A 267,743-nucleotide genomic window follows, 5' to 3' on the forward strand; every position below is an offset into this window, starting at 1 on the left:
AGAGTCCTTTCCATACAGTACCGTGAGGGCATGTGGCTTTGGAAATATCAGGAGTGTCACGTCTGCTCTGCCCTGGCTTTGCTGGAAGAGGGTGGAGTTTTAACAAGGACATCTTTTCTCCCAATTGTTTTTCAGGCATTTGAGTTAAATAGGTGTTAACAAAAAACAAAATGATCTAAACACCCTGAATAAAATCCCTTCCCTCAATTAATCAGGTTTCACTTGCTTGATATCTGTTATGACATAATCCTAGTTCTCTAGTTGCCCACAAAATCTGCCAGGTGGAACAGACTAGAAAATACCTGAATTTCTAATGTTAAAAAATAAATAAATAAAATAAATGGCAAGCTTAAAAGCTAAACAAAAATCCATCCAGGCCTGTTGTTATGAAAGGGAGTGGAGAGAGGCAAACCCCCTTTGTTTTTTATTCCTAGGTGGGTCACCAAGTTCATTTGTGTCATCATTGCAGTTTACGTTGTCGGCTTCATAAAGCCACCGAGTAACCCCCTTGTTAGCAAGCTCAGTGGGGAGGCCAAAGACTCAACAGCATTTAGAGGTGACATCTCCAGTTCAAAGGCGCACTGGTGAGGGAAGCTCCTGCTGCTTCTTGCCCATGTCCTGTGGATGGAGAGAGAGGGCTTCAGTCTCCGGGGCTATCAAGCCAGCCCCTTGCCCTAGCAATTCAGCAAACCGTAAAGAAAACACCATTTAATTGTTAATGTTGGAGCAAGGAAACTCTCGGATGTATGGGACCAGAAAGAAGCCCATCTCCCTGGCAGCTCTATAGACCAGCTGAGCTGCTCTGAGTCATCTGAGCTGGTTTGAGTGCCTCTTGGCTCCAGTAGCTTGTGGTTCATTTTGTGCTTCTCCACTTCTGCTTTCCCCAGGAAATAAGCACAGCAGCTAACCAAGTGATTCACAGTGGAAAGTTTAAAGAGCAGAGTGGGAGCTGTTGAGCGCTTTAAGATGCCTGGCAGGACAGCTGTGTCACAGACAAAAGAAGAAAAGCCGGTTTTCCTGGATATAGCAACTGCTCGCACTGGAAGTTACTGAACCTGCATGCCCAGGTATGTCACCTGCTTTTCAGTTTTGGTTTGGAATTGGAAGTGACGGGTTCATTGCTGTAACAAAGCAGATGGCGTCTGTTGTACTGACCAAACACTTTGTTTTGATAGAGTCCATTTCAAATGGCAATGGCTTTTGTGAAAGTTCAACGTGGTGTTGGGCTGTCGGGAGAGAGTGGAACAGCAGGGATACACACGAGTCTGTGTTCTTTGTTCTAGGGACAGCAGAGGGATTATAGGTGCTGAATGTATCAGCTGCTGTTGTTAGCAGAGTTGTTTGATTTGCTGTAATTGCCTCCAACTCTCATATACTTCTATTTTTGAGTGATTTATGTTGACCTGGCTTCCATTCTGCTCTTCTTGAGGGTCTCTCTCGGAGATTAGCTTTTATCGTTAGACTGCCTGTGGGTAACTAGCAGCGTCCAATGTTCTACTTAGCATCAGGGAACAATATTTCACTGACGGCTGAAACAGTACCTTATAAGTGCAATTCCTCACTGCATTATCCCCCATGCTACTCCAACTGACTCCAACAGGGGTACAGGGTATATTAGTGCAGAATCTGACTTGACAAGGTGATTGCAAGCTTCTTTTTTTGCCCCCCCCCCCCCCCAGTGGAAAGAACGAAAGCAGCCCAAACATTAACGTTCCATAACTACGCTTTTGTTGTGCATGGAAAGGCTGTTCAGAGCAAAGCAAACAGAGAAGCCCTTAAGAACACGAGAAAGAATTAATGATTTGCAAAAATGCAGTATAGAAAGGCCTGCTTTGAAATAAAGGCAGCAAACCACCCACACAACTGAAATGTGGTCTAATAAGAACACCACGTTGGGCCAAATTCAATCTTGATTTAAATCTATTTGCTTTAATGGAGTCATGCCTGATCATGCTGTCTCTGAACTGGACAAGATGTTATGTTAATCATATTGCTGCAGAAACCAAGGACCGTATCCTATGAAAAGACACCTGTCCTTCAGACAGTGTACAACCCTCTCCACATTTGTCAGTATGTTTAATAGTCCATCTTCTCTTATTTTTGTTTAGGGAACACTTGGGGGCCCCAACCAAGAGAGGGCCCTATTGTGCTCGGTGCTGTACAAACACGGAAGAAGAGACAGGCCATGCCTCAAAGAGTTTACAATCTAAAGAGACAAGACAAAGGGTGGGAGGGGAGTTGCACTTAGCAACCTTAACTAAGTTCTTAGTTTTTGTATAGCATATAGTCTGGGATCACAGTGTAAATCTATATGTTTTTAGATTTTCCTTGTGACATATATTATTCCCAGTTCAAACACTAGATGCATGGTTGAAAGTTGTAAATAACGGATCAGATCAGCGGGAATTCAGGGAAGAGGAGCAAAGATGATTAGGAGACAGAAGAGATTGACTAAATGGAATGATAAAGGAAAGTAAATATGTAGCATTTGACCAACTGACAGTTATGAGGGAATAGGATGCCCTCTACAAGCATGAAAGGGCACAAACAGCCAGGAGTGAGAGGAGTCGTGGTGGATTCTCCATCAGTGACCATTTTAAAATCAAGATTGCATGTTTTTCTACAAGATCTGCTCTAGGAATTATTTTGGGGAAATTCTCCTCTGGGCTGTGTTATACAGGACTAGATGATCACAACGGTCCCTTCTGGCTTTGGATTCTGTTTAATTTATGTATTAATTGAGGGAGCTAAGGGCACGTCTTCACTACCTGCCGGATCGGCGGGTAGCAATCGATCTATTGGGGATCGACTTATCGCGTCTAGTGAAGACGCGATAAAATCGATCCCTGATCACTCTGCCGTCGACTCCAGAAATCCACTGCGGCAAGAGGTGGAAGCGGAGTCGACGGCGGAGCAGCAGCGGTTCAACTCGCCACCATCCTCACAGCCAGGTAAGTCGACCTAAAATACGCAACTTCAGCTACGCTATTCACGTAGCTGAAGTTGCGTATCTTAGGTCGACCCCCCCCACCCATAGTGTAGACCTAGCCTAAGAGTGAATAGACCTAGAATGTATGGGATGAAATTAAGTAAAGAAAAATGTATACTGAATATCAGGAGACACTTTCAGTCAGTGAGATCTGTCAGGCAGTAGAATAATCTCTCAATGGAGCTGGTTGAAGCCTCGTCATTTGGGGCATTTAAAACTAGTCTCTGGGTATTCACTGGAGAACAGCAGTCCTTGCCTGGCTGGAGAGAAATTGAGTAGGGGACCCAAGAATGCTTCCAGCTTTGATTCGGTGACCTAGTTGTTTTTGATGCTCACCAGAATATTGGGGTTTATTGTACAGTCGGAGCAGAGAACTGCTTATGGAGAGAGACCCAGCTACGGAGTTTGGAGCTAAACTTCCCAGATGTTTTGATCCAGCATCTTACTTTGGGACTTGTCTCCAACTGACTATTTTCTCATTTCACAAGATCATTCAGTTGAATCTCTCAAGTTCTGAGCAGTCTGGTAGTTGGTAGACAGAATAGAACAGTGGACTAAAATGTAGTCTGGTGTGGGGATTGGTCCTGTGTAGTTACAACTTATTCTCGATAAAGTGAACCACAAAAAAAGAGCTACACTATTTCAGCTAGTGAGGTTCTTTGATTGTTTCTCACCACCAGACCCCATTTTCCATTTGCCCCTTTTCAATCAGAGAAGGCCCAGCCACTTTGCACTGTGATTTCATACAGATGTCATTTAGAACAAAAGATAAAATTGTACTAGTATCACTTCCCCTTTTTTTACTTGCTGCCACTTTCTGAATAACAGCAATGGGCCTTTTGTATATTTTTACTTTCATGTCCCTTTTAAAAACACTATTGTATTTTAAAGACTCTTGTTCCATGTCATCTTGGTATGTAAAGATGTTTCATAACTTATCAAAACTAAAAAGAAAACAGTGCTTAATAGCTAGATCCTAAGCGACCATCATCAGTGTTAAAGGTGGGCAATAACATAAGCACAAGAGAGGATTAGAAAATTCAAGGAATTCAGAGATTTTTAAGGCCAGAAGGGACTGTTATGATTAAGAAGGGACCACTATGAAGAGAAATATTTGTTCAACAGCAGTCAGCAGAAGACTTGGGACTGGACTAACTCAGTGTCTTTTGGCTTGAAGTTTAATGCATCTTCCCCCGAGACTAGAGGTATCAGTAATGGGATAGGCTGTAGCCTCCATTTTGAAGAGATGACATGTACACCTAGATTTAGACATCAGTGGTTTCCAGGGGTGGCAGGTTTGTAGAAATTTTGGTGGTGCCCAGAACGCCCAGAGCCTGCACTCACCAAACTCCACCCCCAACCTGCCTAAGGCTCTGGGAGCAAGTTTGTGTGGGGGGAGGAGGTCTGGGGTGCAGGCCCTGGGCTGGGACACGGGATTGGGGTGCAGGAGGGGTGCAGGGTCAGGGAGGGAGTTTGGGTGCAGAAGGGGTGAGAGGTTGGGCTCTGGGAGGGAGTTTGGGTAGGGAGGTCTGGGGTGCAGGCTCTGGGAGGGAGTTTGGGTACTGGGTGCAGGCTCCGGGCTGGGGTTGGGGTAGGGAGTGGGGGTGCAGGCTCTGGGAGGGAGTTTGGTGGTGCGAGGGGGTGTGTGGGAAAGGGGAGGGGGAGCAGGCTCTGGGAGGGGGTGAGGAAGTGTGGCGCTTACCTGGGGCTCCTAGGCAGATCGGGCTGGGGGGCCTCCGCGCACTGTTACCCCCAGGTACTGCCCTCGCAGCTTCCTATTGGCTGCAGTGGTGCTTGGGGTGGGAACAGTGCGCGTGGACACAGACCCGACCCACCCCGCCCAGGGGCTGCAGGGGCCAGCAGCCACGTGGAGCGAGCAGGCAGGAAGCTGCTCAGCTCCGCTGTGCTGCCGGTGGTGGGTGGGGGTCCCAGGGCCGTTTTAAATCTCCTGGAGGATGCGCGGGGGGAGTGCCCAGGGACAGCAGGTGGGGCCAAGGGAGAGACCCAGCCTCAAACAGTGCAGGAACTGGGCCCTGGGCCAGGAATATTCCTGGTGCCCAGGCACCACGGGCCCATAGATTGCGCCGCCTATGGTGGTTTCCCTATATAAATTCTACTTCTGGGATGGAAAGAGTGAACTGTGTTCTAAGTGAAAGGGAATGTAACCAAGCCTGGGCTTTTTGGGTTGCATAATGATCTCAATTTAGAGTATTTTCAGCTCTGATTAGGTACCTGCCACCAATACTTTCCTGTGTTTTTCTCTCTCTTTACTTAACTTTACAGGCTCAGAATGACAGAATCATAGACATTGGGGGCAATCCTTGCCCCATTGAAGTCCCTGGTAAAACTCCCATTGACTTCAGTAGGGGGCATGATTTCACCCTAAGGGACCAATCCTTCAGTGCCTTACTCATGTGAGTAGGCCTCATTTAAGCTGGGCTAATAATAATAAAAAAAGTTAAATAAATTATTAGTTTAAAAAAAGAGACAGTTCATAAATTTGTCAATTATCAAATAATTTTATCTATTTCTGGATCTGCCACTGGCCTATGTCACTTGACCGCCTGTGCCTCAGTTTTTACATCTAGAAAATGGGGATAATGATACTGATCTCCATTGTAAAGTGCTTTGATGTCTACTGATGAAAAGTGCCATATGAAAGGTAGATAGGCTTATTATTATCATTGGACCATCTTTGGTCTTTACTCACGGAAGTAATCCTGGCGAGTTGCATCGGACTATACTGTGTTACTCGCCTGAATAAGCATTTGCTGGATCCAGCCATAGAGGCAGAAAAATACCTAAATCCAGTGTTCTCCCTTCTGGCGATAACTGGCTTTAGCTTTTGCAGTGCCACCATCAAGGTAGTGAGACTACTGTTATGAAGAAGGGATGCCTTTCGGACTTGTTGCGAAGGTCAAGGGCTGCCTCTTTGACAACGACTGGCTCTGAACACACTTTTCATTAGCCCCCTTGGAAAAGTCCAGACTCTTCTGAGGCAATATGCATCTCAGAAGTGGGCTGAGGCCAAGCAATGTTGTCTTACCAGAGCCAAAAATAAAGCATGACAAACGCTCCGCCCGCTCAGTCATAGGGCACGTGGTCTTCCTGTCTATCTTCTGCAGTGCTGTCATTGCACACGTTCTGCCTATGTCATGTTGTTGTCTTCATTAATTACTTATTTTTTAAAAAAACTGGATGCTGGTGACAAGTTCCAGATCAACAGCCTTGGAGACTGACGTCTCCTGATTATTCAGTGATGGAGCAAGCTTCCCCTTTGGTGCCCTGCCTACAGCCCTGACTCAAAGGTACAGAACTAACCCCATAGCTCTGTCTCCATGTCCATTTCCCCCTTGCCTTCCTGCTGTGACTACTAGCAAAGAGTCTTGACAAGTGCTATGACCACCGATTTGTTCCACATGGGCCACTGAACAGCCATGAAATGGTAAAAATATCCCCCTCACTGGAGCTCTGGGCTACTGTGTGAGAACCAGGGACTGAAACCGACCAGGCTGGTTTCAGTGCACAAGCTAGGCAAAGTGCCAATAATAAACAAGCAGCATACATGCTGGAGAGCAAATCAGCATTAAGCTTTAACTGTTTAATCTGGCTGTGGTGAGAGAATTTAAGATATGTTTAGTAGAGATGGCTGGGGATTTTCTCTCAAAATATTTTTTCAACAGAAAATAAAGTTTCAGGAGAACAAATTGAAATTTTCCAGCAGAAATGTTTTCTGTTGGGAAAATCAAAATAAACTATTTTGTATCACCCCCAACATATTGATGTTGACTATTTCATTTTGGGTCAATTCACCCTTAATCTCCTATGTTGCCTCATGTCCCATATTATCCATTAGAGTATGGGCTTCTTGGTTGCACTACATCTCCCAGGGCTCACTGTGGTCTTCTCTCTAGTTGAACTGATGTGGTGCATTATGGAAGTCGTGAGACCAGTGAGCATCATAGGAGATGTTATTTGGTTGGGAAGCACAGCTCATAAAGAAGAATGGGGGCATGAGCCACTAAAAACTATAACTCCCATAAGGCACCTGGGCACCTCAGGGAAAGCAGATTAATATCCAGCCAACCTGAAAGTAAGTGTTTCAATTTGGTTCACAAACCGAAACAAAATATGTTGATTCAGAAATGTCAAAATGTTTCCTTTATTTGAAACTATTGAAATGAAATCTTCTGATGTTTCTGAACCAAAATTTTTCAGAACTTTGTTACATTAAACTTTTTGATATTTTGACTTTTTGTCCCAAATTGGGATAAGAACAAATGCTGAAATATTGTAATTTCTCATGGAAATTTTTCCAATTTTTCAAAATTCATTGATCCTTTACAGCATTGCCAATTTTCATGATTTTATTGTGAATCTCATGATATTTGGTGTTTAAGTTGAAGTCCCAGCTCCGAGAGTCATGTGAATATATGAAAATCTCAACTTCCATTAAAAAAAACAAACACATTTCTAGCCCTCAGTGTTGATGAGAAAAGCTTGGAAATGTGACACCCTATGGCTCAGAAAGTAGCAGGTAGCCAATAGAAAGAATGTCAAATGTAATATTTTCTTAAAATCTAATGATTTTTAAGCCAAGCTCATGATTTTGGGGGGCCCATGAATTTTGAATGCTTGGGTTGGCTATACTGCCTTTAACATTTTTATTAACTATCTGGAATCAAGAGTAAGCAGCCCATGTAGAAAAAACTTGTATTTCATATGCATAGGAAGTATGCCATTGTTTTTCTATATATTAACTTGTGCGTGGAGTGTAATTTGTATTGAAGGGTCCGCTCTCATGTTAATTCATGTACTAATAAATTGGGCAAGTGAAGTGAGCCCTTACATTCGACTCCATGGCATTTCTCTGTCTGTCTCATGGTAATTTTTTGAAAAATGCATCTCATTAATTCCAAAATTCCAGGGAATGATCTAGGTATCAGTGGGCAGAACCTTATTGAAGTGTTATGACTCTGGATACAGGAGTGAGGCGGTGACCTCACAGGGGCCTGTGGCAGGGAGCAGACATTCTGGATATAGGGACGAGGCAGTGACTTCAGGGTGAGAATAAGTTTAGGGCACCATAGAGCTTCCCCTGCCTGCAGCACCAAAAGGGCACCCTGTGGGCCTAAGTTTAGTGGAAATCAGGCTACTGGAAGACTCACTCCCCTACTTTGGCCAGTTCCCCCCACACTGGGCCACTCACCCCAACTCTGGCCTGCAGGGGCATGAGCTAGCCCTAGTGGTGGCAAGGTTCTGACTGTTGCCTGTGAGGGCTCAGCTGTCCATTCAAAGGGTGCTACCCTCTAGGGATAATACCTCATTTTTAATCCATAGATATCAGAGTGTTTTACAAAGCAGGTCAGCATCTTCATCCTCATTTTACAAATGGGGAAACTGGGGCACAGAGTGGGGATGCGACATGCCCAAGGTTATCCAGTGGGCCAGCGGCAGAGCCAGGGCTAGAACCCAGGTCTCCCGAGTCCTAACCTAGTACTCGATCTGTTTTCTCTGTCCAAGAGGTAAAGCCTATGCTAGTTCTATAGCATTTGCGTGTTGCGCTTGTTAGGGTTGTTCTCAGCAATGAGTAGAGAGCTTAGATGTAACAATTAAACGATTGTAAGGAGAGATGGTAGAAAATAGTAATTGGAACCTGCTGTCTTCAGCCGTCTGCAGTTCCCTGATTTCCCCCCAATGCCACCTTTCAAGGCAGAGGCGGGACAGCCCGGTATCATGCATTCCCGCGGCCCAGCCTGAATTGCATGCGGTTGGCTGAACTGCAGTTGCACCTGGTGGCCACTAGAGGCAGCTGTGCTGCATGGTGTTAGGTGGCTGCCAGCGTGGAACCTGCCCCGAGGAGGAAGTGGTGATGATGGCAAATGGAATAGACAGGGAGTAAGGTGGGCAGAGGAGTGTGTGGTGGTGGTGGTGGTGGTGGTGGTGGTGTGTGTGTGTGTGGTGGGTGTGGAACTGGGCTGAATGAGGAGGAAGAGACTGGAGGGGAACTGAGGCAGGGAAGCACAGAAAAGGGGGGTGGTAGGCCATGACTGAGTGGGGGGGGGGCACAGAATAAGGGAGCTGCTCCAGGCTGAGCTGCCAGGCACTGCATTTCACTTTAAGCACATGAGCAGTCCCACTGACATGCTTACGTGCTTTTCCGGCTCGGGGCCAGAGCACTCCACATCCTGCAGGATCGAGCCCAAATGGCCAGGAAGGACATGGGAAGCAGTAAGACTTAAGGGTGATAGCGGACAGCAAGTTACAGCTGAGCTCACCGGGGGATATGGCTGCAAGAAAGAGGCACTGGGTGAAATCCTGTCCCCAACTGAAGTCTATCAGAATTTTGCCATTGATTTCAGTGGGGCCAGGACTTCACCTCATGTGATTGGGTGATTCATGACCAGCGGGAGCATGTCTTGGAGCAAGGAGGCCTCTGTACATGGGTCCTTTGAGACGGCATATAAATTCTGCATCCCGTTTGGAGCATGCTGACACCCAACAGATGTGTACAAAGTGAAAGGGATTAATAGAAGACCAAGAAAAATAACTGTGGAGCTTGGGGGGCTGGTTAGCCTTTCTGACTGGGAAAGACTTAACTAACTAACTACAGGGATCTATTACTCAGCAGCTTCTGAGTGTTGAGACTGTTTCTGGGTATTGCACCTTTAATGGGCTGCAACTGCCATTTGGTGAGACAGCAAGTGCAGCATGTTACAAGTGAAACCCACACCATGTGCTCTCTCCTGGAGAGTTTATTCTGGTGGCTGTCCTTAGTTTGAAAAGAAAGCAACTGAGACTGAGTCTGGCTGTTTCCCCTGTGCAAAGAGCAGTCAATCAGCTCTTCATGGAAAATCCTACAAGAAAATAAGTAAGGTTGCCAATTTTGGTTGGGCATATTCCTGGAGGTTTCATCGCATAACATAATCTTTAATTCCTGGGGACTCCAGGACAATCCTGGAGGGTTGGCAACTTTAAAATAACCCTTGTTTTTAAACTCAGGTCTGTTTGGCCACGGGATGGACCCAGCAGAGGAGCTCCCGAAGCAGCAGGGGGATTTCCTGGATGAGACGGGGCAGAAGCCAGGACCTGACAATGATGTGGAAGCCCCAGCGCAGCCTGAGGCCAGTGGGGAGGGGCAGCACCAGTGCCCTGCTCTCCTGTGGGACACCCTAGCCAAGCAGTTTCTGGAGTACGAGCAGGCGTCTCCTTATCTCATCCCAGAAGAGCAGCAGAGGAGGCTGCTGGGCTTCCTTCCCCTCTTCCTAAAGGTTTGCTCTTCTGCTATCTTAGGGGCCTGGCTAGAGGCTTTACCCCTAATTCTCTGTTGCCCTGCACCTAGCATGGTCGTCATTTACACGGTGGGTGGGCGTATGCCCTGTATGCCACGGGGTCTGTTCTGTAGCTCCCTCGTGGGGTGCTTTTGTCCTTCAGCCACCCTTCTAATAGCTCCTGCAGTGTGTGTGATTACACTGGGAAGCTGCGCTTTGTGGGACTGGGCAGTTGGAAGCAAAGGATCTGCCAGTGGATGGGCACGTTTCAAAGCGGGGTTGGGACTGGTGTGGTGTGGGAAGGGTTAGACCAGCGGTGCCCCTTGTTAAGAAAGGATGCGGATCATCTGGGTACAGGTTAGGCTGGGATGGGCAAACTGTTTGGTTTATGCAACCTGATGGATAGAGAGCACAGAGTAAATGATGTCCAGATCGAATTCTTGGAATAATAATACCTAGCTCTTACACAGCCCTGTTCATTGGTAGATCTCAAGGTGCTTTACAAAGGAAGCAAAGGGCACACTTCCACATGAAAGCCAGTTAACTGTAACAATCATGCTGTTGATGGTTCATGTGTCTGTTGCAATATGTACTATGTGCTCTGAGCCATTTTACAGAAGGGGAAACTGAGGTACAGAGAGGTGATGTGACTTGCTCAGGGTCACCCAGGAGGCCATTGGCAGAAATAGGAATAGACCCTGGATCTCCTGAATCCCAATCAAGTGCTCTAACCACTAGGCCATACTGCCACTTACTACAAACACTTCCCCCCAGAGCTCCCATTTGCAAGAGGCTTCAGGATAAAATCCAGTGAGTGCTACTTCCAGAGGGGCTACACTCACCATCTCCCACATCCCCTGCTGTTGACTGAAACCTGGAATGCTGCTTTTGTTTGACAGGGGACAAATATGCAGCCAGAGTGGTGAAAGGAGCTCTGCTCTTACAGCAGTAGGCACGGCAATAGAACGTACTGGGATGGATAGAAAATTGTTCCTAGTTTCAAATATGTTATGGCTGCATAAAGGATGCCATGGCTTCAAACTCAATCTAGCTGCAAATCTCAGCATGTAAGTCAGTCAGTCTTCTCCTGAAGATCCAAGTAGCGATGGGCCAGAACATTTAGATCCAGATTTCAGACATCTCCTCCCACAATGATATTTTCCTGCAAAAGTTTCTTGGTTTTGAAGACACCCCGTTTTGGGGGCAAGTTTTTGCTATTCATGGTGTGTGATTGATTAGTCACCAAAGTTACTGTTTCTGCTCCCAACTAGTCAAGGCAATCTTTCTCAACAGGAATGTGGGGAGGCAGGAACCAGAGGTCTGGACTGTTCATAGTTTTTGCATAGCTGAACAGATTGCTGTATGCAAATTGCCTCCCCCAGGGGCCAAATAGCCCCAAAAGAGTTGGGAAAAGGCAGGGAGTGGGAGCATAGTGCACCATGTGTGCTGGGAGGCACAAAATCATTTATATCTGGCAAGGGACATAAAAGGCAATAGAAAGAGGTTCTTTAAATACATTGGGAGCAAGAGAAAAGGAAGGAAAGTGTAGGTCCCCTACTTAGTGGGGACGGAGATCTAATAACTTATGACATCAAGAAGGTTGTGGGGTTTAGTTCCTATTATGTTTCAGTCTTCACTAAAAAGTTGAATGGTGACCAGCTACTCAGAAGTAATCCATCTTCAATAACTCCGGGAGGATATGTGAGGTCATAGAGGACTAGAGAAGGGCAAACATAGTGCCTGTCTTTAAAAGAGGACATGGGAATTATAGACCAGTCAGCCTACCTTTGATACCTGGAAAGATACTGGGACAAATTATTAAACAATCTGGGGGATAAGGTTATAAAGAATAGCCAGCATGGATTTGCCAAGAAAAAATTGTGCTAAACCAACCTAACTTCCTGTTTGATGGGCTTACTGGCCTAGTGGATGCGGGGAAGCAGAAGATATGATATATCTTCATTTCTTATTAAGGCTTTTGATACAATCCCACATGACATTCTCAGGGAAATGTAGTCTAAATGAAATTGCTATAAGGTGGGTGCACAGCTGATTGAGAGACCGTAATCAAACAGTAGTTATCAATGGTTTACTGTCAAACTGGGAGGGTGTATGTAATGGGGTCCCTCAGGGGTCGGTCCTGGGTCCAGTATTATTAAATAGTTTTGTTAATCCATTTGGATAATGGAGTCAGGACTATGTTTATAAAATTTGCAGATGACACCAAGCTGGGAGGGGTTGCAAGCACTTTGGAGGACAGGTTTGGAATTCAAAACCACCTTGACAAATTAGAGAATTGGTCTGAAATCAACAAGATGAAATTCAATAAAGACAAATGCAAAGTACTTCACTTAGGAAGGAAAAATCAAATGCACAACTACAAAATGGGGAATAACTGTTTAGGTGGCAGTACTGCTGAAAAGGAGCTGGGGCTTCTAGTGCATCAAAAATGAAATGTGAGTCAACAATGTGATGCAGCTGCGAAAAAGGCTAATATCACTCTGGGATGTATTAACTAACAGGAGTGCTGTATGTAAGACACGGGAGGTAATTGTCCTGTTTCACTCAGGATTGGTGAGGTTCCCGCTGGAGTGCTGTGTCCAGTTCTGGATGCCACCTTTTAGGAAAGATGTGGACAAATTGGGGAGTCCAGAGGAGAGAGACACAAATGATAGAAGGTTTAGAAAACCTAACATGTAGAGAAAGGTTAAAAAAATTGGCTGTATTTAGTCCCAAGAAAAGAAGACTGAGGGGGGACCTGACAAGTTTTCAAACATATTAAGGGCTGTTATAAAGAGGGTGGTGATCAATGGTTCTCCTCGTTCACTGAAGTTAGGACAACAAGTAATGGGCTTAATCTGCAGCAAGGGAGTTTTAGGTTAGATATTAGGAAAAACTTTCTAACTCTAAAGGTAGTTGAGCTCTGGAACAGGCTTCCAAGGAAATTGTGGAATCTCCATCATCCACGAAGAAGTGGGTATTCGCCCACGAAAGCTCATGCTCCTATACGTCTTTTAGTCTATAAGGTGCCACAGGACTCTTTGCTCCATCACTGGAGGTTGTTAAGAACAGGCTGGACAAACACTTGTAAGGGATGGTCCAGGTTTATTTGGCCCTGCCTCTGCGAAGGGGCCTGGACTTGATGACTTTTTGGGTCCCTTCCAGCTCTGCATTGCTCTGATTCTGTGCTCCAGGAAGGACTGTGAAATCCACACCTAAGCTCCCCCATCTCCAGTTCTGGCCATCCTCTAACTCAGGCCTGTGCCTGTCAGGTACAACATGGTCCATGACAGCTGATAAATAATATCCTTTCCAGTCCATGTTTTCAGATAAGTCACTTGTGATAAAATCCATGACTCTTTTGGGTTTGGCCGTTATTTCACCAGTAAAACGGCAGCTGTCTGAACTCTCAGGAGCAGTGAATGATCTGCCCCAATGAATGAATGAGCAAACGCTTTGTGTTCATCCATCACTCCTTTTTTGTACTGCTTAGCCAGCCAACGGCCCGTCCGGATCTGTCGGGACGTGAAGGTGTGCTGCTGGTGAGCCTGAGTGTTTTAAACCTGAGGCTTCCCACACTGTGCCTGTGTGTTCGTGTAGCACAAAGGCCTGGTTAATGTTCTATCAGGTGAAAAGCGAAAGCCTCACTCAGCTGCCACTTTCTCCTTCCCCTGGGGATTTGTTCGCATACAAGTGTGACTGTCCCAAGTTCAGGAACCTGCCCTCCTCCTGCCTACAACAGACTTTGTATGTGTGGGGGGAAACCTTTACCCCTCTGAGTCAATGGCAAAATTCTGACTGACTTCCAGGGGACCACCATTTCAGCCTTGACCTTTAAAAGACACTCTGCTTTGACTCAGGTGCTTATCAGCTTGGCTGGTTTCTGTCGGCAGGGCCCATATGCTTTTTAAACACATTAGAGCAGGGGTGGCCAACGTGAGCCTGAGAAGGAGCCAGAATTTACCAATGTACATTGCCAAAGAGGCACAGTAATATGTCAGCAGCCCCCCCATCAGCTCCCCCACCCCGCTCTCAGCACCTCCCACCCACCGGCAGCCCCACCAATCAGTGCATCCCCCTCCCTCCCCGCACCTCCCGATCAGCTGTTTTGTGGCATGCAGGAGGCTCTGAGGGGAAGGGGAAGGAGCGAGGGCACGGCAGGCTCAGGGGAGGGGGCAGGAAGGGGTGGAGTGGGGGCAGGGCCTGTGGCAGAGCCAGGGGTTGAGCAGTGAGCACCCCCTCAGCACACTGGAAAGTTGGCGCCTGTAGCTCCAGCCCTGGAGTCGGTGCCTATACAAGGAAAAGCATATTAACTTTTGAAGAGCCGCATGTGGCTCCGGAGCCACAGGTTGGCCACCCCTGGCTTAAAGGCTGTGCCATGCCATTCCCCTCCCCATGCGTTGCCTGGAACAGTGCAGCAGTGCCACACAACCCCTGCAGAGGGCGCAACCTCGCCCTGAGTTTCTGTTCTCCCTTCACTAGCAGCGCTTTTCTCCGGGTTCCCCTGTTGCGCTCTGACTGGATTAGGGGCCGCCCACTCCTTAGCAGTAGCATATCTGGGGGGGAGCAGGGGGAGTGGCTGCTCCCCCACTGAGCACATTCCCCAAAAGTGGCGCCTTTTTAATTTTTACACTCGCGCGGGGACGACGTTGCGGGGTGAGACCTTGGAAGCACCTCTTTGCTCCCAGCTGTCAGCTCGCGGTGCAGAGGGCATGCCTGTCCCATTAAACTGGGTGGGAGGGGGCATTCCCATGGTGCCTAGCGGTGGGCGGCTTGGATTTTAAATCCTAGCAGCTGGCGGCGAGAGCGGGGCGAGGTCAGCAGCCGTGCAGGGAGCAGGGCAGGGCAGGGTTCGGGAGCCGCGGGCAGGGGCGGGGCAGGATCACGAGCATGGTGGCTGGGAAGAGGGTGAAGCCGCTGGGCGCAGCAGAGCCCGGGAAGGGGGCTGGGGCTGGGGCCGGGGCACTCACCAGCAGCAGTGTGGGAAGTGGAGCAATGTGGCCCCAGCCTGCTCCACTCCCCCAGCTCCCAGCCGTAGCGCTCCGCTTCCCGCTGCCGGCGAGTGTGGTGTGCGGGGAGGTTGGGGAAAGGTTCTTCCCCACCCCACACTCACCGGCGGCGGGAAGCAGAGCGACATGGCCCCAGCCCATTCCACTTCCCTTGCCTCTGCCCCAGCCGTGTTGCTTGGGGGCTGGGGAAAGGTCCCCCGTCCCCTGCTGCACTCATCGAGCTGGCTGGGGCCGGGTTGCTCCGCTTCTGCTGCTGCCGGTGAGTGCAGGGGGGGATCCCTTCCCCCAAGCTCCCTCCCCTGAGCGACACAGCTGGGGTGAGGGAAGCGGACAGGGCTGGCTCTGACTTTTTTGCCGCCCCAAGCCATAAAAAAAGAAAAAGAAAAAACCCAGGGCACAGGGCAGCCGGACCCGGAGGCAAAACAAAAAACAACAACCGAAAACCCTGGGTGCAGGGCGGCTGGACCCAGAGGCAAGGCAAAAAAAAATAAATAAATAAACCCCAGGGTGCAGGTTGGCCGGACCCGGAGGCAAAGCCAAAAAAAAAAAAAAAAAATAGGGCAGCCGTGCCGCCCTAGGATTGGACGGAATGCCGCCCCTTACAATCTGCCGCCCCAAGCACGAGCTTGCTTGGCTGGTGCCTGGAGCCCTGGAAGCGGATATTTCCTAGGGGAGGTTATGGGACACTTGCTTATCCTCCGGCTCTAGTGCACTAGCCTAGCTGGCAATAAGGGGCCATGGGGCAGTTGCGATCTGGCTCCTGGTCAGCAAGTGTAATTCCTTGTGGGCTCTGTGGGGAGCGGAGTCCTGATTCTACCACCAGAGACCTGTGGAAGTGAAATTGTTCTGTAAAACTCCCTGATGCGTCTTGGTCATCCCAGGATGATTTAGGCAGTGTCTCAGCAGTGGTGAAAAAGAGCATTTTCCAGCACTTCCATGCAAAGTTGGATTTGTCTCAAGGAAATGTTGAAATCCAGAATTTTAAACCTTGAGGGTTTCACCCAAGATGAACTCACTTCCATGTGAAAAAACGGTTACTCCAAACTGATGCCATTTTGGAGCAAAACATTGCAAGTTTCTTGTGACTGATAGGGAGGAAAAACACAAAGTTGCAATGAAACATGAAAGCTTCAGACACCAAGCAATCAGAGCAATGTAGGCCTGGAAGGGACCCGCAAAAGTATCAAGTTGTCAATATTTCACACAGCCTTATTCAGCAGTTCACAGCCCAATCAATCAACAAGAAATAAGCTGGAGTTAGCCAGTAGTGACTATATATAGGAGCTTCAGAAAATCTTCTTTGCTATTCAGCATTACTTCTATGGAAGGGATATTTTTTGGAATGAAACTTTCAAAGGATTGAGGACGTTAGCCATCCAGCTTGCTGTTGCAGAAGTTCTTTTGACTGTACACCCAAAGCTAGAAATTTAAGGATTTAGAGCTATGCAGAAAGGCAGGAAGTCATGTTTATTTTTGATCTACCACTATGACGAAAAAAATAATTTTTAGCACATCTAGGAGGAAGGGTTTCTCTTCCCCATGATGCATGCTCAGAACTGCAGAGACAGTCGCATTTTTAAACAAGGTCTCCTTGGCCATATTCACACCCCTTGTGCCTTTGCTTTCCACATACATCCTAGTACGACTTCTGGTGGAAAGTGAATTCCCAGAACTCACTACTACCCACTGATAGTGAACTTTACATTCTTAAGGACCTTGAATGGCTACACTGCAATCCAGAGAGGGAGCCATGAACTCCTTGGGACCATAGGTTCATTACAATGTTTTCAGTGAAATGTTTTCCCAGTTCCCTGGGACGAATCGGCAGAACTTTGGACAGTGTGAGCATTCTGGGCCAGATGACCTAGAACTCTGCAGATTTGCATCACAGAGAATCAAACCCTTTAACACTGAAGAGAATCAGGATTTTTACCAACTGGTCTTTTTCTTCTTTCTTGTAAAATCCTCCCTCCCTCCCTGGCCTGTACTTAGGGATCAAAATCCCTGCTCAGTTTGTGTATGTCGTAAGGCTTTCAGCCCCGGGAGGTGGCTGGGGGGACTTGTAAGCCCCAGTTCCTCATTCTAATTAAGATGATTGCCCTTTGCAGTACCTTCCTCCCCCCTTTGTCTTTTCCTTCCTCTATGCATCACTCCATGGCCATTACACGTTTGGAACCTTTGCACTTAAGTAGTAGTTGCGTTCTATTTCCCGCGCCTGTAGGCAGGAGGAGGGGACGGGTGCTCCACAGACGGAGCACAGGAGCTCCATGAGTCATCCGGGCTCACAGGATTAGTGGGAACGCATTGTGCATGTGACTCACATCCAAGCCAGGGCAGGGCAGTGCGACCCCTATAGCTTCTCCTGTGGCTCTTCATGCTACTGAGAGCGTTGGAGTTATTGATTTATTATACAGTTGGCTTTTGATCCAGCCAAGATCTCCTATCCTGCCCTCCAGCACTGGGCAGGAGCTGATGCTCCAGAGGAACATTAAGTCCTTCCCAATGGAAGTGTGACAAGGTCTATGATCCCGCATAGGATACCATGGCTCTTCTGTTGAGCTCCCCTGTTAGTAGAGTTAGAACCCTGTGTAAAACTGCTGAATGTATTTTGTTGACTCACTGAGGCAGATGCAGCGTGAGAGGAGGTGTGGCAGGAGAGCTGGGCATGGCAAATGCTACAGAGACAGGGAGGTGCCATAGGAAAGAAATGTGAGGAATCGCCAGGGTTGGCGAGAGAGCTCAGGCTGAGGTTTGTTATATGAGTTACCAGTAAAGGAAGGGAGTCGGTTTGACCTTCAAGTCTGGGAGCAAGTTGGGCATGACACCTGCTCACCACTGGGTCTGGGGAGACAGAATATGCAGAGTTGGGAGAGTGGCCAATGTTTAGCCATTGAATCCAACTCCTCTCTTGGAGTGCACATTGGGAGTGAGGTGGCCTTCCAGCAAGGTTTTTGCACTAGCACTGTGTTACGATGAAGCTGTGGGTATACCATTGCTGGATCCAATTGGAATTGCACAGCTCTCTGACCTGGGCCCTATTCTGCTAGCGGCTAGTGAGTCTTCTTCTAAGTGGTAGGGGCTTGTGCTTTTAGAGCAAGAAGATCGGAGGTCTATTCCTGTTGTCACCCTGAAGTGGCAAGGGTACGCACCATGGAGACAACCATTACATCTCAGTAAGTGCCCCCATGGATTTCTTGCAGTTCCATTTGCCCTGCTGAATGATCCCCGCCACTATGCAAGGTAATGGTGGGGCAGTATATGACCAAATATCTACAGCACAGGTTCTCAGTTACAAGAACATTATTTTAATTTGGCTTGACATATATATATATATTTGGCTTGACACATATATATATATATAATGTGTATATAAATATTATTGATTGGGTTAAAAACAGAATTGGTAGGGGCACAATGCAATCACACTCTGCTCATTTGTAGCAAGAGGGTACACAGTCAATACAACTTATAATGAACTTAGATACAGAGGAATTTCTCATCCAGTAAAGCAGAAGGAGAAGCCTGGATGGTCTCCCTGCATTGCCGTCTGCACATTTCACTTGCAGCTTCTGTTCTGTGAAAACAATGGCTTTGCAGCCAGTGGGTTACACTGCAGATAAAGACTGGGTCCTAGGAAACGGACAGATTGCCATACTCTTGCTCATATTGCATAGGGGCTTGCAGTTTGCGATGTCTGCTCCTGACTGGGTAGGAATTGCAAATGTCTTGGTATTTTTGTTACCTTGTCTCCTTCACTTGTTTGTCTCATGCAGCCCTTAAGTCTTATCTTTTAGACTGTAAGTTCTTTGGGGCATGCACTATATGTTTGTACAGCTAGCACAATGTGGCCCCAACCTGGCTGTTGGTCACTATTGCAATAGAAATGTTAAATAATAAGTCGGATTTGGGGTACTATGCATTGGATGAAAGTAGCACCGTCTGCTCCAGAGCCATGGTTTGGTGCAAAGGCCTTAGTCCAGATTGTTTTTGACGCTTTGGAGAAGAAACAGTTTTATAAGTCCCAGTTAGGAAACCTGTTATGTGGATAAAAATGGTAAATGATCTACTCGGCCAGTGCAATGGAAAACCAGCCATTAAGCAGCCATTTAGAATGGGTAAAATTAATAAAATGGCACTTCTTCCCCTCTACAATTTTGATGAAAAAAAGATTTAATAATAATACCTGGTATCCTTCGCTCCATTGTACAGATAGGAAAATTGAGGCACAGAGATTTGCCCACGGTGACCCAGCAGGCCTGGAAATAGAACCTGAGTCCTACTCCAGTGCTCTCTTCACTAAGCCACACTATCTAACAACCAGATCAGGGAATGGGAGATCAAGGCTTTTGGGTTTTGTTGTCAGCTGTGCCACTAACTCACTGCCCAGCCTTGGGCAGGTCATGTATTCTCTGTGGTGTGTCGTCTCCTCGCCAATCCCTGCATCTGTAATTGTGAGACAATACCCTGGCTCAGAGGTGCTTGTGATGCTTTGTGGAGTGGTTGCAGACCCTGGGCTGTAAGTGTCTGTTGTCATTATTTCAACACTTCAGAAATGAACTATTTCCTTTAGTCGGATTTAAGTTGTACCAAAGAATCAGTTTGTCAACCGAGTGAAATAAGGCCCTATGCTCAACTTGATGGCATTTCTCTGTCTGTCTGTAATGTGATAACTCTCTTGAAAACCGCATCCGATCAATTCAAAGATTCCAGGGAACGTTCTAGAGAGACAAGGTGGGTGAAGTAATATCTTTTATTGGACCAACTTCTGTTGGTGAGAGAGTCAAGCTTTCGAGCCACACAGGGGCTCTTCTTCCGGTGTGGGAAAGGTATTACACCTAAGTACAAGATCAAACAGATAGTTTTAGCATAAGTAGTTAGCACATATTCTAAGGCAGTGGTATGCAAACGGGGGTGCAAGAGGTTCTCTGCAGGGGGCACAAGGAAACTTTTGTTAATATCACTTTTCACAGCAGACTTACTAGCACCACCTTGCCACCCTTATTTCTGTGATGCTGCGGGTGGCGGCACTGCCTTCAGAACCGAGTGGCTGGAGAGCGGTGACTGCTGGCTGGGGCAATGTTCTTTGCAGAGAAGGATTTAAAACATATTTCCACACAGGGGCATGCACTATATGTTTTTTCATCTCTACAGCAATGCACAGATTTTGGTGCCATAAAAAGTGCCAAGCAAAGACTCTAGGGATAGTCAGTATCGAGTGCACGGTTATTGTATGTATTCTTAAAGGTTAGTTTGATCTTTTTCAAACAAAATGGATAAGTTGGTTGTGGATGGTAATAGTAAATGTTGCAGTGTTTCTGATTCCTCATCAGATATTAATGTTACTCCAATAGAAGTTAAAAAAAACCCCAACAACCCACTGATATGGAGGGTAATGCAACTGAACTTGTATGTGAACCTTCAACAAGTGTTAGCGCTAGTAAGTCTGTTGTGAAAAGTTATATCAAAGAACCTTTAAGTTTTAACTTAAGAAAATATCAAGATAAATATATAAAACTGGGATTCTCATGGGCTCTTGTCAATCATGAGCAATGACAACTATGTGTTTTGCGTCCTGAGGTATTACCAAATGACAGCATGAAACTGTCGAAGCACAGATGATACGTTATGATTGTAACGCTTCTGCCAGGTGGAGCCGGCAGCAATCAGGGCTGGGTTCAATATCTAGGGGTTCCTCTTCAACAATACAACACAGAACAGGCTCAAGCCCCCACCCAGTAACCTGGGAAAATTACACACCTCCCCGGGTGTCTCTGAGAGGCAATACTTCCCCACTCATAAGCACAGAGTCTGAATGTAGAAAATAAACTTTTAATGAAAGAACGGAAGTCACCAGACGTTAATTAGGGAAAATGCCACAAGCAGGATTAATAAACATAAAACTGTGAGCAGGACACCCACCCCAGAGTGCGTGGGGCAGTGCCTTCTGCCTCATATTCTTGAGTTCTACAACCAAAAATTCCTTTACAGTGCCCCTCTCGGCTCCCTCACCAGACTCCACTCACAGTGGTTGTCCTTGGTCAGTGAGGACTCAGAGTTCAGAGGTGCAGCTGTGTGAGTTCACCTCCCACCTGGGGAAGAAGGCACCTTGCTTGCTCTGCCAATAAGCACTTGCTCTGGCTGGCTGCCCCACCAGCTGTGGTTCCTCTCTGCCAGCTGCCCTGCCAGCCAACGTGCCGCTCATTGTCTCACCAGCACCATTCCACTCATTGGTAACCTTCTGCCATCTGCGTCTCTGCTGTGACCTCTGCAGGTCAGTCTCTTGAGATTCCACCCAGCTCCTAGTGATTTTTAGCTCTTAGACTGGGCAGGGACACTGTCCTACCACAAGTGATTGTCAGCTCTTTTAAACACTTAAAATAACAAAAAGACTCCTAACAGAGCCCATATAGCTCTATTGTTGAGCAATGGGGAGGAACAGGTTAAACCAGATATGAGACTCTTAGGGAGAATCCACATCTCCTGGTTGGGACACTTCTTCCCACCCCTTGTACTTTCACAGGGCTCTGGCATTCGAGGCTCTGGCTTAACGAGGTCCTTTCAGTTGAGGGTGACCCCCTCATTTGGGACAGGTTAAGCACAGTTCTGCTCCCCTTTATTCATACAATAAAGACAACAACATTGATAACATTTCACTACCCCTGCATTCAATACTAAAGTGATTTGTAGCGCCAGCAACTTGATCACTTTGAGCGACATCTGCTGGATATCTATGCAGAGTAGGTGTGTTCATGTAAATACAGTTTGTTCCTGAAGTCTCTCTCTCTCTCCCAGCTAGCTGTTAGGGGAGAATTCATTCAGACCCTGCTTACATCCTCCCCCCACAATTATGAACCATTCTGAACACGCAAATAAAGATGTTAATTTTTTTCAAAAGCCATGCTAAGGTATTGAGCGGTCAAAGAGACATGATGAAAAAACAAGTGACTGTGCCATTAAAAGCTCTGAAAGCATCCCTGGAAGTAGCATATTTGATTGCTAAGTCAATGAAGCCGCACACCATTGGTGAGGCAATAGTATTACCAGCTGCGTAAAGATGTGTCAAATAATGCATGAAGATAGATATGGTGAAACTTTGAAATTTATTCCTTTGTTATAGGATACAGTGAGCCAGTGGATCAATTAACTTTCTGAAGCTATCAAATTGCAACTTTTGACTAGAGTTAAACAAAGCACAAAATTTGCCATAGAACTTGATGAGAGCATTCATATTGTGAATTTGGCTCTGTTCATTGTGTGTGTTAGGTATTGCTATGAGGAGGAAATTCTGGAAGCTTTGCTGTTCTGCAAATGACTTGATGGGCAAACTATGGGAGAAGACATCTTCAGTCTTGTGAATGAATTCTTCAGAGCACATGGCCTGTCAAGGTCTAATTGCATTGGCATGTGTACTGATGGCAGAGCTGTGATGTTGGGTCCCAAGAAGGGCTTCATAGGGAAAGTACTCGGCATTGCTCCCTATGTTAAATTCACGCATTGCATGATACACTGTGAGGCTCTGGCTGTTAAAAAACTAGAACCCGAAGCAAACAAGGTTTTGAATGATGCAGTGCAACTTGTGAATTTTGTAAAAGCAAGACCTTTAAAAAGCCAGCTATTTTCTGTTCTGTGCAATTAAATGGGCATCCTTCTGCATGTGGAAGTCAGATGGTTGTCTCAAGGGAAGGTGCTTTGCTGTGTTGTCAGTCTCTCAAGGATGAACTCCATCTCTTCCTGTTGGAACACAACCCTGCACTGGTTCTTGATTCTTTGCTATCTCATAGACATTTCTGAGAACTTAAATCATCTCAACTCTTCACTCCAAGGAAATAACCACATCATCTTGGTGACAAGATTTCTGCATTCCTGAAGAAATTCACTCTGTGGAGAGAGAAATATGAAGAAGGAAATGCAGACAGTTTGCATCACCTCAGTGAATTCACAGCAGAATTTCAACTTGACCGCAAACAGACTGATGAAGTTGTTTCCAAACACCTGAAAAATCTCCCTCGAGTTATCGGAGAAGTTTCATGGATTGCCAGCAGAGGAGGTGGATTGGATTATAAACCCTTTTTGCACAGGTTTTGCAGCTACACATCTTCCTCTTGCAGAACAAGAAATGGAGTCAGAGTTGTCAAGTGATCTCACCCAGTCGATGGAATTCAAAGGAAAAGCTCTGAGAAGCTTTTGGCTCTCTGAAAAAGGAGTACCCAGGACTCTCCGCAATTGCCATGGAAGTGCTCTTGCCATTCCCGTCCACATACCTATGTGAGAGTACCTTTGCCAATCTGGTGGCAATCAAGCCCAAACAGGGCTCACGACTGCAGGTGGATAGTAATCTCAGAGTAGCAGTTTCTGAGATAAAGCCGAGAATGAATGTTATTGTCTCAGAAATGCAGGCCCATCCCTTTCACTGAAGAAGGAACAGTTAATATGAGTGGTTACTTTTTTTTTAATTTGAATTTTGTTTTAATGCATTTGCAGTTTGTGACACTTTGTGTTTACTACTTCCTAATAACCTTTACCTACTCTTATAAATTTAGTAATAAAAATAAATTTTTAGTTCCTTCCACCAACTTGCAAAAAACCACAATTTCATATTACAGGTAATGGAGGGGAGTCATGACAAATGCTGTGAATGGTAAGGGGGAGCATGACTAGAAAAGTTTGCCCACCACTGTTCCCCTGTAATTATAGGGGGGAAAAGGGGATTAGTGGGTTACACATTATTGTATTAAACCATAAATCCAGCATCTTTATTAAGACCAGGATTTTTAGTGTCTAGCAAAGTTATGAATTGAAGCTCCTAGGCTTTTCTTTTTAAAGTGTTGTGTTGGTTTCCTTTAGCAATGAGGATTGAAAGGTCAGATACAGAGTGATCGTTTCGTGATAAGTGTTCACCCACAGGTGATGTGGTCTTTTTGTCTCTTCCCTGTGTGAGTTAATTTGAGAACATAGTGATTGTCTGGTTTCACCCACATAGTTGTTGTTGTGGCATTTAGTGCACTGGATGAGATACACCACATGCATGTGTAGGATCTATGGATCTTGAAAGGCATGTTTTGGGGATGTTGAGCATTGTAGCACTAGAGATAAGTCTGCAGGTTTTGCATCTGTTGTTCTGGCAGGTTCTGGTGCCACTTTCAGTTGGTGTGTGGGGAGCTTCCTTCTGATGAGGAGCTTAGTGAGGTTGTTTGAAGGCCAGAAGAGGGGGTTCAGGAAAGATTTCTTTCAGGATGGGGTCCCCACTGAGTATAGATTGTAATTGTTTGATGATATCCTGCATGGGTTCCAGCATGGAGTGGTAAGTTCTAGGCATCCTATTGATTTTGGTGAGAATTGGGAAAACCGGAAAAGCCTGACTTCCAGGAAAATTTTCTGACCAGAGTGTTTGAGTGAGGGAACTGTTCACACTGGGGGGTGAGGGCCCGGCAGGGCATATGGCTCAGCTGCAATGAAGTGTGAGATCCTCTCGTTTTACATTATTGTAGCTAAACCCTACCCAGCTAGGAATTTCAATTGCTGCTCTTCTGCCTACTATGACCTCTGAACTTCATAGACATAAGGGACCTCAAACTCAAGCTCCTAGTCCAAGAGCACAACCTATAACCTAATGAGCCAGAGGAGAACAGTTGTCCTGTCCCTTTCCCTGCCCTTTGTTTTGTTTCCTTGTAGACTGTAAGCAGAGCTGGTTGAAAAACAGCATTTCCATCCTGCAGGAAATTCTGATATTTCAGCATTTGTTTTCATCCCAAATTGGGACAGGGTTGAAATGTTGAAACCTTCCAAAAAACCTTTTGATCTGGAAATGTCGAGTTTTGCTGGTTTCAATCCAAACAAAATGTCGATGTTCCTGAATCAAAACATTTCAGTCTGTCAACCTGAAACTCAACATTTTGTTTTGGGTGAACATTATCTCTGAGTCAATCTGCCCTGCTGCAGTGCCTCATGGGAGTTGTAGTACTGGCTCCTGCTGTGACCTCTCTGTGGATGAGCCCATACAGTGCCTCATGGGAGTTGTAGTCCTGGATCCCTCTGTGGTTTCTTTGTGCCTGAGCTGACAGAGTGCCTAGGACTTTGACGGACACAAAATGTTTTATTTAGATTTTCTCAACAGAAAATGCCACCAAAAATCTCGCTCTTCCTTTGGAAGACTTAACTGAAATCCCATTTTCCAATAGGCAAATGTTTTGTTCAAAATTTTTCAAACAGTTCTAAATGTAAACTCCCCAGAGCAGGGAATGTGTCTTATGTGTTTGGAAAATGGCTAGTGCGTTTTGGGTGCTACTCAACACAAATTACAAATACTGTTGGCAGTGAGCAGTATAGGACCTATGAGAAATAGTTGAGCAATTCCAGTTCTATCCAGTAGGGAGCAGTGGTGTATGCACATGCTCACCGGTTCCTTACATTATTCAAAGTATGTTCTTGAATCTTGTTTCCAACTTCAGAGTCCTGCAGTTTCAGTCTGGCAAATGTTGCTTGAGGAGTTATCCTGGTGGGATTGGCTAAAAACCCTGGTTTGGTCAATTTCAGCTCTCCTCACTGGGTCCAAGTGCTTCTCCATCCACACAGACATCCTGCATCAGCAACACTTAAACAGTTGTTCCCATTTTCTGTATTTCAGGCCTGGGAAGAGTCTGCTGGGATAGTCTCTTTCCCGAACATTCAATTTTTAGCAAGTGAGGTTTCCAAACTTCTGACCAAAGAAATCAAGAAGAAGCTAAACGGCAAACCTGCAGGTAATAGCCAGAGGGCACATGGCCTGGGATGTGCTCAATCCTGTGTGTTTTGTGAGCCAAATTTAACCATGAGCTGTAATGTATTATGCTATGCATTTAAGGAAAGGTGGGGAAACAGCAATAGAAAATACTAAGTCGGATCTTTAGCTGGTTTAAACTGGCATTGACTTCAATAGAGCATCACTGATTTACACCAGCTGTGGCCCTGGCCCCATCTGTGCCAAGTTAACTTGCTTTGAACCATTTGCATTCCCGGTTTTCTGATCTACCTGGCGACGATTGTAATAACTCTTAGCATTTTATTTCTTAAATGTTTGTTCTGTCTTAAAAATAAAAACAAAAGATCATGAGCCTTGCATTGCTTTCCCAGTGTCCACTGTAAATTCCTTGAACTATTTGGTTGGCAGAGCTTATGAACTATGCTGGCATTGCCAGGGGAGATTGTAAACTCCATGAACCAACTAATTTGCATTGCCTAACTGCGCACTTGGTGCCCCATCCAAAGCCTATTAAAGTCCTTCCACTGACATCAGTGGGCTTTGGGTCATGCCCTTAGTTAATGTAGCTTCGCTAGTTTCACCCAGTTCACTAAGAGTTCCTCAGTACAATGTTGTCAGCTTCCTTAATGGAACTGAAGTCTACTGTTGTGATGATAGAGGATGCTCGGCTGGCCGTGGGGCAGTTGCTGCAGCTGAAAGGGGAAGAGGAAGATGGCTGCGTGCTTCTGAGATCGGTGTACCTCCTCTCACAGACTGACTCGGTAAGAGAAAGCAAAAGTGCACCTTCTCCCTGCAAAGGCCCGGGAGCTAGAGGAGTGAGGCAGCCGCTCCAGTAACAGAACCCCCAGTTTTCAGTAAGTGAGTATTGTCTCCAAGGCTTTATCCTTGAGCATTAATCTGCAGAGGTTATAACAAAACGTTACTCCCCAAGCATAAAATCAAAGATAAGATGCCCAATGTGGGTTACAAACTGGCCTTCAGTGAAAAGACAGGGGAGTTCTGCCCCACTCTGCCTGCCAGGCAGCTGTTTTTGCTCAGTTCCCCTGAATCGGCTTCAGTCCTGCTCTATTATTCCAAGCTATACACCTAGGGGAGACCTGAGCAGGGAACTAGCGATCTGCTGCAGACATGCTTGGAGTCTGCACCCTTTTACCCTGAAGAATCCTAAAGCACTTTACAAGCTGTCTACATACAGCAGCACTGGAATGCAGCCACCTCTGGAGTGGAGGATGTCGGCAGCAGCACTGCACAACAACAGGGGAGGGAGAAAATCTGGCCCAGGGTTCCATTGCAAAGCCTGTTTCCTATGAAAAGAGCCATGTGACAGTTGATGTCCATGCAGCCCAGACAGGTGTCTTTTCATCCAAATATATGAAATTAAATCTTACACACAGCTGTTAAAGAACATTATCTATGTAACTGAGAGAGGCCCTTTAGACTATTTTATTGGCAGAGGCACGGTGTGATAGTTGCAGTGAGATCTTCATACAGTTTAAAAGTTTGATATTTCATGTAGCACAAGATGTCTTTAAGCTTTGTACACTACCCAACCCCTCCTCTACTTAGCTTGTTTCTGATCACTTCCCTGTAAGCTGAAGCAGCCACACTGTTACTTCCTCATTCCTGCGGTTGATTAGTTAGTACAAGGACTTTCTGGAGAAGGGAGGAAATTAATTTGTTAGTGCCAGAAAAGTCAAGTCTCTTGGAAAGGTTGCCTCTTACTTTTAATCATGCTTTTTCTAAAATGTATGTGCAATGACTCAGCAGGTTGCAAACATGCAGTCATCACAGTCCTCTGCTAAACTGCATACATGCTGCTCCTGACTTAGCATCACAGATCTCAGTTGCTATAGTCTGTTCCCAGTGGCTAAAGATGAGGCAGACACTGATATGAGCTGCTAGTCAGACTGCGGGTTGGATCCCTTGCATGACTCCACTACAGACTTCCTAGTGCAGGACATTTCAGGTGTCTGTATAGGCTCAGAGGCACCATAAACATAGAAGATGGACAGCCTAATCAGGTAGCTTGTAGGAGGTCCAGTCAGGATGCCTGCTGCCTCATAGCAGGTACTGCCCAGCTACATGATCTTGTCACTATGATGCACACTGTCTAGGACTTTTGAGTGACAGCAGGGATAGGATGCAGGAGTCCCGAGGCTGCAGGGTGAATGGATAGAAACTCAGGGAGAAGTACAATAGTCATTGTGTGTGATGTTTTTTCTATTCAGGGGACACTGTGGAACATCATCAAATCCGGCCTTCCGGTCGCTCTGATGCAGTGCCTGTACCTTTTCTTCACCTTTCCTTTGGGGAAAAGCAGTGATGGAGGGACAAGGGAGGAGGACGAGCAAGTTCAGGAGATGTTTGTTCAGGTAAGGGATCCCCTCTAGTACTCCTTGGTTTTGAGCACTCAGGGACCCTGGAAGAGGAATGGATGCTGGTGCTCATTCAGACTTTGGGATGGAGTTTATCAGTTTATCATGCTAAACCAGACATGCGTGGATTGTGCTGTTCTTTCCAATACTAGCCTGAAACTTTTCTGTCCAAAATTTTCAGTTTTCCCATGTTTTGAACCAGCTTGAAATGAACATTTTTCTTTCGAATCGACATTTTGACTTAAAATGTCAGTTTGTTTTGTTTTTTAAAAACAATGTGACATTTTAAGTTGAAACAAACATGTGTTTCTACATATCAGCTCAAAACGAGTCTTCATGCTGATATTTCCCATAGGAAAATCCAAAGTTTTTCATCAGAATTGACCCATTCCTGTGAAAAACGTTGCTTTGGCTGAAGCCACATTTCTCCTTGGGAAATGTGCTGCATGGGAAGTTCTGAGCAGCTCTGTGTCAGAGTCTGCTTGTTAAGTTGCATGAGTTTCCTAAAAAAAAAAGTTTGCACAGTTGTAGTAGCTGTAGTGGTCCTAGGAAATGAGAGAGACAAGATGGGTGAGGTAATATCTGTAATTGGACCAACTTCTGTTGACGGAAGAGACTGAGACAAGCTTTTGAGCTACTAGAGCTTGTCCCTCTCTTGTCCACCAAGAGAAATTGGTCCAATAACAGCAGGGCCGGATTAAGACCTTTAGAGGCCCTAAGCACTGAAAAGATTATGGTGCCCCCCCATATGTAATTCAAAATAAAAACAATACTATATTGTAAAATAAAATTTTATTTTTCAAAATGACACAAAACTTACATGTATGCTGAAATTAAAATAGCTTCTTTCTAGATTTTCTGATTGCAAAATTCTGGATAAGTTCATCGAAGCTGACTCGAGGAAGCATGTCTGCTTCCATACACGATAGAGAAAGTGAATCAAGTCTGTCCTGACACTCTGTTGTTCTCTGAGGGTTTTTTATTCTTTTCAGCTGAGAAAAAGAGTGTTCTGCGGAGCAGTTAGTAATCATCAATGTTAGAAAAATACGTAGTGCGATCTCTACATTTAGAAATACACATTGTGTTCCATCTTTCAATATTGTGTCATGAAGATCAATGTGACTGAATTTCATTTTTCCTGTTTCATTAAACTTTGCACACATATAACAGTGGAACTGCCGTACTTCTCCACAGAGATTCATGTTCAAGTCAACAGGGTATGAGTCAACTAGCTTTTGGGAACTTTGTGAATATTGTTCGTCAGATAAGTCCATATAGTTTAGAGAAGAAAATCTACTTGATACTTCTTTGTACACTTCAACTCTCCTCTTCATATGAGCTTCAAGTGTATCAATTATAGCGTAGTAAGTAGATACGTGACATTTGTCTCTAGGATTCAATGCTGTTTCTGTTGCACTGCTATCATTCGCTTGTTTTTTTCCTGATTCGCTTGTGGGACTGGGCTTCTTTGTAGTTAGTATCAGGCAAGATATCTTTTGATATGTCTTCAAATCTTTCAAAATCATTCCTCAAAGTGTGTAAGTGGTCTGCTAATGATTGACAGAGATCTGCACATGTTTTCAAATCCAATTCTTTTTCTTGGAGATCTTGACTTGTGTGGTAAAAGTGTTGTAAAATTTCATTCCACATGGTCAACATGAATACAAACTCTAGTTTTTACATCTTGTTTGCAATGTTTTCTACGTCTCGTATAGTTTCTCCCTTTTGTGATTGGTCTTCAACTATACTTTCTAATGCATCCATATGCCCAAATATGTTTTAAGAACTGCCCATTGGTGTGTTGAGGCAGAGAAAAATGTATAAAGTAACTGGACTGTTGAGAAAAACCTTACTGCCACTGGACAACAATCAACAGCACTGCGGCCAACAAAATTGAGAGAGTGTGCAGCATAGTATGAATATGGCACATTTGTTCTGTTCTAAAAGCTTCTTCTGCATTCCTTAATAATGCCCTGACATGTTGGCAGCATTGTCATAAGATTGACCTCTGCACTTTGAGAAATCTATTTTGCAAACTTGGCACAGATAATGCAGTGCTTGATTTGCCATTTCTTCGCCAGTGTGGCTTATCAAATTGAGGAATGTTATAAATCGTTCAACTGGTTTTCCATCTGTGGGAGACACATATCTTAGTACAATACTCAATTGATCAATATGTGAAAGATCAGGTGTAGACTCGACAGATAAACTGAAGTACCCAGCAGTACTTATTTCATCCACAATAGCTGAACGAACTTTGTCACTCATTAGATCACTGAGTTCATCACATATTGTCTTGGATAAGTATGATGGGTTACCTTTGCCAGCATTCCCATATTTTGAGATATGGCCTGCTAAAAAATGGATCAAACTGAGCCACAAGCTCCAACAATCCCAAGAAATTTCCATTCTGCAATGATCCGAATGTGTCATTTGATCCCCGGAAAAGCAGACCACGTTCAGCTAATGTTTGAATAACAGCTATATCACGCTGCAAGACATGTTGCCTGTATTCATGCTCCCCTTTAATTTGTTCTTCCAATTTTTGTGTCAATCCAAAGCCCTGTCTTCGATTTAAATATGTCAACATTGAATCTCTGTGAGTAGTGCTATTTTCATGTTGTTCAATTAAAACAGTATTCCACCAGTCACTAAATACATCTGCAGCAAACTGGGATGTTGAAGGTTTATATGCAAAAAGTTTGCAAACAAAACAGTACACAGACCCTGTTGATGGTGAATACAATAACCATTCTCGAGTGTATTTCTCACCATTCGCTTTCATGCCGAAAAATATTTTTTTGTGGGCAATATCTTGTTTGTTTGCCATTGGTAAAAGTCTGACTTGATTTCTCAAATGGCCCAGGGCGGTGTTGACAGTCATTTGGTCCACAATCTACCCAGTAAGCTACATCATCGGTACTGAAATCAATCCACATACCAGGGTCTTTTCTCCTATTATTTATAGCATGAGCAGGTTCAGTCTCTGACCCATCCACACCTTCTAGAACAATGTCTGTTTTACCACCAGGAGTAGGATGATCAGTTACAGTCTCTGATTTCCTCGCATTATTTCGATCTAGGTTAGTAGGACTCCCCCCTGATTTAGGTGGGGATAAGTAATAAAAAGAGAACAGAAAATCAGGGGAAGTGTGTGTAGTGGAGTGTAAGGAAGTCTAACAAAGTTCTGATTTTTCCCATGATGACTACTTCAATGCTTTTTTTGAAATATCAAATATCAAATTAAAAAAAAAATCTCATTTTTTTTGATGCCCCCTGCTTTGCTGGTGCCCTAAGCACGTTCTTAGTCTGCCTATTGGGTATTCCAGCCCTGAATAAGAGATATTACCTCACCCATCTTGTCTTTCATTTCCTGAAAAAGGGTACTGTTTTAGTCTTGTTTAGATTTGCTTTTGACTGCAGTGATATAAGTGTACTGTTGGCTGTCCCAGAACTCAGCAGGCTGCATGGTTGTACCATGAAACCCATGGGAACCATATTCTAGGCTAGGGGTAGGCAAACTTTTTGGCCCAAAGTCCACATTGGGGTTGCAAAACTGTATGGAGGGCTGGATAGGGAAGGCTGTGCCTCCCCAAACAGCCTGGCCCCCGCCCCATCCGACCCCTCCCACTTCCCGCCCCCTGACTGCCCCCCTCAGAACCCCTGACCCATCTAACCCCTCCTGCTCTTTGTCCCCTAACCGCCCCCTCCTGGGACCCTCCGCTCCTAACCACCCCCAGGACCCCACCCCCTATCCAACCCCCCTGCTTCCAGTCCCCTGACTGCTTTGACCCCTATCCACACCTCCGCCCCTTGACAGGCCCCCCGGGACCCCTATCCCTGTCCTCTGACCTCTATCCATACTCCCGCCCCCTGACAGGCCCCCCCCGGGACTCCCACGCTTATCCAACCCCTCCCCCCCATCCCCTGACTGCCCCTTGGGACCCCCTGCCCCTTATCCAACCCCTTGGCTCTGGCCCCCTTACCATGCCACTCAGAACAGCAAGTCTGGCAGCCGCGCCACCCGGCCAGAGCCAGCCACGCCGCTGCGCTGCTCGACAGGAGCATGCAACCCCGCCGCCCAGAGCACTGCCTGTGCGGCAGCAACATGGCTGTGTTGGAGCGGGGAGAGTCAGGGGGCTAGCCTACCTGGCCGGGAGCTCACAAGCTAGGCAGGACGGTCCCGTGGGCCGTAGTTTGCCCACCTCTGTTCTAGGCATTTGGGGGGAGAGGGAGATGAAATCCAACAGCTGTTGGGTAGCATGTGAGTAGCTTTGATCTGGTGGGAGTCCAGGACTGGAAATCACACCTGCAGGAGTCATTGGTTGCCTGAACTCACTAAGGTGGTGAGAGAGAGAGTAGGGAAGAAGCCAAGATTCCTGAACAGCCTATTCAGTCCTTTTGAAAAAGACCATGGAACTTAACAGAGAATGGTAACTTTCCATAGAATTTTTAAGCCATCCTATAGAATTCTAGAACAAGGGCTATTGTTCCCTGACATTCTGTAGATTGTCTTAACAGCTCTAGAGAAAGGATCTCACTGTCTGTTAGATTCTATAGAGTTTGAGTAATGTCCATGGAGCCCAATTGGTTTAATCACCATCAAATTCAATAGGGCTTTTCCATAAGTACAGTTTGGACCCCTCCTTCATGAGCGATTAAAGGGTGTGAGCAGTAAAATTTCTCAATGGGCCAGAAGAGAAATCCAAAGGCTCCCTCTGGAGTGGTACTTCATTGTGTCCGTTGTGTGTTGCTGGCACAGGCTAGCCCAGAGTTTTGTGTTACACTGAATTACCATGCTGGTTCATTTCTCCCCTATGCACATTGGCTGAGATTTCCAATGCCAACATAAACACACAGCCCCCACTGAAGGTAAATGTTTGCTTTGAAAATCTCAGATATTGTTTAGAAATCTAAGTGACAGTAAAGCACATGACAGTGCTGACAATTGCGAGGGGTCTGAGTGATATCTTCTGACCAGCCCACAAAATAGGGCCTAATTCTGCAAAATGCCAAATGGCCTTAATTCCCATGGAAGCAAATGGGAGGAGACCAGGTCTGTACCTTGGACCTCCTGTAATGTAATACATTATATTTATTATGTGTCTGCCTTTGGCGTTCTATGTGCTTGGCTTAGAACCAGCAGTGAGCTGCATATAAGGTACAAGCAAGGGCAGGGAGAAGGTAGAAAGATGTCATCTATCCTGTATTAAGTATTGGGCCACAGATCCTTACTAAATGTGATTAAGGAAGGGATAACTATTCTTAGGTACTTGAAGGTGCAACAAGGGATTGTGTAGGTGCAGGACAGATTTACATATTAAAACTAAGGAGGGGTTCTACTGGGCAGAAGACATTTCTTGAGGGATCACTTTTGCTTCCAGCCATGAGGTCTATGAGAGTTCCACCAGAACAATGACACTGTCAACCAACAAGCAGAGACCACTGATAGTAAGAGACTGACCTTCCACTGGAGCTGGGACCAAGCTGTGGAACTCCCTGCTGCAAGAGATAAGAATGACCCTGGAACTGGCTAGTTACAGAAGTGAATGCAAATCTCATTCCATCAACTTATCTTTCCCTCCAATTTTTACACCTGCATGGCCCCCTACACACCTGAACTATAAACTAATAATGTTACATTTGCAGGCTGGGAATGAGGACAGATCTTCTTGTTCTGATGGTTAGATACTTGGGAGAGGCTCTGATGTTATGGCGATAGGGGCCATAGCAGTAACTAGTTACACAGCATAAAGTATTCAGCTGCTTTTGTTTTCAGTGGAACTGCATCCACTAATATAGGGTCAGATTTGACCTGATATATTCAAGCCTATGGAGCCCTAATACGCTTCCCAGAATTCTGCATTTAATTTGCATTACAACCAATTTTCTTTTCCAGACAATGCTCAACTTATACAGGGAGGAACAAGGTTTAGAGGAACTTCTGTCAGCTGCCGAGCTTCAGTCTCTAATTATAGCGACGGCCTCACTCTGGGACCAGTGCAACCTTTCGTGGAAAGCACCCACAGGCCGTGTACTTCGGACAATTTCAAAGGCCCAGACCAAAACTGCCATCATGTACCTACAAGGTTTGGTTTTTCCTGAGCACCCGTGGAATGAATTCTTCCAAGAAAAATCGCACTTGGCTAGGTTTCATTTCTACATTCCCCCAAGAGTCAATCACTTGAAAATGCATGAACTTCTAGACTAGAGCTCAATTTAGTGCTGGTGGGAACCTGAGAACTGAAGTCCTTTATTTATGCATAGAACAGAAAGTTACAGGCAGCAGCATGTCATCCCTGTCCCACTTCCACCAAAGATACTCAAGCCAAGAGATACATTAAAGAGTTACAAGTCACATGACCCCAGAGTCAATTTGCTTCTCTGGGGTTCCCCAGCATTCTAAATATTGCTCCCCTGATATTTGCATGGCACCTTGCTGGACTTTTGTCAGCTGCAGTGCCCAGTGCATTGGGGAATACTGATTGATTGCCAGTGATAGTTTGGCTTCTTCCTAGAGGGAATTTTCCATTATATTAGGGGTGTTTTCATCTTTAAAAAAATGCAAAGATTACTTATCTCCACCCTGCAAAAGAAAAAAACAATCAGGATAATTTATAATCAACATTCTGCCATCAGAACCTCCTCACAGGGTGTAAATGTGTTTTATTTTTTATGCAAAAGTCCCCAAACCTGTTTTTTTCATTCACGCCACTTGTGAGATCAGGTCCTTGTGTAGTAAGAGTTGTCTAAGAATTGCCAGCATGACCACACTTGGAAGCTGGGCTACTAGACTAAATGGAAAAGACCACTCAACAATGGTAGCTTCAGAGCAAAATGTATCCTCTTCCTCATTGTGCAAAACTATTAATCTCTATCTGAGAATATGTTATCATCTTAATACAAGATAATCTAATTATCCATCATCCATTTACCATGTATCAAAAGGGCTGGACTCACGGTATGTAGATTTCATTGGGGGCAGGTTTATGTTCATAAAGCTGCTTGCGTTTCTGTGGGTCAAACACAGAAATTTAATGGGAGTTGAGGAACAAATTTTTTTTTTTTTTAATTTTTACTCTAATCTCTTAAGCCAGCAGTGTATTCCTGTATTCTGCCCCCTACCTCCCCAAATCTCTTCTCCAGCAAAAAGAGGAATTAACTGCCCCGTTTGATTGGAAAATGTAATTTCAAGCATGTTGTTACATTTTGTCTGTGATTTTGCAGTTGTTTGTAACATCAGGCTGTCAATACTAAACATGTGCTGTCATTTATTCACAGCTGCGGACTGCATTAAGATAGCCATTCAGAATCTATTCAAGTTGGCTGACACCTTGCCGGCTTCTGACATGTGTGAGGCAGTTAGCATCATCCTGTGTTTTGTGAAGGATTCCTATCCTATCTCCTCAGCTTTGCTTTCGGAGTTTGAAAATAATGATGGATACCAGCTCCTGGTAAAAATTTTACTTAGGTGAGTATGGAGTTTTCACTGGGTTTCTAGGGGATGATAAAGCATGGGTCTAATTAAATATAATTTTCAGAGGTGGTGATGGCTTGTTTTAAAATTTCAATTGCATTTTAGAAAGATCCAGGTAACATAGTGGGCAGGTGAAGCACTGAGGTGCTGGTAACAAAGGGTCTCATTTAGCAAACCACTAACAACACCGCACTGCTGTTTAAAGAGCGGAACCACAGCATAACTTCTCCCTTTGAAACCACAAGGGGAAGTGCCAACTAAAGAAGTTAGAGTAGGGGTGGGTTAGGGAATTACCTAAATTGAGACCCAGACCAGGTTTTGTTCATCAAACACTAGTATATGGATAATATCAGGAGAGACCTCAACCGGACCTACTTTGCTCAGAAAGGCTCCCCTGGTCATGAACTCTTTATCCAGAGGAAGCATTTCACCTGATGGAGCAGATCTCTAAGTAAAAAGCTAAATCTAATGTGCATGTCTAGGATTAATATGCTCATACCTGGACAAGACCCATGGGTTACCCTGGGTAGAGCTGGGCAACATTTTTTGACCAAAACTGTTTTTGGTGAAAAATGCAACACTAAAACATTTCACAAAACGTTGATTTTGCCAAATTGTTTGTCAGGATAAAACCTTTTTAAAAAAAATTCTGAAAAAAAAAAATGAAAATGTCATCAACATTTATGATACATTTTGATTTTTCTGTTCAAGATGAATTTTTCTTTTAAATTTCTCTCTCTTCTTTTACAATTTAAAAATGTAAAAAAAAAAAAAGGCTCAAAATTGAAACAAAGTGTTTTGTTTCAGGTTGAAAGAAATGTTTATTTCGACCTGAAACAATTTTTTGTTTAAAATGGGCTCCATGGATATTACTTAAAAAAAAAAAAAAGAAAAATTGCTTCAGAATTTCCACAAAACCAAAAATATCCATCATTTGCCCGCCTCTAATCTTGGGTCAAAACACAAAGCAGTTTTGTCTGCTATTTCCACTATTATTGCACTCTTTATTAAGACCCTGAGTTTACTACATCAACAGCCATGGAATAACTGTGAACCAGTTTCCCCAAAAGCATTGAGCAGTCTTGTTCCCACAGGTATAGTCCTCAAGTTAAGAGAGTCCCTCCAGACTTTACCATCCAGCATAGTTTCCATCATAGCTGCCAGCCTCTCCTCCCTCCCCCTCCCATACCCGCGCACTAGTGAAGGCCTTGTCTGCTCCAGAAATACAGCTATTCCAGGTAACTCTCCAGAAGAGTTCTGGTTCTATAACTTGTACCAGTTCCCCAAATAAAATAACTACGTCTATAGTAGGGCTTTTGCCAACCTAGCTAAATTGGTTAGGGGGGCAATTTTTTCACCTTCTTAACTGACTGAGCTCTACCAGCAGAAAAGCACACACTAGCCCTGAGAGGCAGAAAAACCTGCATTTTATAGGGCTCCAGACTCCTTCCCTTCCCAGCATTCTTTGCCAAACCGGGATTGACAGGCAGGCCTCCCACCCTTTCCCCATTCTTTCAGTGAGCGAGCTTCCTGTATGCTGATATCCTGAACCTGTTCTGTGGGTACGGACAAATCTTCCAGGTCCCATTTCCCGCTTTTTTCTCTTAAAACCAGACACCAGTGTCATGCTGTCTGGACTGGCTCATGACCGTGAACGCCTACCTCAAAGCAGACTGTCAAAAACAGACAGATACCTCAAACCACTGGTGTGTCCTGTAGTTAGATTTCACCGAGCCAGTAACAAAGGTGAACTCCTGGAGCATTGTAATAGTCTCACCATGGAGTCACAGACAGCCCCTGAGACTCTCAGTTTCTCGCCATGCAAGCAAGCTGGACTTAGTGACAAATAGTCACATACACCAAAAATCACACACTATTCAGTTAGTTTCCAGTCCCAAGAGACCAGTCACTTACCCCACATCAGTTGGTACCCTAGATCTTACACAAAGGCAACGCTTGTATTCAATCCCATAATAAACTATCTAAAGGTTTATTAATTAGGAAAAAGAAATGAGAGTTATTTGAGGTTAAAGCAAGCAAACATACTGTGGTGAACTGCATTCAATTAGGGTGAACTGCAAAGAATGGGGCAGACGTATTCAGGGTGTATCAGCATAGCTGGGATCTCAGTCTTGCGACTCAACTTCCCCTGATGAAGCTTAAGCAGATCTGAGATGACAGAATCAGGACCCAAGGATCTTTTATAAAATGTTATGTTCTTTTTGACAAGTTGAAGTTCCTCGGGGAACAAAGGTAATTTAGGATGACTTAGCTATACAAATTAACATAAGGCCATTGGCTTGTTCCTCCTCTATTCACAGATGATTTTCTATACATTTCAAAGAGAGATGAATACAGAGATCTCCCATGTTTACAATTTATTTAAATTTTAGGATGTTCTTTTGATCTCTGAATTATCAGAATACAGCACAGACAGGGATTGTTGATTACATTGTAATACATACTCATACATATGTAAATACACAAAACACAACCATTACCTTCCCACGTGTCACATGTCTTTAAGGGTCAAATTTGAGTAATTTATTTTGCAGGATGTTTAATCCTTTCTAGCCATGCATCACAGATACACACAAATGAGTTGCAATCTAAATCCTAAGAGTGACAGTGTTGTAGTGATCTGTCAATTCAAAGAGTCTTTCAGGATAGACCCAGGAAGTAACCCCTGGGGATCTCTGGCTTCAGTTTGCTGTCTCTGACCCTGGGAGATTTCCTGTATGTCTGTTTTTATTTCCTTCACTCAGCCCCCAAGTCTATATGACGAGCTTCCTTGCACCTAGCATTTCCAAAGGGTGATGGGACCATTAACCAATCCTTTGTATTGCGATATTCCTTGATGACTTGTCTGATTTTGATAGTTCTTTTGGACAGGCAGGGGGAAACACTCTTCCCATCTGAGTTCACAAGTTTAGAGCAAACATTTTCAATGTTATAAAGCAAAACTTACATATTTCCTTACAGCATGACATACAAACATTACAAATAATATTAATACGTGTGGCCACTTATGAATGTTCTATAGAGTCTAAACACTAAATACATTCTTATAAAACCAATACCTATTTTGCGCAACACTAATACATAAGTGACCTGGTCTGGTCTCCAGCTATGAGTTTGTCTGTTCTTAGCTAATGCCTGCAGCCTTGGCAAGAGCTGCCACCCGGCCTGCCAGTGTCACAACCAGCTCTCCCCTACCCCCCATTGAAAACCCTAGAAGGGGAAAAGATGGTCTTTTATTCCCTGAGGATTTTCTAATTCCTAATGATAGCTTGTTCTGGCAAACATACCTGTGCACAAATAGGTTTGAGGAGAAAGATTGCACTAGTCCCAATCATAAGAGCACTGGACATAACGAGATGATATATGGCTGACTGCTTTTCACCACTTGCTCTTTCTCCCTTTGATCTAAGCTACTGCAAATCTGGGAGATGTTTGGAACCAGCCTATGGTTTAACAGATACTTCAATGCACTATCCATGTGTCTAATCCCATATGGATAGCATACATCTCAGATTAAACAATGTCTTCCCCTTCCGGTGGGCCCATGGGTCTGTAAATCTCAGGCAGTTTTGTAGAAACTAAAGAATTATATATGTTTATGGTTTATATTTTGCTAATTGTGTTTCCTTTTTTATTTTATTTTTAAGTACAGGGCTAACATTCTGAGTGGGATCTCTAGAGCTGTCTGAAATATTCTGAATTTTGATTTTTTTTAATTATAAATTTGTTAATTTTGACCCAAAAAAACAGGATATATTTTGGTGAAAATTTTCCCTTTTTCCAACTGGTGCTGTGGATTGCACTTCTAGTGGTACATGTAATGGGACTTAATTTCAATATTGGCTAGTCTCTTGCAGTCGCTTATTGACCTCATCCCTTTAATTATCTGGTTCAGTTTGTAGTTCTTCCCCTGATCCAACTGTGGAGTTAGTCAAACTGTCAGATTGTCTGGAGAGCAATTCAGTTCAATCAGTCGTCCAATCAGTGCAACAGAAAGCATAACAGAGTACTGTGGTGGAAGGATCCGGGGGGAGGGAGAAAAGTGAGAAATTGTTACTTCAGTATCTGGTGTCCCTGTAGAATGGGTTCATAAAAGGACCTGGTTATTGTAAATATTACTGAGCCACAAGCATATGACTACATACCCCGGCCTTTGTTTTTAGGTGGGAGGGATCTCCGCACAGTGAAGGAGACCACCATGTCGAAGAGGTGCTGGATCTACTGACTTGCCTCACAGTCTGTGGGAAAACTGAACTGAAAGTTTCTGGCAACATTACACATCCTCAGCTACCGCACTTTGATTTTGAACAGACACAATCCTCTGGTACTGTATATACACATACAAATATTAGTGTGGGCTTAGCATGGGAAAATAAATCATTATGCACAGCATGTGCATGACAGAGAAGAAAATGTACATTATCGCATGTGTGCACCTGCAGTGCTAAGGTTACATCTACATTGTGACCAGGGGTATGAATGGCAGCTCATGCCTGGTTTAATGGCTGCTAGTTTGCTAAAAATAGAAGTGAGAACTGTGTGATGTGGGATTCAGCGTGGGTTGCACAGGCCCGCCTGACGCCCCCGGGGTACGTACATGCTTGTGCAGCCGGTGCTGAAGCCCGGGCACTGTATCCTCACTTTTATTTTTAGCAAGCTAACTAGAGTACAGCTAGCATGGGTACATCTACACAAGCTGCCATTCACACTGCCAGCTGCAATGGAGAGGTGCCATAACCCACATGGCATGGATAACGCAGTCAGTACAGCTGGCTGGCAAATGGGCAAAATATCATGTAAATGTTCAAAATCATTTACAATATTTCTTTAAAAAAATCATTCTATCAACATAGTCACATAGTGGGACTGTTTAAAAAAATCACTTTTGAAAACGTTCTTATTTCTAAGTCTTAATTGTACTGCCCCAAGGCATCCCAGTGGGGACTTATGCAGATGTGTAAGTGTTTGCAAGATGCCGGGCCTAAAAGGATACATGGAACATTTGATGAAAACTTAGCAAACCAACAATTTTTCATAAAAAAATGCTGACGTAAGAAAAGGGTAGCTTTGCAATGAGGATTTTCCATTCAAAACATTTCTATTGTCTCTAAATGCAGTTTTTAACCTGTTCTGATTAGTAATTTGGTACTGCCTGTGGACCACGCACAAAGTCCCTGATCTGAACAGCTTACAGTCTAAATAGACAAGACATGCCCAGCGTGGAGGAAGGGGTAGAACCTACAGTGGGATCAGTGGGATGGTTTCCTAGCACCATGCTGGCATCACTATTTTTATTTTTGTTTAAATTTTGTGGAGTGGGATTTGGTTGGGAGGGGTCTAGCTAAGCTCAGAGGCCAGGGGAGGGAGGGAGTGGGACAGGGCAAGGGAAAAGAGGCTATGGAGGGGAGGTGGAGTGAGACCGAGTTGCAGAGACTGGGAATTAGAAGGCAGGAGGGGCCAGGAGCAAACAGCAAGTCTGCACAGGACAGAGAATGTCTGGAGTCAGACCTGTAGAAAACACTTTCATGGCATCCGCCATGCCTGCCAGTCCTTTCTGCGGTACTCACTGAGGCTGCTCTTGTGCCTGCTTCTGCCAACTTCAGTTTCTCTGGCCCCTGGGGCCGGCTCCTCCCTGGAAATTTTTCTTCCCCAAGCCCACATGGCTCAGGGGAGTTGGGGTACTGCATAAGTTATGATGTGGGTCACCCCTGCACAGTTCTGGGTTCTGAGGATGATCAGGAGAGGGGTGTTCCCACTTTTCCCCTGTTCCCCTATGCTCCAATACTTGCTAAGATTGCATCTGTGTCTGACTTGTGCTCTTAGATATGCCTTAATAGTGCAAATAGGGCATCTGTATTGGGCTTGAGATAAATGTGGTTAAAATGATCTGGCTTGATTTCTATTTCTCAGGAATGACAGTGAAAAACCTCCAGGCTTTTCAGGTGTTGCAGTCCATCTTCCAGAAAACCAGCGACCTGCACCTCTGTAGGAGAATCTTACTGGCTATAAAAACCCTGTGGGCCTGGGACACAATGAACTTCTTCTTCCTGGAATGGACGCTACAGCCCATCTCCCAGTTCACTGACATCATCCCCCTCAAACCACACCTGGTTCAGATACAGTTCTTCCAGCTGGTGGAATCAGTGGTGCTAGAACTGTCCTACATCCCCCATGAAATCCTGAAGAAGGTTGAATGTTTGATAAAGGAGAACTTGGTGCTGTCCTGCACCATAGTTGCTCTGCGGTGCCTTCACAGCATCACCAAGAGGGACTTGCTCTTCACTGACATATTCAGAGACTCTGGGCTCTTGGGCCAGCTGCTGACTCAGCTGAGGAAGCAAGCCAAGATCCTGAGGAAGACAGGTACAGCTTGTTTCATTGGCAATGAGTGGTGGGGCAGGCAGAGTTGTAGGAAAGAGATCTACGCTGAGTGTGTAGAGAGGCCAGTGTTACATGCCAAGGTGCTAGAGTTTGTATGGAAGCTGCCTGGCCCTGGCTTAAATTCCTGAGCTGCTGATGCCACACCAAACTAGTTCCCTGCTGAAATCTGACTTTCTCCAGTTCCACTCATCATATGATGCAGCTTATGGGCTATGAATCAACCACAGGACTTAACCTCTCTCAGCAGTTTTGTCTCCAGTGGCAGCCATTAAAAAGGGGGCCCAAGTTACCAAAATTAGCATCTCACTTTGGGTTCTTTGGGAGCCCAACTTGAGAGCCTGGGCTTGACTTTCACAGGTACTGACTATTCTTGTTTCCAGTTAAAGTCACTGGAAGCTGTAGCACTCAGCCCCTCTGAAAATCAGGCTCAGGTTATCTCATCGTGGGCACAGCAAGGTCCCCGGAACACCCACGGCCACTCCCAGAGTTTCTTCCTAGGCACAGTTTTATTTTCCAAACAGAGAGGAAAACAACATGGGCATGTCCTCGGCTCCCTGGGGGTTTTCCCCTCTGCTTCTCTGTCCTTCCTGCTTAGGGCTCACTGCAATACTCTATTGACTGAGCACTGCCTCCCAGGGCTCTCTCCCAGAGGCCCTTTTCTTCACTGCCCCTCCTCCCAGGGGACTGTGGCAGCCTCTCCAAGGGAACTTACTGCTGTTCCTGCTCCCCCTTCCTTACTGACTGCCTGGCTTTTTATAGCCCCAGGTGCTTTTATAGCCCCTCTTAATTGGCCAAACTGGAAGCATCTGTTCTAGACAAGGGAGCCAGACCCTAGGTCCTCAAGGAGCTAATAGAGGAGGTATCTGAGCCTCTAGCTATTATCTTTGGAAAATCATGGGAGATGGGAGAGATTCCAGAAGACTGGAAAAGGGCAAATTTAGTGCCCATCTATAAAAAGGGAAATAAAAACAACCTAGGAAACTACAGACCAGTTAGTTTAACTTCTGTGTCAGGGAAGATAATGGAGCAAGTAATTAAGGAAATCATCTGCAAACACTTGGAAGGTGGTAAGGAATAGCCAGCATGGATTTGTAAAGAATAAATTGTGTCAAACCAATCTGATAGATTTCTTTGATAGGATAACAAGTCTTGTGGATAAGGGAGAAGCTGTGGATGTGGTATATCTAGACTTTAGTAAGGCATTTGATATGGTCTCGCATGATATTCTTATCGATAAACTAGGCAAATACAATTTAGATGGGGCTACTATAAGGTGGGTGCATAACTGGCTGGATAACCGTACTCAGAGAGTTGTTATTAATGGTTCCCAATCCTGCTGGAAAGGCATAACAAGTGTGGTTCCGCAGGGGTCTGTTTTGGGACCGGCTCTGTTCAATATCTTCATTAACGACTTAGATATTGGCATAGAAAGTACGCTTATTAAGTTTGCGGATGATACCAAACTGGGAGGGATTGCAACTGCTTTGGAGGACAGGGTCATAATTCAAAATGATCTGGACAAATTGGAGAAATGGTCTGAGGTAAACAGGATGAAGTTTAACAAAGACAAATGCAAAGTGCTCCACTTAGGAAGGAAAAATCAGTTTCACACATACAGAATGGGAAGAGACTGTCTAGGAAGGAGTACAGCAGAAAGGGATCTAGGGGTTATAGTGGACCACAAGCTAAATATGAGTCAACAGTGTGATGCTGTTGCAAAAAAAGCAAACATGATTCTTGGATATATTAACAGATGTGTTGTGAGCAAGACACGAGAAGTCATTCTTCTGCTCTACTTTGCGCTGGTTAGGCCTCAGATGGAGTATTGTGTTCAGTTCTGGGCACCGCATTTCAAGAAAGATGTGGAGAAATTGGAGAGGGTCCAGAGAAGAGCAACAAGAATGATTAAAGGTCTTGAGAACATGACCTATGAAGGAAGGCTGAAAGAATTGGGTTTGTTTAGTTTGGAAAAGAGAAGACTGAGAGGGGACATGATAACAGTTTTCAGGTATCTAAAAGGGTGTCATAAGGAGGAGGGAGAAAACTTGTTTACCTTAGCCTCTAAGGATAGAACAAGAAGCAATGGGCTTAAACTGCAGCAAGGAAGGTTTAGGTTGGACATTAGGAAAAAGTTCCTAACTGTCAGGGTAGTTAAACACTGGAATAAATTGCCTAGGGAGGTTGTGGAATCTCCATCTCTGGAGATATTTAAGAGTAGGTTAGATAAATGTCTATCAGGGATGGTCTAGACAGTACTTGGTCCTGCCATGCGGGCAGGGGACTGGACTCGATGACCTCTCGAGGTCCCTTCCAGTCCTAGAATCTATGAATCTATGAATCTAGGTACAAAAGGAACACTGACAGGAAGGTTAGAAGCTGGCTTCACTACAGGGGCAGAGTTAAGGTTGTTTGGGTGCTTTAATTAGGCGTTTTCAGACTTTAAAATGTTTGGCCTCCTTTTAAGTATCACCTTAATTCTGAATTTCCTGGGTAGTAACAATTTGGTTTTTGATCATTACTATATTCTTTAATGTATTTTCATCCTTAAGTCACTGACATGTGCTCTATGCCTTAATGAAGAGTTTTGTCTGGGAATGGAAGGAGATTCTGATTATTCTGCTAGCTGAAAAGACAATACGGACATATCTATCATAGGTCCCTTTACCATACTGCCTGAGCACCTTACAGTCTTTACTGTATTATACTCACAGCATCCCAGTGTGGTAGAGCAGAGCTATTATTCCCATTATACAGATGGGGAACTGAGGTGCAGAGAGACTAAGTGGCTTAGCCAAGCTCACACAGGAAGTCTGTAGCAAAGCAAAAGTATTGAACCCAGGTCTCCAGAGTTCCAGGTTAGCACCCTAACTATTGGACCATCTTTCCTCTCTCTCAGTATTTTATCAGGTGCTGTAGGTTTCATGTAGACTGTGCCAGCATTCGTGGGAGTCATATTTGCTGAACACTTGTGCTGAGAGGAATTCTAGTTACCAGTAACCAGGTGTCTTGTGGGATATTTTGGGGGAACTCTCTTTGTTTTGTATATGCAGCTGGGACCCAAGCACCCTGTCTGGAGCAAGGCACCGAGAAAGAGCTAACCTGTGTGATGCTGAAGATGGTTGCTGCCCTTGTCCTGGGATCTGTGAGGAACGCTGGTAAGAGAACATGATGTTTCAACTGTCACACCATCGCCTCCGTGATACTTGGTATTAGATGGCCTGGGTACAGCATAATGAGCATCTGACTCCCTGCTTCTGTTTATGTTTTATTCAGAAATCATGTTGGATAGCCAGGAATGTAGCAATGGCCATATTGCATCAGGTCATTGGTCCATCCACTCTGGCTCCCGTCTTCCAGCTGTGGCCAATACCTAATGCATAAGAACATAAGAACAGCCATAGTCGATCAGACCAATGGTCCATCTAGCCCAGTATCCTGCCTTCTGACAGTAGCCAATGTCAAATGCTTCAGAGGAAATTAACAGAACACTGCAGTTATTGAGTGATCCATCCTCTGTTGTCCAGTCCCAGCATCTAGCAGTCAGAGAATTAGGAACACCCAGAGCATGGGGTAGCATCCCTGACCATCTTGGCTAATAGCCATTGATGGACCTATCCTCCATGAACTTATCTAGTTCTTTTTTAAACCTTATTATACTTTTGGCCTTCACAACATCCTCTGACAACAAGTCCCAGAGGTTGACTGTGCATTGTGTGAAGAAGACTTCCTTTTGTTTGTTTTAAACCTGCTGCCTATTATTTTCATTGGGTGACTCCAGTCCTTGTGTTACATGAAGGAGTAAATAACACTTCCTTATTCACTTTCTCTACACCAGTCATGATTTTATAGACCTCTATTATATCCCCCTCTTAGTTGTCTCTTTTCCAAGCTGAAAAGTCCCAGTCTTATTAATCTTTCCTCATATGGAAGCTGTTCCAAACAGCTAATCATTTTTGTTGCACTTTCCTGTACTTTTTCCAATTCCAATGTATTTATTTTGAGATAGTGAGACTAGAACTGTGCTCAGTGTTCAAGATGTGGGTACACCATGGATTTATATAGTGGCATTATGATACTGTCTTACTATCTGTCCCTTTCCTAATGGTTTCTAGAATTCTGTTAGTTTTTTTGACCGCCGCTGCATGCTGAACAGATGTTTTCAGAGAACTATCCACGACTCCAAGATCTCTTTCTTGAGTGGTAAAAGCTAATTTAGAACTCATCATTTTGTATTTATAATTGGGATTATGTTTTCCAATGTATACTACTTGGAATTTATCAGCATTGAATTTCATCTGCCATTTTGTTGCCTAGTCATCCAGTTTTGTGAGATCACTTTATAACTCTTCACAGTCTGCTTTGGACTTAATTATCTTGAGTAATTTTGTATCGTATCCAAACTTTGCCACCTCACTGTTTACCCATTTTTCCAGATCATTTATGAATATATTGAACAGCACTGGTTCCAGTACATATTCTTGGGAGACACTTGTATCTATGTCTGCACTGTGAAAACTGTCCATTTATTCCTGCCCTTTATTTCCGGTCTTTTAACCAGTTACTGATTTATGAGAGGAACTTCCCTCTATTCCCATGACTGCTTACTTGGCTTAAGAGCCTTTGGTGAGGGACCTTGTCAAAGGCTCTCTGAAAATCCAAGTACACTATGTTCACTGGATCACCCTTGTCCACATATTTCTTTACCCTCACAAAGGATTCTAATAGATTGGTGAGGCATGATTTTCCTTTACAAAAGTCATGTTGACCCTTCCTCAAGAAATTGTGTTAATCTGTGTTCTGATAAATCTGTTCTTTACTGTAGTTTCAACCAATTTGTCTGGTTCTGAAATTAGGCTAACTGGCCTCTAATTGCCAGAATCGCCTCTGGAGCCTTTTAAAAAAATCCACATTACAATAGTTATCCTCCTGTCATCTGGTACAGACACTGATTTAAGTGCTACATTATATACAAATTAGTAGTTCTGTAATTTCACATTTGAGGCCCTTCAGAACTCGGGTGAATACCATCTGGTCCTGGTGACTCACTACTGTTTAGTTTATCAATTTGTTCCAAAATCTCCTCTTCTGACACCTCAATCTGGGACAGTTCTTCAGATATGTCACCTAAAGGGAATGGCTCAGGTATGGGAACCTCCCTCACATCCTCTTCAGTGAAGACGGATGCAAACAATTCATTTAGCTTCTCCACAATGTCCTTGTCTTCCTTGAGTGCTCCTTTAGCACCTTGAGCCTCCAGTGGCCCCACTGATTGTTTGGCAGGCTTCCTGATTCTGATGTACTTAATTTTTTTTTTTTTTTTGCTGTTTAGTTTTTGTGTCTTTTGCTAGTTGCTTTTCAAATTCTTTTTTGGCCTGCCTGATTATACTTTCACACTTGACTTCCCGGAGTTTATGCTCCTTTGTTTTCCTCAGTAGGATTTGACTTCCAATTTTAAAGGATGCCTTTTTGCCTCTGACCACTTCTTTTATTCTGTTGTCCAGCCATGGTGACATTTTTTTTATCCTCTTACAATTTTTTTTTAAATTTGGGGTATACATTTAATGTGAACCTCTATGATGGTGTTTTTAAAAAGTTTCCATGCAGCTTGCCAGCATTTCATTCTTGTGACTGTTCCTTTTAAAAAGACTAACAAATTTGTTAGTCTCTAAGGTGCCACAAGTACTCCTGTTCTTCTTTTTGCGGATACAGACTAACACGGCTGTTACTCTGAAACTTGTTCCTTTTAATTTTCCTTTAACTAGCTTCCTCATTTTTGTAAAGTTCCCCTTTTTGAACTTAAATGCTACTGTGGTGGGTGGGGGCTTCTGTGGTATCCCCCCTCCCAAGGATGTTAAATTTCATTACATTATTACATACTTCAGAGCAGCAGCATGAAAACCCCCATAATCCACTAGGCCAAGAGGAAAACTTCCTCTTCATTTTAAAGGTTCATTTCCTTTTGAGTTTCTCTTAATAGTTCAGACATTGTTACAACATGTTTAATTGTATTACAGTAGTGCTTGCATGCCCCAGCTGAGATCTGGGCCCCATTGTGCTAGGTACTGTACAAACACTGAGCAATAGGCCCTGCCTGTAAGATCTTGGTCTAAATAAGCAAGTCAGTCAAAGGATGGGAGGAGAAACTGAGGCACAGAGAGATTAAGTGACCTGCCTAAAGTCACCAATCAGCTGAGTCAGGAACAGAACCCAGGTCTCCTGAGTCCTAGTCTAGTGCTCTATTCACTAGATGCCAAGAAGGAAATATTTTAAAGACATACATATCTTGTATGAGTGAGCCCCTCCCCCAATAATCCCTAATTTGTCCCTAGTCACCTACTCTGTAGTGATACCCGGGATGATTTATACAATGACTTAGTTGTAGACTGGGGAAAATAACACAGACATCCATTCTACTGGATTTTCTTACATGGTACCTGTTTCCAGGTATCTACATATCCACTTAGACACTAGACCGGTTATGTGCTGGCACTACTAACTGATTTGTGCACACAAACTGGATACTTGCACACACACACTAGGTGTGTGCAATTAGAGCCTTGTGATAGTGCACAGTTGACATGGAAAATTTGCCTTTGTGTTCAAAACCATAATGTGATTGGACATTAATTGGTGCCCATATAAGTGAGCATGGTTTAACTAACAAATGGCATCTGATTGATTCCAGTTGTTATAAAAGATTATGGGATGGTACCGTACATCAAGATATTTCTGGATGATGAGTGCTACCGAAGTGACACCCTCTGTATCTTGGAGCAGCTATCAGTCATCAACACCGAAGAGTACATGAGCATAATTATTGGGGCCCTCTGCTCTTCCACTCAAGGGGAGCTGTACCTGAAACTGGACCTGCTGAAGGTGATTAACATTGCTTCCCATTTGCTTCGTCGTCTGCTCTGAATATGTGTGGTTTAGATGGCTGGTGGCTCCCAACCTAATTACCAGCAGGAAAGTGAAATCAAATGCAGGGGCAGAGTTAAGGTTGTTTGGGTGCTAGTCACTGAATGTTTTAATCATTGGTGTGTGAACAGCTACTCCCTAATGTCTTGCAAAATGCTTTAGAGGGTTAAAATAGATGGATAACAGAGAAATAACAGCTACAGAATTGCAGTTTACATACTGTTGAGTACAGCTATGGCAGAAGGAGAACATAAGAACATAAGAAAGGCTGTACCGGGTCAGACCAAAGGTCCATCTAGCCCAGTATCCTGTCTACCAACAGTGGCCAATGCCAGGTGCCCCAGAGGGAGTGAACCTAACAGGCAATGATCAAGTGATCTCTCTCCTGCCATCCATCTCCATCCTCTGACAGACAGAGGCTAGGGACACCATTCCTTACCCGTCCTGGCTAATAGCCATTAATGGACTTAACCACCATGAATTTATCCAGTTCTCTTTTAAACTCTGTTATAGTCCTAGCCTTCACAACTTCCTCAGGTAAGGAGTTCCACAAGTTGACTGTGCGCTGCGTGAAGAAGAACTTCCTTTTATTTGTTTTAAACCTGCTGCCTATTAATTTCATTGAGTACAGCTAGGAGAAAAAAGAGACAGATGGGAGAGGAAGCTGAGATTTACAAAGAGGAAGTGAGAGAAAGTAGAAGAGGGTAAAGGTAGCAGCTGAGTTGGGTGTGGGGATGAAACAAATGGCTCAATTCAGGTTTCATTTGCAGAGGTGTAACTCCATTGACCTCAATGAGGTCATCGCTCACATATGCCAGTGTAAATCAGAAAAGGATCTGGTTTCAGTTGGAGAGAAGGTGATAAAGGGGATGGAAAGAAATGTACTCATATTCTCTAACGCATTCCTAGAGGGCCTGATAAAAAATCCTTTAAAGTAAATGGAAAGAATCCCAATGATTTACTCTAGATTAGGCCCTTGGTTGGCAAACTAGAAAGCAGCAGCATTGTGAGCATTAATCTGGGATTGCATTCCACACTCATTAGCTGGCTTTATTTGAAGTCCCCTCTTAGCTGCTAATGCAGCAGCTAGTCTTTGTAGTTCAGTAACTGTGCTCATTAAAACAATCTGACAAACCAGGGGACATAGCCCATTGCTCTGACCTGAGCAAACAAACTTTTGCTGTAGTTTGTGGAGAAGTTAAGTGCAGCTCCCGAACTGATATGAGAACAAATGCAGCTTTGATGTCTAATTCTGACAAATGATAACCGTGTTAAAACATAATGTAAGCAAATGAATTTATTATCTGTGCCCTTTGGGACTGTGATTGTGTTATGCACAAATTCAGATTGATTTGCTAATATATATTTAGCTGTTAAACTGTGAGCCCAAATGTGATTAGCTCTCCCGTATTCCAGAGTGGCATGTGGACAATTATGAGGAATAACAAATAATGGAATGTGAAATAAATTCTGTTAGCTATAACTGAGTTAGGGGTTTCCAGCAGGCATCCAGTTGTATAGATTCAAGACAGAGGAATACTAACTCATAGGCGATTAAATTGTAACCGAATTAGAGCCGGAGAAAATGTTGTTACTGCTGACCTTTCCTGAAATGTGTCAAAGCCATCCTGATAACTTCAACTCCAACTTATTAAATTTACTCCCTGTTCAGGAGTCTCTGCCTGGTTTGATACATTATCATGCGAAATTGAATGACAGTAATAAAGTCCCCCTTCCTACAGTTCTGGCAAGCCCTTTCTCATAGTAATAGCTCCTGTTATAGAGAGATATTTATGATAGAAATGCTTCTCTTCAGTGGATTTGGAATTAAGCCTCTCATTCGACTTGAGAGGCTTTTCTGTATAACTCTCAGCCAACATAAGGTTTAGTGCTCTTCGAAGTAGCAAGAGACAAACACAAATCCCAAGTGTGTTACCCCTGTTTATCTCTTGTGGCTTCTGCATTTAATAAATTGCACAAGGAGGAAAAGTTAGGGATGGGTTAGATGCAAATATACTGGGCCTCTTTCTTCTCTCACTGATTTTTACACTCAGATTATTCCAGGGTAAGTGAGGCCCGAATCAGGTCCAAAGTATCTCTGACTTACAGTGGAATGGTTTAGGTTTTAAATACATGCAGTGATACATAGCACTCATTTATAGCCTGATAAAAAGTCCATTGAAATCACTGAAAGATTCCTACTGACATGTGTGGCCTTTGGATCAGACCCTCAGCGCTTTTTGTCTCCAAAATGCTGTACAAACATTAACTAAGTTTGTCCCTAGGAGACAGGAAACTGTTATTGCTAGTTTAGTGCTAGAAGAACCTACTCTCTGCAATATCTTTTGGACCCTGTTATGTTGCTGGTTTTGAGCAGAATGGGTTCTGGTTAACACCTGATGGGACATTATGGCTCTGTATGGTCACTCTATCCATGCCAATCGAATGTGGAATATTTTTCAATACATTGGTTGTAGCCGTTGGTAGACTCTGTTGGAAAAGTCCCATCAGCCTCTAGGAGTTTTGCTTAAACTATTTTAAAATAATCTCTGCTCTAAGGTATGTGGAATGCTCCAGGTTGGTTTAAGGCCTAGGCACTGTGGGCCCACGTTTATAGCCTTTCTCCTTGAGTGAGGAGATTACGCTGAAATCTCAGCTCTCACTTTAGACAAAGTAGGTTTCTAGCCCTCCTGGTTATGAAGAAAAGCTCACAACCATGAGCAATGTCTCTGCTGCGGTGAGCTCTGCCTGCATCTGCAGACAACCTGAAGTGATAGCTCAGAGATGGGGTGAACTGCCTTATGCATCTCCGTTGGGTATTCACTCCAAGCCCCACTGCTCTGGGGCACCTTGCCAACCCTCCCCACCTCATCAGGGGGTCTTTATGAGTCAGGAGGTGATGTGTGCAGCTGCACCCCTCAGTAAAACAGATATACTCTGGCTGCAGGGGCAAGCATTGGGGGCACCTCTTCTAGTGCTGTTGACCTAGAGTTCCCTGTAAGAGCAGTATGAAGTCTCCCTTCCCCTGGAAGTTGGCTACTCCTGGTCTCTGCTTTGGCCAAACAGGGTAGCAACAGGCAGTGTTTAGGACTGGAATTTTGCCCGCTGGCTTGGAGCCTTGTAAGCACCATCCCCGAGTCGCAGGGCTGGCTGCATAGATGACTTCGGAAAACATGTTAAATTCTCTGATGTTTGAGGTGGTTGAAAAACAGGCAAGAAAGTTTTGCAAAAATGTCATTCCTCCTCTCCCCCGCATTTTTGATCAACAATTGAAATGTCAGTGAAATAAAAATTCTGAGAGCATTGTCTAGTCCAACTAGAGGTTAAACGCTTGCTTGTCTCCCTTCTCTCTGATGCCGCAGTCTCTCCTGAGGATCCTGGAGAACCCCAAGTGCCATTCGGCTTTCAGAACATGCAGTGGATTCAATGGACTCCTGTCCCTTCTCTCTGACATGGAAGGTGCGTTACAGGACCCGCCGTCAGGGGCGTGGGCAGCTACGGGGCACAGCCTCATCCTGGAGCTTGTTTTGTACACGCTTCAGGGGATAGCCGCTGCTCTGCACCTGGACCCCATCAACAGTGACTTCTTCCAAAGGAATGGTTTCTTTGAGAAGCTGGCGGAGGATCTCGGCTCACTCGGCTGCTTCTGGACACAGGAGAGGCAGCAAGTCCCCGTGCAGCTTGAGAAAGGAAGGACGTTTGCAGAGTTCTTGAATGCAGCCTTGTACTCGTCAGAACCTTTCCCAGCATGGCTCAAGAGCTGCATACGGATTCTGAGTTTCCTTGACCATATGATCAAAGGGACCCTGCATCTGGACAGCTGCTTCCTGGAGATCAAGCCTGCTGCAGAAGAACCACCATGGGATGTTCAGAAGGGACAACTAGATCAACAGGAGGAGCATGGTACTAGCTTCAAACCACTGGAGAATAAATTAGCTGCCTCCGACTACAGGGCATGGGCAGACCCTGAAGACAGGTAGGTCTTTGATTCTTTATTATAGAAAGACCCCAGCATCCAAGAGCAGTAATACTTGGGTGTTTTCTGGTGTCACTGAGGAGCCAACAGTATTTTACATGTAGTAGTGAAATAAGCCTGACAAAGCCCCCCCATTTTACAGGGAGAGTGGTCATAAACCCAGGCCCAGAGATGGTGTGACTTGCCCCAGGTCACACACTGAGTCAATGAGAGGGTCAGGAATCAAGCTGAGGAGTCCACACTCCCAGGCCTGTGCTCTAGCAGGCAGACAAAGACACTTTATAAAAGGTGAATGACTACAAACATTGCAGCATAAATGTCAGTGTTTGACTTCAGAGGGACAAAGTAGGGACAAACTTGTCTCTTTTGCCAACAGAGGTTGGCCCAATAAAAGATATGTCCTCATCCACCTTGCCTCTGTAATATCCTGGGACCAACAGGGCTACAGAACTGCACACAATTGTTTGGTTCAGTGGGACAAGGGGCTATGAGAGCTTTTTGGCTTATCCCTGGGGTCTGGATTATATACTGGGTGAGCTTTCAGAGTGATCCTGTCTCTTTGATCAAGTACCAGAGAGAGGCTATAGGTCACTGGAATTTGAAAACTATTTTTTAGCCTCTGCTCGAAACCACCCAAATCAATATTGGCTCCTGCAATGGCATAGAAGATTGCTTCCAGTCACTGGGTGCAATGTAAATAGGCCTAAATCACTATTTATTTCAAATGCCCTGTACTGGAAAAATGAAGAAGGAAGCAGCCATGCTGTCTGCCTCATTATATATATCAAGGCAAGAAGGTCAGGGAAGACATTCAGGGAAGGCTGGGAGATTTCCGCAGCACTTGGAAGGTCAGTTCTGGGTATCTTTTATTAAGTAGTGCCTTCCTGCAACGTTTACATTTCTTCCCTTAAGAGACAGGGGAAATCTCTGGCAGTTTTCTGTGTCCCTGGCTGCAGCTCGGGTCCCCCTGTGCTCTTACATACTGTCATCAGATGCTCCCGGTGTGGTGCTCTGCTCTGTTCAATGTTGATATCAATCGGCTGCGTGCGTGTGTTCCTTCTGTGTGCTGCCCCAGCTCTGCGCAGATAGCTGACACAGCAGACCCCGAGAGAACCCCCAATGATCACAGACTCTAGTAAGGTACGAAGGCACATCGGCCAGGTTTATTGTCGAAGAGAAACACAGTCTGCAGCTTTCCTTGGCAAACGAAGTCCATGGTGCTGCTAAGGTGTGGCTAGCCAGTACTTATGTGCTCCCTGACAATGGACTCAGCTCAGTCAGTGGGGGGACTTTCCACTGCCCCCTAGGCTGGACAAAGATATCCACTCAGGGATGCATTCTTATACACAGATACAAACAAGTTACACATCACTCCTGACGTATTGAGATGCAACCCCCCAACGCAGCAAGGTACAACCCCTCTACGTAGCAAGGTGCCGCCTCTCACCTTGTACATGTTGGTTCAAACAAAACAACACTATCCATCCTATTCCCCTTTTGGCCCTGTCATTGGGATGGGTCAGCCTGTTCCTTGTTGTGTGTGGAATGTACAAGTATGCGAATGTTCTGATATCTGGTGTCCAGTACCTTTTAGGTAAGTCTCTTTTTGCAGCATCAGCCCTTTCCTTGCCAGCTTCTGTGAGCAGGGCCTGCCTCTGGCTCACAGCTTAACTTTGCTTTATGTTAGCAAAGTCTTGACCATTACTTTAGTTCAGTCCTTAGGCCTCATACTGGGCCTCTGATACCAATGTTTATATCTCAGGGCCTCCTCTTACTATACATACTATCCACTGTATTTCTGCTTGGAGCTAGAATCCAAGCGGAAAGGGATTACAGAGCTGACCATGTCACCATGAGGCATCTCTAGTTATCTTTAAATAAGGAAAATGACTAAGTCGCATTTAAAGGCCTAACCTTGACGTCCTGTCTCATAGGAAAAGCTTGTTGAAGTTAATAGGAATCTTGGTTGAGTAAATGCTAAATGCAAACTGGGTTAGCACCTCAGCATTTGGCCCTCCGTGATTCATCTGTGCATTATCTGAAGCCATGTGAAAAAATCCTTGTAGTTTTCCTTGGCCAGCTGTCAGAATGGCTTCAAAGCAGATCACAAGAGATGCTTACTGAATGCCCTGCTTCTCCACTGGGGATGGCTAGCTAGTTCAGATGAAATGCTGTGGCAAATATGCACATTCACTAGTGTTCTTCCCCTGGCCCAGGAGAAACTTGGAGGGACCTGGGTTAGCAGGCAGGGGGCTTGCTCAGGCTGGGCAGCGGGCTGAGCTGGGGCAGAGGCTGGGTGAGAAGCGGAGAGCCAAGCAGGGACTGGCAGCAGCAGGGGACAGGAGGAGTGACTGGCAACCAGGAGGCATGAGGTAACAGCTCTGGCTGGATGACAGCAGGACAATGGACAGTCCCCCGTCCACCGCCCTGATATTAGAGATGACATATTTTTCCCAATGAGACCCACCAGCCTGTACTTAGGTTCCCTTATGAGAGTGAAGGACTAGAATGCTTACTCCAGGATACTAGGCCTGAGAAGTGCCCCAGGGCAAAGCCCTACTTGGACCCCTCTCTAGTACTGCCTCCCAGGGACTGAGTCAGGAACTATGGGGTTGTATTATGGGATTCTGGCTGGATCAGTCAGATACAAGTGGCCTCTGATTTTGGGTGCCTCAGCTTTTTGAGCCAACCTTGTGCCCTGAGGGGATGATGCCTGGAGACATAAGCAGACCCATGTTAACCAGAGGCATCAGCAGAGGAGGGAGCTGAGCTCAGCAGCCAGGAGGCTTGCAAAGAGCATGGGGAAGCTTTCACTGCCACTGCCTAGGCCTCAGCATTGAATGCTTTGCAAATAGACATGGGAAATCCAGTGCACACGGTTGGCTTTCCTGATAACCTGCAGCTTCCCCTTAGCTGCTTCTCCCTCTTCACACTTCCCCCTGTGAGAGGCTGCAGCCCCCGGTGCTCTACTAGGCCGGGCAGGTCTATAGTGGCTGGGCCGGCTCCAGCTTTTTTGCCGCCCCAAGCAGTGGGGGGAAAAAAAAAAAGAGAGAGAAAAAAGAAAAACCCGATTGAGTTGCCGCCGAAGAGGAAGAGAGGGACTGAGGGACCCGCCGCTGAATTGCGGCCGCAGACCGGGATGTGCCGCCCCAATAACAGATGGAGTGCCGTCCCTTTCTATTGGCCGCCCCAGGCACCTGCTTCCTTAACTGGTGCCTGGAGCCGGCCCTGTATAGTGGGAACCAATGTGCAACAATCATGCGTGGCCTGTGAGGCCCCAACCTGCAGGCGAGTACTGAAAAGTTAATGAAAAGTAGGTGCCTGGGGAAAGGAGGGGATGAAGTCCAAGGGCCTGGTGACTTGTGCAGTCACTTCCCTGTGTGCCCAGTGGGTGTGAAATCCTGCTATTCTGATCTGGTAGTACTTCATGCCTGCTTTGCCCTACTGTAAATGATTATACAGGGTGCAGGGCCATGCAGGATTGGGCTCTTCAATCTCATCTGAAGTGCAGCCTCTTTGAGTGAAGACAAACTCCTTTGAAACCACTCCCCAGTTCCATCCACTGGCTATGGCCTGTGAGAAGATGAGGGGGGTTTCTGGCTCCAGTGCAAATGCCTAAAGCGATTTGTATGACAGACGGGCGCTCTCCCTCTTGCATTCCTGTGATTAGAAAGAATATTTTGCTGCAAGCTGTTTTAATGGAGGCTGATCTCTGGGAACCAGATTGCCCCCTGCTGCAGAATGGCGGCAGCAACTGCCTTTCCATAGACTCACCGTGCTTAATGGCTCTTCAGCTTCAACAGGGCAGCTCGCTTTGTCCCCAGCACCCCCTCTGTATTAGTTTTAAATAGCAGCGCCTCCCGATTGGATTTGGGATCAACAATGTGATGGCACCGGATGGTCTCGGTCAGGGTCATGCAGTGGGGAGAGGGAGACAGGGCCTTTCACAGGATAGTAGTGGGGAGGGAGCTGTGGCCTATTGGAGTATGGCAGGCAGGAAGATGGGGCCTTTTGGAAGATCATTGGGGAGGTAGGTAGGTGTTGTACTGAAATTGCTCTGAAAGACCTAAAGAGTTAAAGGTGTTTATAAACCCTTTCACTGTCCAAGGTTAAACAGTGATAGACAGGTAGGGTTATCAAGTTTGGTGGAAGCATTCCTGGCAGTTTTATCCCGTGACATAATCTTTAATTAAAGATTAATCTTTAATTCCTGGAGACTCCAGGGCAACCCTACGGTTCGGGGTTGTTTTTAAACAGAGTGCTTGATTTTCCTTGTTTACGTGGCAAACACCCAAAAAGCTTTCATTCAGATTGAAACTTTATTGATGTAACACATGAAGTTGAAACTTTGGTGAGTGGTTGTGCAAAACAAACGTAGTCAGACCTTCTCAAAATCTGTTTCCTTTTGGAGTCAGAATATCAGAGTCTTTTATTTTCAGAACAATTTTCCCTTGATGAAAAGCAAAGGGTTAATTTTATTCCACCCTGTTGTGTAGAGGACATTCACTGCAGACAAACCCAAGGAGAAGGAGAGACAGGATAGAAAAGATGGGAGAAATACGGCTTGTGTTGATGTTTTTGGAACTCTGGACCCCTGGTTAGTTATGAGTGGATGCTTTGGCTGGCAAGTTCACCATGACACCTGCAGCTTTCAACCCTGGTTAGTTATGGTCTGGTTGGATTCTTTCTCCTTAGACGAGGCAGGTTTGGATGAACACAGAATAGTTGACTTCAGGATTCGATGAAAAGCCAAGAGAGTGAGAGAGGATAGGAGGAAAGAAACAGCTGGGCGAGAAAGTCACACAACAAGGGAAGGGAATATAATATAGGATCTCAGGCACTGTTCCCTCTAAGCTGTGCATGTGTGCGCGCACACACAGATCCTAAACACCGTGCACACGGCGAAACACTGCATGCAGAAAAATTTGCACAGAAGCACAAAAATTTGCACAGAAGACATTTTTTGTGCACACAGCCTGTCAAAAATTAGAGGGAACATTGATCTCAGGAGCCTTTGTGGTGCTGGTAATTCGATCTCCCCACTGATGGGCTGAGGAGTGGATGTCCTAATGTGATGACTTTCAGCACTCACAGATGAAAACAAAGTTCATTAAGCACGAGCAAGGCCAGCCGGCTTCCTGTCAGGAAGAAAGTCCCTTAGAAGGGTCGAGATGAGTTTCAGTGCTGGCAGGTCGGGGGACGGGCTGGGGGGGCGGGAGGGGAGGGGAGATGAATCCTTTTTTTTTTAACCCCTCAAAGTCTCTTCTTAAGAACCCCAAAAAGGAGTAAAAGGGGTGGAATATTATGTCCTCATTATTTTGTCCACCAATTAAAACCATTTCCATAAGGCCCGGCTTGGCATAATAACTTTGTTCCCAAATTTTATTTTTTTTACCAGATATGATCTCACCACAGTGCTTGACTTATATCAGTAGCCGTTTTCATTGAACTTGTACAGTTTCTCCATCTGGTTTTGTTGCACCTATTAAAATAGTCATTTACTGAAAATAACTTGACCTATTTTTCATGGTTATTGTAACATCTTATGAACGTTCATGTACTTTTTACAGCTGAGCTTAGGGTAACTTTGTAAGTCCAATAATCACAACAGGTCTCTTGGATGATCGTGGGGAACGAAGGGGGTGGGGCCCATAGGAAGATCATGGGGAGTGGGGGTTGTATGCAGACCTTGAATGTGCAGTTTAGGGATAGGCAGAGATTCAAACTGGTTCTTCTTTGTGCTCTAGCCCATCCATAATTATGGCACTGGCTGGGAACTTGGACAGCATTGTCAACCCAAAACATTCAGAAATCATAAGTCAGCCTCTAAAAATCGAGAGGCTTAACATTTTTAAAAATCATGAATTTGGCTCTTTTTATTTACCTCCTAGTGTTTGAGCCTAACAGGGGCTGGTTTTCCAGATTTTCTCTGCAACCATGAGGGCTAGAAACGTCTTTCTTTTTTAAATGAAAGCTGAGTTTCTCATGTAATCACAAGACTCCAGGACCTGGGGCTTTAAGAAAGGCACCACATATTGATAGAATGGTGATAGCTGGTGACACTGCTTGATGTCTCTTCTGCAGTTTGCTGACATGTTCTGTGTCATAACATCCCCAAACACAAGGGGCTCACTTTCTCCCTGGTGTAACAAATTCCCTTGATTTCAACAGCCTTATGCAGCAGATGAATTTGGCTGAACAAACACAGCTAAAGAGTGAAAACTACAAATAATGGAACCCAGGCCCCATTGAATTTAACAGGAGTTTTGCCCTTAATGTCAGTGGGGCCAGGATTTCACCCAAACTTTGTGTTTGTTTAAAAAAAATATGCCTCCTTGCTTGTTTAGCCATCAAACATCGGAGCCACATTCCTCCTTGGTGTAGATGTGAAATCAGTGGAATTGCAGCCATTCGCACTGGAGCTGAATTTGACTCATTAAGCTTAAAGAATAACAAACAAGTAATTTTTTTCTGCAAGCACTATTTAATAAGACAGTATTTGCCTTGAGGGTGCAGTAATAGTCATTGGTCACTGTGGGGCAGTGTCCCACGTTAGTCACTTTGCACTGATCTGTTGGCATTGGCTCCTGGAAATGGCAAACAGGTGTTTATTACAGACATTATTCTCTTTTAGTTTCATTATAAAGGCCTTTTTTATTCCGATCCTGTTATTTATTCTTCCTGTTTTACACAGTGTGATAGTGCTTGCTGTTTTATTTTTCACATCCAGTTAGCACTGTCAGACACTATCTGAGTTTCCTTCACCAGGATCTATTGGAAAGAACAGTGTATCTGATAATACCGTACAGCCCACATCTTTCAGCTGGCTGGAGCTTTGGTTCAGCTAGAAATTTGTGTGCTTCTCCAAACATCCTGAGCCTGCAAAGCCTGAGCTAGAAATCTCATGAAAAAGCAGCTCTCTCATCACGTTACCAGAATGTCCTTCTTCTAGCCATTAACGTGGCGTGAGCAGACTTCCCTGTGGATTTTGATGCTTCATTTTCCTCTCCCTGAATGAGCAGAGGCATGTGGCAAAAATGAAAAATGGTGGAGAAAAGTAAATAACCACAAACTCTTTCTCCCCCTCTAGGCAGGTTCTGCGTTGGTTTGATGTTTGGGGAAGGGTTTGGTTGCACAGGAAGCCATTCTGATTTTATTCACACTCTGTACCTTCCCCACTTGCTGCTCTTGGTTTGGGGAATCCTACAGATCTCGCTCAATGCTGGATCCTAGGTTGTGATCTTGGATCTCAAGTAACAGAGAATGTAGCACTGGCTCTGGAGGCATCAGAGACTTTTTGCAGTTTACTCTTTATGGAGCAAATTCTTCAAGTCAGAGTCATTTGAAAAATGGCTCCACACACCTGGGTGTCTTTAGGGTCATGATCCACGAAGTCAGATTTGAGCTTTGGTTGTACCTTTCGGGTGCATCTTGGTGGTGGTTCTGTTTCTGGCTGTCCCAGGTTGCTGGTCCATTGGTTTACTTTTAGCACTGAATCTGGTCAATGCAAGCAATGAACAATGCGGTTGTCCACTGGGGAACTGGCTCACCGTGTGTGACCTTGTCAGCAATGCTGTTACAGTCTCTCCTCATCTGTTTCCTGCAGGTTGGAAGGGGGAAACTGTGCCATTATACATCCAGGTGCTGTCTGTGTCATGGTGAGGCTGCTTCCAAAGCTCTACAAGGAGGAACACCCTGAGGTAAATCTCTATCTAGATGGTGCTTTGAGCCGTCTTTCCTCCACCCCTTTGACCTGGCCCGTGCTGTAAGTACCATTCACTCCTGTACACCAGCATCACTGAAATCAGTCCAGATAACTAACAGAGAAATAGCCCATCGTTCATCATGCTCATCAGGGCAAGAAGAATAGAAGAGCTCTTTTTCAAGGGATTAATGGGGCTTTACATTTAGGAAAGTGGTGCCCTGTGGGTTGATAAAAACTTGCATTTATATTGCACCATTCACATTAAAGGATCTCTCACATCGGCTAGACTGTGCCATTGGGTTTTGATCTGGTGCAGAACACAGCCCCTGCTGCTCTCTGGATACTCCCTGCAGTAAATAAGAGGCTGGCTGGGTGGAGCCTTGGTTCTATTCCCTCTACTAGCTGGCCAGAATATCTGATCAGGTGCAAGAGGATGGGGGAATAAGCTGCACCCTCTGGTCAGCAACAATTTATTTCCCTCTCAGAGCAAGAATGGAGACAGGGAGGGATTGGTCCCTCTGTGTCCCCAGTGCCAATTGTAAAATGGGTCTGGTTATGCTCAAGGATTACTTCAGTCACCACTAAAATGAAGCCACCTCTGTGGCGGCATATGGCTGCTGTTTAACAGAGGCACAGCAGCTTACAGAACAGTTTAGTACAGGAAGAACATCAAATCTGTTGGTAAATGCAGGGGGGATTGAGGTAGAGTCGGAAGAAGGCACCCACTTTGTCCAGGACAGCTGGGGCTAATAACTCTGCTTTTCAGATGAGTGGGTCTCTAACTGCCATCAAATGAACAATGATCAGAGACCCGGCTCTTGTCCAATTTGGATTGTAAACAGCCCGGTGTGTTCAGGAGTGTGTGGATTCATGCTCTTTCTTTAGCCAGTGCAAACAAAGCCACAAATTTCAAAGAAGGGGGCAAGGGACAGGGGTTGGTTAAAGCAGGAGGGACTTCCGATTTGCATTGGACTTCAGGGTTACATCTCACCCCAAAGCATCCCCTCCTGAATTAACCCTTTCTTATCTTTTATAGCCCCCATCACTGGACTATTTTAGCTTCAATGTAGCTAATGTATTCACCCTCACACCCCCTGTGTGGTAGGGAAGTGCTGTTATCCCCATTTGACAGATTGGGAAACTGAGTCACCGGGAGTAAGTGACAAGGTCATAGGTCAAACTTAAAATCTGTGGCAGAGCATGAATAGAACCCCTGTCTCCTGTATCCAATGGTAGTGCCCTCACCACTGGCCTCTCCTTCCTCTCTTTCTGCAACACCCATCCAACTACTGGCTGCCTTTGACTGTTTTGTTCACAAGACTGATGTGATTGCAGTGTGGAAGTTTAATGGAGAGGGTGGCAGATAGAGATGGGCAAGAAGGTTTTTGGATAAATGTTCAAGTTTGGGATGTGTACCTGCCTCTTTGTGGAGCTGAGGTCAGCTGTGTTACAAGGCCATATTCAAAACTCCCAGGACTTCCTGGGTTAGGCTGAGGGGAAATACAGCAAGATCTGCCTCTGCTGTAGAATTCTGGAATTCTTGCTGCCATCCTGCCAGGAGCCAGGGAGTGCAGAATCACATGGTGGGAGGGGGAAAAATGGAAGGGCACCATTCCATGGCCCAGGAAAGGGCTGGGTGTGATTCAGCTGAGTCTGGGGCAACAGATTTGGATCTTATCTTCTCCAAACACCTTTACCAAGTTCTACTAGCAAAGTACCACACAGTCATCTCCCTGTTCTTCCTCCTTTTGAGGCGAATCAATTTCCTCCAGGCACATCTGATCTGTAGTGGCCTTGGATTGAGTCCTGAGGGTGGATTTTCCAAAGAGCTCAGGGCCTGGTTTTCAAGATCTCAGCACCCACTGAGCTCAATTCTCTGGACTGTCTGGCTCCAACTGTGGGTGCTGAATGCTTCTGAGCTGCTAGTTCCTAATATAAAGGGGCGGGCGCTTACAGGCCAGGGCTCCACTGTGCTACCATAATACAAATAATATATAATAATAGCAATTGTTATTAATTGGAGGGAGTTGAGATCTCAGGTCCTTGCCCGGTTGGTCATTAATTGCTAAGAAGCATTTATCTTGGTGGGTGTCGATGCTGCTGCTTTAAAAGCATGTGACTGTTTTCAGTTAAGAACATATAAAGGGCGGAATTAAGGGCCTGATCTAGCAAAGTGAGCTGCATATATGGACAGCTGCTCCTGCCACTGACTTCACAGGTTCGGGGTGTGTGTGAGAGAGAGAGTAAGGGCCTCTGGTATGGGGATCTCTTTGCAGGCTCCCTAGGGGTGATTGTGCTGGGAAAAGGAAAACGGTGTGGCACTCCTGTGCATGCCCCAGGAGGCATGTCTGTTCCATGCAAACGACATGGACTCTTTAATAAAGCACATACTTACAGAGGTGCTGCAACTTGGCATTCCAGCCATGTGCACACAGACTGACCTCCTGGTGCTAACTACAAACACTTCCCTCCTGCAGCCTCTCACTTGCCACTGTCTGCAGAGGCCAGTGGTAGGCATAGTGCTCTGGGGGCAGTATGTGCACTAGTGACCACTGTGAGCTCTGCTCCATGGATTGGGCTAAAATTCTCTCACTCATTGGCTAGCACACAGCAGAAACCAGGGAGGTGCTTTTCTCAATCCAGATATGCCCCATCTGGGTAGGTACTCCCTACTCCGCATCGTGCTCCTAGGACCCAAGAGCCCACATGAGAGGGAATGAGCTTCCCGCACCTCACCCTCTCTGCAGTGCATCTTGTGCATGTACCACACAGCAGCTGTTGTTTGGGCCAACACTTGGGATCAGCACTTTCCCTGGTATCTGCAGCAATGCATGATGCATTTTTCTATTTACAGTCCTGGAGCTCAATTCTGCTCTTGGTTACAATGATGTCAATTGCTTAAGCCAGTGGGGTGATACCAGGGCAATTATGGTATATGTAAGATCAGGATCAAGCCCTGGACTCTTCCTAGCAGTTACAGACTGGTGCAGCAATTAACAGGAAATTGGCACTCCGTTAGCTTGATCACAACTAGGAATCTGCTCAGGTGAAATTTCCTTTCTCGGGCTCTCCCCACATGCACCCTGACCGAACGAGCAAATTATCCAGTGTATGTCTGCTGCCTTTTCTGAAATAATTGGATTCAACTAGCAGATAAACGGGAGGTTTGGAATAAAACCAGATTCCTCATCAGCATCTCTGGAAGGTGGGAGTGTAATTAACTGCTGCTGTTTCTTGACTCTTCATTGCAAGCCAAGCCAGCTGCTATTAAAATTTTGACAATTACTGTAATTAATTTCTGAAAAACAAGTAGAACAGTTAATTGGATGTGAGAGAGGAGCTGTCAGGGAAGTCGCGGTATCAGAGCTGGCTCTGCAGCTCTGTTGGATGAGGCAGGGAAAATGAAAACCCCACAAACTTTCAGTAGATGGCAGTGTTATTAAAAATATGAAGAGCTGGGAAACAAAGTCTATCAGTCTCAGTAACGTACTTGAATCTATTAATCTTTCCTTCCCTTCTCTTTTCTTCTTTCCCCCTTCTCTCATTTGATAAGGAATCAGTAGCAGTTGTAATATTTTATTTATTTATTTATAATTTATTTAGTATTATAACAATGGAGATCAGAGCCCCATTGTACACAGATAGTAAGAGGCAGTCCCTGTCCCAAAATGCTTGCAATCTAAACAGACGCAAGAAAAGGTGGGAGGGTAAATAGAAGCATAGAGAAGTAAAGTGACTAGCCCAAGGTCACATCAGCAACACAGACAGGAATAGAACCTGTGTCTCTGAGTCCTCTGCTTCTGTCCAGTAGAACATGCTGCCTTCCTTAATAGATGTGATTTGAAGTCTCATTATAATCTGAAGATGAACTCTGTGAAGTTGATTGTGTGAATCTCCATATTTTATTCTCACTGTGATTTCTGGGCTAAATTTGTTCTGCATATAAGCTGAACTAGCAGCTAGTGCTTCTGAGGTTTTTCTGTCTCCTAGCACCACCTGCGATTATGATGTAGTCTCCCGAGCTTCACTGGTGATGGGTGAGACACAATAGATTGAAACTCTGCCATGGCTGTGTCAGCTTTCTGGTGCCAGGCTCTGACACATTTCTGGTATTGAACAGTGCTGGGAGCCCACTGGCGGAGTGGGGAGCTACTCAGGCGGCGGGGGTCATGGTCTTGTGCAAAAGCTGTAGCTCAAGGATCAGTGACAGATAAATAACTCCCTGTGGTGGTAGAGTGGTAGCAGATAGAAGGGTGGTAGAGTGGTAGCAGATAGAAGGGAAATGAGGAAACCTTTTGAAAAGCCAGCAGGGGGCTGTGGCATTGTATGTGCACATCACACTGGACACAGCATGTCAGCTGTTCTTTTCTTCCCATCCATACACTGGCTTGGTAGTCGTGTTGGAGGTGGCTGGAATGTTTTATGGTTGGACCTTTCCGACAGTGGGCCCCATGTACATAGGGTATCCGTCCTGTACATGGGCAGCATCCTACCTGCCAGAAGGGGAATGGGTTTTGGCATGTGTTTGTCTGTATGAATGTGCCTTCATTTCTGCTTCCAAACAAGGAAAGAACCCTTGCGCTTGGCTCACTATGTGTTCTGTGCCTGACAGCCCAGGAAGCAGCTGCAGCAAGGAATGGAGATGGCAGGTTGCATTTTTCAGTCCCTAACCCTAACCCTATATCATGGTCGTGTTGTGGCATATGCTCCCTGCGCCCAATTCCTCTCCTGCTGAAATCAGTGAAAGGGCTCCCACTGAGTTCAGTGGAACAGCACTGGGCTCTCTCTGCCCACGGAGGCTCTTACAGCTGGCTGGCAATGTGTGCTGGTAGCGTTTGCACTTTGTCACACGAGGCACATCTGAAGGCGAGAAGATGACAGAAGGCAAAGCTCTCCTCTGATAGCTCCGCAGTGGATCTTGACTCCGATGTTCAGCTTTCCCAGAGGTAGTAAGGAGAATATAATGTCAGTCAGGATCCACCACAAAGGGCTGGGAGAAGGTTTTTGGCCCAGAGTTTGGGGCTTAGTTGAACAGCATGTTCTTCAACAGCAAGGATGGACAATGGGTGGGCACTGAGCACCACTTTGCTAGTCTGAATGCTGCGTAAAGACATTTTGGGATGGAGCATGGAGTTATCTTCCTGAAGGAATCAGTCCAGCTTCATATACAAATCCTTCCATTTCACCAAAGCGCTGCTCTGCAGAAGCATTAGCGGAACTCAATAAACATTAATGCGTTCTGATTCTGACCTAAGGAAATAGGATCCATTCCCAGTTGGATTTGCTGCTTCTTGGTGACCTTTATCAGACCCAAGCAGTGATGTGCTGAAGTAACTCTGAGCGTGTCAATGTACTGAGAGTGGTAATAAGTAGCAAGACAGACAGGAGACTCGATCTCACACTGCAGCCTTTTCTTCTGACCTGACCAGAATGACAATTAACAGCTGGTGAGAATAGATCTGTGGTTGTGTGTTGCAGCCATCTCTACTGGCAATTAAAAAAACATTTGGATGTCAAATGAGACATATGAAAATTTGCTAAAAGCCCTTCAAAAAAAAAAAAAAAAAAAAAAGGCAGAGGTGCTGTTTGAGTCTTTAAAGGAAATTTATCGAGCATCACTCATGTGAACACTCAGCCCTGGTGCTTTTGCAAACGGTGCATTCATTGTAATGACCACATTTATGCAAAGCAAATATTCTCTTTCCTTAAATGCAAAATCATCAGTGTCAAAATGAAATTGATGCCTATTTGGAAAGCTAATGGCAAAATAAACTTACTTACCGTCCCCTCTAAGCAAGCTTTGTGGCACAGGGCATTTGCCACAGAAGGATATTTATATTGAACTTTTACAATTGCGTCTCCTCTTTAAAGTTATCTCGGCATTTCCTGCTTTCTGGATGATTTCCCAGGACGAAGCCTTTCAGATGCCAGAAGTGTCACTGCCAAGCCTGGTCTTTGTGACCTCACAGAAAGATGCATTCCGAGCTCTTGTCAGTGAACCAGGAAGTACAAAGAATGTATTGCCTAGGGGCAACACCACTTTTAAAAATATATTTCTGTGCTGAATGTTCCTCGTGATCAGTTTGTAGAGTCATTCAGTAATGACTGGGGGTGGAGGGGGACTTAGGAGTTGACTCCATTCAAAGCCTGTCACACAGTTCATCATTTAATTAATCTTGCAAGTTAGGTTTTTTATCACCATAGTCTGAGCTTGGCCCAGTTTTCTGTTTTGTGCTGCAGTTACCTTTAGCAGGTCTCTCTCGTGATCAGGTTGTATTTGGGAGCTTGTGTGTGACTCAATTGTATGGGTAGAGGAAGAAGGCTGTGCATTATCAAAAGATTGTGCTGACTCGCACGCTTCAAGCATACTGAGGTCCAGAGAGGCAGACAGTGATTGTTTTAATACCTACTTGCATCTTACCCAGTGATGCTGCTTTTAGGCCTTTTCTCACTACTTTGCCTTTGGATGTAGTCCTTGATTTAATCATAACTAAATGGTTTGCTCTTGTTGCTAACGTTCATAGCAGGGCACTTCTCAAAAACTGCACAACTGCACTCCCCAAGTCGTGAATTGCTGCTTATAAAGTTGTGGCAATATCATAATTCACCACATTCATGTTCCATGAGATAGTGTTTTGATATTTGACACTTCTCTTCCCATAAGCATTTATTATTATTGCGTATATTACAGTAGCACCTAAAGGCCCACAACCAAGATCGGCACCTATTCTGCTATAGTCTATATACACACAGTAATAGATAGTCTCTGCCCCTAGAGGGTTCATAATCTAAATAGACAAGACAAAGGGAAGTGGGGGAAATGGAAGCCCAAAGAGAGGAAGTGACCTGCACAGTAATGACAGAGCAAAGACTAGAACTCCGCTCTCCTCGCTCCTACTCTAGTCTCCACTAGACTATACAGTCTTTTTAAAAAGAAGAAGATGCAGGCCCTTCCGCCGCCTCTGTCGGGGGAGGCATTTCGGGGGCGGGACCTTCCGCCGCCTAGGGCGGCAAAAAAGCTTGCGGTGCTCCTGTGCCTACCCACCTGGCTGCCATGTATCGGGGTATCTTCCTGTTCTTACTGAGCGAATGAATTTTCTAGGATTGCCAGACACAGTTAGTAGGGTGGGGATGCTAAGGGGTAGATATCTCCCCTCCCATGTGGAAAAGGGGACCAGCTGCTGTCATAGCACAATTTCTTTGAAGTCCATCAAGACTCTTCTCTTGGCCTGGGATCTCTGTGTGTGTGCCGAGGGGGTGGGGGTGGTGAGACAGTCTGGGTGGAGGCACATCATCATCTATGTTAATGACACAGCATTCCTTAGCTTACGGTAATACACTCTGAAGGGGTCCGCAAGGCACCTGAAGTCAGGGTTCTATTCCTCCTTGGGTGCTGCACTGCCAGGGCCTGCAGGGAGATGTGCCTGGGGCACAGAGCTGGACAGAGGCATGGGTTGGGGGAGATCTGCAGGGTTTGGGGGCAGGTCCTGCAGCCTGTTTTGGGGAGCTGGGAGCCAAATCTTCCCCCGAGCACCCCCCCACCCCCCGCAGGCTTTACCCTGAAAGGAGGAGAGCTGACCCAGCTGACTTGTCTGGCTTTGAGAGATGTCCATGAAAAGATGTCATAGCATCTGGAGGACTGCAGGATTGACTTAACGTGAGATTCTCTGTGCAGATGCTGTCCCGATTGTAACAGAACAAAAAACCTGCAGCCTGTCTGCACATCATCTCACTGTGCTGCTCTTACCCTGGGGCAGTGTAATGTGCTCTTCACACTCTCCAGAAAAAATATCCAAATTCTCTGGAATCGCCCAAACTCTCAGAAATGTACATTTGCTTAAAAATCAGGCTCCAACTATGGAATCTTCCAAGAAACCCTAGCAAATTATGCAGAAATGTTCTCTTTCTGCTGCGCCTTTCATCCAGAAAGATCCTACCAGGCTTTATTGACTGTCCATCGGAATCACTACATCCACCTCTCAGGCCAGACTCAGAGTTCTGATGGCACAGCACTACACAAGAACTTAGAACACAACATGGAAAATACAGTATTCAGCCGAGTCTGCAGGAGGATGTTAGCGAAGCAGAATGTAATTCAATAAGTTGGACTTTGGATGAGACCCCAGGATTAATACCTCTACCCTTAACTTTCCAAGGGGCTTTGAGTGCCTTGATTACTAATGGTTAAGTCCCTAGTTGTACATCTCTTCTAAAAGACAGCACCTCTAGCATCCTTAGTACCAGCCTGGTTCGGTGCTGATTTGGGGGGCATCATCTACTCATTCCCCAACAGGAATTACTGCGGCACAAAGAGACACCTTTCATCCTAGCCCTGACTCCCGCTTACAGCATGAGATTGAATACAAGGTGGCATGTCTGCGAGGCAGTCCCAGCAGCCCTTATCTCAGTGCTGATCTATACTCTGAAGCTGTGGTGCAAGCCAGGCCATCTCTTTAAAAGCTCACTCCAGAACTTCTCATGAACCTTGTTGGGTGCAGGAACCTCTGGAACAGAAAAAGAGAGCCCCAGGAGCACATGGTGAAAAAGCACAGTAGAAATGGTTCATCCAAAGAAGTCAGACAAGCCATCTTTGTCTCCATATGTAAGCGTAATATGTACAATTCAATTCATAGTGCCTACTTCCCACTCCCCCTTCTCACCACACATGGATGCTGCAAGCCATAACATATGGCTTCAGTTGTACTGTGGCATGACAGAGCCCAGTTCTGCAAGCATTCACTCAGGCATTTCTTACTCATTAATGCCAATGAGTAAGCTCCTAATTAGTAAGCTGTTGTGCTAGAGACAGACTGTGTCTCATGGCTGCAACAGGGGACTCAAGTTCTGGGTTCTCGTCCCAATTCTGTCAGCCGTGGCTTGGTGTGACTTACTCGCTCTGGGTAACATTTTCAAAAGCATGTAAGTGACTTAGGAGCCTACGTCTCATTGAAAGTCAGCACGTTAGGTTCCTACAAGGGAAAGGGGGTGGGTCAGCTTTTGTGGCCTGCATCATGCGGGAGGTCAGACTAGATGATCATAATGGTCCTTTCTGACCTTAAAGTCTATGAGTCTATAAATGGGATTGTCAAAGTGTGCCAGGTGCTTAACTCTCAATAATTTCCAAGGGAGTTAGGCACCATAGCTGCTTTTGAAAATCCCTCTATAAGTGCATCAATGAGATATAGCATCAAATAGTACCTCCCTCAAGGGTGTGTTGGGAAGTTACATCAATGAATGTGTGCAAAGGGCTTTAAGTTCCTTCAATGAGAGGTGCTAGGGGAGTGCAAGATTTATTTGTTGTTTTGTGGGTCTATGCCTATCTCATTTTTAAGCCCAAGGGGACTGTATCCTGTCAAAATGAATCCACACTTTGAACCTTTTGAGGCATTTGTCTGTCCCCTAACAAACCAACATCATTTGGAAGGGAGAGAAATTCAACTACCAAGTTTTGAAGCAATGGACTGTTAGAAGGAGGAAGCTGGGACTACTTAAGAATGTTGGGCAAATTACTAGATGACATTTTGCCCTCAGACTCTAATCTGATGCAGAGCTGTGAGCCCTGCTGCATTCTAATTGAACCTCCAGTTCCTTGACTCATGGTGCAAGTAATATGTGTTAGGAAAATCAATCCGTGTCTATGGGGAAATGTAGACTGGTTTCCTGCCACCATTAACATTTTCACTAAAAAACCATTTTACTGGAACTAATATTCCTGAAAACAGCACATTTTATTCAAAACAAGGCAATCTCAGTATTGACAGCGCTGCTGTGATAATGAGAACAATCAATTTTTTTGTACTCCATTATGGTTCTATTGGATTTATTTTGGAGTAAACCTATAGTTTCACTTAGCCAAGATCTGTATCTTTTTTATTTTTTTTCAGCTTTACACAGATTGTAAATAATAATTTTTTTCATCCAGTGGAAGAGTAAGTGAAATAACGGCAATAAACATAAAAGAGTTCTAAACTAGACATTCATTTCCACAGGTCACCCAATCCTCTTGCTAGAAGAAGAGAAATGTGTATTGGATCTGGAAGGGGTCTTATAAGCGTAGTGAGAGAATATACGTTTCTGCTTGTATAAAGATAAAAGAATAAATAAAGGAGATTTAGAGCTAGATTTCTAAAGAGCTTAATTTCCATGGAGACACCAAAATAAGGGGCCAGATTGTCCAGAAAGCTCTGCATATTGGGTTCTGGGAGCTGTCTTGAAAATCTGGCCATTAAGGTTGCAGTTGCTCAGCACTTTTGAAAATCTGACCCTAATTTAGGATGCCTAAATGGGAGCAGAGCTCTTTTGAATATCAGGCCTGACAGTGGGCATTGAACATGTCAAATTCCAGCCCTGAGCTCTTCAGAATCTAGCCTACATTGGTCAAAGATGTGACTCTCCTCTTACTTATACCAGTGTTATACCAGTCTAGTGGACCTGGTGGAGTTATTTCCAATTAACATTGCAAAATCAAGCCCAGAATGTGGACATCAGCAACACTTTCTGCATGTCTGATGCCATTGGACAGGTCATCATCTGTAATTCTTTACTAAGTAAAGTTTGTATTAACTATTTCCTTCAACAATATTTAACACATCCAAATGCTTCTCCTGCGAGAAATGCCCCAATCTTACAAAGATTTATGGTGATATAGACTATATACAGTTACTCCTGCAAAGTCCATTTGGGTCTCTGGGCCTTCCTACATTCTGGCTGGCCTACAAGCTGCTTTAAAAATCAACACAAGTTCAGTTTTTAAAAAGTGCGTAAGAACAATTGAAGGCCTCCATTCAGCAAAGCACTTAAGCGGTGCTTAAAGTTAAGCATGTGCTGAAGATTTTTAGTGGATCAAGGCCTTAATTCATGGTTGTTTCTAAAGCACTGAGTAGGTTCCATCAGTGTGACTGCCCGTGTGCTTGAAGTTAAGCATGTGCTAACATGCTTTGCTGGATCAGGCCCTGTGTAACGTGAGAGAGCAAGTGGTGTTATCTCTGCCTTATACAGGGGAACTGACTGACTGCTCTCCTAGTCCCTTCACAAACGTGGCGTTGCTACAAGAGAGCTTGGCCACAGATGACTGAGTAGTAGTCAGATGGGAGAAGATGGCTGGGCTCTCCTGATGCTGAATTTTATGGCACAGCCACTAATGCATTTAATCAAAGCAGCATTGGTGTATCTGTAGACGCCGATCCTGCAAGCTGCTGCTCATGGGTGGACCTCTGTAGCTATCCGGAGCCCATTGAAATCAAGTATCTTCATGGAGCCAGCCTGTGGAGTTAGGGTCTCAGGCACACTGACTCCAGCCCTCTCTTTGTTTCAGCTTTCCCAGGAAATCCAATGCGCTGTGGCCGATCACGTCCAGTCCTTGGTGAAATCGGAGAAGAGCCGTCAGGTGATGTGCGCATCCAGCTTGCTGAGCACCATCATAACCTCCTGTCAACATGCTCTGAACAATGACAGCCACCCATTGCACCTGCCTCTCATCAGGATTTTTGAGAAGCTCGCCTCACAGTCCATTGAGCCAGATGTATTAAGGTACCGGATCTGTATTTAGCAGAGTGGTTTCACAATGTCTTTCTGCACTAAGGCTGTGGATCCTGTAAGGAAATGGACTAATGCAAACTAGCACTGTGATTCAGCAAGGCACTTCACCAGGGGCATTAAGTCCCAATTGGGACCCCTCACAGGCTTAAAGTTAGGGACATGCTTGAGTAAATTGCTGAACTGGGACCTAGGGTAGTAATTCTTTGTGTTTCTGTAGAACCTTCCACCCAGGGATCTCAAAGCAGTTGACAGATGTTAGTTAATTAAAGAACTGCAGTACGCCTGGGAGGAAAGGATTATTTTCATGTTTTTCAGATGGGGAAACTGAGGCGCAAAGAGACGCAGTGATTTTCCCACAGTCGCACACACTGTCAAAGATAGACCTAGGGGTAGAACCTGGAGTCATATTTCTCAGTCTCCTGCTCACAGCAATAGACCGCACAGTCTCCATTAAAGCTAACAAAGGCTAGTATAGAGTGGGCTTTGGAAGGAGTGGAGTGCAGGCTGGGTTTGAATGCGCACCACAAATTTGTCCAGATTCTCTGAACATCTTGTCCAAAGCTGAGCTGTAGATCGTTTTCTTGTGAGATTTCTAAAGCTTCCTCCTTCTGGTCTGGCTGGAAATTCAGCTTTTCTCATGGCACTGTGGAACTTTGTCTGCATATTGTAGCCAGCACCAGACAAAGCAAAGATCTGGGAGAGAGAAAAATACTGAGGAAGATATAACCAGCTTTGTGGTGCTAATATTAGGGATGTTGAAATCAGTAATTCCATCACATCATATCTGAAATGCAGAGGATAATAAAGAGGCCACTGATTTTATAATGATCTTGGGAGACACCTGATTTTAGGAAAGTCTTCCTTTAAGAGTTTCCGATGGCTCCCAAGATCCTTATGAAATCAGTGGCCTCTTGATTATCCTTTGCATTTCAGATATGGTGTGGTGGTGTAACTGATTTAAATTCATGCCCAGGCCAGTGTACACACAGGCTTTTCTGTAGAGCTGGTAAAACAGCTTTCTTTCTTTCTTTCTTTCTTTCTTTCTTTCTTTCTTTCTTTCTTTCTACCAACCAAAAAATAAGAGAAAATCCATTTCATGCTATTTGAAACTTTTCCAGGAATTTTTGAAAAAAGAAATTGATGAAAACAATGAATACGAAGATTTTTGTTTTGTTTCAAATGTGGCCTTCCTCCTCGCCCCCCGCCCCAATAGAAAACAAGTTAGAAAGTGAGGGATAAAAGAAGATGAAACAAACAATTTTTTCTTTAATTTGGAAAATCTGTGGAAAATTTTGATTCCGTCAAAAAGCCATTATTTTGTGGGGGAAAAGCTTTAGAGTGTGATTTTTTTGTCCCACTCTGCCTTTCAAAGTAAAGGTGGCTTCACTAGCTAGAAGGCAGTAACCTCAGGGCTTTGCTGTGTATGCATTGATGCCAGTGCTCCCATATATCCTATACAAAGGTATTTGTGTTCTCAGGCAGTTCCTCTGGCTTGGGACCCCTCCGCCAATCGTGACTGGGACGTGCAGAAACCCAGCTAAGACTACATTGTGTCAAGAGACTAGTTTGTGTAAAGCAGCTTGCAGTGAAGGTGAGAGCAGCAGCGTGGAGAATGGCGTTAGTATTCCGGGTGCATGTGCCGGGGAGGGAAAGCTGCTGCCAGACCTACTTGCTGAGAAGCCAGGCACAGCACAGATCTAGTCTCTAGAGCAGGCCACTGTCACAAACTGGTATGTTGATCAACAGCAGGAGCTGAGCCAAGAGCATTCAGAAGTCAAAGCACGAGGTCTGATAGCTTGAGCTCATGGTAGACTCTATCCCTGAGGCTGTGATAGACTCAAATCCTCACACAGAGTGGGATGCCTACCAAACACTGACTCGGGGTTTGCACTAGCACATCCAGCAGCGCTCCCCAAATGTGTGTGGCCTACGGGGCTGGGGCATTGGCATACCTGCCCTCTCCTGTGGGTCTAGAGGGAGTGCATCTATATGGAGCACTATTCACTTCGGGCAGCACTCGCCCAGCACTCCTCACCGGAACAAGACCATAATGATAGTATTTCCACCCCACACTCATGTTTTGCACATGCGTCAGTAACCCCATAAGGGGTAGGGTGGTGGAGAACCAGCCCCACAAGTCCTGCGCAGGCACAAACTCAGCTCTCACCTGCCCATTGGGTTTAGCCCTTTAGCTATTGAATGATGGAGGTGGGGAAAGGAGCCAGCAGGGTTAGGCACCTTCCCCGGGGGTGGGAGAGGGCAGGGAAGTGCACTCCTACCTGAGGAGCTATGTGGGGGAAGAAGAGCTGCTGCTCCGAGCTCTTCCCGTGGGCCTCACCTACAATTGGAGGATGCTTTTTTGTCTGAAAAGTTTTTCACTGAAAAATGCAGGTTTGGTGACACTGAAATACTTTGTGAATTTGTGCACCAAACCGTTTGTATAAAACCAAAAAAAACCCAACCCCACCACTACCAGCTTCCCACTCCCCCAATGGTAACGTTTTGATTTTTTCGGTTTGAACCAAAGTTTCTTTTCAAAATTTCCTTTAATTTTATTTTAAAGTTCAAAAATGTTCAAGAAACATTGACACTGAAACCAAAAATGTCAGTTTTGTCCAAACAAAAAATTTCGTCTGATCTGAAAGGAAACTTGTTTTGGCTTTTTTTACGATTTGCTGCAAAGTTTTAAAAAATTCATTTTCCGTTCAATATGAAAGAATGTTTTTTTTTTCTGATTTTTCGAAATTGCCGATTGACTGAGAAATGCGTCAGTCCCCCAGCTCCATTCCTATTTCCTCCCCCTCCCCACAGCACTGGAAAGGTTTCTGCAGCCCATGGAGGACTAATTGAGCAAGGAGGGAGAAGCCGTGACTAATAAGATACATGCTTTGTAGCGGCAATCAATGAAATAGGAAAGAAGCATGCTACAGAATGGAAGCAGTGACAGTGCTGTGCATTGCTAATGATGGCCATTATTGTCCTAGATTCAGGAGCAGCCATGCCGGACAATCCTGTGGTTCCTCAGCTAGCCACGCGGACCACCAGTTCCCTATGGGTGTCCAGGGGCTCTGCAATAGCTCTCCAGACATCTATGAGTCTCATCTCCATGACGTCGCCACGGAACTTCCAGCCACACAACACTTCCTTGGCACCGTCCTTCGTGGAGTTCGACATGTCTCCTGAGGGATACGGGTATTGCTGCAGTTCATGCCGCTCTTTTTATCGCTTTACAGAGCCTCCGATCTCTTATTTTGGATCAAACAAGAGAGTCATAGCAGATCCTCCTGCTCCCATAATTCCCCTCCGTGCAGCAGATCTAGCAACTCACACAGCCTGCCCACAGCCTCCTAGTAATGGCAAAGAGAGTCTGCCATGCTCTTACCCTCATCATCAGCCTAGACCCACTGAGGGGCCAAGGCTGCAGGATTGTAGTCAGTGGGAGGTTGGTGTGTAGAAGGAGCACAGAGCCAGGTCCTTCATGGCTCGCCAAGACAGGCTTGAATTTCTGCTTTCTTTGTTTTGCAGCTGTTTGTTCCTTCCCACACTCTCCACTGTGATGGGCCCCAATGTGGAACACTCCATCTCAGGAGGGATCGGAATGGGTAGGTACCTGCTGGTTCACCTGGAGCCTTCTGAGAAAGATGAGCATAGCCCTCCTGCTCTCAGGCATCCTGCGGTATCCAGAGATGGTCGCATACAAGACCACTGCTTCAATACCCTCCCGACTTTTGCCTCAGATCCAGCTCTGAGGTATAGAGCTCTCTTTGCGTCAGGCCATGCTGCAACATCTGCTCTGACTGTTAGGAGTAAAGGGGTGACTTTAAGGCAGGGCAGAGACCAGGAAAACACCCTAACAGGTGAGATCCATTAGACTGTGGGATAATCCCCTAGAGGAAGGGACGGAAGGTGCATCACTTGAAACATTTAAAACTAGACTGACCTCTAGGATTCTCTAAACTCTGGGGAAGCTCGGTTCCAATTCCAGATCTGGACTCCCCCACAGGAAGCACATCTCTAAGTGTCTCTCTCCTCAGTGAGTGGCCTGGTAACCCCATTTCTCATCAGATAATCCTGGGCCACACACATCCTGTCTGGCACCATAATAAGAGAGGCAGTGCTGTCTAGTGGGGGGCGGGGGGACTTGGAATTAAAGCTCCTGGATTCCACAGTTGCTGCTTCCACTTACATGCTGGGGGACTTCGGAGAAGTCATTTGACTGCTCTGTGCCTCACAGGGTACTAGATTAATATTTGAAAAGCACTCTGAGATCCTCAGGTGAAAGGGACAGAGCCCTGTTGTCAGGGACCGAGCAGGGGAGCCTGCTTCCTCACACTCATTTTGTTTCCTACCCACAGGTGCCAGACTGTTCCCACCCTCGGGCGGCCTGACTGTCTCCTCCTGGTTCCTGGTCAGCAGGTTCTGCTCTACCCGCGATGCCCACCCCTTGCGCTTCCTCACCGTGGTGCGGCACATGTCGAGGATGGAGCAGGAGTTTGTCTGCTTTGCTGTCAGCTTCTCCCCCACAGACCACTCCTTGGTCATCTCTACAGAGGAAGTGGAGTTCCAACCACTGGGTAAGGCTTTCCACAGCCAGCCGCTGGGCACTGCAAGGCCAGGGCCTCAGTCATTCGGGAGGACTAGAGATTTAAAGGGTAATCTCCACTTTCCTTTTAAAAAGGAATTCTAGACCTCTGCCCTGGAAAGAGCCTTGGGAAACAGAAACAGCTATCAGCTAATCACTGGGGTTGAAAGGGACAAGGAGTGGAAGGGTGGGGGACAAAAGATCCCTCCCCCCTCTTATCTGTATCTATTTATCTCTGAATGCCATACTGCCACTGATCACTGCAGCATCTGACGCCTATATTCCCAAAGAGACTTGGGCATTATGATGCTGGGTGTCACAAGGCTTAACTTTTTGGCGCCTAGAAAATCCTGCAAAGCCTGAGTGAGGCACCTCTGCTCTCTAGACAGTAAATGGGGAGAGACAGCCCACTTAGACAGCGATTCACAAAACCCAGTGCACTAGGCAGCTCCTTGCCTAAGCCAGCCAATGGGAGAGGCCAACGAAAGGTGAGCCTGTGGGGATAGGCGCCTACATCTGTGCTGCAGGGTGGCAGCTAGCTCTGCTTGTGATCCACAATGCAGGAACCTTCTTTGGAGTTAGGCATCTTAGGAGTTCTGTAAAGGAAGCTGGGGGTGGGGGAGCGCTGCGGTGGGTGAGGGAGGACGACCTCCCTCATCTCTTTTATGGTTATGGTTGGGGTACTCACCTGGGATGTGGGATTCCCCTCATTCAAGTCCCCCACCCCCCCAGTGAGGAGAAAGATCCCTGTGCAAATCCTGTCCTCACCACTGTGCCATGGGATATTGTGATGTGGGGTCTCTCAGTCTCTCCCACTGAAGCTGTTCCATTGTGGATACAAGTTACAAGGGAGGTCCTCCTCCCCTCCCCGATCTGGGAGGTGACCTCTGAGCATGCCCACCAGCCTGGACCCCGCACACGGGTTAGGCAGCTGAATGCCTGTTTTCCCCTGCTTTGGGAATTGCTCTGGGGCTTAGGCAGGAGATGGGCGCCTAGGAGCCTAGAAGGAGGAAGCAGCACATAGGCCAGAGGCAGAAATGGGCACAAAGTTCAACAGGAGTTTTGTGAATTGCAGTGGAACCTAAAACGTAGGTGCCGAAATGCTTTTTGAACCTAGCCCTGTGTTCCTTCTACATACAATCAACAGCACTAGGTGGCCAAGTGAGAATTCCCTGGGGCGGGGGAGCTGCCGGTGTGTCTGGCCACTGTGCCAGCACCAGTCCAGTTTTAGGGGGTGGGAGAGGGCCATGGCCAGAGTGCATCTGATCCCTTGGGCAGTGCTGCTGGCTGGGATATGTAATGTGAGCCAAGTAAGCTTGAGGCATGTCTGAAAGAATCATCTCACTGACCCTCCCCCATATCCTCAGGCCAGACCTCTGTAGAGTGGTACAAAACAATTTGCTTCAGAGAGTCCCACGGTATTTGGAGTTCATTGCTGTACAACACTGTCAGCAGCTTGTGAAGCAAACACCAAAATGCATCATCTGGTGTGAGTCAGTGTGATCCTGGATCCTAGCAGGGCAGAGGTGGTGGTCTAGATTCTCCGTCCTGCTGAATTTGTGCTTCTTGCAGCAAAGACAAGGAGCTGCTACATCTCCCTGCTTCTCAGGGTGGATCTGTGCCAGTGTCAGTGTGGGTTAGAGCAGCCCCCAGGCTGCTCTGTTATATCCCAGACAACAACCAATCATATGTATTCTGGCATTCTCCTTTCCCAACCCCTCTATCGGGATTAGATTGGGGCTGGCTCAGTGGCCAGGCACACGAGATCTGTACCAGCTGGGAGTTCCCCCACCAGTGGAATTCTTATCTGGTCAGCTCTAATTGGCAAGAGTAGTAGAAAGGGTCTGGAACTCACCCAAGAATTAATATCGGTTCTATTTATTACTCCACTTCTATTTTTTGCACCTGATTTTCAGTGCTCTACTTAGGACAGTATAGTTTATTGCAATTAGCAGAATTTTGTACTGCTTGGAATGAAAGTGGAGTGAAATTGATGCAGATTTCATTGCAAATTAAACAGATACATTGTGCATTGAGTGCTCTTTTATTCTTCTTTTTAATTACATTTCTGATTCCTTTCCCCAACCCTCAAGAGAATCAGTGAACATGTGTGAAAGATCCCGTCTCCTACTTCCATTATACAGTGTGTGAATAGCATTGTGTTATCCCAGGTGGGATCTGCAAACCTGACATCAGAAACAGAGGCCATCTGGCTGTATTTAAGCAATCATTTGATTTGTCTTACTTAAAGCTGAGCAGATTTTTTTTTTTTCAGTTTGGCCACTGAACAGGAAAAAAAATCAGTTCATTTTGAAACAAAATGGATTTTGTTGGTTTTTTTTCTCGACATAATGAAAAACTGAAAATTTTGTCCAGGTTGAATGAAACGTTTTGAACATCTATTTGAAGCAACATTTTCAAAATGAAGTGTCTAACGGATTCATTTAGAAAATGACAAAGAAAACCGTTTAGGTGTTTTTCAGAAAAATTATTCTCATTTGTATTTGTCCGAAACTATTCATCAAATTCAACCTTTATTCACAAATGAGTTTGTTCGCCCAAAACTTTATTTCTGGTACATTTACTATTTAGCCAAAACATTTCACCCACCTCTAGTCTTAGTAAGAGTTGGTAATGGCTTATAAGTACATGTTGAGCCCCTACAGAAGTGGTTATGTCAGGCTGTGGGGCAATGCATTGAAACGTATTGGAATATGACGTAAGTTCCCTTCAGTGTTTGGTAGAAGGTGTTATGGAGTTGCTCGTATGTTGCTGTATTACTGTGACTGGACTACGAAGTCCCAGTTGTTGAGAAATACCTAGAGTGATGCGTCATTCTAGGTTACTTCTAAAGAACAGAAATTCTGTAGTCCAGTCGTATATGTATGTTACTGTTTGGCTGTGTAAGAGCTAGTATTATTACTATGTCTGCCCTAGTCACAGTATTAGATAATAAAGATCCCCTTGTTGCTGTACCCTGGCACCTGCACGAACATCTAATGTGTATCTTCCCCACAAGAAGGGGAGTCTTCTCCAACAAGGATGGTTTCTTAGGTATGTAAAATGACCACCCTTTTGCCATTAGTGTTCTGCTGTTCGAGGAGACGATGCTAAATTAATGTGCTAAATTGTGCCAGGTTCCCAGAAGTCTTTGGGAACAGTGCAGCTTATAAATTAATGCCTGTTATTATTCTCACTGATAATGACATGAGGGACGTGCGCAGATTTGGAGCATAGAGGGGACTGAGATGGCAGTGAGCACCCCCTGATCTCCTGGCTTCCAAAGCAAACAGCTAGTTGGCTTCCCGGATTTTTGAATGGCTATTCTGAGTTTTTCATTTATCCATTTCTTCTTATCCAGTGATCAGAGCTGTGCTTGGTAATTCAAACATGATCCTGATTAATCCATGGGAGAAGGGGGCTGGGACTGAGAGTGGGGTGTACTGTGCAGCTGGGATTTTCAAAGAAGTCTAATGGAGTTAGGTGCCTGATTCCCATTGAGCTGCGTGCCCAGCACCCTTAGGCACCTTTGAAAACACCAGCTTACCTGTCTCCGTAATGCAGTCACCACATACAAAGGATCTGAACATGTCCAGCCTCTAAGAGATCCTTTTCATAGAAGCTCAATCAATGAGGACTTGAGGATTTGTCTTGTTTAGAATTGGTTTCATTTTACAGCACCCAGGATGTTGAAAAAAAACCATCATTCTTGAGAGCTGGCGGTATTTGGGAGCGCAGCTCCAGCACACACCATGTGAATCTCGTGGGTGAATACCCACTTCGTCAGACGCAGTGGGTATTCACCCATGAAAGCTTATGCTCCAATACATCTGTTAGTCTTTAAGGTGCCACAGGACTCTTTGTTGCTTTTTACAGATCCAGAATAACACGGTTACCCCTCTGATACATGTGAATCTCGAGGCTTAGGGAAACCTTAAGTCCTAATAAAAGGACTCCAGCAGTTTAGGGCATTTTTATTGCTCCCTCCCATCACTGCTTTCCAGGAGCTCCGCAGTCCTACCCCTGGCTCTGCCATTGACTGACTCTGTGATCTTGGGCAAGTCACTTCACCTCTTAGTGCCTCAGTTTCCCAGTCAGTATGTTAATATTAGTTGCATTGCAATACTGCCCAGAGGTCCCCATCAGGATTGAGGCTGTATTTTGCTGGGCCTTGTGAAAACACACAGTAAAAGACAGCCTCTGCTCTGTTTGCCTGCCGCTTAAGTGCTTGTTTTTCCTGTGCAGACATCATGGAACCTGAAGTGGAGGTCCCAAATCACTCCTCAGCCCCAACTCAGATTGAGTTCAGCTGCACCCAACAACTAGCCACGGGGCAGTGGCATCACCTCACAGTGACGGTTGCTAAGGAAACGAAAAGGAACTGCATTGTTTCGGCGTATATCAACGGACAGATACTTGGCTCCGCTAAGGTAAAGGCTCTCTTGATAAAACCGTGCTTGGCAGCCGGTCATTTGCATTTCTTGGGTCAGTTTCTTCCTGTCTTGTTAATCCCACAGCTGGGAGACCTCAAAGAGCAATGCTGTCCGTGTGCGTTGGAGCACGTGATGCTCAGGCTGGCACCGGAAATCACACGAATCCTTAGAGATTGAGGCTCAGATTTTCAAAAGTGACCAGTGATTATGGGGGCCCAACCTGAGACACCTTAAAAGGGCCATTCTTAGGAATGCTGAGAACCTGCCCTTTGAAATTCAGGACCCTTTTGAGGCATCTCAAGTTGGGGATTCAAAGGCTTTAGGCCTGTATTTTCAACAGGGAATAGTCATTTCGGATGCTTCAATGTTGGGATTGCAGAGGCCTGGGTAGCAGTGCAGAGACACTGATCCTGTGTGTGACTGCCCAGCCTTCCACAATAATGCTAAGACTGATGGGATTTCCCCCTACATCTCAGACATCTATGGGTTTGGTGTGTCCCACTGCTTCCCTGCCCTGCCTGCTGCATCCAATGGAACACTCTGAATTTCACATCCCACAGGTGGTCATTCCCTGCATACTAGCCAATCTGCTCCCAGCTCTAGTGTCAAACAGTCTGTGAACTAGATCTTCTCCTCAAATAATAGACTCAGTTTATTTCCAAGAGCTATGTTCACGTGGGTTAATATGAAATAAGAAAGATGGCTCAAAATGGGGGGAAAGAGGATTGCAAAACGTGATTTTTTTTTTTTTGCAAGTCTTGCAAAATTTAGCTGTTTTTTAATAAAGCCCCAGCTCCTGGAGTCATGTCATTTCACAAGAGTCTCAACTTTCATTACAAAAAATAGTTTCTTCACCTTTTGGGTGTGGGGAAAAGCTTGAACTCAGTGCACCCTGAAGGCTCAGAAACAAGAAGGCAAATAAAAAGAACCACCAATTTATTAATTTATTTTATTTTTTATTTTATTTTATTTTAAATCTCAAAAATTTTAAGTCAATCTCAGGATAGTTGAAGACTTGCTTGTGATTCTTTTTAAACACTTGTGGTTGGCCATACTGAAACTGTCGTCCAATTCTAGGCAGTCCCTAGATCCCTTCCCCTCTCCACTGTCATTCATTTATAGCAACCTTGGTCTCTCCCTTCTGACTCCTCTATTCTGATGTATGCAAAGCTCGCTTGTGTGTTATACTTTCCCTGTAAAAGCAATCTGTTTCATTCCCAATATTCTCTTTCCCATACTTGAGAAAAATTATGTCTCCACAGCATCTTGTGGGACCTATATCCATTCTGAGAATGAAAACTTAATTTAATTTGCCTTCTTTTAAATGAGACTGGAAGTCATGGATAAAACCAGGCTTGAGCATCATAACGGATTAAAGGATTCACAGCAAATGTGTTTATCATAAGTCAAAATAAAAATAAAACAAGGCTTTAGTAAATAAGAGATGAGCCCAGATTCCGTGTCTTGAGGAAATGAGGTGATGCTTTTTTCGTGATATGGAAAGTGAAGAGGAAATCAGGCAACAAATAAAAATTACACAGAGGTCATTAATATCTAGGGCCAGGATTTTAGTGTCATGGGAATTGCAGACAGGATCAGACCTGAGAGCAATCTGATCCAGTCTCCTACTGTACCCAGCATCAAATGCTTCAGAGGAAAGGATAAGGATCCTGCAGTAGCAGATTTGGGATGATGTGGCCCCATAAAGGTCATATCCCTACCCTAATAGAGGCTGCATTAAGCTCTGAAAACTATTTGCGATTACAACTGAACATTTTTCAAAAATAGGCAGGTGCCTACGTCCATATTTCAGCACTTAAGTGGCCAGATTTTCCAAAATGCTGATCTCCCATTGAAGTAAACTGGAGCTGCTGAGTGATCTGCACTTTGGGGAAAATGGCTTGTTTAGGTGCCTGGTGTAGATGTAGGTACCTAGCCTTTAGGCTCCTATTGTTGAAACTTGTCTCCTAGGTCATTCTGGACGTGCGGTAGCCTCTCTATAGTTATGGTTGCTACACAGTTTCCATTACAAACCTGATTCTGGATCCTTCTTTAAAATCTACCCCCTCAAAAAAAGAACATTGGCCTCAAGGAAGTTTAAGTCTGGGATCAAGGCAGAGGATTTTTCTACTACATTTGAAATGAACTGGATGGGTGTTCTTTAAGAAAGACACCTTGAGCAGTGCAAGTCCCGATGGTACTTTTGAAAGTGATTTAGAAGTATAAATCACTATGATGCTTTTGAAAATCTCAGCTCTAAAAATAATTATTATTTAAGTTGTTAGTTATAGTTGAGCCTGGGGAGGGACTAACCAAGAACAGGGCCCTGCTGTGCTAGGTGCTGTACGCATACAGAGTAGTACATAATCCCTGCCCAGGAGATTTTACATTTTAGACGATCTAGATCTTAGTCTAGATTTTACAATCTAGAGGAGCACAATAGAGTTGCTCCTCAGAGTCCAAAAAGGCATCTTAACTTTTTTGCTGCGTTGGGGTTGACTAGCCTTCCTCAGAGCCCAGCTGCAATGTTGACTAGATTACGATCAAAGCTGAAAATTGACTAGTTATTAAATGCTAGGCCCTGATCCTGTAACTTGATCTACCCCTGGCAAATAGCCCTATTGAAGTTGATGGGGTGCAGTTGCAGGGGTCTGCCCAAATGGAAGAAGTTGCAGGATTGGGGCTTTAAATAGTCATGTAAAGTGACAGCTGATTCTTGGAGGAAAACACCAGGATTTCCAAAGTTGCTTAAGGAGTTAGGAACCCAAAACTCATGATTGAACATCCCTGTTACAACTATAGTAATTGCTGACATGGAAATGAAGCATCAGGGAAGTATTTAATGTAGATTTTGCTTCTTTGCTGCTCTTTAGCAGCTGAGAACAAAGAGGTGATTTAGCAGCCCCATGGGAATCAGAAGGTCTTCACAGATCACTGGCAAGTGCTCTGTAGGTCACTGATAGCACACAGAGCACACTTCGGAGACTATTGATCCCGCTGGGGGTCTACTTGTTATCTTGTTCCAGGAAGGAGAGACCAAATGTATCAGGTGACCAGGTTACAAAAGCCTAGTTTAAGTGTTGAAAAGAATGGGCCAAATTGATCCCTAGTGGAAACAGCTCAAGTCAGTGTGATTGCACCAGGAACGAATTTAGTCTGATGTAGTTACATGATCTCTGAGCGAAACAGCGTGATCCCTTGTGTTAATGTCAGTCCTTATGTAACTGGGATTTTCACCAACTAAGGACCTGATCCTGTGACATCACATGCAGAGCAACTGTGACTCCCCTTGACTTCAGTGGGGATGAGGACAGACAGTATCTTGCTGGGCAGAGGCCCTACAGCTCCGCAGATACACAAGTGAATTCTTTCTCTGGTGCAGATGCAGTACATACAGCCCTTACCCGGGAGCAGTATTTCCATGGAACCATCATCCTTCGTTGACATCTATGGCTACATAGCTACCCCCCGCATTTGGAAACAGAAGTCCTCCTTGGCTTGGCGCCTGGGCCCGACATACTTGTTTGAAGAGTCGATCTCTGGGGAAACTGTGGAGGTGATTAACAAGCTTGGGCCCCGGTACTTCAGTAACTTCCAGGCAGTGCAGCTTCCAGGTACGCGGGGACTCGGACGTGCCACACCGGGCATCTGCCATGGTTTATTATTATCATCCATTATTAACATTCCCGGTGTGCCTAGAGGCCTCCAACAAGATGGGTCCCCATTGTGCTGGACACTGGGTGTACGTGTAGTAAGGCCTTACGATCTAAATAGACAGGACAGACAAGAGTGAGAGGAATGAAGTATAATTATCCCCATTTTACAGGGCAAACTGAGGCACAGAGCTAGGCCACCTAGTGGGGTTTTCAAAAGTGTCAGAATTCCTATCTGCATCTTCAGACACCTAAATACTTTTCAAAATCTGGCTTTAAGTGACTCGCCCAGGGCATCTGTGACAGAGTCAAGAATTAATTAAGATTGATCGATCTGTCATGCTTCTATGGCCCCCATCACCATAGTATCTGGGCGCTTCACAATTGTCAGTGTATTTCTCCTCAGAACCCCTCCCCCCACACCCGCTGGGTAGGTCAGTGCTTCTATCCTCATGTGATCCGTGGGAACTGAAGCCGAGAGAGACTAAGGCTATGTCTACACTGTCAGCGGCATGTTAAGTACAGACACTACACGTCCCCTAACATGGGTATAAATCGCAGCATAGATGGTGAGGCACTGCTTAGGCGAGAAGAGTACAAAGACACCAGACACCATGTATACCCTGCATGACTCTCTACACGCCCCAGACGTGCCTCCCCCATTTACATGGCTGTTTTTAACAGTATAGAGTCCTGCTGCCCCCCTGTTGCCAGAGCCTTTCACTGCCCCTCCCTCTGCTGCTGGAGCCTTTCACTGCTCCATGGAGCTATATGCACAGTGTGGAAGCAGCCTGCTTTTCACTGGGGCGTGTACCTTACACACTGCTGCAAGAGCAGACCAGGCCTAAGTGACTTGGCCAGGTTTACACGGGATTTTTGTGGTGGAGCCGGAATTGAATGCCGATCTCCCCCAGCCCAGACTAGAGCTCTAACTCCTGAGTTCCAGCTCAGTGACTTGACTACAGGACCAACCCTCTTCATTTTCTATGGGCATTTTGTTATTTATGGAGACTCCAGTTTGGGTGAAGCAGATATTAAGGAAGAACCTTTGTAACTGGGATGTGCAGTGCTAGACAAAAACATAGCAGAAAAGGAAACAGCAATCTCCTTAGCTGCACAGGCCCTCAGAGGAGAGTGGTGCAACACAGTGGGGGAGAGAGCGGGAGGCAGGGAGCATGAAGTTGCATTCAATTTAATGAAGAAGCTTTTTAACTAAAGTATACTGTTAGCTTCAATTATTAAACAGGCAGACAGAGCATCTCCAGTACATTTTAGTTATTGATTGCTGCTTGTTCAACTGCTGAGTGTATCCACCTCTGCATTAGGAAGTTAGTGGGCTGGGGATGTCTTCTCCCACTTTAAAAGAGTGGAACAAACCCATCTGCTGAAGCTGCAGCCTAAAGCAAAGGGTACAGGCGGGGTGAAATTTTTCATCAAAACTAGTTTTCAATGGAAAATTGAGGGTTTTTTTACAACAAAATGTTTTCCATGTAAAATGTCTGCTTTCTAGGGAAAACTTGGATTTTTTTTTTGTCAAAAAATTGAATGCCTGAAAATCAAAATATTTCAGCCAAAAGCCAAAATATTTTGATTCTGCAGCAGTGCCTTATGGGAGTTGTTGTTTGGGAGTCTCGTGCTCCCATTCTCCTCTATAGACTGGGATCCCCAGCCAGACTTCATTTCCCATGAGTCTCCATGGCCACGTGACTGCCATGATGCACCACCTCCTCTCTCCAAGAGGGGGGAGACAGTTGTGCAACAAGTGAGGTGTAATCAGATCTGGGAACCCAGTGACCTGACTCAGTTTCCCAGCACAGGGCTTGGGAATTACTTGGAGAACAGGGTATAATTGCTATGGGGTAAACCATTCCCCAGCTCTCAGCAGGTGGATGTGGAAAGTCCTTCATGGAGTGGTTCCACTGCCCAGCCTCTTTACTTGGACCATGTGGAGAAGCAAGGATTTATCCTATGAGAATAATTATATAGCGACAGATACCTCCTTAATGAAACCTGCACTGTGTGTCATGCTCTCAACTCTTGGGTTCATGGAGATGCTGGTGGTAAGATCTACAAAGAGCAGTTTCCAGGGGAGAAAGCTGCAGCTCCTACTGGTGCCCATGCTGGCAAGCGCCAGCCTTTGTTCTGCAAAGATGTAGGTCCAGTTGTGGTTCTGGTTAGATCAAAGCGGAGCCCTTTCTAAACACCCCCTTCTCCCTCACATTTTATCCACTTACCTATTTTAGTCTCATGTGCCGAGAATGTGAAATTGCTCACGTGTTTAAAAGTCTCTCTTGTTTTAGCTAATGATGACTCCAAAGAGCCTCAGCTCACAGCCTTGATTGCAGAGGAGAGAATTTCATTTGGGATCAACGCCATTTGCTCAACCACCACCACCATCCAAGACATAAAGAGCTGCTACAACGAAGTGGACGGTCGGCTGATCGCCAAAGAGGTCACAGGCTCTCTTCCTTTGCTTTCAGACAGGCACCTTTGCATTCAGATTTTCTTGGAGCAAAGTCTCTGGTTTTGTTATAACTTCCTCGCTCTGGTGCTTTCCCTGAATTCCTGGATCTGAGTCTCCTCACATATACACCAAATTTACATTAATATAAATCCATTCATTTCAGCGGAATTACTCCTGATTTGCACTGAAGGAAGTGGGAGGAGATTCAAACCAATTTGCATTACAGGAGGAAACTTGTCTTCTTAAACACTATGTGCACCAAAGGCTGCTATGTAATTGACAACTAGAGCTGAGCGAACAATTGATTTTGGGGTTTGATGGTCAAACCGAAAAATAAAAAAACCCTCTTTTATTTCAAATGGAAACGGAATTGTTTCCTGTTGTTCTTGATTAAACGAAAAACAAACAAACAAACAAAAAGTTGGCCAGGTCAAATGAAATGCTTCAAATGTCTATTTGAAATAATATTTTCAAATCATGGTTGACATTTTAAAAGGACATTTTCTAAGTAAAATGTCGTTATGTGTCAAAAATAGCACGACAAAATAAAAGGTTGAAATGGTTTGTTTAAAAACTGCAAAAAAACCCCATTTTGACCTTTTTTTTGAAAAGTCATATTCTTTTCAGCTGAAACGATTTACTAAATTGGACCCCAAGTAGTTTTGGAGCCCTGAGAAATGCATTTTTGGCAAAATTTCTGTTTGCCGAAAAAAATTCATCCAGGTCTATTAATAGATTCCAAGGCTAAAAAGGATCATCTTGTGATAATCTAATCTGACCTCGTGTATAACAGGCCAGAGATCTTCCCCCCAAATAATTCCTAGAGCAGATCAATATTAAAAAATGTTATCTAAAAACCAAAAAACTGGAGTTGTCACCTTTGTGCATTTGTCCAATAAACCAAATATTAGTATCATAAAAACACCGGGAGCACAAAAATCACCATAATGTATCAAGGCTATGGTACATCTAATCCAGTACCCTATATCGGACAGCGATAGCACCACATGCGTCAGAGGAAGGTGCAAAATTTTCATAAAACAAAATTATGGAATAACCTGCCCATAGGAGACTTTTTTTTTCTTGATCTCAGTCAATTAGTGGTTGGTTTATGGCCTGGGGGTTACGTCATATGACTGTAATTTTTAAATGATTTAAGGTCTGTTGTTACAAATCTTTGATCCATTAACTGTCACATGGTAGCATTCTCTTTTAGTATCTCATTGAGTGCTCACTTATTAAATTTTTTATCAACAAGAAAATTCCTGGACAAAAATTTGTTTTTGTTAAAACTGGAGTTGAAATTGAGTGTATATCGCTAACTTAGGGGTTAAAAGCTTTACAGGTATTTTGTAATTATCCCCAAGTGAAGTGTTACAAACTCACATGGTTCAGGATACAAGTTACTCTTAAAAGAAATGCAGACATGGCAAAGTAAGGGATGCACAGTTAAAGCTCTCTAACAACCTTAACTTTGCTCTGGAGTGATGCCAGGAGCAGAAAACTCTTGATTGGCTCATGCCTCTGCATCTGAGACACCTGACCATCCCAACATCCAGCCACAGTCTAGCCCCCAGGGGGGTCCAATGAGAGGTAGTGAAGTGCAGATACTACGGTATTTCTTCAGTGACAGTCTTCAAGCCCCTCACCCACAGGCATCAGGTGGGGTATTATCTGCAGTATCCTACACAGGGGAGCCAGATGGCAGCAGACTCTGCATGTGTACACACCCTTTACCACCACCAGTGCCTGCAGAAATGGGTACAGAGCCGAACCATTGCATGCATAGGGGGTTAGATGTGGTGGTGTCTTCCGCCAGGAGAACCTCTTTGTTCCAAAGGCAAGGGAAAGGGAAGTGGTGGAGACTCCAGGAAATGGTGGAGAAGGATGTGCTGCATCACATCCGTGAGCCACTATGAGTGCAGTGAATTGTGAGGAAGCTGCAGCCCACGGCAGCAGTGTGGGAGTAGTGGACTAACCTCCCCGGGGACTCCTGTAGCTCTACAGATATGCTAAGTTCTTCAGGATTTCCCTCATCCTCAGCCCAATGTGCACAGGGCTTCTCACCCCACAGGCTCTCCTTAGCCTCCCACATCCTATAGGTCTATGGTTCTTAGGTAGCTTCCCTGAGTGCACATCCCTTCTCTGTTAGTCCAGACTCCTCCTCCCACTCCCAGATTTTGCTCCCAGAAGGCTTCTTAAATCCAGAGGGAGCAGCTTTGGATCTGAGTAGGGTCAACACTGGGCTCAATATAGATATTTGGATACCTTAGTTCTAATTTCCAAAGGCTTTTTTACTCTTAAGTTACTGGCAAGCACTCTTGACCTGAACTCCATCTTCGCCATGTTTTTGTTTTAGCTGGAGCGGGAGATACAGATAGAGCTCTGACAGTGCTCAGGTTGTGTTAAAATCCTGCCTTGAAATAATGACAGAAGCTGGGTTATTCATGCCTAAGGCTGTGTGAGGGGGTGGGCTGTGCCAGTGTGCCCCTGGATGCCAGGGGAACAAAACCAAACCCACTAATCCAAATGAGTATGTCCCCTTTAATAAAGTCTCACAGAGGGAACATTTGTAAAACAGGCCGAGAGGCCCTTACTCCTCAGCAGTCAGGTTTACAAACACCTCAACTCGACATCCTCCAGCAAAGTCTCTGAGCCTGGTCTGACTAGTCCCTGTGAGCTGGATGGCCTCTAGTCCTCCCCTTGCTGCTCAGCTGCCTTTCCTGTTTCAGTGGGGCAGGGACCTCCTTGATCATACCCAGGCAGGTCTGATTGTGAGCGCCTGGCTGGCCCTGGAAGGGGGAGTGCACTCCCTCAGTGGGTGCCTCATTTCACTCAGCTGTCCCTGGGGTTTGAAGCGTGTACTATAGGCTATCTGCATTGCTGTTCTGAGTCCCTGCCAATGCAGTACCCACAATAGGAACAGTAAGGGGCATGTGTGGCAGAGCTGGAGGAGATATTTGGGCTGGACGAGCAGTTCTGACTTTGAATCCCCTTGTGTTATCCATTTTGAGCAACAGTTTATCTTTGTACATGAAATGTTCTATCGTAGTCTAAAAATACTAAAATAATCCCAAACATATATAATCCCTGATTCCTTGCTTCCTCCTCTGCTCCCCCACCCCCAATTTAACCTCCAACAGTGTTTCCTATAAGGTCTTTTTGGTCTATTTTAGATGGGGATCATCTCTCGTGATAGTTCAACACCAGTTTTCCTGGCTAGAAACATTGCTGGACACCTCTCTGGTCCCTTACGAACTATTGGATCGGTGGCTGTGGGCCAATTTGGTAAGTACAAATTGGGGAATGGAAAAGTAGAGCATGAGAGCTGGGGCTAGTCAGACTGGATCTTCAGACGTTTATATGTTCTGTCCTGGAATGTGTACCTAGGACTCCCATTGTAATCAGTGGGACCCCGGCATGTACATGTATCTGAGGGGATAACTTGCCTCTAATGCCTTAAGCTTCAAGGCGTTTGGTAGTGATCTTGTTCAGATATATGTAATGGATGTGGCTCCAAAGTCTCATAGGTGTCATTGGGAATAATGTCACGGTCACATGCTGTAGAATAATGAGCCCTTTTGCCAGACTCAATCAGTTAATGGCATTTCTACCTTTTCCTCTTGCAGTTTCATTTCTCTTCATCTCTCTTATGCTGTAGGTTTTCTTAGAGATGAGCCCAAACCAAAACCCTGGCTCAGAATAACCTTGAACTTGGGAGAGATTCAGATCTAGAACTCAGCTTCATGGCTGGCCCCTACCCTGACAATAATGGCCAGGACTAACATTGCAGATTGGCTTTCTCTGGAGTTCTGATCCAGATTTAGGCATTGCTGCTCAGACCCATCTCTCTCTCGGTTGGGCTGTTAAAGCAAATGCACCACCCTCCCTTTCAGATGCAGCAGAATTCAGAGATTTACTGCAGTCCACTCTCAGGATGAAAGTTCTCCCCTGCCCAGAGACGCAGCATGGTAACAGGGCGTCGCTGTTGTACTGCAGTCATGTGCCCATTAATGTCCAGCTCTAGATTTGTTCCATGTCGGTTCATGGAACAGTAACTGTTGGTCTCTCCCCAGGGGTACGAGTGTTCCAGTCTTGCCCAGCAGCCAACAGCCTGAACTTTATTGGGGGCCCAGCCATTCTGCTAGGCCTCATTGCCATGGCCCAGGATGACCATGCAATGTATGCCGCAGTCAAAGTCCTGAACTCCGTCCTGAACCGCAGCCCCATGAGTGAGAAGCTGATGAGCCACATTGGCGGATACCAGGTGAGAACGAGCCCTTCTTGTTCCAGGTGCTGTTCACCTCACTTGCATTATGTGTTCTCTACTTCTCTGAGGGCCAGGCCCAAAGGCCATTGCAGCCAATGGAAGTGAGGCATTAAAAGCCTACAGCCCTTAAAGTTAGTTCCAGGGAAAGCCTGAGAGTAAGGCCTGCAAGACTGAGCTCTAAATCCTGTGCCCATCATCTCCATCACAGCTCAGCTGCTGCTGGTGAAAGCAGCCAGGCAGGGCTCGCTCCCAGATACAGCCAATGAGACTCACAGTCTTCACAAGATTCACAGCGTCTTCACTTACTTGTTACGGTAATGGAAGGTGTCACACTGGCCATTGTATTAAGACCTTAGCCACAGAGCAGGTAATGCAGAGGCAGCAGCTGTGCAAACTCCCCCCACATATTGCCCTCTGCCAGCATACTTCAACCCTAATCCGGAAAACTGCTTTTAGGGCAAGAGCTCTGTTCCTTCCCCATGGCCTATGCAGTCCTTGACTTCTCTCTGCTGAGCCTGCCAGTAATTGGGACGGTTAGTGATAATGGTGGAGGGTCTTTTGTCTGCTAGGAACTGGGCTGAGGCAAAAATGTAGTCTGCATCTCAGAATGTATCATTCGATCTGCCCCAAACTCAGCTTTTGGTACTGTGCAACCTTGAAAGTAGGGTTGGCTCCCAGAGTTTTGAATTAACTTGGGGCCCAGCTTGTGGAAGAAGAAGATCTATATTCTATAGTAGTTTGGGGTGGAAATCAGGTGCAAGTCTGCAGTTTCAGTGGAGTGTGTCATTGGGTAAGTGAAATGATTGGTGTCACCCAGGCTAAAGAGAGATCTCACTAAAAAATTAGTCCTACTGCGCATAGAAGGCATCTTTAAAAGAGCAACAGAGAGGCCCCCTGGATCTGGAAACACACACTGCAGTGTTTGAATGAATGTTAGAACTGGCTGAATTATTCATTGTGAATGAATGAGCTGATGGATTTAGCTCATTTTTCCCATCTGATCCCAATTCCTGTGATTGTCTTCATTATTTGTAAGTGTTCGCCAGTTTGTGAAAATAAATGTCAGACTTTGGAGTCTTGACTTTTTGCTATATGTTGTTCAGTCTACATGATTGGTTACCTGTGTCACATGGAATTCTTTTTGCTCTCTCATTGGATTGCTGAAGCTTTCTAAACGGGAGACTAATCAATGGTGAATTACCCACGTACACACTTTCTGGTGCATATTTCTGGGTGAATAATCCTTCCTTCTAACTTTTGTGAAACTTGGGAGCTTCTTGAACACTTTTCAGATACAGCAGTGATCACTCAAACACTCACGACTAGACCCGGTTGAAAAACAAGAAAATTTTCACCGAAACATGTCCCTGTTTCTCATTTAAAAAAAGTTGAAATTTGAATTTTTTGATCTGCTCTTCTCACAAACAACTAATAACATGAGTAAGTGCAGTGAGTTCTCCATGTGTATTCACATGTTGTTCTTGGTAACTTTCCTGCAGCATGAGTTTACATGTGTTTCACTCCTTCCTGCTGCTTCTTATCCAAAAAATCTCCTGCTCTGCTGTCAAATTCCTCCTGAAAAGCCAGCTTGCCAATTACAACCCCCCACATTTTCGTGGGCTGTAGTCCACGAAAGCTTATGCTCTAATAAATTTGTTGGTCTCTAAGGTGCCACAAGTACTCCTGTTCTTTTTGCACATTTTCAATGTATATTAAAAACTTCACTCACTGCTTGAAGCTTCAGTCTTATGCACAGTGTATGCCGCATGTATGAATAATACACATACATGTATGAATACTGTGTCTGGAGTGTGCTGTGCGTGTCTTATTTAGTAATAACACTGCATAATATGTTATAAGGTCAGTGAGGCAGATTGTATTTTCTACTGTGCTCTCTACAGCTTTTGGGCTCAATGAATGCACAATAACTCTTTTCAGCTCCTGGCGTATCTACTAAAGAGGAAGACAAAACTGCTAAACAACAGGATTTTACAGCTGGTGCTCTCCATAGCAGGCACGGCAGAGCTGGGCTTGGAATCCTCGACTATAAAGAACTATGGTGCATTCCAATATGTTCTCAGTAACTTTGAGGTAAAGCTACTAATATTGTATGAGTTCCCTTAACTATATTAAAGGAGGCTCTAGAGTATAAACTTAGTTCTGTGGCAGCACCTTTTGAACTGGTGTATCTGATGAGAAGGCTGCAACTTATCCAGCGTGGGTCTGAATTAAAACCCTGCATATAAGTGCCTTCCAGAGATGGGGTGTTTGAAGTCTGGATTCCAGTGCAGTTTGGGTCTGTCCCTAGAGTCCCCCAAGGAGAGTAAGTTATTTTTATGTCTCGCTCCAGCCAGCAGATCCAGAATAGTATGTTTGTAATTTGAGATGGGCTGGAGATTAATTGCTTGTCCTGTTGGTGTTGCCACCCCATCATCATTTGTCCAAGTACCCTGATCTGAGAGACTGTCACCTACTCTGAAGCATGGAACCTGCCTGTAGGGTGAAATTCCCCCCAAGGCAGAGGGCCCATACAAAGCTCTATACACCACTGAAATCAGGGCTTAGGGATGCATTCTGTGAGTAAATGAGCATCTGCTGGGTGGTGCTGTCAGCACCACCCTGGATTGGGTCCATAAGTGGGGCTTATGTGCTGGATGGGCCCTGCTTTGGGATCTTGACAGTGGGGTGAATTTCTTCTATCATGCACTCACATGGGGTGAATCCAGTTTCATAGAAATTAGTGATGGGAGAGACCTATTAGTTCATCCCCTCCATTCCCACCCCTCTCCACCTACTGGACCAAAACAGGATTGGTGCCTGCCATCTGTTTTCCAGTGCTTTGTCCAGCCTTGTTTAAATGTCTCCAGGGATGGCTCCTCAGGCACTTCCCCTGGGAGAAAAAGGTGAAAGTCCCAGATTGGCTGAGTGTGTTACTATGTGTGCCCTGCAATTCAGGCTCAGGCTACACTTAGGCCTTCACTTAGTGTGGAATTGTTCTTTGGAAAAGATGGCTCCCCTGCAAAGGGTTTCAGCTCTACTGGACCTGTCACAAAAAGTCTCATTCAATAAACCCACCTTGTCCTGCACTCTGACCGAGAACTCTGACCACAGAAAACCCCTGCAAAGGGGGAAACTTCTGCATCTGTGAGCATTAACCAGGCCAGCTCCCACAGTCCTGCTGCAGTCCACATGCCTCTGAGCTGAATCTGTAGAGTTCTTGGACCAGGCTATGTGGTAGGAGGATCTTTATAGGGCCTCCAGAGTTGTTCTTTAGCTCTCTTCTAAAGCACCTGCACTCTGGTGTTACTCTGCTCACACTACATGATCTCAGGTTCTGCAAAAGTCCCTAGTCAGGGCTGCACAAGTATGTGTTTCAGAGATTCATGGCAGATCTCTTTAGGGGATGTCAGTCAGAGCAATTATGGAAGCTCATTCTCTGGGTGTAAACTGCAGCTTGCCTGCTTTTGTGCACTGTGCAATTGGATATATTTTCTCTCCACAATCATTTCTGTATTTCCATATTTCTGAAATACTCATTTTTTGTGCTTTATTTTACTCCTTTTCTCCTAAATCCAAGAAACACTTGATGCAAATTGAAAAATGTCATTGTGAGTTCACTTAAAAATGTACTCTATGGTGTATTTGTTTTTTTTTTTTCCAACATAGCTTAATCCATGTGCTTTTACATGGTATAATAATACTTATATTTTATACAGCACATTTCATCCACAACACTTTACAAAGGGAAGTATTGTTGTCCCCATTTTACAGATGGGAAAACTGAGGCACTGCTCACCCACATTTATATGGCAGATCAGTGACAGAGTCAGAACCCAAATCTACTCAGTCCAGGCCAGTGTGCTTTACACTGGGCCACACTTCCTCCAGGCATTATTGGCTCATACTAGATTGTGTGTGTTGCATATTTTCTGATTTGTTTTTAAACCAAATGGATTTAGTGGGGATGTTAGAGCAGAAAAAGTGGGAACCAGGACTCCTGGGTTCTGTTCTCCTCCTCTGCCACTGACTCACTGTAGGCAAATAGCACCATGCCTCAGTTTCCCCATCAGTAATAGACACGCTCTGTTACCTCATGTGGATGTTATGAGGCCTCACTAATGTTTGTAAAGCACTTTAAGATCTCGGGATGAAGGCATGTGCTGCAGAAACACATTTGATTTTTTAAAAACTTATTTCATCTCAAGTCAGTAGAGAAAAAGGAGCTGAACTCAAGAAGCTGTGAAATCTCTGGTTTCATTTGTCTTTCAGCTTTGGTCAAATGCACCAGAAAATCTCGACCTTGCCCTGTTTTCACATCTTGTGGAGATCCTGCAGCCCTCAAGGTACATAGTGGGCATCTATGGCAGAGACGGGATAAACTAATAAGCTTAGGCTGGGATTTTTGAATGTCTCTAAAAGAGTTATGTGCCCAGATCCCATTGAAAATCCATGGAAGATGGCAGGCAACTAGCTTTTCTAGAGCCCTGTGAAAATCCAAGCTTTCATTTACTGGTTCTGTTGGCCATGTCGTAGAATCATAGGACCAAATTCCTGGCTGAAGACATTGCATTGACTTTAGTGAGGTTACACCAGCAGAGTACTTGAGACCCATAGCACTTAGAGAAAGAAAGGTCATCTTGCCTGGTTAGACTAGATCGGAAGTTTTTCATGTGTTCAATAGAAACAAGTCCAGATGACTGAGTTTAGTAATTCAGTTTAGCTCTATGCAACACAACTGCTCTGGAGAATGACATCTGTAAGGACTGGTTGGAGCAGTCACTATTCTGCAGTGCAAATCTCGGGATGACAATGCCCTCAAAGGCAGATAAATTTAATGTCAGAATTCTTCATATCTTCAACTTTTAGAGGGAGAAGATGGCTTATTATTTTTCATTGGTTATTTATTCAGTGCCCGAAGTATGCTGGGCACACTGCAGACAACTCCTAATAGAAAGCCAGATGTCTATTTATTCATTTGATTTTTTAAAAATAATGAAGCTGGTTGAAAACATCTTTGCCATAAAAAACTTTTAGTCAAAACATTTTAATTTAATCAAAGGCGAAAGTTCTCCCCCTCACGCCACAAAAATCTTTTTTGATGAAAGATTTCAGGTTTAAAACTGAAATTTAGACCAAATAATGTTGAGATTTTTAACAACTTCCCCATCCCAAATTTGCACAGAAGAAAGAATAATTTCCCGACCAGCTCTACGATAGAGTTAAATATATTTGGAGACACGGGTGAGACAGACCGTCTGCCTCAATGTGGCCTGTAGATTCCATTCTGTTGGCACTGAAAAGCCATGCACGATCCCGTCTGATGTCCCTTGCTGAGTTTTACAAGAACAGCATTTATTTCCACTAATTCATGGCTTTCCAAGTCAATAACTTTGTTTTGTTTGAACTCACTGAAAGGCGGCCGTTTCCGGGGAAAGACCGGGGGGAGGAACACACTGAGAAGGCTTCAGATCCCCATCTCCGACACATATTCAATTTGTCTGACAGAGTTTTGATTGGTTGCCAAGGCAACGTCAGAAGTCCGTGGTATAAAGAGTGAGCGCAGAACCCTTTTAGCAGAAACTCGGCAGAATTGGCTTTTTCCAGTAAAGGCTTTTAACGTTCCTCTTGCTTTGACGCAGAGATGGATGTCGGAATGCCAAAGTCGCCTACCAGATGCAAATGGTGCCCAAACTAGTTTTCCTCCTCAACGACGTCGAGATCAGCTGCTCACGAGTCACCACTATCTGTACCATCTTCTCCCACCTGCTGCAGGGCTATTTCAACACCAAAGACATTCTTAGGTAACCCCGACCTTGCGGTATTTTCTCAGCTCATAAGTGAGCAGTCCCCCTACAAGCATAGGAATCCTATTGTGTGATCACACCCGCCTCATCCAGCCCTGCTTTGTGCTCTGGACAAAGACAGAATCCCTGTAGATCCCTGCCAAGCAATCATAGGGGAAAACTCCCCTGACAGCCAATTCAGCATTTAATTCAGCCCCGTTCAAGTGAGTGAGAATCACCCCGGCTAAGTTGTGACCCTTACAGTGAATATAGCACAGGTAGCCCCATAGACCTCAGTTGGACGACCTACTCAAGGTAGGTAAGATTACTGCAGACTGGTCCCAGGCTGATGGGTGTCTGATCCCATTGCTTGGATGGTGTCCAACTGGCCATTTTATTCTTGAATCTTGTGGAGACAGGATCTTCTGGAGAAGAGAATTCCAACCCTTGATTGCTGTCTGAGGAAAGAGCTGCTTGAAACACAATGCTGCAGTATTTGATAGCCCATGCTCAGACTGGTCAGCCTCTGTCTTGAGACTTATCCGGTGCTGTCCACAACCCTCACGCATAGGGGTGCAGGCCACCGAGATGACACAGGCCAAAATTCAAAGCTCCATCTTGATTTTAATGAAATCGCTCTGGTCCAGATGCACCATTGCATGCTGGGACCTGCAGTCTCCATGGGTAGCCTCTTTCTTTATTAAAGATGAGGGGGACAGCAACTTACTAAGTTTTATTTATTGTTAATTGTTTGGATCTGGCAATCTGCATGGTACTGTGCAGTGCGAGCAAATAAGGACAGCTCCTGTCTCACAGCCTCCAGGAAAGTGGCTAGTGCAGCAGGCCCTGAGCATTGTTAAAAAACAGGGGACCTGTACTGTCCCGAACCTGGGGAATGCTATAGTACGTTGTAGTGTCTGGAGTGTTCCTGTAGTGTGGTATTTTAGTCTGTAGGGAACAACACTCAGAATCAGATGATGGCACTGCACTCACTTGCTTTGTGCATGTGTAACAGTCATCCATTTATGATGAGAACTGGAAAATGGAATTCAGGCATTTCATAAGTGAAAAGGGGTTGCCACAGCTGCTTCCTGTCAGGCTGCTAGAGATTCCATGCTGGGTGTTGCATGCCTGGAAGCCAGTGAGGTGTCGCTCAGAAACGCTATGAGGGGAGCTCCCAAGGGGACACGGACACATGGCACAAGCAGCATTGCTAACCCAATATTATCAAATCCAGTGGTTCAAAAATCATAAATCAGGCCCCCAAAATCACAAAACTGACTTTAAAATCATGAATTTTATTTTAAAAGGGGGGATCGTTTTTATTTGCCTTCTATTTTTGAGTCATTAGGGGGTCACATTTTCAAGCTTTTCTCCACAAGGGCTAGAAACATACTCTATTAATGAAAGCTGAGATTCTCACATAATCCCATGACTCCAGGAGCTGAAGCTTTAAGAAAGGCAACAACTATCAAGAGACTCACAGTATAATAGTGATAGTCGGCAATGCTGCTAACCAAAAATGGTTTCCTCTTTCTCTGAAAGGATTGGATTGTTCCTTGTTTACACTTTAAAGCCCTCTTCTGTGGATGAAAGTCAGATATGCCTGGATGGGATCTCTGATCTGCCAGGAGAAGGTAAGGAGATCCCTTTGGTGAGTGAATTCTGATAGATGCTGCCCCTCATCCCCCTGGCAGGTCCTAAATGCATTAGGGCTGTGCTCAGGGTGGGGACAGGGGGAAGGAGTGCAGGAAGGGCAGACCTCGGGATATGCTGCAGAACTACTCGTGTGTCCAAAATGAATTGCTTTGCTGGGTCAGGGCCCTACTCTGAACAGCACAGGGAGTAGTAAAGAGACAGAGAACAGTCATGTCTGGGAAGGTCTGTTCTAAAGCCAGGTGACGTGCTTAGTTATGCTTTCCCCTCTCAGATATCTCTCCTGCAGTTAGGTTGGCAGAACTTGGTCACTGCACCAAAAGCCCCTCAAGTGCTGGTTTTCGCAAGTCTCCAGGGAGAGAAATGTCCATTTGGTTGAAATTTCACAGAGATCAATATTTGTGGGTTAAAAACAATGGAATGAAAGGATGAAAATTCCCGCCCAGGATTCCATGGAAATGTGGTTGTTGCTCTTGGCCCGCTATAGTTTTTGCATTGTGCTGGAGTCCCATGTGGGTGAAGGTGCATTCTCAAGGGCAAGTGCATTCTCCAGTGCAAGGAACCATGCATCTTTTAAATGTCTACCCTATTTGTGTCTGACTTGACTGCTGGGAGAGCCAGCCACCTCGACTTCCTGTTACTTTCGTCCTATTAGTGGTCCCAGTGGAGATCCTATTGGATACAACACATCCAAGCAACAGAATTAGGGTGACCAGACGTCCCAGACTGTCCTGATATTTAGGCGTTTGTCCCGCATCCCGACCGATGTCTGGTCGGGACGCAATTTGTCCCAATATTTTGCATTCCTGGTTTTTTTGGGGTTTTTTTGCTCCACAGGTGGGACTCCCCCCTCCCAACGTGTCCCAATATTTTCTTCATCCCATCTGGTCACCCTAAACAGAATACTTTATGGAGACACTGGTAGCCTGAGTGCCAATGCACAGAGTTTAGAGGTGGAAAAACACCTCTGTAGTCATCCATTCCAGCCTTCTCTTCCACCCAGTCTAGAATTGTTCCCTGCAGATTATTCATTATCCAGCATTTTGTCCAGTGTAGTTTTAAACATGCCTCATGATAGGGCTTTGGGAACAGAACTCAGAAATGACTAGTGCTTACAGTGACAGGATCCCCACTTCCAAATGTTCGCACCTACTTCACTCCACCCAGTTAACAACCAATTATATTTGTATTGGCTACAAACAAGGCTGTTCATCAAAGTGCTGGAAACACGTGTTTTGTCTCCTCTTTACTTTTTATTTCCTTCTGATTTTTGTAGCCTTAAGCCAAACATCTGGGAAGACAATCTGGCTCCGAAACCAGTTACTGAAGATGCTGTTAGATGTAATGTGTTCAGACAAACTTCATCTGTCCTCTGAGTAAGTAGAACTATTTGAGCAGGGGTCTCAAACATGCGGGTCGCATAGGCACCGACTCTGTGGGTGCTCCAGGGCTGGAGCACCAACGGGGAAAAATTAGTGGGTGCTCTGAACCCACCAGCAGCCAAGCTCCCCTCCTCCTCCCGCTCTCCTCCTCCCCACCCCGAGTGCGCCGCGTCCCTGCTCCTCCACTTACCTCCCAGTGCTTCCTGCCCAGCCGCTGCCAAACAGCTGTTTGCATGCTCCAGGAGGGAGGGGGAGGAGCAGGAATGTGGCACGCTCAGGGGAGGAGGCGGGGCCAGGGTGGGAATTTGGGAAAGGGGTTGGAATAGGGGTAGGGAGGGGGCGTGTTTTGTCATTTGAGTGAGGTGGTTCGGCATTCTGCTTTGGCTGCTCTCTGCCGAAGGTGGAAGGTTTGCAGCACTGTGGGATGAGTGATTTGGCTGGGAAGTTCTCTTCAGGGTGGGGGTTGGATGGTTTTGTTTACTTGAATCAGATCAATGTGCATCTATCCTCCATGCTCTCAGGACAGCACCTCCTGCCTCCTGTTACAAGATGTGCTCACACGGTGCACATGCTCCCTGCCTACAAATTGCAGCTGGCTGCTGCCTGTCCCTTCAGCATTTTCATTCTTTTGTGTACATGAACTAGGAGGCTCTTCCCCCACAGGAACGGTTACACCAGAACATCACCTTGTGGAAGCTCATGTCCTCTTTGCCTTTAACCCCAGCCCAGGTGCTCAGAGCTGGGGGAGTCTCAAGGACTACATCCTGCACATAGAATCATAGAATCATAGAATCTCAGGGTTGGAAGGGACCTCAGGAGGTCATCTAGTCCAACCCCCTGCTCAAAGCAGGACCAATCCCCAACTAAATCATCCCAGCCAGGACTTTGTCAAGCCTGACCTTAAAAACCTCTAAGGAAGGAGATTCCATACATACTCAGTTGTTTCAGCATCCATATTACTGGGCACATACACAACTTCCAGTGAGAAAGGGAGAAACTGTACAGTACGTGTAGCTGTCAGGCTCACCCACTGTCTCTGGGTCGGTGATGTAGCACACTTCCTGAAGACATCTGGCCTCCAGTCTGCAATTACACCTTTATGGGGTTTTCCCAGTCTCAATCCCACTGACTTCCGTAAAATTACAGGAAACTGTATGTTGCCATATCTCTGGGCCCAGAGCCCTAGACCACCTTTAAATCAACAGACAGGAGTCACAAGACTTGACGACCAGAGCCTAAGCTGAGACCAGCAAACTCATATCATGTAACATCAGTTTAGCTTTAAATCCTAGACTCAGGAGGTGAGAGCCAAGTGTCTTGCCTAGGCTCTCCATTTTCCCTTTCAGATCAAATCCCTCTTGGTGCCTCTAGAGTAGCTGATGGGGCAGGCGAGCCGTGATATGTTCAGCAGGACCCCACAGGTCTCACTTAGCTCACTTTTTTTCATTTTTGACTATACTTTTGTATCATTGTATGAAAAGGTTTCAGTGATGTGGCCCTCGGGCCAATGTACTAGTCCTCATGTGGCCCTCGTGGTAATTTGAGTTTGAGACTCCTGCATTTGAGGATGGAGTGGGCGGAGGAGGGACCGTGGCTCCTTCGAGGTTCCCTCTCTCTCTCTGTGTTTGACCAGCGCTCAACACCCGGTTAGCATTTATGAGTGTCATTAATCAATGAGAGAGAGGCAGAATGTGTCAGGTTTGGGTTCAAAGTTTGTTTGTTTTTCCAGTGAGGTATCTGAGGTTTAGAGTGATATCCATTAAATAGACAACATTTTCTCTACAGTTGCCAAACAGTGGGATCAGAGAGATCACGGTTTCCTTATCTATTCTGTGAGGGGAAAAGAAATCTGATGTGTCTTTAAAAAGCGGTTTCATCTAATTGGGATTACAAATACTAAAATATCTTAATCCTAATCACATAGTTATTGCATCACTACAGGGCACAGTTAAGGTTGCTTGGGTGCCTTAAGTGCACATTTGTATACGTTAGCATGTTGGGATTTCTTTCAAGTTTAAACTTTAATTCTGAATTTCCTGGGTTTATAACAGTTGAGTTGGGATAATTACAACATCCCTGTCATGTGCTTTATCCTGAATTATTGAGATGTTGACCTTAACTGTGACTCCATCTTGATGTAGTTTGTCTGGGAATAAATTAAATTGGGATTGATAGGGATTAGATGGCTCAAACTATGTGGACAAACAAGCTAATGAATCTCCTCAGCACCGGATTGTGAGCACGATATCCAGAGCCTAAGTGATTTAGGGGCCTAAGTCATTGTAAAGATCCTCAACGGTATGGGAGTTAGGCACCTAAATACTCTTCAGAGTAAGGGCCTAAATGATATAGGAGAATAAACTCTCCATTGTGATGTAGGCTCCTAGGTCAAGTCTTCCCCTGTGTCTTTAACATGTATACTTCTCATGCTGTGTTTCTCCCAGGGCTCAAGAGGAGACATTCCTGGCGCTGGGGCCTGACTGGTTCCTCTTGTTCACACAAAGCCATCTGCACCCAAGCACCGTCGTGATGGGGGTCAAACTGCTGCTGCACTTCCTCCACAATCCCACACTGCTGAGGAAGTTCAAGGAGGGGGTGGTGGCCGGGCGCTGGGTGTCAAACAGCTCCACAGGGCTGGATATTCTAATGGGTATGTCCCAGATATGAGACTCGCTCCCAGAATAACCTCTTCCAGGGAAAGTTTCATGAAAACTATGTTGACCCTGGTGCAGAAGCAATCAGCTAGGGCTCCCAGTCCAGCTCCAGTTGCATAAAATAGCAAATCTCCCATTGACTTCAATGTGAGCTTAGTATGGGCCAAGCAGCAGGATGATCTCCTACTGCTGGGCTGGGAGATGCCTTCTCCATCATACTGCAGGCTGGGGATTCCAGACCAGAAATCACTGGGTGAGGAGATTGTGTGGTCTGGTCTGTGCAGGAGGTCAGACTAACTGGTCTGTATGTCTGTGAGTTGGTCAGTCACCACCTTCTAGTCCCTCTGAGATTTGCTCCAACCCTGTTCTGCTCACTCCCCCAGTCTGGATGGGGGAGTGTATGACAGGTTGGATCACAGAAACCCCCTTAGTACTGCCAACTGGTGTGCTGAGACTACCCCTAAGCCCGTTTTCCCTGGCAGCTTGGGACTTCAGAACCCTGCCTGGTTGTGCCAGACACGCTTGCCTGCTACAAACACAGCCCCAGGTCTGAACCATGTCCCTCAAAAGCTGCAGGCTAAATTGAAAACAGCTTAAGAAGTGTTCCTGTCTCCAACACCCAGATGCCCAGTTTCCAATGGGGTCCAAACCCCAAATAAATCCGTTTTACCCTGAATAAAGCTTATACAGGGTAAACTCATAAATTGTTCGCCCTCTGTAACACTGATAGAGAGAGATGCACAGCTGTTTGCCCCCCCCTCCCCCAGGTATTAATACTTACTCTGGGTTAATTAATAAATAAAAAGTGATTTTATTAAATGCAAAAAGTAGGATTTAAGTGGTTCCAAGTAATAACAGACAGAACAAAGTGAATTACGAAGCAAAATAAAATAAAATATGCAAGTCTAAACCTAATATAGTAAGAAAGTGATTACAGATAAAATCTCACCCTCAGAGATGTTACAGTAACCTTCTTTTACAGACTAGCCTCCTTCTAGTCTGGGTCCAGCAATCACTCACACCCCTCTAGTTACTGTCCTTTGTTCCAGTTTCTTTCAGGTATCCTTTGGGAGTGAAGAGGCTATCTCTTGAGCCAGCTGAAGGCAAAATGGAGGGGTCTCCCAGAGGCTTAAATAGACTTTCTTTTGTGGGTGGAGACCCCTTTACCTCTCCTATGCAAAATCCAGCTCCAAGATGGAGTTTTGGAGTCACATGGGCAAGTCACATGTCCATGCATGACTCAGTTCCTTACAAGTGGCAGCCATTGCTTACATGCTACCTTGAACGTCCCCAGGTAGACTTCTTATGTGGATTGGAGTCTTCCAAGGTTCCATTGTCTGTTAAGTGTTTCTTGATTGGGCACTTAACTTGCAAATTCCTATCTTAAGAAGCTGACCAAATGCCTTACTAAGGCTACTTAAAATCAAACAAGTACACAGCCAATATTCATAACTTCGAATACAAAAATGATATATGCATACAAATAGGATGAATATATTCCGTAGATCATAACCTTTGCAGAGATATGTTACATGGCATATGTAGCATAAAACATATTCCAGTTATGTCATATATACATTCATAAGCATATTTCCATAAAGCATTATGGTGTGCAACATCACAGAGTGTACAAGAGAACTTCACACCATGTGAATGAGAATGGAGGGTGTTTTTCTATTTCGCTAATGTCAGAGAAATTCTTCTAACGGCTGGGGTTGTTGCCGAGAGAACGGTAGAATGGTTTGGGCCCCAGAGAGTTGCTGGTCATTGTCAGTCAGCCATCCCTCTCCACTGCACCTAATGCAGGATGGAAACTGTGCCATTCAAAGCATGTTTTCTTCCTCTGCTTTTAGACAATTTGAAAAGTGGGCCTCTGATGCCTAACCATGACCCCTACCTGGTTTTCGGGCTCACGGTGCTGCAAGCATGTCTGATTAATCACATTCACCTCCCTGAGATCTACCTGCTGGTCTCAGGGCTGTTCCTGGGAACCCCACAGTGTGAACCACCAGAAGCCTCCAAGGTAAGGCCCCCGCAAAGACCGGTGTGTGTGTGTGAATGAGAGTTTGCACCTTGGCTAGGGGACCCTGCTTTGCTCCCTGGGATTCCTAAGCTGCTTCTCTGTAATGGCTCCAAAGGGAGAGGCAGCCCAGCAACGTCTGCCCTAGGCAACACAAGCATCCAGGCTAGGGGAAGCTTGTGGTGGTTGGAGCTACAGGAGAACCTCAAAGATATGAACACCAGAGTTACAGACTTACCAGTCAACCGAACACCATGTGGACCCGGAAGTCCTCAATCAGGCAGCAACGCAGACACATAAAAAAAATAAAGGCAAATACTGTTCTGCCTCAGGGCTTCAGCCACTGGGGAACTGGGGCTGCAGCCGCATGGTGTGTGTGTGTGGGGGGGTCAGGACTCCTGGCGGCGGGGGGACTCAGGGCTTCTGACCTTCGGGAGCACTAGGACTCAGGGCTTTAGACTGGGGGAAGTGCCAGGGCTCTGCTCTCAGTTTCAGCCAGGGGTGGAGGGGGGAACTGAGGATTGGGGCTTCAGCCCCACGGCTCTGCTCTCAGTTTCAGTCCCACAGGGGGCGTCAGGGATTGGGGCTTTAGCTACGGGGGGACTGCCAGTTTCAGCCCCAGCGCGCCCCACCCCACCCCCCCATAGCTAAAGCCCCAAGCCCTGGTGCTCCCCCCTGGCTAAAACTGGGAATGGAGCCTCAGGGCTGAAGCCCTGTTAACCAGCACCCCCTTCAGGCCTGAAGCCAGAATGGAGCCGCGGGGCTGAAACCCCAAGTCCCAGCATTCCCCCCAGGTCTAAACCCCTGAGCCCTGATGCTCCCAGGGGACAGAAGCCCTGAGCCCCCTTCCGGGAGCCGTGATGGCCCCTAGGGTCAGAAGCCCCATCCCTGATCCCTGCAGCTGCAGCTCCAACTTCCCTGTGGCTGAAGTCTGCAATGTCTTGTTCATAGTTACGGACCATTTCAGAGTTACGGACAACCTCCATTCCTGAAGTGTCCGTAATTGTGAGGTTCTACTGTCCTTGTGGCCGATGCAGCTGGATGTGGATCCTCCTGGAGGTTTCACCCATCGCTCTAGACTGCTCCAAAAGTAGTGAAAGGTGCAGCCATGCCCCTGTCAGCAGCCTCCTCCACAAATGTCTCTCCCTCCCTTCAGGCAGATCTGGACTCCATGCTGCAGTGGCTCCTGCAGAACCACCATACGGAGGACGTCCTTAAAGCTGGGCTGTGCACAGAGGCAGTGGCCCTGCTGCTGGAGATGGTTAAGGCCACAGTGAACAAGGTGAGCGGCCAGCTGTGTGCGTGCAGGGCCCCGCAGAGGGAGTGGTGGAGAGTTCTGCTTGAGGCAGCCCATTCCCTCCCCAAGGGGTGACAGCACAGTGGTGGGTAGGGAGCTGATGGCTGCCAGGTACTGACCTGGCTGTGTTATCATTGCTGGGAGGAGGGGGCTTCAGAGAGACCCCGTCTGTGCTTACGGCCAGGATCTGAGAGTTGGGGGCTGGATCCTGGCCCCTCCCAGTGCGCTTCTGGGCCCCAGCCCCTGCCCATTCTGAGTGGAGAAAGCCCCAGCTCTGTGGTTAGAGCTGTGTTCAGGCTCAGGAAAGGAATGTGTGGATCTAAGCAGCTGCTCCCTGTGGCCGCTGGAGCAATCCGTTCGTGACTTCTCCAGCTCTGGCCAAGCCGAGGCCACTCAGATCTTTGGGGACTGCTGAGAAGAACAAGGCAAGGTGTGCTAACTCAGCTGAGCATGCGTACAAGTGAAGCGCTGCCCTGACGAGATGCGCCCGTTGGTGTTCAGCCCTTTGCAGGTACGGAGGGCTCCTGGGAGGTGGCCTATCCTGGGAACATCATGCAGTTCCTGTGCCTGATCTACCACAGCTACCCCCAGGACCCGGTGTGGCGCTGCTCAGACTTCCTGCAAACCTTAGCCACTGTCGTCTTCCATGCGGGGGCGCCGCAGGTAAGTGTGAACCAGCTTGGATGGTTGTGATCGAGCCAGACATTGACACCTTTGCCCTGGTAGTCAAATTGAGCCCCTGCTGATGTCGATGTGAGTCGTACCCAGTCAGAGCTGTGGGATCTATCCCATGGTCCGTGCCCCTCAAGCTGTCAGCCTTTGAAGAACCTAAATTTAGGGACTGGTGTATTGAATCCAGCACTCCCTGCTGGGTGTCTTCACCCTTTCCTGTCTCCTTCCTCTTAGCCCTGGCCTGGATCGCTGGTCAGTGATAGCTAATGGGTGGCTCGGCTCCAGGTGTGATGCAGCCAAACTCTTTAATCCCAACGCTCCTTGTGGGGCTGGGGCCGTCCCTCTGCACTGCCATCCTCCCTACTAAAGAGCCACCCCTCTGAGCGTGACCCCCTCACCAGAGCATGCAGTGCTCATTTCCCTCCACCAGCTGCTCCACCCTCGCCCAACGGGAACGTTGCTTCTCCCTTGCTTCCCTATCCTTCAGCCCAGCAGCCGTCCTAGCCCCACTGCCCTCACCAAACCCCACTCAGCTGCCAGCTGATTCCCCCATTCCTGATTTTAAAAAAAGTCAGCGGAGAGGGTTAACAATACTTCGCACATACTGCAGCCCCTTTCATCTGAGTGCATCCTCCTGCTTTGCTGCTACTATTGTTATTTGGCACCCTTGGGGCACTGGTATGTGTATTAGACATCACTAAGCCCTTCTGGATGTTAATATTACCCCCATTTGACAGCTGAGGAAACGGAGGCACCGAGAAGTGAAATGACTTGTCCATGGGCAGAATGATTCTGGGTATGTCTACACAGCAGCTTGGAGGTGTCATTCCCAGCACAGGTAGAAGACATGCACTACCTCTGCTAAAAGTATCAGCGTGGTCGTGGCAGCTCGGGCTGGCCACCCGAGAACAGTCCTGCTGACTTCCTGGATATGCACTCGGGAGCTAGCCCAAGTTGTGCTCATGCCAGGGCAGCTGCACTGCTATTTTTGGGTGAGTGGAGCTAACGCACGTACATCTGCCCGTGCTGGGAAGCATCTGCCCGGCTGCTGGGTAGGCATATTCAGTGGAACACAGGCAGGAATAGAACCCAGGAGTCCTGGCGCTTAGTTTTTATGGCCATATTTCACTGTCTCCCCTCTGCTCTCTGTAGAGCTGTGCTTAGTTATGGGGAGAAAGCAATGCTGGTAAAATAAGCTCCCCTGAGTGCCACTGTCTGCTCTCTCTACTCAGGGAGGCTGTGAAGGCCTGTTGCACCTCAACGGTCCAGCTGCCGCTGAAGCAAACAGCTGCCCCAACCCCCCGGCTACCCCACTGCCCGAGCACCCTGCCAAGAAGCAAATGTGGGACTTCCTGCGCATCCTGCTGATGGAGAGTCTGCTCAGCATCCCGGCGCACAAACAGGGGCACCCGTTCGAGCTGCTTCTTGAGGTCTCATCACCGTAGACTCCCGCCCTCGCTACTCTGCATCGGGGGTCAGGGGGAAGGGGGAGGACACAGGAGGCATCCTGCAGTGGTATAGGGAAGGGATGACTTGGAAGGGTCTGCACCCCACCTGCTCCTTTGGGGTTCTCCAGGATAGAGCTGGGCGGGTACCAGATTTTTGTATTTGCGGGATATTCCACCTTTTCCAAAACCTTCATGTTCTGAATCAGAACAAAAAAAATGTTGAAATTTCCCACAAAACAAAATTTTTAGAAAAGGTTTTGTTTCGGGTCAATGGAAACATTTTGTTCTGGGTTTGACCTTTGAGAACTTAAAAAAGAATACATTAAAATAATGAATTTGATTTTGAAGGCTGGTTTTGAAATGACAAAATCAAAATGTTCTGTTCTGAAAAATGTTAGAGTCGGCCACTTTGACATTAATAAAATGCTTTGTTCCTTTTTTCAATGAGAGTTTGTTGAAATCGGCATGTTTTTCAAACCGCTTAGATTCTGACAAAAACATGATTTTTCATCAAAAAAACTGTTTTGACAAAAAAAAAAAAATTCTGAGCAGCTCTACTCCGAGAAGGGGTTGTCTGCAGTTCCTCCTAGCAAACACCATGTGATCAAGAGGGCCTGAGGCCAGACCACACTGCTGGGATATGTTATCCAGGACAGCCAGCTAGAACTAAAATCCTAACTGCCCTGTAGGGAAGAGATTCCCCTGTGCCCCATGCATTCATATAACTCAAGGCAGGATGCTACCTGTATACAGCAGCGATAGTAACTTGCGTTGGAGAAATGTATTATGCTGGAGTTAGATCTTGGCCAATAAAAAAATCTTTCCCTGTCCGTTTATAATGTGTGCATGTCATTCTAAGGCAGCCTATGGATTCTGTTAATGCCATGAGACCCCATATGGAGCTGTCTTGTGTGCTGATTTACTTAAAAAATCATTTATTTTCAATGGACAAAAAAAAATAAAACCCCTTCTAAGCACAGATGGATGGTTGGCTGCTGCAACAGTTGAGTCCAGACCTAGGTTGTAAACACTCCAGAGCAGGGGTTCTTGGATCAACCCACTATAAAGAAGGGAGTAGTTGCAAATTTAATATCCAGGTTTAGATTTTGAATGGCCCAAGTGCAGATGTGTCTAGATCTGGGGTTTTGGTTCAGGCCGATCACAGGTTTAAGACAAGTAGAAATGAACCTCAGTTCTTGACTGTGGCTTCCATTTTCTGTGAGTCAGATCCACTCAGAAGAGACAAGTGAGGGGGAAAGCTCTGAAGGCTCAAAAAGTAGTTGGGGTTCAGTCCAGAGAAGCTGTCAAAAGCAGGAACGCTTCTCCAAGCTATCCAAATCTCCTGAGCCTGCCAAAAGGGCTGTAAATCTCTAGAGAACCAGTTCTCTTGGGAGCTCACTGGGAGACCTGCTGCTGCTTTCTGTGAGGATGGCTTCTCTCATAGTGCTGTGATCTCTTTAGTCTCAGGAATGCAAAGGGCATGGCAGAAATGCATCAAACTTTATCAGAGCCCCCATGAAGGTTTGGTTGTAGAACGAACCTAAGGGTTGGCTGAGGTGACTGCCCTTGTTTTCTCTATACCAGTTCCCACCTCCCTAAGAGGGAAGCTCCAGGAGATCAGAAAGGGGCATTTGGACCAAAGCCATCTGGAGTTATACCTCTGTTAGGCTCCTGGGTGAAGGCAGGCAGGACTAGTGACAGGAGCTTGGGATCCTGGAACTGAAGCCGGAATCAGAGCCAGTATCAGAGTCAAGAATCAAGGCGAGGGTCAAGCCGGAGTCAGAGTCAGGAAGTAAGCCAAGGGTCAGAGCCAGGAATCAGGCCAAGGCTCAATACCAGGTATTGGGGTCCATTTTGGGATTCCAGGGGTCAATCAGGAGCCTGAATCCAAATCCGCACCAAGTTCAATACCAGGAGTTCAGTAAGAGAGAACAGGGTGGTTGCAGCAGATAGTTAGGGATCTGTGTTGTTGCCTGGACCCTTCAGGCTAGGCCCCATAGGCTTCTATAGGGACCAAGAGCCAATCAGGGATTGCTAAAACCATTGTCATCAGATCCCTTGAGGCAGAACGTCCTCTGGGGTCAAATCTTTGTGGGTTGTGGTACACAGCATGTGGCTGGGTTATGGCCGTTGCTGGGTTGTAGTGTGGGGATGTTGGTTAGCTAGTAGCCCTGTGGGTCTGGGTTCAAGTTCTACCAATCCTTACATCCCTGAACCAAAATCATCCCATATTATTCTGGGCGTGCACCCAAACCATCCCACGTTATCCTGGGCCTATACCCCGCACTAAAATTATCTGAGATTATACTGGGACAAACCCTGATCCTAAACCATCCCAGATTATAGTGGGCCTTCAACCCAAAGCTCCCTGGATATATTAGACCCTGCAATCCTTACTCAGTTGAGGCAGATCCTCAGCTGTGTATCTTGTCATAGCTCCATTGATGTCAATGGACTTTGCATGAGTAAAGGCTGAGAGAGGTTGTCAGTGTTTGCGCCCCTCGTTGTGTTATCACTGTGCTGATGGTTTCATGCTGTGGTTGTGCAGGCTTCTGTAGAAAACTCCACCAGTGAGCAGAAGAGACGTTTCCAGACAGAAGTCTTGCTTTCTACTATGGATATCTTCCGCACCATCAGCCAAGGGGGTGGGAAAACTGGCTCCTCCAGACCGAGAGGTGAGTGATGAGCTTCAGATCTTCAGCTAGATAGTTTTAAGGTTGGGGTTTCTGACTGTATTCTCCTGAGAGATTTAGAAACGCCAGCTGAAATATCGGTCTGGTATCTTAGCATTGTAGATTGCATGGGGCATTTGAATGCTCCCAAGAGCAAGTGCATTGAAATTCCTGCGGTCCTGCCGTGTGGCTGGCAAGCTTCTCCACCAAGTGTCCCCTGATATAAGAAAGATTAAAAATCGTGTATTGAGAGCAAAGACTAATGGGAGGCTGTGTGGACTAACGGACAGAGTACCTGACTAGGACCCAAGAGACCTGGGTTCTATTCCTGCCTTGGCTACTGGCCTAGTGGGTGACTCTGTGCCTTGATTTCCCTATCTGTAAAATGGGGGTAATGATTCTGGCCTCCTTTGAAAAGCTCTAGGGGTTGCTGCTGTTATTAAAGCAGGCTTAGTGAGAATGGTGCTGAAGTATGCAATCTAGCACAGCCAAAATAGGACTTAAGTGGCTGTGCTATTACCTGCCTACAGGCATAGTAGCTGTGATTTCAGATGAGACCTGAGTGGGCTTGCACCTGGGCACTACTTCAGTGGGAAATTTTTAAGGAAAAAAACTAAAGTGATTCAGGAAGTGGAGTCGGTGACTTACAAGCTGTCCCTCATGTGTCTCGGCATGGTAGTGGGGAGCAGTCCATCGTGGGATGGATTCCAAATTGGCCAATGAAATTAAGCCATTACTGAGTCAATAACATTCATTGCTGTAGCACCTGCATTGTTCTTGGAGGGAGGGGGTGTAACGATGCTGGCTTTGGTGGGACTCAACTGAGAGTACCAATTCAGGACAAATTGCTTGAAGCTGGGCAGTTACAGCCCAAGGCTGGGGTTCCTTTGCACACCAAACCAGCCAAACAGAGAAGAGCACTGGCTAACCATAAGTGACACAAGCAATTCCCTTAGACACTCCAGTTTCCCAGTATCACCACCAGTGCCACTCATTATGGGGATGAATGGTTATGAAAACAAATACCCCAGTAAAAGAAAAAAGGTTCTCTCGATCCCAAAGGACCAAGCCCCAGACGCAGGTCAATATACAAGTTAGATCTTACCCACAAAGCATGCTAATGCCAATCCTTTCGAATCTAAAATCTAAAGGTTTATTCATAAAAGGAAGAAGATATAGATGAGAGCTAGATTTGGTTAAATGGAATCAAATACATACAGTAATGGCAAAGTTCTTGCTTCAGGCTTGTAGCAGTGATTGAATAAACTGCAGATTCAAATCAAGTCTCTGGAGTACATCCACAGCTGGGATGGGTCATTCAGTCCTTTGTTCAGAGCTTCAGTTTGTAGCAAAGTTCCTCCAGAGGCAAGAAGCAGGACTGAAGACCAAATGGAGGAGATGCAGCAGCCTTTTATATCCTCTGCCCTGTGGATGATCACAGCAGCAAGATGGAGCATGGAGTCACATGGGCAAGCCACATGTCCATGCATGACTCAGTTCTTTACAGGCAGACGCCATTGTTTACATGTTAGTTTGAACATTCCCAGGAAAGCTCAGCTGTGGATTGGCATCTCCCAAAGTTCATTGTCAGCTAAGTGTTTCTTGATTGGGCACTTATTAAGAATAGTCCCTTCTCAAGAAGCTGACCAAATGCTTCACTGAGGCTACTTGGAATCAAAACATACTGATATACAAGTACATAGCCAACTTCAACTACAAAAATGATACACCCATACAGATAGCACAATCATAATCAGCATATCATAACCTTTTCATAGACACCTTACACGACAACCTTTTACAATATTTGCTGCAAATATATAACATTGTTTGCAACAATGATCCATATGGTTACGGGTTATATCAGTAACATCACAGGGGATCTCCTGTCTGAGTCCCCCAAGATCCCCGCCTGAGATGGGACAGCACAACGGCAGCACAGTTTATGCTCCAGCATGTGACTGAACTGTCCCCTTGTTGTATTCCTTGCAGGCAGCAATGACCCTCATGGCGGGGCGGAAGTGGCTGTGCCTGTGTTGGTGGTGAACGTTTCCTATTTCACTCAGAAGCTGGTGGAGAACCTTTACAGTGGAATGTTTGCTGCAGACCCTAAGCAAATCCTGCTCTTTGTTGCCGAGCAGATCATGGTGGTAAGTGGGACACCGGTGTTCCTTCTGCTGTTGTTAATGTATTTTGATGTTTCTTATGTCATGCTAGTGCTGAGATCTGGGAGTTCACAACACAAGGGGCATGATCCACTGGCTTCTCATCATCATTGCTTATATTGCACTGGCCTCAGTTAAGGATCAGAGCCCCATGGTGCAGACTCACCCAGACAACCACAGTTCCTGCCCCGGGTAACACACCATGTCACTTGTTCACCATCAAGTTTCAAAATATCTTTACAAAAATCCAACCCTTTGTCACCAAGCAATTTTTTTAAAAAAGTCAAAGAATGGTCCCCTTTTTATTATGATCATTTGTGTTACTGTGCCACCACAGAGCTCCAGATATGGACCAGGGTCCCACAGTCACTGCCTGAAACAGCTTACAGCCTAAGAACTTTAGAGCCATACAACATGTGAATCTAGCTTCAATAATTATCTGGCCTCCCTTACTCTAGTATCTGAGCAGCTCATCTTCTCTAATGTGAGGTGGGACATGCGATGTCCTGGGTCTTGAACAAAGGCCTAAGACACCACCCCCGACAGCTGCTGTATCCTGACCTCTGCTCAATGTCTACTGAAAATTGCTAGGCTGAGAAGCTACTTGCACTATAGCCCCAACCCAGGCACACCCCACGGGAGCTCTGATTGGAGGATCTCCCGGCTCCATTGATTGGTCCAGCTATGCTGTTTAAGCCAGGAGGAGGCACAGGAAGTTTTTCTGAGCAACAAGGTGGTTTCCTGTTGTGCCTGCAGTGGACCCTGCTTGTGCCTGTCTCCTGCTCTGCTCCTGTTCCCACCGTGTTCCTGCTTCATGCTTGATCCTTCCCTCTCCTCCAGTTCCTGCTCTTATACCTCACTTTCAATTATCTGTGACTAGTCCTGGCTCTGACCCTGGCCTCCGACTTCTGACCCTGACTCTGGCACTTAGTGGTATCTGACCTCGGTTCTGGCCCTTAGCTTCGGTTACTGGTTCTGACTCTGACTTGGCCCCTGGCTCTGGTAACTGGCAGCTGACTCTGGTGCTGACCCTTGGCTTTGTTCCTCACCCTGGATGCCTGCTCTGCCCACTAGGCCTGACTCCTGCTCTGCCCACTAGGCAAGACAGCCTATGTCCTGGTCCATAACAGGACAGTGTTTTTATCCCCATTGTACAGATGGAACCAAGACACGGAGAGACAGAAGGTATGTCTGCACTTGGAGCTGGGATGTGGAAAAAAAAGCTCCGAGAGCACAACTGCCCAAGCAAAAAAAAAAAAAAAATGGCTAGAATGCTGCCCCTGGAATTGTGCTGCCCCAAGCATGTGCTTGCTTTACTGGTGCCTAGAGCCGGTCCTGGTCATCCAGTCCCAGCATCTGGCAGTCAGAGGCTTAGGGACACCCAGAGCATGGGGTTGTGTCCCTGACCATCTTGGTTAATAGCTATTGATGGATCCATCCTCCATGAACTTATCCAGTTCTTTTTTGAAACCAGTTATACTTTTGGCCTTCACAACATTTGCTGGCAACAAGTCCCACAGGTTGACTAGGCGTTGTGTGAAGAAATACTTCCTTTTGTTTGTTTTAAACCTGCTGCCTATTCATTTCATCAGGTGACCCCTAGTTCTTGCTTTATGAGAAGGAGTAAATGACACCTTCCTATTCACTTTCTCCATGCCATTTGTGATTTGTATAGACCTCTATCATCTTCCCACCTTCCTTTTCTCTTTTCTAAGCTGACCAGTCCCAGTCTTTTTAATCTCTCCTCATATGGAAGCTGTTCCATACCCCTAGTCATTTTGATTGCCCTTTTTTGCACCTTTTCCAACTCTAATATACCTTTTTTATTTTAACGGGGTAACCAGAACTGCACACACTATTCAAGGTGTAGGCGTACCATGGATTTATATAGTGGCATTATGATATTTTCTGTTTTGTCTATCCCTTTCCGAATGGCCCCTAACATTCCTGTTAGCTTTTTTTGGCTGCTGCTGCACATTTACAGCTAATTTAGAACTCATCATTTTGTATGTGTAGTTTGGACTGGTTTTTTCAATGTGCATTACTTTGCATTATCAACACTGAATTTCATCTACCATTTTGTTTCACAGTCACCCAGTTTTGTGAAATCCCTTTGCAACGCCTCACAGTCAACTTTGGACTTTAACTACCTTGAGTAATTTTGTATCATATGCAGATTTTGCCACCTTGCTGTTTACCCCCATTTGCAGATCATTTCTGAATATGTTGAACAGCACAGGTCCCAGTATAGCTCCTTGGGGCCTTGCACTATTTACCTCTCTCCATTGTTAAAACTGGCCATTTATTCCTGCTCTTTGTTCCTATTTTTGAACCGGTTACTGATCCAGGAGAGGACCTTCCCTCTTATCCCATGACTGTTTACTTTGCTGAAGAGCCTTTGGTGAGGGACCTTGTTAAAGGCTTTCTGAAAGTCTAAGTACACTATATCCACTGGATCACTCTTGTCCACCTGCTTGTTGACACCCTCAAATACTTCTAATAGATTGGTGAGCCGTGACTTCCCTTTACAAAAGCTGTGTTGACTCTTCCCTGCTCTAATGTGTTTATCTATGTGTCTAATCATTTTGTTCTTAACTAGAGTTCAACCAATTTGCCTTGTCCTGAAGTCAGGCTTCCCTGCCTTTAATTGCCAGGATCACCTCTGAAGCCCTTTTTAAAAATTTGTGTCACATTAGCTACCCTCCAGTCATTTGGTACAGAAGCTGATTAAAGTGACAGGTTACTACCACAGTTAGGGTACGTCTTCACTACCCACCGTATCGGCGGGTAGCAATCGATTTATCCAGGATCGATATATCGCGTCTCGTTAAGACGCAATATATCGATCCCTGAACACACTCACCGTCGACTCCGGAACTCCACCAGTGCGAGCGGCGGTAGCGCAGTCGACGGGGGAGCCGCGGCCGTCGATCCCGCACCGTGTGGACCCCAGGTAATTCGATCTAAGATACTTGGACTTCAGCTACGCTATTCGCGTAGCTGAAGTTGCGTATCTTAGATTGATACCCCCCCCACCACCAGTGTAGACCAGCCCTTAGTAGTTCTGCAATTTCATATGTGAGTTCCTTCAGAAGTCGTGGGTGTATCCCATCTGATCCTGGGGACTTATAACTGTTTAATTTATCAGTTTGTTCTAAAACCACCTCTATTGACACTTCAATCTGGGACAGCTCTTCAGATTTTGTCATCTGAAAAGAATGGCTCAGGTGTGGCAATCTGGTCCCCTCCTCCCTCCCTCCAGTGAAGACCGATAAAGTTGGATGAATGAGGAAACACAAAATTGCTGGGCACAGACATTTTATTCTTAACTTTCTAAGACTGTGTGGTGCAAGTAAAGAAGAGTCAAAGTATCAGAATGGTAAACCAATACTTGTCAATGTCTCTTTTTTGAAAGTATAAGGAATGGACCCCAGGAGTGAACTTTAAAAAAAAATTATTTATGCATCGTACTTCGCATTTAAAATCCAGCCAATATGGGCAAGATTTTCCAGAGCTCAGCCGGATTTCCAAAGAGCCTAGCTGCCATTTAGCCACAGATTTTTCCAAAGTGCTCAGTGCCCGACAAGCTGAGCTTTTATTGACAACGTGGCCCTCAATACTGGTGCTGATGGCTTCGGAAAATCTACCCCAAGCCAGCTTGAGGATTCATTAATCCTATTTCAGCTGGGATTTCATTTCTCTTCCTTGAGATGCTTGTTTTTTCTTTGACACTGATCCCTCGCTCCAGAGCTTTCCCAGTAGGCTGTTCAGTCAGGAAATCCCCAGCCATGCACACCAAAAGGTTAAGGTGCTTTGAAGTTGCACTGTGTATGACACAGCTAGTTACTGTTGCTCTGCAGTGGAAATTTTTGGCAAACTAGAAGAGACTGTCTGTATTTCTGTCTCTTGCACAGTGCCAAAATACCAGCAACAAATCTATAATAATAATATGCAGCTAGTTGCATAGTGCTCCCAGGTGGATGAAATCGGCATGCCCTTTGGGTTAGCGCCACTGGGTGGTGCATCAGGAAACGGCCTCCTACCTGCCTCTTGTGGGCTGCTTCAAGATCCAGAGGAATAAGGAGTGAACTGTGTTTCCCCAGAGTGCCGGGGCTGCAAGCCTGCCTGGATGTTATGTGGGCTGCACAAGGGGAAAGGCTCCCGTGCCACCTGCCTCACTGTGCATCTGTGTAAGGACCAGGCCGAACTTGGTCGAGAATTAATGCGCATGGGAGAGTAAATTACACGGTGGTAACTGGGTCTGAGCCTACTTCCGAGAACATCTGTGCTGGGGTAACTAATGTGCCGAGGGAGCTGGGACAAGTTATTACCTGCAACAGCTTAGACTCACTTTGATTCACCTCTGATTGTTGCCTATGAATCAATGAATAGTGGGAGCAATTTTCAGGAGTGCCTGAGGAGGACAAATCTCATTGAAGGACCCTGGGAATTTTACTCCTGAGTCACTTAAGTGCTTTTGAAAATTCCACTGTTCAAGACCCTCCTTCCCCCCACGAAGATAAATAGTCACCTTGGGAGACAATGAACGTGTCAGTGTTTAAAGGCTTCCTCTCTTTACCAGGCAAGATTTATCCCAGTTGTGACTCCAGGGACTTCAGTGGCGGAATGGTTTTGTCCCATAGATCATAGGGGACATAATGGTGGAAGGAGCATACAGAAACCCAAGTGGGAGAGGTGGAGCGGAGGGGACAAGGGTCTTGTATCAGCGATGTGCCAGATCATGTTTTGCTGTGTTTTAACAGGTCATGGAGAACACCTTTTCCCAAAAGGAAACTGTCATCAGCACCCTGTACAGCAGTTTAAACCGAGCCATCCTGTATTGTCTGTCCAGGCCGCAGCAATCACTGCCTGAACAGCTGAGTCTCCTGAACACCCTCCACACCCTGCAGGAACAGTGGGACATCATCTTTGCAACTTACAACTCAAATATTAGTTTCACCATCTGCCTTATGCACTGTCTGTGTCAGCTGAGCTCTGGGAGGTATGTGCACTGCACCCGGTGTGATTTCTGATTAACTTTCTCTCCTGATATTTATTGCAGTGGGCGGTGCACACAGAAGAGGAAAGATTTCACATGCTCTTTCAAGGTCATGGTGCCAAATGCTCTGAACTGTGGAAGTTGAGAGCACTCAGTGCCTTGCAGGATCTGGGATTTAGGATGTACTACATCCTAACAAATCACTGTCCCAGTCTAATAGTCTGGTACTACATGTGTAATGCTTGCATGGGCCCACAGTTCCTTCCTGGTTTGCTCCCCATTAAGATTACTAAATTGAGCGGCATATGGGTTTTTTTACCTCATTAAAGTTTTTGACAAAAACATAAATCACATTTCTTAATTTCAGTTTCAACAAGACAAAAAATTTTTTAAAATGTCAATAATTTTACGAGAACCTGAAAGTGTTCAGTTGAAAATGGCATGTTTTTGTAAAAAATTCTGTGTAGTCAAAAAACTGTTTTCCTTTTAAAAATACATTTCAGTGGAACAACTTCTACCATTTATATTGCTACGGGTGTTGTCTAAAAATATATAAAGTGGTATGTATAATGAGGAGCACCAGGTATTAGCAATGGAACTCTTGATTTCCATTTGTTATTTTGGAAAGTGATTGGGTAAACCTCCAGAAAACACCTAACTGATCTGAATTTTAGCTGACCTGTCTAAAAGCTCTGATGGCTCAGAACTTGGTCTAGAACAAGGGTTGACAACCTTTCAGAAGTGGTGTGCTGAGTCTTCATTTATTCACTCTAATTTAAGGTTTCGCGTGCCAGTAATACCTTTTAACGTTTTTAGAAGGTCTCTTTCTATGTCTATAATATATAACTAAACTATTGTTGTATGTAAAGTAAATAAGGTTTTTAAAATGTTTAAGAAGCTTCATTTAAAATTAAATTAAAATGCAGAGCCCCCCAGACTGGTGGCCAGGACCCGGGCAGTGTGAGTGCCACTGAAAATCAGCTCACGTGCCACCTTTGGCACGTGTGCCACAGGTTGCCTAACCCTGTCTAGAATCTCACAGGAATAAGCTTTCCTATGGTGTGCTGGCACTGCCCCTTCCAGCTGAGGCCAGAACATGCAATTGCAGAGACTAGACCTGGGCCCAGTCTGCAAGTATGTCTCCCGACTTCAAATATCCCTCCAAATCTAGGGATGGGTTTTTTGTGGGCATGGTCCTGCACCCATTGAATTCACTGGGAGTCTTGTCATTGGTTTCAATGGGTGCAGGATCAGACTCTGTGAGAAGGTTATGGGATGGCTGACCAGTGTTGGTGCGAGTTTTGAAGTGGTCAGGGAACATTTTGTTGCCGGGCAGTTTGGGTTCATTGGGAACTGACCTGTGAGGATTTTTCTCTGTTTGGTGTGTGGGAAAACTAGCAGTCGGCATTGTTGGCATAATCTTTGCATGCGATTTCTGCAGTGTTCAGTGTTTGGGTGTTTCTGGTAACAGCACGTCTTCTTTTGTAGCGTGGGTGGCAACTTGCATTATAAACTAATGAACAGGTTTGTGGGGGAATAGGTGTAGGGGCCTGCTACAACATTCAGATCCGAGGCCACTTCAGAGATGATCTGGGCAGAGAGAAACGCGCAAATGAAAAATGAGTGAGCAGATCATTTCCGAACCTTCTAACCTTGACGACAACAACAACACAAAAGAGCACGTGTGGATGTCACTTGTATCTGGGGAAGGTCATGGCTGGTTCCTATTTCATCCAAATGGCTTCTTTTCTCCCTAATTATTATGTTTTGTGCTTGGATTCTGGGGTTTTCTGCTGCTACATGAAATTCTCCAGAAAGCAAACATGAAGGGAGGGAAATCATTACTGAGTACCATCTCTATAAAGGAGACAGGCAAGGCTGTGCCTGTCCCCGTAGAACAAAAAGAAGGAATTCTAGGAATAACAGAGAAACTAATCAGGGCTCCTCTTTCATTTCTATATGCTGTGAAACTAGGCACCACTGCAGCACCCTACCCCTGAGCATCTCAAAGCACATTTACAATGGTACCAATGCATTGCCACTCCATGTGACAGGTGAGGAATATGCACAGAGATGTAAAGTGATTTGCTCCAGGTCATACAGTGAGTCCTTGTCCTGACTCATCCCTCACTCTGACCATTAGATCATGCTGCTTCTTGTGAACTGCAGAAAAGCAGACTACTGCAGTGGTTGTATCCTCAAGAATTCTGCACACAGAAGGGGGCCTCAGGAGGTATGGATGGAATTTAAAGGGACCACAACAAAAGCCAGATGAAAGGAAATGCCCCCCCCCCCAAATACTGTTAACCTGAGGAGGTCAATGCTGCAGGATAATATTGAAGCAATTGTTTAGTAGGCAAAACAGGATTAGATAGCTGAGGAATCGGTGAAAGCTCCTGAGGGAAAACAGGGACTACCCTGTAGACTGTATAACAGAGATTCTTTAACTGCTACTGTGAATTGGATTTTTATGAGCTTTTTTTGCATCTGCTGGGCATTCCCAGCAATGTTCAGATTACAATTGGCCTCTGCTGATGAGAAGAACAGCTGCAGTTGCATGATCTTGGATTGATTTTATTGGGATTGACCTATGAACTCCTTACCAGATGGGAGTCTGGAAATAGTTTCTCCCCATGATATAATACTGTTATTCAGATGCATTATACGTGCATATAGGTGGCCAATCTCTGGGGGAATCTGTTCCTGGTTAATTTTGGAGACGGAGGACTCAGATGGACCATTCTGCTCCAGCATGGCAGTTCCTGTGCTGCTAGATTTAAAGCAAGTAAAGCCAATGCATGAGTCTTTTAAAGCATCTCTGAGTTCATTGCTATTATTATTGCTTCTTGGACACTGGAGATAAAGTCCTGACTGTTGAAATCAATGGGAGTTTTGCTGATGACTTCAGCGGTGCTAGGATTCCCCCCTCCAGCATGTTGACTTTTCTCACAGGTGATGTACCCAAGGAATTCTTACTGACTTTAGTTGCAGAGTAACTTTAGAGTCTTTTTGGCAAAAGAAGCAAGTGCTTGGCATTTCTTTATTCATCAGAATGGTGCTAGAACTAGTCACTTTCTGTGCTCTGTAGAGGTTTAGGAATCCATTTAGTGTATCCTATATAAACTGAATCCAGTGAAACAATAGAACATTTGAGGTGGGCCACTTTTCTACATGGCTTTTCCAGATCTGTTTTTGTTCTTATTCCAATTTGATAATTCCTAATAAAAAAATGTTAAGATGGAGTTAAGGTTGAGAGTATGTAGCAGTAATGTAAAGGTAAAAAACATTATAACAACACTGCAATTATCCTAAAACCAGGCACAACAAACCCAGGAAATTCAGGGTTACTGTTAAAAGTAATCCAAAGATGTAAAGGTAAGTATAAGAAATGCCTACATAAGACACCAAAACAGACTTAAGTCTGCCCTGAAGTTATGCCATCCAATAACATACCACTATGATTAGGGCATTGTAGTGTTTGTGGACCCACATTAAATTAAACTGATTTTTAGACAGAGATCAGATTTTTTTCCCCATTATTCTTCTGTTTATGGCATCACTACAAGGCAGAGTTAAGGTTGTTCATATGCATTAACTGTCCATTTCTTACTTTACCATGGTTGGATTTCTTTTAACTGTCACCTTACCTCTGAATTTCCTGCCTCCTTCTACCCCATACTGTGGTAAACTCACTCCAAAAAAGTTTAAGAACATAAGAACGGTCATGCTGGGTCAAACCAAAGGTCCATTTAGCCCAGTATCCTGTCTTCCAACAGCAGCCAATGCCAGGTTCCCCAGAGGGAACAGAACAGGTAATCATCAAGTGATCCATCCTCTGTTGCCCATTCCCAGCTTCTGGCAAACAGAGGCTAGGGACACCATCCCTGCCCATCCTGGCTAATAGCCATTGATGGACCTATCCTCCATGAATTTATCTAGTTCATTTTTTAACCCAAAGGCTTGTTTGTTACAGTCTCAGCACTTTTGGTGGTAGCACCATCATTACTATTGTCAACCACGTTTACTAGGTCTTCGCTATGGATCAACCAAGAGCAGGGACCCATTGTGCTAAGTACTGTACAGACACAGAGCAGTAGACAGTCCTTGCTGCAAAGAACTGACAGTCTAAATAAACAGGACAGATGAAGGGTGGGGGAAAGGGGTATATAGCTCACAAGAGAGAGCGATCAGTGTGATGGTGGCAAACACTATTGGGCCATTATCAGTCATCAGAAGCTCAGTTGTGGCTCTGTAGTGATTGTGCCGCCTACCTTAAGTACAGGACGGGAGGCAATGTGGCCTAATGGGTAGAGCACTGGACTGGGACTTTGGGGATCTGGGCTCTATTCCCAGCTTAGCCATTAGCATGCTAGGTGATGTTGGTCCAATCACTGTGCCGCTGTGTGCCTCAGTTTCCCCATCTGTAAAATTAGACTAATGCTATTGACCTCCATTGTAAAGTGCTTTGAGAGCTACAAATAGAAAGTGCTGTGGGCTCTGATTATTGTAGGTACAGAGGGTGGAGAATATTGGCTTTTGAGTAAATAAAACATAAGAGGTTAGGTGGAAATCCTTGGAGTGTGCAGTGTTCATTTTCCTCGTGTTGATGGGATGCTGAAGGTGTCTGGGTTTCTCATGCCGCCTGTTGTTCTGTTTTCTCCAGCTATCCAGAAGGGTTTGGAGTGGATGCAAAACCAACACTGCCTTCCTATCGCCAAATTTTCCTGGCCCCGAGTGAAGAGGAGAAGGGGAGAGGGGACAGTCACCCTGCTCCAGGCGACGGTAACGTATGACCCAAGGAATTCACTATCCTCAGAGGAGCACGACAAGGAACGGGTCTAAAGAGACCTTCCAAGCAACTTAGACAAGTGCTTGGAAATAGGAAAGACAAGATGTCTCTCTAATACTTTGGGACCAACACAGCTACAGCAACACTGCATGCAACAATGGAAATAACATGATATTTTGCTGTTTAACAGCTACCTCAGAGGACAGAGGGAGCTGTGATGTGGTGGTCAGAGAATGATAGTGGGTGCTAATATCTCCACAGTCCTAGTTCCAGTTCTGATCCTGAAATCTGCTGTGGTGCTGGGCAGTCTCACTGTGCCTCAGTTTCACCATCTGTGAAATGGGTACAATAAGCCTTCTATAGTACATAAGCCCCTGTGAGGATTGGTGGTGCCACAAATGCTGTCACTTTGCAGAAACAATGGCAGCTGACAGCAGGAGGCTCAGATAGTCCAATTTTAATTAAAAGCTTCATTTCCCAGCGCAGCCCCTTTCCCGCCCCTCTGCTGGGAGAGGAGCGACTCGACTCCGTGGGCTGCTGCGCTGAATTGGGGATTTGAAGCAGATTTTCAGTGCAATTTACTTTACTTTAAAAGGCTCTCTGTTCTAAGAGAGCTGCCACTCTCATTCTGCTCAGCGCAGCAGCTCACGGAGCCTCCCACCGCGAGTCACCCCTCTTCCAGCACAGGGGCGGGAAAGGGCCTGCGCTGGGAAATTAAGCTTTTAATTAAAATTGACATTTCTGAGCCTCCTGCAGTCAGCTGCTGTTGTTCCTGAAAAGTGACAGCATTTGTGGCACCAGCAGTCTGGCAGCCCAGCCAACTGGGAGAGCAGGACACTCGGCAATTTCTACCTTGGTCTAGCACTTGTTATATCAGGAAATTTCACAAGGGGTTATTTTAGCTCACTTACTCCAGCTTCTCTTTAAGGCGGTGTAAGCTATCTCTGCTCTCCACAGAGCACTCACAGCAGAGGTTATTGTCCAAACTATACCCAACCATACACACCCTTTTGGGGTTTCCTGTTATTTTTAGATAACCACAAACATAAACCCTAGCCTGACTTCCCTTTAGAGCTGGCTATTTCTAGGATTTTTCCCTGCTGAACTTTAACTCTCCCCTGAGTTCTCCTTTGCCTTAGAGAGATGCTCAATTTTTTATATTCCTGCTGTGATCCAATTGGTCTGGTTTCCAGAGAGAGTCAGCAAAATAGCTCTGCATCTCCATGTAGAACATCCAGTCACAATGGTCACAACCGTTTTACTGTCCCTGATGTGTGGCTCACATCCTGCCAGGGTTTCTACTGACGCTGTCTCAAGGATTAAAAACGTCCTGTACGTGCTTTAAATGTTATACATAAAATGTTAAATGTTCACAGACAGCTGATCAGGTGCTTATCCAGAGCAATGCATGACTCCCACTGGTATTTGGAGTGTTGGATATGGAGGAAGAAAGGTCCTGTTGTTTTTCCATAAGGGAGTCAGTAGTGAAGCTAAGAGGCCTTTGCAGATAGTGCACAAAATGGTGATAATCTAGAGTAACTCCAGTGGCTTCAATAGAGTCACTCCAGACTGGCACCAGTATAACGGAGACACACTTTTGGCTCCTGTGCTGCTGACTTCACATTCTCAAACAGAAGGTCATTCCTCATTGACAACTCTTTGCTTTCTAGTTCAGCAAGAGATTCTGAAAACAGTCAAAGTCATCTGGAAGCAGCTCATTTCCCAGAGGTGGCAGGTCCTGGAGGACACCTACAAGATGGATCTCTCTGTGAAGCCGGGAGACAGAGAGAAGGAAGTGAAGATAGCGGAGATCACTCCTCTGTGGGAAGAGATGATGACGAAGGCTTGGCAGCACTTCATAGGTCTCTGTTCTTTAATGGAACACTTACCTCAGCGAGCAAAAGCATTGCAGGAAGCATCCCGATTAATGGAAGGATGCTGACGCCTCAGTTATAGTCTCCCATTGCACATCACAGGCCAGATAACTTGGGTCCTCACTCTTTTTTTTTTTTCTTCAGTCCAACTCCAGAGTTTGAGGGAAGGATTCTGTCCCACACACTAGCCCCTTTACACTGCTCTGGTGATGTACAGGGACTGACTTGGTGCCACAAGGGGCTGGAAGAGGATTCCCCTGGTGTAACCACACAGCATAGGGCTCCTCAGAAATGGGCATGCCAGGGCCAGAGAGGAGCCTTGGCAGCATATACCACTGCAGTGATTCTGGGCCATTCCAGATTGAAGAGCAGCTGTTAGGAAGCTGCTGTCCATTAGAGCATTCATAGGGCTGCTCTAATTTATGCCGGGGCCATTTTGGCCTCCTGAAGCAGCCCACAATCCCAAAGGCACAAAGCTACCATTGCTGCCCATCCCCAGGGGATCTTACACCTCCAGGAATAAGTACCAGACTGAATATAAACTGAGTAAGGGCTGAGTAGAGCCCCATACAAATCTCACCCACAGACATTTGGAGATAAGCAGCGTGAGCTTCTCTGCAAATGAATGACCCCATGATTCCTGACATTCGTTGCAGTATTTGAAAAGCCTGAGAAGCTCTTCTAAGGGATTTCCTGATGGTGCGTCCCATCTCCCCAGAGGACGACACTTGGAGATGTTGGGTTAATTTGCCTCCAGTGTCATTCTCTTGAGGTCAATGAGTTTATGCCCGGGGTACATTGGACCCCATTAGTTTTGTTAGAAAGAAAGTAGTACAGGTGGGTTGGTGGGGATGAGGTGGGGCTTACCCTAGCCAAGCTTATGGAGATACTAAAACAGGGCTTTGTAGTAGAAGCTGGTTGCAACCGCGTTTGGCCACAGAATTGTACAGTGTGTGGTCTGAGGTAGTACATGGTCCATCGGCTACAGGGCCTGAGAAGCACATGCTGATGAGTGAGTGGGATAGAACAGGGACAAAGCACACGGAGTTTCCACCATGGTACTGGGTCATGTCCCATGCAGATGCCAGCCTGCCACTCATGCTCAAGACCTGGTTCCACCTTTCCTTCCTAAGCATTTTATTTTCTGGTCTACAGCATCCGAGAAGAAGACTCTCCAAAGTAAAGCAATGCCAGCCCAGTCCCACAGCAAACCCAGTTCCTGGAGCGAAAGCTTGTCTTCGGCTATGAGGTTGATGCCTGGCAAGAATGTAAAGGAAACAGTGTGCAAATCTGAGGTAACTTCTATTTCCCTATTATTTGCATACACCACCCACTCGGAAGCCTTGAGAGGATACCATTAAGGATGGCTGGGTTCAGGAGGCATCAGCTAAGGTTGCCTGGGATGTTCGCATACGAATCACATTAGTAATTATATCATTATAGGGATAAGTATAGTAGTAATTATAGGTATCTGTATTACCATTAAGCTTCCTTTCATAGATGTTCGGGCTAGAAATGACCATCATGATGATTTTGTCTGACCTTCTGCATAGAAGAGGCCAGAGAACCTCACCCAGCTTTAAGCCCAGGTCTTGTAGTTGACCTCTAGGCTCTCCTTTAATCTTAGCAGGCTTGGTTCCAATCTCATTTGTTGGAAACATCTCTTTATTAAAAGGCTTTTAATCAAGTAGGGCTTTCATTTACCAAGACGCTTAATCACACACCTAAATTTAAGCCTGTGATTAGTCCCAGTGGGTTTAAAGTTAGGCATGTGCTTACACACCTTGCTGCATGGAGGCCTAATTGCAGAAAATAAAAATAGAACATTGCACTCTCCCAGTGAAGAGAGGGGTGAGGCATTCCCAGGTGTTGCTGCTACTTTTGGCTTAGATCACTGTGTGGACCCCATCTCTCTGACATGGTACGCCCACCCCCCGGCCCCCATCAGCTGCCTCCATGGCACTATCCTCTCCTCCTCTGCCCATGCTGGAGGCCCCTCCTCGGGGACTAGGTAGGCTGGGAGGAGGAGTGTGTATACCAGGCATGGGGCCAGAGGGGATGCATGTCACTGCCCCACCAGCTCCACAGCTGTTCTCAGGGAAAGACAAGGACAGCCAGACTGTCCATGCAGCTCCCCAAGAGGAGTGAGTCTGGATTAGTTGGGATCGGACCATGTTAGCAGAGTATTCCTATCCTCTCTGGCTGAGAAACAATAATGGGATCATGGCTTCCTCCAAGCACCTAGTGGACACTTGTCCATACCACCAATAAAGAGCACAGGTTAGCGGCTGTTAGCAGGCCCTTCTTAAACAGCCCTCGGCCTAGAGCGGCGGAGACTGTTGCAGGGCAGGGTGCAGTGCACTGGTAGGGTATCCTGGGCAATGCGTCCCAGCCTCGAGGATCCTGGATTTAATCCACTGGTGAGTGTGTTACCGGTCTCCACCCTCCCTTGCTGATTGGCAGAGGAGATGGCTCTGTTATAGCCCCAGCTGAGGTGCCTGGGCTCCTTAGGTCAAACTGCACCTCCTTATGCTTTTATTTGTGGGGGGGTCCCCGGTTCAGTCCCCATTGTGTCGGCCAAGATGGTGGCTCTCATAACCACAGCGCTTACCAAGGTTTCTCTGAATAACGTCCTACTCATTGCTTAAGATCTTTGTCGGTTACAGAGCGAGCAACTTCTTCCCAGGTACACATGTAGCATGTGATGTCATGCTGCCAGAGCACCGACTATTTGCCCTGGGGTCTGTTTAATTATTTTTTAAAATTAATTTTGATTATTACAGCTGATTACACCTCAGTGAGCAATGTAATTGATATTTGTTAATGTATCCCAAGGAACATTTTGTACAACATGCTTTTTGCTGTTGAAGGTTAAAGACTCCGTTATTGGTTTTTCCCTAAATATGCCCACATCATTAGTTCCTCCAGTGAAAAGGTTGCCATCTGGAAAAGGCAGCATGGAGACATTATTCAGGCACAAGTGCATGAAATTGGTGTTTCTGCATCTTCTGTCTCTCTTCTGCAAGGGAGAGGCTTGTAATTAAAGGAGCTGGGTTGGAGGAAACATTACTCATTCGGTGCTATTCCTTATCATGTCAGCGACTGACAGCTCTGCAGCACTGACAAATTGTTCCTCGCATTGAGACACAAAATGACAATTCCAAATGTTCTTTTCCCTCCAACTTCTCTTCGCGAGAGTTAACAGCACCTTTCAGCCAGACCTACTTGAGAGACGAGAAAATGGATCTCCAAGCTTCTCTGCAGCCTGCAACAGTCCCTCTATATAGAATCCATTCATAGAGTATAGGGGGGAGATCTTCAGAAGTGCCTAAGTGAGTTAGGAACAGAGATCACATTGGCAGTCGTGTTCCCAACTCACATAGGTGCTTTTGGCAATCTCACCCCGTGGAGCTCATTGGCAAAGTTCCCTTTAACATCAGTGGATGGAGCCCATGGTTTAGTTGCAGATATAATATAACTCATGGGGCCAGATCCATCTCTCTCCTTCAGTGGCACTGCTCACGTGAGTAAGGGTGGACAGGAGTTGGTCTTTGGTCGGGATGGCTGCTGCTTTGGTACAGTTTCCAGAACTGGTTTAGCTAAATATGAATGAATGGGAAATACCTGCTGCCAAGTTGGGACCATATGGAAATGTTGCTTAGTGGGCAGCCTACTGGCAGTGCCTAGGGTTACGTGGAATTGATCTTGGTATCAAATTTTGACCTCTGCTCTTCTCTCCCTATTGCCAAATAAAGTCTATGGAGAAGGAAAAAGGGGGATGACATGTAGGGATTCTCACTTGTGTCCTTGCATTTGTTTTCAGTGCTATATTGTGCATTGTTTAATGTCTTTTCATGCTGCTTGAAAAGATCAGATTCTTCTCTTAATCAGTAGAGCTAATTGGTCAGGATGTCAGGTCCTCACCCAGGGGGTCCGAATCAAGAGGATTACATTGTATTTATGAAGGGGAAATAAAACCTGAGATCAAACTCTCCATATTCCAAGCCTATTGTTCACGAACCTGTCAGTCTTGTCGGTGGTACCTGTGGCCAATGTTTTCAAATTTAGGGCTTTTTTTTTAAATGGCCACCTAAAGTTATGCTTTGAACTCCACATTTAGCCACTAAATAAAAGTGACCTATTTTCAGAAGGTGCTGAGCGTTTGCAACTTCTCAATTTTAGTGGCTGCTGGGGGTGCTTAGCAGCTGTGAAAACCAAGCCACTTTTATGTAGGTGGCTACCTTTAGGCACCTCAGTTTGACAATGTTGGTCATAAACTTTAAATTTTCTTATCTTTCTTTAATGACTCTGGTTGTTCCAAGATGTACTGTAATGGGATTGGCCTTCACATATTGTCCTGTCTTGCTTGGGGAAAAATCTTAGAACAACCATCTCCACCCCAAGCACTTTTGACCTTGAAAAGGGAGAAGGGCCAGGGAGTCCATGGAGCCTTGTTGGTTTTATGTGGAAGCCACTCAGATACTGTGGTGGGGGGTGGCAGTATGAAACCCTAAGGTAAGTGTGACGGTCCAAGCCCCTAGGGTCAGGGCAGCATGGCCTATCAGTCACAGTCTATAAAGCAGCCCTTTGATGCAGGGCAGTGGGGCCTAATGGCCGAAGTCTATAAATAATAATAAATATATGGAGATGTACCTATCTCATAGAACTGGAAGGTCATTGAGTCCAGCCCCCTGCCTTCACTAGCAGGACCAAGTACTGATTTTGCCCCAGATCCCTAAGTGGCCCCCTCAAGGATTGAACTTACAACCCTCGGTTTAGCAGGCCAATGCTCAAACCACTGAGCTATCCCTCCCCCTTTAGTGCAGGGCAGCGTGGCCTAGCAACCGAGTCTGTAGCACCGCCCTTTGATGCACAGCAGCATGGCCTAGTGGCCAGACTCTATACAGCCACCCGTTGGCGCAGGGCAGCGTGGCCTAGCAGCCGAGTAGGGGGGCCTGGGCCCACCCAACTCCACCAGGCCCCAACCCAGGGCCCTAACAGTGTCGTAGCAGCTTGCCACTGACTCAGCAGGAGGGGGTCCTACCAAAACACGCTGAGTTTCCCCGGGGGGGAGGTATAACTCCATCACCCTCCCTGGGTCACTTCCTACCAGAGTCTGTGTTGGGGTTTCCCATGAGATGTTGGGTCCTCAGTGTTTGGCGGGGCCAGTCATCTCCAAGGGTTCCTCCAGTCGCCGGGGTGCAGGCAGGTCGTGGGTGGTTTCGATTCCCAGTGCAGTCACGGGCTGTGGCCGGCCCTCCACAGGAGCTTCCCAGGTAGGTCCTTCCCCTGCAGCCTCCAGCCCAGAATGAGCTGGGCTCCTTCCCTTTATACTACTAGAGCACTTGGTGCATGCCCAGTCTTGCCAGGGAGGGGGGACTTCCACTGTGAATAACATGGGCTTAACCCTGTTTGGGCTAGTGTGGGGTAAGCAAACCCCGTCACAGTAAGATAAGATAGGACCACTGGTTAAATAGTAAGGAAAAAACCCTTAAAACCCAAACATCCTAGTGCCAAGTACAAAATTCCTGTTTCTTTTTACTCAGGGCTAAGTTCTGTGGACCCTAATTGAGCAAAAGTCCTGTTGGAATCAAGGGGAAATTTTCCTGAGTCAGTAAAAACTCAGTGAGGACCTCAGGATTTACCTCACAGAAACCAGAGACGGAAGGGCTCTGGTTGGGTTATTAAATTTATTCCTCTGCTCCCCAGAATGTAGCTAATGGAAGGTGGAGAAGTACCCATATTTGATGTGAATAATAATATATTTCTAATAACTTCCCCCCCCCCCAAAAAAATTGTTCACAAAAGAATCCTAATCCATTGAGCTGGGTTGATTTACAGCAGCTGAGGATCTGGCTCTCCATTCCTGCTGCACCTTTCACCCCAGGATCTCAAAGTGCTTTACAAACAATGAATCCAACCCCCATCCCCACTTCCGGGCTGTTTATCAGTGGGTACTCTAATGGGCAGAGCTCTCTCATTCATGCCCCAGCTCTGCCCACTAGCTCCCCACCCCCCATGCATTTGTTGCAGAACGTTCTGCAGGGTTAAAGAAGAGTCTGCAAAGCCGATTGATGGTGTTTGTGGGAGGAGGGAGAGAATGAGCACAGTCTGGTAATTGCTCCATTTTTCCTACTTGGAAGCCTGAATAACCATGCAGGAGCCACAGGAGCGCTGTGCCAAGCCATGCGATTCTTTGAGATCTGTCAGCTGGCAGAGGTGGAAGGATTTTCCCATGTCTAGCTCCATTCCTGCCTTTCAGAGCCATCTCAGAGGGGAGAGTTGGATGAGAACTTATCTGCCCCGAGGGCTCTCATGCTTGGTCCTGCAGAGTTCTGATCTGCCAGCCAGTCTATTGACCCTCAGCACATCTGCTTGCGCAGGATTTTGCTGTTGGGGGAAGGAGTACCAGGGTTATATTTATATTTGATTTTAGGGTTAATGTTGGCTGATTAATTTTGTTTGGCTCCTTTAACAAACTGCATGGCCTGCCAGAGACAATTGTAGTGGGTTCTTTATTCTTTATCTAGTTCAGTGTGTATGTTCTTTTTTTTTTCTCCAAGGCACAGATGCCTTGAGGGGCTGGGGAAAAAATAAATCTTTTTAACTCTGAACTACAGAATAAAAACCTTAAGCTGAGCCTGGGCTATTTACACAGCGAGAGCAGAAACAACAGACTAGTTTTCTGGTCATTTTTTAGTCTCTTACATGGGAAGGTGCAAAATTGCTTTGGCATATGGACGTAGCGCAACCAAACTGCATCTGTAGAGAGGGCCAGATTGTGCCTCGGCCACTGTGGGAGCTTGAGGTGAACAGAGGGTGCAAAGAGTCTTCACTCATCTTGGACTCTTGTATATGGGGTCAGGCACAGTATTTCTTCTTGGGGAGTCTAGTATTGAAGTCACTCAGCAAATGCAGCAGAAGCAGCATAGTGGGGATCCTGTCTCTAGCATGCTGGGAGAAGCCAGCAGAGTGTGCAGCCCCTCCTCAGACCCCTTTCGTGGCTGTGTGGTCAATGACCCAACATCCCTCAATCTGACTGCTAGATCCTAACATTCAACAGAATGTAATCAGCACTTGCATTAAACCCACAAATGGTGGTGGCAGGGCAGGGTTGTGACTGAGGGTAGAACAGGGCCCCCTGATTTCAGTGAGATTGCACAGCCTTAACTAGGACACCTATATTCTTTACAGTCCCTCTGGCTAGGTACCTATATGCCCCCATCACTACAGCCTCACAACACCCTGCTAGGCAGCGGAGTGTTAGTTCCATTGCACAGGTGGGGGAAATGAGGCATAGAAAGACCCTGGAGCTTTCTCGGGGTTACACAGTGGCAGAACCCGCCTTGAACCCAGCTATCCTGAATCCCAAGTCGGGATTTCTTCACCATAAGCCTGTCCTTCCTCCTCTCTGGATTGGAAATTAAGGTTGATGTTTGCACCCCACTTCCCGAACAGTGTTGGAGACACCACCGCAGAAAAAGAGACTGCCTGTTCTGAGCAGTAAGCTATATAGGTGCTCAAGCAAAGAGAGAAATACTGTTAGATGTGGGGCGGAGGGGATTTGAACTGAAATGGAGAACCTGCTGATTTCTACAGAACATTAGAGAGGCAGAAGGAACCTGTTGATTATAGCAGCCTACAAAGTGTGTGAACTGATGATGGGGATAGATGAAACAAAAACACTTTAAAGCAAATATTTTTCATACCAGTCACTCTGTTTGGCCTTTCCTCAGTTATTTCAAACCAAGATAAAACAAGCAAACATATAATTATGAAATTTCTTTGCAAAGTGCATCATTTGTGTAGCATCTTTATCTTCGTAATAGAAGGATAATTAACATAACTAATTATCTAATTAAGTTCATTAAGCATCCACCAACAGTGCACCGTGAAGTTGACATTATGTTCTACTGTCAACAAATGCTTTGATTTCTTAGGAAGTAATTAAAATGTAAATTAGCATGCCATTAAATGCACAAGGGAAGTGTGGAATCTCATATTCATTTTAAAACTGCTCATAGCAACATAACTTTTTTCCCCCTGCAATGAAAGCAGGCACTTTGCTATTAATGATGTATATTAACCAATTCCCATTATAATATTATTGTCTTGTTTGATAATTGGCTCACAGCTAAATTACACTGGCCTGTGGGCAAGCAGCAGAAAGTTAAAGAAACTTTAAACAAAAAAAAGATTTTAGTTCCTCTGAAACAAAGATATCCAGTCACTGTGTTCAGTTCAGCAGAGGTAAAAGCAGATGTGTGGTGGGAAGTATTTTGCATGAGTGAGCTGGCCAGAAACTAGATAGGGAATAGGTCCAGCAGTACAGACATGACCCTAGGGTAACTGCTGGAAATCTGCTGGATTCTCATTGATGGAGTTGTGAGGTGGAGAATTTAAATTCGCAAAACTCCAGAAGTTCCAGAGTGAATTTTGTTTGCACTTAGACACCATGGTGATAGTTGCAGCATAAAAGCCTGAATAGAAAGTGGTGTGACTATTGGCAGCACTGCTTATATTAAATATTTTGCATAAAGTTACTCTTTTTAATAGAAAGTGAGGATCTAGTGGGAAGCATAAGTATGGGAAAGCAGGAGACTTGGTTATATTTATTGTTAGCAATGCCAAAGACTCACTCCCCCCCCACCAAGAGAGGTCAGCGTCATTATCCCCATTTTAAAGATGGAGAAACTGAGGCACAAGGTGGTTGAGCGACTTGCCCAAATTCACACAAGAAGTCATTGTCAGAGCCAGGACTAGAGAACCCAGGTGTCCCGTTCCCCAGGCTTGTTCTCTGACTACTAGAAGATAGACTATTTCTACCTGTGTTAATTTCCTAGGTAATTTTTTTATTGCTATAAAGTCAATGCTGCTTCCAGGCCATCTGCATTTAGCTGTGCAGTATGCCATGGAGTTCTGTTCTGTAAGGTCAGACACAAACACCATACTTCTGTTTTTTCCTCTGCAAAGCCACCCTTGCGTATGTGGTGAATTGAAATGTGGGTCTCTTTCTCATTAAGTTTGCTATTCCCCAACCAACTGGTGATGCCAGGACTCTGTCCATGATCCTTAAGAGCAGTTGGCAGTATGCATTAGCCTCCTAGAGGGTCGAAGCACAAGGCTTACATGCAGCACTTAGCTGCTGGAGCTACAGTCTGTTGAAAAGCTAAATGAGTTTTGGCTATGTAATGTACAATCAAATCTATGTAGTGATGACAGTGTTGTGATTAAATCAGAGTGTGCCAACAGTAGGGTTACCATACGTCCGGATTTTCCCGGACATGTCCGGCTTTTTGGGCTCCAAATCCCCGTCCGGGGGGAAAGCCCAAAAAGCCGGACATGTCCGGGAAAATCGGGACATGCCGGCCGGCGGTGCGGGTGCTCGGGGATCGGGCCGGGGGCTCGGGCCGGGCCCGCGGTGCGGTGCCTGGCCGGGGGCTCCGGGGCTGGGCACTCGGGGCCTCCGGCGGGGCCGGGTCGGGTCGGCCGGGCCGGGGCCTCCGGCGGGGCCGGGTCGGGTCGGCCGGGCCGGGGCCTCCGGCAGGGCCGGGTCCAGTCGGGCTGGGTCGGCCGGGCCGGGGCCTCCGGCGGGGCCGGGTCGGGTCGGGTCGGCCGGGCCGGGGCCTCCGGCGGGGCCGGGTTGGGTCGGGTCGGCCGGGCCGGGGCCTCCGGCGGGGCCGGTCGGGTCGGGTCGGCCGGGCTGGAGCCTCCGGCGGGGCCGGGTCGGGTCGGGTCGGCCGGGCCGGGGCCTCCGGCGGGGCCGGTCGGGTCGGGTCGGCTGGGCCGGGGCCTCCGGCGGGGCCGGTCGGGTCGGGTCGGCCGGGCTGGAGCCTCCGGCGGGGCCGGGTCGGGTCGGGTCGGCCGGGCCGGGGCCTCCGGCGGGGCCGGTCGGGTCGGGTCGGCCGGGCCGGGGCCTCCGGCGGGGCCGGTCGGGTCGGGTCGGCCGGGCCGGGGCCTCCGGCGGGGCCGGTCGGGTCGGGTCGGCCGGGCCGGGGCCTCCGGCGGGGCCGGTCGGGTCGGGTCGGCCGGGCCGGGGCCTCCGGCGGGGCCGGGGCCAGTCGGGTCGGCCGGGCCGGGGCCTCCGGTGGGGGGATCGGGGGCGCCAGCCGGGCCGGGGACTCGAGGGCCGGGCCGGCGGTGCCAGGCCGGGCCGGCGGTGGTGGGCCGGGGTCGGCACCCCAGGGCCGGGGACAGCCTGGACCGCGCCTCCTCCTCCCCCCACACTCCCCCTTACCTGCTTCAGGCTTCCCGCGACTCAAATGTTCGCGGGAAGCAGGGGAGGGGGCGGAGACTTTGGGGAGGGGGCGGAGTTGGGGCGGGGCTGGGGGCGGGGCCGGGCCCCCGTGGAGTGTCCTCCTTTGGGAGGCACAAAATATGGTAACCCTAGCCAACAGCTCTCAGTGACGGGGGTGTCTGCTAGTGAAAAAGGGCAAGGAACTCTCTTTTTGTGCTAAAAGAAACCATCCTTTCCTTTAGCTTGACATTTGTAACCTGATGAACAACAGAATGTGCCCTTTGCTATGAAGCGAACATCTGGCTTCTCTGTCCCAGCAAGTCACTAGAAAAGAAATCTGATCACAAGATTTAAATATGGCCTATTGGTTAGAGCAGAGGACTGGGTGTCAGGACTTCAGCAATCTATTTCTCATGCTACCACAAATCTTGGTGCCTTGGTTTCTCTGTCTGTAAAATGGGGAAAACTATCCATCCTTCACTGAGGTTAGACTGAGTGATAGAGCCACTTGAGCTCCTTTCTTTTGCAAGTGGATTGTCCATGATACAGTCCTGGGTTTTGTATGTTTGTTACTTGTAAGGACTTTTTGATGTCAGGACTGACTTTTTGTTCTGTGTCTGTACAGTGCCTAGCATAGTGGGGCTCCTGGTTCATGACTGGCTTCTAGGGACTATGAAAATACAAGTAATAAATGATCATTATGTTAATAGTTCCTGAAGCAGGCACAGAGACTGTCGAACATTGAAAGCACATGTGTTGCATGTGTTACAAAAATCAGTGCATACGCCCAAAGTGTCTTTTCAAACTCTCCTAACTTTGAAAAAGCACAACAGTTTCCCAGACTAGTAGGAGACATCCCTGTGATGTATGGACCAAGCTAAAGCTGTTTAGAAAAATCCCAGTTTTCATAATGGCAGGGGGTGGGAAGTGCATTTTTCCTTGTTTCATTCTGGAAAATGGCTGAACAGTTTCTCCTCACACTTTTAAAACACAAAACTCCCAGACTGAGACCAAATGTGCTGGATTTCAGCCTATAAGTAAAAGATTGAGATGATGAATAACTGAAAATGTCCTGTTGGGAACCAAATCAGGAAAGCACTAAAGCCCTTATCAGTGAAATGAGTGAGTCTAAGTTCACACTTACAGTGCTTTCCTGAATCAGGGGCCCTAGAATGGAAATGCTTATGCTACCTCAGCTCTAGCTGTCACTCTGCCTACAGTTGTTGCCTTTCCACCCACAAACCTGTCTACCACCCAGTCCAAATAGAACAACAGAACACACCCCAGTAAAATAAGTTGGCGCACACATTTAAAAGCCAATCCATTGCTAGACACCAACCCTTCCTGTAAGTATAACAGCATCACCTCCTTTCATACACTGATTCCTGACCCATCAAAGCAATCAATACATTGGTCTTGATCCTGCAATGTTGTCATGTGAATGCTCCTTACTCATATGCATAGTCCCATCAACTTCAGTGACACTCCAGGAATCATGGGAGTAATGCTGACATGGTCACACCCAAGTTTCCGTGATTTCCAATAAATCTGCCCTTGCCTGTATCTTTGGAATCATTCTCTCCTGCGATGCAATCTGTACTCACCTCTTCAATCCTGCTGATCAAAGGCCGGAATATTCTTTGCCATTAATTCTCCAACTCAAATCCATGTTGCTTTCCCTAAGGAAGTGCTATTCAGATCAGGGTGTGGAAAGAGAGAGATGGTGGGCTGTGAAGTCTACAGCTAGGATCATCTTCATTTCCCCCCCCCCCAACATAAAACACGTGACAGTACCGTTATAAAGCATGGAGAGGGCTTGAGTCTGCTCTCTTTCCCACTGGTGTAAATCAGGAATAACTCCCTTGAAGTCAGCAGGATTGCACAGGGATAAAACCCGTGTAAGCGAAGAGAAAGTCAGTTCAGTAATCACCAGTGTGTAACTTCATGCAGTTCTAGAAGGCACTCAGGTGGTGGTGTGATCAGGATAATATGTGAACCCAAACAGAATGGAATAGGACGTGGTATCCACACCTCCATATTAAAATCATACATCCATGTGCAAACTACTACGGCTGGTGGCAATACTGTTTACATAAACATTTCACCTAGAACTGGACAGGAATTTTCCATCCAATTTAAGCAAGTCCTCTTTAAAATATAGGCATTACTTAGACATCTATGATCTGATTGGGAAACTTTCATGTGCAAAAAAAAAAAAAGACAAGCCAAACGAGAGACGATCCTTCCAGCAATATGAAATGTGACATCTGTCAAATCAGCCCTATTAGAATAGCATCGGGCATAGCAATGGTCAAGTTACGTACAATATCTTCCTTTGTTGTTTGCAGTGTTGTTGTAGCCAGGCTGGTCCCAGGATATGAGAGAGACAAGATGAGGGAGGTGATGTCAGGAGATTGAAAGCTTGTCAGTTTCACCAACAAAAGTCAGTCTAATAAAAGATATTATCTCACCTACCTTGTCTTTCTCAAGTTAAAGCTGCCTTGTTCTCCCCTCTCCAGGGCCGGTGCAAGGAAGTTTTGCGCCCTAGGCGAAACTTCCATCTTGCTCCCCGCCCCCCAGCCCTGCGGCAGCTCCCCGCACCCCCCCTCCGCACTGAGGCGCCCCGCCCCCCCCCACAGCAGCTTTCCTACCCCACCTTGAGGTGCCCCCCCCGCAGCAGTTCCCTCCCCCCGGGGAGCCATGCAGCAGCTCCCCACCCCAGCTCACCTCTGCTTCGCCTCCTCCACGAGCACACCACCCCTGCTCTAATTCTCCTCCCCTCCCAGGCTTGCAAACAGCTGATTGGCGCTGCAAGCTTGGGAAGCGGGAGAAGTGGAGCGGCAACCACGTGCTCGGGGAGGGGGCGTAGGAACGATGTTAAAAAAAAATTGGGGGCACCGCTTTTTGGCGCCCCCAAATCTTGGTGCCCTAGGCAACCGCCTAGTTTGCCTAAATGGTAGCACCGGCCCTGCCCCTCTCGAGTTATGGGTGGGCAAAACAGTTCCAATGGTGGCTAGTTTAACTTAATCTTAACAGCTCTTTACTAAAGCTGGCTGAAAATCTTCTGCTGAAACTTTGTTTCTTTAGATGGAAAATTGGGGTTTTGACAATTTTGTGGGGTGAGGGCGAAACCAAAACGCTTCAAACTGAAACATTTTGACTGGAAACTGGGTTTTGGGCAGTTTTTGACACTTTTTTCAGTTTTTGGCTGAAATTTTTTGATGTGCGGTTGCTAGAAACCAAATGAAAAGTCAACATTTTCTGCTGAAATTTGACAAAATTAACATTTCTTTTTCTTTTGCTAAAATTTTCCACAGGAAAACAAAAATTCCACCAGCTCTTTTGCTTACCTAGTAGATGAGTTAAGACGTGAGACCTCTTTCAAATGACTAAAGTCCTCTCTACTCTTTGTGGACATTAAATCTCCCCTCCTACTTTTCATAAAAGCAAGGGTTTTCCTGGAATTTTGACTAAAACAACTCCCTCCAGCACTGTTGTTAAATGTTCTGTCTAGCTGCCAAATTCTACCCTAGAGATCATTATGCTGCCTGAGGGGAAGTGGACCTAGCATTATAGCACTGGATTGGGACTCGAGAGATGGATTTCATTCCTGTCTCTGTCACTGGCCTGCTGGGTGACTGTGGGCAAGTCATGTCACCTTCTTGTGCCTCAGTTCCCCCATCTGTTAAATGGAGGTGACCTCTGTTGTAAAGTGCTTTGAGATGCACTGATGAAAAACACTATGTAAGAGTTAGATATTATTTTTGCTATATGTATGTAAGTGCGGTGGCTTGAAATTTGCTTTATAAATTCCTCTACCAAAAAAAAAAAAAAGGAATTAAAGTTGCAGACACATATCAGCAGTTGGAGGCCCTGATTCAACAAAGCACTTAATCACATGCCTCACTTTAAGCACATGAGTAGTCTCATTAACTTCAATGGGACTGCTCATCTGCAAAGGTGTGCATTGCTGGATTAGGGCCAGAGCACTCAGCACCATGCAGAATTAGCCCAGACAGAGGATCTTAGCCACTTGGGCTCTCAATTTGGCAAGTCTCCTGGATAGTAACCCCCCTTTCCTGAGCTACTGGCTTTGGAGCGTACTGTGTGTGAGAGGGATCATTGTATTATGGGCCTATAATTGCTCTAAAGAAAGCACCAAAGTGCAGAGCTGCAATGACATCATGTTTCTTTAGGAGAGAGCTGTGTATCGCCCATGCAGTGTCTGTATCATGCAATAGGAACTTGTTATGGCAAAACTGAATTTTTGTGGACTATGGTGGTGTTTAAAAGTCATATAAAAATCAGATATAAAACTTTCCCGAGCTCAGCACAGCAGGATATTGATAACTTAATAGTCATACTTCTCGCTGCGCATTTATTACAAGTAGTACCTCCGATTCCTCTCACTGACAGAGACTAGGAGAAATGGGTCTCTGTTCTTTCAGTTTGCTTATGTTGTGCGGCCCAGCGGACCCCCTGGCTCCCGGCCCCACGGACCCCCCGGCTCCCGGCCCCGCGGCCCCCCCGGCCCAGCGGACCCCCCGGCTCCCCCGGCCCGCGGCCCCGCGGACCTCCCGGCCCAGCGGCCCCCCGGCCCCACGGCCCCGCGGCCCCGCGGACCTCCCGGCCCCGCGGCCCCGCGGACCCCCCCGGCTCGCGGCCCCGCGGACCCCCCGGCCCCGCGGACCCCGCGGACCAGCGGACCCCCCGGCTCGCGGCCCCGCGGACCCCCCGGCTCGCGGCCCCGCGGACCTCCCCGGCCCCGCAGACCCCCCGGCTCGCGGCCCCGCGGACCTCCCGGCCCAGCGGACCCAGCGGACCCCCGGCCCCGCGGACCCCCCGGCCCCGCGGACCCCCCGGCTCGCGGCCTCGCGGACCTTCCGGCCCAGCGGACTCCGCGGCCCAGCGGACCCCCCGGCTCGCGGCCCCGCGGACCCCCCGGCTCCCGGACCGTCACCGCGCCCCCGGCTCCCCGCCCGGCCCCGCGCCCACCCCGGACCGGCACTGCGACCCCGGCCCGGCACCGCGCGCCCGGCCGGGCTCGGCACCATGCCCCCGGCCCCACGGCACCGGCCAAAGAGCCCTCCTGATTTTCCCGGACATGCCCGGCTTTTGGGGATTTCCCCCCGGACGGGGATTTGAGCCCCCAAAAGCCGGACATGTCCGGGAAAATCCGGACGTATGGTAACCCTAGCACAACAAAAGGGGGAAGGGAAACATTTTTTAAAAAATAGGAAAATATGATTGTAAACCCAATTGTACTGTAAAACCACAAAAATTGGCAGAGGACTTGGGAGCAGAAAAATAACCTGAATCTACTTGTAATGTAAGTGATGAGAAGAAGGCATCTAATGGCTTGTCAATACAAACATTTAGTTTTCAGCAAGGTGTGGTGGGAATCTACCCTGCATTAGCCTGCCACACACTGACTATCCAGGTGGACTCTGCTGATGCGCATTAACCATTTGTTAATGTGCCTTGATCTAGTCCTGTTGCAAAGAGGGCTAGATCAAAGTGTGCTAGTGCATGGTAGATTCACACCCCAGTTTGCCATGAACTAAAACTTGACGTAGAGAAGCCCTAAGTGGGACTTGTAGCAGGGCGATGTATTCCTTCATGTTAAGGGCATAAGGGACTGCCATGATCATCTAGTCTGACCTGCATAACACAGGTTAGAGACTTTGACCCAGTGAGTCCTGTATCAACTCATGCATGTGACAGCCCTATCTTAAACTATTACCATCCAAATACCGACAATTCAATATTAACAATGACAAAAACTAATTTATCACTTCTAGTTTTAGCCAGATATGATGCAACAACACCATTGTGTTTATCCACTGGGCAGGGTGTTATGTTAAAAGATAAACCTCCTTATCCCATTCAGGATACATTGTTTCTGGGGATTTTTTTAAACTGGAAAACCATTATGTCTTTACTCAATAGCAGACAACAGCAAGCCTGGTATAGTTATTAATATTCCTAAAACATGGTCAGATGCAATGGGTTTTGGTCAGAGTATTGGAGAAATGGTAATCAGATATCTGTTTAATATTATTATTTATATTATCACGGTGCCTAGGATTTGCCCTCTCTTTTGCTGGGTACATCTCTGATGCATTATTTTTTCTCTCCCATTAACCTCGTAGGTTTTTTTTTACCATTCTTCTAATTTTGTGACCGCATGCTTGTCTTGTGGTGGTTATCCTCTGGGGTTTGCTCCAGGATAGGTGGTTCTGGTTGAGGATGGTTGGATACAGCTTCAATACCATTCCCCAGCTGACCACAAGTGGTTGCTAGAGGAACCCTTCTTCCCACAGAGTCAGCTTAAAGATACCTAAGCCCTGCCAGCTCCAAAACATAAACCCTGCGAGGCTGGAGCCTTATCCAGAGCCCAGGGAAGTCAGTGAGAGTCCTGGATCAGACCTCTCAGGGTGATGGACCATCGCTGAAACGCCCAATATGGATTGCTTTGAAATGGCTGCCGTTGGATCACTGACCTGGTCTGGCCTTTCAGAACTCGGGGGGTCTCTGACCATTGCTGGCACATAAAGGAGGTTCTTGTCTGATCTGTGTGGTTTCTGCCGTATTTCTGTAAAGCTGGAACCTGAGCTCCCATTTTGCACTGGGCCCAGCTTGGCAACGCGGGAAAGTGATTGCTGTCTAGGTCAGTCTTTATGGGAGTTTTATATGAATTTATGGACTAGTTTTGTGAGGCCGCAACTGTGATTACAGGTTTAATGATGCTTCACACAAACAAAATGTAATGGCTTCCATCAGTGTAAAACAGGCGCTTCCTGCGGGGAAACACCACTAAATGGGACTTCGCGGTGGGGGACGGAGCTGGTTCTCTGCCAGCAGCAATCGGCACCACATAGACCTTGTATGTTAACTCAATTATAGTACAGCGCCAGCAGCAGCTAGGCAGTTTGCTTTGAGCAATCACTGCCTGCGTGGCACGGAGTCCATGCATTTAAAGGTTACCCATCTGATCCATGGCTTTGGGTTGAGAAGGGCTGGGATTGGCACGCTCACCTCAGTGCCTGGGCTCAGAGCAATCTGACCTCCCTAATCCCTGGAAGAGCACAGTGTCTCAGTTCTGGTGGAATGGAGGTCTTTGCGTGGTAGTGAGGCTTTCTGCAGTCAGTGGTTTATTTGTAGGAGATGGCTGAAAGGAACACTCCTTAGCGCCATCTGTACAGTCTGTGCATTCAGTGCCTTCCCAGCAGCAGGGCATTTCCCTCTTCTCTTCCAGTTTGCCAGAGGATCGTATTCTCCTGTGCTCAATATATCTGAGTGCTCTCCTCACCTTGCCCTGCACTTCTGAGATCTTTTCCAGCCAGCCCCAGCAATCTGTCAAAGAAATCACGGCCTGCAATGCTCCCTGCAACTTCTCTGTTGTTCAGCAAACCCCAGCCTCCTTGTCTAGCCAACTCTTGGCTACAAATTGCCATCTGTAATTGCTAAGAGGGGGAAAAAGTTCTTTGTCTATTCTGTGTGTGTGCAACAGCCACATTGGGGCACCTGTTCTATACACAGGTACCCATATTATTATTTAGGATTTGTACTGCAGTAGCGCCTAGGAACCCCAGTCACGGACAAGGACGTCTTGATGCCAGGCGCTGTACAAACACAAAACAAAAAGACAGTCTCTGCCCCAAAGAGCTTGCAGCATGAAAGGTGTTAAAGCAAGTGAGCATCTAGCTTCAAAAGGCAGGTGGTGGCGTCTAGTAGTTAGAGCAGGGAGCGGCCAGGACCATTTTCAAGCAAAGGTTTTATGTCTCCCTCAAGAGAATCTTGTGTGTGTGTGTGTGTGTGTGTGTGTGTGTGTGCATGTGTAGGGGTGGAGAGGGTTTGTGGCATTACACCCTCGCCCCAAGAGTTACCCTGCCTGAGGCCACGTAGGGGCATTTGCCCATACAATTAACGTTTGAGTGGGAAAAGACGTGAACTCACGAGTCACAGCACTCAGCCCGGCCCTCTAGCATGAACGGGCAGGTAACTTCACAGCACCCATCAATTCCTCGCTGCTTCACCTCCTCAGCCTGCTCCCTGATGAGACCCCACATGCTTCTCAGCAGGCTACAAATATCATGGAAGCAGCATTTTCACGTCACAGCCCTTCTGGGACCCAGAAGTTCAGAGGCAGCCAAAAGGCTAAACCTGCCATTTCAAGTTTGGATTTGCTTTGAGTTTAATGCAAAAGTTTGAGGGGTTCTAATAATAATGATGAATATTTTAGGCCTGATTCTGCTCTCACATGACACCAGTTTTCCTGCTGCATAATTGCACGGCATTGGGTGGTGTCACTCCTGATTGGAGATCTCCCTAAAAGTGAAGTTTTAACTCAAACAGGAATTGCTGGATGAAATTCTGTGGCCTGTGTTACACAGATGATCACATGGTCTCTTTTGGCCTCAAAATCTATAAATCTATGATTTACACTGGTGCAAGTGAGCCCAGAATCTGGCCCAGTATGTTTCTCTAACCCCCTACCCCTGTGAATCTCGTAACACTTCACAAACATTAATGAATTTAGCCTCACAACTTCCTGCGAGGTCCAGATTCTTGTCCCCATTTCAAAGATGGGGAAACAGAGGCACAGGCAAGTGCATGGGCTCAAGGTCACATAGCAAGCTATTGGCTGAGTTGTGAATGCAACCCGTATCTCCTGCCCTGCAGGCTGTACTTTCCCCTTGGACTAGCACAGAGCTGCTGAGTTTGAGAGACTCGTTCATATAAAAATGTCAATGAAATAGACAGGTGGTGTTAGATTAATTGTTGTGTTGGACAAGACCATACCCTCCTGCCTGTGGGAAAAGAGGCTGACCTCAAGGGTGTAGTGCTGGGGTGAGACACAACAGCTGTGGTTCCATTCCCAGCTTTGCCACACACTTCCTATGTGACCTTGGGTAAGTCACTTAGGATATGTCTACACTTCTCTAGTTCAGGTGTGAGCCCAAGCCCTGTTTCCATCCACACACCGATCAGTTTGACTCAGGCCAGGGAGTACTCAGGACCCACCTCCGAAGACCCTGCTAGGGGGGTGGGTCAGAGCCTGACTCCTGCTTTCCAGGGCAGTGTAGACATACCACTAGAGTTAAATTTTCAAAAGCACCTAAGTGACTTAGGAGTCCAAGTCCCATATTCAGAAGTGATTTAGGAGTCTGAGTCCTATTGACTATCAATGACACTTGGGCTCCTGCTTGCCTAAATCACTTTTGAGAATAGATGGAGGCTCCTAAATCACTTAGGCACTTTCACAACTGTTGTCCTTAAACTCTCAATTGGTCATCTGTAAAGTGGGGATAATAATCCTTCCTTTGTCTGTCCCATCTATTTAGACTGTAAACTATTTGGGTCAGGAACTGTCTCTTACTGGGTGGATATACAGCGCCTAGCATGTTAGGCCCTTAACCTCAGCTGGGGTTTCTCAGTGCTGCAGGAATAGAAAAAATATTACTAATCTTGCACTATTCCTGTGCTGTTATCTCCCCCATTTAAACAAAGGAAGCCTGAATACTGGTTTGTGTATAAACGTTGCCTTATTTGCTCTACTTTCTTTCTCCTTCTAAATAATTCCAGTGCCAACACATGTGTTGAGTTCATGGATATATTGGGCTCCCCTGTCATTGCTCTTCTCTCATGGGCTATAAACAGAAGAACTCCTGTCATCACCTCATCATTCTGCTTTCTGGAGAGTTCCCCAAACCCACCTGGTCTACACTCATAAACCCCGAGTGACCAACGGTTGCTTAACTCTGCTTCTGACCCACCACCAAATCTGTGCATGCAGAGGCTGTTACTGAGCATTGCAATGTTTTCTGGTGTTTCCTCCAGGGCTTTGTGTCATGTATGGAAAAGTACAGAAGGAGTGGGCAGGAGCTGTACGCATCTTTGTACAAAGATCATGTACAGGTAAGGGATTGAAGATCTCCTAGTTTGTTTCTATTGTGAAGATGACATTTTTTAACTTCTCAGACTGTCCTGGCAATGCAAAGTTGTGTCAGAGGTGAGATGTTGTCCCTACTGTATATACAGCCTGCAGAGTTCATGGTGAAAAAATTTGGCTCATGACTGGCTGAAAACAGTCATGTGATGAGTCAGTAATTTTCTATTTACCTTCTGTGTGAGTAACAGTACTGTGGAGTAGCATCAATCACCAATCAGACTGCACATCCCCAGGTCTGTCTGTCCCCAGGTCTGTCCTCAGGTACTCCTGATTTCCACTGGAGTAATTTAAAGACTACTCCAGATTTGGCTCTTCAGCTGTCAATAATAGTTTCAATGAACTGAGCCTTACAGCCAGTTAAATCCCACATGCAACTCTTTACTTCCCGATTGGTTCATCGGAGCTCAGTAAGCGCTTTATGCCCTGGAATTCTAATCTCATCTCCCCTTGAGAATGGTAGTTTAAAACAAAACCCAACCCAGGTATACTTCAATTCAAGCCACAATGGAGAGATTTCCCGCTATTTCTGATGAGACATTCAGAATGTTTGTAACAGTATGGATACAGCCTGTGTTTTGGTGAATGTCAACATTTGCCATCACTGGAGATGCACACTGAGCAGGACAAGCACAGGGGCATAAACTTTGATGTCTATCTCAGACGATGTCAATATCTGTTATTTCATGTTATTTAATATTTTATTGCAAAATAGTTTTGTGTTTCCTATTTTACCTGGTGACTTTGTGTAATGGTGGGTTAAATATATCTGGTTGAGTATGGCTATTCAGTGAAATGTAAATGGTTCCATGTGATTCCAAGAGTTCCAGTATTTAGACTTGATCATGTAGAGTTCAGTGAAGATCACTACCTGCTGGACTGGCAGCACTCCTTCCTGCCGTGCCTGGGGTTTCCATGGAGGGTTCCATCCCAGTCCCGACTCATCAGGGTCATTGGATCCATTGAGATCGCAGAGATTGAACAGCTGAGGGTGGTCTGGGAAAGTGGAGCGTGATGGAGTGATGCAAGTGATTCTTTCCTATAGATGCTGCAGTGTGGTTACAGCAAGGCGGCGAAAGACTGGGCCACACTGGAGGAGCAGCTGTTCACCAGAGGGGGCCCGTGGAGAGCCGTATCGGGGCTGTCAGCCCCAAGGTGGCGTCTCGATGGATACGAAGGGCCTGCACGGATGCAGAAGAGGATTCGGTGCGAGAGGGCCTATGGGGCAGTGATGCGAATGAGGAGTGAGGTAACAAGCTTTTGGATGCGGTGTGCAAATTCTCTATCCTTCTTCCTCTCCCACTGGAATAACCCACAAATAACACCCTATGCATGTGGCTTTCTAATCCTCTCCCCTCAACTTGTTCTCTTTTTCTAATCCCATTGTCTTGACTCGCTGGGCCATGGTCCTCCAGGTTGGAAACTGTAGTGGTCCCTTGCTCTCAAGTGGGGAGGGAGGCCACTCCACCTCACTGTATTAGGCAATAACCTTTGAGCTTGGGCCTCGCAGCCGGGGTCAAGCCGCACGTAGTCTGTAGTTTGGTAGCCCCCTAGCAAGGGTAAACCAGCAGGAACAGTCTAGCCCTCTTGCCCCCTTGGGCGGGGCGAGGCAGTGAGCAGCCTCTTGGTTGGGGTGGAGAGCAATTAAGAGTTCAGGCTCTTGCCCTTTGGGGCGGAGCCCAGCAGGCTTTAGCCTCAGCTTGTAGGCTTAAGGCAGCCAGCAAACACGCAGTCTAGGGGCTCAGGTAGGAGTGAGCACACACACAGTCTAGTGTCCTAGCATGATGGGTGGTAGACTTACACAGGCCTCCTGGCTTAGGGTGGGGAAGCTGCCACCCCAGGGGTGCGATGGCAGAGGTAGGAGGACATGGGCTCGCCCGACTCCACTGCGTCCCAGCCCAGGACCCTCACAGTGGCGGCAGGCCCACCAACGGGGGTGGAGAGGGGGGGAGGAGAGCAAAGGAGGCCCCCTGGCCACTGGCCCAGGCCCTTTTAAATTGCCCCGACGGGCCACAGGACTCCTAGGCATGCACAGGGTGGTACCGGCGGTGGTGAAGGCAGCCGGGCAGGCAGCACCGCGCGCGCGCACACACACACACACACACACACACGAATGCCATTGTCACTTCACATATTTGTATCTTAAAAAAAAATCTAACAATATTCAGGAAAGCATCTTTGTCTATGATGTTTTCAGGCAGTTCAGTATACCATTATCAATATGATTGGTCTCTGTCCAGAGATACAAAGCCCCACATTCAGCACATGCATACAAATGACTTTTCCTCTCAAGATCAGATAAAGTCCAATATTTTTCCTAGCAATGAAAATTTGTGTTATATGTTTTATTTCAATTTCCTCTTCCATAGCATATGTACTGTATGTGATCCTTCATATCCTATAAAGAATTAATTTCATACCAGGTAGTTGAAGGCTGCTATCAAATCCCCCCTCATTTTTCTCTTCTTCAGACTAAATAAGCCCAATTCCCTTAGCCTCTCTCATGTGCTCCAGCCCCCTAATCATTTTCGTTGCCCTCTGCTGGACTCTCTCCAATTTCATTCCATAATGTTTTTATTTAATTTAAATATATAATTCATAATAACAAATTCTACATCTTATCTTTAGGCTCACAATTTAATACTGGTGCTGTAACTGGAAAAAAAAAGTTAACTACATCAAGCAGTGCCACAACTTACGTACATTGGGTTTTAATGTGTTATCAATAGGATAAAAAGTAGTGTCGTAAACCTCAGCCATCCCTTGCTAGGGGGCCCATTGACTGTTCTGCCCTGGGGCCTGGAATTGCTGTTGGCGGACCTGAGTGGTGGAGTGGTCCGCCACTGGGTCAGTAGGGATCCAGCCACAACACACTGACCTAGAGTCAGTCAGCATCTTAGCCAGACAGTTGTCGGCTGCCCCTGGGCTACTTCCTACCGCTCTAGGGTTTGGTACCTCTGTAATCCGCAGGTCCTCTGGATCCTCTGGGTACACAGTGGATGGCAGTCCCAGCAACTCCTCTTCAGGGTCAGCCTCCTCTGGGGCAGGGTTCTGCAGAGCACAGATTCGGCTCCTAGGTGCCGCAGCAAAGTGGAGGCATCCTTCTCCTTTCCTGACTCCCACTCAACTGAGCTGCAGGGCCCTTCTTTTATACTTCCTGTCTTTCCTCCCCCCTCCCCCCCCAGTACTTCTGGTGAGGGGGCGGGGCAGGTTCGGCTCTGCCCCCTAGGGGGAGGTGTAGTGGTCCTTTGCTCTCAAATCCAGAGGGAGGCCATTCCACCTCTCTACAGAAACCCATTGAGATTAGCCATTTTTGAGGGGGTTTAGAGAGGTTGCTACATTTTTAGTAGCGGTGAAATGACTGACCTTCATGGTACACTAGGCACACTCCTGCCTAATGAGATCTTACAAATAGACAGGTTTTCTTTCTCTCTGCAGTATCCCAGAATTATAGCATGCCCTCCTGTTGGCATTTTATATCCTGAAGTCCCATGTGGAGAAGGTTATTCTGCCACCACAGGCTTCAGTGCATCAGACTGACTGTCCTGCTGGAACTGGCCAGTGATCAAATGAGTCTTGCTTGTGGAATTAGAGTAGTCTGAGCCAGGAGTCCAATTATCTTATCTTGTTTTATGTTACTGCCCATCACTGTAGGATTTGAGCGCCAGCTCCTGTCAGCAAGAAGCAGAAGGACTTAGCTTGAGTATCTCCGAATATTCACTTCTCCAGTCTTTGTGATTTACAAATGGCGCTCCAATTCTGCAGACCTTCCATAGAGTAGAATATGACTTTGTCCTGGAATTGGCACTGTTCTGGAGTCAGCAATGAGGTCCTGCTTTTAGGAAGAGTGTGGGCCTTTCCCCTTTGATTGTAGCACATGAATGTTTATTTTTATGTTGTTTTGGTCATTTGGGATCCCCTCCAATGCATTCTTTGCAGCTCAGCTCTGAGTCTGCAATCTGTGCCGTAGCTTGGTGTTGGGGTATGTTGCCAGGCTGCATATTCCATTCTAGTGATGGCTGTTTTCTTTTCAGGTTCACCAAGCTACCCCAATTCAAGAAGAAAATCAAGGTAACATTTAAACTGATCTATAGAAGAAAATGAGCTTGTAGGTCCAAACTTTGAGCTGAAGTAAGCAGTTCCGACTCCAGGTCTGAATTTGGCCTGGGGATTATAATATGGTGGCAAGTCTAGCCTACTGCTGTCTAAAGTGAACTGAATTTTTGAGAGTAAAATTGAAGGTATCATTACACATAGCACTTAACCAGATGCTGATTTCATTATTGTCTTGTGGCCAGTGGGAGAAAGAAGAAGCCAAAAACCTACCATAAAATCAAACATTTAGACACCTCATGGAGAGGACTGGAAAACACTTGCCTTTAAGTGATGTGTGCTCAGCAGTTAACTGTTGTTTGCTGAATGTTTACCTTCTACAGCAGCATCTTCTGTGTTGCACCCACTACTTCTCCATCCTCTGCTGCGTGCCATGAGACACCCCTTTAAAACCTCATTTGAAAAGAAATGAACAGGGCACTAATTGGCTCAGGGAATGATAAGAGATTGTGACTTTCAAAGAGCTGGAGAAAAAATGGGGGTAAATATTCCTTTTTTTTTTTTTTTTTTTTTAAATTTCAAAGTTGTTTCTTTTTCCCTGGGTTAAAAATGGAGCCATTTTTTCATTTGTTTCTAAACTGTCAGTATTTTTTCCAAAATTTTCTTTCCCCAAGCCTTGGTTTTTCAGTCAGTACAGAAGACGTTTGGATAAAAAAAATTGCGAAAAATGAAATAGTGTGAAAAAGTCACTGAAAATTTTGTTTTAGGAAGAAAGGCCATGTTTGGGTGTAAAAACTTTTGGTTTGATACATTTCAGCCAGTGCTGTGGAGTTCAGCTTCCCGTGTCGCTGCACTGGGACAAACCTTTAGTGTAGGTTGGTGAAACTGTTATTATTAAGTATGTTTATTCTGGTAGGGCACAGGTACCAACTGAGAACAGGGCTCCTTTGTGCTAGATACTGTACAGAGTACTAAATAGCCACTACTCTGAGAAGTTTACAGTCTAAATAGAGAAGGCAGATGAAGGATATAATATACACACAGGTCATGTCTGCACTGCATGAGTGTCTACACAGAACTACCTGAACTCCCAACATTCTGTTGCTGCATGTGCTGGGCTCCGGAGTGTCCCCAGGATATTACAATTACCAGTTCTTCCTAGTTTCATCTGAGCAGCCTCTTGTTTGATTTTATTTAAGTACTTCTGGTATCAGCCAGAGCTAGTACGAACATGGAAATAAACATGTTTGTTCAGTATTTTTCAATCTTCAACTATTATTGGAGCTCAGTTTTAAGTTATGGTTGAATGTTGGGGCCAGTTCCTAGTTAGTCCTTCCCTAGTAATTAACAGATTTCACTTCTCTCTTGCCTAGTTTAACCATTGATGGGAGTGGGGTTTGGCAAATAAATAATGCCATTTCCCTAGGCAGAACAGATTGGGTGAAAGTCTAATGTTGCTGTTCGTGGCATCCGGCTGCCACTAAAACTGCAATCTCCTTTATATTGATGTAGAAGAGCTGATGCTAAATGGAGCAGAAAGGGAGATGGATGAGAGGGGAATGGATTGTAACCAGCTGACATTCTTCCCTGCCCTACATGAAAGTTTCCACTCAGAAGACTTCTTGGAACTGTGTGTGGAAAGACAAATTATCCTGCAGGAGTTTGCTGAGAGTGAAAAGGTACCGCCTGACAAACCAGGAAGATCTTTCGGGGCGGGAGGCAATTTGTGGTGGAGCTGGGCATGGACAGTGGGTGTTAGGGGACTTGGGAACAGTCTACAATAGCACCATTGTTGTTCTTTTATTTGTATTCCTGGGAGTGCACACAACTTACTAGACACTGTCCAGATATGAAGACATGCTCCTGAAGTGCACACAAGGTTGTAAGGTCTTTGGGTCTTCTTGTTCTGTGTCTGTATAGTGCCTAGCACATTGGGGTCCTGGACTGTGACTGGGGTTCCTAGATGCTACCACACTACAGCTAATAATAATAATCAAAATCAGCATTTACTCTGGTGGGTTATTTATTTGACTTTCCCCTTGTACTTCAAGGCCCTGGAAGAGCAAATATCACATTAAATTTAACCACCAGGGGCAATAAACACTGATTGTAGATTTTAGTCGCACCGCTGGAAATCTATTTCTTCAGCAAGGAGATGAGCAGCCCATGTCTAGGGGGTCAGGGAAGGTTTCCAGCAGCTGGGAGATAGGATAAGTCAGCATTCACTCCAAACATGCTACATTCAAAGTCCCTAAGATTCCTCCCCTGATTCCTCACTGTCAGAAACCTTTCCTAGTCCCCAGTGCAGTGCCCTGCACTTGACTCGTTCCCCGGCTGCCCTGGGACATGCCAGTTCTGTACAGGCAACACTTCATTGCTTCCATAACTGCTGTTTGAAATGATGGTCAAATCCTGTCACTTCTCTTCTCTGCTGCTCCAAGAGGAGATGCCTTTAATGCCCTCAGCCAGCCCTCCCCTCCCCTTCTTCCTCCCCCAGGCATGCTGGAGCAGACTCCTATCCTCTGAGCGCACACACAGCCTCCCTGCCCGTGTCCCTCACCTGGCCACATCAGTGCTGGTGCCTCCTGGATCCCACTCTCACCATGCTGCCCTTCCCCATTATGCCTCCTAGGATTGGGGAGAGGGCAGGACCCAGCAGTGTGGCCCATACACTAGACATGAGGAGTCCAGACAAGGGGCAGGTGAGGCAGAATTGGCTCCTCCCAGTAGCCCCAACCTACCCCCCTTTGCAATCAGAGACCCTCACTTCTCCCTATCATATGATTCCCACAATAGCCATTGTCAAACCCTAAGAGAAAGGCTGGTTCTTGTTGTTGGAAAGAGATAGGGATTAGCCATTTTCCAGGGAGTTCCGAGAGACCCTACACGTTTAGTAGCTATGCCCTATACATACTTCTTTCCAGTGGGTCTTCTCCTGGCGTTTGGCCCTTCAGTGTGGGACACCCAGCAGCTTTCATCCATCTAACAGTAAAAGCCACTTGTGAAAAATATGATTTTACATTCTCTGTGATCAAAATGTTCCACGTTGGAGGCTGTATATGGATGTAGATTAGAGTTGGCTGGGAATTTGCCATTGGAATGATTTTCTGATGGAAAACATCCTTTTTACACCTTCAAAACTTCCCTGGGGAGCATTTCAGTTTTACTGAAAAAGCCTCGTTTTCCATCGAGACAATTGAAACTCCCCGGCTGCCCATCTGAGGAAGGTGAAGTTGATGACAGCCTTCCATTTTGGATTTTCTGAAACTGAATTTTTCTGGAAATCACTTTCCCTTCAAAAGATCAGTTTTGACTTTTCATCTTCATTCAGGATGTAAAAATGTTCAAAACAGCAGAATTGTCTGTGGGAAGGGATTTTCCATTTGCTGGCCGGGAGGGAGGGGGAGAGAGAGCTTTTATGTTTTTGTATAGATTTTCATGGCACTTTCCCAACAAACAGTAATCACATTCTGTCTCTCCAATGCGCTGGCCTCCTTGTCCCATTTGAGCTGTAGGTACCGTGTACAATGAGGGACCATAATTAAACATTCCCCACCCCCAGCAGAAGATGAAGGGGATCAAAATGTGAAACATGTTTTCCATGCCTTGGCCTAATCTCATTTGGAGGTTTCAGGCTCTCGCTCTCCTCCGTGTAACTCCACAGGAAGCCATCAGAAATGCCAGACGTTTTCCTCTAGCAGCAGTCACTGCATTGCCAAGCTGACAGAGTATTAAAAAAAGCAGTAGGAGGTGACATTAGCTGTCCTGTGCTCACTTAGTACGCTGTGGTCCTGCCTTGTAAATGGCTGCCTCATGAGCTGTTTGCGCTCTAACCATGCAAGTGGAACTGGCTTACTTACCGTATTGCAGAGAGATGTCACTGCGATGCCTTGGCAGCTAGGAGATTGATTTGCTCCAGCACAGGGTTGCAGTGGGTCTGGAAAGCACTGAGTATTTTATAACGTTACACGGTTTTGTTACTGTGGCACAATCAAAGAGAAACCTTTGTAACATTGTCAACTACACAGCCTCACTTTACACACAGCAGCAAATTCTCTGCTGGTGTGTGACATCACTGAAGTCTGTGACATTACACTCATAGAGCATTTAGCTGCACTTGCTGCAGGTGAGTAACACAGTCTGCAATCCATTCATGTCAACTCCACCTAGCCCCAGGCTGGCAGGCATTTGCTGTGTGCTGGGACCTGATCTGAAAGCCATATTGCACTACTAAAAGATAAGATGTCTTATGTGCCATCATTGTCACCTGCCCCCCTTGGATACACAGAGGAGGAGGTGGGCATAGGCCTGCCTGAATGCTCACACACCCCTCTGAGCTGCTTGCAGAGACTGAGTCTGAATGCAAGGAGGTGAGAGCAGGCTCAAGGCAGTGGCCACTTTCCCCTTAGCAAGAGAGAGGGGAGAGGCAGGTCAGTGGGGGAAGTTTTTGCTGCACCCGCTTCCCTTTTCCTCTGATGCAAGTAGAGCCCCGCAGAAGCAGGGAGTAGCTGCACCCTTTGGAGGGCTGCAGAAAATTACTTGCTCCCTGTGATTGCAATGGAACAGTAAAGGAATTGTGCCGCTTTCGTTACCCAGGGCCAGGAGTTAGATCACAGTCTCATCCTCACAACAGATGAAATTGGCACTATAGTTATAGAGGGGTGGGGTGGGGGACAAAGTGTAGGATTTTTCTATATGTTGGAGTAAGTGTGTGTAATGTGCTGGAATGTGTGTGTTGTGTATCTGAATCTCTGTGCAAGGTGTGTAGGGAGGATGGAGCATTAGGCAGTGTGTATATACAGTACGCTGAGGCTGTGTGTAGGTTGGCTGTGAGGGAAGGCTGTGGGGGGAGATGGGGTGCTAGGCTGTGTGTGTATATACAGTATACTGAGACTGTTTGTAAAATGGCTCTGAGAGAAGGCTGTGTGTGCGCAACGGGGAGTGTTGTGCAAAATGTGTTTGTGCATATTGCTTGGTTGATGCAAGAGAAACACAAGGTGACCACGCCCCAGCCTATTCTCCCTGGGCCAACCCTTTAATAACCCTGGCTCACCAGATGAGCAGGGGAGATTTGATTCTTGTACACGTGTCGGGTTCACATCTGCAGCCTGAGCCCCCCTGCTGCAGAATGTTTCCCTGCTCTCGGCAAGCCTTGGCTACTCGTGCCAGGGTATTAACGTGTTGTTTGTGTGCCCAGACTGAGGAGGAGCAGCAGCAGCACAGCTTTGCTCACCAGGACAATCCAGGGGGTGGTTTCTCTTTGGTGGAGAGATTGTGAGTTTTGGAGGAAATAAGCCATCAGCTGCCAACAAGTTACCTGAGACCATAAGCAATTCAAGCACCAGCGGGTAATGTGTCTGGTTACCAAGAGGCCTGCAGCCTAGCAGCGATTAGACACCAGGCCCTTCCTTGAAGAGGGAGCTGAAGGTGCCAAAGACAATAGAAGCAGGTAGCAGAAATCAGGGAGCTGGACACATAGTTGTAGAAAAGAAGCTAATCAGTCAGGGCATCCCTTCTGGAAGGGAACTGATGTGAGGTCATCGAGGGCACTGATACTTGGGGCAAATAGGGCTGGGCTGCATATGCTTTGATGCCGCCAGTGTTCCTAGCCCTATCACAGGGACCTGCCAGTTCCATGTGGTACTGACACAGGCAGTTTTCACAGGGGCACCATTATGAGCTACCATAGCACAGGGACACAGCTGTGGAGGGTTTGCACGGTGTTGACGTACACTGGAGACAGAAAGCCGGACTAGTGATCAGAGCAGGGAATTGGAAAGGAAGATACCTAGGTTCGATCCCTGGCTTGGAGAAAGTCGTGTCTTGCCCCTTACCTCAGTTTCCTCATCTGTAAAATGGGGATACCAATGGCCACCCACATCACAGGGAGGAGCAGGGTTGAGTGTTAATCAATGTGTGCAAAATACTTTGAGATCCTCAGATAGCAGGAGCTAGAGATGGGCAAAGTTGTTGTACGAGCTTATTTTCTCCACTGTCAAATCACGGCTGGCCCTGTGTGCATCTCGCTGGGTTGGAGGGGGAGCCAGGATACCCTTCCCCCACCAGCACTGGTGTACAGCAGGTAGCTGGAGTCAGGGTGGCTGGGCTAATAGCGCAAGGGACAGGGGTTCACTAGCTCGGGCAGCAATGCTCACCAGCCCACCGTGCTATGACAATGTAGAGGAGCACCAAGACATGGTCCATGGTGCCACTTGTGGCCTCTGGTGGCATTTTGCCTTGTAGACTCTCCCTCCAGCACTGCAGCAGCTTATGGAGCCATTCTTACGCCCTGAATCTCTACAGTGCTCCTGACCCCTCACCCCAGATCTTGAACAGCCATCCTGAGTGAGAACCCTGGCTCTTAGCACAGCAGCCCCGTGAGTCTTATTCATAGGAAGAGTGGTCAAGGCTGAGGAGGAGTCGATAGCAAGACATCAAGCCCAGGGGATGTGGCCAAGGTTATTACCGAGTGGCTAAGAGGCATGAAGTCAAGGGAACTGGCTGGAGGGGAAATTTAAGGGCTCTACTGGCTGGATACAGGCACAGAAATCAAAGCTAGTGCATGGCTTTGGGTTTCTGTGGCTGTATATGGGAGTGGGACCTGGAATTGGGTGGACAAGCACAACTACGTGTGTTTTGCAACATTTTTTTTTCACCCCGTGTACAACACCTTCCCTAACAGAATTGAGCAGTGCTTAGGAAGTCAGTCAAGCCAGACAGCATGCCCCCCTCAGTCCATGGTTTCTGTTCTAGTGTGTGTGAGCAATGCTGGGGGGGAGCCCAGCAACCGTCAGCACCGAACTTCCATTACATTTTGTGTCCTGGGCTTTCCCGAGGACTCCCGTGTTACAAGGTGAATGGGAAGAACTGTGTGCATGGGTGAAATCCCTCCCCAGGGGTTTCTGCATTGACTTCACCGGAGTCATGGCAGCAATTCATTTGACTGAACCCCAGTACCTGTGATGGCTCAGACAGGGAGGAACTTCAGACCTGTGCCCATAGTACTAAACACAGGGTCAAATAGATTTCACTTCCTTTAGCGGTGGACAGATGAGGTGCTTGAAGCAGCCACATACCACTGTCCGGAGCTAGTAGGGCCTTAAATGGCCTACGACCTTCTTAACTGACAGAGCACCTTTCCCCATGCCATGCTGCCACAGCTGATGTACTCCAGCGGAGTTCTTTGGCATATACGGGAAGGGAGCTGCTGGCAGGAGAGGTCCTTAATCCTAGCAGCCACCTCCCTGCCTCTGAATTTGCTGGCCTTCTGGGCACAATGCAAAGCCTGTCTTTCTGAGCAGACTTCTGGGTCTGGGTGAGTGAGGTCTGTTTGGAAAATGTACAAGATGGGATTTGGATTTGCTCTGTAAAATGTTTTGCCCCCTGGTGGTTGTGTGTGGGGTGTGTGAAGAACTTGTTGCTCTGATGGTTTTGTGAATTTTTTTTTTTTTTTTTTTTTTTGCATCATACTTGCAGCTGAGGGGAAAGGCCCACAGGGCCAGATTATCCCATTGAAATCTATGAGAGTTAGACTAAGCTGCTCCGGAGCTATTGAAAATCACATTGAGTGCCTATCTGACTCTAGGCTCCTAACTGGGCGAGCTGATGGTTGTAAAAGTGCCGTTCCATTGAAATGGATACTTGTGGGTGTGTGTCCATTTTGACAACATTTTGTTTTTAGAATGGAATGTCTTGATTTTTGATTTTGAAACAACGTTTCATTTGACACGTATCTTCTCTTTATAAAAAAAAATTGAAAAGTTGAAAATGAAATGTTTTGATTGAATTGAAAGAAAATTTTTCAAACCTTTTGTCTCTTTGGAAATTGAACATTTTTGGCTTTTTCTTCCAATTTGGAATGAAAAAAAAATTAAAACACCAAATTTCCTGTGGCACAGAAATTCCAGTTCCTCAACAAATAGATTCGTTTTTTAAAAAAGTAGCAAACCTTTACCCTCTAGATGGTATCTGCTTTAATTCCTTTCCTGCGTTTGAACGAGCGGAACAATCTGTAGTTGCCTTGCTTTAGGCAATACCTTAGAAGGTAATTATTCAATTATTTTATGTCACCTTTGCATCATTGATTAATGATTCTAGCAACCAGTGAACTCGATTCTGTTCTGAAAAAAGGGGAAAGTTTATTTAATCTATGTTAATTTCAGGTTGGCTGGTACCTCATTAGATTGGGGCCCTGTAGGTACAGGAATGGGTACACTTCTTCATTGTCAGATCTTTGTTACTCGGCGGGAATGAAATTTGCTCTGAGTTCAGACTGGGAAGAAATACCTCAGCCCAGGGCTTTGTTTATTTTTAACAACATGGAAATATATTTTGCTGGAGGGCGGTGGTTGTTTTAAATGAAGTGGATTTAGCGCTGGTGACGGGTATTGGATTGACAATGCAGGAGGCAGAGCGCTTCTGTTTATTCACAGCACCAGCCTACATCTGAGAGAGATTCCTTGCCGCCCCAGCCCCACCCTGGATGGACCCCTCCAGGAGCCATGCCAAACCACCCCCATGAGCACCAGTAGGACCTACTATTGGGTGCATTCTCCCCATGATCACCACTAGGTATTGGGAATAGTTAGGTTGGGAATAGCTTGGAGGCCATAGGGCTGCGGCATTCCCACCATGCCGCAAACCACTGGGGCAGGTCTGTTGTGCTGATCTTCTGCAGACCAAGCCCCCCACCTTCACACAGTTCTGATTGTATCAGTTTGTAACAGAGCTCTAGGTGAGTCTAGTTTTTAACTCAATGTTGCCCACAGGGTTATGTCAGGGCCATGGGACGGAGCACTCTTGAGGGGTTCCAACCCTTCTAATACTGTTGCTCAGACCCTCCTAGGCCAGTTTTGCAGCTGATGACCCCTGCTGGCCTCTCCTCCTGTCCCATGCCTGTCACACACTCCAACTCTGACCAACACCAGTTGCAGCTTCTCCCCTGCGCTCCGCCAGCATGCTGCTTCCCACTTCTCCATCTGTCTTGTCTGCACTAGAAAGTTATACGCAGGGCCATCCCTAGGCATACAAAGAATACACAGCTGTGTAGGGCACCATGACATTTTGGGGCATCAAATTGCCCCAAATGTCATGGTGCCCTAGGCAGCTGCGTGCTGCATACGCGGCAGCACCAGCTCCAGTGACCAGCCCTATCTCTTGACTGGCCGCCCACTGCAAGGGGCAGGGCGTACCTAGGAGGGTGTGGGGCCCTGGACAACTCCCTCCACCCTGCCTCTTAGCCTTCCCCCCCTGCTTCACCCCCAGCCCACCCCCATTCTACCTCTTCCCCCAGCTACCCCACACTAACCGGCAGTGGCGGGAAGCGGAGCAACCCAGCCCCAGCCCTCTCTACTCTGCCAGTTCCCAGCCACGTCGCTCCACTTCCCGCCGCCAGTGAGTGTGGGGTTGGGGAAAGGACTGCCCCCCGAACTCACCAGTGGCGGGAAGCGGAGCACCACGGTGAGTGCGGGGGGGAGGGGGCACTTTTTCCCCAAACCCCCTTCCCCAAGCGACACGGGGCCCGGGCGAGGAAAGTGGAGTGGGCTGCTCCCGGCCCTCTGCTAATCCCCTGGGCCACACTGGGCCTATGGGGCCCCCCCAGAGAGGCCCCCCACAGCTCCTGCCTCCTGGGCCCTGCAGGCCTTGAGCGCAGCCTAGACCCATGGGAGGGCTGCGTAGGGCACCCAAATGGCTAGGGATGGCCCTGGTTATACCACTTAACTATACCAGTGTGGTCATTCTGGTACAACCCTGAGTGTGGATGCAATTATACTGGTGTAAAGGTGACCTATATCTGTATAGCTACTCCCGTACAGAAGGGAGAATAAACTATGTGGATACAGTACACCTTTATACTGGTAGGTTTTTTTACCAACATAACTAAATCAGTAACATATTTACCTCCTGGACATAGCTGTACCGGCATCACTGTGGAATGGTAATTAAAACTCAAATCTTGAGCATACAGAAAGTGTGAGATGCAAAGGGTGTATAATGGAATCAGTAGCTTCAGAGGTAGGTTGATAACTAGTTTTCCTGGCAAAGTGATTCAGGACTGGGAGTTGTATGAAGTCTGTATCGGAGGAGGAAAGAGTTTGGGGTCTGGCTGTCCTGGATGGAGTGAAGGGGAGCTAATTAGGTAAAATAGCTGTAACCTTGGCTTAGCCCAACAGAGAGGAAAGGACTTCCGTGATTGAATCGTATCTGAGAAAAAGGTATCTTTAGTCCTGTGTACCAGTAACGTCATTCACCCAAGTGGCCATGGGAGCCTCTCTTCTCAGCTTCAGACATCCAGATGAGAAGCCCAGCCTCGCAGAAGAAAGAGATTATGTTAAAATGGCTTCTTGTTTAGTACAGAATTCACCACCTCTATGGTGTGTCTCTAAAAACAAACAAACGAACAAAAAACTGTGGAATATAGGCATTCAAATGAGAGATGAGCCCTACCCAGATGCTCACATTCCCTTTGATGGTTGTGGTGAGAGGAGAGGTTGGATTTCCATTGCTGGATCTTCACCCACCCATACAAATTTGGTTCTGTGTTGAATCCAGAAATGGAAAGGGCCTTGTAACAGATTGTAGGGCCCCACACAGGAATGCTGGGCTCTTCCACTGACTCACCCTAATGTTAGGTCAGAGCACCTTCAAAGATGCAGAGCTATTTCTTCTGACTCATGCTGCTAGATGGGTCCCAGGAATGTGTGTTTCTGAGGCCGAGGGAACTAGGTGTGGAGGCAGAGAGGCCCTGCAGGGAAAAACCTAGGAGCATACAGGTTTAGGAGAGCCAGGCCTAATCTGTGTACCTTGTCCATATCAGGATGGGAATTCCATTGGCCTACCGATACCAGTACTATTTCCAGACCCATTCTGCATGTGGATGAAATCTTACAAATCAGTTTCATGACATTTAGGGCCAAGGAGGTGAAAATCTCATAAGAGTTGATCTTGGGACACTGGACCCCAAATGGCAGAAGCTCTCCCAAAAGCAGCTCTGAAGGTTTCTGAACATGTTCCCTCATCTACATCCATTTCAGGTCCAATTGCACTCTGTGCAGGCCATCTCTCATTCCGATTCAGGACGGGCTTATGTTGCAAAATTTTGCAATCCAGATCTGGATTACAGGCCTCCCGGAGTATGTGAGGTTGTGGGTCAGGGCCAGCTCTAGTAAAATTGAGAGTGGACCATAGGTGCTGGAACTAGGGCTGCTAGGGGTTCTACCTCACCCACTGGCTTGAAGGGGTTTCCATCATATACAGGGTTTACAGCTTGATTCAGTGACTCTCAGCACCCCGACTATACAAACTGTTCCAGCACCTCTGCAGTGAAGTGAATTGGTACAAAATATTTGCCCTTTCTAGAACTGACCTCAAACCAAGGCATTTTAAATGTGATGAGACTGGACTCCCATAGATCCTAAGGCCAGAAGGGACCACTGTGATAATCTAATCCAGTGATACTCAGACTGAGGCTCGGGTGTTGCAAGTGGCTCTTTAATGTGTCTCCTGCGGCTCTTTGGAACACATGATATTAAAACTCTGGGTGATTTCATTATTAATCAATCAGGATGCTTTTACTGTTATTTACCAATTATAGTTGATAAAATAATAATGCTTGGTCAGTCATCTTGCTGTGAGAATAATATATATATACACACAATATAAACTAAATATTTCCCCTGTCATACTGTTTAAATATGAATCTATAGCACTACAGTAAATGAAACAATGAATTCACATGACTGTGGCTCTTTTGGGTAATGCCGATTGCTAATTTGGCTCCTGAAGCCCTCCGGTCTGAGTGTCACTGCTCTAATGTAACCTGTATAACACAGGCCAAAGAAGCTCAGATGCAAGAGAGGCTGTGCTCCCTGGCTTTCCGTCCTGGGTTTCCTGGCTCAGCCGCCCATGTAGCTTGGATAATATTGGGATAAATATCTGGAATATCAACTGCTTTCCCAGTTCATTCATTGCTCCCTGGAATCCCACAGCAGTGCTTTTTGAGCTATGTGTTTCACTGGGATCCAAACAGGAGTGTCTGGTTTTTCTCTATAGAGTAATGTGAATAAAGATCCTTTTACAAACAAAAAGGATCAATAACCTCAGTGGTTCCCTGGGAGCTTTCTGTGTGGAGTTCCCATCTGTGTGAATGGGTGTTAGTTAAAGAGAAGGCTAATTATCCTTTGCATCAGTGGGTCTTGGTCAGGTTCGTGGCAGGGGTCATTGAAATCAGCTGGTCCCAAATTTGGGGACATGCAGAACCTCATTTTCTTGCCATGGCTCATTGCTCATGGCTCATTGACCTGTAGGTGCTCCACAAGAATTCATTTGACACGGAGGCTTTTCCCACCGGGTTGCTGTTCAGAAACCTCATTTGGTTTGTCTGTCTGGTGTTCCTGCCAAGGCTCTGGGCACATGGTGGGCCAAATGGCACCTTGGTGCTGACCATGACTTATTACCATCTGATTGCTGTTGGGAGGCCCGAGTGAAATGAATTGGTCTCAAGTCAGTTCCCAATGGGCAATTATCCAGGCAGGGCCGGCTCCAGGCACCAGTGAATGAAGCAGGTGCTTGGGGCGGCCAATGGGAAGGGGCGGCTTGTCCCGGTCTTCAGCGGCAATTCTACGGCGGGTCCCTCAGTCTCTCTCGGACCGAAGGACCCACCACCGAATTGCTGCCGAGGAATGAAGAGGCGTGGTTGAATTGCCACCGAAATGCCGCTGATCGCGGCTCCCCGCTCCCCTTTGCCACTTGGGGCAGCAAAAAAGCCTGAGCCGGCCCTGTATCCAGGCCATAGAAACCAGCACCACAACATGCGCTACCTGCCCCGCTGATTGACAGTCCCAGGAGGGAGACCAAGGAATGAGTGAGCCAGACAGACTCATTTCCCTTCTGATTCCCAGAGGGGAATCTGCTAGGCTAGGGGTGAGGAACACTGGGGGAAGCTTGCATTGATGCAGCTTGTGCCATATCTGTTCAGTGGATAAACAGAAGACTGCAGCCTTCAGACTGTCCTTTCTGAAGCTTTCCATGAGCACATCTTTGTGTGCCTCCACCTCTCCCCAGGTATAAATGCTGAGTTGGTTCATAGTGGAAGGATGGCCTCATGGCTAAGGCTTTGACTCCTGTAGTTCAGAGAATCATGAGAGATGCCTGTGTGACTGCCAGGGCCGACTCCAGGTTTTCTGCCACCCCAAGCGGTGGAAAAAAAAAATCGGCGGCACTTCGGCAGCAGCTCAATCGCGCCGCTCCATTCTTCGGCAGCAGTTCGGCGGCGGGTACTTCACCCCTCTCTTCCTCTTCGGCAGCACTTCGGTGGCAGCTCAAAGAGAAAAAGAGGGACTGAGGGACTGCGGCCGAATTCTCGCCAAAGACCTGGACGGGCCGCCCCAATAGCAGACAGAGTGCCGCCCCTTTGTATTGGCCGCCCCAAGCACCTGCTTCCTTAGCTGGTGCCTGGAGCTGGCCCTGGTGACTGCGGGCAAGTCATTTCAACTCTCTTTGCCTTAGCAGGGGGCCACACTTCCCTGCCGCATAGGGGTGCTGTGAGGCTAGGTTAATGTCAGCGAGGTGCTCAGATACTACAGCCTGGGGACCTGATTGGTAACTAGATAGGCAGTATACAGTACAGGCGAAGTGTATTACCAAGTTCTGACTACATCTCTTCCTTCCTTCCATGTTAGGTTACATTTAGATACTCCGTGGTGATTGTGCAAGGACACCTGGCATCAGAAGGAGTGCTTCTCCTTGGCAAAGAGTACTTTTACATCTGTGAGCACTTTGTCCTCTCCCAGTTTGAAGAGATTTATTGCACCAAGCACTGCTTGTCCAGGTGAGTCATTCTTCCCTTCCTGTAGGCACGCTTGGCCAAGCTCAGAAGTGACGCGCCCGGCCTTTGGGAACCCTTTGACTTCAGAGAGCTGCACAGGGTGTGCATCAGCGCCGAGTATGGCCCACTGTGCTTTCCTTCCAGCTGCAAAGGTGCTTCTAATCATTGGGGAGGGACAAATGGCCAAAGGGCTGGAGGTTCTAGTCAGGGTGGAGAAGCACCCCAAAGTCAGAATTCTGCTCCAAACATGGCCTGAGACAGGGCTTCTGGAGCTGGATGCTACCATTGCTTCCTGCTTTTGACCCATCTGGAATGGCTCATGGGAACCCACTTTCTCATGTCTGGTCCCAGCTGGAACCCAGAAGAAGCAAGGCAGCTGCAAAAATGGAAGTAGGTGAGAAAAATGAACCAAACTTGTGTGAGTTCTGAAGGCTCAGCTTGAGCTTTGAGTAAAGGTTCGCGCGTGTGTGTGGGGTGTGTGTGTCTGATTTCATCCAAATCACTCCTGCCATTCTTAATAATAGCACCTCCAGCCACGGGCTGAAGGTGAGACAGACTTGTGACAGAGAGACCAACCAGCAGGAGGAGAGGAGTGTGAGCCAGGGCTGCAATACAGACTGAGGGTTCCTGCACAGCCTCCACAGCTATGACCCTTCTGAGAGAGGCTGGCAGCTAGCCACAGCATGATATCTTCCCGTGCTCCTAGCCCACAAAGGCAGAGATCTCTCTACATATTACAGAGCAGTAAGGTCTTGACTCAGGAATAAACCCCCTGACCCCATCTGGATCCAGAGAAAGGAAGAGTGGACAGGAATGAGAGAATCTTAAAAGGAAGGACTTGGAGTCCTGCAAACAGCCACAGATGAGTTCTGTTGGGAGCTGCTCAGGGACCACATTCCAGTGTCTGCCCCACCCCCAGCCTTGGGACAGCACGGAAAGACACCCTCGCTTATTTCAGATGCCTCAACAGGACATAAAGCCAAGGACAGTGCCTCAATTATCTGGATTACATGGGGCCGGATTGCGATACCCTTGCTCCTGTTGAATAGGCCTTACTTGTGCTATGAGCAGTATCACTGCGATCGATGGCACTACTTGGCAATAAGGTACTTACTGCTCAGTGTGAGTAAGAATGTCACAGACTGAGCTGAAGGGTTTATACCAGCACTGGACTTCCACCTTCAGCTGTATTGACCTTTACCTGCTTATCAGTAACAAGCATTTTCGAAACATCGTTTAGAGTGAGGAGTACTTAGCAATTAAAGTTGTTTTACTGGATATGGCTATTATTTATATTACAGCACCAGCTGAAATGTGCTAAGCATTTAGTGAGAGATAGGAAGACACAACCCCATTACAGACGGAAGTTATTCTCTTTTTCTGGTGTTGTTAAGTGTTGTTGGTATTTCCTTCTTCATCTCTCCCATCTTTTATTCATATGGAACATTCTTTAGAAGAGTCTTTTGCTTCATTGGTTGATAAGTTCCTATTTCTTTCTCCAAGGCTGAAGGGATCATAATTAATACTTGGCACACTGACCCCATTTTTATGATTCTTGTTTTATGAAAATGATGAATATTGAAAATGGGTTTGTAGGCTGGCTTTCTGCTCATGCTCTGTGGATGCATATGGGTGTGTTTGTGCTCAGAGTCCACTGGGAAGTGAGTGACTCATTGTTTTTACTCATTGACCGTGCATTGATGGTCACTGTTTTACATCCAGTTCCTGCTGGATCAAATGTTAGTGATAGGATGAGTCCATATAATTGGATGAATCAAATAGTGACCAGATCGGCTTCTGGGAAAACACTGTCTCATAGTTTCACTGGATTTCTTTTAAAGGACGTGATCATTTTGGACCCAATTATTATACCTCTCCTCACACTGAGTAATATGTGAAGACCCTTTCAAGTCAATGGGACTATCTGAGAAGTAAGGTACTACCAAATGGGGGTAAAGATATCACAATGCAACCCTTTGTGATCAACAACATCATCCCCTGGCCATGGCTCTACTTCATCCAGACCTCCATCTCCTCCCACCTCGACTACTGCAAATCCTTTCTCTGTGGACTTTTTTTGTGTCACTGCTTTTCAGACAGAATGTACAGAATGCTGCTGCTGTCCAGTTGCATGTCCTAAAAAGCATGATCACACCAACCGGACCTTCACGCTCCACTAGCTCCCTCTTTGTTTCAGGATCCAGTATGACATTGCCTTCAGGGTGTTCAAAACCTTCCATGCTCTGGCTGACATCACAGACTTTTTAGGATACCAAGCTCTGTAGAAACGTACATAAAGCCATTTGTGCATTAATGGAGGGTATCCCAAGACTACGTAGTGGTGGCTGTGTATAGGGTTATGCCTGAGGCTTCCCCCACATCCAGCATGTTTGTTGCAAAGGCCTTGCTTGTTCTTGTCCATCTCAAACACATTTCTGTTTTTACCTCTTTCAGCATCACCGATCCATTTATTTTCAGCTTATGCCACAAAGAGCAGGGCATGGGAGATCAGGCATGTTCCTGTTATGCATACAGTGACATTAAAGAGATACATCTGATGCGCTTTCTTCTACAGGTAGGTGTCAATATGCCATGTTGTTTGGGAAACAGCTGCAAGAAAAGTGATAAAATATGACCAGGAACCAGAGATGACCCCACCTGCCAATAGTGGGGGCAGAGGGGGCAGAGTGAAGGCAGTGGCTTCAGCAGTGTTACTGAGCATGCTCAGTACAAGCCAAACAGCATATCTGGGGGGGGGGGGCATGTGACCCCCATGTACCCCCCGCCACTGCCTCTGCCAGGAACTATTTGCATTATAACCCCTAAGGATTGGACTTTCTCCACCCCCACAGTACTGCTCTTGTCCCCATCTCTGCTTTGCTAGCCGTGGATGTTGGAAACTTCTGTCCCTGCTCGCCAAAGCATTAGCCCTGTTATTCCAGTGTATGACTTCTCAGGAACTGAATCAGTATTACCAGGGGAAAATTGCTATGGAGACGTGTCCCTTATAATTGAGGCCAAGATTTTCAAAAATAGGTGCCTCAAATCAGTCCATTAAATCCTGATTTAAGCTCCTAAACAAGTGGACCCATTTTCAATAGTTCTCAGCTCCCATAGACACCCAAAGAAGGAAAACACAGCTCTGTTGCTCCTACTCTCGTGGGATAACTTTTCAGCTAGAGAACCTGAACCTCTACTAGAACTGAGTGAATAATGGATTTTTCCATTTGGGGGATGACTCAAAAAATATGAAAAAAGAACTGGTTTGGTTCGAACTGAAACAGAATCTTTTGGGAAATTTATTTATTTATTCGGTCAAAATGAAAAAATTAAAAAGTAATTAGAGTAGAACGAATCATTTTGTGTGACCCAAAAATGAATTTTTTCCCCCACTTTTCATTTACTTTCAGGCTGTTTTTCAAGTGTTTTTCACCTATTTCTTTTACTTAGCTACATTTCTCAACAGAACTGCATTCTGTTTCAGAATGTCAATGTTTTATTTTGAAATCATTGAATTTTTTTTCAGACAAAACTTCTAGCCAGATTCAACTCAAATGTAGGAATACTTTTTAGTGCCTCCCATCCCCCAATGCATTTTTTCATAAATTTACTATTCACCAAAAAAAAAAAAATCACTGGCTCCAGTCATTATGGCTGCAACTCCTTTGCCTTTAGTAGAAATACATCAGCGTTGCCCATTCAGTTCAATCTGTTTTAGCCTCGATCTTGCAATGAGAATCCCACCAGAAGTCCTTTCAGAATCAGACCCTTAACTTGCCATAGAGCATTTGTGAGTTGTTTATTACAATCACTGCTTTCCTATCACCTCTTGTCTTATACTTAGATTGTAAGCACTTGGGGCGGGGGCTGTCTGTTCTGTGTGTGTACAGCACCTCGCACAGTGGGCTCGTAGGAGCTATTGCGGTGGAGATAATAAATAGTATTAATGCTTTTACTAGAGCAATTGGATAAAACAAATTGATTTGGCCCAGCATAAATAATAGGTTTATAAACAAATTGTCAATATCATGGGGGTGGGGGGGAGACAGCAACTTTAATCACTAAAAGCTTCACTAAAGAGGAGCATAAAACCCACCCAATTTAGAGGAGATGTCTCATAGGTTTTCCTTTGAGCTTGATTCAGAGTGTAGGGGTGAATTTTCTTGGTAAAAGACCTGTTTTAACTAGTTGATGGGCCAAAGGTTTGGAGTTTGCGTTTGCTTCTTGAACTTTCTCCAGCCCGTTGGATCTTGCATATTGGGCTGGTTATATTGTGAAAGTCACCCCTCGTGGGCTGATTATATTGTGAAAGTCACCCCTTGTGATCCCACCCGCACAGAGCTCATTACAAAATCTGGCCCTTAGTGCTGAAAACCCTGTAAAATTGGGCAAACAATATGTTTCTCTCTGCTATGCTCAGCCCTTGCTCCAGGGGTCTCCACGGTGCAAATGGTTTATCCTTACAGGAGATCGCCTTGGAAATATTCTTCAAAAACGGCTATTCCAAGTTTCTCGTCTTCCATGACAGCGACAGGAATAAAGCCTTTAAGAGGTAATTACTGCTTCAGTCTGGCATATTAGCACCAAGGTCCCAGCAGCTGGTATTGTTTTCCGCTTGTGGCACCATTCCCCTCCATTCACATGTGTCTCCCAAACAGCGACCCTAAGGGTTCACTCTAAAATTGCAGCTCCTGGGTCTTTGGATGGTTCCACTTAAGCAAGAAAAACATAATTTCTCCTGGCCAATGTCATTTTCCCCTTGCTGAGCTGTAATTTTTTTGGAGCATTGCTTATGATTTTTTAGCATTAGGTACATAAGATGAGTTTGGTTCTCTGGCCTTTACTTTAAATCTTTGGCATAAATAGAGCTGACATGACTTTTTAAACAGTGGCACTTTTGTCTAGGAGAGAAGGCTTTTCTTTTATAGCTGCCTTGTCCTGGTGGCGTTTTCCCTTGCTGACGTTAGAGTATAAAGTGGATGATTTGCACATTGCTTTCTATCAGCCACTTTAATTTAACCACGATGGCCGGGCAAAACTGCAACTCTGGTAATAACATTGGGTATAATTTGGCTGTTCTTACCAAGGCGAAACACTCATGATGCAGAAATTCCCAGGTGAAATTCTGTGGCCTAGATTGATCATTATGATCATTTAATCTAGCCGATCATAATGATCCCTTCTGGCCTTAAAATCTATGCATAGGCCCAATGGAACCTTGCCTAAATAACAACTGCAGGTTCTGAACCATTCTTCCTATCTAAATTTACCTTGCTGTTTCAGTTAGATAGGGAAACCTGCTCTAAAATGCTGCATAGTATAGCCATTGGCAATTAACTGGCAGCCAGATTCTACCCCAGAAGCAGCTGCATTTTAGTGATGGATGAAGTGCTTCTTATATTTATTGACTGAATATCAGTTCAAGGCTACGATTCAGGAAGCACTTAAGCTGAAGACCATCCCTATCCAGGACAGCATGTAAGCACCTACTTAACTTTAAACAACATAGCAGATGTCCCATCGATTTGAAGTGCTGTCCTGAATGTAAGGGGTCTCAGTTTGTAAAGGGCTTTGGCATCATTCAGGATTAAACCTCAGTGATTATTACAGGTAATAACCCTTTTAAAGACCATGTTGATTTATTTTCTCGTCTCTGTTTAGATTTTGTTCGTTGCAACCTGTTTTGAAGGCAAAAGGAATAACTGAAGAGTCCCTGAATATAAGGTAATAAGCCGGAATCATTCCCAATCGTTCTGATAGTTGTCTGCAATAAATGTAATTTTTGTTCTACTTTAACAAAGGACACTATAAATCGACATTTTTTGTTCCCTTTAAAACCTATTTTGAGTGTTCAGAGGCATCCCAAAATCTCCCCAAAGCATTTGGCTGTAAAATATCTTCATTACAAAGGCATGAGGGATGCATTAAGTAGCTGTTATCCATAGTTAATTAATAATGATTATCTTCTTAATATGACTTTATTGGTAAACTCTTATGTAGATGGTTAGTGTGGGGAAGAATAGGGAACAGACAGTCAACGACGTGAGGTTAGAGAGCTAATCCATAATGCTGCTGCATAATGGCCTCTTTAGTGGGCAGTTAGAGCAGACAGTGACAGATGTGCCTAGTGCACAGTGATGCTGCAGAACCAACTATAACAGCTTCACAGTAGAGATCCCAATTTGCTGCCCCTTGCCAAGTGGGTTTATTTCCAAGCACAGAGTGATGTGACTGGGTGAGTATTCTGTGCTGATCCTGAATACCTACGTACCCAGAACATCTCTTGAGCTGGATGCCCAAGGAATACTTCCTTAGGCTCTTAATTGGCATCTTCAGTATCTGTAGGTGATCCTCCCATGGGTTGGCAGCTCCTTTTGATTTGGATAAACACTCAGAAGTTTGGATGATTCTCTTAACCCACCAGATTGCTTGGGCTGGAAATCTCCCAGGAAGAGCCACTTCCATTACTTCCTGCTTGCCCTCTTTCCAGGTTCTAATGCGGGTCACTGGGCCCCAGACCATGCAGAGCTTTGTAGACCATAGCAAATGGCTACAGCTATTCCTGAAAGGGAACCGGAAGCTAGTGCAGAGCCATGAGAACAACTCTTTAAGTTTTGGGGGGGTCCCAAATAGTTAACAGTGTTGAGATGTAAATGATCACCAAGGGGCACGAGCATCAGCAGCCCATTGAGATGAGAGAGGTTGCGCCTCTCTGAGCAGTCATCCCTCATCCTTGTCAGGCTCACATAGGTGTCTCCATTGGTTACTCTCAGATCACTGGTTTTAGGTTTACAGTTACAGAGTTACTTTTTTGGACTTGAAAGCTGACACTCCAGAACGAGAAGGTAGCTTAAGACAAGTACCACCAGTCTTGGCCCAGGCTGAGCCCTGTTGGGACTAATATGGGTCTCTGAGAAACCCAAAGAAGATCCTAGAGTCAGTGTGGAGCAGCACATTCCACTCTGTACTGGGCGACTGATATCTCTAGACAGAGTGAAACCACCCAAGGACTGGTGCCGTAGGGATAGATTTATCCTATGTTTACCCAGCACTCATCAATCTGTAATTTTCCAAGCCCTCCTGGATCATGTCTTCATGACCTTTGGGCTGGAGTTGGGCTCACGGGTAGGTGAGAGAGGTATGACTTGTGTTAGGCCTTATCTTTGCTGAGGTTTAAGGAGCCTGATTCTGCCTGTTTTGAATCTTGGAAGCACAGTTGAGCACAAAGGGTTTTTAGTCCCCATAAGGATCTGCCTGAAATGTTATCCCCTTGAGGGGAGAGGACCTCTTCTACATTGTCCCCTCTGAGGAGCGGGGATAGAAGCTTGGGGAGGGCTGGCACAGCTCTCTCTGGGCCACGCTGTAGTGTGAGCTGAGAGACACCAGACTGCACATGCTTAAGTGAAGGATTAGAGAGAACATCCTCCTACCTGGAAATGCCTCTCTTTAGTAAGTGCCTACCTAATCACCTGTTCTGCTCTGGGAACTGAAGGACCAAGAACTCTGTGCGTTCATTGTATCTCCACATGTGCTGGTGTCATTCTTGAGTCGGAGGGTGGGATCCCTCATGAGGAGCACAAATCCTCCCTCCCAGGGGATAGACATGCTGCTTCCACAGCATCCCCAGCCCTTGCTGTCCCAGCCGAGCTGGGGAGTGGGACCAGACTTTCCCTCCCAGCCCCTGCATGATAGTGTAATGAACACTCATCAGATAGCAGTATCGCCTGCTACTCATGCAGCCCACTCCACCTAGGAATCTTGCAGGGCTTTATAAATTATTACACTTTGCGACACCCTGTGAGAAAGGAATAATCATTTTAAATTGGGGAACTGAGGCACAAAGGTGCAGTTTCATGTAGCATATTAAAGTAGTGGAAAGCTGGGAATAGAGCCCAGGAGTCCCCAATCCCAGTCAAGTGCTCTTAACCACTAGACAACACTCCCAGATTTGGGAGTAGAACCTAGGAGTCCCAATTTACTCCCTCCAGAATGGGCTGTTACTAGACTGCTGCGCAGCAACCCCCGCACACACGCACACCATTTTATTCTTCATTTAAATATGTTTAACTCTCTGCCACCTCCCATATGTTGCTGTGGCCCCAGCCAGCACCTTGTCCAAGGTCGGTGCTTAGCTTAGCTGCTTTGATAATCTACTAGTCTAATGCACCTGTATGTCACTGTCTGCCTGCTGTCTGCAGGGTATGCCCTGAAGGTGCAACAAGGAATGCAAATGAATTTGTGTGCAGAGGTGAAAGAGCGTGTGTGTGTGTGTGTGTGTGTGTGTGTGTGTGTGTGTGTGTGTGTGTGAAAGAGAGAGAGAGAGAGAGAGAAACACACCCTGGGGATACTGGGACTGGGGGTGAGATTGTAAATTCACCTGCTGCCACCCCTAGATTGCCAGAGCAAGAGAGGGACCTGGATTATGGGCCCTATACAATGCACCTTAAAAAAGGACCAGAAGCCACTTTGATCTAGAAGGAAGTTATTTCCTGCCCCTCTCTCTCAGGGATGAGGTGAGTCTGTGACAGCTTGGAAGTGAATGGGGGAGGGGGAAGCCAGGCATAGGGGAAATGAGGCCAGTTGTGATGTCTGTGATAAATATTTCAACTCCCTGATACATGGATGCAGCATCCAACACTGAAGCTGGTGGGACCTGCTTTTGTGTCTGAGCAAAGAATGTGGCTCTTTGATTGCACTCAAGGAGACAGAATTGTGTATCATTATACATTGTGTTTCACACCTAAATTACTCCTGGTAGTGTAAAGATCTGACTAGTTTCTGTGTCAGTACTGACCTCTGCTGGACAGAACTGAAACTGTGTCATAGGCCCTGTACTGATAACAGCTAATGAAGATTCTCCTTTAGATGCAGCTTTTGGGGCATGTGCTATGGCAACAGGAGGGTCTGAGGTTTATCCCTGCTGGACCCAAGTGCTATTCATTGGGGAGATTTTCCACAGCCCAGATCCCCAGGAAGATTCAAGGGGCTGTCTTGTGCAGCAGAGTGTCACCTGTATTGTTCCTAAAGAGAAAGATTTGTGACACTTTCACATGATAGGCTTGCCCACTCTGCTTTCCCCTCAGCCCTACAAAGTCCCTGCCCCCAGAAGATAGATGGAGTGGGACTACAAAGAATCCAACTTTGCCTGCACTCTCAAGAAGTAAGATGCTAGGAAGATTTCTCCATTCACAATGATCTTGTACAAAACTGGTAGATACTGGGCCAGATCCTGGAGATCAGTCCTTCTGCCCAATACAGCTCAGGGCCATAAAGGAAGCTTTGAGCAATCTTTATGCCTGTCTGGCCTAGGGTTCTCCAAGTCATGCCAACTGGTCACAGCCCTCCAGGGGACTGAGGGCAGTTGGTGATAGGCTTGATGGAGCAGTTTCCTGGCCCTGATGGGTGGGGGAAGAAGGGTTGCAGGATCCCTGTGCCACTTGGAGGTTTAATTACACTGCGGAAATCCCCAGGCAGCTGGTTCCTGCTTCATTCTGCTGGAGCAGCTCAAAGCAGGTGGGACAGGAGTCAGGATCTGGCCCATGGTGTCTCCTGGTAAATAAAAGTCAGGAACCAAGCATGCCCTTTCACCTTTATTTTTCTGCACTTCTATTGCTTTGGGGCCCATTCACTGGTTTAGGAGAAACAGCAGGTCCTCTCCACCTAACACCGAGCAAACCCTTAAATGAAGAGAACTGCGGTGAGGGGAAGAGCTGTTTATTGGTTTGGGCTGGATGCTGTAAGAGTCGGATGGACAGACTCTGTGTGACACTGCCACCTTGGTGTGACCCGTGGAAGCTGCCTCTTCATCGCCACTCTGCTTGGTTATCCTTTGCTGTGGAGTTGGGCGTCATGAGGGAAGAAAAGTTTGGCTTCCTCAGAGAGGTGGGCACCGCGTTCTTCAGCTTGTTCAGCTTGTCCCTCTCCTCCTGGCACTTCTTCAGACAGGGGCCACACAGATCTTTCTCATCCACCAAGTACAGGGCTTCGATGCGCTTGATGGTGTCAATTAACAGTTCCTCCTCTGTTGGCTGGGGGAAGGGGTTCCTCTTCACGTTCATCTTCTTGAGCTTGGGGAGCTTTGCCACACTATTGGGGATGGTTGTCAGGTAGTTGTCAAAGAGGCCCACTTCCTGGAGCTCCTTCAGAGCCCCAAGGGTGGTGGGGAGGTTGTCGATCTGGTTCAAGCCCAGGTTGAGGGTGCGCAGGTTCTTCAGCTGGCTCAGCTCCACTGGCAGGCTCTTGGTGGTCAGCTTGTTGTTGCAGATGTTGAGGTAGAAGAGGTTCTGGAGCATGCCGATCGTCTCCGGCAGCCTCTCGATCTGGTTGCTGTGCAAGTCCAGCCAGCGCAGGTTTTGGAACTTCTCGATGAAGTCTGGGATTTTCTTGATCATGTTCCTGCTCAGATCCAGCTCGTCCACGTCAGCCAGCTTGAGGATGCACTTGGGGAAGGTGGTGATGCCCATCTTGCTCAGGTCAAGGCGGCGTTTCCCATCAAATGTGATCTTGATGGAGTTTTTGGCGACTTTCAAGGTGACTTTTTTCCCTTTGGGGCCTTTTGCTTTCCCCTTGGCCATTTTTCCGCTGGGGAAGAGAAGTGCGTCAGATTATGTCAGCAAGGAGTATTCAGATGGAGGGGCCCAAGTGAAATCTTCTGAGGTTGCTTGCTGTTAAACCCTGGTTCGGAATAAAAAGTGACCTCGTTAGAAGTTAACACATGACCACTTTAAGGACTCTTTAAAGTCACAACATTTCCTTTAGGGGCATGAGTTCTCCACTTGGAGGGCATGATTCCCAGGGGTGTCATACATAGGTGTCGGGGTCATGACCCAGTGCAGAAGAGGTTTTGAATCACTGGTCTGTGGTGTCCCAGGGTTTTAGTGATGGAGTATGGGGACTCTGGAGCCTTTCACCACTAGGGTGCTGGTTTCAGTCCAGCCTGTGCTGATAGGGGATAAAAATGATTGCCACCCATTAGCTCTTTGGTGGCCTGTGTGAAATAAGTGGTGGGCCTCAGTCCAGCCCCCAGGGGGCACTTGTTCACCTCACAAAAACACATCATCCCAAAAGATATTAATTAGATCAGACGCTTTGGAGACCAACTGGCCATACTCCTTAGAGAGCAAGTGTGTAGCTGCGCCCTCTTCCCTCGGTGCAGCCTGGTTACACAGGCTGGGCAGAGGGACCAGGATTGGGCCCTAGGCCCCCGTTCAGCAAAGTACTTATGTACTTTAGGCAAGTGCTTAAGAGCTTTGCCAAATTGGGCTTTGAGTCATCGTCAAAGTAAACATAATAACAGAGCTAAATCTGGCGCTATTTTGTACACCTTCCTGTTTCCATTGACTTTAACAGTGCTACAGCCAACGTAAGTCTAGACACAATTTGATCTAATGCTTTACAATGAAATTGTTACCTTGGGACCATAAAAGAGTCTTTTAAAGAAAAGAATGTCTCTGTTCCCTAAACAGCACCCGCAGCTGCCCTTCTTGTATGCAGAGAGATGGCACTGCCCAGCAGGGATGCTGCAGGTAGAGCGTACCCCTAGGGAGCACAGGATAGAGTGTCCCAGCAGATCAAAATGCTTTGAGATCAGCTGAGAGGTGATGCTACAGAAGGGCAACAGGAAAGGCTATAAAACCCTTATAAGTCCTGATCCAATGCCCATTGGAGTCAATGGAAACCTTGGCTGTACCTATTGTGACACTGGTGGGCAGATTTTCCAAAGACCTCTCCACCCAGATACTATGGTGATGGTCGGCGGTATAAAACACTAAGGCAGAACATCCAATCTACCTCCAATTGTGGAGCGCTTCTGAAAATCCAGCCCATAATAAAGGTCAGGGCTTTGCTGAATGGAGGCCTAGGTGGCTAATAATACACTGCAATCGCAGGGATGTCATTAGTAGGTCAGGTCATCAAAGGTAACTAACAATACACATCAGCAGTAAAAGAAATAGGAGAATTCATTGGCAAGGAGCGACAGTGACTGTAGCTGCTGGGGAGCTGAGAGGAGCACAGGTTACAGCTGGCTAATCTCCAGCTGATCCGGGTGCTCCCACGTTTAATTGTAAAGAGTCAAATCACGGCTTTGATGAATGATTGTTTGGGAAGCAATATGGATTTGTCTACAATACACTTCTCCATTAGAAAGGCTTCATTACAAACCCTTCAGGCTTTTTGGCTACTCATTAATCATGTGCAAGTACATCAAGAGGGAGCTCAGACTGGAGATAAGACATATCGGCTCCTTTCAATTATATGCCGTAGCCCAAAACAATGCAAAGGCAGGGTATCTGCGCCAGTCACCCGCGCCCTGCCAGGCCTTCAGAAGTGAGACAGACTCTTCAGGAAGTTCGGGAAACAGCACTGGGTTTCAATCTTGCTGAGAGCTGAATGCATCTTTCAACCACTTTTATTTTTAATATTGTTAGATAGATTTCAGTGCCTTTATCAGTCTAGCCCCATACACACCCATCACTCTATCCATCTATTGTGCTTCTCTACCACGGTAGTCTTTACTGCATTGATCTTTACCCACCCCTGTGAGCTAAGGCAGGGCTGTTATCACCATTGTACAGATGGGGAACCGAGACACAGAGAGACTAGGGGACTTGCCCAAGGTCACACAGGAAGTCAACGGCAGGGCAGGGACTTAAACTCTGGTCTCCCATATCCCAGCAATCAAAGTGTATGTATTGGTGTTAGCCCAGGAGGGAGGGGGTGGAGTTAATCTCCAAGGGGAACAAGGGATGATGTCAGGATAACCACAATGAGCCATGTTCATCGCTAGTGACACTCCACTGACTGTAGGGGATGAATTTTGGCCTCATCCTTCCCTGTGTTACTCATAACACCTCAGAGTCCAAGCTCGGCCCAAGCTGCACTGTCCTGGGGAGAGGCTAGGAGGGGGAGGTACCAGGACCCTGGATGCTCTAGGAGGGGGACTTTCAAGTTGACCTTTCAAGTTTCCCTCAAATTATCCCCTCAAGGGTGAGGGCTTCCAGGGCCCCAGAGAAGGCAGGCAGTGTGGCTTCCCAACCCAGCTGATCCTTAGGGGCTGTGGAGAAGGGGTCACCCAGGATCCTGGGTAGGATGTCAGTGCTGTCGCTATGGTATCCTTCCCCAACCCCCATGGCAAAGCCCTCACTATGGCTGTGCAGTAGGGTATTAGCAAGTCAGCCAAGGACGAACCTGCCCCTCTAGGGCTGGGCCTCCATTCCCATTTTGATTTCCAATAAGACAGGCCTGTGTCCTTACTGCACTGTGATGGCGAGGGGTTTTACACTGCTGCCCCCTCATACTAGGAAACTGCCTGGCTGTCTGAGCAGAGGAGAGTTTTGTGGAGCTGCCCTGGAGGCATCGCTCTGTTGCACCATCACGGAAGTAGCTGGAGGGTGCCCAAAAGAGAGGAAGGAGAGAGGCTGATGCTGCCCTCAGTGACAGCTGTTTGCTGACATCTGTGATGTTACATAGACATTGCTACAGGTAGGGTCTGGCCCCCAGACTAATTCAGCCTGAACGCTGCTCCTGACAATAAGAGATTTTAACAGCCAAACCCGATTCCTGTAAGGAATTAGGGCAAAATCCCCTCCTGACTGTGCAGGGGGAGCAGTGCCAGCCACATGGGAGATCTCCGAGCCTCCTGCTAGCACAAGACAGGTTCAATCAGTGCTGTGTGTGGCAGGGCCCACCTTAGACTGCAATGAAAGATGCATCCGCGCTGGGCAGCTAGCCACTCCCCTCAGGCACAGCCTGTGGACTCTGCTGCAGAGTTCTGTGCTAGTGTTCTCTTGGACTCCAGGTTCCAGTCCCACCCAGGCGAAGAGGCTCTCTGTACCCCCGCCCCTTGTCATTAATGCTGGTTGACTAGAGCAGGAGTTAGTGGGTGCTATCCATACTTGGGAACAGTAGAGGGAACTAGAGTGAGGAAAGCAAGGCGGCTGGGGCTGTTACTTGAATAATGAATCCAGTTTAACCCTTCTGGATGCCTGTGCATCGATGCCCTTGGCTGGGTCATTTGTAGGGATTGAATTTGTGACCTTTGGGGGCTGGATGCCTAAGCCTCTCTTGCTCAAGATAAAGAACCAGCTGCATTCGCTGGAAGGCAGCAACTGACTCATAAACCGCATTGTGTGATTCGGGGCGGGACAAAGACACACACTGGGTTAACGTGGATAGTACTCGGGTTCAGATTTGTAAAGGTATTTAGGTGCCTATCTGCATCTTTAGGCATCTTAAAAAATATGGCCCATCATTGCTTCAATCAAAAGGCAATATGCCCCCTCCTCCTCCTGCGTGCATCCCCACCACAGGATCTAGCTCCAGGGAGCATCTGGAATCTCTGAGAGATGTTTCCTTTGTAGTAACGTAATGGCTGGGTTTCATACTTATAACAACTGTGATTTCCGAGCCCGCCAACAAGGCTGAGCATTAGAGCTCTTCCGAAGTTCTGGGGTGAGGAGGCAGCCCAAATGGGATGGAAAGCTTTCCTCTCCGCACGATGGTAAACTAATTAGCAGCCTTTCACAGGTCTGCGGTTGGAGATAATGGGAGCTTGTTTAGCCACGTCTGGGTCTGGTTCGAGCTGAATAAAAGGGCTCCAACTCCTTAGCTATTGACATTAAAAATTCAGGAATGGCAGGGGACAGCCAGCGGTGGCTGTTAATTATAAATATTCGATATCACAATTACACTCCCGGGGAGGAGCTGGAGAGTTCAGGCTGGAGACTCATGCCCTGCCACCTGAACAAAGAATCGGGAACACAATGGAACTTTTTTTTAGCAAACTTACTTTCTTTGATCATCCTTTGTGTTCTCCCTCTGAGTTAATGTGGAACCTGGGCCTAGGCAGCACTGCTGGAGGTGCTGACTTGCCAACGAAGCTCCTTACCATAAACCCCCTTTTATCCATACTCCCTGGCTAGATTGGGCCTTTAAGGCACAGGGCTGAGTGGCAGATGGTGCGAAGCTGTGCTGCCTAGGAGTGTCAAACCTATCTCCCCGTTGTTGCATGCAGAACAATGGTGCGCAGGATGCACCCAATGCATAAGGTCTATTTAGATAAGAACCTTGACTCTGCCTCCTTTGGGGTGGTGCAAAAGGGAAAAGGCCTTATGCTCCCTGAAGCATTCGGACTATGATTCTGATTGATTGGCTCCCATGAAGGGTGTGTAATGGGACTCCTTGTTCCTTCCCAGCCCCTACACACCTGTGCAGGGCCAGGTATATGACATAGCTGCTTATTCCCCTCTGATGGGTGAGAGGGAGCTGAACCGTCCCCAGCCACCAGGAGAATGCAGATCCTCTCTTGGTCCTGACACTCTCTGTGCTGCCCCGTCCCTAGTCTCCCCTTTCTCAGCAAAACACTCGGGGGATCAGCCCCTCTGCCCAGTCACCTTCCGCACAGTACTTCGTAGAGGTCTCCCCACTTAAGAGTCTCCTCCTGCATCAGGCTCCCTGAGCCTAGTGCTGACTTGGTCCCTGGAGCTCGCTCAATAAACGCGCTCTCTCTGGCTGCGGCAGTAACTTCTCCTCTACACCAAGACTCCTTCATCTCCCACAAGTCCCGTGGGGTGCATTTCTGCTCCCTGCCCCTCGCGCCGCCTTTGACCTTAGCTACCACTTGACCCTGCTTAGGCTCACTCAACTGTACATATCTTTCAAGGCCTTTAAGGATTCCTTCCTTTCCATCTTCTTTGGTCTCTTCCCATCCCCCTTCCTGTGCTGATTTTAGTTCATCTCCTTGGGGCAGATGATAACTGGATCACATGGCTGGCGCTACGTAAATAATAGCCATACAGGTACGGAGCCCATGGGTAAATCTTTCCCTTTCGTGTGCTGTAACTTAGACTTGCCAAATACAAGAGATCAGCTACTGAGCTACCCATTCTCTAGAAATCTGGTGGCTCAGAGCTACCTTTTGTTTGCTTTGTGCCTAGACACTACAGTGACTGGGCCTATAGACTGACCTGAGATTGATACTGGATCAAAAGCCAAACCAGGTGCCGTTTGTTTTTTGCATTATGCTCTTTGTGCCCTAGCTGGCAGGTACTGCAAATCATAGTAGGATTCATTTTCCTGCTTACTGTTTCTTGTTGTCGGCTACAATTTAAGATGAAGGAGAGATTAATTCACTGACTCTCTTAAACACGGTTTCTGCTAACAGAGACTGGCTTAGATTAAATGGATCCTGTTAGCAAGCAGGAACTGCAGCTCCCTTTAAATTCCCTTAATTTTCCACACTGCTTCAGAACAACCCTGTTAACCTGCAGCACAAACACTGACAGCCCCCCCCCCCCCAAAGTAAAGAATATTTCATCTAAACAAGTCTCTGGAATTGCAACGGTGCTATATAGAGCTGTATGAGATCTTACCGGCACCTAGGAAGCATCTACACCAGACGCGTACACATCGCTAGCTGCCTGCTTTGTCTGTGCAGCAGAATGAGCTTCCATGCTCTGTCAGTGTGCAGTTGTCTTCTATCTAGTCTTCTCTGAATAGTGAATTAGTCCTTCTCCTAGTTTGTAAATAAAACCCCAATGTGCAGGGGAAGCCTGGCCAGATTTGCTTTTCGCAGGCCTGCAAATTCTAAAGTCCGACTTCCTTTTTTTTAAACGGCAACCTTTCAAGAAATCATTGTTTGTGTGTGTGTGGGGGGGGGGGGGGGGAAGTGTTCGTAGGACTTACCCAGCTACAGTGTCACCCTATTCAACTCTCCTTCCACAGCCTGTGAAACTTTTGTTCCTAAGCAACCGGAATCCCAGGTCCTTGGAGATCATTAGCATAATGTTTTGTTCCAACATGCAGGTTCAGACGAGAGCCGGAAAGGACTCAGCGGCATGCAGGTCCTGGAAATGTTAGATTTGGATTTATGCAAAGAAGGAGACCATTGCAACTGGGTTAGGAAAGGAGAAGGGGATCGAACTGTTTGCTAGCTGGGTGCGTTAGCTGTGAGTTTCAGTTATTTGGCCATTTCATCGGACCCTGCTGTAGTGCAGGTGGGAGGTGTTTGCTATGTGTAGTTCTGATCTTACGCTATCATCCCCTATGTTGATCCATGGCAACCCAGCTAGGCGAGTAGATACAGCAGGGAGTAGACATGGCACAGAAAATGACCACAAAGTAACCTCAATGCTGCAGCAGTTGGTATGAGCTGCCGTCTGTATATAGTTGCCTCTGATCTCCTCAGAACGGAGTTATTCATTCCACCATGCCTCCCTGGGGGAGCTTTTCTTGTTATGACGTGTGAATTTACCATAATTCTTCTCTTAGGCCTAGGGTAACAAGCTTTTGCTTTCCATGGCTGGGTATGATGGCTTCAAAGTGGAACCAAGAAATCACTGGGGAAAAGAAATAGCTCTGATTTAAATATGTTGTTGAAGGGGCTGCTGGAGGTGCTGTCTTTCACATGTGGTGTAAAACCAGGGAACTGTTTGAAACATTTGTGGTCATTAAAGATCCCAGGATGGTTTGGGCATGAAAAGGTTTAGTGTTAACACTGGTGTGCTTGCCAGGTTCCAGCACTGGTGAATATAGTCTGCCTACATCCCACTGCTAGTTACAGTATACACAGTATACTTGACTGCCTGTGCTTCTCTGCACTGTGGCTGGATGCTACATTTCAGTAGTGGAAAAGGTACCCCTGTGCATGTATAAGTTTGTAAAAGGACTGTGGTGTCAAAGGCATTCTGTAAATATAAGATATATTTTTGTACCACTCAAGGGTCTCAGCACAGTCTGACCAAAATGAGTTAAGCCTCACCACAGTCTTGTGAGGAGGGGCGATAGCATGAGCCTCATTTTGTGAAGAGGTAAACTGAGGCACAGAGCAGTCATTATCCAACTCAGGAATACAGCCACAGTCTTGTCACCTATCAAATAGGGATGATATTTCCCTAACTCTCAGGGAAGGGTTGGGAGGCTAAATTGACTGATGTTCATAAAGCACTATAAGATACTCAGGTGAAAGGTGCTACAAAAGTTCAAGCTTTTAAATTCTTATTCTTATTATTTACATATTTCATATTTTCCCACCATCGTTGGAGTGGTGGAAGAAAAAGGTCTGTTCGTAGAGTATTTTCAGCCCAATGCGGAGCAGGTAAATACTGGAAATTCCTCAAGGAAGCTGCTGCTTATGAGAATTCCTGCCCTGTTTTGCAGACTTTAGAACTTCAGATAGTTGAGTAAAAACAGCAGGAGTGAAATCCTGGCCCTACTGAAATCAGTGGGAGTTTTGCCATTGACTTCAGTAAGGGCAGAATTTTACCCCAGGGCTTTGATGAAACCTTTTGAGCTTTACCCATCGCTAATGCACAGAACACTCTGGCTGGCTATTATTAATGGAGATATCCTATCTCCTAGAACAGGAAGGGACCTTGAAAGGTCATCAAGTCCAGGCCCCTGCCTTCACTAGCAGGACCAAGTACTGATTTTGCCCCAGATCCCTAAATGGCCCCCTCAAGGATTGAACTCATAACCCTGGGTGTAACAGGCTGTAACTAGAGTGAGGCCACAGGCTGATCTTCGTCGGATAGGGATTAATTAATCACTCCATGGATGGCCCAGGTAAAGGTAAATCATCATGAGCACACATACATGGTGCTCAGATATTACAGTGATTAGCACCCTAGAAATAGCATACAGTAGATGGACACTTCTGTTGAATCCAGGTAAACTCACCCCCTCAGAAAAGTTCATGTCCCCCTTTCCTTTTTGGCACTAGCCCTGGATTTTGTTTTAAGTGCACTCACTGCTCTGTGGTAGCTGATGATGATCTACCTCAGCCTGCGCTGTGTTAGCTGGGGAGATGTTGGCTGGAGGCACGTTGTTTGATGAAAGATGGTCAGGGAAGTGGGAGGAATTGTCTTAACCATCCCAGGCCTGTGGCCAATATTCTATCCTCTGTGAGTCATCATGTTCTGGCACAGAATTCCAGAATCTTTGAGACTGGGAGGGGCTATCAAGTCTAGCCCGCGACATCCCAATAGGATATGCCTGAGATGGGACTATCTAGACTTACCCTTGAATACCTCCATGAGCATGGCTGACTCCTCAATCTCTTTAAATTTTGCAGCAACCACTTAGAACTGTGTGACACCAGCAGAGGTCTAAGTAGCCCCCGGAGAATCCCCATTAGCTGTTAGGACTATAGGGCCTGTGACACACAGCTCAACAGTTCTGTTTCCATCCATTAGAGGGCAGTGGCATACCTATGTAAATATATGTACACTTGGCCAATTTATTGCAATATCTAATATTTTAATCTCCCCCATAGAGTGGTGCCTCTTTAAAACTCTGAAGGACTGAGGGGTGCAGCAAGTTCATACGTTGCAGAACTCCTTCAGAATTCCCCACCAACGGGTTCGCCATGGACCCTCAATTAATGCCAGCAGCCTGGGCACCACTGCCAACTCATCCACCCCTACGAGAAGCAGGTTGATCCAATCCTGCCTGCCAGCTGCTAAAACCCAACCTGATCCCTCCGTGACAGGCTCCCTAATCCAATCCCCCTACAGTCTCATAACCTGACAATAGACAAGATCCTTAACCCCTCTCCCCCTCTCGTAGCATACAGTCTGCTTTCCTCCCTTCCAGAATGTGCTATGGGGTTTGCAGAAGTCTAGCCGAGGCGATGCACAAAACTCTGCAAAACCTACACACGGGAACATGAGAACTGTGTGACAAATGGCAGGTGTTTATAATACCCCAATTTGCTACTTTAGAATTCCTAAATTCCTGGGCCAAATTCTACTCAGAATCAGTGGTGCAAATCCAAAGTAATCCCATTGCAGTCAGTGGAGTCCCTCCTGATTTACAGCATGTAATGGAGAGCAGCATTTACCCTCTTGTCTTTAGGGCAAAGAGCCAAGATCCATCCTCCCTTATCAGATGTGAATGACACTTGTTGTTTGTGTGCATGGTTGCTATAAACTTAACCTATGATTGGCTGGTCACGCAGGGGAACCAAGCAAAGAAGTGTATGAGATTTAGGTCGTGAGACAGAATCGGTCCTAGATTTTATTGTTTGTTCAAAGAGATTAACCCATAATCTGCACTAAAAACATTGCCTAAGCAATGAGCAAATAATACTTATCCTTATTCTGAGACATTAGCTTGTCCAATAGAAATTATATAGCAAGATAATGATAGAGAGAGGGTTGGGTGAATAATTGATTTTTCAGTCTAAGGAAAAATTCATTTCACACTGAACAAAGTGTTTCATTTCATTTTTGAGTGTTTTTTACCTTTTTTTGGTAATTAAATCTTGCTATTTTTAACAGAACCCCATTTTGAAACAAAAATCAAAATGTTTCATTTAGTAAATGTAAAAATTAAGCATTGTGACTTAATTTTTCTTTTCTTTTCTTTTGCCAAAACTATTTGACAAATTCGATCCAAAGCTGTATTTTTTGGGGGGTGGGGGGGAGGATGAATAAATTATTTGACAAAAGAAATTTCTTGGTTCCAATGATATAATCTTTAGGGTCATGTTACAAGGATTTATTCCTGATAATTCATTAAATAAAAAGTGGTGGTGAAAGTAAAAAATTCTAGGTTTTCTCCTAGATCATTGATTTTATGGCCAGAAGGGACCATTATGGTAATCTACTCTGACCTCTCGCATGAAACACAGGCCAGAGAACTTCACCCAGTAATTCCTGTTTCAAGCCCATAGCTGGAGTTGAGCTAGAACATATGATTTTATTTCTGGGGAGTTAGTAATTCTGTCTCTGAGAGGGTCACCATCCTGGGGCAATGTACTCATAAGAAAAAGCCCCTGCTGCCCAACTGAATTGGCAGTACCACACGGCAGCACCTTGGCAGGTGACATCCGTCCAAAAACCAACCAGACACTACCCTACTTAACTTTTTGGATTTAACAAGAGCATAGCCCAAGGTAATAGGTTTGAGGGCACTGCTACTGAACAACATACGTGGTTTTGGTAGCTCCCCACTATTTAAATATATTCTACTCCTTGTTTTAATTTGCTCAGAACTCTTGATGCTTTCATCTTTTGGGCTGAAATTTCCACAACTTGTAATCTTCCTCAGGGCTATTTTAAAAAAAATGAACAAAAGTCGCTGAGCATTTATGAGAGTGAAGAGGACAAGGAGGGGGGAAAATACACTTTCCCCATTATTAAAAATAATACAAAAAACACAAACCTGGCAACCATTTTTTCATAACTGTTCTAGGTCCAAAGTGGCTGGGGTGGGAAAGCAGAAATTGATTGGGAAATAGACTTTGTTAATGAGAAAAGCCTATTCAAAGGAAGTTGAGGTGTGGGGGAGGGATTGGAATATTAATGTAATTTCTTAGTCATTCTCCAGTGGTTTTGAAGCACATAGTGACAATAGAAACTTTGTTTCATGCAGGAAGAACATGGGAGGGGAAAAGACGATGCTCCAGAAGTGGCAGGTAAATGTAGACACATCTCTGGCTAACTCTCTGATAAGTAAAACCATGTCAGTACCTAGGATGGACCAACTCTCTCTGCCCTACTGCAGTGTACCAGGAACCCCAACAATACTGCTAAAAATATAAACTTCATCTTGCAGGGCTTCGAGTCAATCTCTCACTATTTGGGATTGGGGTGAGACCCTTCATGGGGTGCAGATTAGCCCACAGTGGGTTATTGCAGGTTCCTTGCACCTTCCTCTGAAGCAGCTGATGCTGGCCACTGTTGGAGACAGGACACTAGGCTAGATGGACCTCAGGCGTTAGTTCTTTGCTGCAGTGATGCCTAAGATGGCCACTCTAGTCAAGATGAGGGGATGTGTAGAAGGAGATCTCGGCAGGTGTAAATCAGCAAAGCTCCATTGTTTCACTGGAGTGACACCGTCCTACACCAGCTGAGTACCTGTACTGTAGCTTCCAGTGGCTACACTCCTCTGATAAAGATCTTGATGGCCATAGACGACAGTGTAGAAATCCACGGGCTATATCACATTTGGCTCTGCAGGGTGTTTGCCAGGATTCTCCTGCACATGGATAACAATAAAACAGTTGTGTGTTTGGCTCTCCATCAAACCATATGAAAGCAATACAGTACCCTATTACATACATATAACACTAGAGCATTTAGTGGTTTCAGCCAGTATGCAAATTACATAGTCTGAAGAAGATCCAATGAGAAAACTTATTTAACATTTTGGTGAACTGATTATTACAAAATAGTAGCAGGCTGATGTAGGCTTGTGCTGATTTGAATAGAGGTTGCTGATTGATTATAGTATTTATAACACTGTGGCCCAGCTGAACAGGGGCTCCTTGGAGTTCTGAGAATGCTTCCAAAGTTTAAAAGCAGCTGCCGTCTCTGATGGCTCAGAATCCAGGCCAATGGGCATTGCTACCATCTGAGCATTGTTACCAGCTGAGAGCTCTTTGTAATGCATGCGAAATGAGCTGGTGGGTTCAGTCCAGTTTCTAGAGCACAGATGTCCAGATCTCAATGATTGTGCATGTGTGTGCACACAGCACCTAGCAAAGCACATGCTCTCAATCCCTGATTGAGCCCCCTAGGTGCTAACACAACACATATATTAATAATAATCATCACAAGAACTACCATTACAATTGGCACCCTTGCTGTTGTTTCAGCACAGAGATCACAAGAAGAATGAACTCCCCTCTCATGCAGAGGGGCGGTCTCTCCAAGTCAGGTTGAAGGCACTTTGCCCTGTGCACGCTGGGGACAAGGGGACAATGTGTGGGAAATGTGCATTGTCAATTTCCAGGCTGTATTTGTTTTGTGAATTAGTAAGGGGACTTCACTTGCCAGGACAGTCACTCTGGCACCATTCACAACGAACTGAAAGACCAAAACCGTGCAGTGGCTATGGGTAGCGAGTAGAGCTGGTAACTATTTTTTGTTCAAAACATTTAAATGAAAACTGGCTTTTTTGTCCAAATGGAAATTTCTGCTGGAAATGCCCAATTTTGAAGGCAATTTTCATGTTTTCATTGAAAACCCATAAACCATTTTTTTCTGTTGATGTTTTTCACCAAAAACCCAAAAGCTTCGTGAAGAAAAATTTTGGAGAAAATAGAAACTTTTTAATTACCAATAAAAATATTCCCATGTCCCGACTGGCTGTGCTAATGAGTTGTGTTTAGACTGTGTGGGGTTGGCTCTTACTGATTAACATGGACCCAAGAGCAGCTTCACCTTAGGGGTTTGTGATGGTTTTTCCCTGACATTGCAGAAGAGAGAGATCAGTAACTTTGACTACCTGATGTACCTGAACACGCTGGCCGGGCGCACATACAATGACTACATGCAGTACCCCGTGTTCCCCTGGATCTTGGCTGATTACCATTCCCAGGTGAGCTCTTCGTGCTTAGTTTTTCTGTGCTTTCTGCAGTAGAAGCTATGCAAAGGGTTCTTCAGTGACATGAATGCTGGGGTGGACCTAGTTCTAGAGCCCACTCCTGAGGTCTCAAGCCAGGGCTGGACTGTGCCAAAGAGTGGGTTCAGAACAGGTCCAGGGCTGTGACCCCTTCTCCTTCCTGCTCCTCCAAAGGGCTATGGAGGGAGCAGGCCCTGTGCTCCCCTGAGAGCAGGTACTGCTGCTTGTCCCTTCATGCAGGCTGTGCCAGTCTGGGTACATCTACACAGCAATCGGGAGGCACAATTGCAGCAAGTTGAGGCATACCCGATCTAGCTATGATTGAGCTAGCTCACTAAAAACAGCAGTGTAGCCACAGCAGCATGGGCCAGCTGCCCAAGTACAGTACTGTCTGGGACCGTAGAGACACGGGCAGCTGGCCTGTGTCATCACGGCTTCATAGCTATGTATTGCGAGCTAGCTCAGTCCAAGCTAGCACATGTATGCCTATGTGTGCTGTCCTGATTGCAGTGTGAACGTACCCTCCGGGTGGGAGGCTCCTTGCATACACTGCACTCTCAGAGGCACACGCCCTCTGCTTCCAAGGATCCTTCCCTCTCCCTTTGAACCTCTGCCCAGAAAGGCAGATATGCTGCGGTTTCTGCACTATATGCTGGGGTCACTCCATGAACCAACCAGCAAAGGGGTGATGCCTGAAGGCAGGGCTCATTCTCTTTCCCCAGGGATTGAGGGCGTCATTTCTACCAGCTTATACCAGCCCAAGGCTTAGCTTCCTGTGACGCTTCTCCCAGTTTGCAGTGGCCATACTGACATCCTGCACGGGGTTAACGCAGTTCCCACAGAGTAATGGGGAGGCGTTCCATGCTGGTGAGGGCGTCACACCGGGCTTGAAGGGGTGAGCACCGAGCTCAGCAAATTCCCCTGGCTGCAGGTGTGGCTGACGCAGCTAAGCCGACGCAGCTAGGCAAGTCACAGAGCTGAGCCTGGTCAGTGGGATTCCAGAAGAGTTCAGCTGCTCCCCCACCCCCAATGTTTGCCTTGCAGATGCTGAACCTTGCTAGCCCCCAGACGTTCCGAGACCTTTCCAAGCCCATGGGAGCTCAGACACTGGAAAGGAAACGCAAATTTATCCAGCGCTACCATGAGGTGGAGAAGAGCGAAGGTGAGTGCTTTCGGAGAATCACGGGAAGTACAAATCCAGCTCCCACTGAACCCCTTGAATGATGGGTGAATTCCTAGGGAGATGCCACCTGCAGGAGGACCAGTTGATTTCCAGGGCTTGGGGAGAGCCAGAAGAGGGAGGGCCTCGGGTTCCTGGGACATGCCTCCTACAAGGAGTGACTCCCATCCTGTCCCCCCTCCCGATGTGTCCTGCACTGCTAGGTCCCGTCCCCACCCTCAGGCCAGAGACCAGTATTGGGGCAGGGGGCTTAGCAGCAGAGGCCACCTGCCCAGCGAGGGTCCTTGCAGACATCCTGGATGATAGCTACAGTGGGGGATTGGAGGAAGTGAGGCAATTTGGCCCCTGGGGAGTGGGGCTTTGCTGGGGAACAGGATGATGTGGGAGAGAATAAGGATGGGGTGCGGAGCTTAAAGTGGGCTGAAAAATGTCTGTACGGGGGGGGGGGTTCTATCATTTTCTACTAAAATGAAAACAACATCACCTCTGCCTGTCCCCCATCCCATAGCAACTCTGCCCCCCACCTCCCCAACCGTCCTGCCCCCTCATCTGCTCTGCCCTTTCCAGCCTCACCACTGTTCCCCTTGCAGCTCCTGGGGTTCTTCAGCCCCCTCTCAGGCTGGGCGGGCTGCAGCGAGGTCCCTTCTCCCCCTTCCAGGCAGGGATGGAGGGGGAAGGAGAAGGGTAAAGGCCTCACAGGAGGGGAGGGGGAAGGAACCACCCTAGCTGCTGGGTTCTTCCCCCCCACTCCCAAGAATAGCTTTGGCCCTTGGGGGAAGGGGAAAATTGCTTCCTGCTTCCTGCAGCAGCTCTGGCTGGCTGCTTGTACCCCGAGAGGCAGGGCTGAAATGTGCACCCCACCAGGGACCCGGCTCAGAGGTAGACATTTTATATTTGCCAGGTCTGCACCCCTTTTGACCTGGCACACTTTAAGCACTGAGGGGATGGAGGAGGAGCAGGCAGGATGGCATGGAAGGAGGAGGGCATTCAGGATCTAGCGCCACAAATGTTAAGGCACCTGTCACTGTGGTATCTGCAACATCCGCTGGGCCGTAGGGATTACATGGGACTCCATCCAGTCCTTATGTGGCCACATGGCTGATCACTGTGGGATTAACCCTCTTGCAAATGCAAGAAAATAGCACCTAAGGACGCCAGGGACATCAAGGGGCACGGGATGAGCCACATAGACCCTTTAGGGCCTCTGCTCCCTTCTGGTATTACATTCGAAGTGTGTGCAATCACATGTAAAGGGGGTATGCACACGTAGCCAGGTTGCAGTGTACCTGCCTGGTTGTGTGTGCACACATCCCATCTGGCATGCCCTTGCACATGGATCTTTGCACACCTATTTTTCAAACCCTGTCCCCCACAATTGTGTTATGGTAATTTGCAGCTGTGCCTTCAAATGGCAATGTTTCAAACTGAGACCCGATCACCTCTAATTTACAGGAGACCCGTCGGCCCAGTGTCACTATTGCACCCACTACTCGTCGGCCATCATAATAGCGTCATACTTGGTCCGAATGGAGCCATTTACGCAGACCTTCTGCGCTCTTCAGGTAAGAGGACACCGCATTTAGCCTCTCTCATATGGAGCAGGTTCAGCTCTTCTATGCTACATGGAACATGAGAGCTGATTCCAGCCACTGGCTAATGAGCTGCCCATTCGTTCTTATGTCACAAGTGAAGTCTGGGATTGGTGGAAGCCCCATCCTGTTCCTATTGAACTCACTGGCAAAGCCTTAATGGGAGCAGGATCAGAGGTGTGTATATATTATATTCTAACTGAGGGTCCAGTCATAGGAGGGGGGAGCCTAGATTATCCATCACAATACCTTGACGTGTGTGTACTGGGATGGGACGGTAGCCGGCACTGGGCCTTACACACCCATCCCAGTGCACCTGTTATGCCCCTTGGGGCCTGTAGGGATACGTCTGCACTGCACTAAAAAACCCGCAGCGCCAAGTTTCAGAGGCCGGGTCAATTGACTTGGGCACATGGAGCTTGGGCTTTGCTGCAAAAATTTGCAGTGTAGAGGTTTGGGCTTGGGCTGGAGCATAGGCTCTGAGACCCACCTCCTTCCACTGACCAGGCCCATCTGTGGCCATGCTGCAGGTCTTTTATTGCAGTGGATGCATACTCTAAAACCAGGCATGATGGGAAATGTAGTTTGCCCAGTCAGGACTGAAAATCTGGAGGTCACATGACCAGGGAAGGCGGTGCCCACGTTTGGGAAACTCTATAAGGCAAAGCCTGAACTCACCACAAGAGCTAAGGGCTCAGGCAAGAAGACCCGGTGTGGGTTTTTTTGTGTTGCTGTGCCTGGCCATGACTCCTCAGATTTCACTTTACCACCAAACAAAAGAAAAGAGGTGATGTCATTTGTCTCAGGAGCTTCCTTTTTACCTTCCCTGGCTGGTGAGCTGGCCCGTGGGCCTGCTTATTCAAGGGCATCCTGTTCAACAAGTGGCTGGGGTCACACCTTCAAGGACAGCGAGGTCCTTGCAGTTCACTGCTATGCACCTGGAATTTTGATGCTGTTTACCTGGGGTCGGGGAGAGGACCTGGGACAAGGTATTTTAGGGCGGCTCCCAGGTAAACTGCATGTCTTTATGGTACAGTCTGCTCAGGGGCAGCTGGGCTGAGCTTTCGGGCTGTGGTGCTCGGGCGCCCAGGGACTGTTGTGTGGCGGAGGAGGTCTGGCCGCATCCCTCTCCAATTGCTTTGCTGCAGCTCTGCTTTGTTTTTTTTTTCTTTTAATGAGGTAATGGAAATAATGTGCTGTGTTAATTAAGCAATAACCCCCATGAAATCGGTTGTTCCCAGCAGTGGGCAATGGGCTTGTGAACCACCTGAGGCAATGCTCTTCCACGGCGCTCTGCGAACCATATGTTAGCTGCAATCATCAATGACTGTGGAGCACTTAGTGCTGTTGTAAACTACAAATGCTGCTGTGGCTTACCGGGATGCTTTTTATCCATAACAAGTCACCAGTCTGTGTGGCTGCATTCATGTGTGATTGGTAGGTGGCTCCAAAAGCATCTGAGATCTAGATAAGCACCCAAAATTTTGCCTTGAGGTGGGTCCGGTTAAACCACTGAATGGTTTCACCGGGTGCCTCGTTCCTCTGGTCTTGCACTGATGCATGCGAATCAGAGCTGGTATTGTCTTTTCCCCATGTATACCTGATCCTGTAGCAGCTTAGGGACTGCTATCTCCCGGGTATAGTCAGGAGGGCAGCAGACTTGAGCAGCCTAAGCTACATGATTGGTTCAGCCAGGACTTGCAGCAACGTCCATAGCACGTAGTCGGGGAATGATTTCTCCAGTTCTGGTCACTGCAGTCTAATTGTAGCACTTTCTGCTGGCAGGGACACTACATGCTATTGCTGAAACAAACCTCTGTATTGGATGACTGATAGGTAGCTAATGTAATGCTGATCTTTTTAAAAGGGCTCCAGAGACGATCCTGATAGTTACAGGCCGGTGTGCATAATTCCGTACCGGCCAAACTGGTAGAAACTATAGCAAAGAACAGAACTATCAGACACATCAACGCGATATGCTGGGGCAGAGTCAACATGGCTTTTGCAAAGGGAAATTATGCCTCACCAGTCTATTGGAATTCTTTGCGGGTGTCAGTAAGCATGTGGACAAGGGTGATCTAGACAATACAGTGTACTTGGACTTTTAGAAATAACCTTTAACAGGGTCCCATGCTAAAGGCTCGTAAGGAAACTAAATAGTCATGTGATAAGAGGGATAAGAAGGAGGCTGAGGTGAGGGCTGCCTCTTAAGAAGAGGAGAGGCTTTATTGTGATGGGCCTGCTCCAGACCCCCCAGTTTGAACTCATCTGAATGGGAAACACAGCATCTCAGATCCAACTTCCTTTAAAAGGGCAGAGTTGGCTGCAGATCTTGATTCCCCTAGTCCACAGAGTTGATAGCACCCAGCAATCCATGGGGGGCTAGGACAGTGTTGTTTAGTAAAGGAACATACAAAAAAGGGATTCCAGAGCCTGTGATACTTCATTAAGTGTAATGGGCTTCAACGTGGGTGGAAGGGGACTGTTGTGTTGCGACGCTGCACTGGGACTTGAGAGATGTACGTTTTATTCCCAGCTCTCTCAGTGACTCCAGATGAATCACTGAAACTCTGCCTGTAAATGCAGATAATGGCTGGTTAGCCTCTCTAGGGAGCTTGTAAAGTTTTGTGTCTTTATAGCCATCTGAGAAGCGCTTTGAGCTCCTTGGATTTAAGGCCCTATCAGGACCCAGTATTATAATCCCTCAACATTATAATCAATGGCACATGCTCGGTCCCCACAGAATCAATTCTTATAGGAGCGCAGTTTGATTCTAACTTAGATTTTCCCCTGTGGACGCTTTGCCTAACCGCTTTGCACAGCCCCTTATCGTACTGTGGCTATAACAGTATTTAATTTAAGCCATATCCCTGGTCACTGAAATGGCTTCATAGAAAGGAAGGAAACCCTAGGTCTTACTCTATGCGGCCCATGAAAAAGCTGTCAGAGTTTATGTTAATGTGCAGTTTAAAAGCATAACACAATTCCAGATTTTCTTTTTCCCTCTCAGTGCAGTTTTTGTATTCCAAGAGAGAAAAAAACCATTAATTCTGATATAAATATATGCAAATAAATTTATTAATATAAGAAATGGGAAAATCAGTTATTGCTTCCTTTATAAATAATACAGGCTTAAGTTTTAAAGATATTACTTTTCCCTAAAATGAATTAGACAGCCAGGGAAAAAATCACATTTTTTCTTGGTGGTAATATCTTTAACCAGATTTGTCACACTAACAGCATTTCCTATGTATATATTATTTTTATTTAATACAGGTAATCTTTTTATTACAAATCATATTGTTTCTCAGGAGATTACCATCAGCTCTCATAAAAGCTGCAAAAAAAGATGAAAAAGCATCAATCACTACCAGACACAGTGCGCTGTGTGAAGATTAAATATACAAAGCCCTTTAATATGCTTCAATGAGATACTTGTTAGCTGTTGATTTATTTATAGTCCTCCTTCTACCCTGTTTTAATTTCAATGTGAATTTGACTCCAAGGGTCCTTGCCTGATACTGATCAAGAGCAAGATGACCTTGTGCATCAGATTGTCTCCTAGCTAGGCTTGCCTGTGTGATCTTGGTCAGAGGTTCGTTTGTGATCGCTGGAGTTGGAGTGGAAAGGCTCCACGATGCTCAGTGGGCTGGGTAAGAAACAAGGAAGTGGAGTGGAAGTCATGCCCGGGTATTGTGAATTGGAGATGAGACTGGGCCAAAATTCTGATCCAAAACGGCTTTGCTAAGACTACAGCTGGGTGTTTCCCTTTGTTATAAGTGCGGGACTGCGGCCAGGAGTGGCCTAGTATAGATCTTGGGGGCCAGGAGCAGAACAGCCACATTCCAAACTTAAGCTCCGTTGACTTCAGTGGCATGCACCTGCTTACCCAAAGGTGGAGTTTGCTCTGCAGTGTGATATGGTGGAGGGGTAGGTGTCTCATTTTTTGCACACGCACAGCTCCTCTCTTTGGACTGCGTGAATGCTTATCTGTCACTTTTATATTTAAGAGACTGAAAGGTAAACCCCAGTCACCTGTAACTAGGTAGAAGGGACGTATGAGTCTTGATCTAGCTCCTGAAGCAAACAGGAGGAGGAGAGAGGTAAACAGAGGAAATGAGGTTATCCCAACAAGTCAGCAACAGACAGAACCTTATGGGCTTGCATGCAAATCTGGCACTATTTGTGCTTACGCAATGTCCCTCCCCTGGAACCGAAGTGGGGAGCTAAAAGCATGAACTGCTACAGCTTGAGCTAAAGGGGTGTCTCTCTGTAGCTGTGGGCTGTCACAATTCATATCCTCTGCAGATCAGCAGAGCGAGGGACCTGTAATACACATGCACCAGTGGGTTACACTAACTTATGTCCATGCCTGTACAGAGCAAGCTGATTGCATGTAGGAAAGTAGCAGCTAGGAAATTTAGTCCCTCACAAAATTAATCACTGGGAATTCGCGTCAGCTGAAGTGCAGCCTTGTAGACACCCAGGTCAAGTTTAATGTTACCTGGCCTTTGACTTCTCAAATCCAGCTTGGGAAGCTGCCATATGTGAAACAAATTACTCACATCACCAAACCCTTACATAAAATTAGGCCCAATGAAGCCTGAGTGAGAATGTTTTCTCTGGAGAGGCCTAATGGTCTGGCTAGCCCAATTGTAGCTCAGTGCCGGAATTCAGCTTCCAGAAATAGCATCTCTGGATCCTCTTTCATTTGGTCCAGTCTCCCAACAGGAGAAGGGCCAAGGGTCCACCTTGGACTGGTGAGGCCTAGCCCTGCTATAAATGAATCCAATGCAGACTGTACCTGAAGCCACCATCTCTCGTGGTGAAAAGGATTGTGGAACACAGTAGCTGAACTGGAAGCTTCTGTTAATTGCCCTAATATTCCTTCCTACCTTATGGATGGAATTTAGGGTGCTTCTACTGGCTGAGCACAGGGCTGTTCCCGTGGTCCCCAAATGCTTCCTGGCTTCTTTTTAACAAAGTGGGCAAACAGCAGGAGTGAAATGAGCTCTGTTGATCTGTCCAGGTACTTCTATGTTCCTCATCACTATTGTATCTGAGCACTTCATAATTAATAGATTCTATCTTCACAGCACCCCTAGGCGGTAAGGAAGGACTAGCCCCATTTTACCACCGCGGAACTGAGGCGCAGACTAGAATAAGTGACTTTCCCAAGATCACACAGAGTATCTGAGCTTCCTGAGTCCCACACCTCTGCCCCATCCAGTGGGCCATCTTTCCTGCCCCAATAAATTAACTTCTATATCCAACCTTTCCTTCAAAGATGCCAGGAAAGCCTATTCTCCAGGATTTGCCTGGGACTTGGAAAAATTTTGTGTGATGTTTTGTGGTGGTGTTTGGAGAAATATTCTGGGTTAAATGGTGGAGTTACCCCAAGCCCTGACCAAGAGGCCATGCGGAGTTGCACTTCATCAGTGTCTCTAAGGGTATATCTGCACTTGGGGTGTGATTCCCAGCTCCCGTAGACATATTGTACTGGCTGTCATCGAGTTGGTGCACTAAAAATAGTAGTGTAGCTGCAGTGACGGGAGAGGCTAACCGTGCCGAGGGCAAACCCGTCTCGACCCCGTGGGTACGTTCTCAGGCAGCTAACCCAAGCCACTGCCTGTGCTACTGTGGCTACACTGCTATTTTTAGTGTGCTAGCCCGATGATTGCTAGCAGGGGTATGTCTGGGAACCACACCCCTAGCTCCAAGAGTCGACATACTCGAAGTGCCACTGCTGGAATCTTTAATCTACATTTATAGGAAAAGAGGGAGTTACAGAAAACCGCCTTCTGCATTGAGTCAGGTGTCACCAGCTAAGTAGGCTTGGGCAGTTATGGATGGGAGACCGGCAAGGAAAGACCTAGGTGCGTCCCCATTCTGAGTCAATACTGACACAACACCCCAGCCTAGTGTGGAGGGGTTTGGATGAGATGTGAAACCAAGTCCTAAGCACTTCTGGCCAATGGGAATCCCAGGGCACTTTTCACAAGGGTGGTAGCAGGGGCAGGAGACCAAAATCCTAATGAGGCAAATTTCCCACTGCAATTTCAGTGAGGCATGGCTGTCTTCATTATTGGATAAAGTGGCTTAATGCTGATAAATAGTTACTTTATGCTAGAAGTAAATGTGTTTCAGCGGTGGGGGTTGTGATCCCAATATAAATATGGGGGGGGGGCTTTCGGGATGTGCCTAAGTGACTTAGGAGCACAAATCCCTTTGGGAGTCAATAAGACATGTGCTCCTAAATCACTGTGGCACATTTGAAAATGACCCCTGAAATATATCATGGTCTCCATCCTAGGCAAAACTTCCAATTAAATCAATAAAAAAATTTCCCAAAGGCTTACGCTTAGCGCCCATAAAATTAAGCATGTGTATGTGGTGTATTTAAGCATTCGTTTAATTGCTTTCCTGAGTCAGAGAAGTATCCCAGAGTCAGGCCCATTGTTTGTAAAGCACTTGGATGTAAGAGGCGCTACAGAAAGGCATGATCATTATCAGCATTAATGTAGGAGAGCCACATTTCTGCTTGGTTCCAAGTTCCTGCAAGCTAGACAATATCTCCAGGCCTGATTGCCCTCTCGGTTACACCTGCATAAACGAGGGCAGAGTCAGGCCCTTCTTGATATGTCCCTAGATTATCGTTAGAAAATGGGCTGTGATTCGGCATCTGCCTCTTGGTTAGTGTAAGGTCACGAAGAACATTGGAAATCCAGCCCTGATCACTGTCTGTCTGCCTCTGTCTGTCTCTCCCCATGTCTGCAGGGGGGAAGTTTTGATGTAGCAGACCGGATGTTTCACAGTGTGAAGAACACGTGGGACTCGGCGTCGAGAGAGAACATGAGTGATGTCCGGGAGCTCATCCCTGAGTTCTTCTACTTGCCTGAATTCTTAACCAACTGCAATCACTTTGAATTTGGTAAGTACTGGAGTGTGAGCGCTCCTACCGGCGTTGTGCTGGGAGATGGGATCTGGCTGTCGCAGTTGCCCTGGCTGGCTGATCTGGGGCTGAGCTGTGAATTTGGATCCAGACCCAAAGCATCTCAGTTTCAAGGGGCTTTGGTTTCAGTCTCCCATTTCAGGGCTGTCTTCTGTGGAGATAGCCAGAAGAGTTGGCAAGGGTGGCCCAGTGGTTAGGGCACTGCCCTAGAGCCTTGGAGAACTGGTTTCAATTCCCTGCCACAGACACCCTGTGTGACCTTGGTCAAGTCACTGATCCTTTGTGTGCCTCAGTTTCCCATCTGTACAATGGTGAGAATCATCCCAGATTCATACTAGCCAAGGCAACTTAACCAGCCGTGTTAATGTCCAGCTGCATGTTGGTCACATCTCAGTATTTAAGGTCTCGGTGAGGTGAGCCATGGGCTAAGGAAAGCCAAGGCAGGGAGAGGTTGCTAACGGGTAGCAAAGACCTAGGATGATTTAGCCTTGAGAGGAGAAGCCTTAGAAAAGCGATGGACCCAAACACAGCTGAACCCTTTGGGTGATTGAAATCAGAACCCAGACCCTGATCTGAATGGAGCCAAATGGGGTGAACCGGAACATAGATCTGAAATTTACATTTATATCCTTTCTAGTCAGTCTGTCTCTATAATGGGCAGAAGCCCACATCCACACACTCCTAAATCTTGGGGACGTTTGTTGTCCAGACCTTAACCTTGGTCTGGATTTTGTGATCAGAGCCCAGCTCTAGAGAGACAGGACTTGGCTGGAGTATTTAAGATGATGATAGGGGCAGTGAAAACTGATTTGCACATCCCTGTTGCACTGTCCCATGATGCAAGAACAAGGGGTCGCTCTTTGAAATTAATGGCAAGCAAAGGATGATTACAGATTTTGTAGAGCAGAATCCTTCAGGGAAGTCCTACAGCCTGTGTTACACAGGAGTTCAAACTAGATGATCACAATGGCCCCTTCTGGCCTTGGAATCTATGAATCTGTGAAAATCCCTGGCAATGGGCTGTTTTAGCAATTATCTCCAGTGCTTAGCACTGCCCAGTGCTGAGGCCCACAGAATGATAGTGTTTCAATAAAGCAGATGGTGACAGATTTGTCTAGATCCAGTCCGTAGTCAGGGCTAGAACTAGGGTGACCAGACGTCCTGATTTTATCGGGACAGTCCCGATTTTAGGGGACTTGTCCCACGTCCCGACCTTACATTGGTCGGGACGCACTTTGTCCCATATCGGGGGACCGTCTGGTGGAGGACGCAAGCCGGCACTGCCGGCGCCGCTCACCTCTTCTTCCTGGGCCCTGAGGCAGCTCAGCTGAACTCCCAGCGCCTGCCCGCCCGCCGGCAGGAGCTTGCAGAGCGCTGCAGCCCCACTCCCCAGGCATGCACAGAGACGGCGAGGAGGTCTCCACTGTGTGCTGCAGGGGCGGGGGGGCTTGTAGGCGCCGGCAGCGAGCCCCCGGTCCCTGTCCCCACCTCACCCCCGACCCGACCCGAGCGACCTTAGGAGCCAGAGGGACAGGATCTGCCTGCTGGATGCTCCCTGGGAGCCACTCCAGGTAAGGCTAGCACTGCCTGGGACTCACCTGGCCCCCTGGCAGGCCCCTCTGGCGGGGGGAGGGGGGCTCTGCGTGCTGCCCCCCTCCCTCCCCGAGGGGGGAGGTGGAGACGGAGCAGAGGCAAGCTGGTGGGGGGCGGGGTGTGGAGCTGCCGGTGGGTTCTCAGTTTTTCCTGTGCTCTGGCAGTTTTTTTTTGTTTTGCTCCTCCACCTGCTTGTTTTTTTTTTCTCTGTTCCCCTCCTCCCCCCACCCCGCGTCCCGATATTTGACCTCTGTCATCTGGTCACCCTAGCTAGAACAGAGTTCACGTTGAGAACATGTGTGATTTTATTGTGGTAATGACGAGCAAAGAGAGACCTTCCGCAGGTTCCTCTTTGGGCAAGCACCTGTGAGTTTGCATTCTCACTAGAACATCCTCTCAGCTATTTGATCACTCTAGATCTACCAAACTGGACTGGGAATCCCCAGAGAAATAGCTTCCTGCAGTATTTTAGGAGGCCTTGTCCATATTCCTCTAGAACCCAAAATTGCACAAGGGAAAACCAGTGGGAATAGGAAGTTATCTGACCTTCTTCAGGCCCCCAGGCTCTCTTGGATTTTGGAAAAGCTTGATTTTCATTTGCCATTAGGCAATGACTCTGGCTGCTTCTTGTACCTAATTTTCCCTTTGTAAATGTTGCAGGCAGCATGCAGGACGGAACTGTGCTGGGGGATGTGCAGCTGCCCCCCTGGGCAGATGGAGACCCTTATAAATTTATCCACTTGCATAGACAGGTTAGTATGTAGCTCAGGCGTTGTGGTCTGGCACCACAGTGGATCCCAGTCAATGGGAGATGGATATGATGTACTAGAGATGGGCCCAAACAAAAACATGAGACTCAAACACACCCCAGCTTGGAGGAGGTTCAAATCTAGTTCTGAACTTTGCAGATGTCTCTTGTCTCTATAACAGGCTAACCCAAAGCAGGGGTGCAAACACTCCACTTTAACTAACCAGTCCTTTTACAGAACCTACAGTCATATTTTTGTTTGTTATTGTTTTACTTGGGTTCCAGTAGCACCTAGAGGTCCTGATTGACATCAGAGGCCCATTACACTAGGCGTTGTACAGATACACACATAGTGAGTAGAGCGGGTCGAAACATTGTCAACGGAACACTTTTCCATCAGAAAATGCAGTTTTGTCAAAATCAAAATTCTGGTGGGAATGCTCCAGGTTTCAATTAAATGTTCAATGGGAAAGAGTAACTTTATCCTTTTGTTTTCAACTTTTATGTTATAATGTAATTTTTAATATGTTGTATTTTATCTCTAATATTTTATATGTATATCATATTTTATATTCATTATAACATGTAAGAGAGACAAGGGGGGGAGATCATATCTTTTCTTGGACCAACTTCTGTTGGAGGACGAGACAAGCTTTTGAACTTACTCAGAGCTCTTCTTCAGATCTTGGAAAGATAATCAGAGTGTCACAGCTAAATACAAGGTGGAACAGATTGTTTTTAGTGTAAGGAGTTAATACATGTTCCAAGAGACAGTTCAAGATGAAGTGGGCAAATAGCACTTCTGTAGTCATAGGACAAAGGGGGGTTAGTGGGTTATAGACTGTTGTAAAGAGCCATAAATCCAGTCTCTTGATTGAGTCTGTAATTTTTAGTGTCTAGCAAAGTTATGAATTGAAACTCCCAGGATCATCTTGTGAAGGTGTTGTGCAGGTTTCCTTTGAGGATGAGAACTGAGAGGTCAGATACAGAGTGGTCACTTCGTGAGAAGTGTTCACCCGCAGGTGATGTGGTGTTTTTGTCTTTTTGTGCAAGTTCATTTGAGAGCGTAGTAATTGTCTGGTTGTTGTTGGGGCATTTAGGAACCAACACACTACAACAGCACTGCAAACAACAATGGAGGATAGTGAATGTTGCCATTTATAATGTATTGGCATTCTTGAAATGCAATGTTTTTAGGTTTCAGAGTACAGGTTTTTTTTTGGACTCTCCGTTCCACAAGAAATTTAGAAATTTCTGTGTGATCCAATTGGGAATGGACCCAAGTTTTGAAATGTTGGAATTTCTCATGGAACGGGAATTCTGTTTCCAGCCACCTCTCCAGTGAGAATCAGCCCCTGCCCCAGAGAGTTTACAGTTTAACCACACAAAGGGGGAGAGAGAAGCATCATTAGCCCATTGTGCAGATGAGATGAAATGACTTACCCAAGGTCACTCAGGAAGTCTGCGGCAGGGACAGACCAGTCCTTACCCAAATTTGGAGGCTGGAAATGGAGCGCCCAGACAGCCCCTCTGCAGGGTTGCAGAAGCATCTGTACCCACTCCCTGCTCCCATACATATAGATCTGGCCACTAGAGTCAAGTAGACATGGATTCCCTGATTGGCCATCCCTGGACTTGCTTATCAGGCCTCCAGAGAAGGCACTTGGCTGTGATTCAGGAGACTTGGATTTAATTTCCTGCCCTGCCACAGGCTCCCTGTGTGACCTTAGGCAAATCACTTAATCCTCTTGAGCCTCAGGTCCCTGTCTGTATAGTGGGGATCATAGGCCTGACTCCCAGGGGTGTTATGAGGATATGTTCATAGATATTTGCGAGCTTGTCAGGTACTGTAAAATCCACTGTCTGCCTGTTTAGACTGTAAGGTCTCCAGGGCTGGGACTGTGCCTTTGGTGTCTTGTGCAGTGCTGTGCATGCTCTCGGCACTTAAAGAACCATAACTAAAGCCACGTTCTTTGTGCCAAATGGCTTAGACTCTCAGCTGGGTGCAGTTCAGCAAAGAAACAGTATCAAGTTTACAAGATTGCCCGTAGACTGATCTGCAATAGATGAGGTCAGACTCAGGCTGTAGCCCAGTGTCCTGTATCTGACAATGGCCAGCACTGCAGCTTCAGAAGAAGGTGCAAGATTCCTACAGTAGTGAAATGTGGGGTAATCTCCCCCCCCATGAAGGTCTCACTCTAACCCTGAGTAGTCAGAGGTGGGTATGAACCCTGAAGAATGGGGGTTTGTATTTTTTCCCAAATAGAACTGTTCTAACCCTGGATGTTTTTGTTGTCCGTATAAATGCCCAATCCTCTTTAAATCTTGTTCATTTCCTAAAGAAGATCATTAAAAAAGTCCATTCCAATAGCGTTGAGCACCCCAGTTCTTGGTTCTGAGGTGATGGGGAACAAAGGGTTGCTCTTAAAATAAAGTTGGGATGAGCCAGTTCACACCCCAAAATGAGGAACTGTGAAGCAGCCACCAGAGTTGCTGTTAAAATGCATGTTTTTTCTCACTGTGGCTAGTGGAGCTGGGGGAAAGTGACTTTCAAACACAAACTGAACAGCTGCTCTGTCACCTTTGAATCCATCATGCACTTCCTTGTGCGTTGCTGACCAGCGCCAAGCAGTTTGCTGTATGTAATTCATATGCTAACTGCTCTCACTAAGGAGAACGGCTTTGGAGCCCTGGCGTTGTGTGTTTTTGTTGTTCAGGTTGTATGACGTGCTTGTTCCCTAAGCTACCCTTTGATCAGTGTCGCTGCGGGCAGGGTAATTTAGACGGGCTGCATTTGACTAGTTGTCTGCTCTGTGAAATGAGCCATTCTTCGGGCTCCCATTAGCTCATTTGTTTCTGCTGCGTGCTGGGTGGGAGGGTGTTCTGGGGAGACCAGCTAATGCAGCACCAGGCGTCATCGCAGAGTCAGGCCGGAGAGAGAGAGAAATGCTCTGTCAGTAACGCGTGGCACTGGCACGGTGCGTTGTGGTTTCAAAGCACTGGGTAAATATTTAAGTGCATTCAAGATGCAGTGTGGTGGTGCACGGCGCCACTGGGAGTTCCCAGAGCACAGGGATGACAGGGAGCATTGGCACGACACTGTACTGGCTACAGGGCAGGGCAAACTTAGTCCTGCCAATGCCACTCAGTCCTCACTTGCAGCGCCCCCTGCTATTCAAGCAATGGGCTTCACCCAGCCCTGCCACTGCCCCTCCATTCTGACCTGCAGTGCCCTTGTACTTCGGCACCTCTCCTGAGTAGTAAAAACTCAGCTCTTGGGACTATGCATTGACTGTGTGATGGGAACAAAGTATCCTCTAGGTCAGGGGTGGGCAAACTATGGCCCACGAGCCGCATCCGGCCCTTCAGACATTTTAATCCGGCCCTTGAGCTCCTGAAGGGAAGCGGGGTCTGGGGCTTGCCCTGCTCCATACATGCTGGGGCTCCGCGTGGCTCCCGGAAGCAGCGTCATGTCCCCACTCCGGCTCCTATGCATAGGGGCAAGCAGAGGGCTCTGCACGCTGCCCCTGCCCCAAGCGCTGCCCCCACAGCTCCCAATGGCCGGGAACCGTGAGCATTCATGGCCCACCCGCCATATGATTTTGATACCCAGATGTGGCCCTCGAGCCAAAAAGTTTGCCCACCCCTGCTCTAGGTGGAAGCCACTGAGCTTGTTTGACTTGTGACGATGACCAGGCCTGGAATGCCAGTCTGTGAGCCCACTTAGCCGCCTTGGGACAATGTCCGCTGAGCCCGCCTGTGCTGAGAGGTGACTGTGTCAGAAGAATTAGAAGCAACCAGAGGAGCTCATTTCTGAATCTAAAAGCTCTGTATTTACACAACCAGTCTGAAGTGCAGCCTGGCAATGTATCTAAAGCAGATGCACCTTATTGAACAAACTTTGGCTCTTGGTTCCAGGCGCTGGAAAGTGACTACGTTAGTGCACATCTCCATCAATGGATAGATCTCATTTTTGGTCATAAACAACATGGCTCAGCTGCGGTGGAGGCAGTGAATACCTTTCACCCTTACTTCTATGGAGATAAGGTGGACCTCAACAACACCAGCGATCCTCTGATTAAAAGCACCATACTGGGATTTGTCAGCAACTTTGGGCAGATACCGAAACAGGTACAGCACCATGTTTGTTCTTCCCCATCCGTTCACTTTGTTGTTTTAATTACAGGGGCTGGACATGAGACTAGGTAAAAAGGAGAACACATGACTCATTCAGACCTGGTAGTGTGTTACGCCCCCACACACACTTTGCACAGGTGTAAATGACGACGTAAGGTGAAGGGCAGCAGTGAATGGGGAGAGAGGGACAAAGAGTTTGCCTGGGGGTAGCTGAGAGCAGAACTAGAGACAGTTAGGTTGCACGGGTGTCGCTCAGAGTACGATTTGGCCTGCAGAATTTTTATCACTGGTGATGGTGAATGAAAAGGAAAGAGCTCAGCTTGACTCTCTCAGCCCAGGGTGGGTTTGCAGGGCTGGCAGCTAGACAAATTATATTTTTACTTGTGAACTGAGCAAATCTGATCTGGGTTCTGTGACAGCCAGCTCATATGGTCCATGGTACCATTTTCACATAGTTGCCTTTAAATGCTCTGTAAGATGAAAATTAAGGGCCCCATTTTACTCTCAGGTGCATCTGGTAAATCGGGCATAACTCTTCTTAAGTCAGTGCAGTCGTAACAGTGTAAATCTGGTGCAAGTAGCTCAGAGTCAAGTCCGAAGATTTCCACTCCCTGCCATACACTTAATAATACCTGTTTCCTGTATAGCACTTTTCTTCAGTGGTTCTCAAAGTGCATTGCAATCTTCAATGGGGTTATCCTCACAACACTCCTGTAAGGAAGGGCCGTTATGCCCTTTGTACAGAGGTGGAACCGAGGTATAGAATGGCTAACTGACTTGTCCGGGGTCACACAGTGTTTTGTGGCCAACACACTCCTTTGTGAAGTCAGATTTATTCTGTGTGGTAGAGAGATCACCCCCTGCTGCAATTTAAAAATCATCGGGAGAGGCTTGGGCTTTCTGTACCTAGGGGAGAAAATACTGTGTCAGTGAAGGCGCTCAGATACTACAGTGACAAGTGTAATATACAAACCTGTATAGACTAGAACAGAATAGAATTAGAGATGCGCCCAAAGAAAACACATGGGTTAAGTTCCAGGGTAATATTTAATCCCTTCATATAAGAAGGGGCCATTTTCAAACACCAGAGCTGGCTCTGGAGGTGGATTTCAGACATTCCTTATTTGTGGGATGTTCAGATCTCAGCAGAGAATACGTGAAAACTTGCCATGGCATAAAGCGAGCTGAGAGGTGCTGCACACACAGTGCTTACCCAGAGCTCTGCTGGCTGGAAGTGGGATTGCATGCCAAGAAAGAAGCTAAAGGACCCTATGAGCAGGGGAAGTGACCAGCTTCAGAGAGTAAAATCTCATGCAGTAGAGGAAATACACCTATACATTGTTCTCTGGGCTAGATCCTCAGCCGGTGGAAATCAGCGTAATGGAGCTATGCTGATTTACACCAGCTGAGGATCTGGCCCTCTGTTTCTCCAGGCTGTACAATACATGCACACACAGGGCTTTCTGGCCCATGTTGTCTTTGTACCACAAAACAGTAAAGGATTTCCCATTTCCCAGGGCAGTCCTCCAGAAAGTGCCAGGTTCGGGGTCTGTATGTAGATGGGCAAAGGTGGCTTAGAGCTGCCTATGCCGTCCTCCCATTCTTGAAAACCCTAAGATTTAGCTGTTTATTTCCCAAGTGGGTGTGTACAATGTATAAACACACACACACACACCCTGCTCCCTCCCTTCAGTATCTATGATGTAAACACGCACATGAAGGCAGGTCGATGTGCTGACTCCTAGCAGCTCAGCAAGTTTTACTTTACATTGGGATCTAGGATGTTTGCTTTTAGGCAGAGATGGGACCGAGTTGCCAAGCTTTTGGATCTGGATTCAGTTCAGAAAATCCAGGGTGTTCTGGTTCAGGCCCATTACAGAAATGGACCTAAGCTGCAGCATCCAGACCAGATCTGGATCTAAACCGCCCCAGACTTTAGGTGGGTGAGGTTGGGTTGAATCCAAGGTTCCACCCCGGGTCCATCTCAGGTTTTCATCTGGGAGTCGTCAAAGCAACAAGGATTCTTGAGAAGAGAGCAGGCTTCCCCTGGAGCAGCTTTACCCCTGGAGTGTTGCCACCTCTGTAGATCTCTGGTCTGTGCCTTGCACCTGTGACACACGCCGATTGCTCTACTGGTCCAATGGATCAGCACGGTGGGTCAGGGAGCAGCACAAATCAGGATAAACTGGGCATCCTTTGCAGCCCAGTCACCCTGGCTTTGTGTTCATGGAGAAGCCAGGATTGCTGTCAGATTTGCAGAAGTAAGCAGAGGGGCCTGTTCAAGCCACGTGATCTCATTGCCAACGTGTTTATCCTCTTGTTAAACAGTTTTGACCTTAGTTTTAGAATGGGGGGAAAGAGGCTACTTCCTCGCCTCATTGTACCCCCTTTACTCCGCACCCTGCAAAATCTGAAGCTCTGTCTTGTTACAGTCAAAGGCTACAGCAGCAGGAAGGCTGAGAAGCAGAGATATAAGAAATAATAATAATCCCCCTTAAGAAAAGCCACTCATCTATTTCCTCTAGACATTTTGTTGCTGAGAACTTCCTAGAGATGAGGCCAGATGCAGGGCCTCCCAGAGGGGGGGCAATTTGCCCCAGACCCCGGGCCCCGCAGGGGCCTCCACAAGAGTTTTTCGGGGCCCCTGGAGCAGGATCTTTCACTCACTCTGGGGGCCCCGGAAAACTTTCGCGGGCCCCGGGCCCCCGGAGCTTCTTCCGCTCCGGGTCTTCGGCGGCGGGGGGTCCTTCCGCTCCGGGACCCGACGCCGAAGTGCCCCGAAGACCTGCGACGGGGAGATCCTTCCGCCCCGGGACCCACCGCCGAAGTGCCGGGTCTTCAGCAGCAATTTGGCGGCGGGGGCCCCCCGCTGCTGAAGACCCTAGGCCCCCTGAATCCTCTGGGTGGCCCTGGCCAGATGGCTGCATTTCCCCTGAATCCCATCAGAGCGAGGGAGAACACGGAGCTGAGAGGAAATCAAGCTATAGGCAAAGCAGTAGGAAGGCATTCAGAGGACAAGAATGAGACCACCAAACTCATTTCATTTGTGATCTAATCATAGTTAGGGTGCTAGCCTGGGACTCTGGAGTCCTGGGTTCAGGTCCCAGCTCAGCCACAGACTTCCAGTGTGCCCTTGGGTGGGTCACTTAGCCTCAATTCCCCATCTGTAAAATGGGAATAATAGGTCTTCCCTACCTCACAGGGATGTTGTGAGGATCAATCCACTGAAGTTGGTGAGGTGTTCAGATACTGTGGTGATGGGGGGTATAGAAGTACCACAGAGAGACAGATGTATCCACTACGTGTTGTGGCAGATTGTTTTGAATATATTTTTAAGTGTTGTTCCTTTGTTCTAGCTCTTCACTAAACCCCACCCATCCAGGAATGCCACGGGCAAAAATGCATCAGGGAAAGAGGCTGCATCCTCTCTGCATTCAGCTGGACATGTGCCTCTGTTGCTCAGCAGTTTGCAAAATCTGAAGTTCTCTCCTGTCACAATCAAAGGTGCTGGCAGTGCCGTGAATTCAGCCGTCTTGCATGTATAAATCAGTGAAAAGTCCTTGACCAGGCAAAGAGCTGGATGTGTTTGAACCCTACAGCTGGGCATAGCTTTATTTTAGCAAAGTACTGAATTGATCCCATCAAGGTCCATGTTGCCATGTCATGTAGTTTTTATTATTTAGAGAGAGAGAGGGAGAGATCGAAAAGGGGAAGAAATAATTCCATGAAAAAATTCAAAAATTTTAAGTCATTCTTATTTCATGTGGTCCAAAGTAGAAAAACATTTTAGATTTTTTTTATTATTATTTTTGCCAAACTTTTTTTTTTATTTTGAATTTTTGAAATGTTTTTTCCTCTTTCTTCCCCTCCCGCCCTTTTCTCCATGGAATGTAATAAAATGAATGATGTCCATGGTTCTTCCCTCCCCCCACACACTTATTTACCTCCCTACCATCCCCTACCATCCATTTTCTATTCTGTAACTTTCCCCATGTGGAGGTAGTTTTGAAAAGCTAGAAAATTGAAAAAGGAAAAAAAAAATTCAAAAACAATCAAACCCTCAAATCCCTTCACTCATTCTATTGAATTCAGGGGGAAATAGGGAGAAAAAATAAAATATTGAAGTTTTCACTTTCATCAAAAAACAGCACAATTTGCAACACCAAAAAGCTTTTCATGACATTTTTCATTTTTGAAGGAATAAAAACTATTTTGGGGGCAGGGGAAACATTTTGGAAAGAAACATTTCGACCTGTTCTGCTCGCTCTCAGTAGTGCCTACATGCCCAGCCAGGGTCAGGGCCCCATGTGCCAGGTGCTGTACAGACAGAATAGAAGTGTGTCCTTATATTCTAAACAGACAAGTTAGACGACTGGATAGAGACAAACAACAAATATGCAATTGTCAAAGGTACAGAACTTGTACATTTTTCTTTGAGTGATTGCTCATCTCAATTCCAGTTAGGTGTGCGCGCCGCATGCACGGTCGTCGGAAAGTTTTCCCTTAGCAGCTTCCATTGGGTCAGCTGTGGAGCCCCCTGGAGTGGCACCTTCATGGCGCTGGATATATGACCCTGCTGACCCGGCCCCTCCTCAGTTCCTTCTTACCGCCAGTGCCGGTAGTTGGAACTGTGGTGGCTTGCATAGCAAGTGCTTCCCTTAGCTTACTTTGTAGTTGTAGTTTGTAGTTTTGTACTTGTTAGTTAGTAGATTAGGTTGTGGGAGTGGGGTCTAGCCCCAATCCCGTATCCTTCCCCTGGGTCCCGGGGCATGCCTCGGTCCCAAGGGTTCAAGCCCTGCGGAAACTGCAGTAAGCCTATGCCTACAGGTGACCCCCACAACTCTTGCCTCAAGTGTCTGGGGGAGCGCACCAAACAGAGATGCAAAATCTGCAAGGCATTCCACCCGAGGACGAAGAAGAAGCGGGATTTCTGCCTGAAACAGCTCCTAATGGAGTCCTCTCTCTGTCCCCAACCTGCCACTGATCCTCAGGACCCAGCATCGGGCGCGTCCATGCGGAGCGCCCCAGCTTCAGTACAAGACACGGTGCCGAGAAACGACTTGGGCCTAAGTGACCCTCGGCACTGGTGCTCCCCGGCACCACAGACTGCAGAGACAGCCTGGCACCGCTCCCACTCCCCAGTGGCACAGGAAAACTGACAGAGGCCGTTCTCCTGGGCTGAGGGCGACAGTGCTGGCGAGTGTGACAGCAGTGTGTCCTGTGCAGGAGCACTTGTCGCAAAAACCTCAGGAATTGGGGCCATTGACTTCGGGCCCATTAAGGGAACCATTGAGTCTGGCTCCCAGCAGTACCCCTGAGTGCCAGGTGGAGGAGTTGGAGCTGCCATCCACCCCGGACACTTTTGAAGCTGCGAGAGATCTGATTGCCATGACGGCACCTCAGCTCCCGGCTGGTAGAGACAAGCCTCCGGTGCCACATCATCCAGCACCGTCTAGAAGCAAACCTGCCATGATGAGGCAGTCGCCCTCTCCAGATCGGCACCGCTCTCCACGGCAGTGCTCCAGAGCGCCCCTGTCTCGACTGTGATTGCTGGCGCCAGCCTCCAGGAGGGGTTCCCTAGCACCATCCGGGTGACGCGCGCCTTCCCTGGCACTGAGAGAGGAGCGGCACCGGGTGAGCGGCACCGGTCTCCGGCAGCAACGGAGCAGCTCGAGTCCCCCGCCCTAGCTCCTCATCACTGGTCTCCAGCACAGTATCGTTCGGTGCTGCCGTGGTCATCAAGGTCAAGGCCTGCCTCATCAGATTCTGATGCCGACTTGTTCTATTCCCCGTGTAACTGGCACACATTGGACAGGCACTGGTATCAACACGACACAGGGATGGTGCCTTGGCAGCCCCAGTGGCGACCTCCTATATAGTGGTCCTTTTGGACTCCCTGGGCTTACTACCAGGCCCAGGGCTCTCTTTCGGTGGCCTCGGATAGTAGAGTGGTCCCATCTCTGAGACAGACCCACACCTCGGGGCTCCAAGACAGCATCTGCACAAGGCTCTCCACCTCACCCGCCGCCGGACCAGGCTACTGCCACGGCAACAGTTATTGACAATGAGGTCCCTGGTGGCAATCAGGAGCAGACAGAGGTGGTCGAACCTGAGGGCCCCATGGTGGACATTTTGGCACCACAGGGGCCATCTAGAGTCACTTTGCCACTGATTAAAAACTATCCAGAGCACTATCAAGACTCTGTGGCAGCCTCTTGCATCCATTCCGCCTACTGCAAAAGGGGTTGAACGGAAATACTTCGTACCCTCTAAAGGTTATGAGTACCTCTTCTCGCACCCACAGCCCTGCTCTTTGGTGGTGTCTGCAGTAAACGAGAAAGAGAGACAAAGTCAGCAGGGACCGACTCCTAAATCTAAGGAGTCAAAAAGGATGGACCTTTTTGGAAGAAAGGTCTACTCAACTGGGGGCCCACTGCCGAGGATAGCTAACCAGCAAGCTATCATCAGCAGATACAACTTCAACTCTTGGGCCTCCATGTTGAAGTTTAAGGAGCTGGTGCCGACGGACTCCAGAGCTGAATTTGCAGTGATAGTTGAGGAAGGAAAGGCAGTGTCATGGACTTCTTTGATGGGGCAGGCCTATTTTCAGACCAGACGGACTCCAGTCTGCACAGCCTTAAAAACTCCTGGGCGACCATGAAGTTGTTGGGCATGCACACCCCAGCAACACAACGCAGGCATTTTAAGCTGAAACAACAACACCCCATCCTCCTCGGACGAGGCAGGACTTCTATTGGGGAGAGGGTAAGAAATGGCAGGCGCAAGCCTTCCCATCCATGCTCTGGGCAGGGCTAAGGCCCGACCAAACCATCGTCGGGCTCAAAGCAGGCCTTTTGCAGGTGTGCCCAAGAAGAGTGCATCCGCCATGGCACCAGATCCTTCTCCTTGTTTCATGAATCGTCTATCCCACTTCTACCGTGCCTGGTCCCAAATAACATCAGACCACTGGGTTCTTCATACAGTAGAAGTGGGATATTCTCTCCAATTTTGCTCCTCCCCTCCCTCCTACCCCCTTTCCCCATCCTTCTCCAGGGACTCTTCTCACGAGCAACTTCTTATCCAGGAGGTGCAGGTGCTCCTTAGTGGAGGAGGTTCCTCAGGAGCTCAGGGTCAAGGGGTTCTATTCCCATTATTTCCTAATTCCCAAAGCCCAGGGGGTCTCAGACCCATTCTAGACCTGCGAGGACTCAACAAGTTCAGGAAAAAGTTGAAGTTCGGCATGGTCTCCCTGAGTGCTATTATCTCTTCCCTGGATCTGGGAGACTGGTATAGCGCCCTCGACATGAAAGATACGTACTTTCACATAGCTATATGGCCTGCACATAGACGATTCCTCAGATTTGTTGTCAACCACAACCATTATCAGTTCACAGTCCTCCCCTTCAGTCTATTGATAGCTCCCCCGAGTGTTCACCAAGTGCATGTTGGTCGTAGCAGCCTTCTTCTGAAGGAGGCAGGTGCAGGTATATCCCTATCTCGATGACTGTCTGCTCAGGGGACACTCCAGGGAACAGGTGGAGTCTCAAGTCCGATTGGTCAGATCCACTTTTGAGAGACTGGGTCTCCTCCTCAATGTGAGTCGACTTTGTTACCGACCCAAAGAATAGAGTTCATCGGGGAGATATTGGACTCGATACAGGCAAGAGTGTTCCTGCCAGAGGCCTGCTTCCAAGCGACGGCAGACATTATTCAAGGCCTCAGGCAAGGGAATGCCTGAGTCTCCTTGGTCACATGGCAGACTGCACCTAAATGGTCCGGCATGCCAGAATGAGGCTCAGACCCCTCCAAGCGTGGCTCGAGTTGGTCTACTGCCCGGGGCACAACAGCCTGAGCTCAGTGGTCACTGTGCCAAAGTGAGTACTCGAGTCCCTTCAATGGTGGCTCGACCCTCAGACAGTGTGCGAGGGCATCCCCTTCAACAGCCCCCAGCCCTCCATGTCCCTGGTAACGGATGCGTCTGCTCTGGGATGGGGTGCGCATTTGGGAGATCTCCAAACGCAGGGCCTATGGTCACAGGACAAGCTCTCACTCCATATCAATATTAAGGAGTTGAGGGTGGTGCGGCATGCAAAACCTTTCAGGCCCAACTACAAGGACAGTGTGTGACAGTTTTGACGGACAACACTACTGCCATATTTTACATCAATAAGCAGGGTGGAGCTCGTTCCTCTCCTCTATGTTGGGAAGCCCTCCAGCTATGGGAGTTCTGCATAGCCCACTCCATTCATCTGGAGGCATCATTTCTACCAGGAGCTCAGAACGAACTAGCAGACCACCTCAGCAGATCCTTCCGCAGTCACGAGTGGTCCATCTGCCTGGATGTCATACACTCCATCTTCCAGAGATGGAGGTTTCCCCAGGTCAATCTGTTAGCCACCCGGAGCAACAGAAAGTGCCCTCAATTCTGTTCCTTCCAGAAACACATCCCAAGCTCGCTTGAGGATGCATTCCTGCTTTCCTGGGCAGGACATCTGTTGTACACCTTTCCGCCAATCCCCCTCATCCACAAGGTCCTACTCAAGGTCCGCAGAGACGGGGCACGGATGATTCTGGTGGTGCCGGCGTGGCCTTGCCAACGTTGATACACCACACTCCTGGAGCTGTCGGTGGATGCCCCAATCATGTTACCACTACTTCTGGACCTGATCACACAGGACCACGGTTGTCTTCATCACCCCAACCTCCAGTCCTTCAACCTCATGGCCTGGAAGCTTCATGGCTAAACCCCATGGAGCTCCTCTGCTTAGAACCGGTAAGCAAGGTCCTACTCGGCAGCAGAAAACCCTCCACTAGGGCCACATGCCTCGCAAAGTAGAAGAGGTTTACATTCTGGTGTGCTCAGCATCGCACACCCCCACTCCAGGCTCCCATACCACTCATCTTGGAGTACCTACTGCACCTGAGACAACAGGGTCTTGCAGTGTTGTCCATCAAAGTGCACCTTGCAGCCATTTCAGCCTTCCACCCAGAAGTGGCCGAGCATTCCGTCTTCACCAACCCCATGGTTCCCCGTTTCCTCAGGGCCTTTATACCCACAAATTAGTCAACCAGTCCCTATGTGGGACCTTAACCTGGTCCTCTCCCAACTAACAGGGCCCCCTTTTGAACTGCTGGCGACTTCCTCCCTTCTCTACCTGTTGTGGAAGGTAGCCTTTCTGGTTGCCATTACCTCAGCAAGAAGGGTGTCGGAGTTAAAGGCCTTCACGTCCGACCCTCCCTTCACGGTTTTCCATAAGGACAAGGTACAACTTAGACCTCACCCGACCTTCCTTCCAAAGGTGGTGTCACATTTTCACACCAACTAGGACATTTGTCTGCCTGTCTTCTTCCCTAAGCCTCACGCTAATATCCAAGAACAGAGACGCCACTTATTGGGTGTTCGGTGGGCGCTAGCCTTTTACATTGAGCGCATGAAGCCGTTCCGAAAGTCGAACCAGCTCTTCGTGTCGGTGGTGGACTGGATGAAGGGTCTCCCGGTCACATCTCAGAGAATCTCATTGTGGATCACGTCCTGCATCCAGACGTGCTACGACCTAGCTAAGGTTCCAGCCCCGGCTCTTACGACACACTCCACAAGGGTGCAGGCTTCATCGGTGGCGTTCCTGGCTCAGGTCTCAATGCAGGAGATCTGGAGGGTGGCAACATGGTCCTTGGTACATACGTTCACCTCTCAATACACCATCATGCATCATGCTAGAGATGATGGAGCATTCGGCAGAGCGGTGCTCCAGTCAGCGATTCCATAACTCCGACCCCACCACCTAGGTAGGGCTTGGGAGTCACCTAATTGGAATTGATATGAGCAATCACTCAAAGAAGAAAAAATGGTTACTCACCTTCTCGTAACTGTTGTTCTTTGAGATGTGTTGCTCATGTCCATTCCAAACCCACCCTCCTCCCCTCTGTCAGAGTACCCGGCAAGAAGGAACTGAGGAGGGGCCGGGTCAGCAGGGTCGTATATACAGCGCCATGAAGGCACCACTCCAGGGGGCTCCACAGCTGACCCGATGGGAGCTGCTAAGGAAAAACTTTCCGATGACTGTGCATGTGGGGTGAGCACACCTAATTGGAATGAATGTGAGCAACACATCTTGAAGAACAACAGTTACGAGAAGGTGAGTAACTGTTTTTTACAATTCCCACCCCTACCCCCCATGACAGCCTTCCACACAAACCTCCCATCTGGCCAGCTCCCAGAGTCAAACACCTTCCCAGCCCTAGTTCACCCCACATGCCTGCCCTCTCCACTCTCTAGGGAGCACTCTACCACTGTCTGGGGTGGGGAGACACAAGCAACCAAAGTGTCTGCAGATGGGCCCTGGACTCTTCTCCCTTCACCCCATCCCGAAGGGGCAGGAGTCAGGTGGTCCATATGGCTGGTGTCTGCCCCCCATCAGTCTTGGAGTGGTAGCTCATGGTGCTTCTTCCCCTGCAGGAGGTGGAGTGGGTGTTGCCAATTTAGCGACTTTGTCACTAGATTTAGTGACTTTTTGGTTTCCCTAGTGAGAAAATAAGTGTCAAAGTGACCCCTGACAAATCTAGTGACTTTCACTGCCAATTACAGTGACATTCAGAGAAAGAAGTCACCAATATCTATAGTCACAAAATCATTCACAAGCAGCTCAATAGTGTTAATCCATTCCATGTTCTTCTTACTACATTCTGTTGCACACCAAGTCAATGTCATTACGTCTCAATTGAGCATGTCCTCGGAAGGAATTGCATTCCAGGGCTTCTTGGGCTGAGATCACTATAATCTGCAGGCGAGGAAAAGAAGTTTGTGGAGGCTAATTAAATACTTTGCTAAAGCCAGGTGCACTTTGGAGAGAGCAGCACATTAGCCAGGGCTTGTTTTTACCCAAATGTGTTCTTTCTCGCCCCTCCATAGTAGGTAGCACACTCTGTGATGCAGGGGAAGACGGCTAATGAAGCGGGCTGGGTGGGGGAGGCAGGTTAGCCAGCAAGGAGAGCCACACGGATGGAAGGTGGGGTGGGATGAGACAGGGCCATGTGCCCCAATGGGGGAGGGGAGGGCACAGTGCCTCCAGGAATGAAGCCCTTACTACAGTATCAAAGGTGGAGCTAGCTTGCTTTCAGTTGCCCTTTACTCCTTCCCCTATCTTGGCAGGGGATTAGCTGCTCAGTTCTTTTCAGAAATGAAACCCTGGAAGTGGGGGGAAGGGGCCCGGCTAGCTGATTTTTTATTTTAAATCTACTTTCTTGGCTCCCTGCAGCGCCGAGCTCAGGTCAGGCGAATTCCCTCTTCCCCCTGGCTCTGGGCTCTCCCTTTCACTAACCTGCCGGCTCAAATCCAAGCTGGCAAGAAAGAGAGGCTCAGCTGAATTACCCAACCCCAGCCAACCTGGGCTGCAGTATACAGAGCGCCCTTCCCAATGAGCAGAGGGCAGTTTCCTTCCCAACGAGCAGAGGGTGCCTGCATCTTGCCCCCAGGGTGGCTTTTAGCCTCTGGTGCTGGTCACATCACCCAGCATAGTTAGAGAGACATGCACACCTTGCAAGGGAGGCAAAGTCACTCTTAGCACTCTAGAAACAATAGGATGAGCTGTGATCTCCTTCTTCTGCTCAGAGGCACCCAAGGGAGCCATCGGACACATCGTCCATACCGAGAAAATCATTCTGGCCGTCGAGAGAAACAAAGTTTTGATCCCCCCGCTCTGGAACAAAACCTTCTGCTGGGGATTTGACGATTTCACCTGCTGCCTTGGAAACTACGGAACTGACAAGGTAAATGAGAACAAAGGCCAAGGGTTTTGAAACACCGGAGAGGGTGGACCAGTGTTCTGAGGCGGTACAGAGAATCCTCTTTCAAGATGCCTGCTTGGTGGGTCTTGATCACGTGCTCAGGGTCTAACAGATGACCAGATTTTGGGGTGGGAAGGAAGCTCCCCAGGTCATATTGGCAAGGACTTTGGGGGTTTTCACCTTCCTCTGCAGCCTAGGGCATGGATTGCCTGTTTGGGATCATCTGGGCATCTCCCACCTAATCAATTCCCTGCCAGTGCAGGGGTCTTGGTCATTGGTGGCACCTCAGTCTCTCCCGCTCTCTGCCTGTGGCTCACAACAGTGTAGTCTTCTGGAAACTGAAATGTTTTAGCCTAGCTAAAATCTTTGGCTTTAATACTGGGTGAAATTTAATGGCTTGTGCCACACAGGAGGTCAGACTGGATGATCTAATGTTCCTTTCAGGCCTGAAACTCCATGGAAAGTGACTTGTGATTTTGGGTGTCTCACTGTTTGAGGTGCCCAACTTGAGACATTGTAAAGAGGCCTCATTTTCAGAGGAAGAGTGCTAGCACCTTCTGGAAATCTGGCCCCACTGAAAGAGTCTCAGATTGGGCCCCCAAAATCATTAGTTCCTCTTGAAAAACTTGGCAAATATCGAACTGATCTGAAGTTCTTATCTAGTTCCAATCACTATATCGTCTGTTACACTGAAACCGAGACCTTGTGTGATAGGATGTAACAACAACACAATGTCTCTCGGCCCCTGATGAGAAATTTTGTGACACAGAACTTTCTGCTGGGATTAGGATAGGACCATCTGTTAATTTCCTCCTGCCCCTGAGTTTAGCACAGTGCTCTCATTCAAAACACTAATGCAGCTTCCCCTAGAAATCTGTAGAGCCCTGCTAATCCGCGGGTATCTGCTTTATATCCATGGATATCTGTGGGCTATTTTTGCAGATAGTGCAGATGTGGATACAAATTTTGTATCCACGCAGGGCTCTGACTGTAACAGCCAGGCAGGCAGCTGTGAGGAACTGTGGCACGGACCCTCCACCTGCCCTGGGTGGCGGTCTGGGGTGCAGGGACACTGGGCAGGAGGCTGCTCGGGCCCCCTGCCCAAGGCAGGTGAAGAGTCCAGCATGACTCCCCACAGCTGCCTGCCCGGCTCTGACCATGGCCAGGCTTCAACTCTCTGGTCGGGGAGAGCCACGCTGGAAGCTGTGTGGAGCCTGGGTCCCTCCACCCCCTTCCCAGTGCAGAGACACGGGCTGGAGGCTGCTTGGGCCCCCTGCCTAGGGCAGTTGGAGGGACCCAGGCTCCCCACAGCTGCCAGTGCAACTCTCCCTGACCTGGCTCTGGCCAGAGGGCGGGTCTCGGAGCCCAGCGACGGTAAGAGCCGGGCAGCTCCACAGGACACCCACCTGGCCAGACCAGTGTGGAGCCCAGCCGGGGAGCCATGGGGAGCTGTGGTAGACCCTCCACCTGCCCGTGGTGCAGGAGATGGGGGCTGAGAGGGGCCCCCGACTGTGTCCCGACCCCCAGTCGCCCCGCCAGGCCGAGGACAGGTGGAGGGTCTGCAACTCTGCACAGGCTCCTCACAGCTACCCGCGGGGCTCTCCCCGACGTGTGTGTGTGTGTGTGCGTGCGCCAGAGTAGAGCCCTGCAAATCCGCAGATATCCACAGATAATTTTTGCAGATTGGCTGCGGATACACATTTCTGTATCTGTACAGGACTCTAGAACTGATTCTCTGACTTCTTTACTGTAAGGAATCAACAGTACACATCGCAGTGCTGCATGCATGCTGGAGTGCCAGTGGCCAAGGAGAGAGCAGTGTTCTCTCTTAAAAGGAGGGATGGCCAGTGCTAGTGTGGGGCTCAGGAGAACAGCGTTCAGTTCCCTGCATAGTTCATCAGACGTTCAAAGTAGCAGAAACCTTTTCCTTTTCCTTGGGAAGCTCAGTATGTACTGAACGATTTGCTGTGAAAACACACAGAACCAGGGGTCACTAGTGGGGATAGAATCCAGGGATCCCTGCCCCAAAAGCACCAACCTCTACACTTGAGCAATGCCTCTACCTATGAGTAAGTAGTAGGTTGTTCTATCTATTTTAGGTACTTATATGGTCCCCCATCACTGTAGAATATGAGAGCATCACAATCTGTAATGTATTTATCCTCACAACATGCCTGTGAGGTAGGGGGCTGCTTATCCCTATTGTACAGGTGAGGAACTGGGCACAGAGAGACTAATTGACTCACTCAAAATTACACAGGATGCCTGTTGCAGAGCAGAGAATGGAACCTGTTCCCTGAATCTTAAGCTAGTGCCCTAACTGCCGAATCATCCTTCCAATCCAGCCTGCAGGTAACGGTTGATTCACTCCCACACCAACATACACATAGCCATGCTGATACACACGCAGGCAGTGAGAGCAGAACTGAGAGGAAAATTTAGTCTTTAGTCTGACTTCACTGTGAGTTGAGGATGCCCCGCACCTTGTAGGACTGGGCCCTTTCTTGGACTGACCTTTGAGCCCAACCTTCCTTTGGTTCTTGAAAATGGGTAGGAGGAACATTCTTTTCCCAGCCTCAAAGGGAAGATGAGAGCTTGGTTCTCAGGCCCCGAATCTGTTCTCTGGTTTAAATATTGACATGCTGCAATCAAAGGAATCTGTGCCACAGAAATGACTGCCAGTGTTTTTACCTTCTGCAGAACACGATGACACTCGAATGCATGGCAGATTGGGGCAAGTGCCTCTGTGCTGTATGTCCCACACCAACTACCGTCATTACCTCTGGAACGAGCACTGTCGTGTGTGTCTGGGAGCTTTCGCTGGTCAAGGACAAAGCGAGATGCCTGAACTTGAGACAGGTACAGTACCACAGCTCACCTGACATGCCAGCTTAGTAAGTGCAGGTCTGAGATCAGAGCTGGGAAGGGGTTTTGATGAAAGCTGTTCCTCTACCAGGGTGACAGAGAAAGATGGTATAGATGGCATCACACAGCATATCAACCCGCCACCCGTTCAGGCATTGACAATGACAAATGGACTCAGGGGATCTAACCCAGAGTTGTTTTGACTAAACACTTTTTCAACATAAAATGCCATTATCAAAAACCTTTTTTTGCAGAAACATGTCATTTTCAATGAAACTTTTGTTGGAAAGGTTTCTCAGGCTCAAAGTAGAGATGCTCTGGGTCTCCCATATTGTAAGTGTGTGTTTAATGACTAGGCTATTGGCTATTCTGGGGTGGGGCTCAGGTCCTTGATTCACAGCATGGATCTCTCTTAGGTGAGCACCCTAACCACTGGCAGTTGGCTGTTCTGGGGTGAGTGGGCATCTCTTTCATTCCCTCGGGTGTTTGGCTGAAAATTTCAAAAGGTCTCAGGTTCGATACAAAATCAAATGTTTGAAACATCAACTTTTTGCGTGAAGTAGAATTCTTGTTTTCCGGCCTTCCCTATATATAACCCCAACGGGGTTGGCCGTACCTGCCTCTAACAGACTCCCAAGCAGTCTGTCTTTTTCTCACATAGCTTACTATGCCCTCAAGTCTTGAAATTAAGAAATATACCCCTCCACTCCACTCTCCCATGGACCTTCACCCCACACAGCTCCATCTGAGTCGTTATGTATTGTTCAAATGGTTCCCATTTCCTTTTTTCTAGCTGGGTCAGGAGGCAGGAGCACCAAAACGTTGTGAGACTTCTCTAAACAGATTCCCAGCTCAGTATTTCTGACCAAGAAGGTTCAGATAAGTAACCAGAGTTCTGGATACTTTACCTATCCTGAATTTGGAACCTTTGCGAGGTTCATCCATCACTCCCATAAGGTGGAGAATCGCCCAAGTGGCAGAATATGGATCTTTATCCAGATCCAAACTGCCTTTCTCTAGTTTTCTGCTGGGGTAACTCCATTGTAATCAGGATTTACACTGCCATAAAACTGAAGTAATGCCATCGAGATTCAGGCCTGATATTGTGACCTTCTGGGCTGCTTTTATGAATACACTTTTGATGTTCTTCAGTGATATCTAAGGCAATAGACAGCAACTTGTTCCCTTTTCCCCTTAAACCAAATAAGATAACTCTCCTCTGTTACTCTCAGGTGAAATAATAAGGGGACGCATTCATGGGGTTTGAGAGACATGAATATATTCATGCTGTAGAAATCTGCTCTGTCCGTTGGTTCCTGAAGAAAAGACTCAGGAGAAAATTCATGTTTTCCCAGGTCCAAGGCAAGAACATATTTCATTTGCCATAGGTGATGGGAAACGTCAAAAGGCTGAATCTGGGTTGAGCTCAGAGAGGCCCCCAGAATATTATCTATTTAGCTAGATCTCTTGGCTCTGCAAATTGGGGCACAAATTGTATTTGGAACAACTCCTGACATGAGATTCTAATACTGTCTGCTTCTGAAGAGGCCCAAAATACCATCAGAAGACCTTATCTCATGAACTTTAGCCTGTCCATTTCCTCTCAGAACCCAGAACACAGACAAGGAAGGGAAAAAAACAGCACTAGGGTAAAATCTAAGCAACATGTTTTGGAGATCAAGAACAGTTCAGTTCAGGGTCAGTTTGCGTTTTGGGCAAAGCTTCAGGGAGGTTCTGTTTTACCTTTATTGGTTTGCCGGTCTCGTTAGCGGCCCACAATCTATGACTGACTTTTGAGGAACTGGTGTTGCTAATGTTTATGCTGCAATTCAATGATATTGCCCATATTCCACAAAGTACCAGTGTGAGATCACGCAATGCCAAAAACTGCATGGATTTCCTTTCTGTCTCTGCTAGCAGAGGGCATCAGTCATTTAGATATCTCTCTGGCCTAGATGTCAATCTGAACTATGCCCCTAAATGTCTTCCAGTGAATTACATGCTGTTGTTTCATGGTCGTTGTTTATTCTGCTGAACAAAACTATTGTATCGTCATCCCTGAGATACTGAGCTTCACTTAAGTAAAGCTGATGTGCTATAAAAGTGATGCTGTTCACTTATCAGCCTTCTCAAGGGACTAATGCGTTCTTGTTTGAGTTGGAGTAAAAGACAGAAACTGTGTTTCAGCAGGAAGATCTTATTCCCTTCTTAACGGGCTGCCTCCAGAGTTTTGTGTAGCATTGAGAATGCAGCATAATAGCCACGGTATCCATCTGTGCAATTTTATCTGACCCACACTCCCATAACTCTGCACCAAAGGAAACACGCAGCCACTTCGGATAAGCATCCGGAAGAGCTGTGTTGCGCCTTTCAAACACAGACGCATGGTGGAGTGGGTGCAGCAGAGCCACAGTGCACCCCTGCTGAGTCACACTTTTAGCAGGTGCAGTGTTTCCTTTTGTGGCTGACCAGTGTATGGAGGGGGTGAAGTATGGCCCTGGCTCTTCCCAGCCCCGTTCACAGTGACCACTGACTACTGCCACAGGCCACGTGCAGTCTTTGCGCACAAGCACTGCAATCAGAGACCAGGGCTCTGTCTGCCCTGAATTGGCAGCACTGACTGCTAGCTCCACAGCCTGAGCCCTAGGAGCCCAAATCAGCGAACCTGGGCCGGCAAAGACCGCGCCGCCAGTCTTGCATGTCTGTGTAGATGTAACCGGAGACTCAGGCGCACATCCCTGCTCTGATTCAGACACGGAGTTGCTCTCTCTCTCTGCAGTCCACTGAATATTTAATTATCTATACAAAGTGGAAGAGCTCCAACAGCAGATATGGAGAAAGCAAGAGGATGACTCAGTAGTGTGGTGGTCAGGACGCTTACCTGGGTCTCCCACATCCCAGATGAGTGCCTGTACCGGTGGGCTATTCAAGAGTGAGGTGTGTCTCACTCTCTTGAATTCCATCTGAAATTCCACCCTCAGAAACTTTCCCAACAAAATTTTTGTCAAAACCAACATGTTTCCGCAACAAGGCTCAGTTTTGATGAATCAGCATTTTGTTCTATTTTGTGTGAACCAAAAAACTCCGGGTGAAATTGATCAGCAGCCACCTAGTTCTGTGTTATGTGGGAACAAACTCCACTGGGTTTGGTCTGATTGTGACCTACAACCATAAATGGCTCACAGGCTGCCCTGAAGTTCCAAGCCTGCCCCAAACTCACCCCACAGCCTGGAGCCCCCCAAAGCTCAGTTGGGAATGGGCTTCAGGGCTGGGATGAAAACTTTGCACAGCTTTGCTTAAATCCCCTCTTGTGCCATTATCTTTTACCACTGAACTCATACTTTGATAGGGTCTAAAATTATATCCCACCCTGTATCTCAGGCCCATGTCAAGCCTAAAATAATTTGTGACACCTGAAAGTCATCTCGGTCCCCTACAGCCTGGTGCAACTGAGCATCTTCACCAGAGGGGTTCATGTTTAAATGCTGTTGTCCTAACAACCTTGGCAAATAGCAGCATTTGTTAGGTGGCCAGCAAGAAGTTGGGCTGACACAGGAGGAGAGTATATGCCATACGTCTTCTGAGAGGTCAACAGGGACTTTCAGGACTGAAACCCACACTGAACTGAGTCAAACCCTAGAAGTTCATTGATCATTCCATGCAGAGAAAGACAGCTGGGAATTCACCTTTCCAGTTAAAATTAGCATTACAACTCTGGTGTGACGTTCACGGAAGTCGAGTCACAGCACTCGTTGACTTCAGTACAACTGAAAATCAGGCCCAGGAATTTTAAAGAAAGCAAGTAGGGCCCGATTCTCCGTTGTCCAACACCTTGTACCCTCATTTACACCTCTGCATGTTGGGTGTAAAACCAGATCAGCATATCACATCTATTAAATGAAATGACTTTATTAGTTTCTGTCCATAATACATTGACTAAAATTAAGGGTTTTTTTTAAATGGAAAACCTAAATTTTGGGGCTAAACTAAACTGGCCGTGTCTCTTATGATAGAGATGCTTACAAAATAGTGGGGGAGGGGTGAAAGAAAGTAATGTTTAACAGAAAGGTTCCCAGAGAGGTTTATTTTAATTACACAAAACTTCAGCATTTGAAAAAAATATTGAAATGGTCTATATTGGATATAATAATAGGGAGAAATGTCTCAAAAATGTCATTGAAATTTTTTTTTATTTAAAAATTTTACAAATGTTGAACAGCTTTAACCTCTGAGTATGAATCTCACCTTGATAAGGCCAGAAGGGCAAAGGTTAGAGATGTTTTACACTGCTAACCAGGGCTAAAAATGTAAGTGGGTGTTTTATATGAGGCAATATGGTCAAATAGCTATAACACAAGTCTAAGGAAAAGGAGATCTGGGTTCTGTTGCCACCTCTGATTCACTGGGTAAGCTTTGGAAAGTCACTTAACCTCTCTGGGCCTCAGTTTCCCCATCTGTAAGTTAAGGACAAGGGAGCTTTGAGATCTCCATTGTAGACTCTGATTTTGTGGAATAGATCACATGTTCTTGCTAAGCTGATCCCAGTGGGAATGTGGATCCCTAGTAACCCAGCTGCTTGGTTGTGGTTTTGGGTTGCTTTGTACCCCTAGGCTTTGTATGGACACACTCAAGCCGTGACCTGCCTGGCCGCATCTGTGACCTACAGCATCCTTGTGAGCGGATCCAGTGACAGAACCTGCATCATATGGGACCTGAACCAGCTGACATACATCACCCATCTCCCTGCCCATAAGGCCAGTCTCTCTGCTATTGCCATCAACGATTCAACGGTAAGAATTTCATTTATCATCCTTCTCCTGATGTATTCAGGAGCATTTCATGATAATGTAAGGGGTGCTCTTCCCAACATAAAAACATCCTGAGATGCTGATCAATTGATTTTCCCTTTTACAGAGGTTGATAATAGTACTCTTAAGGATGAGAAGGGAGCATTAAAAGGTACAATATAGCCGAGTAGCTAAATAGAAGCATCCGTGCGTGGCTGGATAGTAAGATTAAACCTCTTGATTTGTGAGCTGGCTTGAGAAGCATAGCGGTATAGTCCCTTGCACTTCTGCCTTTAGCTCACATGTGACTCTGTTGCTTTCATTGATTTCTCCTGACATGCATGTGTTACGGCAGTGCCAGCTGGGACTAATTAGACCCAAGCCCCACATCCACAGTCTACCGGCTCTGGATGTTCCTGAATCAGCAGTCTCAGCCAGCAGACAATTACCTGACGTGTTATTGTTTTCCTTTCCCCTACTACCCTCTCCGCTAGAAGGGGGCTTATAAAAATGGCCATACTGGGTCAGACCAATGGTCCAACTAGCCCAGTATCCTGTCTTCTGGCAGTAGCCTGTACCAAATGCTTCCGAGGTAATGAACAGACTGGCGCAGTTATCAAGTGATCCATCCCCTATCATATAATCATAGAAGATTAGGGTTGGAACAGACCTCAGGAAGTCATCTAGTCCAACCCCCTGCTCAAAGCAGGACCAACACCAACTAAATCATCCCAGCCAGGGCTTTGACAAGCTGGGCCTTAAAAATCTCTAAGGATGGAGATTCCACCACCTCCCTACGTAACCCATTCCAGTGCTTCACCACCCTCCTAGTGAAATAGTGTTTCTTAATATCCAACCTAGACCTCCCCCACTGCAACTTGAGACCATTGCTCCTTGTTCTGTCATCTGCCACCACTGAGAACGGCCGTGCTCCATTCTCTTTGGAACACCCTTCAGGTAGTTGAAGGTTGCTATCAAATCCCCCCTCACTCTTCTCTTCTGTAGACTAAATAAGCCCAGTTCCCTGAGCCTCGCCTCATAAATCATGTGCCCTGGCTCCCTTATCATTTTCGTTGCCCTCCAATTTGTCCACATCCTTTCTGTAGTGGGGGGCCCAAAACTGGATGTATACTCCAGATGTGGCCTCACCAGTGCCGAAGAGAGGAGAATAATCACTTCCCTTGATCTGCTGGCAATGCTCCTACTAATGCAGCCCAATATGCTGTTAGCCTTCTTGGGAACAAGGGCACACTGACTCATATCCAGCTTCTTGTCCACTGCAATCTCCAGGTCCTTTTCTGAAGAACTGCCGCTTAGACAGTTGGTCCCCAGCCTGTAACAGTGCATGGGATTCTTCTGTCCTAAGTGTAGGACTCTGCACTTTTCCTTGTTGTCTATCGTCCAGACCCAGCATCTGGTAGTCAGAGGCTTAGGGACACCCAGAGCATGGATTGCATTCCTGACCATCTTGACTAATAGCCATTGATGGACCTATCCTCCATCAACTTCTCTAATTCTTTTTTGAACCCGGTTATGCTTGTGGCCTTCACAACATCCTTAGGCAATGAGTTTCACAGGTTGACTATGTGTTGTGTGAAGAAATACTTCCTTTTGTTTGTTTTAAACCTGCTGCCTGTTCATTTCATTAGGTGACGCCAGGTCCTTGTGTACTGTGAATAACACTTCCTTATTCACTTTCTTCATGGCATTCATGATTTTATAGACCTCTTGTCATATCCTCCTCCCCTTAGTCTTCTCTTTTCCAAGCTGAACAGTTCCAATCTTTTTAATCTCTCCTATTAGGGATGGTGGTAGAAACAAAAAATCCATCTGCAGTCTATTCCCAGAAACACAGTTGCTTGGTCATCATTATGAAAATAATCTGGGTTGGATTTAACTGTAGGCAGTCAGCTCTCTTGGGTGTGAATTCCCCCAAATCTCTGCTTCTTGAGCAGGCTGTTTATACGTCCGTGTTTCTATGTTCAGTTGATCTTCACAAAAGAGAACAGTGGTTGGGGTTAACATTTTTGTCAAGTCACAGAGTACTGTGGCTTGTGCTGAGAAGTGTTAGGGATGTATATTGATGTCATAGCAATAAGATGTCCCAAAACAAGTTCCTAACTGTCAGGGTGGTTAAACACTGGAATAAATTGCCTAGGGAGGTTGTGGAATTTCCATCTCTGGAGATATTTAAGAGTAGGTTAGATAAATGTCTATCAGGGATGGTCTAGACGGTATTTGGTCCTGCCATGCGGGCAGGGGACTGGACTCGATGACCTCTCGAGGTCCCTTCCAGTCCTAGAATCTATGAATCTATGAAACATCTGTTTACCCTAACAACTGAGATTGTCAGCACTTTGGGGCAGGGACTGTTTATTTCTTCTGCATTTGTACAGAACCTAGCATGAGGGGCCCTTGTCCATGACTGGGGCTTCTGGGGTCCACAACTGCAATACAAATGAATAATAATAATAACTTCCACTAAAGCCCAAGGAGTGGGATTTTCCATAGCACTTAATGACAAATACCAATGGTCAGTGGTAAAACTCCCACAGAGTTAAGCCAATGCTTGACTGTTCTTGTCAGTCCCCCGCAAAGTATACTGGAGAAGCCCACACATTTAAAAATAAATAGGGGTGCTGGTGAAAGATGCTGGGTTGATAGCCGTAGAGGATAAAACTATCTGTTTCCAAAGCTTCCTCCACTGTGTCGCACCATAGGTTTCCGCTGGAGGGAGAGTGGGGTCCATTGTCTATAGCCCATGCAGTCCTTGCTTCCTTTGCCAAGCAGTGGGCCAATCAGGGTCCATGACAGTGATGATGATTGTTGTGATGTGGAATTAGCACACTAGGGATTGGACTGAGACGGGGTCACTGAGCAGCCGTTAGATCAGAGCTGATTGAAAATTTTCCAATGGAAGGCTTTTCTATTGGAAACCAAAACTTCCTGCAGGAACACATTGATTTCGATAAAATCTCATTTTGGGGGGAAAACCATGAGAATAGTGTTTCTCTAAGGTCAACACATTCCATTTCAGTTTTTTGAGGACATAATATTTCCATTTTTCATTCTGAAATGACTTTTCGTTTCAACATGCTTCATTTTATATTATAAAGACAAACATTTTAAAAATGTCGAAACTGAAATGGAATATGTTGATTTTATCTTAAAGAAACATTTGGTTTGATCCACGGGGATTTTTTTTTTTTCAGAAGTTTTGTGTCATGGGAAATTTTGAACTTCTTTGTTTTCATTCTGATTTGAAATAAAACAAATTTTGAAATGGAGGAATTTGCTGAAAAACAGAAATTCCAGTCTCCACACAGGTCTATGTTAGATTCTTATATTTATTTGTCCTGTGGTAGCAAGTAGGGCCCCAATACTAGGTCTATTGCGATGACACCTGGGGCCACAGTTATGGACCAGAACCCCGTAGTGCCAGGTTAGGCACTGTACATGATTAGGTATATTACAGTGTGTCTAGGTGCTCTAGTCATGAAGCAGGACCCTGTTGTGCTAGGTGCTGTACAGACATAGAGCAAGAAGGTGATCCTTGCCTTGCGGAATTTACAATCTGAGTAAGAAAGAAAAAGCTTTCTGTAGCTGCTGATCTCAGTTGGATTTCAGTCAGTGATGTAGACCTGAAAAACTCTATAGCCCATTACCAAATCCGTGAGCCTCCCAGGCCCACATGCAGTTAAAGAAGTTTAAAGGCTGGTTGACACTGAAAAGTTATGTCGGCATAGCTACATCTCTCAGGGGTGTGAAAAGTCCACACCCTGAGGGACATAGTTAAGCCAATCTAACCCTCAGTGTAGGCATCGCTAGGTCAATGGAAGAATTCTTCTGTTAGCCTAGCCTACTGCCTCTTGGCGAGGTGGATTAACTACAGCGATTGGAGAACCACTCCCATCGCTGTAGTCAGTGTCTACACTGAAGCACTACAGTGGCACAGCTGCAGTTGTGCTACGGTTGTGTTTCAAGTGTAGCCAGGGCCCAAGTTTCAATTCTTTCAGTACTGGCCATGCCGTTTCAAATAAACCCTTCTCAGTCTGCCTCGAGATTTTTTCCACTGCGATGTGAAGAGCCCTGGGCCAAAATCAAGAGGAGGGAAAGGCAGTAGTTAATTTAAACCAGATGCACACTGCTTATTTAAGGACAGACCAGCCTCTGCCAGGAGCAGGTAGACTTGCTGCTGCTATTCTATTTTAGCTGGTTCCTAAGGATGGAAAGTTTGGATGGAATTTAAATCGGGGAGTGTGAACCCAGGAAGTTTAATCAAAATGCACTTGTAAATAGATCAGGTGCAATATTATAAACACCGCATCCTAGAGGCTGCTCCTAGAGCTTTGAATATCTGCATTTTCCTTGCTCTTAAGGCTTCGGAGATCTGTGCCTTTCTGCTCCCACTTCACACACACAATTGCCCTTAAAGCTGTACACACAAGCACTACGGGGAGAGGAGAGACTCGGTTGTGAAGGGTATTAATACCATAACACTAAACACTCTGGGGGGCAGAGGAGGATGCTGAACTGGACAGAGGTTTAGGAATTGGTGTCCACATGGTGAATTACTGATTTGTGAGAATGTTTATTATTATTAATATTTTGTATATGTATCTCAGTAGCATAAGAATGGCTACACTGGGTTAGACCAATGGTCCATCTAGCCCAGTGTCCTGTATTCTGCCAGTGTCCGGTGCCAGGTGGTTCAGAGGGAATGTACAGGACAGGGCAATTTTGAGTGATCCATCCTTTGTTGTCCACTCACAGCTTCTGGCAGTCAGAGGTTTAGGGACCCCCAGAGCATGGAGTTGCATCCCTGACCATCTTGGCTAACAGCCATTGGTGGACTATCCTCCATGAATTTGTTTAGTTCTATTTTTAACCCAGTGGAAGCCCAGTCAAAGACCAGGACCCCATTGTGCTAGGCACTGTACAAACACATAATGAAATGCAAGTCTCTGCCCTAAAGTGCTTACAATTATCTACATTAAAAGTTAAGGGTTGAATCCTGGGGCAGTTCTTACTCTCCCCTTGCTTCCATGAAATCACTAGGAGTTCTGCTGGAGCAAGGACCTAGTGAAATCTAATTAAGGAGCTTAGGATTCAGCCCTCAAATTTTATTATTATTTTTCCTTCATTCTCTACATTTTCTGTTGGCTGTGTTTCTTTTTTAACCCTTCAGGGTTGCCAGGGTGTTTGGGGATTAACTTATTTGGGGGTTGCTTGTCTAGTGTTCAATGAAGCAGATGGTTGCTTGGATCAAGACACAGTCTTGCATGTTGGGACCAGTAGGATCTACCGGCAGGCTGGCTGCCTCTTTGCCTTGAGGATGGCTCTGTTTGTGCTTTAGCATGATGCAGGCACCGCTTTCCCCATGATCCGTCACAGGGCCTTTGGCTCGGCTCCGAGGTGCCGCCATCTGAGTGGTCCCCAGATTTCTTCCACTAGATGCTACGGCAGCTACAGCCCATCCCAACCAGAAGGAGGCATTGGCAATTGCCGTATTGCAGGCAGGTGGGGAGCAGGGGGTAGTGGTGATTTGAACAGAAATGCCAAGCTAAGTTACCCAACACTCAGGAGCAGCCTGGGATGGGCCAGTCTCCCCTTCAGGTTTCAGGCTCTTGCAGACATGATAGCCAAACCACTATGCCTACCATTCTAGGTTACAGCCTAGAAGTGTCCCTGGAGGGGAGGCATAAGAACCACATGCAAGTTTGGTTGCTCCGCATGTCTGTCTGTCTGTCTGTCTGTCTGTCTAGTTATCGCTGTATCCTTGCAGTGTTGTTGAACAGAGTGGGATTACAATGAGGTAAAAATCCCTACCGTTGAGGGGCAGGTTCCGCTGGCCAGTTACAACAGCCTTGTATCAAAGAGAACATCACCGTTCAGTGTCCAAGTGAAGGGCACCTGGGGTTCAGGAACATGCCCAGTTCTGCAAATCTCCAGGATCATGAGGAATTTTGCAAAGCAAATTTTGTTCTTCAAAATGTCTCCCAGCTTCATTCTGCCTTGTAAACGATGCTGAGGGTAGTGGGGGAGCAAACGGACATGATGAAACATCTGTTGGGGGAGCAAACGGACATGATGAAGTGTCTGTTGGAGCTGCAGGAAAGCCAACAAGAGCACAGACCCCCGCTGCATCCACTGTATAACCGCCTACCTTCCTCTCCATGTTCCTTAACCTCCTCACCCAGAAGCCCAAGAATGTAGGCGGGAAGCTCCGGGCACCCAGCCACTCCACTCCAGAGGATGGCCCAAGTAACAGAAGGCTGTCATTCAAACAGTTTGATTTTTAGTGTGGCTACAATAAGCAATGTGGCCTAGTCCTTCCCTCCTCCCCCACCCCACCTGGGCTACCTTGTCTGTTATCTCATTTTTTTTTATTACTAAAGAAAGAATGCATGGTTTCAAAACAATAGTTACTTTATTTCAAAGGAGGGAAGGTGGTTGGCTTACAGGGAATTAAAATCAACAAAGGGGGCAGGTTTGTATCAAGGAGAAACACACACAACTGTCACACCAAAGCCTGTCCAGTCATGAAACTGGTTTCCAAAGCCTATCTGATCGCCCTGGTATCTGGCACAAAACGATTGTCTGCCGTTGCTTTCATAGAGGGAGGGGCGACTGATGACATGTACCCAAAACCACCCGCAACAATGTTTTTGCCCCATCAGACATTGGGAGCTTAACCCAGAATTCCAATGGGTGGCGGAGACTGCAGGAACTGTGGGATAACTACCCACAGTGCACCGCTCCGTAAGTCGATGCTAGCCATGGTAGTGAGGACGCACTCTGCTGACTTAATGCGCTTAGTGTGAACATACACTATCGACTGTATAAAATCAGTTTCTAAAAATCGACTTCTATAAAATCGACCTAATTTCGTAGTGTAGCCATACCCTTCTACAAAGGAAAGTGGACGTGAACCGGCCTTTGCAACCAGAGCAGATTTCCCAAGCACTTCAGCCAAAACGCACTGTTTTTGGTAAAATATAAAACAGATTTATTACCTGCAGACAGATATATTTTAAGTGATTATAAGTATTAAGCGTACAGATCAAAGTTGGTTACCTAAGAAATAAAAGTAAAATCACAATCTGAGTTCTATAAACTAGACAGGATTTGAATCAAGCAGTGTCTTACCCTGACGAATAGTACCAGCAGGTTACAGCTCTTCCATATACAGCTGGGACTCTCCTTCAGCCTGGGCCCACCTCCCCAGTTCAGCCTTTTACCTCCGAATATGTTTCCAGGTGTTGAGTTGGGGGAGTGGGAGGGAAGAGGCCAGTGATGATGTCACTTCCCCTCTTTTATAGTCTTTTCCATCTTGCTGGAAAGATCATTTGCTATGACGTGAGTCAAGCAGTCTCCATTGTCTACATGCCATCTGTGAGAAGTCTCCATTGTATACGGTTCCTTGGATAGTCCTTGGGAGTGTGGATCCCTTTAATGGGCCATCAGCACATCTGGCTCCTACACTGTTGCACCTGAAAGCCTGATTGTGGGTGTTCCCAACTTTACAACATATTTCAGTAACACACACATAGCAAAACTTCATATCTTCATTCAAAGGCCAAAGGCATCATTGTTCCAACATCGGTATCTTGCCTATTCCTTTGGCAATACTTGACAGCCTCGGCTTTCCAACACCCAATGTTATTTTTCTTATTTCTTTACTAGTTCCGGTGCGTGAAGTTTACTTGCATGCACTGCCTCAGCTGACTTTTGTCCCTCAAGAGCAGAATGTAGTAAAAAATACCAAGCTGTTAACTAGAGCTGCTGGAAAATTTTCAAATGAAAAGTCATTTTGTGGGGAAATGGACTTTTAAAAAAAAAAAAAAAAATTTCACAATAACCTATTTTTCCGATTTTTTTTCCATTTTTTCACAATTTTCTGTTATTTTTTTTAATTGAAAATGTTTTAGAAAACTTAATCAAAAATGGTTATCAGTGTTGTTCGTTTACCTAAAACTGTATTTTTCATTATATGAAAAAGAACCATTTTGATAAAACTTTTGATTAAAAAATGCAACAAAAAAGTGAAGAAACTGCAAGTGAATCTGTTTCAAACCCTGCAAAATGAAATTCCAGAATTTTTGCTTTGAAATTCCAGAATTTTGAATAAAAAAATTAATTTTTTGACCAGCTCTTCTGCTGCAAAGAGTGGAAGAGAAATAAAATGAAGAATGGGCAAATGCCTAACAGTCCCAGGTGGTATTTGTGGGATCCTGAAATAATGCTGCTTGGTATGTTCTAGGGTGACATTGCCTCTTGTGCCGGATCCTATTTACATTTGTGGACCATCAACGGCCAGCCTCTGGCAAGCATCAGCACCGCCTGCGGCCTGGAAGAAGCCATTGTTTGCTGCTGCTTTGCTGAAATAATGGAGTGGGACACATGTAGCGTCATCATCACGGGGGGCACAGATGGAATTGTGAGGGTAGGTGTCATGTTTTTGCTAAGCCAGTTGCTGATTAGAGTCAGAGTTTCCCATACTGAGGGGGCGACAGTGGTTTTCATTAGCTCCACATCTCCCCTTAGACACATTACAGAGAGTGATCATGTAACCCAAAACTGAAGGGATGTAATTTGTGATGCTGGTGGGGAAAACGCTAAGCATTCACCACAACAAATTTAGAAAGAAACCAAATGATGTCATTTTGTTTGAAATATTCCTCGGAAATTTTCATTACAAATGATTATTTTCCAAAAACTAGAAAATTTGTGTTTTCGACAAAAAAGCTGACAAAAATGAAAGAGTTCATTCGTCAGAAAGGCATTTTTTTCATTTTCAAAAAATGTTTCAGTGAGTTGTTTTTCACCCGCTCTGATCATTTGGAATAGGGAGAAGGTTTGGGGGCAAAATTTTTCAAGAGGCCTCTCATCCCCCTGAGAAATTGTTTTGAAAATGCTGTTCATTCTGGTCTATTCCAAAGGCAAAAACAACATTGCTGATCAGAAGTGTGTTTAGGCTCCTGGGATAAAGCATCTGTGTCCAAAGAGGAGGACACTTCATTAGAGACAAGGAAATGACTTGCAGCCCTACCTTCAGGCTGGTGGTTGAACTTCAACAAGGGAGTGCTCTCTCTAACAAAGTTCCTGTCTAATTCTCTAGCAACTGCATGGAACCCAGCAGGACAGCTGATCAGGGACAGAGCAATACCAACCTCTGATCTAGCCATCGTACCTTTGACCTTATAGAGATTCTACGAGCCCCAGAATTGATGTGTCTTTCTTTCTTACACCTCTGCATTTTCTAACCCCTCCTTTCTTACCCACACAGTTATGGAAGACAGAATATGCAAAAGCCCCAGGCCAGGATGTTGGATCAAGATCACAAAAGGCCACAACAGAAGATCTGGATAACAAAGGTACAACCTGAACTGAAACACTGCTGTGTTGTGTGCACTGGATATCTGTGAAAGAGAAGCAGCTAGGGCTAGGAAAGGGTGTTGAGATTCAGAAAAACTGAGGAACCCTCCTTCCCCATCCCCCACAAAACTTATGTAGATCTGAGCTCTTGGACTTGATGAGTTCATCTTAATAACTCACCTGGGAGATGAGCTGTCTCTGGCAAGGAGCCTGCACACAGCCGCAGGACAGGGCAGCTTCTCTCCTCCTCCGCCTGGAGGCCAGGACCGCTATGTCACAGTCAGCAGCCACAGTACTTTTCCAGTACCTGCAGAGTGACTATGGGTTCACCCCTCCCATCACCCCAGGACTATGTGTGGCTCCCCATTCATTTCTGGGTCTGAGTCAAGCTCTTGTCCCTAATCTCAAGGTGCCCCAGTGAAGCAGATCCTGGCTAGCTTAGAGACGTGCCTTTATGGGATGCTGAAGCTGAGGGCAGAGCATCCTGGGTGTATATAAGAACGGCCAGACTGGGTGAGACCAAAGGTCCATCTAGCCCAGTAGCCTGCCTTCCGACAGTGGCCAGTGCCAGGTGCCCCAGCGGGAATGAACAGAACAGGTAATCATCAAGTGATCCATTCCCTGTCGCCCATTCCCAGCTTCTGGCACACAGAGGCTAAGGATACCATCCCTGCCCATTCTGGCTAATAGCCATTGATGGACCTATCTTCCATGAACTTATCTAGTCCTTTTTTGAACCCTGTTATAGTCTTGGCCTTCACAACATCCTTTGGCAAAGAGTTCCATAGGTTGACTGTGTGTTGTGTGAAGAAATACTTCCTTTTGTTCGTTTTAAACCTGCTGCCTATTAATTTCATTTGGTGACCCCCTAGTTCTTGTGTTATGAAAAGGAGTAAATAACAGTTTGTGATTTACGGTCCAGTCCAGTCCCTGGCTGTGGAGTTTCTTCCAAGTGGAGGTCTGCACAGGCCCTAGCCAGGGGCGCCAGAACAGGGGAGGCCAGTAGGGCATAGCCCCATCACTTTTAAAAACGGGAAGGCTAAGTAAGGTGCTTAGATACTGCCATGAGGGGCCTTTAAAAATACCTAAGCAGCAGGGCTGGGTTCCCTTCTGCCCTCCCACCTTGTGTGCACACACAGCCCTGTGCTAAATCAGAGTGAAATGCTGCCACACCAGGAGGGCAGCATTTCACCCCCACTCTGCACAGGGGTGCAGAGCTACTCCAAGTGCATGGCCCCAGAGAACCAGGCCTGGGGCTTTCCGAGTTGTGCGCTCCCTTTGCTGATGCCATGGCCCGTTCCTGCTGAGCCTCTGCATGGACAGTTTCAGACCTGAATTCACCCCTCAAATTTGCAGCGGGGTCTCGAGTCTTATAGTCAGCATGTCCTACCAACAGGGGAGCTGTAGAGAGGGTGGGGGCTGGCAGTTCCTTTGGCTCAGGAGAAGGGGTTCAATGATGGGAGCCCCGTAGGGATAGAGAGAGACAGATGCTGGACAAATTTATGAGCATGACTCCATGACAGGGTTGCTTGTGATGCAGCAGGGGCAGGACTCAGCGACCCTGGGGCTCACTTCCAGTTTACATCTCACGTTCCTAAAGCTCAGGCTTTCGGTTTCAGCTTCCCAGGCGTCAGGAAGGGAGTCTCATCCCTCCACAGTGTATTCTGGGTTGTTTGTTTATGTCCGTCCTTTGATGCATCAGGGACAGCCACGTCTGGGGATGGGACATTGGACGGAGTGCGCCAGGGCTCTGAGGGGGCACTGAGCATTCTCCTTCTGAGGTGCATGACTGGCTGGTTCCTGCTCACATGCGCAGAGTTTAACCAATCATCACGTGTGGGGCTGGAGGGAATTTCCCCCCAGGTCAGACTGGCAGAGACTTTGCAGGGGTTTCGCCTTCCCCCACAGTGTACGGGTGTGGGTCACTTGCCAGCATTATTTGGGTGTATATATATATGGCTCCTTCTAGCCTTAGACTCTATGCCTTTCCCCTGCCTGTGAGAGCAGTCAGCTGGTCCTGCTGTCACCCTGTTCTCCTCCCACCCTCTTTCATTTCCTCCATGGTCCACTGAGAAGGCGCCTGCTGCCTTCTGATGCCATCCCTGTCATGGAGATCTGCAGCCCATAGCCATTCGAGCAGGCCAGGGGCCGTGTCCCTGTCCTGTGCACTTGCCCCCCTCAGAGCTGCTCCTGTCTGCCTGGCGCGCCAGCATGCACAGATCACAATGCAGTGCCAGAGTCCGCCCAGCAGGCCTGGGGATCAGCATGATAAAGTGCTCAGCCAGGAGGGGCTGGGAGCCAGTGGCATCGCTGAACACAGAGCACTGGAGTGGGACCCAGGAGACCTGCTTCCTTTACAAATGTTTGGGCAGAGTCAGGTCTGCATTGCCTCTCAGCTTTCCACCAGATAGTGTCCTCGCTTCCTGTCCTAAACCATGCTGCAAAACGGCTACATGTTTCACCCCAGAGGTGGCAGGGAGACCATTCCCCCACAAGTGCATGGACAGCGCTGTGAGTGCCTTGCGCTATGTGAATGGTGCAGCATTACTGTGCGTAGCCGGGGGGAAGGCCTGCCCTGCCTTGGAGATACAGGGCAGCACTTAGACACAATGCAATGGGCAGATCCTGCCTGGAGCTGCTGACGCTGCAGCCGGGGGAGCTCGATACTCACCTGTGGCAGGATCAGGCCCTAAGTGAGCCCTGGTTACCAGCTCAATAAACTTAATGTGCTTAATAAACCATCCTGCTGCAAAACTGTCTGCAAGAGGACACTGGCTGAAAGCCCCATTGTGTCCAAAGGGCCCCAGGAGCTGCAGAGCCTGCACTGCTGGCTGTAATAAAGCGCCCTGGCCCAATTCCAGGAAGGAGCTGTGCCAAACCCGGCACCTGGCTGGAGGGACAGAGCCTGGCTCAGCTCAGGGTACTGCCTTTGCCACCCACAATGAAGTGGGAGGCTTTTCAAGGCAGCGTGAGGCCAGCAGGGGGCCCCTGGAGCCTGGGTTTATTTATGTTTCCCCAACTGTATTCCTGAATAGCCAGTGGTTATGCTGAGCTGATGGCGAAGCTATTAAAGGTAGAGCCGTGAGCCGGAGGCTTACGATGGGTTGAAAGCTACAACGCTGTTGTGGTAATAAAAGTAATCAGAGTTAAACGTTCCTGACCTAACAGATACAGGGGCCAGAGCCTGCCAGGGCTCCGTTATTGTCCAAGGGCATTTTAAAATGCGTGTGTGTGAGACAGAGAGAGAGAGAGACCAGGTGTAATTTATAACATTTATTTTTGTGACCCTCATTGCTGGAGGCATTCGTGCTGAAGGCACTCCCTGTTGTTCCTGGATTAGGTTTACAGCTTGCATAAAGATATAACTACAGATGGTCATCTGCATACTAAGATATTCTACAGTAATCAGACATTGCAGGGGGAATTTTCAGAAGCACCTTGGTGACTTAGCAGCACAAGTCCCATTAATGGGACTTCAGCTCCTAACTCACTTAGGTAGAAAGGTTCATAAACACCTATACAGGACCAAAGGATTTAGCAGACTGGATCAGTCCAGGGGTCCAGCTAGCTCAGTATCCCATCGGCAACAGTGGTCACTACCAGCTGCTACGGGGGAAAGTGTAAGAATCCTCACTTGCCAGTTGTGGGATAACCTGCCCTCCAAATTAAGTCTCAGCCTGGTTTCTAGTAGTCAGAAATTGGCTTAAGCCCTGAAGCAGGAGGTTTATTTTATTGGAATTAATTATGATAGTTATGATATTCTTGGTATCCATATTAATATCCAATCCATTTTTGAATCTTCATAAATTCTTGGCCTCACTGACTTCCTGTGGCAATGAGTTCCAAAGTCTAATTACATAAATATAATTATGTTGGTAGATCTAATTACATAGGTATATCTTTATGCAAACTATGGCCACATTTGGGCTTTAAGCCCTGGTCAGTCAGGAAGGGCTTCCAGAGCAGAACATGTTTCCTGGGGGAAGGTGAAGGCAAGGAGAGCAGCAAGAGGGGTGTGGCGGCTGATTTTAAGCCAGAAAGTCGGGGCAAGAGGGCTGAAGGTGGGAGGTGCCTGCTTGCTCTAAGCTAGATTTCTAACTAGGGCTGAAGGCAGGGGAGCAGTGGAGGGGTTTACCTGCTGATGTCTCCACACCAGAGAGCTGAACCCAGGGAACAGGGGGAGTGAGGGATGCTTCCCTGATAAAGATGATCTCCCAGCAGAGAGGCTGGACGGGGAGGGCGGAGGGGAGCAGTCCTGTTAGGAAGAGTGGAAGGGCTGGGATACCTGTCCCGGTAGAAGGACAGAAGAAGACTGATAGAGTCCCAATGTGTGAAAGACATCAGAGTGTGGAAGCTGAGGTATGTCAAGATGAGATGTCCTGGGATGCCCAGGGGGTGATAAATGGACTTTGGTCTGTTTACACTATGGTTTTGTACTAAACTAGCCCCAAGGAGGCAAGAGAGGGTTACCGGATAGGGAAAATTGAGGCAGGTGCACTTGTCATGCCATGGGCTGTCACAAGAGGGTGTTCCAGTCAGGGTCAGCATACGTTAAGCCCAGAGACTTCAGTTAGACTGAATCATTTCAGTCATCAGGAGGCAAAACTCTTGTGGCTGCAGACAAAGGACGGGAGAGACTGAGGTGTACCAATGCCTGTGGTGGCTCCTGCAGTGGCAGAGATTGATTAGGTGAGACATGCCCAGAGGATCCCAGCAGGCAAACCACATGCTATGCTGCAGAGGAAAATGAGAAAAAAAAATCCAAGATCCCTGCCAATCTGACCTGGGGAAAGTCCTTCCCAGCCCCAAATCCAGCCATCACTTAGACCCTGAGCATGTGAGCAAGAACCAGCCAGCCAGGCATCTAGAAAGAGGATCTGCTGAATATACACACACACACACATTCATTCTCTCACACGTGCACCCACAAGCAGCAGCGTCATTAATTATTAGCCAATCGTGACGTTTAATTACAGCAACGAGACGCTCCCCAAAACTCCTCGAATGGCTTCAGAATGATTTTAGATGGCCTAATATTCCCACATCTCATTCTAGCCATTAAAGGAAATAAAATTAATCCAAAATGTGGCCATTAAGAAGACTGAAGTGACAATGACTGAGTTACGTTGTTGGGGGCGTGTGTGTGTGTGTGTCTGTGTGTGCATATGCACACGCACATTTAATTATCGGTTCTGTTCTGAGCAGATTTAGATAAGTTGATGATACCGGGGCTTTATGTAATTTATTTTTAGTAGGCAATTATAGGCTGCATTATATCTTGGCAGCAAGGTATTCTGGGGCATCTTATTAAGCATAGAGCCAGTAAACACTGATGAACAATTTTGCTGAACTAGGCATGCAATTTAGAAAGCAATAATACACAAATCCAATTTAGCACACAATTGGTACAGCCGCACGTCAGCACATGTAACTATCATCGCCGCAAATTAAATTGGGATGGGCCTATTCTGCAACAGCACAGGCCAAGATTAAATATATTTGTTCTCAACTTAACAACTTGCTGACCGTAATAATCACCCCCCCCCCCCCCACAACCCCCGTCCCACAAGCAGTTTCTAAATATTTATTCTGCAGGTAACAAGTGGGGGCAACATCTGCTTCTCTGCCGGGAGTTGAACATCAGCATCGCCTTGACTGGGAAACCAGCTAAGAATAATCCCACAGTGACGGCTCTTGCGGTAACCAGGTACAGTAATTTCCATTGCAATGTATCGTTTGTCCAGCAGAGGGCACAGTAGCAGCCCCAGTGATTCCAAGTGTCTATTCTGAGTTATAGCTTCTTTTTATTATTTCTTAAAATATCAAAGTAAAATCCACCTGTCCTAATAAGATACAGCCATCCTGTGATATGGTCTTGTCAGCTCTCCCAAGCTAAGCCTGGTCAGGACTCAGCTGGGAGACCTTCAAGGAAAGAACCAGCTGTTGTAGGAAGCTGTTAGTAGTTGTCGCTCCTACCTCTGAATCAAGGTGAAACCGCTGTCCCAGTACAGTGCTAGGGGCCACTAGAGTTGCCATCTCTTGTCTTCGGGGAGATGTGAAAGTGAGGTTTTGACCAGAAGTGCTCTGTAAAGATCCTGTGATTTTATTCTCCAAAATGAAGAGGCTGCTGGACCCCGGTCAGATTCCAGGTAGCATAGCAAGTTAGCTTTTGCCTCACTAACTACCTCACTAACCTCCATTTCAATTGGCTTTTGCCTCACTAACTACCATTTCAATTGGCTCCAAGGTTCAGCCTCATTTCCTGTCCTGTAATGTTGCTGTGCACTGGCAAATAGCTGCTGTGCTCCTCTCCAGAAGTGGTGGCTTTTCAGTGGTCAGCAAAGTGATTCCTGTAAACAGCATCATTAGATTGCAGAGACTTTGGGAGTGAGGTGTATCTGTGCCTGCAATTTTGAACCTTTTGAAGCTCCCGAGTGTGTACAGGATTTAGAGATGTCAGAAGCTAAAGCTGCCACATGCATCTATGGGAGAACTTGATTCCTATAATTGTCTGCCAAACAGATTTATTGGGGGTGGTGCTTCGTTGCATTGGAGATGAATGAATCTTAGCGCTCTTGGCAGTTCAGATCCAAATCCCAACAGCTACAATGTCTACAATTGGCCAAACCAAACCTTGGATCCTAACCCCATTGAACTCTGGGAAAGTTTGGCTCTGAATCCAGCTCCAGCCTTTGGAAACTTGGACCTGTATCTAGTTTACGTGAGAGTTCTTCAGGCTTTAGTGGTGGAGAGCTCTCTCCAGTGAGCGCTCTCTGTCCCAATTGCTGCACAAACCAGAGAGAATCTCGAACATGCAGCGCCAGTTTTGCCTTTTGTTATTGAACGCTGTCTTTTTTTTCTTTTTCTTTTCTGTCCCAAGGAATTCCTCCAAGCTCCTAGTTGGTGATGAGAGGGGGAGGATATACAGTTGGGCCATGGATGGGTAGGAAGAAACAACAAGGAACTCTTGGTCTCCTCCAACCTTATGTGGTGTCAATGGATGGAACGAAAATTATCCTTCAGAGTATACAAGATTTGGAAGAAAGAGTGGAGTGAAACAAATCTCAAGAGAGTCAGCGGACTGTAGGGTCAAGTTGGGAGCAGAGGAGGAATTTGACATCCTCTGATACAGCTCCACCCCGTTGTTAAAAGTAATAAGGTACGAGGGTCCAGTCCTGCCCCTGCCGCGCATACAACCCCCCTCACTGATTTTGCCAGTGAGAATCACTGCCAGTGGTATAATGCAGTGTGCTATCTGCTGTGTCTCCTGTGATGGGACTCAGTGTCCCATCCTGCTCCCAGTGAAATCAATGGGAATTTTACCACTCTTCAATGGGAACAGATCTGGGCTCTGAATTGTGGGCCACTGTATAGAATACAGCAGGGAAATGCTATCGAAATGTGTTTAAAACCGATCCTCATTGACACATGCATTTGAACTGCACATGAATTTCCTCTGTACAAAGTGGTTTTTGTGTTAAATAAAATCCAGCTGTTTATTCGTGTGGTTTAACGGGATGGTAATTGCTCACTGTACTCAATGGATGGTGGTCTGTGTGTGTGTGTTTTTTTTTTTTTTTAACTTGGATCCGGAGGATGGTACACAAACCTCGTGCTGGGATGTAGATTGAACCTCTCAGACACGCTTCATGCTGGGCGGTTCCGACTGCAGGGCTCCCAGACTGATCCTGGCCAGGGTTTAGATTTTATGTCACTGTTTGGGGGGAAATTTCGCCCACTGAAGTGGATGAAGCAGCAGCCAGTTGCAGGAACTGGGAGCGTGGCCCCCTGGAAGGCCAACAGGGCATTAACATGTGAAACCAGCTGGGACTTATGAAATAGTCTTGCTTATGGATTGGTACTAGGGTTTCTAGAGGACAAGATGATATACCTGCATTAGAGATATCAGTTCTGTGGGGGGTGGGGGGTGTCAGTTTGTAGCCTGGAGTCCAGAGAATGATCTCATCAGAGCCCCTTCCTGCCGAGCAGAGGTGGCACTCCCGCACCTCATTCTTGCCTAGATGTTGGTTTCTGCCCATCCTGTGCTGCTTGGTCATGGGCTGCATCCCGATGGGTTCAGGAAGAGGGTGCCAGTGGCTGGTGACCGGAGTCACCCAGGTAAACATTTAATGCTGACCCACCTCCTCACCGGCTGCTGCTGAGAGAAATGGAGCGAGAGGAGGAATCAAATGCAAACTGAAAAGGAGAGAGAAGGAGAAGATCTCTTCTGCTTCTTCTATTGCAGCTACCCTGCTGTGGCATCTGTGTCTAAGCCCCCAGCATCCACATGGTGTGCAGCCCCAGGCTTGGGTGCCTCCTGGGACCCAGCCAGGCCAGGTCCTCTATCATAGGGGCTTAGCTCATCCCGAATGCTGATCCTATGCAGAAGGGCCCTGAACCTTGACCACTGGTGGTGCCTGGAAAGACCCCAGCGCTGGGGTGTATTTTGCCCAATAGCACCGATGCAGGTAGAGATAATAAAGGCCGACTCTGTGTGGTTTAGTCCAAAACCTTAACAAAGACCCACTGAGAAATGACAACAATCTGTGCCGAACCAAAGACACTTGAAGAGCTGGGTTGTTCAGCCAGGCGCTGAGTGTGTCAGGCTCCCAGAAACACACTGGGAGGCTGGCAGCTGGCCAGTCCCTTACTCACAACACGCCCTTGGCCTGTTTACATCTGAATGTGACCACAAGCTAGGGGCCTGATCCTGTGAGGTGCTGAGCACCCTTTAGTCCCCTGGGCGTCAGTGTTCTATTCCCAATGCCCGGGGTTTGCCCTACTGAAGTCGGTGGGAGTTTGTTCGGGCCCTGACTGTTACTGAACAGCTGTTGCTCTTTATCTGCTACTTTGTTTATTGCGAAGCCCCTATGGTGCCATACTCTACGGCTGCTTTGTAAACGCTGTCAAAGGGATGCACAGCTGGGATCCCAGCCCCGATGGAGCCAGGCCCAGTGCACAGAGGGGGATCACCGCTGAAAGCGATGGCCCTGTCAACAGGGCCCACTGGAGCCGCTGGCTCAGCTCTCTGAGGTCTGTGATTTCAGAGCTGTGTGCAAAACATCACGGGCCTCTTGGGGCCAGATTCTCATTCCCCACAGCTGCGGCCTAGGCAGAGCCAGAGTACCCCCAGGGCAGCTCCCAGAAGAGGAGATGTCCTGTCACGTGTAGCCGGTCACAGAAACCCAGTGAGGGTCCTTCCGTTGTCAGCTGTCTGGGGCCTGCTCTGTCGTTTGTTCTCTGTTTGGAAAGGGCCTTGTGCAATGAGGCCAGGCCTCCACGTGTGACCCCAGTCACAGCCTAGACCACATGGGACAAACTTGGCCGGAAAGAGCCAGCCCTCCCCGTGCAGTCCCAAGAAATGGACCCTGTGGGATCTGCTCACGTGATCCTAACTGAGCTGAACTCTGGCTCCAGAGGAAGGCAGATGTGCTAATCCCCAGACCAAGCTTCCTAGCAGTGTGACCGCCTCATCTCCCGTCCAGTGAGCAGGTCAGAATCCCGTGGTCAGGCAGGTCTCTGATCCTGCATAGAACTGGAGCTGATACTACTTTCCCAGTTACTGGCCATTAGTTGTTCAATAATAACAATGCCAGCTCTTATTGAGCCCTTTCATCCATAGATCCCAAAGTGCTTTGCCAAGGAGAGGGGAGGTGTCATTATCCCCTTTAACAGATAGGGAAACCAAGGCACGGACTCATGGCTAGAGTTGCCCCAGGTCACCCCATAGGCCAGTGCTAGAACCAGGAATAGAACCTAGAGCCCAGTCTGGGGCTCTGTCAGCTAGCCTACGCCACCTCCTGAAGTGGACTCTGCCAACCCCTCCAGGGCAGGGTGCTCAAGCGAGAGAGGGAAAGTGGGTGGAAAGCCTGGGGCTGCAGCAGCAGTGCTGTGAGTGTGCTCTTAGCGTGTGGTCCAAGGGAGAGGTTCTCTGTTGTCCATCTCCAAGAAGAGATGCTGCCTGCTATGTGCTAGGAGTCAGCTAAGGTTTCCAATGTTTTTTACCATTGAACCCAAAACCAAAATATTTGAGCTGCTCTCTAAACCCGCGCTGACTGCTTTGTGCGGCTTCCTTTGCTGCGTGGTCTTTTGGTATAAATTAACTAGGAGTTAGGTGCACAGGAGGGGTTGAAGATGCACAAGAGGCCAGAGCCAAGCTGCAGGCAACCTAAAGCACTCACAGGTGCAGGGAATGCTGGCAACCCCTGGAAATTTGGTCCTAACTCATGTCAGCGAGAGGAAAGAAACCGCACAGACCTAAAATAATGGAGGGAGAGCTAAGCAACCGCAACCCCACATTGATGCAAGTTTGTTTTCAGCGTATATTTTTGATATTGTGGTGACATTGCTCTCCCGTGTAATCAAGCCCCATACTGGCCTCAGGGCAGTTATAGGGTGATGGTTGGGGCCCAGCAGGGCTTGAGGCGTGCCGGTACACTGCAGAATGCCGTCCCAGGACTCTTTGGGGTGTTTCAGTACTATCGCTCCAGAGGGACAGTCCTAGAAGAACCAGAAGCATGTTCCATATGGGCGGTGCATAATGGAGGCTAGGGGATGCTAAGCCTCCCCAAACCTCATGCCACTGTGGGGGGCAGTGGTGGATTTGGGGACCCCTGAAAAATCTCTCTCAGCCAGGGCCTCAGGGCCACAGTGAGGGCAAAGAGCTTTTCCAGTCTTGGGGCCACAGCGGGAGCAGGGGGGAAGGAGCGGGGGTGGGGGGAGACAGAGCCTTGGGAGAAGGGGCAGAATGGGTGTGGGGCCACGGGAGAAGGGACGGAATGGGGTTGGGCTATGGGAGGGGCCATGGGTGGAAGGGCTGGAACAGTGGAGGGGCTCCAGGCTCGGGGCTCCAGCCAGGGCAGGGAGCTCTGCCACGGTCCCAGTTGAGACTAAGTCTAGAAGTTGGCCCTGGCTGGGGCCATGGTGGGGGCCTGAGAGCTGTGAGCAGGGGTGGGGCCTCAGCTGGAAGAGGCAGCGCAGGGGGGCTAGCCTCTCCAAGGGGAAGCTTCACAGAGGGCAGAGGTGTCTGTATCAGAGGAGAGGAAGATTGGTCCAATGGTCAGGTACCTCAGGGATGTTTAGGCTCAAACCTTCTATTGAAATCAATGGACATTAGGAGCCTAAATACCTTTGAAAGGATCTGGACCTCAGTTTCCCATCTGTCCAATGGGCAGAATAGCCCTGCCCTACCTCACAGGGTGTATAATGCTAGATACTATAATGACTGTGAATAAATTTGTTAGTCTCTAAGGTGCCACAAGTACTCCTGTTCTTCTTTTTATGGGAAGGAGGGCAGGATAAGTACCATGGCTAGAAAGCTGGCCTGCAGGATGAGCGACCCGTCAGAAAGTTTGCGAGCCACTGTTCAGTTTGCAGCGGAAGCTCAGAGCTGTGCAAAATTCACATGCAAAAACTGCTGCCGATCTACATGTTCTCTCTGACTAGAGGAAGCAGATCACCTCAGTGCTGTGCCAGAGGCTGTGCAGCACAGGAAACCCACAGGCGTTCAGCAGTTCCTCCTGGCAATGCCACTGGGCCTGCGCTCCCTTCTGGCTGCCTTGTTTGTGGTAGCCCTGCCTCACTTCCCACAAAGGGAGAGGACTCTCTCACAGCGATACCCACTTCCCGCCCATGAGAGAACATGTTGTGTTTGTCGGCAATCCAATCCTTCCCCTAGGCTAGTCTCTCATTAGAGATCCAGGCTCTCGCTTGAGGTTCTTGGCACCAATTCATTTAGTTCCCTTTCCCTGCTGCGCTTCAGGAGACAAGCACTTTGTTAAGGGGGGGATGTTCTTCCATGGCCTGGATTGCTGGCTTCTTCAAGGGAACACTGTGCTCCTGAAAATCTTAATCGCTAGCCTAGGAGTCCTTCAATGGCTGGGGGACGGCATGATCCCATACATAGAGGAATGGGGGCCGGGGGGGGGGGGAATTTGGGTGCCCCAGATTTCCTTTTTAAAGAAACCCTAAGAAATTACAACCAAGAACTATGTGAGAAGAATGGTTTTCTACAGGTTGTGCAAAGTCAGCCACTCAAAAGTGAGGTCATGCCAGATTTGAGGCTGCCCATGCAATCTTAATTCGGCCCTTTGTGCGTCTAGGTTATGATGCAGGCTTTAATTGTGTGACCCCTGCCTCCTTGTGGGCACAGAATGGGCCAGGCTCAGGAACTAAGACAGCCGCCCAGCATTTCTTTTTACCCTCCTCATTCAGCGCATAGCTCTTGACTTCTTTCCTGCATGCTGTGCAAACCATGTACCAGGTAAGGAATTATTAATTGATAATGGACTTTTCTCTGGTGCATGTGGTTGCAGTGTCTGAGCCTCACTTCCCTTTTATCTTCACAGCTCCCTGGCATGGTTCACAGGGTTTTTACAGATGGGAAATTAAGACATAGGAAGATTAAGGCCAAAAATCTCACCTAATTTTGGGTGCCGCGGTGATTGGCCCCCAACTGGAGACACCTAAGGCCTGATTTTTTTCAGTGCACTTAGCACTTTTTAAAATAGCGTGTCATATGTCAAAGATATCGACAGCCATTAACTAGTTCATCCACACGGCATCAGGGTGAGGACGGTGAGTATTAGAATCCCTATTATACACAAGGGGAAAGGCAAAGTGACTTGCACAAGGCCACTTATTAAGTCCATGGCAGAGCCAGAATTAGGCTGCAGGAGGACATCTCATTCTATAGCCTCTGTTCATTCCACCAGGCACAGTTCCCACTGATGCCTGTACAGTTGTGAGCCATGGCGCCTGCAGCTGTACATGTTATGTGGCAAGGAGGCAGGGCACTTGGCACCCCACTGAGGTTTGGGCCCATTCATAGAGCCAGCGCCCAAGTCTGCAGCAGGACCAGCCGAATTAAATACCCCAGCACTTCTGATATCAAGTCGGCCCTGAGCGCTATGAGCCCTTGCAATTCCCCCGTGACACAGGGGGACGCGATAGACCCCTCACCTCACCCCTGGCATTAGCTCCCCCACATCTCCACAAGAGGCCCTGGGGTTCCTTAGCCGCCTTGCTTATTTCTGCTCTCCTGGAAAACAGAGATCAAATAAAGGGCTTGTGAAAGTGTGACATGGAAGAGCCCATTTCAGGAGCTAAGCTCCATAAAGTCCTTCCGTAGCGAAAGGGGGAGAATGTGAACACAACAAATGGAGAGAATTGGGTCAGACCTGAGGTGGCCTTATCTCCCATGGAAAGCGGTGGAGTAATTATTTGCATTACCATAGTGCCCACAATGGGCTAGGCACTATCCCACATCGAGAAAGACACAGACTCTGCCCCAGAGGGGTTGCTGGAGCCTGCAAATTTGAACTGGTTACATCATGTCTTGAGTTACTTACATGATCACCTGAGACGTCACCATCATCAGATATTGTAAGCACCCTATTGACTCAGCAGCACAGAGATCTCGTTCAGTTCTAATACAGGTAGCGGGTCCCCCCTTTCAACCACAGATGCAGACGGAGGTGCTGAAGTGTGTCAAAAATATTGTATAAAACAGCATGTTTGTCCTGTATCTTTGCAATGCCTAGCACCGTGGGGTCCTGGGCCATAACTGGGGTGACTAGGTGCTACTGCAATTGAAATAATAATAGTTAATTAAAGCCTGGTTCATAGTAATGCAAACACTCAAGGGGATAGAGTTACAGCTGCACATCACCCTTCACATGGGCATCACCTGACTTCTCATCATTTAGCTTTGCAACCTTCACATTCTTTGAATGTAGATATTTGTGTGGAATTTCCTTTTTCTTCTTGCAGATTGAAGGGCAAAACAGAGCAGGCGAATGGGCTACTGCTGTGTGCAGGGCGTCAGAGCTTCTCTAGCTTGTAAAACGTTGCAAGCGGAACACAGAAGTTCCCTAGTCTGGAAACGCTGGGATAGACGTGCCCAGCCACCTTTGACCAAGTCTGTGTGACCTTACAGGCATTGCTCGAACCTGGCTGTGGGCACCGGAATCCCAAGGAAAACGGACTCCAGAGCTGACATCTCTTGAACATCTGGGCAAGCCCTGTTATGCTCCCTGGCATTCACTGAAAGACTCTCCTCGGGCTTTGGATCAGGCCCACAATTCCCTAGGAGGTTTGAGTGATTTATTTCCTATAGAAGAATGTTGGTTTCTTCCTGGGAATGGGCTCCCCCTTCCTCTCTAGCAGAGCTCTGGCTGGTAAGTCCTGCTGTGAATTACGCAGCACACAGGTCCACCAAGGTACCTTCACCACGTGTGTTTATCATTTGTCTCCTTCTTAAGCTCTAGATCCAATACAACCATCTAGCAGCAGTTATGAGCAGCCCTCTCTTGCTCTCTGGGTAGGCCTTATATCCTGCCTGCTTTCCTTCCCGGGTTCTCCAGTTGGTGAGCTAATTACCCCATTAATTACCAGCTACCAGCAGGTGTAAGCACTCCCTTCTACCTCAACCACAGCTGGATGTTCTGAGTCACCAGGGTGCTGAGTTGCCGAGTGCCCATTTGAGGCTAACAACAGCATTCTTTTCCACTTCCCCATTCAGCAAAATAGGCTTTTTCGATCAGTAATAAGGCCCCAATCCTGCAAAGGCACATGCACTGTGAGTAGTCCATGGCATTACTTGTGATGCCTAAACGTAAGTGCCTGCGAAAGTCTGCAGGATCAGGGCCCAAGCTAAGCTGGTTGCTCAAAACCCAGGCTAGACTGGAACCACTGCCCTATACCCGAAAGGCTCCACCTCCCTTTACCAGCCCTTTGAAGCCTCCCATTCCTGCACAGTTGCTCTTTAAAGATAAGTATGGGGTGAATTACATTTTCTTGTTGATCTTGGCCCCTGGCTATCAATAAACTTGGCCAAGGAGCTGGTGGTTCGTCCTTTTGGGTGTTACCAAGACTACCGGGAAGCAGAGATGAGAAGGCTCCTTAAGCTAAGAAGGAATTGGTGCCTTGCTAATAATAGTAATTCCCTTTCCCACTCCCTGCCCCTCCAGTCCTTGCCCAACCTCAGCCCTTTCCGTGTGGCTGCTGCCAGCTTCCAAGTTAGAAGCTGTGGCGAAAGCTGCGCCTGCAGAGCCCCGTAGTTTCAGGGAGACATTTTGTCCCGGTTCCTTGCATATGCTGGGGAGCTCCAGAAATCCCTGTATCCAACTTGCCAGGACAGGGAAGCTGCTGTGACACCCAAATTCCCAGTAGCCAAGCTCTAAGCCCCAAAGCAAATCTGGGGGATGGAGGTGGATCAGCATGTGGATTTCTAAGGTGCTAACCCACCCTATTCATCTTAACGTATGTTGTTTTGGTGAGACATTAAAGCACTGTGGGGCATAAGGTTCAAAAAGTCAAAAGAAAAATTCCAGTTCTTGAATGTGGGGAATCCAAACCCACATCTGGATTTGCTTGTCACAGCAGGCCCTAATGCACTGAGCTACACTAACACAGCCTTCCTCTCTGTCCCTGTAATATATGGAGATATACCTATCTCTTAGAGCTAGAAGGGACCCTGAAAGGTCATTGAGTCCAGCCCCCTGCCTTCACTAGCAGGACCAAGCACTGATTTTGCCCCAGACCCCTAAGTGGCCTGCTGAAGAATTGAACTCATAACCCTAGGTTTAGTAGCCCAATGCTCAAACCACTGAGCTAACCCTCTCGTGGTAAGTCCATCCATAGGAAATTCCATCACAAAAAACAATGTTAAGGTGGCGTTATGCTTGACAGTAAGTCTCGTAAGGCTAAAAACTTTACAAGGCTCTTGTAATGATCCCCAAAATCAAGCATTACAAGTGCAGGATATTCAGAGTTAACGTTACACTTAAAAGAAATCCAATTATATTAAGATAAGAAATGCAGAGTTAAAGCACCCAAGTAACTTTGATTCTGCCCTAAAATGACATAGTCAGGGGAAAGTGGAGGAAAAAACCCTGTGTGTCCTTAAAAATCAGTTCCCTCTGATCTGGCACTGCAAACAGTAAAATGCCTTAATCATCATCATCTGGCTATTGAATGGACTCCTTTGCTTCCTTGTACAGCGCTAGCTGCCTTATAAATGTTGCAGCTAATATTCAATGTTCCCTGATTTCTGGAGCTTTATAATGGGCTAATAAAGCCTAGTCAGTGAAGCGATCTTTGCCAAGTTGCTAGTGTACTGCAGGGCCTTCACTTCCTCATTAAAAAAGAATTTGTATTGCTGGCTTCTATGAAAAATCCAAGTGGAATTAGAGTCCTGGAACTTTCATAGGGAAAGTTTTCCTGCAATCATCACCAGCATTGGCACTTCGCTAGCATTTGTCGTCTAAGGATCTCCCAGCATGTCACAAAGGTGGGTCAATATCAGTCTAATCTAATCTAACCAACAATCTAAAAGGTTTTATGCAGCCTCCCATCACCATGGAAGCTGATTGTTCACATAAAATCAATGGCAATTACAAGATCCCTAGTTGACTTCATGAAAGGTCTCTAGAGTAGCATTATCCCCATTCTAAGGACCTGGGGGAAATGAACCACAGAGAGGTTTAGGGCCTGATCTAACAGGCAGCCCATGGGATCTTTCCCCTCACTTTGGTGGGCATGGGATTGGATTCTACATTTTCAAAAGTGATGAAAGGTGCCTGGTTTTCAAAAAGTGCTGCGCACCCACTCAGTGAAAGTCTAGCCCCCTTAAGGAGTGGGAGAGGGGGTGCTAACATGATGTTGGCCAACTGTCGCTGCATTCACTCTGCTAATGTGATGCAAACCTTTCTCCAGTCCTCTGTCTCATCTGTTTAGATCATAAACAACTGGAGGCTGGGACTGTCTCTTACTCTGCACTTGTAGAGCGCCCAGATCAATGGAGATGCAGCCTCTAGGTGCTGCCCTAATACAAATAATTACTATTAAGAGAGGGTGGAATCTTGGTGTGACCCCACGCACACACCCTACAGACTACTGCAATAATGTTTGTACAAAATATGCATTGTGAGGTATCATATAAAAGCTAATAACATCCTGGTTATTAATAGTAGTGTAAAATGCAAGTGTCGATGCTATACACAAAGTTATGAATTCCCTCTATATGATGTTACTAAACTGCTTGAACAGGACAAGTCTGGGGAGTGGGTAAACAGGTTTTTGGCAGACAAAGAAAAGGCTGACGCCTCCAGCCAGGTGCAATCACAGACACTTGCTAATCTTAGTTGAGTGGCCAGTCACTGGCAGATGAAGAGGCCACAGGGACAGATCAATGTGCATTGTAGAAAGCACCAGCAGGGAAGAAACCAGCCTGGAACCTTCTACATCAGACTCCCTGGCACCTTTCTTCACAGTAGAGCACTGGAATTTGAGAAGGAAATATTCTGAAAGTTGACTGGACTATAAAAGAGAGGGGCAGAGAAACCCAGGGGATCTTTCGCCTAATACAACAAAGGAACCAAGCACTTTGGACATGTGGGAGATCCTGACCAAGCAGCTGGTCGGCCATCTTGCTGGAAGGAGGTGTGGTAAGAATCTTACCTTGAATCAAGACAGTAGTTCGGTTAAGTCATAGTTACTGGAAAATGTTTTTCATTTGCATTTATTTGGATCCATTTCTGACTTTATTCCTTATACCTGAACTCCCTTAACACCTCTCTCTTTCTGTTAGGTAAACGTATTTGACTTTTACTATAAACCAGCCCAGTGCTGTGTTTGACCTGAAGTGATTGTTAACTCTGGTTAAAGCAGCTAGCTGCTGTGCTTTGGCTATTTAAAGGCACAGTGGATCTTATGACTCCTCTGAACATTCCAGGGGAGGGCTGGGCAGTTCAGGGCAGATGGTTTTGGGGAAATTTGGGGCTGGGGATGTGCTGGAGTCACTTGGCTGGTAGTAACCAAGGCTGGTGGAGACCAAGGGTTGCTGTGGTATAACAAGCAGGCTGCTGGAGTCTCAATTGCTGGACCAGGGCTGCTCAGCACAGACACTCAGTGCATGCTTGTATGCTGGCTGGGAGCATCCAGACAGGGAGCTACAGCAGCAGAGCATTTTAAGGCACTCAGGGGTTACAGGACAAGTCATGACACAACCTCTCACTGGTCTGAATTGCACCCCAGAGCGTGACACGTGGTCTCTCCACTTCCTCCGTCCTGATGATCCTGGGGATTTGGAGTGGCAGTTAATTACCTGGCAAAGTTTAACGGTTACCCATACCCCCTCTAGGGCTCACTGGGCTACAGATAGAGGTGGGTGAGCCAGCTACAGTCTTGGCCAACAGCGTTGGGTTGTGAGCAGTGGGGGCTGAATCCTGTATCTCTGGATCTTAATGCAGGAGTCACTACTGCCTGAACTAAAAGACTGAGTTCTGTTGGTCAAGACAATAGCAGGCTCATAGCAGGCCCAGCCACTACAAGAGAGGCAGGTGCCACACAGAGTTGGGTTGGGTAACAAAAGCCACAAAGAGAGCAGGGGAATGGCCTCCTGAAGACCCTACTGGGGTGGCCACTAATGAGGAAGGAGTTTGGTGGGGCTTTAAAGGGATCCACTCAAATTATTTCATAGAGTTTAAGGCCAGACGGGACCATTAGGTCATCCTGAACTCCTGCATCTCACAGGCCATTAAATTTCACCCAAATATATTGAGCGCAATGTCTTCAGTTAAACTAGAGCATTTCAATCCTTCCTCTGGAGGAACCAAGATGGATTAAAACAAGAAGCTTCTGTTCTTGCTCTCAGAGTGTAACATCCTCTCTCTCACTGCAGTGAAACTCTCTGATCTTTACCTGTGTTTCTCCTCGTGAGCTCTAGGGATGGGTGACATGATCCATGGTATTGATTAACAGTAGGACTGACTGATTGACTACACTCGCGGTTTGTTATTAAAAATGTTCAAGAGACCAAATAACCAAGCTTACCCAAAGATTATTGTCTAAGGGCTAGTCTACACTGGAAACGTTACAGCACTGCCACGGCAGCACTTTAACATGACTTGTGTAGCCGCGGCACAGCGCTGGGAGAGAGCTCTCCTAGCGCTCTAAAAAACCCACCTCCACGAGGGGCGCAATGCTGGTGCATTGTCTACGCTAGTGCTTTACAGCGCTGAAACTTGCTGCGCTCAGGGTTTTTTTCACACCCCTGAGCCAGAAAGTTGCAGCTCTGTAAAGTGCCAGTGTAGACAAGCCCTAAGAGAATGTAGTACAATCTGAAAAGGAAGCATCCATATCCCTCCATTTAGGAAGCAATTCTTAGCTCCCAGCATGCTCCCCTTACACTGTACACCCCCAAACCGCTCATATTTATAGCACAATTGCTTACAAGTTAGAAAGCTCTTTACATGTCACCTATGATCCAACATTTGGCAGAAGTCACAAAAGTCGGAGACCTCCTGGACTACGACCAGGGAGACTGGCTGGATCCCTTGACGCTCGCTCAGCGCATGGGGCTCTCCAGACCTCGTACTTCCAGGTATGTACTTCAGGAGGCGAGGGCCGCTTTGCCGCCCATTGCTTGGGACTATCTCGACTGGGTCCTGCGAGAGGGCACACCCCGCCCACCCTCCACTCCAAGCCCTCCAGATTTTTTCATTGGGCCCCTGCCCCGTGGACCCAACCGGCCCCCTCACCGTCCATTTGCCATGAGCCGGCTGCACCATCTGCAGCCGGTTCTGTTCCGGACCACGCCAAAGAAACATCTATACATGCTTGTACTCCATGTTCTTCATGTCCTCACCCTTGCGTCCCGTCCCGATACGAAGTGGTGGGACCTTCTGCCATCTCTGGAGGGTGAGGAGCCCCGGTGGGCCAGCCTTTATTCTGCTCTGAGCCCGAAGCCCACCGGGGACATCAGTTGGCGGCTCCTTCACAAAGCCATGAGCACGGGCGTGTACTTGGCGCGGTTTACCCCTATCCCAGACACCTGCCCCTTTTGCGGCGTGAGGTAGGCCCTGGCGCATGTTTACCTGGAGTGCGCCAGGCTGCAGCCCCTATTCCGGCTCCTCACAGATATTTTGTTAAGATTTTGGTTGCACTTTTCTCCTCACCTTTTTATTTATGCACTCCCTATCCGTCGCCCCACAAAGTCGCGGGACCTCCTCCTGGCCCTAGCGAAACTGGCCATCTATAAAACCAGAGTGAGGAGGTTGGCCAATGGAGTCTCCTGTGACTGTGGGGCGTATTTCAGGTCCTCCGTTCTTTCAAGTATCCGGGCAGAGTTCCTCTGGGCGGCGTCCACTGGCTCCCTTGACACCTTCGAGGAGCAGTGGGCGCTGTCTGGGGTTCTCTGCTCGGTGTCCCCATCTGGTTCGCTTCGTTTGACCCTTTGACCTCATTCCTGTCCCTGTTCTTTTATTAGTTGTCCCCCGTAATTTTTTGGTATCCAGGTCCTGTGGTCCCCCCCCTTAGGCTGGGGGGGATCCTTTAGCAGTGGCATCCACTTCCTGGATCCCAATAGGACCTATGATCCAACCACCAGTTTGTACCAGTTCCATAACTTGCTGTTCTGTATTTTTCCTACGTCTGTTTTGAATATTACATTTCAAACCAGTTGCCCAGGAAGGTACCTGTATTAGGATGTAGGAAAAATGTATCTGACTTTGACAGGCTTTATGTTCACTAATGTCAACAGCTATGTTTAGCTTTGCGGAAGATTGTGGGATATATAGCTCTTCACATAAGTGAGCAGAGTGGACAGAATTGTGGGAAAGACATAATATAATCTGGTTAACATAACTGCCCATGTGCTAGGTATAAAACAGAATTAACATGGGATGCCCTGCACCTAACATGTAAGTGTTGGCTAACAACTGACATACAGACCAACCTATGGAGGAAGGCAATGCTATGCAGTGTATTGTGACTATTTGTGCCTGTCCAGTGCTGAGTGTCATATTGTGCCTAATGAGACACACTCACTAGCATGGGAGTCTCAATAGATGGACAATCAGATCCAAATGCACTGGGGGATTGTGACGGGGCAGAGCGGTACCGCAGGGGTTAACCTTCCTTCCTAGCAGAGGAAGCCATGCCCTGGAAGCTCTGCTGGGCCTGCTCCAACTGGAGAACAGGTATAAAAGCCTGCAGAGCTGCTCAGTTGGGGCTGACCGCTGGAGGGGAAGGAGGCATGCCGCCAGCTCCCGAGGAGGGACAGCCTGCACTCCAGGATCCGGAGGCCAGCCAAGCTGGGACGCACCCTGATACCCAGACGGAGTACGGCACAGTAGGGGAACTGACCAAAGGACCCCCTGACTTGGAGAACCCGGAGGTTATGGTAGGAAGTGACCCAGGGGAACTATAGAAGAAAACGGCGTTAGAGCTGCACAGAGGCTCGGTGTATTTCAGGCGGATCCCTGCCGAGCCGGTGGGAAAGGGAACTTTCCACTACCAGGGCACTGGGTTGGGACCCAGTGGAAAGGGTGGGCCCAGGTCCCCCTACCATCTCCCCACATCATAGGACTCATACGGACTCTGGCCGCTAGGCCATGCTATCCTGTCTGAGAGGGGTGATTATATGGATGCTGGCCATTGGGCCACACTGCCCTGACACTTGGAGCAAATTACATGGACTCTGGCCATTAGGCTGCACTACCCCGCCTGTGAGGGAGCAGTTATATTGACTCTGGCCATTGGGCTGCACTGCTCCAATGCTGGGAGCGATTTATATGGACTCTGGCCATTAGGGCCCACTACCCCGACCAAGGGATGATTGAGTGGAGGGAGGCCATTAGGTCGCATTGGGCCGCCCACAGAGAGGCGAGCACGTGAACTTGGGAGTGGCAAGGTTCTGGCACCCCATCCCACCCCTGCCACAAAGGGGCGGGGCGGTGCCAGGCCCACCACAGGGATACAGCCCAGAGCAGAATTTCTACACCATGGCCTGACAGGGAAGAGCATCTGGATGGCATTGCTGGAGACATACAGCCACTACGACAATGCTGTGCAAACAGTGCATACCCTGTGCAAACCCAGCTCATTGGGGATGGCACTGTCAGGCTGGACTATTTCCATCTATGGCACTTCGCATGGACAGCAATGCGGTGGTTCACGTGGCTGGCGTGTTGTGGCCAGATTAGAAATGCTCCTGGCTTTGTTCCAAGTCCCCTCGTTACATTATGGTCTTGGAGCCACTGCAAAGTAGTCTGTGTTTGTGGGGAGGCGAGGCCCCAAGCCTGGCTCTGAGCTGAGATGAGTGTGTCAGTTAAATGGCTCAGGGTGGTTTTCAGACACATTCAAAGACTTTTCAAGGTGTCCTGTTTTATCGCTTGGTCTTGTCAATGAATTCACCCTGACGGGATGGCTTGGCCAACTCAGCCCTAGGCATGAACCACTGAGATTTCTTACGCACACAGTCTCTAGTCCTGGCAGAGTCTACACAGCCCTTCATCTCTCCTCTCTTGCCCTTTAGGACGGGGCCTTAGAGACTGATGACCAATGGGGACATTAGAGTTCTCAAGACAATAGTGTCTATTCTGGTCTCTACCCCATACATTGCTCAGGCAAGGCAGAGAGTCTGTGAAAGGCCAGGGGAGCGCTCCCTCGGTGCAGCAGCAGTATAAGGGCTGGGTAAGCTGCCCTATGCTGCCCACCCCCCATACAGGACGCAACAGAAGGGTTCTCCCATGGATCCCAGGGGGTGGGACGGTGCCACAGAATGCTGGCTTCCCTCTCCCCTCCTCCCCCACTGATCCTGCAAGAGATACTTCATACCTCTGCCCACTCTCTTTGTGAAAGCTCACTCCCTATTGGAGAGGTGGAAAGGCGAAGGCCTGGAGCCCTGCATTTTCCTGCCAGCCCAATTTCTATCAACTCTACAAAGACCTGTCACATGGTGACTGCGTGGCCAGCAGGGCAGAGAGTCCACAGCACCTACTGGAACTAACGGCTGGGGCCCAGCATCCCGGGAAAATCAGGCCACTCTGACTCTTTGGGGAGTGAGTTGCTAGGGCAGGGAGTGGGAGCGGTGATGTGGTTTCTGGCTCTCCCTGCATTCAGATGCACATCATCTAAGGATCAGGCTAATTGTCACCTTACCACTCACAACCGCCAGAAGAGCGTGCAGTAATTACTGTCATCAGGGCTGCTGGGAAGGCAGGGAGAGGGGCCGGAGCTGATGGAAGAAAGCCAGTCTTCTTCGTGTGCTCTCTTTACTGGAAGGTCGTCGTTAGTATCAGTTAGTGACCAACTCTACCCGAGTTTTATGAGATGCCTGGAAATTTGATGCACGTGATTTTTAAAAGGCACGGACTCAAGCCAAGCATAACAGAGAGGGTCGCATGGTATGGGCAAGTAGAACCAGCCACGCAGCGGCAATATGGATGTGTGGGGAAACCTTGGAGTGCAAAGAAAGGGTTTGCTGCTATTACTGATGAACAAATGCAGCGGATGTGGGGATTGCTGACCCATGTGCTCACGTTTACACGGGGCGCATTTCATGCCAAAGCACTGTACTAACTCTATGCTGTGTGCATGCAGCGCTGGTGCAGGGGGCGGTGTGCTGGCAGGGTGGATCTTACCTCTGGATGCTGGGGGCAAACCCCTGCTCTTAGAAACGGCATCAGGGTTTCCAGTGACTATCCAGAATGTGGGAGACACACACATACTCCGTGTGGAGACTGCGGCTGAGCAAATAACTGATTATTCAGCTCAGGGGCTGAATCAAAAAAATCAGCAAAAAATATTGGTTTGGAGCAAAAAAACACCCACCATGAAACAAAGCTGAAAAAAACTGCAGTGAAACTTTGTTTTGTTTTGTTTTGTTTAATTTTGTTTAAATTTTGGGTGTTTTTCAGCCCCAAACCTTTTAAAAAAAATAGAGCTACATTTTGAAAGCAAACAAGTCAAAAACGTTTCATTTTGAAACAGCTGAAATGAACACATTCGGCTCTTTGGTGAAACTGTTTGTCAAATTCAGCCCTAATTAGTGACTGGTTTTGGTGCACTGAAAAATGCAGCATTTCGGCCGGCTCTGCTGGAAACTCGCCCTGGGCCACTTCTGGGAGTGTTTCGTTGCTTGCTTTGTCTTGGCGGGGGGTGGCTCTGGAGTGCGCCCATTGCCCTCACCTCTGCAGAAATGGCAAGGAGATTGCATTTATGAAATACTATATTTAAAAAGGGGGAAAGGGGTCTTCTTTCTAAATGTGCCATTGAAATAGTCCTGTTAAATGCAGGCCGACTTGGTAAAATTATCCTAAATACGCATCATGGGCACCAGGTTTATTGGCTCTCAGCAGCTTCACATCAAACCTGCTCAGATTACAAGCAAAAAGATTTATTTTTTACCCTGCTGCCAGCCCCTGAAACTCAGCCTGGGATCTGAGAGTTAAGCTGGGCTGCTTCTTTCTTACACGTCATTGGTGACAAAAGCTCTGCAGGCCAATTTATGCCAACAGTGACGTTGGTTTGATCCTGTCAGCTTCAATGGGCTTAGGCTGATTGGAAGGATTCTGTTGATGATTCTCAATCAGGAACAGACTCCAATACGCATGCTCTCATCTTTACCGGTTCTGTGGGACTAACCACAGTGAAAAAAACAGTAAAAACGTATTTGAGTCACTAAAGTCAGTATCTACGACTCTCGTACATACATGGAGACAGTCTGTTAAGTAAGAAAGTGCCATATTTGCAGATGTGCAGTGTTGTTGTAGCCGTGTTGGTCCCAGGATATTAGAGAGAAAAGGTGGGTGAGGTCATATCTTTTATTGGACCAATTTCTGTGGGTTAAAGAGACAAGCTTTTGAGCCATGCGGAGCTCTTCTTCAGGTCTGGGAAATGCACTCAGGGCAGGTCTACACTGAAAACGCTGCATCGGCACAGCTGCACGGATGCAGATGCACCCCTGCAGTGCTTAAAGGCATGTCTACAGGTACAGTGCTGCTGCAGCATGTCTAGTGAAGACTGTCTCTGCTGATGGGAGACAGCTCTCCCATTGGCATAATAAAACCACCTCCACAAGTGACAGTAGCTATGCCGGCAGGAGAAGCACCCCTGTCAACATAGCACTGTCTACACAAGGGGTTAAGGTTAGTATAACTACGTCGCTCAGAGGTGTGGATTTTTCACACCCCTGAGCAAGGTAGTTAGACCAACATAGGTTTGTAGTGTAGACCTGACCTCAGAGTGCCACAGCTAAATACAAGGTGGAACAGATTGTTTAGCGTAAATAGTTTACACATATTTCAAGGGACCACTCAAGGTGAAATGGCCTGTTAACACCCCTCCAGTCATCAGGAGGAGAGGAAGGAAAAAAGCTGAAAGTGTGCGGGGGTTAGTGGATTGATTGTAATAAGCCATAAATCCAGTGTCGCTGTTTGGTACATTGTTTTTAGTGTCTAGCAAAGTTGTGAATTTAAGCTGCCAGGCTCATTTTTTGAAAGTGTTGGGCAGTTTTCCGTTGAGGATAAGGACTGATAGGTCAGATCTGGAGTGATCATTTTGTGAGAAGTGTCCACCCACAGGTGATGGGGTGTCTTTATCTTTTATCATTTCCCTGTGTGAGTTCATTCAAGAGCGTAGTGATTGTCGGGTTTCACTCCCATAGTTGTTGTTGGGGCATTTAGTGCACCGGATGAGGTACATGACTTTATGATAGACATGTGTAGGACCCATGGATCTTGAAAGGTGTGTTGGGGGTGGGGTGCTGATCATTGTATCAGTGTAGATAGGTATACAGGTTTTGTATCTGTTGCTCTGGCAGGGTCTGGTGCCACTTTGAGTTGGTGAGTCTTGGTCCGGGGGGAGCTTGCTTCTGATGATGAGTTGTCTGAAGGCCAGAAGAGGGAGTTCAGGAAAGATTTCTTTCAGGATGGGGTTCCCCATCGAGTGTGAGTTGTAATTGTTTAAAGATACCCTGTATGGGTTCCAGTGTGGCGTGGTAGGTGAGAACTAGGTGTGTGTAGTCGGGAGAGGATTTTATTTTTGCATTGAAGCAGGTTCTCTCAGGATATTTGGGTGGCCCATTTCATGACGCGACCTACTTCTCTGGTGGAATTCCTTGTTTTGGTGAAGGTAGTTTTAAGTGTGTTAAGGTGTGTATCCTGGACTTTCTCGGACCATATTATTCAGTATCTGAGTGCCTGGCTGTAGATAACAGATTTCTGTGTGTCTGAGTTGGTTGCTGGATCTGTGAACGGAAGTGTGGCAATCCTTGGATTTCTTGTACATAGTTTTCTGTAGGGTTCCATTGCTGAAGCTGATCATGGTGTTCAGGAAGTTGCTGCTGGTGTGGGAATGCTCTAGAGAGAGTTTGATGGATGGGTGGTGGTTGTTGAAGCTGTGGTGGAAATCTATGAGGGAGTTTAGGTTGTCTGTCCATAGGATGAAAATATCATTGATGTACCTCAGGTATATTACTGATTATGTGATGCATTTGTCCAGAGTTCTGCCTCAAGGTGGCCCATGAAGAGGCTGGCATACACTAGAGCCATCCTAGTAGCCCTGGCTGTTCTCATGGTTTGGACAAAGTGTTGTTAAATGTAAAATTGTTATGGGTGAGGATGAAAGGGATGAATTTGGCGATGTGTTTTTGGTGGAGAGCTGAGGGTTGTCTACTGTCTATTTGCAGAGTCACTTTGGGCCAGACCCTCAGCTGGGGTAATCAGGCACAGTTCCATTAAACTCAATGGAACTACACCAATCTACACTTGGGTCTATTAATTCTGAATTTTGGCCCTTTTGCTATCAACTTCTGCTTTCATTTGCAAAGCTAGTCAGCCTCCTTCCCCAGATCTGAAGAAGAGCTCTGTGTAGCTCAAAAACTTGTACCTTCCACCAGCAGAAGTTGGTCCAATAAAAGATATGACCTCACCCACCTTGTCTCTCTGGGATCAACACAGCTACGACAACACTGCAAATAGCATGACACTTGTTGATCTCAACAGTTCAAGGTATCAGTTGCCACATGGTTCTCTTTGGCTTCCGACGGGGGATGTTGGGTAGCTCTGAGGGTTTTGGATCCCAGTTCTGAGCTGAAGAGTGGTGAAGCACTGGAATGGGTTACCTAGGGAGGTGGTGGAATCTCCTTCCTTAGAGGTTTTTAAGGTCAGGATTGATGAAGCCCTGGCTGGGATGATTTAGTTGGGGATTGGTCCTGCTCTGAGCAGGGGGTTGAACTAGATGACCTCCTGAGGTCCCTTCCAACCCTGATATTCTATGATTCTATGAATATGCATTTGATATTTGGGACGTATATTTACAAGCCCTTCTTTGTGCCATGCCATAGCTGTGATAAGTGGGAGTAGGCCCTCTAGAAATCTACTCAAGCAGGTCTAATTGTACCAAATAGAACGGCTCAGTAGAGTGGAAAATAGTCCTCATATATCTAACTGAAGAAGATAATGACCTTTTAAATAACAGAAGCAATTTTATTTCAATACCCCAATTACTCTGAACTCTCAAATGTCAAAGTGCTGGGCACTTTCAAAATAACTTAATTTAGACATTTATAGCACTTAGACACTGCTAGTTTCTTATCTAACCTAATTATGGGTTGTACAGGAAATTGCAAAGCATCCCAATTAATGTTATTTTTTATAGTGATACATGGAAGCGGCCTTTGACATTTGCTGCCATCTCGCGCACCATGATTTACTCGGTGGGGTTTTTGATTTAGCTCCCTTGAAGGACGGAGCCCTTCCATTCTCTGGTATCTCCGGGGAGCAGCTGAAAAAACTGGCAGCAGAGGTGGCCGTGAGCCCGTCTTGCTTACGGCTTCCATCTAAAGGACACGCTTGTTTCCATGAGAGCAGAGCGCCTTCCATTGGGTGGGGCGCTCTGTGCCGTGCATGTGATAATAGTAACGCTCACTTCACCAGCTGATGGATTCTCACAGGCCAAGGCATCCAGGGAGGAGACCTCCTTGTTTTGACTCCCTTATGCTACGATGGCAGCATATGGGGGCTGTGAAAGCCTCTTAGCTGGCTGAATGAAAAAAATTTCCTCACATGGGTACTGTGTAATTCCCTGATCCCCTGTAGGGGGCAGGATTGAGGTTGGAGGGGGTGAGGCCATAGCACACAGTGGTAAAGGGTATTCTGGGAGCTGCTCTAAGTTATTCCAGGCACCACACCAGCCCAGAATCAGCAGGGCAAAAAGATGGCTTTTAGGGATCAATCTTCTGGTATGCTCAGAGCACAGAGTGCCCATGGATTTCTGTGGGGGACACAGGCACCAGCAGTTTGCAGTGTCAGACCTTTGATAATCAGGAGGTTGAGCTTATTATTATAGGCAGGGCTGGTAGCGCCACCTATTATTATTAAGGTTCCCATTAAAGACCCTGTTTTCAGTTGCTTACAACTTTGCCAAACTTTCACGGTTTGGGCTGAAATTTTACAGACCTGGTGTGTGCCTCAGGATTATTTTGTTTTTTAGAAAATTTCAGCCAAAATGATTTACCTGTTTCCAAGAATTCTGCTAGGGAAAAATACATTGCTTTGCAGTATTAAAATAAATTCTGGCAAGCTTTTCTTTGACCAGTCCTACTGCCCTTTTGCTACGCTGGATTTGAAATTTAGCAGGAGGTGTGTGGCTTTTTGCCAGGGATGGCCATGTCCCCCTGAAAATCCACCCAAGTTTGGCCAAGATATAAACCTTTGAAAATTGCAGTTCGCACGTGCTCAGTAGAGATTTCTTTGATTTTAGCATTTAAAATCAGTGGAGTCTGAGCTTACTGAGCATGCTCCATCCCCTCACAGCTGTTGTGTGTGACCAGACTGTGCATGCAATTGAAGAGCAATTGAATATGCTCCAACCAGGGGCTGAGGGGCTGAAGCTGGACTTGCCCTGTAACAGCTGCTCCAGGTGGGGTTGGGGCTGGGGCTGGGCTGGGGCTGGGCACCAGAACTGAGAGCAAGGAGCCTGTCTCTCCTGTGCTCTCGATGGCCCCTGCTGGCACCTAGGCAGTGTGGAGGAAGAGGCTGTCAGATTCGAATACAGAGGGAACAAAAGCTGGACCTTGGTGGGAAGGGGAGTAGATTGGGAGTGGGAGCCAGGGAGGGTAAGAATGGGACTGGAGGCAGGGGGTGAGGGAAAGTGGGACTGGGAGTTGGGGGTGTGGGGAGACTGGGACTGGATAGGCACAGAGACTGGGACTGGATAGGCACGGAGACTGGAGTGGGAGCCAGGGAGGCAAAAGGGACTAGAAGCCAATGGATGGAGGGAGATTGAGATTGGATGAGGAGCTGGGATGGAGACTAGGACTGGGGAACAGTGAGGTAGAAGGTAAGAGGGGGCTGGGGGAAGGGCCAATGGATCTGATGAGGCACTGAGGCAAGAAGACAGGGACAATGAGCTAGGCGGGGAGGACATGGAGACTGCATGAGGACACTGGGATTGGGAACCATTGGAACAGGTGGCAACTGGAGCTGCGGGAGGGAGACAGTTGGATGGGGAGATGTGAGGGGCAGACTGGGATGGCCTGGTTGCTTTTGAAAATTTCACCAAAATTGACACTTTCCCATGGGATGTTTTGAGTTGAGGAAATGGCATTTTCCGATGTAACACTGTTCTGGCTAGAAATTTCTGACCGGCTCTAGCTGCAACACACTCTGAGCAGCAGGCTGCACTCGCTCTGGCTTTAGTAACTGATTGCACACTCCATTTCCTGAAGCCCAGTGAGCCATCCTTTCTGGTACTGTTGGAAACCACCATGTGTTTCTGACCAGACTGTCCCTTCCTCACACACCCCTATGGGGAAGGTGGCCACTTGGCATTTCCCTTTGGGGTAAAGGAGAGACTAGAGATTGGCCTGAGCCACTCAGCTGACATCTGGATCCAGTCTGCCCAAAGGGAACCAGCCCCGACCCACTAGGGTCAGTGGAATGGGTGTCTCTTTCTAAGAGATGCTCTAGCTCAGGGTAGGGCAAACTATGGAACGGGAGCCACATCCAGCCCTCCAGACGTTTTAATCTGGCCCTCGAGCTCCCACCAGGGAGCAGGGTCAGGGGCTTGCCCTGCTCCGCGCAGCTCCCAGAAGCAGCAGCATGTCCTGCCTCTGGCTCCTACGCATTGGGGCAGCCAGGGGGCTCTGCATGCTGCCCCCACCCCAAGCACCGCCCCCTCAGCTCCCATTGGCTGGGAACCATGGCCAATGGGAGCTGTAGGGGTGGCACCAGCAGACAGGGCAGCGCGCAGAGCCGCCTGGCCGCACCTCCATGTAGGAGCCAGAGGGGGGACATGCCGCTGCTTCTGGGAGCTGCTTGAGGTAAACACCCCCAGAGTGTGCCCCCCTGACCCCCTCCTGTGCCCCAACCCCCTGCGCCAGCCCTGATTCCCCTCCTGCCCTCCGAACCCTCAGTCCCAACCCGGAGCACCCTCCTGCACTCCCAATCCCCAGCCCCACCCCAGAGCCCGCACACCCAGCCAGAGCTCTCATCCTCCCTGCACCCCAACCCCCAATTTCATGAGCATTCATGGCTCACCATACAATTTCCATCCCCAGATGTGGCCCTCGGGCCAAAAAGTTTGCCCACCCCTGCTCTAGTTCCACCAGAAGTTATGGGCTTAATGCGGGAATTGCTGGGTGAAGCTCTGAGGCCTATGTTATGCAGGAGGTCAGGGTAGATGATCATAACAGTCCCTTCTGGCCTTCAAAGCTATGAATCCATGTTCACTGAGCTCTGAGAAGTCACACACTGCCTCTGTCTTGGTCAGATTCCTGCTGTGCCAATGCAATTCGTGGGGGGAAGGGGGGGTGGGGGATCGCTCTGTGCGATGGGGTGTGCAAACTCCACGCTGGCACTGAAAGCGTTAGGGGAGCTGGAGAGCTGAATTAGTGCACCTGATGGCACCTGGAGGGTATGTCAGGTTTAATGAAGGATGAGACCCAGCTGAGGAGGAGTGGGGTGGCTGATTTATAGGGAGGAGCTGAAGGAGGGAGCTGGTATCCTGGGATGGGCCTTGGAGGGAGAAGGGGGAATCCCAGTGAAGGAGCCCTGAGGGTCAGTGGCCTGAGAGGAGCAGGCTGAAAGCCCTGGAAGGCAGTGCTCTGTAGTAGAGCGGGAAAGTACAGTGCAGAGTCTGGGAGGGCGGGGACGAGTTTGCTAAGGATTGGACCCAGAAAGGGTGGGATAGTTCATTCCTATGTGTTTTGTTTGGACTTGGGGTGCCCTGGAAGGGCTGGGACAGAATGTGATCTAGCCCAAGAACCAAGTGACAGGAAGAAGTGGACCACTAGCAGGCGTTTGGTGGAGATAACTGTGGAGAAGGCCCCTGCAATGCTATGCCCAGCCATGACGGGGAGCACTGGCTGGTGAGCTGCTCTTTTACACTTTGTGGTTAAAATCTTCTGGTAGAGAGACAGCAAGAGACCAGAATTACCTGCCAAAGAACCAGATTAAAACAGGGTTGCCGGCTGTTGTAATAGTTGCAAAGTGCTTTGAGGGCCAAGTGGCTATAGAAGTGGAAGAGGAGAGATTAAAAAGACTGGGACTGTTCAGCTTAGAAAACAGGTGATTGAGGGGGGATATGATAGAGGTCTATAGAATCATGAATGGTGGTGTGGACAAAGTGAATAGGGAATGGTTAGTTACCTTTTCACATAACACAAGAACCAGGGGTCACCAATGAAATTAATAGGCAGCAGGTTTAAAACAAACAAAATGAAGTACTTCACACAACAGACAGTCAACACGTAGAACTCACTGCCAGGGGATGTTGTGATGGACAAAAGTATAACTGGGTTCAAAAAGACTCGGATAAGTTCATGGAGGCTAGGTCCATCAATGGCTATTAGTCAAAATGGTCAGGGATACAACCCCATGCTCTGGCTTTCCCTAGCCTCTGACTGCTAGAAGCTGGGAGTGGATGACTGGATGGATCACTCAGTAATTGCCCTGTTCTGTTCATTCCCTCTGAAGCATCTGGCATTGGACACTGTCAGAAGACAGGACATTGAGCTAGATGGACCTTGGGTCTGACCCAGTTTGGCCATTCTTATAACTGGCCATTGGCTTGTGTAATGGTTGCAAAGTGCTTTGAAGCCTTAAATAGAAGCTGGTACTGAAGTGGAATTGCTATGGTATTGTCACTGAAATGATTCCTGTGATATACGGTGTTCAAAAGCCATGAGGAATAGACAATGTCCGTTACATATATAATTCTGCCAGTCATCTCACATGGTCCCCTCTGATACAAAAACATTGCCTCTTAGTTTTTGAGGTGATTAGAAAAATTCCCCGGCACTCCCTAATTTCAGTTTCCTTAGTTCCTGAGCCCAGCCATTTTAGCAGAAAGCATCACATATGTTTGCTGGAGAACTGCCCATCCCGTCACTGTCTATTTTGGATGAGGCGTGGGAAAGGTTTTGTAACAAAAAACAAGTCGAACATGCTGTAAGTGCTGCCTCCTGCACTCCATCAGTGGCAACTGGCATCAGATTCTCTCCCGTTCTTCTGGGTGGGCTCCTATGTCTCGCTCAGACCATCAAATGCTGTCCCATTCTCTGGGGTAATCTGAGGGCAAATGGCAGCGGAAGGCAACCGTGGCAACTTTTTTATTCGGGTAAATCGGGTGGCCGATGTGAGCTGTGTGCACGACGCGGAGTCAGCAGTGGCTTTCTTCCTGACTGATTTTGGCTGCTTTAATAAGACTTTATAGCACCTTCCAATTGAGCCCTCAAAGCACTTTCCCAACACTAATTAAATTAGCCTTGATACGGGTGTTTATTGCCATTCTACAGCTGGGGAAACTGAGGCCCGACATGGCAAGTTGACTTGCCCAGCGTCATATACACAATTGGTGTCAGAGCCAAGAATAGAACCCAGTTTTTCTGACTCCCAGACCCCACTCAGCCATTTCAATCTGTTAGGACTTCCTACTGTAGCTATGCGTGTCTGTTAGCAGCAAGTTGGCCAGGAAGAACAACTGCATGCACTAGTGGGAGTACACTTATTTCCTCTGGAACTACTTGTTCCTAACCCACAGGAAAGATTCTCACTGGAAGCAATTAGTACTTCATATAAGGCATAATACAATAATATGACTCCTCCCTTTACATAACAACTTTATACTACATCACTCACTGATGAAATGCAGCTGTTGCTGGGGTGGAACAACACACAGCATCCCTATTGTGTCCTAGTGGAGAGGGCACTGGAGTGGGAGTCTGGATACATGCTTTCTAGACCCAGCTCTGGCACTAGCCTGCTCAGCAACCTTAGGCAAGTCACATCTCTATGTGCCTCAGTTTCCCCATCTATAAAATGGGGATAGTAATACTGACATCCTTTGGAAAGTGCTTTGAGATCTAGTCATACAAGGTGTGATGTAATAGGTAGGTGGTATTAATAAATCACAGGAAGTCCAGGAGAATAATTGCAACTGCAGTTAGCATTAAGGGAAGGAGAATGGAATTACACATTTTATCCTGCACACTGGGATTAACCACTCCAGTCTTGCAAACATAGAATATCAGGGTTGGAAGGGACCTCAGGAGGTCATCTAGTCCAACCCCCTGCTCAAAGCAGGGCCAATCCCTAGACAGATTTTTGCCCCAGAGTGAACTCATAACCCTGGGTTTAAGCAGGCCAATGCTCAAAGCACTGAGCTATCCCTCCCCCATTCCCCTATGCCATGGGGTAATCACATCCTGATTCTGCAGCCCTTATGCACATGAGTTGAGGTCCAGGGGAACACTCAAGGAAGCAGAATTGGGCCCACAAATCACTACTAGGGGTAAATATTTGAAATGTCCATTTTATCTGGCACAGCACTCTTGAGTGCCACGCTGGGATGCTGATTCTGAATTACCCAGCTCTGCTTCCTGCAGCATCTTTATTAACCCAGTCACATCCTAGGGCTCTTCTTTTGGCTTTTACACAGGCAAACTCCCCTTTACTTCAGCTTGAGCAAGGACTGAATTGAAAACGAAATAAAAACCTCAGGACGTGACCCATGCATGTTAACGCAATGGCATTCATTCCGAGTTCTGCTGTACGGGCAAAGCCCTGGCAAAGGACATAAGTCGACTGTCCTTAATGAAGAGAACCCCACAACGATGTTACAGTTATTCTCAAACAAATGATCTCCTTGTAAATGGGGAGATAACGACATTCCAGCCACACCTACGAATTAGAAAGTTGTAATCAAGAATAATAACCCTCCCCCCTTCCCTGGAGCTGCAGAATCTGCCCCCACACAGCATCTGACACTAATGTGATTTACTCCTGTTTGCTGATGGAGGATTCTGGCGATAAAATTTAATGTGGAGGAACAAGGTGCATTTAAGCAAAGCTGTAAACATCTCTAATTCTATTTAAAGCTATAGAGTGCAGCACATTAACATTTAACAATCTGCCACTAAATCGGTGTGGCGCTAATAGAGCTGCATTTGTTAAATTTTCGGCACCAGGCCATGTTTTACGAATGACAACAGAAGGAGTAGCCCAAATAGCATGATTCAGCGGAGTCCAACCGCTGCTCAATCAGGTGTTGAAAGAGTCTTCTTGGGAGCTCCTGGCATATAAAGGATGACAGGCCACATTCAACTCAGCAGTAACTGCACTTAAGCCAGCAATGTCGGACCGGAGATGTATTTGGCCCTGTGTCTCCTATTAAATCGACTGTACATGGCTTTCTCCTGTCAAGCATAGTCCCATCCCTGCTTTCACTCGCTCCAGGAGGAAGTAAACTGCAGTGGTACATCTTACTTCCTGCTCTGTGCTGGCTCATTGAAAGGGCAAAGGCTCCACCTATTCCCTGCTCAGGAGGGCCAGTAGCAGGCTGTCTGTGACTGCTCTCCTCTGCCCATGTGGGGTAGCCCATGCAGAGGATGATGGGAGCTCACTACATCCCCTTATATCCTTGCAACCTTGGCTCACAATGGAGTTCTCTCTGTTTGGAAGTCTATCTGCCTCCTACACTACTAAAATTATTTTTTATTCTCATTGCGGCAACTTCTGAGAGAGAAATGGAGAGGGGTGCTGGGTTCTATTCTGCCTCATCAATCAGTCTCCAACATTGTCAACTGCATTGTCAACAGGTCTCAGCTCAAAGCTTGAGCACATGGGGTTGAACACTTGGGAAATGGAACAGAAATCAGAGGGAATGGTCCCACCATGTCAGGACCATTTAAAACTACTAGGGAAATTCACATGCAAAAACATTGGTATGGTCCAGTTAAGGTTGCAGCCGCAGATTGTGTTTTGAGTGTAAGTTACCATCTAAGAACATTTGAAATTAAAGAAAAAAATTAGAAACCCAGGAAATTCAGAATTAAGGTTAAACTGACAAGATTTGAAAGTTTGTAAATTAACAGATAAGGTACCCAAATGACTGACAACCTCTGCCCCCCATAACCATCCCAGTCTTCCTTTTGTCATTCCTTTTGGTGGCTACTTGGTAAGGTATGAATATTGTGGAATAAAAGGTATGAATAAAAACATTTTCATGTCTCCCACCCCCATTCTAAAAACAAGGGTAAGCTCTTTCTTTTTGTGTGTGTGTGTGTGTGTGTGTGCGCGCGCGCGCACAGGGAAAAATGGGACCAATGTGTTCTTAAAGTTAAGCACATGCTTATGCACCTTGGTGAATCTTTCTCAGTAATTACTGGAGCTAGTCGGAATTTTTTTTATGGAACATTTCTCTGTTGGAAAACGCTGATTTGCTGAAGGCAAAACATTTCATGGAAATGTGCCGATTTCGATGAAATTGTGTTTCAAGGGAGAAATTTGAAAAAGCGTTTTGATAAGGTCAGATGTTCCATTTTGACCTTTTTGGAATGGAATGTTTCCATTTTTTGTTTACAAACAACTTTTCATTTCAATTATTTAACATTTTATGTTATATATGTTTTTTTAAAATAAGTCAAAATCACAAAGACAACATTTTGATTTAACCTAAATTAAATGGTTCTAGGGGACCCCAAATGAATTTTCAGGGTTTGTTTTTTTTTTTTTTTTCCAGGAAATTCAGAAAAAAAATAGTTTTATTCTATTTTGGAATGGAAATTAAGAAATCATGGAATTTCGCACTCAATATCATTTGACCTTTCTACATACGGCAAGCAAAAAATTCTACAGAGGCTGACTGAACTTCTCACCAAAAAGGAAAAGGTAATTTATTCAGCTCAATCAACTGTTAATTTGGGAAATTAGATATCAAACATAGACAAGACTACATATAACCTTAATACATGAAGAAAGGTATTAATTAAAATATTGGGCAAAGATTAAACATGGAGTAGTGCATTTTTCTAAACAAG

The 267,743-nt window shown here is 46.9% G+C and overlaps 2 protein-coding genes across 4 annotated transcripts; one reads left to right on the forward strand and one right to left on the reverse strand.

Annotated features, from left to right (window-relative positions):
* The first annotated feature begins 802 nt into the window (after nucleotides 1–802).
* WDFY4 (WDFY family member 4) lies at nucleotides 803–239,136 on the forward strand. Of its 3 annotated transcripts, XM_054035178.1 has the most exons (62): nucleotides 828–1,067; nucleotides 9,992–10,260; nucleotides 25,894–26,008; nucleotides 26,665–26,768; nucleotides 28,236–28,379; nucleotides 34,282–34,471; nucleotides 35,664–35,853; nucleotides 40,044–40,204; nucleotides 41,791–42,243; nucleotides 45,312–45,416; nucleotides 48,947–49,137; nucleotides 52,542–53,155; nucleotides 60,762–60,855; nucleotides 72,175–72,389; nucleotides 73,877–73,989; nucleotides 75,383–75,590; nucleotides 75,924–76,000; nucleotides 76,754–76,972; nucleotides 81,226–81,410; nucleotides 84,796–85,027; nucleotides 87,367–87,518; nucleotides 90,707–90,818; nucleotides 91,607–91,797; nucleotides 93,739–93,891; nucleotides 96,070–96,143; nucleotides 97,440–97,601; nucleotides 99,129–99,220; nucleotides 100,516–100,615; nucleotides 103,066–103,271; nucleotides 105,129–105,298; nucleotides 106,452–106,577; nucleotides 107,094–107,255; nucleotides 108,497–108,694; nucleotides 111,261–111,387; nucleotides 113,377–113,534; nucleotides 118,313–118,551; nucleotides 123,212–123,330; nucleotides 125,008–125,199; nucleotides 126,367–126,506; nucleotides 145,292–145,369; nucleotides 146,446–146,649; nucleotides 149,435–149,471; nucleotides 150,966–151,132; nucleotides 163,133–163,281; nucleotides 165,733–165,853; nucleotides 167,745–167,830; nucleotides 168,940–169,002; nucleotides 184,651–184,693; nucleotides 186,481–186,600; nucleotides 187,669–187,786; nucleotides 189,257–189,366; nucleotides 196,171–196,324; nucleotides 198,599–198,690; nucleotides 202,605–202,817; nucleotides 206,180–206,327; nucleotides 214,432–214,589; nucleotides 217,308–217,466; nucleotides 222,083–222,262; nucleotides 230,523–230,705; nucleotides 231,549–231,636; nucleotides 237,233–237,344; nucleotides 238,518–239,136. In XM_054035178.1, exons 2-62 carry the CDS (start codon nucleotides 10,009–10,011, stop codon nucleotides 238,582–238,584), a joined length of 9,585 nt encoding a protein of 3,194 aa, XP_053891153.1. In that variant the 5' UTR covers nucleotides 828–1,067; nucleotides 9,992–10,008; the 3' UTR covers nucleotides 238,585–239,136. The 3 variants fall into 3 exon arrangements, with proteins under 3 accessions (XP_053891155.1, XP_053891154.1, XP_053891153.1); XM_054035179.1 differs by lacking the exons at nucleotides 198,599–198,690; nucleotides 206,180–206,327; nucleotides 214,432–214,589; ... (4 more) ...; nucleotides 237,233–237,344; nucleotides 238,518–239,136 and having other exon boundaries at nucleotides 811–1,067; nucleotides 202,605–202,698; XM_054035180.1 differs by lacking the exons at nucleotides 90,707–90,818; nucleotides 91,607–91,797; nucleotides 93,739–93,891; ... (36 more) ...; nucleotides 237,233–237,344; nucleotides 238,518–239,136 and having other exon boundaries at nucleotides 803–1,067; nucleotides 84,796–84,969; nucleotides 87,367–87,486.
* On the reverse strand, nucleotides 172,977–179,887 carry LRRC18 (leucine rich repeat containing 18). The gene is made up of 2 exons (XM_054035181.1): nucleotides 179,649–179,887; nucleotides 172,977–173,952 (listed from the first exon to the last, which is right to left on the reverse strand). Exon 2 carries the CDS (start codon nucleotides 173,850–173,852, stop codon nucleotides 173,082–173,084), a length of 771 nt encoding a protein of 256 aa, XP_053891156.1. The 5' UTR covers nucleotides 173,853–173,952; nucleotides 179,649–179,887; the 3' UTR covers nucleotides 172,977–173,081.
* Nucleotides 239,137–267,743: the final 28,607 nt, after the last annotated feature.

Source organism: Malaclemys terrapin, chromosome 7, assembly GCF_027887155.1.
Source record: "Malaclemys terrapin pileata isolate rMalTer1 chromosome 7, rMalTer1.hap1, whole genome shotgun sequence".
NCBI classification, from domain to species: domain Eukaryota; kingdom Metazoa; phylum Chordata; order Testudines; family Emydidae; genus Malaclemys; species Malaclemys terrapin.

What these genes read in the sequence shown, in the direction of transcription:
- WDFY4 (XM_054035178.1), top strand. Translation starts at nt 10,009, where the DNA reads ATGGACCCAGCAGAGGAGCTCCCGAAGCAGCAGGGGGATTTCCTGGAT. An exon ending in TGAACAGACACAATCCTCTG is followed by an intron (nt 40,205 to 41,790) that starts GTACTGTATATA and finishes TCTATTTCTCAG; the next exon opens with GAATGACAGTGAAAAACCTC. An exon ending in AACACCAAAGACATTCTTAG is followed by an intron (nt 97,602 to 99,128) that starts GTAACCCCGACC and finishes TTTCTCTGAAAG; the next exon opens with GATTGGATTGTTCCTTGTTT.
- LRRC18 (XM_054035181.1), bottom strand. Translation starts at nt 173,852, where the DNA reads ATGGCCAAGGGGAAAGCAAAAGGCCCCAAAGGGAAAAAAGTCACCTTG.